At 40.9% G+C, this 262952-nt stretch overlaps 2 protein-coding genes across 3 annotated transcripts; one reads left to right on the top strand and one right to left on the bottom strand.

Moving 5' to 3' along the window:
* Positions 1-724: 724 nt before the first annotated feature.
* Positions 725-10244, top strand: LOC121503893. The gene is made up of 17 exons (XM_041778491.1): positions 725-855; positions 1029-1135; positions 1284-1418; positions 1657-1702; positions 1844-1891; positions 1970-2045; positions 2151-2234; positions 2343-2420; positions 2494-2568; positions 2672-2755; positions 2875-2925; positions 3657-3713; positions 4941-5030; positions 5124-5201; positions 6615-6704; positions 6965-7062; positions 7142-10244. The coding sequence occupies exons 1-17, from the start codon at positions 792-794 to the stop codon at positions 7147-7149; spliced, it is 1269 nt and encodes a 422-aa protein (XP_041634425.1). The 5' UTR covers positions 725-791; the 3' UTR covers positions 7150-10244.
* A 9817-nt stretch (positions 10245-20061) lies between these two features.
* adgrl1a (adhesion G protein-coupled receptor L1a) lies at positions 20062-165255 on the bottom strand. 2 transcript variants are annotated; one of them, XM_041778195.1, is made up of 26 exons: positions 164576-165255; positions 99716-99903; positions 79103-79316; positions 73795-73904; positions 64356-64370; positions 53091-53298; positions 52605-52869; positions 50224-50551; positions 48578-48871; positions 47144-47247; positions 44165-44350; positions 43954-43992; positions 42019-42199; positions 39955-40077; positions 38889-39097; positions 37132-37305; positions 36356-36565; positions 35638-35858; positions 35271-35337; positions 35051-35142; positions 34724-34892; positions 32611-32766; positions 31377-31473; positions 25285-25407; positions 22406-22423; positions 20062-22276 (listed from the first exon to the last, which is right to left on the bottom strand). In XM_041778195.1, the coding sequence occupies exons 2-26, from the start codon at positions 99783-99785 to the stop codon at positions 21351-21353; spliced, it is 4599 nt and encodes a 1532-aa protein (XP_041634129.1). In that variant the 5' UTR covers positions 99786-99903; positions 164576-165255; the 3' UTR covers positions 20062-21350. The 2 variants fall into 2 exon arrangements, with proteins under 2 accessions (XP_041634129.1, XP_041634128.1); XM_041778194.1 differs by having other exon boundaries at positions 99716-99900.
* Positions 165256-262952: the final 97697 nt, after the last annotated feature.

Below are 262952 nucleotides of genomic sequence, written 5' to 3'. Positions count from 1 at the left end.
GATAATTACGTTTAAGACGGAAACTTGAGAGTTTGTTTTGGAAGCACTGTTTTTTCTTCTTCTGCCCGTCCCAGCTGGTTGACTATTAGGATGTAAGAAAGAGAGAGGGGAGGGCAAAGGAGAGGCAGCAAGGGACCCAGAGATGCAGGAAAAGAAGCCGACAGACTTGAAGAGATAGAGAGGGCCCGTATTGAGTGACACAGACTCTGGTCTGTGTTTTCTCGATGGACCAGAGAAGATGCAGTGTAAATGAAGCATGGTGCACCAGGGCGGCCTCTGCTTTATCCTTGCACTTTGTGTCTCTGTGTTTGTGTGTATCTGTGGGTATGAAAGGGAAATGACAGAGGCCTCTTTGAGTACTCAGAGGCCTCTGTTGTCCCTTTGCTCTCTCATGGTTAGAATATGTCGGGTTCACTGCCATCCTCTAACAGAATGAAAACAAATTCTTCCACCTGAGGGGAAGAAAAATCCAGCCACAATGCAGAATCTAACCAGGGCGTCAGGATGTGATTATCTGATAGCACATCTGGTTGTTTGTCTTTTTAAGAGCCCATGTAAAACCACCACCTTTTGTTTTGTTTCAGTCAGAGTGAGATAATGAATGCTGTATTTGCTCTCATGGGAGCCAGTTCAACGTGTGCCTCTCACGTGTAGGACGACGGCCTCCCCTGGTGTCTCAAGTGCACCACTACAATCACTTTTTGCCTTCACAGTTCCTGTTCCTGACATTCTCTCCACTTCCTCAACCTTATCCTGAGCAGAGGGCTTAGATTTGTCTTTCATTCGACGAAATGAACGCCAAAATGTGTCTATTTTGGACTTTGACTGTAGCATTACATGTTGGAGCAATGCAAAGTAAGTAATGATTAACATGTTAACACGTTTTTTTGTCTGGTTTGGGAGTTATATTTTACTTTCAGTTTCTCTGGGTCACTGGTACGTGGGCTTTCGGGTTGAACTTTGCTAGACTGTTTGAGTAAACTCCCCAACAGTTAGTTTTGATCCACCTTGTCTCTGTTCTTTCACAGGTTGCACTCAAAAAAACACAACATGTGAAGAACTCAAGTCGCAGAATGGTTTCATGTACTTACATGAATGTCCAGACAAAAGCCAGATTTATGTGACCCAAAATGAGGTATTTTGGTTTTCCTCGGAAACCTGTAGGGTGAAGATTATTGTACTGTGCATTTATTTCAATAAAAATATCATATGTTTTCAGAAAACAAAGCAACAAGTTTTATTCTGATTTACTTCCTCTTATTTTAACCCTTTCCTCTCAACAGACTAAGATCGCTGTTGCCAACTTTGGCCCTAATTCCAACACATCCCAGTGTTTACGTGAGGGGATGAGCTTGGATTACACGGCCTTCTACATGGGAGAATGTCAGGATGTGCATATAAAATGTGTTTCCCCGTTTGTAAGTACTCCTCTGCTTTTTTTTTTAACATGTGCTTGTAATAAAGCTCCTGTTAGGATTTTTTAACAAGTAATAAGACTCAAATCTCAAACAAATGAGACCATTAAGAGGAAAACAAATATTTGCAGAGAGCTATGTTATTGTCTGTAAAACTGCCAGGAGTTTGGAAGGTGTTAGGAGATCAACAGCAAGCTAAAACAGTCTTGGTTTTAATTTTAACTTGCAACTTGATTTTCAGGGAGAGAAATATGTGAAAGACAGCTGCTTAACCTACACGATAACTGGTAAGCTAATGACATTCAGTGTAGAATAACATGTCTTCCTTTTAATTTCTCATCACAGATGTGTACATTTAAATAGTCACATGTACTACTATTCCTCTGTTTTTTTTTTTTTTTTTTTTTTTTTTTTTTTACCTTAAACAGAGAAACCAAAGGTTCTTCCTTCCACTGACTTACCTCTGGGCCCCATTGGTAAGTGGAAGTTTTTTTCCTGAGTAAGATTGTGATAATAGTTGCATGTATGATAATTACTTGTTGTTTGTTGTCCAGTTGGTGTGTCAGTTGCTGTGATTGTCCTTGGTGGGATTGCTGGGTTGTTGTGTTGGTGTTTCTTTATTAAAAAAAGGTAAGTTGTATTGAACTTCAACATTTAACACAGTTTTAGATTTTTCCTTCATGGTGTCATCAGAACGAAATCTGAAACCTGTTTTTCGGTTGTTTCCTGTGTCAGGGCCCAGCCGGCCACACCTCTTCTGTTCAGCCGTGTTTGCACCACAAAGGGGGTTTCCGAGATAGGCGAGGCCGGAGACCAAAGGTTGGTCTTACTGTCAAAACAAGTTTCAGTTTGCTCTTGCATTTATGGTTTTTTTTTTCTGCAGATGTATAACCTGTTGGTCTTCTAAAGTGTTCATTTTCTTTTAAGACCTACTGATGGAATTTCTGCGCACAGTTCCACTGATCCTGAATTAGATGTGGCAGCCAACCAAGACGCTCAGAACAAGTAAGCAAGCTTTCAGAAGCTACTGTGAGCACAGATCAGTGAAGTTACTGCTTGTATTAATTTGTCATTGCAGGTTGAGGGAAATACAATCTGAGATTGGTCTGTCTGAAACTGAGGAAAATGAGAAAAATTCTGATCTTGAGAGCAAGTAAGTTCAAAGGTTTGGCCGCTACAATAACACTTTGACCTCCTCTCAGGCTCTTTCATTACAAAAGATGTTTAATAACAGTTACAACAAATTATTTCTCTAGTGTTGATTCTCAAACTGATAGAGAGGATCCTAAAAGTCTGAGAGAAGACCTCATCATAATCGACGAAACACAGTCATCTGAAAAGTAAGGAGGACAATTATAAACTTTTTGAATTCCTTTTATTCTTTTATATTTGAAAAACTGTCCCTTTATCTGCACAGGGAGGGATTAATATTCAAATAAACTTCTGTTTTTTGTTTCAGTGAAAACAAAACTGTACCTGGTAGAGCCTCTAGTCATCGACCCATGCACAGGTGAGCTTTTGGCAAGGAATATACTCAACTAACTATCTATCTATCTATATATAAATACACACACACACACACACAAACACATATACAGTGTATTATAATATACCCTTACCAGACAGTACTCTCTGGTACCTGGTTGGTCCCCCTTTTGCCTTAAGAGCGGATTAATTCTTTGTGGCATATTTTCAAAAAGGATTCAGAAACATTCCTCAGAGATTTTGGTCTATATTCACATGATAGCATCACACAGATGATGCAGATTTATCGGCTGCACATCCATGATGGGAATCTCCCGTTCCACCACATCCTAAAGGTGCTCTATTGGATTGAGATCTGGTAAATGTGGAGGCCACTGGAGTACAGTGAACTCATTGGCATGTTCTAAACCAGTTTGAGATTATTTGAGCTGTGATAGGCTGCATTATCCCATTCTACTGTGGATCCCAGAACACCAGTAGATCAGCAGTTTCTGAAATACTCAGACCAGCCCGCCAGGCACCAACAACCATGCCACGTTCAAAGTCACTTCAGTCCCCTTTCTTCCTCATTCTGATGCTCGGTTTGAACAGTAGCAAGTTGTCTTGACCACGTCTGTATGTCTAAATGCATTAAGTTGCTGCCATGTGATTGGCTGATTAGCTGTGAGTGTTAACAAATAATTGAACTGGTGTGCCTAATAAAGTGGTCGGTGTGTGTATGTAGTTTTAACAGCTCTGTGTATATGTCTTTCTCAGACACTTGAGAGGTGATCCAGGAGGTGTGACTTACAACAAAGCAGAGGACTCAGTCAGGTAAGACTAAAGTCTAACCTTTTTAATAGTTAAACTTTACTTTTTTTGTTTTTAGTTTGTGGCCTTGATAGTTTGAAAGCTTGATGCATTTACATTTTAAAATGAATCAACAATCAAACCCATGAACCTTCTTCAAGAAATGTATGATTAAAGGACTCTTTCAAAGGGGTGAGTTACAGGAAAATCATGACACATAACCCAGGGCCGAGCCAGAAGTGTTAATATTTGTATTTGAAATGCTAATATGTATACAGCAATATGGCATAAGTGGTACATTTCCACCTAAACAAATACAACCTTTAGAGCCAGTGTCTTTTAAAATTTACTAACTTACTTACTTATCTTTCCAAAATGAATCGTTCACTTCTCCCAACTGAAAAAGGTCAAAAGCTGTTTGACATTTATTTTCTAAGAAACAGGTATGGTAGAAATTTAGTATAAGAGTAAAACTCAATGTATGGGTTGTATACTTTTCTTTAATATATATGTTATCTTATCACTATACAGTGTATTTAAAGTCAGAAGTAAAACCTTTTTGAATTTATGTAAGTTTGGCTCCAAAAATGGAATTTTGTGATCAGCAGGTTCCATTGTTTGTCATCTATTTGTGGTTACATATATCCATCATCAGTGTCTGAAGTCACTGACTCCTTACCGAACACTAAACTACTGCTGTTTGTCATTTTAATGTTGACTTTTTAATATATGTCCTTTTAGTCTGTTACATTGGCCTTCTAAAAGATAGAATATTATACTCCATTCACAATGTTTTAATACGAATATTTTGTAAGTAACCCAATGTAAAATTAAAAAAATGTTATCTTAAACAATCTACAGATTTTTCAGGATGATTGTGAACTGAAATGAGAATGGTAATTTAATTAAGTTTTTCTTCTTTTAAAATCCACTTTGATTATATGACAAAAGATAAGAGTCAGTAGGCAGAGACAATAACAACCTGCCCTTTCTTGATCTCAGTTTGACAGGGCTAAAGTTCTCAGTCTGTACCTGAGAAACAGAGCGATTATTTCCCCCAAAAAATATTAGAGTAAAACAGTCAACAAGAAAGAGTCACATCTTTAAGTCTATGATAATAAAATCATTATGACACTAAAGGCCATTTCAAGGTGTAAAACAGCAGAAAAATATTACTTAAACAATACTCAGTGGAAAGGGACAGAAGAAGTACTCACTGTGGATTTTTCTGCTGACCTGATTTTTTTACAGTATTGGGGGCACACAGAATAGACGGACTCACGATGATGGTGGTCTCGAGGAAGAAGAGACGGAGGGAGCTCCACTGCCGCCGAGTTCGGGGTGAGATCTCCTTTCTTTTTCTGCCACTCAGCTCTCAAGACCATGCCTTTAAGATGTGTTTTAAAGTAATTTTTGTGTACATTTTCTTTTAAGACCCACTGAATGGAGTGCTGCTCATGAGTCCACTGATTTTGGTGCAGATGTGGCAGCCTACCAAAATGCTCAGAACAAGTAAGCAAACTTTCAGAAGCTACTGTGAACACAGAACAATTCTGGAGCACATTAACCAAACCAGAGCTAGACCAATTTTAAACTTTTTCTATTAAATATCTAACTTACAATGGTTGTAGGGTAGAATTTACATATTCTTATATAAAGGTATACGTTTAATGTTTTGCCTCACATCCTTGGTATTAATTTATCTGAATGTTGTATATATTATGACAACGATAACTTAAAGAGCCAGTGGCATCACCCATTGGTTCAGCAAACAGCAAAAGGGGTGGCACTAAGGTGGGCCTTAAGCCTCCTGGTAAACATTTAACAAAATACCTGCCTGTCAGTCACATCAGTCATGGCCCTGCAAGTCTTTTGCCTCATAAAATCAATACTGATGAATTTTATGAAAAATGTTCCTCCTAAAAAACATCAAAAACTATTCAGTCCATGTTTGATTTTCTGAACTAGGCTGTAAACATTTTTATTTCAGCTGTTAAAGCATAAATATTGTATTTTTAGGTGGGTTTTTATTTGAACTCTGGTGCCTGTGCAGCCAGCTTTATGTCGAGGAACTGCAGCTTTTTTCACTTCCACTCCATCTTCATTTCCAACAACTGGAAGTTACAGCATCAGTTTCATGCTTTATAACAGAACTTTTAAAATTGCATTGTCCCTATAAAATGAATTCAGCTCAACTCAGCTCAGCTTAATAATAATAATTGTGATCATAATATTGATAATGATTATAATGTTATTCTTCTTCTTCTTATTATTATTATTATTAATATTATTATTAACAATAATAACAACAACAACAATTATAATAATAATAATAACAATAACAGTAATGATAATAATATATAATAACAATAAGTATTATTATTATTACTGCCATCATTATTATTTTTATTATTATTATCATTAATAATAATAATAAAAATAATCATATCAGTGATTTTATATTATCATTTATTATAAACTGTTATGAAGTTTAAAAGATTTTTCTAGCATTTTACTGCTGTATGTAAATTACAGACTTTTTAATGCATGTTCTTTTAGTCTGTTATATTGGCCCCCTGAAAGATGAGAAAATTACTTCATTCACAATGTTTTAATAACATTTTGTGAGCAATGTAAAATTAAAAAATGCTATTTAAAACAATCTACAGAAGGCAGAGACAATGACAGCCTGTCCTTTCTTGATCTCAGTATGACAGGACTAAAGTTCTCAGTCTGTATTTGTGTGTGTATTTGATTATTCCCCCCGAAATATATTACAGTAAAACTGTAAACGAGTGAAAAAGGGCAGAAGAGAAATGAACAGGCCAGTTACTATCATAATTGTGTTGTTTCATGTTGTGGTATTTCGATAGATTATCATGGTGTACTCACAGTGGATTTCCTGCTGGCCTGATTTTTTTACAGGATCGGCGACCCACAGAATAGACCACTTCTAGCTGATCGTAGTTCTGAAGAAGATGAGACTGAGGGAGATCCACTGCTGCCCAGTTCGGGGTGAGATTTCCTCCCTCTTCTGTCACTCAGCTCTCAAGACCATGCCTTAAAAAGAAATCTCTGTTGATTTCTTGTCTTTATTCTCCTTTACTTCCTGTAATATTTTGCTGATGTTTGGACAGCTGCCGGGAGTAAACCCCCTCCCCATTTGATGGGTCAGTCTGAATGTGAGAACCTGTCTGTGGTCTGCTCAGAAAGTGAAGAAAAACTATCACTGTGCTGATGTTCATGTCTCTGTTCTGTGCTGTTTTTGTCTCCAGAGCTGCCATCCAATTTTCTGACATGACAGGTGAAGCTGAAACTCTGGTGGACGGAGCCGCTTCACCCCCAGACCAGGCCAGAAAGTTCCTCAGCACCGGTAAGTAGAGAAATGTATAAGTATAATATCTTTTCTGCTCAAATTTGCTTTTTGTTCACAGTTTTTTTGTTCATTGCAGGACAATGACGTGAAGTCAGAATCAAACACGAAGAACAACATGAAACTAAACCATCTATTATATATTATTATGATAATACCTAAATAATGTATAGGGGTGTCCCAAATTAAGAATTCAAATAGTCAAATCTGATTTGTCTGCTAGTTTTGCTTGTAGTTGCCTGATAACTGAATATCATTTGTTTGATCAATATAAAGTAGAATTAAAACCACAGCCACATATCGGATCATAAAAAGGAAATGCACTAAAATGATAGATAACAAAAAGGTAATAGCAGGGAAGTGTAAAAAAATTAATGAGTGTTATTATACTTTAATTATGTGGTTTATCTAAAAGGAGATTGATTTCAAATACAAGTCAGTTTGCAAAACTGCATTGATTAGTATTGATAGTTGGTATTTATGCCAATGAGTCGTGGTTAATTTGGAGAAAACAGGCCAATCATAAAATGAGTCATCAGTCAGCCTCATACAGCTGTGATGGAATGATCCATGTGGAACAGACAGGTGTGTGACTGGATTGGCAGTTGTATGAGACTCTTTCACACAAACATTTGACTATTTGGGGTCACCCCTATTATTATATATTTAACATATAATGTTCTCACAGTGAGGGAATATGGTATTTTTACTGGCAGTCCTTTGGGGTTTGTTTCCTTTTGAAGACAAGCTGTGTTTTCTGTCTTTAAAGACGTACTTTTTAAAACCCTGCATTCATTGCTCAGTGACTTCATCTTTAAATCGTTCTGATGACTGAAGTTTGACAACCCTAGTGGAAACTGGCGTTGTCTTCAGAATATTCATGTATTTGATCAGTCAAACAGACTGTCTGTTGACTTTGGTCAACACATTGAGGTGAGCAGTATTTATAATTCTTTCTTAAGATGACACTTGGACCAAAGGATGGGTGTACCGGCCAGTGAAGATACCATATGCACAGCTGTGAGGCTTAGTTTTAACCCCTTAAAGCCTGTTGCATCATATTTGATACATACTTTTATGATACCTCTATCTAATCAATATGATCATAAATTACTAAAAAGAACTTTTGAATACAATCTGAAAAATGATAAAAATGCCCTGAAGTGGATTAATAGTTACTAAAAACACCTAATGTATCAAATGAGATACAAAAAATAAATATTTTAAATATTACAGAAATTTGGATTTTTTGGATTTCAGTAGAAAGTGAAATAAACATTTCAGCTCCGAAAAAATTTGAATTTTCTGGCTGTCATTTGTGTTTTCAGGCTTTAAGGGGTTAATGTTCAAATATTAACGTATAATGTACAGTATCAGGAATGTTTGATAAGTGTATACATGTTAATCTTATCAAATGCTCCTTATTATAATACCTCCTATAACTATGAATAACGTACCTAGGGTACTATTTGCATTTAAATGATAAAATGCACACAATATCATCGCTTTAGCAAGAGCTACAACTGTAACACTGCAACATTAATCTACTATTTTTACTATGATATATCACAGTGCTTCTCAACCTTTTTCCTTTTACCCAAAGCATACGGAAAATCAAGCCAAAATTTTGAGGCCCCCCATAACCATATCTGTAGGTGGCTTAAGGGGGTCGCAAATGTTTTTTCAAAAGCCCTGAATCTTTCAGGTTGGATAAAAAGTATACAAAAGTAACCCCATATACTTTTTATGTTCTTTGTTTGACAGGCATAGTTCCAGTTGTAAACTTTAAAATTCAATTTCCTACCACATTAGCAAAGTAGCTTAAAAAATAAATAATAGACATTTCCAGGAGGCAGAAGTAAAAATTATTGAATTTTTGCAAGGTGTTGTATTATTTAAGAATGATAATGACACTTTCAGCACAATTAGATTAAGAAAAAAATTAATGTAAGAACTATTACATTTGTTGGCATTTTATTTCTTAATTTGTATTTTAAATTGCCTAAAAAAGTGTCCATCTGTTGTTTGGTATTAGCTCCAGATATTTAACACATCTGGCTCCACCTCTGACCATATCCATAGAAAATCACTTCTTTAAAGCATGTTAACTCTGATTTGGATGATCTCATTGTTATTTTAAGAGTGACCAATGAAATGAACTATGATTTGCTAAAATACTTGCTAAATAGCAGATGGGATAATGTTTTTGTTTTAGCCTAGGAGCAGAAGTTAATGGATGAAAAAGTTTTTTCATAGCTGAGCAGTGACAGCTTTAGCAAGAGGACTAGAGGAGCATTTTAGACGACCAGAACAGCAAAACAATTACACAAGAACTACAAAATTTTGAGAAACACAGATTTCAATGTGATTGTGGACCCAAAGAAAAGGGCGATTTTGAGGATGTTGACCTGTTTAACTGATGATTTAGATTTATTCGTGTCTTCTCCTGGTACTAGGGTGGAGAAATGAAAAGTTTAGGAAACAACAAAATACAGTGAAGTTTTTCAGAAAACCCTCAGGTTTTAGGAGGATGTTTTTACTTAGGTTTTAAAGGCTGTTTTTTAGGTGACCTTATGTCTAATTGGGTTAAAGCAGAGGTTCTGAAACTTTTCAGCTCATGACCCCCCAAACTAAAGGTGCAAGAGACCAGGGACCCCCACTGTAGCAGAGGGTGGTGGAAGCATAGTTGACACAGCTGTGCACATTAAGACTGGTCACGCACAGACGTACATTTTAAGAATATTTTAAACATTACCTTGAATAGAGCGTAAATATCCAAATGACCATTTAGCTGTAACTGATTTTATGCATATATTTAAATAGTAATGGGTAAAATAAACCATTTCAAATCACTGAAAGATATTCCGTATTTTTGGGAAGGCATCTGGTGACCCCCAAGGGGGTCCTGATCCCCAGGTTGAGAACCACTGGGTTAAAGTAACTCAAGTTGTGTATAGATGTAGTAATTATGTACGGTTGTACAAATTTCCATGGCACAAAATTTGAGAAACACTGATATATCAGTATGTTTATTCCAATCATCTATTGCATATTTAGAAAAAAAAATCACTGATTTTCTATGTTGTAGAAATATTGTTATGATTGCTTACTTTTATTTTGTTGCTACTATTATTTGCTTTGCTTTGCATTGTACTGGTGATGGAAATAAATTGTTAACTTTACTGTGGATTTGACTGTGGATCTTTTTTTTACTGTTTTTGTGAGGGTGTCATTTCTACTGGAGCTCCACCAGGGGGCAGTAAGTAAACATAAGTCACCAACATTGATGACAGGCAACGTAATAACACCTTTTACCTCTTTTGATGGGTGATGCAAGCCTAATTAATGCTTCCCTATTTCAACTATAACACCTATATTTCTCTTATACCCAAAAAAAATCTTTAATTTGGTTTTTATGTACTAAATTTATCAACAACTGAAGGAAAAAAATGTTTTATTTTGTTAGATCTCACATTACAGTACTGTTGATTGACTATTGAGTAGTTCTTCTATGCAATCAGTGTCTGCCACTATGTTGATACCTTCTAATACAAGCCTGTGATTTATAATTCAACACATCAAAAAACAGTTGACACATCACTGGCTAATTCAAGTGTTTTATGTTGCACTACTTAATTTATGTTTTTATGTCCTCTGAGAATGTATATGTAATCACAGTTACACATAAAACACGCAGGGACTCCAGCTGAATTTAACACATCTCTTGGGATCTGCTGAGCAGTACTGTGATGTGTGATTCTATTTTTGCTTCCTTAAATGTGCAGTGACCTTGAGAAAAGCCCCTTTTTTTACCTCTCTGATGGACTGAGTACCAGGAGGAGAGAGTATCGGAGGTCAGAGGCCTTGTTGCTCATGTTGGTATGTCAGTGTGTGAAAGTGTTATTGTACCAGCGGTGAAAAGAGGGTGATTGAATGGTCAAGGCCTCAGAGCTTCCCCTCTCAGGGAGTTTCATGGAGGGGACATGAGCGAGGAGGGGGCTGGGCAGATGGGTGGATGGGTAGGGGGTGAGTCATCACGTGTCATCATACATGCACAGCATACCGCATGACAAGGGGGAATAAAACAGGTACATGGGAGAGGCTGTAATTACGGAGGAATCCTCTCTGCTCTGATGCACATAATAACTAGCTATTAGCTAATTAGTAACCAATAACACTGCTGTGTGTGTATTATGAGCAGTCAAGGAGACAAATCTCAGCAGGAGACGAGCACTGATCACACCACATCAGGGATAAGATGGCTTACGGGCAGCAAGCCGGGCTGCGTTTGTGTGTTATCCCTAACTGATCTCCAGTGTATCACAATGTTTATGGTAACTCTAGAGCGTACTAAAGGTCGCCTACTGCTGCGTGCTGTTCAGGCTTAACAGGCAGCTGCAAGCAAACAGTGCTGCACTGAAAAGTCAGTAAGCTGTATTCACATGGCAGTTTTAAAGCGATTACATCAGGGATCACACCCCACTGTATGATTAATTAACCTTGACTGATGCTTTGTAAAGCTAAATCCAGCCAAGTGAGTACACTCACAGGTCTGCATGTACAGAGAGACATATGAGATGGTTGAAGAGAAGGCTTCAGCTGGTCCTGGTAATAAAGACTTGAGGTCAGCGTAGTGAAACAAAGCCTCTCTTTCTCCCAGATTAGCATGGGACCAGTCCTCTTATCCTTCCTGTAAAGCTCTCACTAGTCTCTGTCCAAACACTCAGAGCGATGGCTTTCTTTCCCCACAACTTTTATTTTTTTCCTTCGAACACTGCGTAGTGTGAGTTGGACACAGACCAGCGTTTGACAGAATCATCATCCAAACCCACAAGTTGAATCTGCATATGCACACAGTGTGGTTCAAAGGGGAGCTGAGTCAGGACGGGGCTGGGTTGCTTGGCTTCAGTCCCCTGCTTCCATGGTACACAGCTGAGTAGCACAGTGCTGCCATAACCTGCAGGACAGCCCATGAATAAAACATAGCCTCTGTATTAGTGCTTAAAGATGTCTTTTCATTTCCAGTTTGAGTCACGAGGTACAGTAGATTTACTCTATGCAAATGATAAAGCCAAAGATTATCAATAATTTCTGTGTGCTGTTAAGCTTTTATCACACTGGCATTCATAACCACACAGCCAATTATGCTGCACATCAATAAACACAAAGACGCAATAAAACACTCATACTGAGCCCCCTCAAAACATTTCCAGAGAAACCCTGAAGCATCAACAGAGTATATTTTAAAGGCTCTTCTTTTTTTTATTAATATGTGCTGATACAAGGTCGCTCTTGACCTGCAATAACGCAAAACACTCACAAAATAAAATCCTCCCTTTGCCTAAGACAGCTGTCAAAGCTTTGACTGTCAGGGGGAAAAAATCAAACATATGAACATCATTCCTCAAAGAAAACACAACCAAGGTGTTATATTAACCTCGGCTTACAAATGTCTCAGCTGTTGTACATGATAAATTATCCAATTCACTGAAAAATCACAGAAAGCTCTGAAAATAGTGCTATGTGCACACTGCAAAATTACAATCCAAGCAAGTGTATTTGTCTAATTTTAGGTGAAAATGTCTTATAACATATTTTAAAAGATGGTCTTTCTTAAGAAGCCAAGATAAGCATTTTAAAATATACAAAGCTAAAAATAGGGATGAGTTGTTTGTTTTAGCTACATATATCTGCTAATGGAACAAGACAATGTAGCCTATTGGATGAGTTCATATAACCCTTTTCCTTTAGCAATACTGGCTTTTATTTCATTTTTTCATCTTGAAATAAGATATTTATCTAGACTTAAGAAGTGCATGTGGCTTATCATTGACATTAGTAATTTTTGACTTGAAATTCGACAAATACGCTGCACTTTTGAAACTCGAAATTTTAGAAAATCATGCTTACAGAGTTACTAAGCTTCTGCTCCATGTGGAACAGTGTTATCAGATAAAAAGCAGATCAGACTTTCTTCCTTGTCTTTAAAACTGCTTAGCCAGATTAAAGATGATATTTGTACATGTCTGTTTAGTTTTGGACATTTGAGAATCTGTATAGAATGTACTTTGAATATTTAAATTACAGAACCTAAAAAAGTATTCCACCCCATGGATATTACACCATTTTATTGATTTTATAAATCAATCATGGTCAATAGGATTTGGCTTTTTTGACCAAAAAAGTTACAAAAATCCTTCTTTAGTATTAAAGTGTAAACAGATTTTTATATAGAAATGTCAGACAAAAATATGTAATGTAAAATAAAGTATTGTATAAATATTCACCCACTTTAAAGTGACTGACCTAATTCAACAGAGGTCCGGCTATTTGGTGCGAGTACCCTCACAACTAGTGAAATGGGAATCATCTGAGTGCAGTGAATATTTTTGAAGCGATTGTACGATTACACTATAAAGTCAAAATAACACTCCAAGCAACTCAGAGAAAAGGTTAATAAGTCACGGCATGGAGGTTAAATTCATTATCAAGGAATCAAAAGAATGTCGCACATGTATAAATCTGCCAAGATCAGGCCGTCCTCACAAACTGAGTGGCCATGCAAGAAAGAAACTAGTGAGAGAGGACACCAAGACACCTATGAAGGAGTTACAAGCTTCTGCAGCAGAGATGGGGGCATTCTGCATTCAACAACAGTTACCAACAGTTACCTCTTTCCCAGTCAAAGATTTATGGGAGAGGGGCGAAGAAAAGCCAGTGTCGAAGAAAAGTCATTAAATATCATGTGGGAGACTCAAATAAAGTTCTATGGTTGGATGAGACCAAAATGCTGCTTTTTGTCAAAAAGTTGCCTTGTTTAGAGGAACACTGCACATCACCACAAACACACCCTCCCCACTGTGAAACATGGTGGTGACAGCATCATGCTGTGGGGGTGTTTCTTGGCAACTGGCCCTAGAAGGCTTGTAAAGGTAGAGGATAAAATGTATGTGGCAGAATATAGGGGAAACCTGGAGGAGAATCTTCTTCAGTCTGCAAGAGAACTAAGGGGAAACATGGTGAAACCTACACAGAATTGGTTTAAAGACAACAAGATGAATGTTCTGGAGTGGCCAAGTCAAAACCCAGACCTCAATCCATAAGAAAATTTGTGACTGGGCTTGGAGTCATTCATACTGCTCAAGCTAAAAGTAAAATTCCAGTGTCCAGATGTGCAAGCCTGACTAAGACCTATCCACAGACTACGGGCTGCGATTCATTTTGACATTTAAGAGGATTTTCGTTTTTGGGTCAAAATATTCAAATCATATTGACCATAACTGATTTTTAAAATCAATAAAAGGATCAAATCCAAGGGGGTCAGTGCTCTCCATAGGCACTGTATGTAGAAACCCATCTTACACAGAAGCCCTTGTGCTTCAAAGATGGCTGCTAACCTGAATTTCTGTTACAGTTCCACATACAAAACAGCACTATTTTTTATTTGGTGTTTAAAACAACAGGTACTGTGTAGCAGTCATTTGGACATGTTACAATACACCAATAACAAAATAGGACTTTGCTGTGTGCATTTGCTGGTTACCAATCTGTATGACAATCCTGATGTATTTGTATGTAAATAAAAAATCTTTTAATGTGGCAGTAGATACATTTTAACATTTTGAGGCAGCGTCTATCAGACCAAACAGAAGTCACAAAGTCTTTCTCCCTCTACATGAGGGTTTGTTTTGTTCTATGAATAAACTGGAGATCTGACATGCCAGCTTGATCAGCAGCAACAATAAAGTGATAACCTCTGGACTGAAACCACTAGCAGAAAGCCCTCTGAACCAAAGTGGCACATCTGTCTCCTTATCTGCAGATCCAGCTCTGCACAGCCTCCCTGCAACCTCCCATCACCACTTACCCTCTCTCTCTCTTACCACCTATAGCTGTGAATTAGTGACATCTGTGACATCTGGGTTCCCTTTGTCCCTGCTCTGACCTCTCTTGGGACACCCTCTACAGACATAAAGACCCTTCTGCACCTCAGCTGCTGCTGAACTCACACACCAGCATCCTCTCCTGACTCCCCTCCTGGTGTGATGCGCGTCACTGAAATCACTAGAAAGGAGGGAAAACAGTCTGTGTGTGATAGGGTCAAGTCCGAGTAAGCGGGCTACAGGCCTGCTGGGACCTCTGCTGTCTAATGATAGACTGAACAATGCAGCAGCTCACTCTCCACTGACACTAAGCTGCAGGGGTGAGACAGCACTATGTCAAAGGTTGGGCATCCCACCTTTAAACAACTCCCAATCTTAACACTGTCAGACTTGCCACGGCATGGAATGGGAATAGCGTACAGCATTTGAAGAGAGCAGGAAAGAAAGTGAGGGCGAGTTCACTGCAGTAAATTAGTACCCACAGTGTTATTATTGTAATCAGGGGTTTGGAGGGATTTGAATGGTGAGAAACTCCCATTGTGTGCGCCTCCTTCCAGCAGCATGAGCTGCAGACCTACTGTATAATCACTATCATTTACCACAGTACAGCACTCCTCTGTTTATTGAGATATTAATCTGGGATAAACAAAGCTTTTGACAAAACAAATTAACATTCTCAAAGAAGTGCTGCACTAATGGAGTCCATTGAGATTGATATTAAAATGGGGATGAGATGCAGCGTGAGGGAGGAAAAGAAAAGGAGCTAGGAGGCGCTGGAAAAAAAAAAAGTAGAAGCAGGCCCAAGGTGACGCACATTCCTCCTCTCATGGGAAGTGTCTGTCTAAACAGCGGACCTCCCTGGGGCGGGTCCCAGCTGAGCACCTGAGATCAACATCAGCACATTATGTCAGAGAGGGAGGGATGGAGTTAATGATGATGAGAGCGGGGAGGATAGAGATGATGATGGCCGTCTTGAGCTCCCATTAACACTTCTACCCTGGAGTGGATTGTTTCATCTTCAGTCCTGCTTGTTAAAACACATTCAGTTGTCCTCAGTTGACCAGGGAGTGCTGCCTCGGTACAATGCCCCGCCACTGAGCCATAAGATCCGTGCCTCACCTTGTCGAGCACTGCAGCAGAGCAGAATACATGTGCATATTGTCCTTTCATTTGTAAACACAGCCAGCTCCCAGGTTCAGCTGCACATCCGAGCCATGTACCAATAAAAATAGCATTGCACATGTTCCCCTTATGGCTCAAGTGACTGGCCTTTTTTCTGAGCCCATACAATGTTACACACAAAAATGATTTAAATAACAAGAATAAATGGTGGCAAATCCTTGTAATCCCACTCCCCTTATCTGTCTTTAACCCCCTATCTCTCTTTCAGCCCCAGGAGCCTCAGCTAAAAGCAGTCCTTTGGGTTCCTTTCAGAAGTGGGACAGTGAGGCACTAGCCAAATGTCACACTGCAGCGGATGCATCTATTTTCTGCTCACGTTCAGCCCACACATCCTCTGTTTCACTCGGCGCAGGTTTACGAGGGAGACCGTCAAAAGAAGAAAAAAGTAAACCTTGCATGAATAAATCATTGTGAATAAATATTCCAAAAACATACATAAAACTGATAAATAAACCATCACAAACACCTATAAATATAACACAGAAGAAAGCAAACTCTTAGATTTTTTTTAAAGGTCAGACAGATTTCAGCTGAATGAAGGGAGCCTCATGAGCGGCTTCCTCTTGACAGCTAATTTCTCAAATGTATCGCTTGCATAAGGTGGCATATTGGAAACATATTTCTGCCCATCGGTCAACCCAGCTTGTCATTTTCATAGTATGTGGTTATCTTGCGTCTCCCAAGGCTGATTTCTTCCATCCTCCTTGTACCTGAACGCCATTGAAAAGTACATCCATCTCAGATGGAGAAGTAATAGCAGCTCATTTAGATGAGGGTCCACCTTCTCTAACATGCATCGAAGTCACAAAAGCCTTTTACATTTGTGTGCACATGGACTTATGCATGGCTATCACACACACTTAGAATACTGGACAAAGTCATTCTTACATACAGTGCCATGAAAACTATTTCCCCCTTCCTAGTTTCTTATTTTTTTTTTTTGCATATTTTTGACATTTCAACGTTTCAGATCAAACACACTTTGAAACTAGACAAGCAGTCAGAGAGCGCAGACCTCCGCCATCAGCCCTATCTCCCAATAGTGAAAAATCCTTTAACGACATTCCTGGATCCAGACGATGATCTAATTCGCCGATTACTCCCTCCCCGGTGGGGTGGAGACACGGTGAGGCAAAGCATTGGCTTCGTTATGTGTGGAAGTCATGGCAGAGGTTGAATATTCCTCTAGTCCTCCCATTATTGTGAGTATTCTCGCTACAGTTTGCTGTCTTTCTCTCTGTTACACTCCGACTCGTCTCCTTGACCGGGCATGTGTCTTTAAACTCTATAAATTCCAGAACTTTGAATAAGTTACTCATGTCCGCCATCTCCTGGTGTAAAGTGGTAACAGCGCAGACCTCTGCCATTAGCCCTATCTCCCAATATTACAGAATCCTTTTAAAAATTCTTGGATCAGACAGTGATCCGGATCAGTCCCAAAATCGAATCAGTTCTTCCTTATGCCATTTCTGACATTTCCTGAAAATTTCATGAAAATCCGTCTGACTTTTTGAGTTATGTTGCTAAAAAACGAACAAACAAATGAACAAACAAATGAACAAACAAATGAACAAACCCACCCGATCACATAACCTCCTTGGCGGAGGTAATTATACAAAGATAACCCCAGTAAATGCAAAATGCAGTTTTTAACTGATGACTTAATTACCTCAGGAACCTAATAACTGGTTCTGCTTCCCTTGCAAGCAAGCATTTTGCAGTTACTGGCAGTGAATTGTCAAATCACTGAGGAGGAATTTTGGCCCACTTTTCTTTGCAGAAAATTCAGTTCAATTCACATTAGAGAGTTTTCGAGCATGAACTGCCTGTTTAAGGTCATGCCACAGCATCTCAATCAGATTGTACTCTTGCCTTTGACTGCACCACTCTAAAACCTTCATTTTGTCTTTTTTAAGCCATTCAGAGACAGGCTGGTGTGTATTGGATCCTTGTCTGTAACATAACTTGCGTGCGCTTTTACTGACGGTCGGACATTCTCCTTCAGAGTTTCCTGCTACAGAGAAGAATTCACTATTCCATCAATTACGACAGGTTGTCCAGGTCCTGAAGCAGCAAAGCAGCCCCAGACCATCACACTATCTCCACCATGTTAGACTGCTGGTACAATGTTGTTTTATTTTGAAATGCTGCGTTAGTTTAACTCTAGAAGTAATGGGACACACGCCTTCCAAGAAGTTCTGCTTTTGTCTCATCAGTCCACAGATTATTTCCAAAAGTATTGGGGATCATCAAGATTTCTTTTTTTTTTTTTTTTTTTTTTTTGGCAAAAATGGGACAAGCTGTTGTGCTCCTTTTGGTTGGCAGTGGTTTTGGCCTTTGATGCCATTTTTGTCCAGTCTCTTTCTTATTGTTATATCATGAACACTGACCTTTACTGAGTCAAGTGAGTCCTGCAGGTCTTAAGATGTTCTGGGTTCTTTTATGACCTCCTAGATGATTCGTCAATTCGTCCTTGGAGTCATTTTGAGAGGCATCTGGCTGCAGACCTTTATGGTGGGGCAGGAAGTGACGTACTAACCTTAGTTTTTCCTTAGTTTGTGTTGTGTTATTTTTAATTTTATCCCCTTAACCCTAACCTTCATGGTTTGTGTGCTTAAACCTAACCCTCTAGGGTTTTCTTTATATTTTGGTGTGTTAAATCCAAATTTATCCCCCTCAGTAAATTATTATTCATTAAATTCTGCTGTTGTGAAAAATAGACACTTATTGTAACCTCTGACAGTGAGCAGAAAATAAACGTTATTCAAGAGGTCAATGTTAGAGGTCTGCAAGCAGCCTCTTGGGAATTGTGGCAGGAAAGGTTCACCACTGTCCCAAGTTTTCTCCATTTGTGGATAATGGTGCTCCCCTTGGTTCAATGGAGTCCCAAGCCTTAGAAATGACTTTGTTTCCAGACTGATAAATGTCAGTAACTTAGTTTCTCAGTTGTTCTTGACTTTCTTTACATTGTGCATGATTTTTAAGATCTTTTAGCTCACTTTACTGTGTCAGACAGTTTCTATTCAAGGGATTCCTTAACTCAACAGGACTGTTGTTGTAATCAGGCCTGGGCAAGGCTGTTGAAACGGAACTCAGTTTTCCAAATAAACATGGTTAATCACAATCAACAAAGGTGGGGGGATTACCTTTTCACATAAGGCCAGGTAGGTTTGGATGGCTTTTTCCCATGATAAACGAAATCATTTATAAACTGTATTTACTCAGGTTATCTTTTTCATATCAAAACTTGTTCTGATTATCAAACACATTTCAGACAATTATGCAAAATAAAAGAAAATATAAGGGGGGCAAATACTCTTTCACAGCACTGTACACAGAGAAAATAAACGGTCACATTAGAATCTATAGTTGTGCTATGACCATTAAGAAACAGCAGTATGCAATTCTTTTGCTGGTAAAACAATGGTCATTACCATTAATGCCTGAACTCGTACTGTAAGAATGTTATCTAGTTATATCTTCCAAATAAAACATGAACAAACCAAATTATTTAATGGATGCTGTGGTTCACCCACAATGCTTTATCATGCCTGTGAGGCACAGGATGACATTTGAAAATATCTATCTCCCTTGCCCCCACACCTCCCACCCCCTCCCTGGCCGCCTCTGGCAATCCCACCCGGGAATGTCAAAGGTTGAACATGAACAACATGTAACAGATTATATTACATAAAACTGTGCCAGTTTGTTCTTTCTTTCAATTTTCATTTGTATAGATAAAATCTACAACACATCGTAATCTGTCTCTCTGCCTATCTTTCTCTCTCCCCATTGGATCACCAGGGATTTTACAGTAAATTGCACAGTGCAGGGGCACATGAGTGAGAGATCAAGCCACAGGAAGAGGGGAGGGGGGATAAAGTGTATCATTCAGGTCACAAACTCCAAAACATTTTATTTTTCTCATGTCGGTCTGTTGCAGTACAAGAAGTCATTTTTCATAGTATTTGTTATGTTTTGTTGCTTTTGATCATCTGGTGTCTCTATTTACATAGTAGGAATAAAGTAGATTCATGTGTGGTTCCTATGTACACATTTATACCAATTGTATCAACCAGTGCGTTTGCGACGTTTACAGTCTTGCTTGTCACAACAGCACACAGGAAACAAGTCCACTTCGACTGACTAGGCTCTATCAGCAAAGTACAAGGGGAGGGGGCGACACCTGTTCACTCTGCAGGCCCCCAAAGGATGCAGAAAAGTCAACAAATTTAATACTCTCATCAAAACAATAGCAAGGCAGTCATTTAACTTTTCAAATGCCTAAAGCAAACAACCAGACAGAACAGTGGAGAGGATTGGCCAGTCTTTTGGATGCAGGTTCTCCTCCTGCGGAGGGGTGGTGCAGGGTCTCCTCAGTCTGCGTCTCTGCCTCTACTCCACTTTTGTTCATCGTCGTTGATTCACAGCAAGAGAAAATGAAGGCAACTACACTGAATCAGCTCCCACTGCCTGCTTGGAACAAAAGCTCTTGCTCCCTTTTACTTACATGGAGTACTGTTTTCACTTTTGATGTTCAGTAATGAGCACTTCTGGATGAGTGAGTGTCTGTATGTGTGATATGTGCATGTGTTTGCCTTGTGAATGTTCTAGTTTCTGTTCTGGCTCAATAAAGATATTTTTGGCAACAGTGAAGAGCTTTCTGTGAGACATTTTTTTAGGTTATAATTGTGTACTAAAGTCCCTGTCTCCACAGTTAACTACTCCTATCAAATGAAGACTCCAAAAACACCAATGGGTGGTACGAAAAGGAAATGAGACAAAATATAAAATGATATTCTCATCTCCGCAGGCAGGTCTGAAGAGAAATTACATAAAAAACTTTAACAAAGTTTGTAAGTTTTAAAATATTTGAAGGTAAAGGGGGTGGATCGGTACATTCAGAGTGCTGGACTTGGCCTTAGGGTACCAATGGAACTGGGGAGGGCTGGGGACAGAGAAAGGCGCTGAATGCTCTGCTGAAAAACATCCATCACTCATCTCCATAAGATGGGAGGAGGGTTAAAACAAAGGCTGATTCTGCAGAGTCAGCCACAACTCCCCCCTGAAGGTCACTCTGTTTGCTCATGTGTTAGTTAAATAAAAGTCAGAGAAAGAAGGCAACCAAACAAGCAGAAAGTGGAGAGAGGCGAGAACGAGGCGGGCTAAGAGGCAGCTCTGGCCGTCACATTAGAGTCTCAGACTTAGTCCATCAGGCTCCAGTCACAGGCTGGTGACCAGCTGCATCTGTCCGTCTCCCTCACTATGTGCGGGCTCCTGAGCCACGTGTCCCTCCCCACTTGGTCTCCGTTGTTGAGCCTGGTAGAAGGTCTGCATTGGGGCCCCCCTAGAGCCCAGGGCAGGCCTCCCAGAGCTGTAGTACAACTCCTCAGGGGGCTGCGCCGAGCGAGGCACCACCTCCAGGGGCTCAGGACTGCTGTCTGGGTAAGGTGAGTCTCGCAGGTTGGTGATGCTGGTGTACAGGGAGTCACGGGCAGGTGAGTCTGGTGCTCTGTTGCCTCCCTGCCCACTGTTACTCTGGCCACTATGTCCGCTGTTTCCGATGCTCTCCGTGAGATCGGCAGTGTAGCTCTCGGACTCCTCAGGGTCACTTTGGTAGAGGACTGACTGGGCACGTTGTAACAGCAGTGGTTCCTCTAGAGCTTTATAAAGCAGCTCCACATCCTGTGGCGTGCGCTGCCTCCCCTCTCTCAGAAAGTCTTCGTCTTCATCCATACTCATGGATGGCTCTGGGCCAGCCCCTGTTGTCCCCTGACCGACCCCACCATGTGGGCGTCCCCTGGCCAGGCTGCCACACCCTCTGTCCCCTCCCTCACCTCCGCCTCCTCCACTTCCTCCTCCTCCTACACCACCTCTCAGGTTGTTGTGCACAAGCTCAGAGATGATCATTTTCTCAAAGGCAGCAGCGTCAGAGAGGTTTCGTCGGATGCCTCCACCTCCCATTGCCTCTGATCCCCGGGCGTTGAAGAGGGCAGGGGGACTGTCTCCGCCTCCACCACCAAGGAAGTCACAGCTGCCTCCACCTCCTCCCCCTGGGCCACTGCGGAGGGAGTAGCTGTTGTTGAAGTTACCATTCAAGGGCAGAGTTTCCATCCCACAGGGGTCGCGGGCATTGGATAACGTGCTTTCTGGACCCAAACAAAAACAGAATAAAAACAGAGCACAGAGAGTTTTGGCATTAGTATTACCATTAAACCATATTCAACTGAGAAAAAGAATAGATGTAAGGTGGTACAGTGGAGCTGAAATATACTTACTCGGGTCGCGGAAGGTTCCTGTGCGTACCACAGAAAGACATGTGGAGTGAATAAAATGAGAAGAAGAAGTCAGTGAGTTCTTTAATGATGCAGCATTAACTTGATGTATTCATTTTCAGGACAACTCAAAGGGGAGCTATTAACAGAAAAAATTTCCTGTCCATCCACCCCTTTCCTTTTCTCTTTATCTTCCAGACTCTCATATCCAACTTTCAAACTCCTACCACATACAGAAACACGCACAAAGTCACATTAAGTCTGATTTATGCAGAGTTGCTCCTGTTGTTTGACATCATATTCCTCCAACATTTACATCCAAGCCACAGCAAATACTGTAGGTGCTTATTTACTACTGTCAGAGATACCTAGATACATACATAATTCATACAAATCCTCGTACAGTAGCAGTAATGTTTACTTTTACGACTTCCCTTCAGCACACCAAAGGTGTGTTTTTTCACCCAAATTAACATTACATAGAAGAGCAAATGCTAAAGCTACCCAAAAACTGAAGAGCCTGCTCATTTTTTAAATCTAATGTGTAGTATGACTTTAATCAACTTTCTTCTTCACTGGTGCCGTGGGTAATTAGACATTCTAATGAAGTGCTCTCTCTCTCTACTTCCTCTCCCACTCTCTTCTAAAAATGTCTTGGCTGCCAGGCCTGTAGCCATCAGGCTTGACGTATTGTGCGAGGAGGCTTTAAAATATTTAACAGAAACGCCGCTTTAAATTTCAGTCCACAGACACGGGGCCTGATACTCTGCAGGAGCTCACTCGGGCACGGCCTCAGATGCAGACAATGTTAGGTCTCTCTTACCGAGTCATTGTAAGAACTGAGGGGGAGGAATTAACAGAATATGTCTACTTCTGCAGTTTCAAACATGCAAATAGTGGTGTAGGAACATGCAAATGGAACACCTCAGCCTTTATACTATTTAACCCTTTATAGGGTAAAGAACCATACATGGTCACTTCGGTCCACTTCCTTTGTGGCCTCCCCCCAGCTCTGTGTGATACAGGAGAACCAGGATGATTTTTCTCAGCCAATCAGTGGAGATCATTCAACATCATGGAAAGTGACATAACAACATCAGACCAATTAGCAGTGGCCCAGAGTGTCTCAGACTTCCTGTTCCCTTCGGAATATGAAAAATGCAGTTTACATTCCTTTGAGTCCCAGACAAATGCAAGACTACCTGGATGCAGCTGAGGACCTCCACCCCATACCGAAAGTCAGAAATTTGCTGCCATATCTTGTCTTCCAATACCGGAAGACGCTTGAACTGGATGCCTTTATTGTTGTTTCCTCTGTGTGTTGCCGCCATATTAATATAGGCGAGTCCGCCACATAAGGAAATAGAGTGGTGCAGTCGTGACGTAATTTTGTAGGCAAACCTGGAAGCTTGCATAGCATGGGTTCCCTTGGCATCGAGTTTATGGGATTTTTCAATGAGTTTTTGGATTATTGCTGAAATAAGATCTGTGTCCAATAAAAGTTTATAAAACTTACACATTTTGTTCATTAAGATAATCTTCATAAATTGATAATAGATATAATAGAGTCTTCCTGACAAACGCTGTAGTCCTTGTTAGCTGTTTTTCAGCAACTGCCTTTATTATGAAAAACACACAATTCAAAGGTGGTGCACGTTTCCGATGTACTTTATGTTGTAGGATAAAACGTTAAACTCTCAAGCTTGTAATGATAAGAAATCCTGTGGAGCAGACAAAAATGCATATGGGCATATTATGTCTGTGCTTAGTGTTGCCACAGGGTTTTGAAAAATTAAAGCGTGATAATTGGGTAAATTTTCTAATTCATATAAATTTCAAGATATAAATACTAAAATAGGTGTGATTTTTGTTTAGCTGTATAACCCTGTAACATTTTTATTATACTGTGAGCCTTATTTACACTTAAATATAATATCTGTGATTTTTTAAAATGTTTTTCTGGTCGAATTATAAAGAAACAAAAAGGGTATAAAAAGTGAAATATATGATTTTAGTCCATTTTTCAACAGTATAACAGTGTTGTTAAATGGCATAAATCATTTTTTCATTTTCATTATGAGCCACCATGGCAGGTCTAAATCTAAAGACGACCTAACCATGTCTTGTTAAACGAATATTTTGTATTTATATAACTTTTTAATGTGCAAGTCAATACAAATTAGACACTATATGTGTTTGTTTTCCATTATTAGAGTCTTAATATGCTTAATGGATTTTTTTTTCCATAAACTGGCAGGAAACCATATATGGTTGACCTTGATTTTCACCTTAATTTTTTTTTTACATAAGTGACAAAAGTAAATATCCTGTATATAATAATGATAAAAAATATTAATATATAATATTCTGAGGCTTGAATTTTAAATTTACAAGTATTTCAATGGGTGAACTATAACTTGTACTGAGAGGGAAGCAAGTGCACACACACACAGTGAGTGCTCACACCTAACTGACCCGTTTCGCTCAGACTGTCCCTCTCCTAAAGACTGTCTGATCCCCTCTTGCGTCAAACTCCTTTTTCTGCCTGTGAAAGGAAAAGTGTCCCCAACATTTCTGGCAGTCACAGCTGTAGCTAAACTTCTCATCAATTCGTGGCTGTTCTCATGAAGATTCAAGATCTGACCAGATGGCTGGTTGGGCTGTAGGCACTGTTTGGCTCTGTTCTGCTCAGCCTAGTGAATCCGTCTGACAGCTACATAGTCAAACAAAACAACACACAAACAGGCGCATGCATGCACGCATACACAAATGTGTGAGCACTAAAAAACCTCTAGTGGATGTTTGTGTATACCACGTCAAAATACTGACAGAGGATGCAGGGTGTATAAAAACACAGACGGGAGCTTTAATGAGGAGCTAACCGGTAGAGTTGAAGACGCCAGGTGAAGGCGGGGTGAAACTCTCAGCCAGCAGAGTGTTGTACGGAGAGGTACCAGTGCGAGTCTGTAACACCGGGTTTGTCAAAAGGTGGTTGCCCATGGTTGCTGCAAGACACAAACATTTCAAGAATGAACGTCGTCGTAAATGGGCTTTTATCTCTCCATTCAAATGCATGCAACGCAAGCAGAAGCAGAAACACTGAATAGGTGTAACATTTTGAATTTCACATTCCTCGACTCAGTAATAACATCTGGACTCATAAAAATATTTACTGTTTATTCAGATGGGGTTATTTTGGTTATGCCGTTTCTTTATGGAGTAATGCATTTCACAGTGTTCTCCTCAATGTTTATGCCTCCTGATTGTAACTTTTGAGTAAAAATACAATTGCAGGCGAAAGGTTCTGTTTGGAGCATTGCCGTTCATTTTTTTTCTTTGGCTCCTGACAATGTAGTCAGATGGAGGAGAACAGTAATGCATGCCATTATGTAGTCTAGGGGTGCAGCCATTGAGACACAGTTAATTTCCCAGTGAAATGTGAATGCCACTACAAGACAAATATAATTCAAAGAAATGGCACACTGAGAATGTTGTATAATGCCCATGTATGGCTCCAGCCTGAGGCAAGTCGAACAGAAATGCCATGAAATTAAAAATAGGACAGCATGACGGAGAGTAGTCTAAGGCAAAGTGCAACCTTCAGGTCTCACGCCGAACGTTCATCACACAGCAAGGGAGCAGGGGATTCTAAAAAAAATAAAAATAAAATATGCACTCATACAGCTTTTTATTTGTCATTTTCCCTCCTCTCACACGTCCCCTGTCCATCTTTCTGGCATGCCAAACACCCCCCCCTTCCCTCAATTCTCTGGCTCATTTTGCTGTGTCTTGACTCAACCACATTTTCTCAGTTCCTCACGCCAGATTTTTAACAAACACCACCAAATTAGTTTGGATTAGCAGTCTGTGTATACCTCATAGGAATATCCTGCAGAAAATTAAGGGAACTAGCTTAAAGTGGGGAGAGAAAGTAGGGCAAGGGGAATCAGGGGAGGCTGTGTTTGAGAGATTGTGTGTGCTACACGCCTTGTCTTCCGGACACATTACTATTGTCAGGAAGAGATTGTGGTTCATAAAGAAGTGAAGCGGAGAAATCAAAGAGATCTGCGATGCAAGTGATAACAGCGCTGCGTCTCTTCTCCAGATTTGGCCTCTTTAATTACTCCTCCATGATAGCGCCTCTCTCTATGACTCTCTTTTCCTCTGCCTCCCTCCTGCGCTCCACTTCGTCTTTCACTTTCTGCCAACTAACAAACTTTTCCTCAGAAGCACTGAAAATAAAGGCTTCACAGCACAGTTGCTCGTGTTTGACAGCATAACATGGAATGATCCACATTGTGTCTCCACCAGGCCTGGTGATCACTCTATCGTGACGATAAAAACCCTAGAAACCGACCTGCCCAAACACAAACTAAGACAGCCCTCACACAAGCTCACACTCACACACACACACACCTCATCCAAACTCGTAGCACTCTTCTTCCTCACCCCCTGCCTTGATCCTGTCACTCTCCTCAATTAGAATAATTACCCCCTGTTCGCTCACACGCTAATCAGTTCATTAAAAAGAAAATGGATGAAATTAGCATAGAGAGTGACGGCTGATTTAGCAACAGCCTCTGTGTCATCATCAACACCATCCCCTCCCTCCTCGACCCCCCCCCCACCTCCACATCCGAAACCTGAGCCAACCTTGATGACGTCCATGTCACTGATGGCTGCGGCTGTGACGCCACCAGTTGCAGAGGCTGAGACGATCAGTGACTTCACAAGCAGTTGACAAATCTTAAATTACAGCCAATTCAGGTGCTGTGTGAAGTTCAGAGAGGACTGCATGAGTCACTGCGTTTAGACAAGAAGATAGATGTTTGCATGTGATCAACACAGCGCAGCTATGAAAGGCAGAGCAGATCAAACTGGCAATTAGCCTGCAGATGTGATGAACACACTATAAGTAATTGTGCTATGATGGTAGTATCAGTATCACAGCACACGCATGTCTAGGATTGTTTTACTAGATGACATCACATCACCCTGACTTTAGCTTCCTCACATTTTTCTCATTAGTTTTTGAGTCAGTTCTAAGATTTTACTTTTAAAACATGTATGGGTCTAGCTCCAAGCTGCATAACAGATCTACTAACCACTTCTTAGCCCCTCCATGTAGCCTGAGATACTCAGGTTGAGCCGGCTGGTCATCATAAGTTAATGCTTAAACTGACGGATATCACGTTTTTTCCCTCAGGGTCCTTCGGCTTGAGAAGGACCTGCCTGAGGAGCAGAGACGTGCAGAATCAGTTACTTCTTTTAAATCACACTTTTATAAACTTGCTTTTATGTGGTGTTGTCTTCTTACTGCTTCTTTTTACTTGTATTGGACTATGTTATTTCTTTGCTGCTTTATTTTATAAATATTCAGAGTTTCACTGATTTCTTTTTAGGCCTTTATGTTAATCTTTTTTACTGTCCTAAAGTTGCTGTTTTGGTTGTTTCCATTTTTATTTCTCTTATCTCAATTGATAGATTCTACATGCAGTATTATAGCTTTCAACACTTCTTAAAGTTTTTAATTCTTCTTCTTTCTATAATTTTAATCTGTACATGATTTGATGTGAGCTTTTATGTCTTTTGCTGATTTATCTCCTTTAATTTTTATTTATTGTTGCTTCTCAATTAATCTTTGTTTGCACAGTGTCAATTCATAACCAAAGTTATCACAAGACACTTTATAAAGGGGGCAGGTCTAGACCATACTCTCTGTTCTGGCCGATTATAAGAGGCTAGTGTTAATCATTAATTTAATATCAATACCTATACCTATACCCTATCATAATAAAGACCAGCATTAATCACCATGAGCATAGCACTAGCAGTGCTCCCCTATTATAGGGCAGGACTGTCCAGCAGACCTCTGCTGAAGCTGTGCTGGGTTGGAACGGGTTAATAGGAGGGTAGGGGTGGGAGAAAAGCAGGAAGAAGAGAGGGATAAGAGAAACAACAAAACAACTAATGAGGGACAAATTTATTGCAGTTGTGACCAAATCTTATCTCCCATTTTGTAGGATATTGCTATAACTCCATTGATGAATATGTGAAGAATTAGCAGTAACAGCTTTAATTGATAGAAAACAGATGTGACAGAAAACAGAAAGAACTGACTAAAAGTAATGACTTGCTATAACGTAGTAAGGTTTATTGACTTAAAGTAGACTACAACACACAGCCAATTCAGACTGGGTGTTTTCCTGCACATACTGACTCTATCACTGATTGATTTTCATTTTGGCATGCATGTTGTCACGTCAGGGCTTTCAGATTGCCTGCCTGAGTGCCACCTCTCATGCGCCTGATATGCATATCTCCTGATACCAATCTAGAGACTAGAAGGCTTGCTTTTTTTCCAAAAGCTGTGTGCATATCTCTGCCAAAACAGAGAGGAAAATAATAAATTGCAAATCCACCTCATTTACACAGAATGTTTGTATTAGGAAATTCCCCTGGCTGAAGTAACTCGTAAGGAGATTTATTGAAATAAAACTTATACTGGAAAATATGGGGGGCAATTTTTCCAGAAATACAAACATTTTCCTCCAAAATATCCAAATTAACTCTTTTTTTTAAAGTTTATTTACTACCAGCCGCCATCAGAATTGGAGCAACAACACAAATACAATTCTGCTGGAGTAATACTTAAACCACAACCACTTCTTGAGTTCTGATTTAGCTGCCATCACATGACTCTCAAACTAGAGCTGGCTAAGAAACAAGAGAGGTGAATGACTTTTCATTTTCTAATATTGAATAAAATGTTACTGTTATATTTATTTCAGATCATTGCTGTAATGGTTGATCTCCTGTGTTCTTTTATTTAGGTGATTTTCTGTGTTCTTTAGTTGTCCATCCATCCATCTATCACTATTCTCTCACTCAGGCTTTTATTTTGAAAAGTTTATGTTTACAGTCACGTGACTGTCCCCTTTCGCTTCTTTACATCCTTGTTTGAAACCCAAACACGACCAAACAACATTTAACAAGATTTAAACATTTTTCAAATTTCGTTACCTTGTTTTACCATTCTAATTCAAAAACCAAAAAGGGAAAAATGGCGACCATTGTTTTTTTTGTTTTTTTTGTTTCTGTCCAGAAATGAAAAACGTGTGAAGCTCGCCATTTTCTTGACTCCCATACGGTCTTATGCCCTTTAAAAATAAATGATACTTTGGTACCCTGTCTCTCTCTCTCACACTACAGACTGTTTGGTGAGGGCAGGAGCACTGGGCAGTCATGGCTGCAGCTCGTTAGGAGTTGCAGCTTGAGCTAATCTTTGATAATCAAGACCCCCCCCCATGTTTAAATTTCAGACACCAGAGTATACTACAGCTTCCAGTGTGGTAACCTGGCTGCTCTCCAACCTTTGAATCAAATGATTTTTCAGTAAGTATATTTGCCTCATCTAACTCCTTTTTGTCCTTCTCTTTTGCATTGCCTTTGTCTCTCTGCCAGTGCTTCTGCCAATCACCAGCCAATACACTGGCTTTTACACTGTTGTTGTCAATAAACTCCTTTAACCTCACTACTTCACCTCGTGCTCTGCTTCTGGGTCCTTGTCATATGTTTGTCAAGCCAAAAAAAACTTCATTTGTTGTCCCTCACTTATCAGGCAGCAGAAAGAGAATGATCTAGTTACAGTTAAATAGCTCTATAAAAAGTGCTGCCGTTTTCTATCTGGAGAAAAACTGGTCCTTGATGGGTCAGAAAAATTTCTATATGGAATGAACACTTTATTGAGTAAAAACAGTTCTGTAATAAGTAAACTATATTCTGCACTCCTCTGTATTGAGGACAATTGCTGTAGAGATTTCATTGTGTTTGTTATGGAGTGCATCATCATCATTTACAGTCAAATAAAAACACTTTTATAAAGAAAAAATAACTGTTGGCAGGGCAAATTTTACTCTATAAAGACTGAATATTATATTTTTCAGACTGCAATTTTATTTAAGTACAGTTTTCTAAGGTAATTTTACTGTGTATGAAGAAAACAAGACTTTGACAGAAGAAAGACAGAGCTGACACACAGAAACCCATGTGACCAGTCTGAAATTGGCATGAAAATTTGAAAAGGTAAAAAAAAAAGAAAGAAACAAAAGGTGGAACTGTGACTAAAATGTACAGGCATATTCATCCAAACACAATATTTAAAAAAAGCTGTAAAAATGACATATTCATGGCATTATTCGTGCAAAATATTGCGAGTGGCTACAACACAGTATGTTGTGCCACTGGATATCTGTCTCAATCCAACTGCTTTTATATTTGATTAAATAACTAACTAGATAGATAAATAATGTGCAAATCAGGCAAAAAGATCCATGTTCTCCAATGAGTCACAATTTCACAGCGAGCTGCAACAAACCGAGGAAGTATGGGGAGTGCTTTGTCCACTGACACTCAATAAATTTGTTTTAAGATGTGGTCAAGCGGCCACATTAACTCTTTCTAAAAGTCGAACTGGTCTTGCTGCCTTTAGATCAAAATACACTTAAATCAGCCTTATTTAATCAACAGGAACAAGTAAACAGTAATGACACGCCCACGCACATATACTAATTACAGAGTTTTTGAGCTAAATGTATTTCTGCTAAGTGCTTTCAGTGACCAGAGTCTGCCACTGAACCCCTCCACCCACCCTCCAGCCTCCAACCATATGTTATTCAATTTTAGCTCCATGTATTGCTTCTAACTGCTATTTGCTGCCTGGACCACCAACTGCGAGGCAATCTGAATCATTACTTAACCTTTATACTCGAGGCATGTGAACACATATTTCATAATGCTGCTTCCTGTCATATGTGCACATTTAACACTGAATAACAGTGATTTGCTTTGGCTCGGTCCACTGTTTTCCCAGGCTTCTGTTTGCTTGTGTACATGGCATCTTTGTGTTTGTGTGCATTAAACCATGAATAACTTAACGGAGGGGAAGGAGAGCAGAGACAGAAGGAGGCCTCACCACGGTTGAGTGTCGGGGTACTATTGATATCTCCCGCCATGAAAGAAGATTCCGTCTGCTTCCGAACCGTGTCGTTCCACATCCTGCGGATCCGACTCTGGAAGAGGGAGCACAGCGTAGCACGGTGAGTGGCAGCAAACAGACAACAAGTTAAATATAGATACACGGCGGGTAGACTTTGCTACTCAGTGGGGCTGCTGTAATCAAAACTGTAGGGCTCGCTCTAATCCGCGAGGAACAATAGACGAACACAGCAGACAAAGAGATAGAGGCGGTAGGTGAAGAGGCGCACAGCTATGTCATGTAATCAAGAGAGGGGGTAATAAACTCCAGATGAGTAAGACACGATTGCAGTAGCTGATACAGTTGTTATTGTGTCTCATTAAAGAGTGGGAGAGTTTGTTTGTTGTTTGTGAGGACTTTCTGTCATTGTGTGTCTTTGCCAATTGCGCATATGCCATCATGCTAAGTATTTCTGGATGTCTGCTATGGTGCCTGTGTCTATATATAGCATGTGGACTTCAAAGAATATCTTTATTAATGAGTCATCTCATCCAGTAAGCACAGCACCGCCACAACTTGATAGAAACATAAAAGTAAAATTTTCACAAAGAGAAGAACATGCTGGCTGATTAGACCAGATTTGCAAAAGGATATGTCCAATGAACATGACATGATGTAGCTTACTTTAGTACTGCTCTGTCACTGATAACCAAATGCATTGTAACACCATTGTTCTGGATGTTGCACATCTTTTTGTCTTTGTTAAAGAAAAAGAAAAAGGACTATGGGCTTAAAGTAGTTGAATAAGTACATTTTAAGTGCTCAGCCAAGTAATCAGTGAGTCATTGGTATTGATCAGTAATCAAACCCCCACAGATCCACTCATGTACTTCACAGTCTTACATAACAGACCTTTTCAGCAGAGGGAAAATATACAAGCTTGGATAGGAAATTTCCCTTGTTTCCTTGGTTATTTATTACATTTGACACTGTTCTAAAAAAAAAATCAGATGTTATCAAGAGATTCATTTGACCCAAGGAAATGGATTTTCATTTCATTCCACTAAAAACAAGTGAAATCATGTTCCTGCACAGGCAGATTAACTTTTGTTTGTTCATAGAAAAAAACATTTTAAATCTCAACAGAGGTCTGATTGATGTGTAAAGATGAACAAAGGTACTGCTTTTGAGTGTGCAGTCGTTTAAATGTGTGGGTCTCCCCCCCCCCCACCTGTCTGTGGGCCGCTGCGTGGCGAGCTTGGCTGCCGCTGTAGTAGCGGTTGTTGGCACGCAGACCCGAGTTCTTCAGGGAGCCGTGGGAGCTGGTGGTGGAGGTGCGGCTGCAGCAGTAGGAGTGACGCAGACACTTACTGTACTCCTTATGGACCTGTAAAAAAAAAAGAAATAACAACAATGGCACAGTGGGTACGTTTTAGAGACACTCATAAACACAAACACTTAGTTTAAATAGCCCTAACTCAATGTGGAGCAAGAGAGGCTTTTAAGACATGGCAACAGCAACATGTTCTTACTCCCATATCATTCAAAGCAAATATGCTGATTATACACAAGACACACACATCCATATATCCATCAATGCAACCATCCCTTATTGCTTTTTTAAGGGGATATTTTGGTGTTTTGAAGTTGGGTTGTATGAGGTACTTGGCAAAAGTAGCAGCCTTAGCCTCCAAAGATTTCAGTTTCATTGCCCCTTTAAGCATGATGCGCTTGGAGAAACTATGTTGTACAGCACTACAGATGGGTATAGCTGCTGTTTGTAATTTAGCAAGTTTAAGGTAAGAATACAGCAACAAACAACCATTTCTGAGGCATTCTCTTTTTCATTCAAAAAGTTTCTGTGTTTTTTTTAACTATTTTGAACTGCAAGTGTCGCAACGAGAGAGAAGGAAGCAGCAGGGGTCATGTAGATAGAGCACTCTATCTAAATGACTTGTACTTAGAACAACATGAGATCAATTTTCTTTTTTAACCTGCCAATAAACTGGATGAAAAAAACTGACCCAGTGTGCTTCACCTCCTGCAGGATTAACTTTCACTTTGATGCATTGGACGCTAATTGTCTGTGATATGTTCCTTTTTTAGCTTTATGGTACAGAGAGAGGTAGAGGGTCTTGTTTAACTTTGTGCTTCACATTTTTGTCTGTAAATTTTTTACCAGTTTTATCTAAGCATAGTCTTTTACTGGGCCTTATTTTCTGTATTTATTTTAATGCATAATTCAATGTATGCATTTTTGCAGTTTTATAAAAAATATCATTAAAAGGGATTTTTACATAAATGAAAATAAAAGTGACGCTCTGCAATTCTTAGAGGATTTTAAGTTAGCTGGCTGTCTAGCTCTGAACATTGGCTACTCATAGTGGGGACAATACAGAGACTTTAGTGGAGACTGGTTTGTAGGAGAGATTCCAAATTACCTGGTGGTATAGGTGTGCAAACTGTGAGCCCATGCCCACAAACACAAAGAACAACGGTTGTCACACATAGGACTTTTTCAGAACATTTCTGATTGAGGATAGTGACTCACAGACGCCTGCAGCCTGCATCACTCCCCATCCCCTGGAACTGGGCTTCCCTGTCTTACTAAATGCTGTTTTTTTCACTGACCTAATTAGACAAGCTAGAGTTGGCATGATATGTTTACTTTATGAAAACAATGTGTCAGTGGTTGAAGTGCAAAACTGACCTAAACTAACTAATTTTAGTTTAGTTGACCAGCTGACCAGATACACTGAAGCGGAAGAGCATGCAACCAGTAGCCAAAGCTCACATTGCAAAATAGTGCCAAACATAGATGCTTTCTGGGTGAAAAAGAAATTGGTTCAAACATTTTTGACACAGCGTTGGTTGAGCCAACATGTTTTTTTTTGCCCCATTTTTACTCAAAACTTGCTAAATCATGTGAGAAATCATGAAGATCAGGAGAGCCACATCCATTAAGCCACATTCATGTCCTGAGAGGGGCATAGTCAGGGGCGGAGTCAGGCAGCTCTTTAACATTTAAAGCTACAGACACAGAAACACCTTGTTCTGAGCAGGGCTGAAACAGAGGACTTATTAGATATACAAAAATCTCATACTTGAGTGTTTTCTTCAGCAACAAACTTCACAGGCATGCTTTGGTGACCTCTGAGACCAATATAAACTTGTCTTAAAAGGGTAAAATATGTGACCTCAAAAAAAAGCAATGCTCATTGAAATCTCTGGAGGGTAATGCCACAATCATTGCCAAGTACTATATACAACCCAACTTCAAAAATACCGTAACATCCCTTTAAGCTTTTTCACAATGACATCTCTTTAAAGATTTGCTTTATTACCTTCTTCTGCAGGGCACAGTGGAAGATAAAGATGAACATGCCCTGGAAGGCGTTGAAGGTGGTGAACAAGTACGCCATGATGACAGTATTCTCATTGATAAATAGGAGGCCGAAAGCCCATGTGAGCCCCAACAGGAAGAGCAGAGCGATAGCTCCCAGAGCCCAAGACCTGAGGAGATGGACGAAGAAAATAATGACTTTATATGCAGAGGAAATGAACCAAGAGAGATACATCTGATGGTGTGATTTACTTTTCATTAACTCACGTCTCCTGAATAACCAAACACACACTTCGGTCAAGGCTTCCATTGATTTATATGAACTCACTTAATGTTATCCAGACGGCTGGAGTCAGGTTTGAGTGCTGAAGAGTTGCGAATCATCTTGTGCAAAGTAATCATGAGGAAAATGAGGTTGAGCTAAGGAAAGAGGATGCAAAGAATCAAATCAAAATGAAGGATTGATCATTGACAAATAAAACTTCAGGTTTTTATGGTGAAATCAGAATTCAGAAGGGAACAACAGTTTCTGACAGTAAAGCTCATACCATAATAACAAATGAAACGGGTCCAATGAAGCTCCAGATGAAGTAGTTATCCACTCGCAGCCAGCATCTGGAGTGGCACAGAGGAGAACAGAGAGTTACACACCGCTGAGCTCACGAACAAACATGCACATTCAGACACGAGCACGCACATAAACGTATCCATGCACACATGCACTGTTTCTCTGTCTCAGCGGATTATCTTATGAGGGCTAATCATCAGGCTTTGGCTAAGTGTGTTCAGAAAAGCCAGTCCGCGGGGAGGTGTAGGAGCTGGTCGCACAGCAGTGCATATTACATTTCCAGCTGGGGGAATAGCATAATCCTACTTCTCAATCTGCAGGTGCAAAAGGCCTGTCTTCACACTTACGCTTTCTTGGTCCCATAGCTCCTGTAGTCTATGGCTGCAGAGATGCCCACCACCAGTGCGGGGAAGCAGTAGCCGCACAGATAGTAGTACTTTTTGCGGGAGTACTCGCTCTCAAAGACCTCCACCAGCATGAGATAGAGCTGCACACCCTCCAGACACATCCAGGAGAAGGCAGCCAAGAAGAAGAAATGCAGAAGGCCAGCAAAGATGGGACAGGCAATCTGAGGAGAGCAGCAAGAGATAGAGAGGAGAAGAAGAGAAGGAGAATAGTAAGATGAAAGTGGATCAAGACATTTAACTGAGCGAAAAGCAGAAAAGGAAAGAGAAGAGTCTCTGTCTGGTAATTCTGGCCATTCACTGAGGAAAACGGAAAAGCTGCCCCCCTGGGTGACTGGATCAGTACAAATTATTGAGTGGCAATTCTTTACTCAGTGCAGTTCATGTTTGTAGAGATGAATAGGCCTTAAATCTGTATTTCACAGTCACCATTTGATAAAAAAGCCTGTCAATACTGTTGTGCTGTCATTTTCATAACTGTTAAAGCTGCAAACCTAACAAATTCTTGTGCCTCAGTTTCACAAGGGGGACAAATGTGACTTAAAAAGGAGGGGAGCGGCTACAGTGCTTTTTAAAGGGCGGTAAAACTGGGGTAATGTAGTTCCTTACAATTTTATCACAAGTGAGAACATCCTTGGCAGTTATCAGGCAGCACACTCACATGATATTCAGTCTTGTCGATGCCGATGAGGAAGAGCAGCTCAGCGATGAACAGGTTGATGCAGAGGTTCTTGTGGATGGTGTTACGGTCGGTCTGCAGACCTCGCAGGAAGCAGAAAGTGGAGATGCAGATGGCCAGACACACCAGGGAGATGACAATCCCCACCCAGGTGATCACAAACAGGATCAGTTCGTGCATTCGTCCCTGGTACTGGGGTTGCCATGAACAGGGAACAAAAGTGGGGGCGTTGAGAGTGTGGGAGAAAAAAAATAGGGGAAAGCAGAATCAGACAAATTGAGAGGAAAAAATATGGGACAAGACAGCGGGGAGAAAAGGAGTACAGAGATAGATGGGAGATGGGAGAACATGGGAAGGTGGAAACAAAAGAGGGAGAGATAGAACAGGGGGAGGGGAGAGGAAGAATAGAATTGCTTTACTTAATATTTGTAAATATATGCAAGGAGCTAAAGTGTAGAGACAAGAGACAAGACGTCCTGGAAAAAAAAAAACATGACATTCAAATTCATGTGAATGTCAGCTAGAAGTAGCAGGACATGAATTTGTAAGCATGTGCCTCCCTGAATGTGGGAGTGAAAGAGGGAAAAGAGAAAATTCAAAACAAAGGGCTTGTCAGCCTTGAGAGGATACATTAATGTGTGTGTGTGAGGGTGTGTGACTGAGAGTGAGCGAAAGCTAATGTTCGCACGACTGAACGTCTGCATAAATTACGGGGATTCCATTTTAACCGTGAATGCGCCCCGCCCTTATTTACTCACATCGGGCTCATGGTGAGCCATGAGCACGGCGAAGTTGGTGAGGTGGCTGCAGGAGCAGGTGGTGTGAGTGTTGTTGGTGTCCAGCAGTCTGCAGCCCTGTGACGACCACTGGCCTGTCATGGAGCGCTCAGAGTAGTTCCAGAAGGAGCAGTTTGGAGTGTAGTAATTCTCCATCTGCAGGAAGGGGAAAACAAAAGAGAGAATGAGTCAATTGGAGTGACTGTGTCAGAATAAATTCAAGGACTTTTATGGAGCAAGGAACCATATATGGTCACTTTGGTTGACCTCCCTCATGGTCCAGTCGTTGACCTCCCTCCCCCCAACTATACAGTAGAACCAGAATCCCATCATCCAACCAATCAGCAGTGGCCTAGAGCATCTCAAACTTCCTGTTTCCTCCAGAACTTGAAAATGCTGTTTATATCTATCTATCTATCTATCTATCTATCTATCTATCTATCTATCTATCTATTTGTGGTTTATTTAGGTTTTTTATGGAATTATAAGATAAAAAAAATTGTATAAATTGTGAACTATATGTGATTTGATTATATGTGATTGAACAGCTTTATTATACATAAAATTACATAAATCTGGTTTAATTTTTATTTTGACCCTTGTCACTGCTAAAATACACTTAGTTATTCAATATTTGTGATAATAAACCATGTCCTGTTGGAATTATACAATAAAAGTGAGGGTTTCACTATTACTTATACCAAGGGTTCAAACTTTTCAGCCCGCGACCCCCAAAATAAAGGTGACAGAGACCAAGGACCCCCACTGTTCCTGAAGGTGGTTGAACAGCCATGAACATTCAAGAATAGTTGTGTGTAGACTAGGCTGTCCATAAGGAGGGATAATGGGGGGAGGTCTCTGGGAAACAGCCAAACTGGGGCCCATGGAGCTCAGCAAAACCATGGTCCATTGTGAAAGTATGTTGTGAAAAACATATTCTATATCTGACCTGAATAATAACCACTCTTATCAACAAACAAATAACTTTATTTATTCAATTAGTCTTCTTTAAACAAAATCAATTTTGTTAAAAACGTAATCAAAATGGGTTAAAACTTCCTAAAATTGGTTAATAATGGCAAAAATGGCGGAAAAGTGGGTGAAATTGGATTTTTAAAGAACATAAATGGTTAAAAGTGGCAAAAATTAGATAATAAAGGGAAAAACAGGCACAAATTGGTAAATGGGGATTAAAAAGTGGCTGAAATGGTTTTAAAGTGCAAAAAATGGTGGAAATTAGGTAGAATGGTATGGAAATTTGATATAAACTGGCAAAAATAAGTTAATTGCGGTTAAAATGTACAAAAAGTGGTGTAAAAAGTGGTTGATAGAGGCAATAATGGGTCAACAACAGGCAGAAAGTGGCAAGAATTAAGTGGCATAAACAGGCAGAAAAAGATGATGGAAAGGGTTTAAAATGGACAAGAATGGGTTTTAGGTAGCAAATATGTGCTAAGATTCCAAATTGGTGTTAAAAAGTGATGAAAAAGGGTTAACATTTGGTAAAATTTGTGTAAAGAGGCAACAGTGTGATTTAGAAAATATTATGTTTTATAAGGCCTCTCGTGATCTCCAAGGGGGTCCCGACCCCAAGGTTGAGAATCACTGACTTATACAATATTCTGAAGTGAAAAAAGTAAAGAAGCCTTTGGGATGTCCACTAACAATATTCTACAGTTTAAATTTTGAATTTCAATGAACATCCTATAGAGGGTTGAGGGTGAGGGTTAGAGAGGCACCTGTAGGTGTTTGAGTGTGAAGACCACTGGCTCGGTGAGAAACACTCTGTTGGACTCTTTGTTGATGGAGGCAGCAATCACATGGGAGTTAACGGCCAGGCGCTTCTTATCGTGGCTTGGCCCGTCCACCTCCATTTTTACTGTGGCATTCTCAGTGGAGAGGAAGGAACCCAAGTTTTTGTAAAGGATAAACACCACCTTGACTTGTCCTGCATATTAAGAGAAGATAACATTGAAACAAAGGAAAAATAAATGAAAGAGAAGCCAAAAATAGGCAGATTTCAAATTAAGGGCGTATACAGACAATAAAGGGGGAGGGAGAGGAAAAAAAAGACCAAATACAGAAATGGGGGCATAATATGGTAATGGTGGTGAGAGTGACAGAGATAGAGAGTGGGGAGTGACAGGGCGAGCGAGAGGGAGACAGAGAGAGAGAGTTAGTGAAGGTTAGAATGATGGTAAGGACCGTTTCATTTTGACTGGTGGAAGAGAGTGAGATTTAATGTGGAGGGCAATGGAACATTCATCCCTCAAGCATTCACAGATCTCTTATTATTCCATATGAATATTTCATGTGCGTTTGTTTCAATCATTCTAATCTCGTTCCCACTGCAAAGCTGAGCGGAGACAGAAAACAGAAAAGGGTACGGGATGAGGGGGCCATGGAGGGAGGAGGGGAAAAGATGGGGGGGGTTAAAACAAGAGAGATGAGAGAGGGGGATAAGATGGCGTGGAGACGGAGCGAGGGAATGGAATGGGGATGAGAGAAGAGAGGGAGTGCTGAGATTGCTCTGTCAGACTGGGGCCGATTGTAATCTACACGCCTCCCCAGCTATTCTATTAAGACTGCTGTTAAGAAACCATCAAGAAAAGAAATTGTCTCAGCACTTTTGTTAATCTGATTAGCCTATTATTATGAACCAATAACTTAGTCAACTGCATGCAGATTGTTTTAAGCTCCCTTGAAAATGCAAATGGAAACATAAGAGTGGGTTGAGCAGGACAGTGTAATTTTTTTCAGGCCGTTGGGTAGTGATGGGATGGGGGTGGAGTGAGGGCTGCTGACCGTTGCGACTGTACTGTTTGATAGTGGTAGCTGATAGCTGGATGGTGCTGTCACTGGCATAGTTCTGTGGGAAGGACAAATTCTGCAGGTCCATCTCTGTGTTCAGAACATGCACCTCCAGATCTGATGGTGAAAACACAGCACAGAAATAAAGTATCAAATGTTTTGTGTTGACCCTATAAAAAAGAAAACACCCATGTCATAACTTTAAAGTATACAGTACCTTTAAAAGGCATTCACACCCTTGGATGTTTAACCCTATTACTAATTTAAAAAAATCAATCATGGACAATATTATTTGGCTTTTTTGACAGAAAAAAAATGTCAAAGGAAAAAGAGATTTCAATAAAGTAACAATTAAACAAAAACATGTGAAGTAAAACAAGTGAATGCAAAAGTATTCACTCCCTTCAAGTCAGCATTTAGATGCACCTTTGGCTGCAATCACAGCACTGAGCCTGGATAGGTTTCATTCAGGCTTGCAAATCCGGACACTGCAACTTTACTCCATTCTTCTTTGCAAAACTGCTCAAGCTCTCTCAGGTTGCACAGGGATTGGGAGTGAACAGCAAGTTCAGCCACAAATTCTTTATAGGACTGAGTACTGGGCTATGACTAGGCTGCCCCAGATCATTCACCTTCTTGCCTCCTGTGTTAATTTTGGCAGCTTTTCTAAATTTTAGTCTTAGTTTTTTTACTTTAAATGAGATGCATTTTAGTTTTAGTCACGTTTTAGTCATTTCAATCCTTTTTAGTTTTAGTCTAGTTTTAGCCGACAAAAATGCAATACATTTGAGTCTAGTTTTAGTCAGCTTGATGAAAACAAAACTTAGTTTTTGTCAGTCACAGATCACAGATCTATTTTTGTTAGTCTCAGTCTAGTTTTGTCATGGAGAAAAAGTCTGTCGACTAACATTTTTAGTCATAGTTTTAGTATTGAAATTACCACTGGTTGTCTCTAAACTATTTCTCTGTAGCTGTTGCTGTATGCTGTGGGTCATTGTCTTGCTGGAAAAGAAATCTTCTCCCCTAGTTCTCTTGCAGACTGAATAAGATTCTCCTCCAGGATGTTCTTATATTTTGCCACATTCATTTTTCCATCTACCTTTATAAGCCTTCCAGGGCCGGCTGCCAAGAAGTATCCCCACAGCATGAGGCTGCGACCACCGTGCTTCACAGTGGGCATGGTGTGTTTGTGGTGATGAGCAGTGTTTGGTGTCCTCTAAACAAAGCAACTTTGTTGCCAAAAAGCAGCATTTTTGTGTCATCTGACCAAAGAACTGTCTTCCGCTTGAGTCTCCCACATGCCTTTTGGCAAACTCTTGTTGATATTTAATGAGTTTTATTCAACAGTGGCTTTCTCTCATAAAGCTGTGACTGGTGAAGAACCTGTGCAAAAGTTGTTGTTTGCAGAGTCTTTCCCATCTCACCTGCTGAAGCTTGTAACTCCTTCAGAGTAGTCACGGGTGTCTTGGTGGCCTTTCTCACTAGTCTCCTTCTTGCACAATCATCCAGTTTGTGAGGACAGCTTGGTCTCAAAAGATTTATACATGTGCCATGTTCCTTACATTTCTTGATGATGCATTTAACTGACCTCTGGGGTATGTTTAGTGCCCTAGAATTTTTTGTATCCATCCTCTGACTTATACTTTCCAATAACCTTTTCTTGGAGTGTTCTTTTGTCTTCATGGTGTAATGGTAGCCAGGAATACTAATTAACCAATGGTTAGACCTCCCAGACACAGGTGTCTTTATACTACAATCACTTGATACACATTCACTACCCTCAGGTGAGCCTCATTTCATTAATTGTGAGACTACTAACACTGACTGGCTGGACCTCTGTTGAATTAGGTACTTTAAAGGGGTTGAATATTTATGCAGTCACTTATTTTATATGACATATTTTTGTTTAATTGACATTAAAAAGCAAAATTACATTGAGCATGCTTGTTTTGTAAAATCAATAAAAAAAGGTGAATACTTTTTATAGGCACTGTCACTGAAAAACAGTTGATTTAATATTGTTTCAACAACATAACTGCTGTAGTGTTTTTTTCTTACCAATGCTGGGAGCTCTGTCAGAGAAACGATTCCCATACATGTTGTTGGCAAGCAGGAATGCTCCTTTCTCCAGGACGTCCAGCAACATGGTGGCAGTGTGGGCCTGCTCTGTGCTGTTCATGTCCTGCCACGACTCCAAGGCCTCGGGGCGCAGCAAGTTGTCCACTGTCTGCACCACCGCCTGGACATTACATGAAAGCAGGGCATCATTACAGCAGCAATCTACAACAGTTTGCATGATATCAACAGAAAAGTAAAAAACAAGAACTATCCATGAATAAATTACTTATACTGAAACATATAAAAACATTTTAATTTATGTATATTTAAACCAATCTGGACCTTTGAAAAATCATCAGATGAAACTGCTTTTTTGCCGGAAATATATTATCTTATTCACAGTTTAATATATTTGCTTTACAATACTACAACAGACATTTAAATGTTAGGAGGGTAATCAAGTAACAATTCACCTTTCCAAGGGTTTTTATTATATTTTACAGAAAAAGAGTGTGTAAAAACTTAAAGAGTAATGATAACTTATAGAACTGTGAGCCATTTATTGCATAAATCAAGAAATCTTGGGAACATTTCATTAAGAAAGTGTTGAGAGTGCAGATTCACAGATATCTAGTGGCTAACCATTAGACAATGGTTCGTGAACACAGTGTCTCACAATCTGTTCACAGTTTTCGGGAAATGCCATTAGCCATTAATTAACTATTCACTTATTCTCAGTTCATATTTGATCTCTTTATTACCCATCCCTCAGTAATTACTCTGCTTTCGAGTCAACATATTTCTTGATCCCCTAAAAGTACAAAGTCTCCACTCTTCTTCTATAATTTCCTAGACAGTCACCACAGCCTGCACTTCATTTGTTATTGTGCTATGTCAGACATATTACCATTCTATTTCACACTTACAATTCATTTAATGGCAATTTTGATGGTTGTATCAGCTATCCAATTTATTGGAGTAGCCTGCCTGATGAATCATGTAATTCTCTTGCTCAGGCCTCTCAAAATGAAGGATTGACTGCTGCGTGGAATAAAGAGCATCGCTGTTAACAAAATGAATTTTGCATCAGAATGCACTCTATCCGCTTCAGAAGAAAGAGACGGCGGATGTCTCTGGTTTATCTCCTCTATACTGTGGTTCTGCTGAGCTACCTTGCAGCGAGTGACAAAAAAATAATGATCAGTTACATACTACACAGCAGCTTTAACATTCATCTTGCACCAACAGAGATCAGATTTGGTGTCATATTACAGCATGCTGCACACAGGTCAAGACACAAAGCAGCAGAGTGCTGCATTTCATCATTACAGAGCAGCATACACAGGGCCTTTTCATGATATTACATTACAGCTTTCTCAGAACCAGAGATATTGCACAAATATTGAAGAAGCACAGAGGTGTGTAGTAACACAACCCGTTGCCTTTCAGGCTATCTTCAAATCACATTCTCCAAGATCCACAGATATTACACCTTATTGTGCAAAACAATGAGACCACAGCTGATACTGTACAGTTAGACTCCACCTCGGTCCAACAGAGTGAATATTATGTCAAAGACAGATGACTTTTGCATTTACTCAACACACACTTTTAAGATATGTACACCATGAGCAAAAGAAACTACAAATCAGCCCTCACTGCTCAGGGAACTACTACACCAACATTTAAATACCGTACATGCTGTTGGCCAGGAGTAATACCAAACTCACTCACACTGCTCTTCAGCACAAACCAGAAACACTATAAGTGATGATTCCAAAGGCGGCATAAATCACAATACAGAGCACTGAGCCGGAGGAATCTCATCCACAAACCTAGTCTACCCGAGGATTTATCTTCCCTCAGTTATTCTAAGTCACAGAGCAGTCCTATTCCACAGGCATGTAAAGCAGGCAGATGAGGGAGAAAAGCTACCTGGATGTAAGCTCGGCAGGTCCGCTCTCGCTTCTGGAGCTGGAAGGGAGAAAACAAAGCCAGGAATTAAAGAGCTAAACAAAGAAAATTGTAAATTAAAAAGCCACTCTTCCTTGCATGTGCACTAGCGGGATAAATTCCCATTAACCTCTTCATCCCTTTTTTAATGCTTGAATTAAATATAAGCATGTGAGTGTGTTTTTTCTTCTACCTTGTTGTAGTTTCTTGCTGCTGACTCCTTGTTTCCAGGCCTCAGGGCCTGAAGCTGAGCATCTAGGATGTCCAGCAGTTGCTCAATGAGTCGCACAGATGAGCTAACATCTCCGGCCTGGATGCGACCCCGTGTGTGGTTCACCAGCTCTCCAGCAATGTTGGCAGCATTCTCGCCGCTTTTAATCTGCATGAGCAAATGCAATCATATACATGTTAGAGACAGTGAAGAGGGAGGAGTATTGACATAGCAGAATCTCAAGTTGGACTAATAACTCATTCAAAGTGGCTGGAGACCTAAAGGCACTGGTGGAATCACACCCAAAAGTGCCCCAATGTCTGAAAAAAGGCTGTGAAAGTGCCCTTTTAAATGCTTTTTAAATGCTATGATAATGTGTTCTCTTGAGTTCCATGTATATAGACATTATTTTAAAAGTGCTCTCTCTGGTGCCCTATTATGGACCATGTATGACAAAATGGTCAATTTGGTGCCTTCTAAAAGAACAAAATTATAGTTCCCTCTTTAGTGACCAGAAAAGTGACAAAGCTTGGCAAAGGGTCCTCTCTGATGCGCTCTAAATAAAAAATATTAGACAAAGTGCCATCTTTGAGGTTCTCTAAATTAACAAAATAAGAGAAAGTGTCCTCATTGGTGCTCTCTAAAGAAACAAAATTAGACCAAGTGCCCTACTTGATGCTCTCTAAAAAAAAAACTTGACAAAAGTGCCCTCTTGAAAGCCCTCTAAATAAACAAAATGAAGAAAATTAAGCGCCCTCTTAATAATCAAAATGAGACCAAGTGTCCTACTTAATGCCCTCTGGAAAAAAAAAATTTGACAAAAGTTCCTTTTTGATGTCCTCTAAATGAACGTTAGACAAAGTGCCCTCTTTGACGCCCTGTAAATAAACAAAATATGACAAAGTGCCCTCTTTGATGCCCTCTGGGTGACCAGAGTTAAACCAAGTGCCATCTTTGATGTCCTCTCAATAGGTAGAGATACGATAAAATGCTTTAATTTGGATACAAATTGAATGAAGTGCTCTATTTGGTGCCCTGGAAGTGACAAGATTGAAATGGGCAAAATTAACTTAGTGCCTTCTTTGTTGTTTCTAAATTGACAAAGTTTGTCTCTCTTTGGCACATGTCCAATATGACAGGGATTCTCAAACTGAGGTCTGTGAGCCACAGTTTGGGGGTCCGTGAAATAATTCAAAAGAGGTGTTAAAGTGATGCCATGTCATTCAAAATCAAATAAATACATACAGGGACCACAGCACCATAAAACAACCATAATAAACCAATGACTCCCACCTCAGTCAGCTTTGGGCAACTAAAACTAGATATGATTGTGAGATATCACTTTATTGTATCACTTTTCAAGCATCAGTCACTTTGCTCAGGACACATTTGGTGTGCAGGTCCAGCTAGCAACAATGGATAAATATTTAAGCTCATCCACTTCATCAAGTGATTCTAGGCCCAAACCAGCTAAACTGAGACAATACGATGACAGCTATCTGGAGTTTGGGTTTATTGAGAACAGCGAATGAAGACCAAAATACGTGGTGTGTCTTCATGTGAAGCCATGTAGACGCCAAGCTAAAGTGTCACCTGATAACACAGCATGCAGAGCTTAGGGAAAAAACAAGTATTTTTTTCTTACAAAAAGTCAATAAAAATGGCAGTTAACATATGTTTAATCAGTGTGAGGGTCATGTGGGGATCCTTCAAAAGTTTTCTGCCCTGTAAGGGGTCCATAGCCCCAAAAAGTTTGAGAACCCCTGCAATATGAGATACAAAGCAAAGAAGTGCCATAAGCTCTTTCAGTTCATTTTCACTAACTTCCCCCACTTTGTGTATCTTTGTGAAATAAAAGATTAATTCGTTAATCATCCTCATCTATTTAATTATAGTGGTGTATTCATTTTAATCACATAATACGATTGTCACATGATCTATACCAGGGTTTTTTATATTTAACTAAAAATCTATTATATCTTTTGTGCTAGTGCCCCACCACATACAGCAGGTGCCCTTTCTTATCATTTTGCCCCTGCCCTTCAAACATCTTAAGTCCGCCCATGGCTCAAAGTGTTAAATGTTTACATGATCTGGGAGTTTCTCAATAGCTCAATTTGCATGTTAAACATGTAATTACCACTTAAAACTGGATGTGTATTACCAGCTCTTTTTGCATCAGTGTTAACATACTTGGACCTTGAAGAACAAATCACAAGGTTCTTTCTTTTTCTCATGCTGTTTCACTTGCAAATCACACCCTTAGCAACCACTTTACAATTGCAATTGATTTTCGCCAAAAGGAGACGGTATAATGGACTCATCCAATGATGTTACTTTTGAACGTGAGATTCTTTCCCTTCCAGGTACATACGCACACTTCAAACTCCTTTGAGAAAAAACAAGGGGAGGGTATGCATGGCTGAATAATCTGTTTACTCCTGCAGAAATGTAGCTGAGTAGCCTCATTAGTTTTAACCTTAAATATTTATGGAGTTAAGGAAATCAAATTGAAAGAAAAAATGGGATAAATCAGATTACAGTGTTGTATATAGTAACATAGATTGTTGATTAAAATAGCAGTGAGCCCAGTTAAATCTATTGTGCATCATCTAGAGACGCTGATGTATGCTGCTGAGCAGGTATTATACTCATTATTAGACTTGGAGGAGAAATTGAAGTGGCAGACTACTTTGCAAGCTGTGAGGCCCAAAGCCTGACTTTAAAAAATAATTTAACCTAGCTGTAATTAAAGTATATCAGTGAAAAAAGAAAGTTAATTAAGTATCAAGAGCAGATGCCTTGTAATAAAGGGCCGGTTGAAATGAGTCTGTATTTTAATCAGGCCAGCCTTGGAGATATGTTAATGCATGTGTGGAGGTGGACTGGGAGGAGGGTCGGGGCAGTGGGGCAGAGGAAGGGGACAGACCCACAGCTGGGGTGTACGGCTGCAGGTCTCACCTTCTGGGCCACCTGGCTGACCCATGGGGAGGTGCAGTTACTGAGGTCAGGACCCCGTGGGTTCCACATGACCTGATCCTCCAAGCACTGGAACGAAGCGATGCCTGGCCAAGGAGAGGGAGAAGAGACAGAGGAGGGAGAAGTAATGGAGAGATAATAAGCGTTAGGTGCCTGCAATTAAAGGGTAAAGTGTGGAGGAGAGGGATGAGCACCAAAAAGTACGATAGAATTATTATTTTTTTCACCGGAGAAAAATGAAATGAATTTTAAAAATTCAATACTCAAAGTGTTTGAAGATGAGAGGGAAGAAGGTGGGAGAAGGTAGAGTAAAAAGTCTGGGAGAAAATGGGTCAGAAGTGGAAAAGGTTGAAAAATGGAGTGTAGGGCAGTGAGAAAGTGGGGAAAGAGAAGGAATGAAGAAGATGGCAGGGGGGGAAACAGGCTTTCATGCTCTTAAAGGTACGATTTAAGAGGAACATGTGCAGACATAACACATAACATTTACCTCATGCACACAGACACACACTGAAGACAGCAGGTATGATCCCTCACTGTCAAATAAAAACACCTGGAGGGAAGCACCTTAAACCAACCCTCATTTCCAGCTCGGTTTTTCTGTTTAGTTACGAGGGTTCAGAGAAGGGACACCACGCGGGGATAAAACCAGAGAAGGGTCTATCTCTGCTGCTGCTAACACAAATAACCCACGTCAAGTCACAAAGACGAGGCAGAGAAAAGAGAAGACGAACCGCAAAGAGAGAGGGAGAGAGAGAGAGCTGGAGATACGAGCAGAGGGAAAGAGCAGAGACAATGCAGCAACGCTTCACAGTTGTAGAAGGATCAGAGCAGATGTGGCGCTGCATTTCATACCCCCCTTTTTCTCTCTTTCCCACTATTTTTTTTTCTCCTCTCTCCGGCTTTTCTCTATAGTCTACTCCATCGACCGCAGATTGGGTTTGAGAGCTCTGCCAAGATGCGGCAATTAAGCCAGCTGCTAATTTAATGTTATTGCCGTTTTCGCAGAGAGAACATACAGAAACAGCAATTGGAGAGGAACACGAGGGAGAAGTCTTTTTACTACGACTAAAGCAAGCCTTTGATGGCTGCATGTTTGGAGGTATAGAAGCAAGCACGGGGGGGGGGGGTGAAGCCTGTTGTTGTCTAGCCTTTCATTTTGTTATTCGCCGCTTTCAATCAGCTCTGTTTCTACAGGAGATGAGCCTTTCATTTGTGGAGGACAAGCTTTCATCTGTGAGTCCTGAGGGACAGTGCCTGCTGGAGGGACGCATGCCGGGAAGTAAAGACAACATCAGGAAAAAGAAGTGTTAGGGACAAACATGTGGATCACTAGAGCATATGCATAAAGATCTACTGCACATGCATGCATGTATGACAAAATATGCATGCTTTGTTTCAACATGTAGCCGTCCTCACCAAGAGATCCTTTGGGACATGGGCGATCCACTGTCTCTCCTCTCTGTGTGGTGGGCCACTGGACACCACGGACCAGCTTGGCCTCACATACATGGGGCTCGGGGCCTTGAGGAGGGCGGGGTGGCCGGCGTGTGACAGGCACAGTGGCTGTGATTGGTCGGAGATCAGGGTGCTTGTTGATGGAGCCGATGGGGCGGGATGTAGGGGCCAGCGGGCGCGCTGTGGTGGGGCTGGCACTGGAGGTGAAGGGCCTGGCTGGAAGAGTGGTGGTCACTTGAGTTGTTGTCAAAGGGCCTGAGGTAGACCGAGAGGGATTGATAGAGAGAAGAAAAGCCGAGTTAGAGGCTATGAATCAGACCCTGAGAGAGTGATAGACATTTAAAGCATTATAAAAGGATGTAAGGGATTTGTTAGAGCAGCGAAACCTGACAGCAAAAAGCCACAAAAATAAAAGGAAGAGATCAAGAGAGTGGAGGACACATGCATGTGAATGCAAGATGTCTCTCAGAAGTCAAGTTCAAAAGTTAGCCTGACAATAATTGGGGTGACAAATACTTTTTTGAGCCTCTCAAAGGCTGTTCTCAAGAGAGACGGGGAGAAGCAGAGGAGGAGATGCAGGGAAAGCATCATCACAAGTCAGGGAGAAGTAAATAATTGATCAAATGTATCAGAGAAGTCACCATCACTAACAACCAAAACTAATGGGAAGATAAAAGCAGCACATCACAACTACAAAATCCTGAATGATCAAACGCAGAGTCAGCGCACAACTCTGAGAGTGCTGCCGCCCGTGTGTCTCTTCTCTACTCTCTGAGGGCCTAATCCCAGCTTTATACAGGCCTTCATGCAGCTCAGATACACAATACATCCAAACCTCCCTCTTATATTGAGGGACTGCCAAAGTACAGTGTGCTGTTCTCATTTCATCCTCCCCCTTATCAATTCAGAATGACTTTTTCAATATCCATGACACAGAGAGGTTGATATGAACTGCTATAGCAGTCGAACCTGGCTGTAGGCTGGACTGCTATCGCTGTTATTCATTGTTACTATGACTGAGGATGATTCCATATCAGAGCTACTGAAATGTCAAATAAGAAACAGTGATAAATACATTCATGCAGCTGTTTAAGTGTTCAGTAATCAACAAAAAAAAGACATTTTTATACCAACCACAAACCCACACTTTATAATCTCATGTTTTTAAAAATCTAAAATCATCATAAGAAAAATTCAGTCATTGAAAGTTCAAGAGAAACTTAATTAGAAACAGATCTGTCAAGTTGTAACCAGAGCAATTTTCTGCAAGGCAGTGCAGTGAGGAAAACTTTCTTTGAAGGGAGTTAGTTAATATTCAGCTTCATAACAGGAATCAGAGGCTTCACAGCTTAGTAAATATGTTCTATTTTACCAAGTATTATACTATAAAATATTAATATTACAAAAAACCTCAGAGCCATCTTGTTGTATTGCTCCAACCTTAAAGACCATTCCAGCTCCAATTATCAAAACTTAAAATTTCACATTTTAAGCACAATCAATATGCTCTTAGTTTTAATGAGCAGCACAAAGATGTTTGTGTAGCTCATTTGTGCGATGTTTTATTCGTTCTTTAAAAAACAGGGGCATGCAGGATCACTCCCTACCTGTAGTGGGGTCCGGTGGTCCAAACTCCAGTGTGTACCGCAGCACATTGTAGTTGTTCCACACATAAAGCTGGTTGTCTCTAGGGTTGTAGTCCACAGAGGAAATATACTGGTACGGGTTTGGGAAAGGGATGCTGACAGGCTCCTCTCGGGCACGGTTGGTATTGTAGGCATACAGCACAAGGTCACCGCCTGCTTCGCTGTCATCATCCTGGTAGACTGATCGTACAGCGTAGAGCACACCACATGCCATGAAGGCGTTGGAGGCCATCCGCTTGTCGAAGCTGGTCTCCCAGGTGCCTTCAAAGCGTAGGGTGTAAGGGTTCACCTACAGGCGAAAAAACAGAAAGCAGGTCATGACCTAGCTTTTAGTAAAAACAACAACACCGAAAAGCTTAAGGGGTTGGTTTTGAACCTAAAAAATAAATGGTCTTTAAGTCTGAAAACAGTGATTTAAACTGTTTCTTGAAACTTTTTAAATGTTTTATATGTAATTTTAATGTTGACAATATTAAAGTCCCCATAAAGTGATAAAAAAAAATCTTTATTTTGGGTTTGTTTATGACAGGCCACTGTGTTATGAACCAACACGCCAAATTTCAATCATGAATAACATCTATAAGTTTATAAAATTAAGCTATAAAATACAGAAAAATGAGGCAGTAAAATCTTCAGGATGATGTGGGTGAGTCAGTTGAATGAACTGAAGCCACATCCACTCATGAGAAATACAATCCTCTCAAATTAGAAAAAGGCTTCTGATCAGAGCACAGCTGCCTGGCTCTAAGGCAGAACAATGATAGAAGTTGGAGATATAACTTACTGTTTTCTGGCACAAATCTCCCTGTAATTATACTTTTACAGACCTGTAAAAGCTGGCTGACAGACTTGGGACATTTACCTCACAATGAACAGAAACACAGCATGTGTTAACTTTCAATGAAGGCAGTGACATCAACTAACAACAGACTGTACTGAGATAAACTGCTCAGTGATTTTATATCATTGTAGTGTTAGGGGGTGGGGCAATTCCCCATCAAGACTGGTGATGTCACTGACTCAGATTTGCTCTGCTCAAATTAAACCAAGCCAGGAAAGAGATGAAAATACGAAATTCAGTCACACATAGATCTCAGTGTTTTCACATGTTTACAGCAGCCTTATTCCGACATATCTAGTGTGTTAAGACACAAAGTTTGGATTTCACTTTCCAGGGAGTTTAATGCTCCTGCACAGTAGGCAACATAGTAGAAACCAACAATGTAGAAGCAGCTCACAAAGAAATGACTCATTGTTTGTTAAAGCAGAACAGATTTAATATGACATTTCCCATATGTGTCATGTTCACATTGCAGCACAAATTGTGCTTCTGAGCAATAATGCAAAGAGTTATAATCACTTGTAAAAACATTTAAAAAGTAATTAAACCCTCAGCTCTGGAGAGAAGATTATTCTTTGTCTTAATGCAAAGCTGCCTCTGCTTAATATACCTTCAAACTGCAATGCAGAAGCATAACAGAGACCTCGGTGTGTTCATTGCTCTCTGGGTAAGCAGGAAAAATAATAAAACTCCCCAGAAACCAAACACTTTCTTGATGATGAAAGTGATCACTTTCTTGTTTATTACTTTGTTGCTCCATTATTTTACGCTCTCATAGCTCATGCAGGGTTTGATATTTCAGATGGATTGTTTAACTTCTACAGTTTGAAAAACAATTTCCTGTTAAGGTCAAAGATAGCGATTATAAATGGGACCCGTCTTTTTGAACAATGCATTAATTCAGACCCTGTTTGTGAGGAAACTCGCCGCCTTGATTGCCGTTTTTGTTTGTTAAGAAACAAAGAGCGGACTGCTATTAAAATATGAATGTTACAAAGTTCACAGTGATGGATCATGTTTTGAGTTTGTCACTCCGGCAGGGTACAAAAAAGTGACTTTGGATTACAGATGACAAAGATGTGGGTGATTAGTTTCAAGCTGTATGTGCATTGGATAGATCAGAACTAATAAGACCAAACAATACCACATTTTTATGATTGCAGGTCTTTACTGAGACAGTGGTTAAACCCAGGAAGATACTAGATGTGATGCACTTGAATAATAAATCAAATATTTACCTCAGTGGTGAAGATTAGTTTTTGGATATGATGGGATTTGATATTCGGCCTAACCTTTTAAGGTAATTTTCCTGTGACCTCTTTTCATTGAACAACAACATCCCTCTATCCCATTTGTCAGTGCACTTGTGTAATCTCAAAAGTAATTCATTCATGTGTGACACATGACCTTTTGCTTGACTAGTCAGATGAGATTTGGATATAATCCACTTCTGCATTTATAATCCACATCTCATCCATTCTGTGCAGCGCTGCTCTCCCACCTGGCTGACCACCAGTCGCCCGTTGTTGGACTCAGTGGCGTAGATCACCCAGAGGCCATTCTCATCCACAGCCAGGTCGATGTCTGATTTCCCTCCCCAGCGGTATGGCGAGGTGTCATGGTAGTTGGCATTTGTGATAATGGCCTCGCCGCTCTTGATTCGTGTCCGTAAGTCATACTTGACAATGTTTCGTGTGCGTTCTTTGTTGTAAAACACCGCACCATCATACACAACAAAGCCCGTCCCGTCAACTCTGTTTGGCAACCTGTTGACAGAGAAACACATGAGCTGATGCAGTAATCCAGGAGAACAAGCCAATTTATCTACTCTGCATGACACAATCCTACAAGATGGCCTCACTGTGAGCAAGCTGACACCACAGTGGGACCATTCTGCCATTATCATCCATATCCACATCAAAAGCCAATGAATCAATAGTGAAGCAGATGCTATTTGATCATCCAGGACAGTGGGAGGCGCCCTCACTTGTAGGTGGTGGTGGCTCGGTTCTGTTTGAAGTCTTCCCAGGAGGCGTACTCGTACAGCATGTCGGTGCGATAGGGGGTCCAGGGCATGACGTATAGACGGTCCCCAGACTGCAGCGGGTCCTTGCACCACGCCCCCGCCTGGTGCTCCGCCTCCTGCAGAGAGCTAGCCGCCTGCACACGCAGAAGAGTCCCCGGACACACAAAGACTGTTGCGCAGGAGGCATTTTTGAAGCAGAGAGGAGGAGAGGAAAGAAAAGAAAAGAAGAGACAAGAAATGAAAACAGAGAATTGTAAAAATGAAAGATATTATGGAGATGGCAGGGGAGGGAGAGAGGAGATAGGAAAAGGCCAAAGACCATGGAATACAGAACAGGAGTGGAAGGGAAGGAAAAAAAGACGTGATTAGATAAAAGTAAGCTGAGATTTGAGAAGGAGACAAAGACTAAGAGGAGAATGGGAGAGAGAGAAAGAGTGGGGAGTGAGGTGAGGTACAATATCAGATTTTAAATGAAGGAACATATAAAAGCTCATTTGTAGAACATCAGCATAGTGGTCGGAAAGTGTCTGGATATGATAAATGGGAGATTTCTGGCTGCGGCGGCGTCTTCGATGTAGTCTCTAATCTAATTTATCTTGGCCTACTTTTTATTTGATTGTGCATTTTCCCATTTCAAAGACCTCTGCTTCTCTGCTCTGCTACTGGGTGGTAAAACAGTAATTGTTGAGTTTGTTTTATTAGGACTTAAATTTGGCTCTCAGTCAAGAGTAATGCCTCAAAGAAAAAGTATCTTGGGGTTTAGGGATGTGAGGTTGGCCAGGTCTCCTCTTCCTCTGCTACTGCGACATATCCTCATGCACTCACGGACAAATTCACACAAACAACAGTATCTATTCCCAATGCACACTGATACTCCAACACAAAAATAAAAGTGCATATCTAAAAAGTGCACAGAAGCACACACTTGGAGGATGCGTGCATCGGCCGGGCAGAGGTCATCCACTGGGGACTGGTGTAAATTGTCTGGTTGATGCTGTGTGTCCCTGCTTGACAGAGAGAGAGTACCCTGGGACCACTGGGCATGTCAGGTGATCTACGAGGAAAGCTGCTGGCATCCTCGCCACTCTGACATCACAGGGGTACCAGTGACAGGATAAGAGAGAGAGAAAGAGTTGGAGGCACTACAGACTAAAACAGCTGAGGAGTCCCCATGTCTCCTCTGCCAGCTTATTTATGTGGATCTCTGGCTCTGGGTTAGGACAGAAGCAGACACCTGCTGGTCACCTCATGACTGAACGCATCTCTGAACTAATTGGACGCTGCAGGGACACTTGGACACAGATGACATACAGCACACACGGATGAACAGACAGACACAGTACACAGGAGGATGCACGCACACTCCAACACACATACACTCTCTATCACTCAGCGACTGTTAGAGTGATGGATCAGCCCCAGCTCAAACTGTCCTGAATATTGCATGCAGTCTAGAGCAGGAGGAGAATCATAATAGAGAGATGGAGGAGTTACTTCAGGCTTTGAGAAATCCAGCCTCCTCTTTTTGCAGCTTGTCGTGCTGTTGTTTATAGTAGCAGGTGAGCTGTGGTGCTGGGCCACTTAGGAATTAGCCTCCTCTGTCTGAGGGGGTCCAACAGGGATTGAGACTGGCAGCCAAACAGGAATCTAATCAAGCCCCGGCATAAACAAACACTCTGAATACAGACACTTCACAGGGAGGGAGCCTGTCATGCTCCATTGTGGAACCAAAATGCTCCCTCGAAAGCCTGAGGTGTTTGCTTAGCAAATATGAACATGGTTGACGGGAATATGCAAAATAATATTCAGAGCAATGGTTAAAATGGCACCTCTAGACAGCTGAACAATGAAATTCTTGACTAACATCTATGGCAACTCTCCCTCACAACACAATCAAATGACGTCTTTATCAATGCAGACACAGCATGAGTGCACTGCAAATAAATGGAACATGTACTCCAAAATATTTCCAATAACAGCAGTAAATGGGAGGTATTATTGGAGCAGAAAGCTATAGAGTGGAAAAAAACAACCACTAAAAGTAGGACACGGCCACAAAAGTACAATACCACTGTAAATAGAGGAATAAACAGCTTGCAAAAAGCAATGCAGCGGCTCTGCATGTAGGTGACCCATAAACAAAGCCAAGAACACTCTGCCTCAAGGTAGAATAAAGGACAGAGGAACACAAACATGCAAGCCTCTTTATTACAGTCACATAAAGGATGACCACAAAGAGTCGGTATTAATATGCACGCGATCATCCATCTCATCTGTTGCGGAAATAAAGAGAGTCTGATAGGTATTATAATACAGTAAAGGACAAACTAAATCTGTACCGTCTCTATGGAACAATTTCATCCATGGTTATATATCTGGTAAAACATATTAATGTTATGCACTAAACAAACTCACAGTAAAGGGATTATTTAAATCAGGACCACTCTAAATAAAAATTTAAGTGACTTTTGCTTGGGTTTCTTTGAGGATTTACCCTCAGAGCTGTTATGCCAATTGAACAAAGTAAATGTACTTGAGTGGGATATGTATGTATTAAGTTTCTGTGCTTTTCATGCATTGGGAGTTTACCTTAGGGGTGTTGCTGTACGTCTACATCTCCATTGTGAAATGTAGCAAAGACACTCAACACAGGTAGAACATTTAGTGCCGCCAATAATGGCTATGTCAGAGGCAGAAGGTGATTCTCCACCTGAGCACCCATGGCAGGGTTAAGGTTAGTTTTGTGTTTGAGCTTTTTGAAATTAAGAATAATTTGTATTATTTCAAATATCCAAGACAGTGTGGCTGCAAACCATATATCTAATACACCCCCTCTCGCAGATGATTACTGTGAGATGCTGTCCCTGACAGAATGGATAAACATGTAAGTGTTTATCTTATGTAACTATTCAAAAAAACAATCTGGCAGTAAAATAAATTAACAAACAACATGGCAAACATTACAGACAAAGCAACATTTTATATATAATACAGAGAATTAAGTCAAATAAATCAGGTTAAATTATGTAGACCTGTTTTAGAAGTAGATAAGCAGTTTAGCTTTAGCTTCGTTAGCTTTAGCTAAAGCTAACAAAGTGATGCTAGCTGCTTAGTTAACATTACTACGTAGGACTGTAGCTAAGTAGGCAAATAGAGCTTTAGCAAATGTAGCTAAAGCCAACATAGCTATGTAGATGACACAGCTATGTAGCTAATGTTGGCTTTGTAGCTAACAGCTACACCTGCTTCTGGTTAACATTACAACATAAGCCACTGTGGCTTAGTTAGCGTTAGCAATGAAAGTATTAGCAAATGTAGCTAAAGCTAATGTAGCCAATGAGATTAAGAATCTCATTTACAAGAGTGTCCTGGCCAAGACAGGCAGCAGCACAGACGACAAAGACCTAGACATAAAAACAAAGCAGTTTCAGTTAACATAGTTACACAGATAACATTGGCTTTGTAGTTCCGTTATCTAGGTGGCTAATATAGCTACACCTGCTACTGGTTAACATTACTACATAAGCCAAGGTAGCAAAGTTAGCTGTAGCAAATAGTATTTTAGCAAAAGAAGGTAAAGCTTATGTAGCCATGTAAACTATGCAGATAATCTTGCTATTAAGCTCGGTTATCTATGTAGCCTACACAGCTAATGGAGCTACATGTGCTATGTTAGAATGCTTTCTTCGAGGACAAGCTTTTTCCTGTTAGCAGACTGTTTACTCGGCTTTATGAAATTCATTGCCATTAGGTTTTGCAGGAATCCAAATATCTACCTATTTGGCACCCTTACCCTAATCTAATCAAAAGTTAAATCCAAATTTATTTTGAAAGTTTTAGCATTTACTTCCATCCTGAAAGATATTGAGTCTCATAGAGCTGGTCTGCAATAAAGGACATCTGAGAGCTACTGTCTGCAGCACTCCAGATTTCGTTCTGTTTCCTGCTACTACTACTACTATGTAGGCTACTCCATAATAAAAAGATATGAGTATGAAGCGAAGTTGTCGCAAAGGTCTTTTCTTTTGCATACTGCTCAGTTACACTGTGTGTTGCAAAAACGTGACACAAGGGAGCTCAAGCAGCTTTAGGAATAAGAATATGCTGTTTAACTGCAGAGTTCAAGAATCCTTGGCCCTGTTAATAAAAAAAAAAAAAATCAAAAGCCTGGCTGACAATGCCCCTAGTCATCTTTCCAATTTTTACTATCATTTATTATTTTGTAGCTTCAAATCTGGAAATCTGTAGCATGTGAGTGTAAACATGTAAATAATATCTTCTGGATAGACATAATGCAGAAGAAATCTCCCTCCATATATTCTTGGCCACAACAATATTTTCAAGATTAAGGGGGGTGATGACAGGCTGCTTGATGCGGCTAAAGTAGAAGATATGTGATAGAGTGTTGGTGCTCTTGTAAAAAAGACTAAAAGAGAAAAGAAAAGGGGGCTGAGGTTAGGCACATTAAGAGCTGCAAGCAAGATTAACCATGGAGCTCTTCATTAGGGCTTTTATACACACTGCATGGTTGAAACATGTTGCCTTTTTTAATGTTTGCTCTTTAAGCATTTCCTTCATTATTTTGCATCAGTGATTTAGTGTGCATAGTACTGTTAATATTTTGAGGTCTTTTAGACATTAATTTGAGTAGCTTTGAGTAGCATTTTTAAAAACAAGTACCCCGGTACTTTAACTTAAGGTGTCTACTCTGTCAACCACTGCTGCTTATGAAATCTTTTAATAGTTCATTTATAAAAATTCTTAACTAATTGGGAAGCTTCAGAAGCATAAAGGATGACAAACTAAAATACCAAACCATGACTGACTATAAAATGCAAGTAAGTCACTGAAGAAGTGCACTATAATAAATCATGGCTCCAAAATAGCTGTTGTTGTCAGCAATACAATGTACTCTCAGTGCATCGTCCCCACCTCCAAGACACCGTGTGAATCTTTTCATTATTTCATCTAACCTTCCAGGCCTGTCCTAAATGGGTTGCAGTCTGTTCTATTGGGCTTATCATCGCAATAATATGACAGTACCGCACACACCAACAGTCTGTCATCCGCTGCTTTCATCCTCCACGTTTTTCTCTTTTCCCTCCTCTCCTTGTAAGAGTGTGAACCGAGCGGGGATCCTAGGTTTATTCTAATGAAATGGTTTTTGGGTGGACCTGGTGTCAAAGGGGCTCATCAACAGGCCTCCAGGCTGTACACACAGGCCATAAGGACACGGACAAACACTCACACATTCACGCCAAACAGAAACAGTGGCCATGCTTCACACCCTGCAAACCCTGCCTGGGGGGCTTCATTAACTCTGACCTGCACTCCCAAGCCTCTCCAGCTGCCTTACTGTTTACCGTCTCTCGCTCTCTTTCTTCCTCTCTCCCTAACTGTGAAGAGTGATTGTAGCAGTGGGAAGCCGGAGCAGCCAAAGCCTTGTAGCACAGTCTACAGCACAAGAGGCTATTATGACCACAGTATGAATGAGGTATTAGGCATTAGGCATTAAGCATTAGGCCTAAGTCTTGAGATTAGGCATTATCCTAGTCTGGCTACAGCAGGTTAGCTGGAGTAAGAGGCATCTGGGATTATGTGTGATAGTTAGATTAATAGATTAATTTCTGCTTGGGTGTGGATGGAAATCTTGTTGTCATTATCATCTAAGGGAAGTCAGCAGGCAACACAGACACAACCCTATTTTAGCCCACAAACTAGCCAGATGGCTAATGAAACTTACCTTATCAGGGATTAAATCCCCCGCTGTAGCTATCATACTCTAGCTTGCCAATTACCGCCACACACACAGGGAAATACGGCAGTAATAATTGACTATTTATCTCCATAATCCCTTTCCCAGGCACAGGTCAGCTGTTACTTGTCAATATGCGACTACCGTATAAAATGATAAAAGCGCCACAACTTTCCAGAAAATGACAGTAAATATCTCCCATTAGTGTCTAGCAGCAATTTGTGATCGACTGGTAACGCAATTAAAAGTGAGCGCTGACAGCTTGAGGCTAAATTTAGACTTTTCATTGTGGTTGTCATCTGCAGTCCATGGTGTTTTAATGTTTGATGTGACAGCATCATGGTGATGGTAAATGCATGACTTTGATGATCTAAACACCCCCTGCCAATGGTTGGCAGCTGTTTCTAAAGTGGAGTCTTTGTCTTTTTTTTGTGTTTGTTTGTCTGTTTGTTTTTTTTTTCTTGTAGCTTAAGGGGTGTGAGGGCTCTGCTTGTCCAGGTCTTTGCCTAGTCCACAGTCATGGCCTGCCCACATGACTCACTGCTGAGAGCCTGCTGCTCTAATTGAATCTCACACCTGTTACTGGCAGGTGCAGCATGCCGGCAGCAGGGGGCAGAATGGAGTATGGCATGGTACCCTGCATCCATGCTGGATGGTTAATGGACTTAAAGGGTTAGTGTATGCTCATGAGTGTGCAGCAGTCTCCTGTAGGTATGTTCATGTGCATTATATTCACTGTGTATTTTTCTAAGCAAATATACATTTACATGTATGTCTGTGTATGAGGGCATGCATGTGTGCAGCTCAGAGAGGCAGAGAGAGAGAAAGAATAAAGCAGGAGTAAGGATGGGAGCGTGTTCTGTGTGTGCAAACAAGAGGAGAGAGAGGAGTGGAGTAAGAGAGCGTAAATAGGTTATTTCCTGTGAAATGAGAATTAGGAGTAAGTTAATCTGCTGTGGAGTGACATTAAGTGACAGAGAGAAGGTGAGAGCATTAAGGAAGGAGGAGGAGGGAGGGGCTCCCATTGTGTTTCCGCTTCCTTTTAGAATACAAGGGGGGACAAATCATGGGAGTAAGAACACAATACGGTACAAACAGACATATGCACACACACACACACACACAAACACTCAGACAATGCACGCCAGGACACACTTAGCAGACAGTGGAAGAGGCAGGTGTCAATCTGGCACCTTTATCAACCCAAACATTCACCCCAGAGAATACCCTTCACTGAGACCAAAAGCTTGCAATGGCTCCAGATAGCGCCACTGAAAGCAGAGTCTTATCAGCATAGTTGACACTGAGTGACAGGAAAGTTACTCAGGACATGGCTGCAGATACAATAGACAGCAGAGGAGCGTACTCTATGCTGACTGATAAAGTAGCAGTGTGCTAATAGCAACTCTGTGCTAACAGTAGCCTCGCTTGCCACCACCCAGCATGCTCCTCACTCCTCACTCCTGCTCGGCCTCCCTGAGGTGCTGTCTCCCCATAAAGGTCCTAAAAGCAGAAGCACTGATTTATATTCATGACCATCTGCCTCACTCGCTCACCTCTCTGTTTTGTGGCTCTAACAATGCATGACTTCTGCATGTACAGTCAGTCCCCACACTATCTCACTGTGCCTCTGAATAGGGTGTCTGCACTGGCTCAGTCACATGACTGTGCTTGTGTGTGGTGGGTCATTCCTAATGAGGTGATGCTGCCTGACTCATCGTCTCTATAGCGACGGCTCTCCCTCCCTCTCTCTCTCTCGTTCTTTTGCAGCCCTTCTTTGTGTTTTCCTGTCAAACGATGCAGTGGTTTCTCACTCATTCTCTCTCACTTTTCCAAATCACAAGAGCAGTTTCTGTGAGCAATGGTTCTGTCCTTGTTTGCTTCCCCCTTTCACCCCCGCCCTGCATGGAAATAGCAGGATGGTTCACAGAATCTAGCTTCATTTTCATGCCTTTTTTTCCCCTTTAGAAGCAAACAGACTGGAGGTGAGAGAAAAATGGCGGACACTTGTTTGGTGCTGTCAGCTATAGTAAAGGAAACAGTGTGATGATGTGGTAGAGTACTCTGCTAGACTGTCAGTGAAAAAGGGTGAGGAAAGGGACAGAGGGAGTGATGGGAAGAAGGAGAGGCAGCTGACACTAACATAGTCTTAAAAAAGCCTATCAGTAGGCAGGTTGACAGAGTGTTGACATTCATTGAACAGGATCTCCTGCATGTGACATCATCAGTGAGAGGCGCACGTCCTCCAAGTCCACGTCTGTCAATCAGCTGATCAATCGTTGAGGATTTAATTGACAGACACGGGCAAGATACAAGTCTGGAATGTTAATTCAGCCATAAACAGAGAGGGGAGGTGTTTAGCAGCAGTGGAGGGATGGAGAAAGGTGGCAAGGGCAGGGTGCAGTGTTAGTGGGAGGAAGAGTCGTAAATAAAAATAACCAGCATAAGGAGGAGGAGAGCAAGGAGTAGGGGATGTTTCTAAACTCCACCACAAGCAGAGAGAGTTACAGTGGCTGCTTGTGGTGGGAAAAACAATGATCCATGTTAATGAAAAGTCATGGATATGGTGACACACAAAGAAGTCCATAAACCAGTTGAAGGGATTTTTCAGTATTTCTTAAGTTGAGACATATAAGGTATGTAGCAGTAGAAATGGCATTAGCCTCCAGTGATTTTAGTGAGCATTGCTCCTTTAAGAAACACTTGCTGATTGTAGGAAGCAAGGCTATACAGGGTAACAGATGGGTACAGTTTCTCAGAGGCATTTAGCAAGTTTTCAGTAAAAAATGGGCCACAAAACAATGTTGGCTCAAATATTCACAGTATTGAAAACCTTTAAAGCCTTTTATTTTTTACCCCAAAAGCCTCTGTATTTTTTTTGTCACAGTTTTTAATGCAGGCTATGGGTACCGCTCACATGCTCTTGCATTGCAAAATAGTGACAAAAACACAGAGGCCTTCTGGATATAAAATAAAATGCTTCACAATTTTTTGATAGTGCATAGGTTTGAGCCAACATTGCTTGTGGCCCATTTTTACCAAAAAACTTGCTAAAATCCAGGGAGAAACTGTACTCATCTGTTACATTGTATAAGTGTTGCTGGAACAATTTCGGGCATCGAATATAATTAGAATATTAAAAAACTAACTGATATTCAAAAAGCTAAAGTCACTATTTAAGGAGGGAGGAGGCACAGCGACTGGGACAGACCTGGGGGGGGATGCTTCCCTGAGAGTGATGTACGAGTGTGAAACCGCGCTGCCCACAATAGTGGGTTATTGTTGTCGGAAGCACGGTTTCACTCTTGTACATCATGCTAGGGGACGCATCCTCCTGGTACCCAGGAGTTATGCCCCTCTTCAAGTATCCCCTTTTATCCCAGTTGGCACACTGTTACCTGTGCCTCCCAGGCTTCTTCATCATGACGGAGAGTTTTCTCCTTGGCTGGGATTGTAGTTAAAAAACCGCTATGCTCTTAATCCAGGAAACATGGACTGCTTTGTGTTTTCGGCGAACAACCTATAAGACAAAAATACTACCAAAACTGTTTGGAATGTTTTCTGTTTTCTAATCTATTTCATGTTATTATCGCTGTAAGAGGCACAAATTAATTTATCTTTGTTTGGCATTTAATTTCTAACCCTTTGGAGCATTTTTATTATTAACCAGCAGTGCTAAAATACTGTGAAAGCCCTCTTAATGATGCAGCTGGCTGTGTTTGAACTTAAAAATCAAAATGAATTATTTTTTGCTCATTATTTCTTCATCGCAATCTGTAATGTAACATATTGCCCTCTAGTGGACAAATGTGTAACTTCAAGATGATTAAGGTGGTGGAAACTGAATGTTTCGTAAGTACATACATATTAATGAAGATAATATTTGTGCATAAATATTCAAATAGAATTCAAAATCTGCATATAATAAGAAATGAAATTTGATTAGATAAAGACTGGCAGCCCTACACTGTACAGCCTAGCTTCATGGCTGGTAAAACCCGCGAGTACTTCTCCTGCTATGTATCTCATATGACTCAACTTTAATAATACTGCAATATCCCTTTAGTGGTAACCTCTGTAGGAGTTAATTCCTCCAACATATGGATTCAGACAGGGAAAATGGCCAAGGCTTAGACAGATGTGAGTGGGGGGGGGGGGGGGGGGGTTAAGAGGGAGGGGGGGGGAACTGAGAGAGGGAGTAAGCCGGCTCTGATGGCCACTAGTCCTACAGTGACCTTGGGTACGGGTCAGGTCTACCTCTCCTCTTAAACAAGCCGGTGATTGAGGTGCCTGGCCATGCTGATTGGAGCTCTTTAAGAGTGCTTGTAGTGAGGCCGTGCAGTATCAGAGAGGCCATTACGAGAAGCCGTAGTACTCCCTACAAGGTATACACCTCCCAGCCCAACGCCTCCCCCTCTCCTCCCCCTCGAAAGCCTCATTGAACACATAAGGAACCAAGACTGACTGACGAGGATGGGTATGGAGGGGGCACAAGTTCACAGTGCAATAAAGAAATCAGAGAAGTGGCAGTGACGAACTGTAGAATAGGAAGGAAAAGGAGGAAGAGAGGAGGAAGAGGAGTGTGCTCCGAAGAGCCTGCAGCTGCTTGTGATGGCCAGATGTGATCTGAGAGATAAACCAATTGGAGGAAGGCGAGAAGAGGAGAAGAGGACAGGAGAGGGGATGAAAAAGGCAGAAATAAAGGGAGATAAGTTAGAAAAAGAGGTAAATGAAAGTGTGATTAATTGAAAAAGGAAGAGTGAAAGAATGAGAGAAAGGACACTGAAGCACCTGGAAATGGGATCTGCAAAAATGATACTGAGAACCACTTTGGCTAGTTATCTTAACACAATGTTTCTCTTCAAGATTAGAGCAACAACAGACTCTGATATGGTCCTGAGAAACTAGAAAGAAAGAGAAGAGATACAGAATGGTGTCATGTAAAAAGAGATTTTTCTAAGACCAATAAATGCGATGAGAACCATGAATGGGCGTGTGTGCATGAGGCAACAATGTGAAGAAGATGGGATGGAAACTAGGAAAGAGATTTGCATGACATATGAATTTGGTGAGTTTAGGCTAAGATGCGCCATATTGGAGAGGAAAGCAATGAAGTTAAACTCTCGTTTATCTCTCATAGATTCTCGATTGACCTCCCATGATGCCCTTTTGTGTGTCAGTGCGAGTGAGAGTGTGCGTGCGTGCAGGTCAGGCTGGTGTCATCAGAATCAAGGAGGAAATCTAGAAGGATTTTAGAGTTTTGGTTTTAGTTCAAAAAGAGATAGAAAGAGAAGGGCAGAGGAGGTGATTAGAGATCGAGAAAGAAAAGGGAGGGATATCAACATCAAACATGAGCACTACACAAGGTGCTGGGTTAGGAGGGAGGTTATGGGGGGAGGGAGGGAGACAAGGGAGGAGGAGAAGGGAGGAAGGGGCGAGCTGTGGTTGTTATGTTCATTTGTGGTCTTTACCTTTTTGATCCACTTCTATTCAAGCATCGGAAAAAGAAGGAGAAGAAAGATAATAGAGGAAGACAGCAAGGAAGAGAAAGAGAGGGAAAGTAAAGAGAACGAAAGAAAAACAGGTGCAGGAAAAAAGAGAAAATTTAGATTAAATAAAACGCTGTCCTTTCTCTCTCTCTCTCTCTTTTTTTAAAGCAAGTTATCTGTCTGTGTTATGGTTGGCTACTCAGAGAGAGGATGGCTTAAATGGAAAAATGAAGAGGGGAAAATGGCCTGACCTGGGTTTAAATCCATTTCCATTTCATTTCAGTTTTATCAATAATCCCCAAACAACACAATCCAGCCCCAACAACGCACTCTCGACCCCACCTCCACCTCTCTTATTGCCACATCCCTCCCTCATTCCCTCCCACCTTCCTTTAATGCCCAAATTTCAGCTTCAGGAACCTGCTGGAGAGAGAAAACAAAACAGATCTGCTCTTCTTCAGCTGTGGAAGTAAACAAAAGTAGGAAAGGTGGAGAAAGAGATGGTGTTGATGGTAAATGGAAAGGTGGAGACGAGGATGTCTCTATCTGTGGCTAGTTGTCCTCAGAGGCCTAGCTGAATCCCTCACTCCATCTCTCTCTCTGAGCACGGTCTGTGTTGACATAAGAGCGGTCCCTTGATCCAAAGAAAGCGGTGCTTTTGGCTTTGCTCAATTTACAGAGTCAGGATGCTCGCTATAGAAGCCAGCAAAAAACACTCAACCCATCGACCGTCCAATCAATGGGGAGCTGCCGGCTTGCCTGGCCGAGGCTGGCTCATCAAAGACAAGGAGAACAAACAACAGGGGGAAAGGGAGGGCTTGACAGAGTGGAACGCCTTAGAAACACTGAGAGAGACCCAGAGAAACAGTCGGGGGGAGGGGAGGAAAATAAGACGGGGGAGACAAAAAAGAAATGAGAGAAACATCTACCGCCGGCTCATCACACATGAATCAATAGGTTGGTGTGTTGAGTCACAACACGGCATCAGCTGACACAAGCAGGCGAGGTGTGGCTCCCTCCACATCTGGGACGCTGTTTGGTACCTGGGAAGTCTGGAGCAACTGGAGACTCACAGAGAAGCTGACAAAGATCTCAGCTCCGCCTTTTACATTACGGCTCTTGTTCATGCTTTATTCTCAGCGTTCGCTGAGGCGTAAGCGGTGTGCGAGCTGAACGCCATGTCTCTAGGGAGGAAAAAACTGTCAAAAGGCACATGGCTGGCGGATCCCTGCAGCGGGTGTGATTGTGGTGTATGTGTCATGAGCGGTCTGACATCTTCAGAGAGCCCTGGGATACTGTCACGACATCTTGCTGGGTTTCCCGTAAAGAAAAGACAAAGAGAGAGAGAGAAAAATAGAAAGAGAGAGACAGAGGGAGAGACAGTGATACAGCGGGGGATGTTAAGAGACAAAGGGCGAGCAGAATTAAAAGGAAACAAGAAGCGTTAGCTGTGGTAGCCTGATCCGTGTGGGGGTATGGCCTCGCATCTTGGCAGCGGGACAGCAGCGGCTGCTTCGGTATCAGCTGCAACACTGATCATTTATCATCCGATGCCAAGATCAAACTGGACCAACAACCTCCATGAAGACCTGGGGAACAGTGGCCATTTGCAGCCTGGAGGGGTAAACATGGCAACAGCTATGAAAGCCTTGTGTCCTATGAAGCTGGGGCAGTGGGGGGGCGGGCAACACACCTCCCACTGTCACCTACTGTGAGTGCAATCATTAGCTCCAAGGTTAGCGGAGGGAGAGTGAGCAGAGAGCATCCAGAGCTTTCATTCTCAATAAAAACAGGGGCTCAGGGGGAAAGGTGGGCATTTGGACATCAGAGCTCACACATATAAAGTCATCAACTGACAAACTGGTTTATTTTCACAGTGTGGATCTGAACTTACAGTCCAAGAACATTCTTGGCTTAACGTTACAAATGGACAAGTGAATATGTTTCACCTAAATTGGAAGGAAATGAAGTGTGTGATGCTTGGAGAGTGTGTGATGCATGTTGAAAGAGAATGAGAGACAGGAGAAGAAGGAAACATCCTCGGTGCTGCAGAGAGGAAGAAGAAGAGTGGGAAGGATGGAAGACTTCTCTTGAATCCATTTCTTCTGCTCCTGGTCGTCCTGAAAAATAGACACTAAGCACAAGATAATCACACATACCCAAGGACATGTACAGTACACAGACATACACGGAGAGAAAAGAGACAGAAACTCATCAAACTGTCTTCACAGTGAGCTGGAGGTTAGTTTAAGGCCACCTTGGTTGTTTGTCTGATTCATTCAGCATTTCTCTTTCAGGGCCCTTTTGAGAAATAAGCCAGTGGCCTCTCTCCCCTTAATCACTCTGCTCAGTGCTCTCTACAACCCTATCAATTACTCCCACACTAATGAGTACGGCTAGTAACACACACTGCAACACACATATCGTCAGGAGGAACAACTTAGCTTCCTCCATCTCTTTACGGTGCTGAGAGATCCTCGTCCTCAGCAGCATCTTCCACCCTCTTCTCTCTAAGTTTTCTTCCTTCTCTCATTTTACATTTTTTATTGCAAAGAGACATCCCTCTCCATGGCCTGAGCTAATCCTCCTGCTTCTAATTCACCAAACATTTATGAGACGCACGTCTAATGGTGCCCCGATACATATTAATAGAATTTCACTTTCAGCTACCGCTGAGTGTTTCCTCTTCTGCTATCAAACTTGTTTGACTACAATGTGGTTATTCTTTCTACAACTGAACACTTTCCAACAGGTCAACTATCACTTCCAGATCATAGACAGTGAAGTGAGATGGATGGAGTAACTTCCATCTGAGACAGCAGCCGTGATAATTACCCCCAATTTCCACAAAGCCCCTCTGTGCAGCGTTCTGGCTGTGCTGTGGACTCACTCCCTTTCTAGTTAATCTGTGGATTTCCACAGCACCCCCTGCTCTGCTACACTCAAGATATGTGCTGAGTTTTCAGCGGAGCCGCTGTAAGCATGTGCCTATCTGCACAGAAAGACACACGCAGGAACCCACAGAGCATTTGGTCAATTTCAAAATAAAACACCAGAAAGAGACAACATTTTTTCCCATCTCTATCAACATCCCATCAAAGCAGGAATCAAATGCACATGAGTCAGCTCCATTCAGGGAAAGAAACATGAATGTTGTTTTCTTCATTTTGTTTTTTGAACCTAAGATGTTGTGATCCAATTGCTCTGAGCTTTGATTCACAAACAGATCCAATGGGCAAGGGTGCGTACTGTCAGTTGGAGCAAAACCATGGCTCTAACAGAACCCTGCTGCAGAAATTGCTGGTTAGTATTCTCCCTGCTGACTGCCAGCAGTGTAACTCACAAATCCATCCTCCTCAGTGTTAACTAATGGGACATTGGCCAAACCTAAAAGTGAAAATACATGTCATTTAACTTTTTCTCTAACTTAGATTCCACCATGATAGTACTACACCACTGATCCGTGTATAGGTGGACTATTTTCTGAGTTGTTTTGTCCTAATTGTTTGATACATCAAAAAAGACTGGATTTAAAGGTCACATATCTTACCCCTTTACGACAAGTTTATATTGGTCTCAGAGGTCCCCAACACATGACTGTGAAGTTTGTTGCTGAAAAAAACTCCAGTATTGGATTTTTGCATGTCTAAAAAAAAAACCCCTCTGTTTCAGCCCGGATCAGAACAAGCTGCTTCTGTGTCTGTGGCTTTAAATGTTATTGGGCTGTTTGACTCCGCCTCTGACTCCGCCTCTCTAAGGAAATTGACGTGGCTTAATGGATGGGCGGAACTTTCTTCAAAGTGATGAGGGCCAACTGAACCTGGGGGCAGTGCTAACTCCCCACATGACATCATGAGGGGAAAATCTGAGAATGGCTTGTTTCAGCACACAGTTTCTGAAAGGTGGAGAAAGAGAGGGGTGAGGGAATGGATTTTTCCAATTCTAGGGGGGATTGTGGACAGGCCAGGGGCACATACTTTTGTTAGAAAAGCCTCAAAAAGTGTATAATATGTGACCTTTAAAGCAGCCTGTCCCAAACTTTAGTACACTGTGGCCCAATTTAAAAACATACATTTCTCTGGAGTCCAACAAAACCCTCATAGATCCATAACATCAGGATAATTTTTTTCAGTTTCATCATTGTTTGCATATTTTTGATCATATAACTGTAAAGTTACTTACATTTTCTCTTCTGATAGTGATTGCTTTAACTTTGAAACTCTGCACACTCTATTCAAACGATGTTATGTTTCCAGAAGCACTTATACATTCTTATAATCAGGAAGTCAGAGGAAAACAACACCAGTTTAACTTTGACACAGATTTTGTGACATGGAAATTAAATCCTTGGGCTTAGTTTATTTATTGTAAATGATCTTTTGCAGCCCACCCGAAGGACCTCCAGGGTTCACCAGTGGGCTTCACTCCACACTTTGGAAAGCACTGATTTAAAAAATAGGGAAGGAAATGTGAGAGAAAAATACAGTCACAAAAAACTCTACAACTATGAGTGTCTGCTCCAAACTGACACAAGAATCTGTTCTGCTGTTGACTACACTGACCTGAGGGAAGAAGGGGGCCTGGTGTCAATGTTGAGGTCCTGGCAACTCGTCTTGGCTTCAAAATTACATCTACAGCACATCATGTCAGTGCCAATTGCTGGGTTACTTTCAGTGACGTTTCCTGCTGGAAGCCAAGGGAAGACAGGCCCCCCCAGTTGTTTTTTTTTTCTTCAGACTGTGAATGTCTTTTTTAATGAAAAAACACTTATTTTGACTGTGTAAGTGACACTTCCTTATTGTTGCTCCTATCTCATATCTTCCCTGTTTATCATTTCCTTCTATTTGTGAAACAGTGCCTCTCTTAATGTTAGCCAGTGAGATGACACTATGCTGTGATTAGTCAGAAATAAGAAAGTTAGCTGCCCTCTGGCTTCACACCAATTAGCACCATTAGCATGGAGGCAGAAGTTTTTGAACTCTTAGTAAATAACAACTTTACTGAATTGTCAATACAGCCATGAAATACAGTAAAATCTGATATTGGGACAGCTCCAAAACTGGCTACTGAACTATACGCAGATGCTTCTGTTGCTGTTGTAATTCTTAGTTTGTGTAACTTATCTAAATTTATCTGTAAGTGATAGTAAGCTTAATATTTATTAGGCAATAGTTATTTTTTGTTTGTTTGTTCAGAAATGAACAGATTCAGGTAAAGTTACCTGGCTTGCCAAGATTGCAGAAGGTTACTTCTTATCAAGCCTGGTTTTGAGTAGCCCTGAAACAGTGTTTGTGTATTTAAATGCTTACAGAAAGAGACTGAAAGAGAGAGAAAAAGTTAGCAAGTCATGTTGGTGACACAAGTGTAATCTGGTGTGTGCAAGCCTTACATTTCTATGACTGTGTGTGAAAACAGGAGCTAGTAGTGAATTTGGTTATGTTACATTTCCTTCTGAAGCATGCAATGCTGTTAAGCAGCTGCTGACCTTGGCTGTCAAGGTCAAGCTCAATGGCATCTCTTTTGTCTGGGCCTTTTCATGCCTGGTAATAAGCCTGTAGTGTGCTGGCGTTTTTGGGGCTGGGACATTCACAGCACTACCAAGGGGCTCATGGCGACCCTACCATCCACCTGGACAGTATTCTAGGCCGTGCTTACTATCCACCCAGGGCTCCACTCAAAAGGTCCAAAAGTTTTTGTTTTCTCAACAAGTTATTTTTTCCATGTGCCTGGTAAAATCGAAGGACATCACGACCAGGGTTGTGCCAATCCTCCTCCCTGCCCCCATGGTGCCCTTAGGCAGCTTACTTGCCACATCTACGACTTACTTCAACCTCAATTTCTGGCCCAAACATGCCTTAAAGTTCTGCATAGTGCTGTGTCTTCAAGGCATTGTCACTCAGTTGGCTTCCTCATAAATTTTTCTAACGACATGCTTCTTTGGCTTCAATGCTGTACAACAAACTAGAAATGTTGTCCATTCTAATATGCAGCATTCAAGATTTTTGTGGAATGATTTAATTCATTTTGTGATACAACAAAAAATCCCAAATATGAAAGTGTAAGTGGAGGATTTGGTCTTGCTGTCCAGCCTGAGTAAGCGATTTTACAGCCACTTCCTCAGTTACCTGCAGTGCATGTATTAACAAGATAAATCGCAGCTGATGAAACAGCAGTGCCCCAACACTAAGTGTAATGGCTCTGGCATGGCTAGCATGGATGGCCTGAGCGGAGAGAGCATTAGAAGTCAATAATGATGTAGCACTGTGTCCTAGAAGAGGAGGGGGGACAGGTAGAGTTCTCTTACAGGGTAGATTTACTCGGACTCTGTGTACATCTGTATTAAAGACGGCTGTGCAGGGTTTCTGCAGTAAAAAGCCTCTGCAGCCATGTGTGTATGGATCTGTGATGTCTTTATTGAATCCAGCAGTTTACAGCAGCCTGTGACAGAGCGAAATGAGAGTTCAGTTGAGCCGTTTTGTCTTTCTCTGTTCCGGCTGGCAAAAACAATGCTCTGTGGCGGAGAGGCCTTGCAGGGCTTTTTTGGCTCGATGAGATATGATTTGACTTGTTGGCCGATGTTGTGTTTTGCCAAGGCGATCCCCTCGCGCAACAACACACACACATGTTCTGGCCCGTTGTTTGAGCTCAGCTGTCAGAGGTGTGTGTGTGTGTGTTTGTGTGTGTGTGCTCGGCTTTGGCTGTCACCTCGCCGTTTCAGGTGACTGCTAACATGGCGCCTTTGTGACACACACATAGAGGACCCTGTCACACACAAACATCACACGCATCTGCCAACATGGCCGTGCAACATCTCAGCTGCTATGACACCAACCTTTATCTCTCTTTGGTTCACCTTTTTGTGAAGGCGACTGATGAAACACACGCATCAGATCTGGATTATTCCTGGCGTTCCTAGCCAGACGTGAACGATGGGGCATTACCAGAGCGATTAGCAGGAGCAAATTCAATTAATCTTGACAAATCTCTGCTGAGGCAGAACTGAGGAGAGAGACGCCCCCCCTCCTCTCCAGGTAATTAAAAGTGGCCGAGTTGAGTGGCATGTAGTGCGACGGTGGCTAGGTTTGGGGATGAACGGTTGCAGCTCTGTGTCTGAATGTGTCAGGTCGTATTTACTTTGTCGGATGAGCACAAACACGAAGAGCATCCCGCAGTATGAGACGTGTTTTGTGTTGTTTCTCCCTCTGTGGGTGCGTGAGGAAGCGTAGCACAGGTTTGATTCTACAGCAGAGGAGAGTGACAGAGGACAGGGGTAATTGGCTCTTCTTTGTCACCTCAGACAGGCGAGACTTTTCATCATAAGGGGATCAGCTTCCAATTTTCTAAGCCGTGCCATAACTCAGACGCAATCAACAAAGTTTTTTTCCAAACACGGGGAGGAAAATTGCAAGTCAGCAGCTATTTAATCATCCTTTTGATTGCTTTGCAGAGGGAGAACAAGCTCACTTGTGCAGCAGGAGGGTAAAAAGAAGGCTTGAATGCAAGGCTGTGGACTATGAACCTCTACGGAAACAACAATTCAGGACACCAGTCTGCAGCCCAGAGGACTAACAACCAAAGTCAAATGTCTAGAGAGGGTCATTCTGTCTGCAGCTTAAATCGACTGAAAGACAGGTGAGCAGAGGGCAGAAGAGACTGGAGGAGAACACTTGTTGCCACTTGGAGGCTGTGAAGAAAAAGATTTACACTGGAGAATAATCCCCCAATGGCAAGAAAACCTAGCTAACCTCATCTTATCTGTTGCTGTGGATGCAACCCGACTCAACAAAGTCTTTCACATTGGTAAACTGAGGCCGCAACAGCACTGAGCAGAGCAAGGGCAAGGGCTGAAAGAGGTGTTTGGAAGTCCCTGAGTTTCTCAGTCAGAGCTGGATGCTCGGATACTTGAAAAGAAGTCCCACCTGTAAAAAGAGAAAAACGACAGAGACAGCAGAAGAGACAGAATAGAATGATAAGATGTAGTGGCAGATTGATGGACAGAGTAAAAACAGCAGAAGAATGAGAGAAATAGGGCGATGGTTGAAGATAAAAGACCTCTGAGTGTAGATGGGAGGTGACTGAGAGGAATACGGAAACAGAGTTAAGAGACATGAAGAGGTGATATCAGTGAGATGATAGGCAAAGGAAGGATGTGTGAAAGACCACAGAGAAATGAGATGAAAAGAAAGGATTGAAGAAAGGGGTATTAGCAGCTTGGCGTCCACTGGAACCACAACTCACCAAAACATCTGTGCCTGAGGAAAAAGCAGAGAGAATCACCCTGTATCCCCACTCCGATCAATAAAACACCCAAAGAAGATCCTAATTTCCCACCACCCCAAGACCCTTAACTGTCCTTCCACCCTCTTCCTGCACCCAAATTCTGCTCCCGCCTAGCAGAGAGGGGAGCACCTCTGCTCCTCCCCTCCAGCCAGGTGCTCCTGCACAGTGAGAGGATCAATGCTGTGCTCAGAGTATTAATACATGAGAGGGAGGAGGGGAGACTGAGCGGAGATTTTCACATGAACGAGGATGAACACAACACTGTATAATCCTTTCTGTGTGAGTGTAAGCTTGCTTCTGTGTGTCAGATGGAGAGGGAAAGAGAGCAACTGTGTTCCTCTTTTGCCACTTTGAGGTAGGCTTTTTGTGAGCGTGCATGCAGCTATGTTTATATGTCACACCTGCCACCGAGCTTTGAGCAGCACCGGGAGGATGTCAGCCGTTACCATGGGGACACTAAAATGTGTGGTGCTCCGGGGCATGTGGTCTAAAATAAGCCTTTTTCAGTCTGTGTTGACATTCCTATTGTGAGGTGTGGCATACGGCACGACGCCCCCCCGCCTCCCAATCTCACCGCAACCAATTTTAATTTTTATTGGAAATCAGAGGGACAGCAAAGGTGTTTGGCGCCAGATAAAGGCGGAGGCATGCCCCTGGGTCAATCAGAGTGTGAGAGCGAGGCGGTGTGTGTGTGTTTCACTACAGTGGGCACCAATAAGGGCTGACCCCACATTTTGCAGTAGGTGTGCGTCAAGTGCTTATCAGACTCTGTGTTCGTGGTGCACCTTCCCCCATGTGAAAATCCCTCTCAGCCACTGGTGCGTCGCTCTGTTGATGAAGAAAAAAGGTTTAGCACTCTGTGTGAGTGTGTTTGTGTGTCTGTGTGTGTATGAGAGAAAGAAAAGGAAGACAGAAAGAGAGAGAGAGAGCAGGTGAGGTTGACTGTCTGTCCTGTATTGTTTTGCTAGTGTCAAATATGACAGAGAGAGAGCAAGTGTGCGTGCGTGAGTGCGACAATGTCATTTGTCAAGGGTTTCCGGGGTCTGAAGAGGGGGAGGGGGGAGGAGGATAAGGGAGAGGGTGGCGAATGGGGTGAGGAGGGGAGGGAGGTGGGCCTGGGTGACGGGGTCTCTGTACTCACTGTAGGGGACACACTCGTACTGGATCTCCAGGTACTTGTAGGTCCCTGGGCAGGGGTCTGGGAACACATCTGACCCTGCAACCACCACACACTGGGTGCGGTTATTACACCTGTGAGGGACACAGACAGAGGGGGAAGGGAGAAAAACGAATGAAAGGAGGAAGTTTGTCTGGGGTAGAGATGTTACAAAATACAAAATTTATTATCTTGATTCACCTTTAAAAAACTATGACATATCAAATTAGCGATACAGAACAATATATGTATTTGCTCTTTATATAAACATTTAAACATTAACAGGCTGTCTAGATTAAATGAGTTAACTGTGATCAATTAATGTCCACAATTAGTGTACTAATTTTTTTCAACCCAATTAATTGCATGCTTAATTGTCTCTTTCAACAAACGTTGGTAAAGGCTGTGTCAGCGTCTCCCTGAAGCCACAGTGAAAGAAAATAAGTCCTCAACCATTCATTCTACTTTAAAAACTCACATAAAGCTCGGTGGACAAGTCAGCAGTCATCTGCAGCTTTTAAATAATCTCTTATTTCATTTTCAATCTATAGCAAGTTCCTTTTTGGTTAAGTATGTCTTTGATCTACTTCTAAAAGTAGGTCTGTGCCCAAACAGGAAGTCAATTACCCCAGGTTAAAGACAGAAAATTCCAAAATATAAAAACAGTTTAAATGCAAAAAAGTGGAATCTTAAAATGCAATAAAAAGGGTGATTAATTGCAATGAAGTACAGGAATTCTGAGATTAATTGCAGTTAAAAATATCTTTTGACATCCCAAATATTAACATATCGAAAGTAGTTTCATCAAAATAACACATTAATCTTGGTTAATTAACACAAAAAAATAACATAATAAAACATTTAACACAAATTAATCGAATTGACTTCATACATCAATCTTTTCAACAATGGTGCTCCATAGTGTCCGAAATTTGATGGGGAAAAAAGAGCGAAACATTTTTACTTTTATTCTTCATCATTTAATACATCTAAAAGATACAAGCCTATTTCTCACAACCCACTTTTTGGTCGAAATGCTGTTTCCAATGGGTTGCAAAAGTGTGCCAGGAAACAAATGTGGCAAAATATCTTTGATGTATGGAAGCCCTTAGTAGACACACAGCACACCCGTACACCTTTTAAATGTTTTTCTTGTGATGACAAGTAAATTTGAGACTTTTTCTTAAAATTTCAACTTACTTGTCTCCATTCATCAATATAGCAAAACATTTTTCAAATTTCTAACCAGACTCAGTTAGAATATACATATATATATTTTTTTTAAATATGGGTCACACTTTCTCATAAATAAGTGGTTATAGGTCCTGATGGCCAACCAGTTAAAAACTAGCTCTAAGCCATACAATATTTTCAATGTTTACATTCAAGAGGAAACAGAAGTACCAAAGTCACCAATGTTTTCAACCCAAAGCTCCTTGTCAAACTGAGTCCTTATCAATGTTGCAATTGATACCTTTCAATACAGAGTAAAGACAAAATGACAATACATTAAGAGAAATGTGAGCTCTGAGTAGAGCTTGAGTGCAAAGGTTAAAGTCATGATTCCATTTGATTTATCTCTTTGATATTACTGAAAAAAATGATCATCCTCTTAACCGCTTTTATTCAATTTTCTCAACAGAGTTTTTGTTTTTATGATGTTACATTTGAATGCATGTAACATATTTGACCCTGAACACATCATAATATAACCATCCTTCAGCTCTTTAAGTGTGCTATTTCAAGTCCATTCTGCTGATTTCAATGAGGGTTTCAATACTGGATTAATCTTTGACTAACAGGACTGGCTACAGAGTTTTTGAGTGCTTTCATGGATGATCTGAGCTAAGTAACTAAAGACAGTTGCTGCTCCAACAAGTAGAGTGTATTTTTCATGCTGAGGATAGGCAATGTGCTACATTGCAGACAAGAGAATAGAGGAGAGGGACAGTGACGTCTCCTGTCCCTGAATGTTTCATTTAAGTTGAAGTCATCCTGAGTGTTGTTTTTTTGTTTCACTCACCTCAACAGTTCCTTGTATTATGCTGTCTGGACATTATTTACTGTGATATCAAAGCATGGTTATCAGTTTCCAGTGGCTTAAATGATTATTAAAATTTGAACGGTATAATTAATGATGACCCTGGGGCAATTATAGCACAGTTATCATTAAAACCAGTAACTGTTTCCTCCCTAGTCCTAGTCCTGTAAGTTTTTTTTTTCACTCAGGGCCACATGCAGGTGTTAAGTTTGTATAGTTGTATAGGGTAACATATACCTACTGATTAACCCTTCAAGCCATACGCTATTTTTTAACCACTTTGTCTTGCCTGGACTTTTGTCTTAAAAAGTTTGTAAAACATTAACCCTGTAGTGCGCAGTAGAGGTTCAAACATCTTTTTTTTTTATTCAGGACAACCTGGGCTTTCAGAATGAGTGCTGCAGTTATGTCACTTGAATTTTTTAAAAGTTAAACTTTACACAAACATTTTAATGTATGACACACAGTGCCCAATACTGACTAAAACTTTTTTGCACTAACTTGTTCTCTCTTGGGGACCAAAAGGTGAAAAAAAAAAAAAATCACTGTGTAACAAAAAGTCTTAAAAATATCAAAGCAGCTCCTGTCTGAAGTAACATAGAGAGCCACATCAATTTCTCTTAGTCTCTCTTTCTCTACATTATGAGATATTCAGGCTGTCTCCACTATGATCTGCGCAGTTAAATACCGCAGTTTAACACAGCATGATGCATGGACGGAACAGCTTGCCACTGGTCACACGGCCTGTCACAAGGCATTGTGGGATACAAATGGCATTTAGCAGTAGCTGCTAATGGTAAATATTGATTGAAAAAATAATTAAAAGGCATTCAATATCATATTTACTAGGGTGGATTTGATCTTTAAAGACCCATCAAAGTCACCCAAGTTCCAGGTTTGCTAGAAATTCTTCTGTACAGGGTTTGAAGGCATGGATAGCATCATTGGAATGGCACAATGGCTAGCTTCAAGAGGGAAAAAAGTAAGAGACTACAATTTGTGGTTCAAAAGTTATTTAACTATTAATAATCTGTGTCTCTTCTTGTTATATACTACCATGCAATCTAAAAGGGTTACAGAAAAAAAAACTGCAGCTTTCCATTAAAGGCTGACAAGAGCCAATCAATGTCAAGGATTTTGAGGTGGCCATCAGAGTCTAGAGGAGCCTTGGTCAGTCCGGCTATGACTGGCTCCACCACTGGTCAGGATGAGAACTCTGGGTCAGAGAGGGGAGACACTGACCGCTCATCTCTACATTCAGACATAGAACAAGAGCAAACTGCACAAAACTGAAGAACTTTATAAGAGAGTTGGTGCTTGAAGAAGATTAGAGTGATATGCTTTGTAATCTGACCTTTAGATGGACAATCAGAAGAGCTTATATTATATATACTACTTATACTGGAGCTTATAAGTGCCATTTGTACAGATCTTTACTGCCGTAATCCTTTTGTCTTTACTCATCAGAATGTTTTGAATGCAGATATCGTAATTATTTTGGTTATCAATATGTTTAACATTTGTGACAAAATGTTTGTTTATATAATTAACACAGCAGATCTGCTTAATGCTGAAACCATGAGGTAAGATATAATCAAGCACAAGGTTCATGCTCTACAACGGGCTGGAAAACTGGCAAAAATGGCCTTTCTCTTCAGTCAGTGTGGCCCCCCAAGTCAATTTCAAATATATAAATAAATAAATTGTACACATGAAGAAAACAAGACAAAATCTGCCATGGAAATATAGAAACAAAAACATTTTCTAAAAGCCTTTGTTTACTGGTCTATGTTGAGTTCTTTGAAAGATATTAGTAGATACTTTTGGCTGTAATTGTGTCTGTAAAACTTATTTTGTATGCAACACTAAATGCACTTGAGAAAAATGATTGTGCAAGTAAAATATATCAAAATAAGTAACTATCGTGTTCACTGCATTGCTTAAAACTAATGTAATTCTGTATTTATTTCATTAGATCAACCTTTTCTTTTTGCACTTGAGTTTAAAAACATGAATGTTGGTACCAAAATGAACATGGAAGCAACATAATAATTCCTTTCATTGATATATTAGTGATCACAATGGTTAAATTGAGAATATTAGACAATTTATAAGAATTTGGCCCTTTGGACCTGAAAATAAAATCAGTGTGGCCCTCTTGGTACCCAGAGTTCTAGTATGAGCCATATTTAGCTTTTTTATTTTTTAATTGCTGTGGACCAACAAAAAAGTGACCACAGGCAGCATTTGACCCAATGGGGCATAATTTGGACACCTCTAAAGTAAAAAAAAATGACAAGTGCCATTGTAAGAAAACAAAGAGAAGTGGATACACACACACATAAAAAACATCTTCAGGGTTTGAAAGAACGGTAGGGAAGGGAGTAATTTCACACTAGACTAGATCATGTGACAGCAGCACCCGCAGGGAGGTGGGAAACAGAGTGGGAGTGAGGTAGGTGGAAAAGGAGTGGGAAAGAAAGGAGGCAGGGAGAGGGTGAGTGACGTAAGAGGCTCCTCTCCTGGGGGAGCGTGAGTGAGAGCAATTAGAGGTGAGAGAACAGGGAAGGACGAGGGGGGCTAAAGCAAATACTCTACACACAGGGAAAACATTCATATGCACATAAAGCCTCCATCTTAACCGCATCATTACATGCCATCTCACGTACAAAAAAAAGGTGCATGTCTGCACATGTACTCACTCATTCCCATCACATAATCCCTCTCTACCCCGCTTTTAGCATTTCTCCCCTGTGTCGTCTTTACTCCCTTCATATCTCAAATCATCAACGTTGAACCCACTCCATCATCCCATCATTCCTAGCTGTCTCTCCTTCCTTTACCCCCTCCGTGCTCTCCTCCACCCCCTGCCACTTCCCTCCCTTCTTTGCTCTCTCCCCAAGCTAGCACCCCGTGCCTCCATTACATGCGTGATGGATAGCTGGGAGAGGGCTTCCATTGATCTGAGCTCAGAGGAAGCAGATGCTGAGCACAAACACACAGAGCAGCTGTAGGAAGGACTTAACCAGTAAAACACTCATGCACAGCAACAACACAGCAAACATGCACGCCAAAATGCAGTGGCGCTCTGCACAGAGTGAAGAGGTTGACGTGAGTTTTTCACAACACCTCAGGAGGACAAAGCAGGAAGCTGGTAGAAATTTGCTGTGAAATAGTATCTTGTTTCCTCTGCCAATAGGCTCTGACTTTTACACACAAACATGCTCGAGATCCAAACAGATCAATAGTTACCTCTGTGACATGATCTTGAAGGCATCAGGAAGGTAGCACTGCACATTCTCCATCTGGAAGGGGTCAGCATCACATATCTTGTCATCTGTGCGGCCGTAGTTGGCCGTCTCAATCATGATGACATCGCTTCCAGGGCAGCGCAGCTCGATGGGGTAGCCTTCACATGCCAGCTCCCGTCGCATCAAGCCGAAGGGCATCATTGACCGGCCCAGAGCTGGAGTGGAAAGGGGGAGAGAGGCAAAGTTATTGATAATTCAATGAACCTTAATACTTTTAGGAGGCACTTTATTATTCCACCACATTGTAAAGATGATGTGTAGTGTATGACAAGAGCAGGCGGAATGAAAGTGGTTCCGATTTTCCTCATGTAAAGCACAAATTAGCTGCTATTGATTCGCCTTAACTGAGCAGCAGTAATATTTCAGTCCTGTTGAGCCACAGCCTGGCAGTCCAGTTTTCACACTGGAAAATCACAGCTCACATATTGGCATGAGGGATTTGCATCCACACCAGCTTCTCCAATAAAATATTGCACCACTTGTGAAACAAACTGTGAGAGTTCCAAATGTTAACACACTCCTACACACAGCCAAGCAGCAGCTTATCACACTGATCCCCCACCAGAGAAGAACTGTGTGTCCTTTCCAGCATCTCGCAGTCTGCTCGACCTGAAAGATGTGTCAGAGCAGCACCTTAGGATTCACTCGGAGTAAGAGAGGAAGTAATGGAAGAAGAAGCAAAAAGAGAATTAGTTTGTGTGTACACCTTCACCTCTTTTGTGAACACCATTTGCACACCTACTGCTGTTAATCAGCTGTCTGAGAGGCCTGTCAGTGTAGTGCTGCGGCCAGCAATGGGACTCTGTGTGGAGAAAGGTCAGCAGGGACAGTGGGGTACTCAGGGTTAATCGCTGAGCCAGGCTGAGAGGCATGAAAGAGGGCTGCAAAGAGGCGCTGAGAGAGACACTCGCTGTCTCTCCAGCTCTCTCCACAACTGCATACTTTTCAAACTGCCTCCACACTCTAACCCTCACACACAAAAAATAACAAAATGGCTGCTGGCTCTCTTTGCTGCCCAGGTGGAGGCAGGGGGCACGAATACAGAATCTAAGTAGAGAAAATGTGAATGATCTGGCGGCGAAATCCTCCTCAGGGGTTGAAGGACATGCAGCTTCTGTGAAGGCAGAGACTCATGCTGGTGGCTGTGAGGGCTGCTGTCCATGGTACTGAACTGGCAAAACTTCTTTTGGGAAACAACAGCCATAGTGTTGGAGCTGCTTTAGGGACTGGTAGGTGCTGTCCACTGTCCTGATTGAGCATTTGGCTCTGATTGAGTACTTCCCTGCATTGTCAGTAGGGAGGATGTGGCACTTTTTAAGCTAATGGTGGGCATACTGGCAGATCTAAACAGAGCAGAGCTGGCGCCACTTAAGCAGGCAGGAATTTAGAAGTTCTTTATAAACTGAGGCTCTCTCTGCACAGACTATGCTCTTGCCAAAGCAGCTAAGCAGCAGACAAGGGCACTGAGTCAGCCCTCTCCCCCACAACTGTTAGTGCTGAAACCCACAAAGCGGGGCTGTTTTCCCTTCCTGACACTGAGCTAGTACTGCTTAGGTTTCAGCCGCTGTCCATTCAGGGGGAGTGCCCATCTGGGTCAATGTCAATGTCAGTCATCCCAGACATGCTCTGCAGCGGTGTGCTACATGATTCACTGCCATTGGACTTGCTCATATTTCTAAATGCCACCCATTTATGCAGCAGGGACTTGAGTTCAGTTGTGTAACTAACGCCATTAAGGCTGAATGACTAGCACAGACAGACTTCAAATCTTTTATGCCTCGCCAGCATGCAGTGCCAGTGCCAAATCACAAAGGCCTCGATGCAAAAGCGCATACTAATTAAAGCACACGGAGATGCAAACAGCAGGCGAGGCCAGACAAACAGATCCGCACACAAATGCAAAACCCACACAAGTAAATTAGTACATACAGAGACATACTGAGCAGAAAAATGTGCACATTCACATTCAAATACACATGTACTTAAACACATGCATACACACACCCCTGCAGTCCTAGTGTCACAGTGGGATCACAATGCATAGTGTCAGTGTGTGGCCTTGTTCTCTTAACTACCCCGTGGTGTAAGTACACAGCAGCGTGCAGCTGGCCAGTCATTAGAAGCACACAGAGAGCCGGGAGGAGAGTAAAAGTGAAGGGGGCCACCAGGAGCGATCACACTCAGTCCACTTATACTGTAGACGAACACAACAGGAACAAAAACCTCAAACAGAGGGTGGAGAGCAAATGTTAAAGACACTTAACATGCTGGGTACTCTTTTAAAGACATTTTTTTCACAAGGCCATCCACTGCAACTATTGTGTAAATATAGCGCACTACATGGAAGGCCTCAGGTCATGGGCAAAACACAGAGAGCAGGTAATTTTTATGGCTGTTGCTCCATTAAAGACAGGTCTCTTTCAGGAGTACTTAATTCCAGTGGTGTTTTCTCAGGGAAGCCAAGGGAAGCCAGGCTTCCCCAGTTTCTTTAGACTGTGAATATCATTTTGATAAATCACATTCTTTGACAATGGGATTTTTCCTTGTTGTGGCTCTTATTGTTTCCTCGTGCCTCATTTCTCTATACATGTGCAGCGACGCTCTAAGTGTTAGGTAGCAAATGTGCGTTGAAACTAGAGGTAGACTGATTATCAGCCTGACCAATTATTTGGGTCAATATTTGTCTTTTTGCTACTTATCTGTAACAGCATTTTTATTTTACAGACAATCGATAAAGTTAATTAATCAAAAAATGTGCTGCTTTGGTTCCACTGCAAAGTGTGTCTTCCCCTCTGGCTTTATTTTCACTCTCCACAGTGTCACCAAATGTCCCGTATATAACACAATTTGATTAGCTAGATTGGACATGAGTACTAGCCAATCAATACTTAATCCTGGGTGCAAGTTATACTGTAAGCGTATGGCATCACCTCCTGTTTTCCTGCTTTTATCGTGTTGCACTGTCTTTTCTCATGTTGATAGAGCTAGAGCTAAATCTTTGATCCTACATTTTTGTTGATCATGCAATGTTACTTTGCCACATTAAGTACATTTTGTATGCCATAATAAATGCATATAGGTTCTAAATACCAGTTATTGGTCTCATGAGCTACCAGTGATCGGTATCTGCCCAGAAAACAGTATCAGTTGAAACTACCTTGGCTGTATACTGTTCTTATCAGCCAGCTAGAGTTGGCATCTCTTTTGCCAATCAGACGAGACTGTGGTCATGACACTACCATGCTGTGATAAGTTAGGACTCTGGTGCCACACCAGTCCAGAAGTAGCATATTATCAATGTGACTATAACGACTGCTGATAACAGCATTACCATAGAGGCAGAAGTTTTTAAGTTTCTAGTAACAGCTTTACCGAATTGCAACTAAAGCAGCAAAATAAAGCTAAATCTGATGAGACGATGACTCCAAAGCTGATACTATGATGAAGGGGAAGAACAAAGGAAGTCAGACTTTTACTGATGAAAAAAAAAAGGCTTCCAAAAGCTGCCTTTGTGGTTAATAATGGCATCATTACACCACCATGAATGACAGAAAAATATTCCTCTCCATATAGGATAAATGGTGAACACATCTCTTCCTTTTGCCGCATTACTGTTCATTAAACCAGTGGTTCTCAACTGATGGGTCAGGACCCAAAAGTGGGTCGTAGAGCAGTTTTCAGTTGGTCGGGACTAGGTCTGAAAAAAAAATGGTAGAAAAAGTCCTGAAGTCCTTTTTGGATATGCATCCATACCTTTTATGATACTCTGTTTTACTGTGAAACTGGTTACATTTAAATACTTGATCAATATTTCAACTAAGTTATCTCCTCTTCTTGCAATTGATGGCTACTTTTCTCATGATATTGAAATAATATCACAAGTTCTCTGGAAAACTGGCAAAAATTGGCACACAATGATGGGAAAAGATTATATAAAATTGGTCAGTTTTATCCCTTTTTTGTTTATATATCAGGTGTTTTGGTCCAATCATGCTCCAAACTGCAACATATTCAATTAAGTAAACATGTATTGTTGAAAATTTTTTTGGAAACTACAGTTGTGATTTGCCCTGAGGCCGGACCAGTTGAGAACCACTGCATTAAACTGTCTGTTTGGCTCTGTGTGGATGTTTACCGATGTGGTCATAAAGTTTAATTTGTGCTTCCTGACGAGAATTTACCTGAAAGCTGAAATAGTTACTTTATGCTATTGTTTCTGTGCTGAAATTGATGGATTTAGGTAACGTTACCTGATTTACGAGACTGATTGTTTACAGCACCTGCAAGTGTAGTAGGTTATGTTTTTTTATTATGGAAATCAGGAGAAGAGAGATGGTGTGTTTTGTCATGTCATAAGTCTAATACGGTGTGTGTAAGCTCTACATCTGTATGAATGTGTAAAACAGGAGCTAATAGCACATCTGGTTATATTATAATTCCTTTAAAGGCAACAACACCCCCCTAAAAAAATATATTTAGAAAAGTATATTTAACACTAGAACTTCGATTGGGTAAGATTTACCCCAGATGGATCTCTTGCTTCTAACTTTGTATTGATAAAATCTAAAAGTCTGTCTGTCATTGAGTTTTCCTAAAAGTTGGTTTTATAGCACCTGGTGTCATGAAAAATAGTCTGAATAACTTTTATAAATGGCCATTTATACCTAGACACACCATGTGGATAAAATTCTGCCCGTAAGGAAGCATTGACTTTCTCTGTTTTATTTTACACAAGCAGATAAATAGTAATAGATGTTGCCATGAAAACACCTTTTCTATTATTTCACTGCCAGTCAGAAGCCAAAGATCAACATTTAACACAAAAAAGGATGATTGTGAAACGTCAATAGATATGCTCAATGCTTTAAGTCTTAGAGAAGTTTCAGGACCGATTGCTCAGTCCTGAGATAGTTTTTGGATGTGACGGATCATCATCTGCCAAGTGATCAAGGTCTCTCTCTGTGGTTAATGAGCTGTTCACCGTCCGTGGTTAGATAATTGCTCTCGATCAGTGCTATTAATGAAAATCAATGCACTCCAATAATGGATAAATTTTACCCACTGGCTGTTTTAAGTATACAGAGATCTCTGGCTGCTCTAGTGTTAGCTTTACTGAAATACATTCAACATTGTGTGCATGATATCATCCTTGACATGCATGCAAATACATTTTTAAAAGGAATCATATACACTGTCTACAGTGATCATATCTCCTTTAACCAGTCATATTAAAGTAATACAAGCATGTCAGAGAATAATTATGCAAAACATTACTTTTTTTGTTCTCTTTTGTCTTAAATTATATCTCATAACGATTTCTATATTCTATTTATCCTTCAACATTTAAGTGTGTATCATTTTGTGAAAGCAGCACAACAGGATTCAATCTTCTGAGCTCATTCTTTGGCATCAAAAAGATGTGACTAACAAAAGGATATGCGCCACACTGAAATGTAAAGAATTAGCTTCCAAGACAGCTCTAATTGTCTATTTTTACATCCCCTACGTCCTAATTCTGACAAGGCGACAGGAAAACCATCATTCACGATTTTTGAGTGGGCTCTAGGCTGGCCTGTTAGACTTTAAGGGGGGACGTCCAGACATGCTGGGCACAGGGCCACCCATAAGGGGAGACACAGGAGAAAGTTTTCTGAGTCTCAGCAAAATGAGGGGGAGCATGGAGGTAAGTAAAACATGGTCCATCCTAAGTTTAAGCAATGAGTAGCAAATTTTATTGTAAATTCTAAAAAGCCATCATTACTTCTTTAACTCCTTAGAATACACTGTAAAACAAGTCAAAACCCCTGTACAAGAATACCAAAATTTAATTGAATACCATTTGTACAAGCACATAACAGGACTTATACAAAAGTATAAAATTATTGCCTGAGAAATTTGAACCTTGAAAAAAAAAAAAAAAACATGTTTATAAAAAGCTCCAATAGCTGATCTGAGACATGCCGGAGTATCAAATACTAGCAAGGAGGCGAGTGCTGCCACTTGTTTGCAAGCTCTGATATTAGTAAGGCCGTCTCAGGCCTTGGTTCTCAACTGGTGGGTCAGGGACCCAAAAGTCCTAGACTGTCACAGATGTGTACCTGGAAACAAAAGGTGTGGCAGAAAGTCTATGATGTGCTTTTATTTTGAAAAAACAGTCTTCATCTCTTTGATCTGTTTCAATTCAAACTGCTCAATTTTTCATTAAACATATTGGATATGATTGAAAAAATTAAGAAATTTAGGTCATGATTAGTCATATAGGAGGTTCTGCTGGGTCCTGAGGCTAAACCAGTTGAGATCCACTGGTCTAAGGAGTGCCTCATTTACTGGACTTTCAGGGGTCCAGTCATTTTTGTGTCACTGCTCATGTCTCCCACAGTTTGAGAACCCCTACTCTAATGCCTCGTTTGTGACCTGTTGCTCACAAGAATAAAAAAGCTAGTTTTTGTTGATGATTTACTCAAAGAATTAGAGATATGTTTTGGAAAAAGGGCTGAAAAACCCCCACTGATGGTCCACTGATGTCCCACAGTCCATTTTTTGGCTGAATGTGATATATGAAACTTTGTTCTAGAAACTCTATTCCTGGTCTGGCTGTTATAGAACATATTTAGCCATAATTGAGCTCAGCCATTAAAGAGGTAGTGTACTCAACACTGCCAGCAACCATGATAACTAGCCTATTTCTAGCAACACTGCCAATTTCTACTTCCCCATTATTGTCTCTTATTTCCCGCCCACACATTTCACACCTACGCAGACACTATTTGACAAGTTCTAGGTATAGGGAGGAATTCAGTGAGTAAGAACAGCTGGATGAAGCTCACTGGCTTATGCAGAGTCTTCTAAAAGGGATTTTCGGAGGAAGTTCAGAACTTAACTTCATGGACTCTGAGTGTGTGTATGTATGTATGTGTGGTTGTGTTTCAGCCAGATGGCCCGAGGCCTAGCTGGGGCTGTGGCTGAATCTGAGCTGAGATGAGATGAGCAGAGGATAAGCTTGGACTGGCCATGGGCTACGATTGTCCTTCACTCTGCAGGAATCCATTAAGGTTTTCAGGGTCTCTTCAGCCAACACTCACACAGACTCATGCATACACATGTGGGCATTTAGACTTGGCTGTCAGACTCATAATAGCAGGATGACAAAGTATCTGTCTCTGCAGCTGCCATATGTATAGGTGGATTTAATCTCTTTTAGTAAGATGACTCGTCATGTCCCATGGTATATAAAAATGTGTTAATATCTGTCATCTGCAAGGAATGCTTACCAATTGTCACACATGCTGATAGCGATATGAGTCAATTTGATAATTACACAAGCTGATTAACATGGATGTTATTGTGTGTGGAGACAGAGATCTCACATAGACACAACAGACAGGGGCCTGGTGTCACTCCAGGGCAGCTGGTATGAGGGACTGAAGCGCTGGCTTCATAATAGAAGCTCCATACAAATTAAGAGCAGGAGAGAGAGCTGATTGGATTTGACTCATTATCCCCACACAGTAATTAAAGCCTGAGGGTGGATGCATGCTGGGACCCTCAGACAAGAACATCATTTTGTAGAAGCTCAGCTAGTCTTTGCACATACAGTCATTCTCATTTTTTCCACTTTTAGTCAAGTAAGGCAGAGACTCACTGCCATTGGGAGATGGAGACTTGACCTGCAGTCAAGAGTTGAGAGCAAACTACAGAAAGTTTGAGAAAATCTGGTCTGTTGTATGAACACTGACTCTGAGACACTACTTTCATATTCTAAAAGGCTTGAATAGGCAAGGATTTTTCTTCATTGAAACGCTTCCAAAAACATTCCATCATCAGCCCTGTGCTTTCAAACATAAAAGCCCTCTGATTTCAATGTTTGACCTTGGACTGTGTCAGACGCTCTGTGGTGTATTTTCTCAGCAATAATTGAATGAGGAAGTTTGGCCTTGCAGGTAGCCAAAGACGGAGATAGTGACTGCACAACTGAGTACCAATAGAAGATTATAGTGGTGGAGCTCAGGCCCTAAGGCTGACTTGTTAGCTGGATGGCTGACTGTCTTGTGGGGGCCAAAATGTGATCAGCCTCTTCTTTGCCCCCCTGTCTCTTCCAGCAGACATCTCCTAATGCTACTCATTAGCATTGCAGTGAAGCATAGTTCCAGAGAACAGTCTTAACAAGCAGTGCTGGTAGTTTAAAAAAAGGGGTACACTGCAGATGAGGTTCTGTTATATCACCACCCTTCAAGTGAATTTTAAGTGGCATCAAGGCTAATAGGTGAGTATGCTCCTTTTGCAGAGATCACAGTGGAATACTGAAAGGATAGCCCAGACATCTACATATGCCCTCAAATTCAGCTCTGGCTACAAAAGCTAACTCCCTCATGATTTTAAGGTTAGTTCCTTGCAGAGCTGGCGAAGAAGAACAAGTAATTTTACAGTCATTGGACAGAACTAAGAGGTCTCAGTGATGGGAATCCCTCTCTGGCAGAGAGTCATCCCCACCAATTTCTCCGGTACTTTATCAGCTTAGCGCTGTATCTTAGCGACTCACTTAGCGCTACGAGTTAGCGTAATGACTCGCTGGAGCATGGCCTGTCACCACCAGACAAGCTGAGGCAATGCGGCCAAAACTGTCACATCCAGGCAGCCTTCAAGCTGAGGGGTTGTGACAAAGTGACATCCTGAGACAAACCTAAAGGCCTAACATGAGGGGGCAGGGGTGGGGGTTGGGGGGGGCTGCTTGTGGGACGGGATGCAAGAAGAGGGGGGTGGGGGGGGGGCATGGCCTGGAAGCTAGGATGCTATCTCATCTCCTCTGACTCCTACGCCTGTCTCCTACAGGCGATGGAGACGGAGGAGATGAGATGAGGAGCGACTGCGTGTGGAGTCACCAGCAGTGCTATAAGGTCAGAACACAAAGCAGCGCCAAAATGACACACATGCACTGTGATGGAGGCGAGTCAGGTTAACAAACAGGGCAGGGGAGATTGAATGCCAAAATGAATTAGAGCGGGTAACAATAGAAAAAGATAGAAACCATCAAACTAGATGCTAGCAGAAGATGAACACGGTGACCGCTCTTTGTGGTGACACAAGGTCACGGACATAAAAATAGGGAGAGGGGAAGATTTGTGGGAAAAGAAAACCTCCTCAGTCCTCTAAATGAACTGAATTACAGCAAGGCCCTTAACATTACATCATTCATAGCCGAATTAAACCTGCCCTAGCTGGAAATGGGATACACACATACACATGAATTCGTAATGATGCACGCACACACCAAGAGTCTCGCAGGCTAGCCCTAACCCCCATCCATCCTCATCCTCAAGAACTCAGTGGATGTTGACAAACTTAGCTGTGGGGAGAACCAGCAGGCATAGCAGGGAGATTAAGACAGGCTGGTTAAAAAAAAACAACAAAAAAACCCCACAACAACACACACAAAGTTGAGAAGGGAGGCGAGACGGGACGTGCTCATACTGTCAAACCACTTCATTGCTGGCCCCGGCGCCTAATTATGCAATAAAAGTGCCTCAGCGGGAGGAAACGGCAGAGCCCAAAATAAAAATCAGCCTGCCTAAAAAGTAGGAGATCCACCCGGTGTAAAATATCCTCCGTGTCCCCAGGGAGGAGAGCTGCGCTACAGGCCCAACACAACTCTATTTTTTTGTCTTTGTTTCCAGCACATATCACAAGAGGCAAGGCCGGCATACAGTGAGTCGGACTGAGATTCACATAAACACTGTGGTAGAGTTAGGATGGTGAAAACAGCCACAGGGATGAGGGAGGAAACAGAGAAGCAGAGAGAGGCAAGTGAAGAAGGCAGTGAGAAACTGAAGAGAAGAAAGTGTAAAGAAAAAAGAGGGAGAGTGAGAGATAAAACTGTTGAGGAGAGTGAGTGAGCACTGTATGGCCCAGTGTCAGAGAAATGTGTGTTTGGAAGAGTTGCAAGTCGCATCCAGAGACTTGTTAGGGAAAATGAGTGCCAAAGCCCACCCTGCCTCTGCATTAGACACTTAATTAACCTTCTTAAATACTTTGCCAAAGACTTAGATTCATGGACAGAGTTAGGTCTGTGTGTGTATTTTGATTTTGCAAGTTACATCTATAGATAAAGTCGGCATCAAATGGAAAGTCCATAAAACTTTACATCTGCTTGACCCCACAGGGAAACAAACTCCAATGTTGAGGTGGTGTTAGTTTGCCTTCTGCCCTTCAAATAAACCTTGAAATTAAATTCCTTTATGTTTAACTATCATATTTTACCCAGCTGAACTCTGTGACTGCATGACATCCAGCAGGAGGATAATCTTTGTGCGTCCATGGGATCCAAAATCCAAACGTGTGTCAGTAGACAGCACTTCATTACATTTACAGTACAATGCAGAACTTTTGGGCATGTTTGGGCCAAAAATTGAGGCTAAAGTAAGGCTTAGATGTGGCTGTATGAGGGCACCATCGGACCGGAAGATGGGTTGACACAAACCAGGTCATGCTGGTCATGTCTTTGCATGTTACCAGGGTCATGGAAAAATAATCTAAAACCTAAAAATAACAAAGTCTATACCTTTAGGGCAGGGTAAGGGGTGAATATGCTGAGTAAACATGGCCTTGAATACTGTCCAGGTAGGCAGTAGGGTTGCCACAAGCCCCTGGTCGTGCTGTGATGTCCCAAGGGCCTGAAACCTCAGCAGTCATTGGGTGCATTACCAGGTATGAAAAGGCCAAGACAGGATGGGCTGACCTATCCCTGCTGTCACTGGGCGAGAGGCAGGGTAAACCCTGGAATGGTTGCCAGTCAATCGCAGGGCTGACATATAGAGACAAACAACTAGACACAGCCACATTCACACCTCATTCACCCCTGTTTAGAGTCACCAATTAACTTCACAAGCGTGTCTTTGGGGGTGGGAGGAAGCCAAAGAACCCAGTGAAAACCAACGCACGCACGGGGAGAAAACACAAACTCGACACAGAAAGGCCCTAAACGGGAAGGGAACCAGGAACTTTCTAGCTTTGTGGCAACAGTGCTAACCCCTGCGCCATGCAGCCCACCAGGCGACTAGTATTTTATAACATATAATACATTTATCAATCAATCACCAATCATCTTTATTTTTATAGGTCAAGTGCACAACCAAAGTCTTCTCCAGACACCCTGCGAAGAGCCATCTAGACTGTATTCCTTGATGTATTATTATAAAGACCCAACATTATTTCTAACCTTTGAAAGCTGAAGGATTTGCCAGACTCCATGTCTGTCATCAGGCAAATCCATCTTGAAAAGTTCCAATCCACGTTTGTGACGCACCAAACCTTGTTTGGACCAGCATCATTTAAAGACAACAAGGCAGTAGCTATGGGCAAGGTTTAGTTATAGTAAATATTCGCATTGGCTGTCTCCAGAACAGTGATTAGCTCAGCTACAATGTAGTGGAAGTTTTATCAGAACTGGACCACTATTCTCTATGAAATAAAGAGTAAAAACTCCACTCAAAGTTTGGTAGCAATCATATGGTAGCAGTATGTGTAGAATTAGCAATAACAACCATGATTGATAAAAAACAAAACATTGCAAAATTAGCATTAGCATAAGGTAAGATGAAATTGAAATAGAGAGGATTACTATCGAGAACAATAGCAGTTGATAATGATGATAACAGAAGTAAGGGTGATGTTTATAGGTGACGCAGTTGTTGATGGGCTAATCCATAGCAGCAAGCCTTCGATGGCTATAATAACAGGATTAGTGTGTTTGGAATTTGCAAAAAAAAAAAAAAGCCAAATAGATTGGTCTTTTTAATACTAGAATCAGCAAAAAATAATGGTGAAGAAAAAAATAAATTAAAAATTGTATAAAAGTAATCAATGCAATTTAAGTTGAACAGTGCACAATTTCACTTGAAATAATTAAAACACTACTCCTCCTCCTCCTCCTACCACTGCTACTACTAACAATAATGATAATAATAATGTATCATCCTTCGTCAATTTATTGTAATGACTCACAAGAGTGGCAAATGTTAGCATTAGCATCAGAGTTTAAAATGTGTGCTTTGGTAGTGTTACAGGCTGGATTCTTTTCCCCCATGAGATGCCACACCCCCAACTATGACCTAATACCGACTGTATCTTTTGCAATTAAATTCTGTTTATGCGGATAACGTGCTAAATTTAAATGCACCTTTATGCTTTATATTTGTGAATTAATTATGACATTTAAAATAGAAATTGGAGTGTTCCACTGAGTCGTCCTTAAGGATTTGTGTGAATTTGTTTACCTTCAGTACAATATGAAAATACACTGTATGTCTCCATCTCTCTTTTTGTTTTTTTCCTTCCCAACATCAGCACCATCCCTCGATCCCTTGTCCAATTTCATCCACCCGGAAACTCTCTCATTTACCCTCCCCAGCATTCCTCTTCACCCTCCCCTCATGTTCTCCATGTCTTCATTCCTCCCTCTTGTCCTGCCCTTTCACCTCTTGTTTTTCCCTCTTTCCTCCTCATCCCTTTCTCCTCTTTTACCCCCCTCTCATGGTCTTACAAGCAGCTCCACTCATCCATCTCTCTCCCTGCATTTCTCTCACTCCTCCTCTCTGCTCTCTCTGCCCTTGGCTGCCAGCCGTAAGCTGCTGCTGGTAATTATCAATCTGCAGGCCGCAAACACACGAGAGGCAAATGAACACATAACACGCCTGAAAATACACTTACCTCTTAACACAATCATGAACCAGCACTACACTTACACACATATTACACACTCCTTCACAGCTCCAAAGCCTCAAAGTTGCCCGGCTAGGCCCTGAGAGAGAAGGAGCAGCTATCACACGACTGCACAAACAGGAACACAGTCCCTGATCCTTCATGTAGGAGCGTGTTTGCAGTACACAAATCAATGTACACAAACTAACATACCCGGACGCACACTACAACAAGCAAACACATAAACAAAATGGTAGCACACAGGCACAAATAACGCACTCACTAACACTGAACGAATGAATAAACAGAAAGACACAGCCCCCGTATACGGGCGCAGACACATGAGAGCGGCGCGCATCGTCTTCAAAGGGGAGGTTTGAAAGAGCACACCAGCACTCCGCCCCGGCCTCTCCCTCCTTCTCCTGCTCGTCCCCGACTACCAATATATGTTCAAAGGCCATCCATTAACCTTTCACTCACACAGGCCTCTCTGTGATCTACTGCTCTCAGCCAAGGGCTTTGAAGAGCACAGCAGCCCCCAGCATCGGGGAGGGAGTGACAGAGGTAGCAAACAAGACAGAAGAGAAAGACAGAGAGAAGAAACAGAGAGTAAGGAAAGGATAAATACGGGAACGACAACATAACGAGAGATGTGTTGTTAACAGATAGCAAGCAGAGGGTAAGGAAAAGAAACAGAGGAGGAGGTGGATGGAGGACATGATAAGGGGTATAAAATGTGGAAGATTGGAGGGAACAAAAAGACGGACCAAGGCGGAGAAGGAGGTCTGGAGGTTTTGGGTAAGGGCATCACGATGCAGTTCGAGAAAGCCGAGATTGGATGAAAATGAGAGGCGAGCATTGGTAGAAAGAGAAGTGAGAAGCACAAGCTATTGCTAATAAGATGGAGAGGCAATGAAAGCCTGAAAAAGCACACAAAAGGCAAAGAGGGAGAAATGAGAAAACAGGCTTACAGCAGCTCTTTATTGCTAAATCCAGATGATGTGCGGCGATATTCACAAGCTACTAGATTAGCAATTAGTGTCAGTGAAGCCTGTGGATCTTCATGGCAGGAAGAAAAACCCGACTGAAACAAGCTCGAAGGTCACTTTAAGACAAAATTGGAGACATTACTTGCCTCCAAACATATCCTGAAGGTAGACCTGGTCTTTAAAGGAAGCACAGGTACAGTAATATTACCTGCTTTTCTGCAAATAGGACTCTGCTAACTTCAAGAGGCTGCTGTTTGCAAACTGTCTGAGGCTTAATGGTTGCATTGGAGAGAATGATTTATTACAAGGTAGTTCGGATAAGTGCGTAAGGTTTCAACAAGGAAAGAGACAACTTTTTGGCACAATATGAACTCCTTTTTTCATCACCATGTACCTGCATCTCTTAGCCTCACACTTTTTCAAACAGTACAGAAACAGGCTACCTGGCTTCTTTTTAGCCAAAGGCTGGGTCATGAACTAGAGCTGTAAAGCCCTACACACTACGTCTGAGAGAACTGTGGTCCACTGCCAAAGCAAGCGCCAAAAGAAGATGACTGGGGTGCTATGTGGAAACAGGAGGGATGCTGTTCTCCATGTTGAGTTATTGTCACATAGTTGCTTTAAACTATGACACACCAGATTGACTGCCTTTCTTATCCATTGCATGGGATATACTTCACTTTCACTTTCATCCTGGCAGCATCCCGTAGATGGCATTAAAGAAGGGCAGAATCTTTTAAAATAAGAACTCAGAAAGTGATTAGACAAACGTTCTGTCACTCAAATTCACTGCGGAAAAATCAGAGTAAAAAACAAACATAAAAGATGGACTAGATACCTACAAAATGCAAGCTCGACAAGCAGCTGTTGTTGCATGAGTACATGATTCATCACTATCTGTGGAGCCAGTTAAAACTTTCAGTGCATTTCTTTGAACTTCATTTAACAAACAAATGTTGTCCTGCTCTGATAAAATTAACTCTATAGCTGCCTCTAATCTTTTCATACTGCCATTGTCTACAGGCTTGCAGTTGCTTCAACTATATCATGCCTGCAGCTACTGCATCTCAATGATGTCTAAAGTTTCATCTAATCAGTTTCATCCTGGCATGTGGCATAGAGCTCAACAGTGTCCACCCACTTTTTTTTTTTTTCTAAAGGTTTATTTTTTGGGCATTTTGTGCCTTTATTTGATAGAGGAGAGGATAGTGGATAGAGTCAGGAACAGGGAAGAGAGCGGGAAGAGACATGCGGTGAAGGGCCTCAGGCTGGATTCGAGCCCGGGCCGCCCGCGTACATGGGGCGTGCGCCTTATCCATTCTGCCACCTGCGCCCCGTGTCAATTCCCCTATAGACATTTGGCAAAATCCTTACCACAATGCTTTAATGCATGAATCAAACAATCTAGCTACCTGCGTACTCATGACTTTAAAACATTTGATGTGGTAAAATAACAGCAGAGAAAAAGGCGAAGTACAAGACCGTGTATATATTTCTTTATCAGGAGAAAGGAACTACATACCCCACAATCCATTTTAGTTCATTTAAATACATTGTTATAGCTTTTCAAACTTTCAGACCACATAAGTATCTCTTTTCTACACTTTACTGTAGAGTTGTTATTTGCAATGATAATGTTTTAATATATAATAGTCTGCGTATTCATTGATTTATACTGTTGCAGCATATACTGTTGTCTTCTTTTTTTAATAACAAGGGACTTTTATTGTGAGAAACTTGTCAGAAATAACATGTTTTTTCACTGGATTAAATGAGCTTTAGTGAAGCTAAAATTAGCAGAAAGAACATGGCGTTACAGTATTTACAGCCACCTCTTTGACCACTATTCAGAGCCACAGCCTGCTTCTATCAATCATCGTGGACTAAAGACAAGTGAGTCATGAGTGTAAGCCCAGCTTCAAACAGTTGGAAAAGCAGTTGCAATGGAGGTGCAAATCAATGCAGGGCTGGAATCAAGACAAACAGAGCTGATCCATTCCAACAGTCATAGACATCATTGTGACACTCAAGGATTGTGGGTATTATAGTATTTTTGGCTGAGGTGCCAATTTAACTGTGTTTTTCTCAAAACAAGGTTGATATCTGAAGAACTTTTCCACTGGAGCGTACAGGCCTGCGTCTATAGCCGGACATTTTTTTTTTTTTTTTTTTTTGCCTTGACAGCGGCAACCAATGTAGTCCAGTGTCCTGCGTACTCGAAAGCTCTGGGCGCCCTCAGCATCAGCTGTTCTTGTCGCCGCACTTAAAGTGCTCTCTGTTGAAAACCACTTACTTTTGGAACAGCGCTGCGCTCGTTAATGTCACTTCTCCCTCACTTGCCAATCATAATCAAGAAGGGCGGGGGCCTCTAACAATAGTGGAAGAGAAACTGATAGTCTTTTCTTCGTCTTTTTCGAGGGTTATTTTCAGGTCTGCAGCTGCTGCCTGTGACAGGACAGAACTCCTTTATATTGTCTGCATGTATTCTATGTTATATTTCTTTATTCTACCAAGGAGAGCTGTATTCATTTTTTGTAAAGCACCAACAATAAGGGTTAGCGAGAAGTTCTCTTGAATTGCGGCCCTGAACGTTCCCAGCACAAAATATAAAAGCTGACACGCAGCCTATACTATTGTTTCACTCTCAGGTAGCTGGTGATAAACCTAACTTGAATATTTCTGATAATATGGCTAATAATAAAATCAGCTGTGGAGAAAATGAATGGGATTTTGACTTCTGGAACCACACTTTTTAGACCTATATCCAACTGTTGAATCTAATAAGATGTGTTTTTACAGGGCAGAAGAAGTGACCAGACAAACAAGCTCTAATCAGTTGGAGAAAATTTGGCCATGTCGAGAGTCTTACACCAGAAAGAAGTGGTGAAATGAACATCAGCAATGTTATCATCTTAGGCATTGGCTATATTGTTATGGTCCAACCAGTGCATCTGTACACAGCCGTACAGTGCTTGACAAATATTTTAGACCACCCTAACCCTAACCAAAGTAAGGATTATGCCACAGCTGCCCTAAATTAACAGCATTGGTAATTACCAAATCATTTTTTATGTTTCTGCAATGGTTAATACACCAATATGTAGAAGCTCTTTAACCCAAATTATTATTATATTTTTAATGCTAAAATATAATTATTATTGTTATCCATGAATTTTCAAATTTACTGATTTACAAAAAAACTGAAAAAATTAGTAAAGCACATTAATATTTCTTGATTAATATGTCAAATTATAGTTATTTACTTGAATTCCTGAACAGAAAAATGAGTTTTAGTGGTTGAATGTTATGCTTGATTAATTTCCCGCTCAAATTTAGGTGAATTCAGTTTGAAATCCCTCATTCCTGTTCAAAATAGTAAAACATGGAGAGCTCACTGAAAATGAAAGAGTCCGCATTAAAGCACTTCATGATGCTGGATGGTCTTTGAGACAAAAATGACAGGTGGTCTAATAAATCTGTTAAGCACTGTACTTGAAACTGGAAAATACATTTTATTTAGTTCTGTGTTTGTTCTGAAAGTTCAACAAAGAAATCTTTTCAACACTTTCCATCTGGAAGCTTCTCTTAATTTCAAGTGAAATTGGACCATTAAAGGTTGTGTACTGTTGTAGTCTGAGAAAAAATATTCTTGGGATGCTGCCCACATGAATTTAATACAGCATTAAGAAAACAAAATAATTCACCCTTAACAGTAGCAGGTACCGCTGATAGGAGCAATGAACGTGGACTTTTCTGGAATAAAATTGGTATTTTATGGTATAAACTGAAACTAAATCAGCTCTGCTCTGCCTGGAGTATGCTCAGTTTTTCAGTCCTGTCTAAATGTGCAGAGCCACAAAGATTACAAAACACACATTACAGCAATACAATATGCTGCTCAGCAAATTATACAACAACAAGAAGCCAAGTGCGCATAGCAAGGTTAGCGGCAGTACAGCTTTATTGCCTCCTCTCGAAATATTATTGCTACAACTCTGTCAGAGGATCAATTCCTATGAATTAGTGAGTAGGTCGCAGTTTAGAAATTATCATTTTAATATCAAAGTATTGCAGGAGTGAAAGTCTTCTCAAGAATTCAATACTTGATGTGATTTCAGGTCAAGTATTTTTTTAAGATCTTCACTCAGAATTTTAAAGCTCGAGTCAAGCAACACTTGGAGCTGAAATAGCTGTCACCTCTGTCATAAAGCAACATCTGGTGTGCAAAGGCTTGGTTAATTCTTCATGAGGCCCTCCATGAAAAATAACAACCAGCCTCTGCATTATAGAAGGCAAAATACTGCATTGATAGCAGTCCCCATTCAGACATTCTGTCACCACCCAAGGACAGTCCAGAGACTAAAGCACTTTGTGGAGAAGATGTGTAGAAACAGCTAGTCCACAAGCCTTAAATAATAACTAGTGTTCAGGGAAAAGGCACAGAAGAACAAAGCTGGAGAGAGGAGGGGAAGACAGATAAAAATGCCTGCGTGTGCACTAAAGGACCAGGGGCCTTTCCACGCGACTGATCTGAGAGCAAAGGCTTAAATACAGGGGAGATGAGAACAGATTCCACCAGTCAGCTGGCACTGCCGTCCTGATATGAGTGGCACACATACACATACACACATGCATGCATGCTCCCATCTGGATAGACTTACACATAAAAGACAGCACAATGCACTTATAGATGTACTTTACACACATAAAGTGTATATGTCCAAAATTTTACACACGTCTTTTAATGGTCTGTCTGCCACCACTGGTGCACATAAACACAAGCACGCACACAGTAATTCTGCTGTGCTAAATGAAAGCTCTGTGTCAGGGCTTCAGCACGTACGGTGCAGCTGCCTGCAATGCCTGCCACATTAAGCAAGCCTAATGGGCTTCCAGAGCAACAACACTGTGTATGAAGAGTTGTACATCCTCAAGAATTCTGTGGAATCAGCGGGACGCTGTGTTTGTCAGAGTGTGCGTGCAAGTCTGCCTGGGCGCCTGCAGGGTCGTGCATCGTGTATGTACTTCCAGGAATGGGATATCATTTGTCTATACTGGCATGAGTTTGTACTGATAGACAGAAATAATATTCGTGGTTAAACAAAGAATAATTAAAGGGGGATTTAACTCGACAAATATCTGCCTTGTGAAGTGGGCAGGTGAGTAAAATTGTAGGACGGAGCTGGAGAGAAGTGTGTACAAAGCTCATGCTGGTGAGAAAAATCTGTGAAAGCTGATTCAAGTGAGAATAAATGTGTGAGTTTTAGGGGTAAATATTAGAAGGAGCAGAGTGAGGTTAAAGCTTGGCAGATTAGTTGGGACACGGAGAAGGAGCCGGGGTACACATTAGACTGTGAAGCCATGTGTGATGATCCTGCAGGTTTCCAAATGAGCTCTGATTAGCCTGAGAGTGATTTAAGCAGCTCTCATCACACCGAAACCCTGCCCTCTTCCTTTAACCCCCCCCCCATTCTCTTTTATTTTTCTGTCCCGTTCCTTTATTCACACTACAATAGAGAGAACACTCTCTCAGCCAAAATACGGCTGCCAAAATGATGGGCACCAAAACGGTGTGGGTGTGCATGAGCATGTGTCTATGTCTCAATTCCATTAGAGAAAGATTTTCTTAATTTCATCAAACCAAATGTTGTGCCTGTGCCAGAGCTTTGAGGCTGAATACAGATAACAGTCAATTGATTATTAATGCATTATTAATACTCCCCAAGTGCCAGGTCACACAGAAAGTTGGAGGCTTATTTTCATGCAAACACCCACACACACAAACACACAGCAACGTAGCGCCAGAGGCCAAATGTGTCGGAGGGAACAGAACGTACGCTGCACAAATCCAATGTTACAATGCAGCCAAATTAAGATGCTAAAAAGCAGCAACTTCTCAAATTAGAAGTGCACCTGGCCAATCAGAGCTTACACAGAGGGGTTTGCTACAACCAGGCTTACACCAACACATTTTAATTTTAGCCTCCCTGCATATCTTCCTCTGCTTCTTTCACTAGCTCCTCCCAGAGGTTGCTGCGTCTCTTCCTGATGCTCCTCCTCCTCGTCCTTGCTGTCTATCACCCAGCGGCTCGTTGGCACCGAGCTGACTGAGAGCATACAGCAGATGGTGTGCTGCTGTAGCTGTGTCAGGCCACTAGCAGGACACCCAACAGCCCCTCCTCCCCCTCGTCAGCCCTCAGCCTCCCCCTGCAATCCCTGCTTCCTTTTCCTCGTACACATCCTCCAACATGCACACACAAACCCTGCAGCATCACTTCAGCCCAACCAGGTCACCTGCTGCCAGAACAACATCTACCACACGCACAAAGACACAAAAAAAAAACGGAATGAAATATCTCATGGTACATGGCACATTCAAGGAGGTCACACATATGGCACCATTACATGCACGGATTCCCCCTTATATTCCTGCTACGCTCCAAGTAACATCAAGATGACAAGAAATTTTATTGACATTCACACATACACTCCACCTCCCTCACACACACACACTCTCTCCCTCTGTCTCTCTCTGTGGTAGCAGTTGGGAGCAGTTCGGTTAATCAAGTGCAGCGTTTCTAGCATGGTCAGCAAGTCAATACACTTACAACCTTCATCACGTAGCTAACGTATAAATATTACATCCTCATTTGCAATAACCTGGTCAGGCCGGTTACAAGGCAGAGTGAAACCAACAGGCACTTACGAGCAACATTACAAGCAGGCTCAGTGAGGCAATGCAGAATGATACATACTGTGCTGCATATAAAAACGAAGCCATGCACTATAAATAGTGAATGTAGACAGTCGTGATTCCAGCAATTTCTGATGTAATGTGACAGCATGAATTATAGCATGATATTTTTACGCACCCTGCAAAGATGGACTGATGTTGCTGAAAGTCATAGCACAGGTGAAGATGATCCAGACTGCTCGAGCCATGTTGGAGGCTGACCAGGGGGTGGGGCAGGGGACAGGTTTAAAGCGTAGAGGCGGTCAGCAGGCACAGGTGAGTAGGGCGGCACTTCCTCAGCTTCCACCCTCCCTGAGGGGGATCCTGCTGGGACAGACAGAGAGAGAAATAACAGTGGGATAAGCACATCCATAATGTTTATATGAAACTGTATAAAGACAGATTACTTCATACTTATGTTTTCCACTTTCTCCTCTCTCAGTATGGAATTTGAATCAGACAGCACTGACTAATTTATTCTGCATTTATCACTGGAATACATGATAATAACTCTGCACAAAAATGAGTGGTTCACGGCTGGTATAGCATACTTAATGATATCAGCGCATGCAAAGAGGAGAGGAGCGGGGAGGGGAGGAGGTCCCTGCGTAATGGTCAGGTAAAATGATCAGAGAGGGAGATCTGAGGCCATTTTGTACAGGATTGCATGGTAACAGCTGTTGCCACTACAAGCTCATCACTCCACAGTGTATGCACACTTGATTAAATCAGACATGCTACATATGTTTTGGGGCTGTTAACGGGGCTTTACTCAACATGTGAAAAACACAAATACATGTCCTTTGTGTGTTTGTATACCGTTGCGCACTCAGACAGTGTAAAGTGGTGACTCAGTCAGCAGTGCCGTAGGGCTCACACATCTCATTTGCCTAATGAAATAAATCACAATCTGGAACTTAAGCTCTGATTTTTTTTTTTTTTTTTTTTTGAGAGCAGAGACGGCTCTGCCCTGCCAGGGGCTGAGAGACAGATAACAGCAGAGATGGTATTGTTAGAGCTAATACGCCTCCTGCTGAGCTTCCTGATGAAACAGACAGATTGGACAGGGTCTCTCTGTATTTGTTTGTGTGCATTTTATTTTGGAGGGGGGGATGTTGAGAGGATTTCCTCTGATCTGTTTAACCCTCTACCCCCTTTACTTGATTGATCCCACCAACTTATCCTGCAGAAGGGCATGATAATAGATTAAGCATGCATGTACTCTCACACACGCAGCTCAAGCTATTATGGATATCTTATAAATTTTCATTGACTCCACTGTTGGGCCACGTAATTTTTTTAAGATTAGCTTTTGGGCTTTTGCCTTCAGTTGATGGTACTGAAGATAGACTGGATATGTAGGGAGATAGAGGGAAAGGGTGACAAAAGCACCAATAGCGTCGGGACTGGGAGTTAAACCTACACTCTAAGACCCAGAAGGTGGTCAAAAAATGAGTTGTGATTACTTAAAAATCAAAAACAGCTGTTTCAACTATATTTTCCTGAGTTGATAGAACACATTTTTAGTTTTAAGGAAACAGGATTAAAATACTATTTTGTATTATTTTGTAATTGTACTCAAATGTCTTTGGCACTATCACACCATGAGTGAAGTTACTAACTTAGACAAGTCCCATCTGTGGGGAGCAACCACAATATTGTCAATAGAACTGAAGATGCTGGAAGAAGACTTCCTGGTTCAGTGACTACCTTTCAGTTATTCCTGAGGCCACCAAAGTTGTACTACCTCATGGCAAAAACATTCAGAATTAAAGTATTTTTGAAAAAATAAGAGAAAGCTGCAGTGGATGAGGAATATGAAACTTTAAGAAGAATACTTGTTGTTTAGAGTCGGATTTAAACAAATGTTAAAGTGTAAGAACGTTTCCACAATGTGGCTTAGCTTAAATGTTAACAAAGCCTTACATAAACATACGAGTAAAATAGCTAAGTACCTGCAACTATAAAAATACTCTTTTTCAGCTACTTGTTATTTAACTTTTTTACAAAATCAGTTGCCTCTTAAGTTTTGAGTCTTAATAATTTATCAGGGATCACAGTGTAAATTGTATATTTGAACTTGAGTCAACTCAAAAAATTATTTCCACTACCAAAAGGCTTAATAATCAGTTCTAACAGAAATGTTTAACTTTTCAACAGGGGTATCCCAATCCTGATAGATCACGTATCAGATTGAGCCAATATAAGCGTTTTTAATCGATCTGGGCATTATGATCTGATCAGCCAAGCTGATCACTTATGCCAGCTGTCATAGACTTGCAAAAATGTAGGGCAAGCCATAAGTAGAACAACAGAGTAGCAGAGGCAACATTAGCAATCCTGTGGCTAAAATATCAACAGTATGGAAATACTTCAAGTTTGAGAGCGAAAACAGTCCAACGACCACTTGCAACATCTGTAACACCATTGTTTGGTGAGGCGGTAGCAGCAAGGCTGCTTTTAATGCTACCAATTTGATCTGACATCTCTGAACTAAACATGCAACAGAATATGAGGCCTTCACTAGAGCAACCAAGTTTTTTTTTTTTTTTTTTATGACTACTGAAGTTGTTTAAGCCACTATTAAGTGGAACTGAGGTTATTTGAATTCACTTTTTAATTCATGTTTTTAAGTGGATTTTTGATTCTTGTCTGATTTCTTTCAAACATTGCACTAAGTGAATATGTAACTTTAATTTTGATTAATAATTAGTGAAACTATTACACCATTCTGAGTAGAAATTTGATTTGAAGTGTTTTACAATAATGTTAGCTGTACTGAGTTAAATGGAAAGTTTCATCCAGTAATTATTTTGTTTACCTGTTATTTTTGTGAACATAAACCATTGAAACTCTGATCTACGCTAACATGAGTATTGGATCAGGACTCTGAATCATTAAATACTCGATATTAAAAAAGCAGATCAGAGGCCAAAAATGCTGATCAGGACATCCCTCATGTTCAACGTTTGGTTTCACAGTGGGTGACCAGTGAGTTAGAATTTAAAGTGATGACTACATTTACTCATGTTGCAGAAGCTGAACAGCTTTTCATGCACAGATGTTCTTAGACCTCAATAATTCTTCTCAAAGCCAAAACTCTAGCAATAAATCATGCTTGAAGTTTCAAGTTAACAAAGATGTTTCCATTAAAATTATATTTTAGACACAGAAAGAGAAAAATGTGAGTTTAGAGATAGCGGATCAAAGAATATGTGAAGTAATTGAATAGTGAAGCCGTGTTCCTCTGAAACTATTTGAGCAGAACTCCAGAGTCAATATTGGAGATGATAAGTGCTGAATTTCTAATCCTTTAATCCTAATCTTTATTCTAAACTTTAACACAAAAAACAAACCAGACATTTCGAATTGTAATTTGTCCCTGCATTTCCCTGATTTGTAATCTTTTCATCCTTCCAGTTCATTCAAAGACATGCAAGCATGACGGAGCGCTCTACTCATGGTGGCCAAGATGGCAGATCCTGAGTGGCGAGGTGGCTTTACCCCCTCTCTTCATCATCCCTGATTTGGCTTCCCCTCCACCTCTCTAGCCCCTCCTTCTCCCTGACCTTCTCTGATATTTACCCTCCTCCCTAGTGGCAGCACCCGGCCCACTGCCACCGACCTGCCAGGGTGTCGCCGTGTGGATTAACGTGTTGGATGTTGTAGAGTACGTTCAGAAAGAGAGAGAGAGGGAGGGCAAAGAGAGTGAAGGGGAAGAGAGAGCAGAGGCAGAACACAGCATACAAAAAAGATCCACAGCAGCTGTTTTTTTACACCAGTGTTTATTTCTATCACATGCACACACACTTAACAACCTCTGCACTAGAGCAGCCTGTGCCTTATTTTCAGTTTGTTTGCGACCACCCTCTATGACTAGCAGCGCAGAGAAAAGGACACGCTCAGAGGGGGGGCAGGACAGACAAAGAAAGAGAAGAAAAGCAGTAAATAAATAGCAAAAAGACATGTGATGTGGTACTGTAGAAGCCTGGCGGCCTCGCTCTCTCTCACGGCCTTTCCTCTCCTCGCCGTATTATTAATGGTCAAAAAGTGATCCCCTCCTGTGCAGTGACAGGCCTTTGGTTTTTTCTCTCCAACTTTTGTGGTTTAATAAGAAAAATCTGTCTTTCCCCTTGTTTCTTTTGACTGTGCTTCTGTCTGTACTTTTCAACAATAGCTCTCCTGTGGTCTCAGAAGATGAGGAGGACTGGAGAAAGAGCAAGGAGGGAGTGAGGAAGAGGAGGGGGGGGTTGGGGATTGAGAGGAGGGAAGGTAAAGAAAAGTGCAGGGTGGATAAATTGACTTTCATTTTGTGACAAAATGAAAGCTACTATTACACAACACTCCATTTCAATGTGGAGAACAGAAGGAAAAGAGGATGAAGGATGGCCACAATAAGGAAAAAGAAGAAACAAAGGAAAGACGCAACAAAGAAACAAGGGAAGGAAGGTATGAAAACAGAAAGGGAACATCATGCAGCCTGCATAACTAATAAACAAGGAGCAGAAGGAGCAAAGGAGGCGAGCAATAAATGAAGTAGGGGAAGGATGACTTTCTGTATAACGAGAATAAATAAGAGAGTAGGAGGGAAACAGCTGAAAATAACCAAGTGAGAACAGCAGAGAAATAGTAAGAAATCAGGAAAAAAATGGCAAAGGGGAACGTATTTCTTCTGCCTGTGTCTATGAGTCAGCATGCCTCTGGGTGGAGGGAGATTAGGAGTCTTTGGAGGGTGAGAGATGGGTGCCTTCAGCCTTCATGATCCCTCCTTTTGGAAGATGCTGCATTCCTGAGGCCAAAGTCTGACCCTGTGTCCTGATCATATCCATTATTTATTATTAGCACTATTTCTCCTCTAATAAAGCAGAACAGCAAATCCCAGTGAGACCGAACAACAAAATGAGAGCATGGACATCACCACAGAAATAACAAATGTAGACTCTGTAAACGGGATGGCTTTTCAGCGTGGGAAGTGTTCTGATTTCCATTAGTCATAAATTTTTGTCCAAACTGTGCTGACCGAGATTGTTCCAGCAGGTTTGGATGTATGCAGAAGAAACAATCGAAGTGCATTAGGAGGCCCAGTACTATGCATGCCAACATCCATCGATGGCATTTCAACTTGCATCATGATTTGTCTTCAGCAAATTTTATTCCTGTTTATTGCAAGTAAGTCCCATAGATAGTGGTTTCTTTTCTGCAGTCCTATGCAGACCTTTAGAATGACAGGTGCTCTAGGTTAAAGGAGGCACATGGAACTATAATAGGTTCAATCATTTGATACATTGAACCAAAATCATTACTTGCAATTTGCTTGTTCCAGCTTCTTAAATGTTAGGATGTGATGCTTGATGATTTGATGCTTTTTTCCATTTACTGTTCATATAAAGACTTTTGGGGATTTTTAGTTATTTATTAAATGAATCTAAAGACATTAACTTGTGCTCTTGGAAATGTTAAGGTTGATGCGGCGAAGTGCCGAACTGGCATATGCTCCCATACCTGACCTGAATATAAGTAGTCTAATAATGCATCATTGAAATCATGAAAAAATAATCCATCCATCATTTTTCTACACTGCTTGTCCCATTGGGGGTCGCGGGCGGCTGGAGCCTATCCCAGCTGTTGTTGGGCAAGAGGCGGGGTACACCCTGGACTGGTCGCCAGTCAATCGCCAGGCTGACATATAGACAAACAACAAGGCATGCTCAGAGTCGGAAAATTTAGAGTCACCAATTAAGCTAACGAGCATGTCTTTGGTGGTAGGAGGAAGTGAGAGTACCCGGAGAGAACCTACGGATGCACGGGGAGAACATGCAAACTCAAGGCAGAAAGGCCTTGACCAAGAAGCAAACCAGGAACCTGTTTGCTGATAGGCAACAGCGCTAACCCCTGCACTGTCATGCAGCACTGCAAAAATAATGAACATTTTAAAAAATATATCTCTAGCAGTCTGGTATGTGGGTGGTATGTGATTAGTTCACAGTAAAAAAGTGACATAAAACAGTACAAATCTAAAAAAATGACAAAAACCTACAGAGCATAGAGCATGATGTGCACATACACAGTAATAGCGTCTTTCTTTTTCTACTAAATTTGCATGATCCTACTACTATAATTGGCAGCATATCCATCTGTCTCTCTGTCTGTGTAGATTTGCACGCCACAGTGTTGTTCCAATTGTCCTTGATACCGCTCAAAAGACTTCCTGGATGTATTGGTTCAAAACTGGTACCATAACAAAATCATAAATAGGTACAAATTTTCAAAATTCTTGAGCCTTTCGCTTCAGTTTGGCCCCTCACTGTCCCCATCCGCCATGACGTCATTTCCCCTGTGTAACGCTTGCTTGCCAAAGAAGAGACAGTCCTCGCTCTTAAACACATACAAAAGATGGAACTACACCGTGCTCATAAATCTGTTTTTTCTTTATAACTGAGAGAGAAAATAACAGAGCTGGAAAATAAGTGGACTTTGTTGAAACACGCCTACGGGGAAACGTATTTCGCAAACCTGGATGTGATGATACACCTGCTCCATGATCGCTCATTAATGTAAGCTGTCTTTAAAGCACTTAAATCCAGAGGGAGCATTCCTAAATAGAAACAAGGTTGAAGTTCATGTGTCAAGGCAGTTAAATGAGCTTCCTTGTTTAGGTGCATGTTTGGCCATTTCAAAAAAAAAAAAAAAAAAAAAGCAATCAAATAGGAAATAGCTCAAGTTCTTCACCAGCTAAGCTTTATGGGAGAGTGCAAAGAGAATGCTACTGTTGAAGAAAACTCATTAAATGCTGCTTTTGTGCCTTCAGAAAAGACACAATGTTTGGCTGACACCAAACACTGCACATCACCACAAACCACTGGGAAAAAGATGCTGGCAGCATCATGCAGTGGGGATGCTTCTCGGCAGCCATCCCTGGAAGGCTCATAAAGGTAGAGGGTGAAATAAATGCAACAAAATATAAGAAAATCCTGGAGGACAGTCTAATTCAGCCTGCAAGAGGAGTATGGCTTGGGAAAAGATTTATTTTCCAGCTAGACAATGAGCCAGAGCATGCAGAGAAAGCTACACAGAGTGCTTCAAAGACAACAAGGTGAATGTTCTATTTTGCAAAGTAGAATGGAGTAAAATTTCAGTGTCCAGATGTGCAAGCCTGATTTAAATCTATCCACACAGACTCAGTGCTGGGATTGTAAACAAAGGTGAACCTACTAAATACTGACTTGAAGGGGGCAAATATTTAATATTCTACCACTTATTTTACATTACAGATTTCTATTTAATTTACATTACTTTGTATCTGTGTTCATTTTGACATTAAAGAGTTTTTTTGTAATTTATTTTGCCTTGCTTTTCTGCCTTCAGCCTGTTTGTTAAGAGTTAAAATCCTTTAGTGTCATGGGTGTACAGGCAGGGGGGCATGAGACTTATAATGTTGGGTTTTTTGGGGGTTAGACATGCTCCATATGTTGAGCAAAAGTTATTATTATGTAGGCTAAAAATTATTATTAATGATCCTGCAAACACTGACAGATGGAATTCGAAATCCTCTCTCATGAAATAAATCCGTCATCCTTCTGTCTGCTGCTGAAAATCTGCGCCCAGGGGGTGCAGATGGCCTCGCAGTTAAGTTGCGTCCTGTTTACACAGGGGTTCAAGTCTGGCCTGTGGCTCCTTTCCCACATGACTCTCCCCCACTCTTTCATCCTTGTTTCTGACTCTATCCACTGTCCTCCTCTCTAAATGAAGGTATAAAAGACCAAAAATATATCTTTTAAAAAAAAATCTGCTATGCTACGGGATGGTAAATTTGACCCAGGTCAGAGGTTATCATGTAACATCAACTTCGGCCACAGCTTGTTTTTATCCACATCATACTTGTCTATTTTTTTCTTAAGATATGGGCATTCAGTTCTGGTCCTTGAAAATAAATTGAATCACAAAAATAAAAAGTCCTGTCTGTGATGTCAGGGGTAAAAGTTCAGGTGCTCAAGCACTCTTGGCTTCCTCCCCTGCACATGCTTGCACGGAAGTGAATCAGCTGCTGAAACTTTTATTTTGTTGGAACTGAAACCAATGAAGGATCACTTACAGACCAAGAAACGACAGTCTGTGAACAGGACTCCCTTTGCAAGGCCTACTTATTCATTTGCCAGTTGGATTAAGGAACAATTAGCAAAGAAATAATCTGCCGCTTTGTATTAATATGCTATTTTTGAAGATTTATTTTTGAAGGTATTAGAGTATTTATGTTGCTGATGCAAAAGTGGTACAGAAAAGGAAGTTTGCTAAGTCTTTAATGCTTACTGCTGGCTTCAATAGAATTATGGGTAAACTGCATCAGGCAATGATAGATGTTGATTTCAGATGCTGTCAGAGACTGGTGGAGAGGACATGAGGATGATTTGGATTTTCACACAAAGATGGACTCACAGCTGTTTAGAAGAAGCAGCAGTGGACTTTCACTTAAGTACACAGCTCTGTCATCTAGTTTGGAATGCTACCCTCTGTTTCTTCAGCCATTAATTCACAGGCCGCCTTGATCCAAAGCAAATAACCTCATTATCTACTTCTATTGGATCATTACGATAATCACCATGATCATTAAGATCTGTTTGCTTTAGCAGACATGCTCATCAAGAACAGAGTGTCACAAATCCTTCTTATAAAGGGTGGGGGTGTACTGCTAAAGGCACTGCATGTTTGCCCCATCATGCAACTCCTACCTGCACAGAAGAGGAAGGCATTTAGGAACATTACCCGGACAGAGTGAAAGGAAGGAGAACAAAGAGTTTATGTCAACACTTTTGCTGCATAATTAGAAAAGCTGGTGCAACTCTCAGAGCTGCTACAGCTTCAGGCTTTCTCTCCTCTGCTTTTCCTCCACAGGGGGGAATCTGATATCAAGGTTGGAGGGACAAGTATGATAAGTGTGAGTCAACTTGTGTGTGCGATTATGTGTGTGTGACTGGGCAGCCCCTGGTCAGGAGGCTATATCTACATCGCTAACACTGCAGCTCTAAAAGTAGATTTTCAACTAACAGCTTGGCAAAGATGCTTTTCACACATAAAGTGCTCTGCCTACTGCTAGCATCTTAATTAGCATTTCAATAAATCTGAAGCTGAGTATGTTGTGTGAACAAGTGAAAATCATGCAGGGCAATGGGGGGCAGAGCTGGGAGTGGGAAAACACAAACACAATTTTATTCAGTTAGGAAAACACTTGTGATTGATTTAAAGATTTGACAGTTTTAACTTCTGACACTCTATTGCCTCATACATGTCTTTGCATCTTAAGATGAAGCACCAGCATTTCCCATGCTATTAGGATTGATGTTTATGCCTCAGATGCTTCAACAACAAATAGTTGGTTTGGTAGCAAAGCTCCCGCTATGAAGGGAATGATTGCCTCCTAGCAACTGACACAGTGGAGCATGCCAAAAGTGAATGGCAATCACATCTCACTTACAAATCAGAAAGTGATGCAAACTGCCGCATTAAATATTTGTAATCAAGTAAAAATTCAACTCATATAAACTTCCAACATCCACTTACATTGGAATAAATTGAAAACAACATGTATTTTTCACAGTGCTGTTGCAGTCTGGCCTCAGTCAAGTCTATGACAGGCACTTTATTCAGAGGAAAGGATCAGTAGAGTCAGTGAAGGCTAGCCATGTAGTATTAGAGTTTGATGAGACTGCAGAGAACGGCAAAAACGTATGCCTCGCCTGGGGGACTCGAAGTAATTCTCCCTCTGACTCATGGTTGCTGAAGCTTTGTCACACTCGATACTCTTTTGTCCTCTCGAGTTAGGCAAGAGGGAGCAATACAAGGAAGTGTAACAATAAATGAGAATGAGCCAGAATTCATTAATTACTTCTTCACCTCCATAAAACTAATCACTTGCCAAAGTGAATATAATTATCTTACTTTCCTTTTCAAAATGTAACAGACATACCATGAAATATCATTACCATCACCATCTGTGATCTGGCTTTGCTGAGTGGGAGGCTGTGTTTTTACTGTCAGACTTGCCTTCCAGGATTCTGAGGTATAACAGTTGAATAGAATTTTTATGATTATTCAAATTAGCCGAAGTGATGATTCGGACACACTTCCAAATGCGGTGTGTTAATGCGTGTGTGTCTAAAGCTCTCATTAAATGAACACATGGAAAAAGATTATTCTGATTATGGGGAAGTTTCATTGCGTCTACATGCATGTGCAATGTTTTTACAAGGGTAGATGCAATCACATTTAGGTGACTTGCAAGGATTGATGCACACTGTATGGACAAAAGTATTTAGCCACACCTGTCAGTTGTTGGATTCAGGTGTTTCTATCAGACTGATTGCCACAGATGTATAAAATCAAACCCTGCAGTCTCCATTTGCAAACATCTGTGATGCAAAATGGGTCGTTCTGAAGAGCTCAGTGACTTCAAGCGTGGTAGTGTGATGGATGCCACCTTTGCAGTAAGATGGTTTGTGAAATGTCTGCCCTGTTGGATATTTCTATGGCAATCATTGTGCATGGTTGCCATAGCTAGAATGAGTATCCCAACTAAAGTTGGCTCGCACTGTCCTGCCCTACTTCTGGGGGGTTTCTCCATATTAAAGTACATGCATTTAAATACAATGTCATCACAGTCCCTGTTGCTGTAATGGTCAGACCGCCAAATATTTTTGTCCATATCACGTATTTAGAGTTCACTGATAAGTGAAAGGCTGACACCCTTCAGTCAGCTGGCTGGTAAGTTGGTTAATGAACTAAAGTATAACCAAAATCTCAGAGGTTAGAGAATCACAGGAAAGCTTCACCCTATGTCACAATCTCTGCTCAACTGTCCTATTCTATTCAGCTGTGAGCAAAGGTATTTTATTATATCCCTCTATCATCTCACGGAGATGCACAAGTTAACACTGATGTACAGGCAGAGACAGAGAAGATTTATAGCAGTGTATCCTGATACCTAACAGTTTTCCTTAAGATCCAACCCTGTGGGCTCATTTAATTTCACCTTGGTAAAAAAACCTTTGCTGCATGCTTTCATGACAGTCTAAATGATCAGAAATTAACAGCGTGGGCTCTAACAATAGCGTCTGATTCATTATCCTTATTAAAAAAAAAAAAGAAAAAAAAATCTGAAGTTGTTTTCCCTCTATAAATTTAAATATGAGCTTGTTTAATTCTCAAAATTAATACGATTATAAGCAGGGGAGGTGATGCTTGTTAGCTCTGAGTCAATCATTTCAGTATCATTATGAGATTAAAACAACTTATTATGGAGTTGAACATTACACATTGATTTTCTTTGTTTATTTACACATACCTGCCATGGTGAACTGACAACACTGTGACCGAGTCAAAGACAAAGGCTCTGATCGTGAGTCTGTAAACTCCATACATTATTTCTCAGCTAAAGTTTACTTATTTCAGTGACAGCCTCACAATTTTCTACATGCCCTTCACCATAAAATCCCTCAGTTGCCATATTGTTTAAATGCTTTTACTTTATAAAAGCCATATCAGGACATTGGGTGTTTCCAGTTTTGGTATACTCAGCAGGGGACAAAATGAAACTTGGACCCCACAGATTCAGTTCCAAGTAAAAGCATATTCTGAGACTGAAAACACAGCTTTTTATTATCATCTTACTCTAATCTATGTGCAAACATTGTCTGGGTATTTGATTACAGCCTTATTTTAGAGGGCAAAGGTGAGTCATGGCAAATAAAGGTGCAATTAAATGCGAAACCCCTTTACTTTTGAAATACTGCGATATAAAAGCACAGTCACAGAGAGCAAAAAAGGCCACATGATAGAAAATCCAGGTCTTATCACCTACCTCTACTTTGGACCTTGTCTCTAGCTGTGGTATGAGTATAAGTGTATTTGTATTACATAACATTAATCTTTTATTTGATAGTACTTTCAAACCAACATTGTTCAAAATTGAATACAATGCTCTCTAAATTTCATTGAAGAAAATAAATTCATTTTGTTATTCAGTGTGCCTTCCAGCAATAATGTGCCTGCATCTTCAGACACAGTCAAGCTAATGAATAAATCAAACCTCATTCGCACATCAATTTTTGGATTCTGTTGCAGTTTCTAAGACAAAATTTAAAATTGTAGATGCTTGGCATCTTGAATGAAAATATGATTTGTGGTCACAAATGCGTGTGAATTGTGGTGGAATAGAGACTGAAGATGATGGGGCTTCAGGTATACAATTATCATATGAAAGCACAGATGATTTCTTTGAATAAAAAACGGGAGAGGAATCAAAAGCCCAATCATTTCTGTTTAGATCCATTTTTACACTGTGTGGGATTTTTAAAAGCCTGTATGTTTTATTAAGTGGGAGTTCTACGATTATGAATGGATGACTTTAACAACCTGCTTTGATTATAAAATCTGTGACAATCAAAATTAAAGCCTTTCAATGTTTTGGTACCCTTTGCTCCAACCATACTAACATTCTATTGGCTACTCATAAAAAATGAGCATGTATGCACTCTAAGACCATGCAGTTGAAGGTTGTTCAAAAAGGTTAGTTTTGTTTACTCCAAAATCCAAAACAGCTATTTTACAGCCCTTTGAGAACATCTTTTGTCAATGCATTCAAATTATTTGACAATCAGCCCTCAATCTGCATAATTTTCCCAGAATACATTTGGGCATTAGACACCTTTGCACCTTGAGTGAAGTTATTTACTCAGTTAGGGGAGTGCCCCTTTTGTGGACCAAATCAATACTTGCACTCTGTGGATCAAATACAGCTTTCAGTCTTTAACTGTATCTACCTTTTAAACCCCAAAAATACTCTGATCCATCACACAGCATCAAGTCCAGAGCAATTTCATAACTGCAATGTAAGACCAAATACTGTAGTCGAAGGTCATAAAAAATTAAGTTGGGTTAACTTAGAAATTCAAAAAAAGCTATTTCGGCTCAATTTTCTGAACTCAAAGGACACATTTTTGCTTTAAGTAAATGAAACTTAATCACTTCAGGAATCTTTTTGAAATTGTACTCAAGTTATCTGACAATCACCTCCTTATCTGCAGAGATGTCACAGGATGCCTTTAGGCATTAGAAACTTTTGCACCATGAGTGATGTTACTAACACAGCACTACTCATGGGGAGCAACTTAAACATTATGGGGAAGATGTACGGAACTCTTTGAAAGTGCACTGTCTGGATCAAATGCAAAGTTCATTTTTCACTGGAAGTCTGAACAGTTAACGGTCATTAAAAAATTAGTTGTGTTAACTTGGAAACCAAAAACAGCTATTACAGCTCTATTTTCTCTTTTGCACCATGAGTGGATGATACAGAACATAATTAACAGGGACTCCCTTGTTCTACGGGCACTTTTCAGTTGTTGTCAATTAAGTTGATGTATCTTGAAATGTTCAAGATGAAAGTATGAGAAATAAGGGAAAAATTGCTGTGGATGATGAACATGAAATTTTACGAGAAGGACTTAAACATATAGTTTTGAATGGGATTTAAACAGACTTTTTAAAGTTTCCACAATGGAGTTTAACTTAAAAGAAATGTCAAGTAAAGTTGAGTTGATATAACTTAAAATGGTTAAGTATCTGTTACTAATCAAGTACTTTTTCAGTAACTTAATTTTAACTTCTATTAACTCATCAGCGATGATTCAAAAATCAATTTCCACCTGTTTAAAACTTGGACATAATCAGTTATGACAAATATTTGGAGTGTTTTCAACACGTTCAGTTTTTCAGTGTATGTGTGTGTGTTTTTTTCCCTTCATGAAACCGTTTTTGTGTCTCTCTCCCCCCTCACTTGTCGAGCACCTCAGGAGTTAATTCTGGGACCCGTTTATTTGCACTCTTGTGCTCCCACTTGAATAATCAACCTTAACATAATATTTGATTTCACTTCCATGCTAATGGCACAAACCTCCAGACCCTTCTAGAGCAAAAACCTGTCCCACTGTAAATAAAAAAGGATGCCAACAAATCTTTGAAACCTAAACTCAGACAATCTGAGATCGTCATCATTGCTTCTGCTGTGAGCTGTCTTAAATAAAAACAGGAGGTCAGGCACCTGCATGGATTTGACAGTAATCATACTTTTCCTCCTCATGAGTACTGCAGGGATAAGATCAATGCTGGGTTTCATGAAAAACTATTATTCACCATTTTATTGACTCATGATTCGACCACTTTAATGGTCTTTTAAAAGGTTTGAATCAAAAATCAATTAGTGTACTTCAGATTAGTGAAATGCTGCAGCTAGACTCTAGCAAACATCAAGAAAAATGCTCCTTTGAAGCTCAGGCTTTCCATCAAGATAATGTTTTTAATTGATTTAAATACCATTTTTATCAAAAGGCTATCTTGTAATTTCTCACACTCTGTATTTTGTGCTTTATCATTTTAAGCCATCCACTCTTTAATTCCTTATTTCTTTTTGTTTTTGTCATTTATGTATGATTTCTTTTGGTTGTTGTTGTGTTTGTTGTTAGATTTTGTATGTTTTGTATGCTTTATTCATTGCAAAAAAAATAGCCTTTATTGTTATTCTTATCGAGGGCAAAGCCTGCCAGTGTGTGGACTTTCTTTCATGTTTAATGGTTTTAACATGTAAACCTAAAATAACAGAGTTTTGGGCAGATCTATCACTCCCACATTGCACATCTAACAGTTGCCAAAACAAGAAGGAATCAATGTCAGTGCAAAAACAAAGGAAGATATCAGCTTGTATGAACCGACACCCTCCCACCCCTGTCATTGTTATCTTCCAGTTGGGCCTATCGCTAATCTCCTTAATCCTTTTTTGTGAGGCTATTGCTAGCAAAGACAACATAATAGCATTAGATATTATTCTTTCACAACAACTTGATTCTATTACATTTGCATTGACAGCCCACACCGCCTTTTGCCGTGGCGCAAACTGATAGCCGAGCGTTAACACTAGAGCCTTTATTCAGGATGGATAATGTTGTTAAGTTAGGACGGACTACATAAGCACATTCAGGTCAGATCATCCCAACACTTCTCCATTTACTGGGCCTGGTCAGTTAAGGCCGAGGCTCTGGCGTGGTAGTATCTTGCTGGCTGCAGCAGCAGGGCTGTTTATATAATGACACCATTGTGCCGGCTGTGTGCAGATGGAACATCAGAGCTCTTGTAATGGCCTGTGTATTAGGGCCAATGTGTTTGATTACTGACTCACGGCGAGCGTGGATAGGCTGTGTAGTCAACAGGGAATAAGGCTCCCTCTAAAACAGCAACCCAGGGAAAAAAAGACCTATTTGAAGAAACAGAAGGGGAGAGGGAAGAGACAAAAACAGGGAGAGACTTTAATGGAAGTGTGCTTTAAGGGAATGCAAATGAGACAAGGGAATCTGCAGAGCTGCAGAACACAGCGGAGGGATATCAAACAGGGCTAGTGTGGCTGTCAAAGAGGTAAAGGCAAAGGGAGTGGGGAGAGAGGAAAGAACCCCTCTCGCTTATTTCAATAGACACTCCTTTACCACTCTTCACGCTTCCTGCAGCTCTCTACACAACCCTACCCACATATCACCACATCTCTAGGGTACATTATATGTTTCCAAAAAAGCAGTACCTCTAATAAAAGCGTCGATGCTTATAGAGCAGCCAGTGAGAGATGAATATTGCTGAGTGACAGTTGTACGTGCTAATCGGCATGCACAAGTGTCTGGCGGGGGTGTTAGCAGTTGTGCATCTGTGAATGAGTGACACAGATAGTCTGCCTCCAGCCAGCAAGCCAGCCAGCCAGCCAGCTCCTCGGCATTGACACCTCACAGCGGCGAGAGCATGCTCCCCGGCCCGGTCTTCAGTGTCTACAGCTCGGCCTGTGATTTATTGTGGCGGCGGGGAGCTTGTCACTGTTCATTATTACTGATGCAACAGGAGGCAATGCCACCACCCATCAATGCTTGCCCTGTGATGCCCGCCACAGCTGCCAGAGGAAGTGACCTCGGCACCCACCTGTCTTCTCACACAAACAGGGGCTGAAGCCTCGCTCTAATGGGCTCTAATCACTTACAGGGGTTGGACCTGTGACCCAATATGGCAGCAAACTCAAAACCAGTCTCAAACCATATAAGAACAACTGAAAATTGGAATTTTTGCAAGGGCAAAGGTGAGAAGTCTATTTTTGGTAATCTCAAACGACATCTATGACAAAAATAATCACCTTGCATGCTATGAAAGCTGAGCAGCTCAATTTGTGCCAAATCTGTCTAGACAAAAAAATTAGTTTCTGGCTTTTGACTTTTCCTCATTTCTCTCCGTCTGCTTCCCAACCTGAGGCTCAAATTAGACATACCACATATCAGTCAACCTGCGCTGTCAACTTTGTCAGCACGACTTGCGTCGCGAATCAATAGGAGGAAATGAATAATTCACTGTGACCATAGAGTCAACCCAGCAAGAGTGATAACTGCCGGCCCTGACATTAATCTTATGAGCAGGCAACAATAGATTATGATATTACATGATAATGTTATGAAATTGTACTCTCTGGTGAATCTTGCTCTCTCCCGCCCTTTGCATTGAGCTGTTCCCAGATGTCACTTGGCTGTGACTGGCAGGCTGCCACCCCGAGTGCCTGCGCGCCGCCAGACCCGGCTAGATCCATCTTCATTAAGGACAGAAGCGCTGTGAGTTGTGTGTGTTATTATCAGTGTCTATTAATCTGAAAGCTCTAGCAGGGCAACCCCGGCCTCACTGATACGCTACAGTACACCATAGCCAAACGTACCCGCACAAACACAAAAATGCACAAACACATGCAAGCTTTGCATGCATCTACACACTCACAAACACACACAATCCGTTTACACTCCTGCCTGCAGCTCTCTCTCTAATAATGAGTACGGCAACAGTCTTAAACAATTTGCAGATAATGCATGCTCACTCCTAATTGGGGACGATAGACAATAATTACGTAAGGCAAAAACTCATTTGTAATTGTTCAGTAACCATTGGGATTCACTCAAGGCAAACTGTAGACACCCCTTCCTGAGTGTTGGTTTGAGAGCACGGGACGGCACACATGATCACCGCTTAAAGCATTCGCACACAGTCACAAATGTACACTCACAGAAGGGCCCACCGGGGCGCCACATGTGATGTTGACCCAGTTTAGATCTGTGGCACAAAGTAGAGCAGGGATTCAGAACAAAAAGAGACAGTGACATTTAAAAATAGGTTGACATTCTTTTCATCTCATCTTTGAGAGCCTTACAATGGAAGTATCCATCTTCTGTGGCACCATCGGATAATTATTCCATCATTATCAACCTGCCACTTTAAAGATCCACTCTCTGAGAGTCAAGACGGTCCAACAGGCCAGAAAACTAACTGAGACAAATTAATCTTGAACTGATTAGAGAAATTGATCAGTGTTTACTTTATCATTACAGGCAAACAGTGCAACAGTGAGCCCTGTACTTCTTCCCCAAATGTACTTGGTTTTAACATGCTTTATCCCTTTCAAAGCATGTAGTTTAAAAAGTGTGCCTCAGGCTGTCTCATTGAATGTTAAGCTGACATTGTTGTTGTGCTTTGGTGCGTTCAGTGTTTTTTAAGAACAGTGGAGTTCTAAGGCTTTGGCAGTCAGCTGATAAAGAGCAGTCTTTTTATTGGTTAAAAAAGGTTTGACAAAGTCAGCGTTTGATTCTTTTGCCAGGCTTGTGTTTGCATTGGATATTTGACGTGATATGTTCATTAGCAGGCCTGGTAATGCCAGAGCTTTACAGAAATAACACACACAGGTACAAAGTAGTTTACATCCTGAGCCCTACGTGAGGGTATGCAATTAGCCTTCAGTGTTAGAGCAAAATAATTAAACAGCAGATAGATGTTTGTGAACTTTCATCAGCCTCTTATCCTTAGAGCAAAACAGAACAAACCCAAATTAAGAGATTTCAGAAATTCAACTGAACTCAAGCTTAAAGTGTACTTTCCTTGATCCTCGCTGTCTACCAGGAGTTGTCAAGGTTGTTTTGTTGTTCACAGCAGGAACACAGAAAGTAAAGGTTTGCTTTTTTGGGAAGCCAAATAGTCTACCTTCAACAAATGCACATGCTGCACTGATTTGTGTTCAGCAACAGTGTGTGTATGTCTATGTGTGTATAGAGTGATGTATCTAATTTGATAGTAGTGACCCCAATCTGCCTGCCAAGGTTATCCAGCTTTAGGTTAGGCAGAGTGGGCATGAGGAGATTCTGACACAGCAGGCCTGCCTGACATGCCCCAATTGTAAAACATGGCTGTCACTCACTTCCGCTCTCGCTTCCTCTCTCCGTCTACCTTTGTCACACACACATATGCGGTGCACATACATGACAATGTCCCACATTCAGCACAGTAGCAGCCTTCATGGCTATTTAGGATTACTGAGGAGGAATAAAAGTCTGCACACATGTATGCGTGCATTCAAGATTGCACAAGCATGTAGTCATCCTATTCAGCAAAATCTGAAATAAGATGTGAAACCTCCTCTTTTTTTTGGACCTGCAATTTGGAACAGTGTCAGAGAAATTGCAGGTGTTTGCATAAATAAGTCTGAAGAAATGTAATGTAATTTGACTGTTGACACCTTCAAAGTGTGGAATCAAGCCTCCAGCACAGCAATAGTTTCATCAGTAAACAGCAGTGAGTGTATTTGTCTGCTTCTCAGCTGTTTTGTAGCTGAGCAGGTAAAAGTTTGACACAAGTGGTGTTCATTTTGGCAGCAGTTTTAAATCAAGTCTTGTTTTTCTAGTTTAATTGTTCTTTAGTTTTAGTCACATTATAGACATTTTCAGGGACAATACAAGACTGATTAGGGATGGGAATCAAGAACTGGTTCCAAGCGGTTCAATCCATCTATTTAAATTAAATCTTAACAATTCCCTTATTAATGTCTTACTTCCACGTGCCTTGAAAAACATGGTCTCAGGAGAGGAAGCCAGCAGGAACAATAGAGAAGTTGAGGAAGTGATGATGGTGGACAGTCACTAAAACAGGCTAAAGTAGTAGAAAGTGCAATGGGCAATGTCTGTTGAACAGCGATTTCATGCAAAGCATGCATCTTTTTGCACAACAACTGCTAATTTTGTACAATTTATTTTGATATGTCCAGAGATCTGGGATCCAGAGACTAGTTTAATAATTATTTCAAGGTTTTATCTTTTAAAGAAAATGAGCAGCAGTATTGTATTCTGATTTAAATTCAGAGATTTAAGATCAAGAGAGCAGTTTTTTTTTTTTTTTTTTTTTTTTTTTAACTGGGACATTTCCCTAACCTTTGTATCTAGCATGATCTCCTCACAAACACTTAATATTTAACATTTTTAGTAATCAAAACAGTTTATTAAAGCCAGTTATTGAAGTGTGCTTGACACTGACTCTCACTTAAGGTGGCATAAATCTTGTAAGACATTCAGAGACAAAGAGACTGGATAAAATGTGGGTTGTTAAAAGTGAAGGCCTGTATAGTTTACTTTTTCCAAAGAGAAAATTTACAGATAGTAGTAGATAAGGGAATCGTTAAAGAATTCAATCGATGAGATGAATCAATAATGGCATAGATATCAATAAAATCTTATCAATTTCCATCCCTAATACCAATTTTTAGTAGTTCAAGAGAACAGCAACTGGTATGCATTTATTATAATATACAAAATGTACTTAATGTAGCGAATTAACATTGCATTATCAAAAAATGTTGAACAATCAACAGTTTTGCCTTAGCTCTGTCAGCATGAGACACAATACCAGCCAATTAACTCAATGTTAATTGGCTGGTACTCATTTGATATCAAGCCAATCAGATTGGGTTGCATGCAGGACATTTGGTGGGACTGTGGAGAGTGAAAATAAAACTAGAGGGGAAAACACAATATACCATGGTGCCAAATTATCTGTAAAATAAAACACTGATACTAATAATTGGCTGAATAGCAGCCTCAATAATCAACTTGATCGATAATTGGTTAACCCCTATGTTTTAGTACTTACAGTTTAACTTTAACCTTAGTCGAAAAAAAATTAAAAATATTTTAGTTCAGTTCAGTCAATAAAAAGTCTGTACATTCTAGTCTTGATTTTAAGTTACAATGATTATTTTCTTTTAACTAATTTAATCAGCCAAATTGTGAAATTGATACAAATGTAAAACACTCATATTAATGCATTATCAGTGATAAAAAGTATTTAAAATACACTGTTGAAAATACTGTCATGCACAGTGGGGAAACACTAACATTTTAGTCTTGTTATTGTCTCCTTGATAAAAATTTTTAACTTTAATTAGTTATTACAGTTTTTATCAGGCCGTCCTCAGAAACTAAGAGACCATGCAAGAAGAATATGAGTGGGATAGGCCAGCGAGACACCTATGACTACTCTGAAGGAGTTACAAGCTTCAGCAGCTGAGATGGGACAGACTCTGCATTCAACAAAAGTACCCTGGGCTCTTCACCTGTCAAAGCTCCATGGGAGAGTGGCATGTTAAAGAAAACTCAATTTAAATCTCAACTGGAGTTCGTCAAAAGGCATGTGGGACTCCATGATCAAGTGGAAGAAAGTTCTTTGGTCTGATGAAACCAAAATGGTGCTTTTTGGCCATCAGGCAAGACAACCAAACACTGCACATCATCACAAACACACCATCCCCACTGTGAAGCAGGGTGGTGGCAGCATCATGCTGTGGGGATACTTCTCTGCAGCCTGTCCTGGAAGGCTAATAAAGATAGAGGGTAAAATGAATGAAGGAAAGTCTTGGAGGACAATCTAATTCAGTTTGCAAGAGAACTACAGTTTTTGATCCATTTTCCAGGAAGACAACGAACCATAGCATACAGCGAAAGCTACACTGAAATGGTTTAAAGACAACATGATGGCTGTTCTGGAGTGGCCGATTCGAAGCTCAGATCCCTGTGCAACCTGACAGAGCTTGAGCAGTTTCGCAAAAAAGACAAATGGAGTAAAATTGCAGTTCCAAGATATTTAAGCCTGATTTAGTCCTATCCATACAGACTCAGTGCTGTGATTGCAGCCAAAGATTAAAGGGGCTGAATACTTTTTGTACCACCTGTATCACCAAAGATTTATTTTTTGCTAGTCTTAGTCTAGTCTTCCTCATGAAAAAAAAATGTACTCAAAAATTAGTAGTCATAGTTTTTGACAATAAAATTAACATTGGCCACAAGCATGCACATTTGTTAGAAACCAAACAGGTGGCTTTATGCCAAAGGATTAGCAACCATTACTAAAGAAAAGATTGGAAATCTCTCCTTCTTTGTCCCCATTCCTTCTGCATCCACCTTTTTTTTCCATCAAAACATGTAATCACACAAATACACAAGTGCATACTTTCATGCTGTGATCCCGGGGGAGTGGAGGGAAGTGGTGGTCTGATTATTGGAGGGGAGCAATGGGAGACACAGCCCAGAGCCCAGAGCTCAGGGCCTCAGTCAGTCAGTCAGCCTGTAACAGGTGCTGCTTTCCACTGCCTGCTTCTGTTAATTACCAACAGCACTGTGTTGGAAGCGCTTTGCCAGGATCCACACCAGGTGAACACCCATTAGTGCATGGAGAGGATCCAGAGGGTCTGTGCCTACACCCCCACCCTCCTCCTGCACCCACCAGCAGCACTGCTCACAGACTGTAGCTAACACATGTGTGCACACAGAAAAAGCGAACATGTAAACACTGCTGTGTATGCACTGCACACACACTTGTATATTTTTCGTGTTGCTATGCGCCGGTATTTAATGATTACGCCTTGAGACATTTACACTCAGACACACACCTTCAAAAGTGCACACACACACACAGCTCTGCCTTCAACCACATTCTGCTTCTTTCTTTCTTAGAATACTCATTTTCCCTCCATCTCCTTCTGTCCCCAGAGGCCAGAGTACATCGGTTCATCGACACATTTCGTTATGGTCGGTGGTCTCCATGGAGCCTCCTGTTTCATGTGACCTTTCTCCCCCTCCGTTCCTGGAGTCTCGGGCGTCTGGTCACTCTGAATCACTCGCTCCGTCTGCCTTTGTTCGGGTAAAAAGGTTCGGTGGAAAAAGGGAACCAAGCGCGTAAAGGGAGATGAATCAACAGACATCTCATGGCGCCTGCTTCTGCTAACCACGTGAAGGATAGTACTGTTTGTACTCATCCACCTTATCACCCCTCCCCCTTCACATATCTCTGTACAACCTCACGTCTCTGTCTCTACACTCCCCCCATCGCCTCTGGTTTGTACTCACATGCTCTCTCAATCCATCCGCAGCTCTCATCCTCATCACCAAGTATGCCTCATTCCCATAAATGATGAAATGTTTTTACTGGGTGAAAATAAACAGATCTTGCAAAATGTGGGGTAAAGGTGGTGGTGGTGGTGATGGGGTGGCATCAGCTGCTGTCATCCAATAGGAATGCAGCTTTTAATGGCTGAAATGAGATCAGAAGTGAGGACATGCTCTGATCCCATTGAAAGGAAAAGTAAATTATTCAGGTGACACTACAATGCTGCAAATTCCCCTTTAACCGGCACGAGTGATTTCCCTCTATGGATGGGGGGATGCTGATGCATAGAAAAACAATGTTTCCCCACAGCGAAAGACTGAAAATGCAAATATGCATTCACCGACAGCAGTCAAAGTGAAAAACCCTTTAAGATAGCTGAACATGCAAATGAGCCGATTAGCTAAATATGTAAATTAAATCACTATTTGTAATAGAGGTTTATATGTTAATGGACATGGTGGCTCACTAAAGATCAATTATATGTATTAAGTATAGAATTATCTATAGCAACAGATACAGATAAAAAGATAAGGATAACAATTAGTTGCTGTTAGTGCGTCTCTTTCTCTCCTCATTGATCTGATGTATGGCGCCGACCCAAGTAACAAATTGAAGAAATCTCAATCTAATTTTCATGAAGCCAAGCGGAGCTTCTCTGTGTATTCACGTCAAAGCAGAAGCTGTGCTCTGCATTTAGAGAGGATGGGTGTGTGTGTGTGTATGTGTGTGTGTGGGGGGGGCACTGCTTGTTGTAAGCTGTGCAGGATGCTCTCTCTCCCTCTCGCTCTTTGTCTTTTTACTGACTCTCATCCCCTCTGTCTCTTGCCCCCCTGACCTGTGCAGGTCTCACGTTCCTGACTCCTCTCTCAGCAAGCAGCCGATCGATGGATGGATCTGACTTTACCCTGACTCAATAACCCCTCATGCACATCCTCTTCCTCTGAGGAGCAAGCGTGCATGTGCGTGCTGGAGAGGGTGTGCCAGTAAAGGAAGGGTACGGGTCTGCATGGGCAACTTTGTGCTTGCAAGGCATGGTTTTGGGGGTTTTGGCAGAGCTGGGCATGCGTGTGTGTGTGTGCGTCTGTGTCTGCCAGCTCAAGTCTCTCACCCCAGGGCCTAGAAGTCACGGCAGTGAGAAAACAGATTGATTTCTCCCCTCCCATGCACAAACAATTAACTACACAGCGCTCAATTAGACACACGCTGGAGACGCCTTCAGACAAGGCTTTGCCTTGACCTGGGATCTGTTTACTGCAGACCAGCCTCTAGTACTTCTTTATCCCTTTAAACAAGCATCCCAGGTGTGGAGATGGGTGAGAGCCAGTTGGATAATAGTAGGAAGGTGTCTATGTGCCGTGTTCTGGCAGAATTAGCTCTTCCTGTTGTTCACAGCATTCTAGGATTATGTGTCCCAGCACAAAATGAGTCAAGATTATCTTTAATGATGTAGACGGTGTGCAGTTTCATTATCGCCAGTGTTCACACACTGCTTCACAGCCTGAGCCGCTAGCTGAGTAAGCAGAGTTAGGATGCTAATTTAAAGGCAGGGGAATTCCAGTGGAGCATGGAACCCTCAGTTTCAGCCTCCCAGTGTCCACCTTTGGGACCCATATCCTCGTAACACATGTTGATCATCCGGTAAAGGACAAACAAGGTTGTCATTCCTCCGTCAGCTTTCTGTCACTTTTCATTTTTCCATGTGAAACACTCCACTGAGCACGTCTTTCTCTGTATCTCTCCCCCTTTTGCTTGAGCCAAGACATTTGTCAGAATTTCAACAGTGTCCTCCTCCTGCTTCAGTAAACCCGGATCTGTCTGCTGACTGCCTCAAAAATAGATGTGTATTGTCTTCTGTGTGCCTATTCAAAGAAACAGAATGGAAAGTGCTATTAAACCATCCCTAATCCTTATCCTATGTCTGATTTATTAATTTCTCTCGTTCCATTTTCACTTTTTTCAATTCTGATTTTTGAAATACTGTAATTAACAAATGATTCCTGCAATTACAACGAGCTATCAAATATGCGGCAGATGCAGTGAAGAAATGGCTAATCCTATTTGCAGGGAGATGTGAGTTGTTAAAAAATGTTTCTTATTAAAAGTAGGAAAAGCAGGTCATCAGCATATTAAAATTGAGCTGTGACAGTTATTTTCACAGGCACTGGTGTTGATGTTAACTGTGATCCACTGCTGCATGGCCAAGTCATTCCAGACACTAAGAGTGTCACTTATAACACAAGCAAGGAGAGATAATAGAATTCAAGAGTGTGTATGTGTATGCATATGTGTGTGTTCATGAAAGAAAGACAGGAGAAAGAGTGAAGGGAATGAGAGGGGGAGAGACGGAAACTGAGAACTCATAGAAGTACAAGCTCCAGTGAGTGTTAACATTTCTAATTATCTCACTGTCACGTCTGGAGGGTAAGAAGATAACACCTGAAGTCACCAAGGCATGGGGGCTGGCACACAGACACAATCTTCAGATTACACCCACATTTGCAAAAGCTCACACACCTCCATATTTAGTCTGTCTCTGCACGAATGCCTCAACCTCTCACTTCTCTCTCCTTCCCTAATTTTAAATTCTCCCTCCTTGCTGCTCTCACACTCTCTGTGTGAAGTCTATGTGAGGTGCAGATTGTGGGCTCTCCCCTGTTTACTTACGCATGAGCTGATGTCATGACGCTGCACTCGTCTCTCCCCCCGCTGTCATATATGCAGGCAGGGTGAGCGGCGTGCTGTAGGTTGCGTGGCCACTGATGTTTATCCTTGTCATGCCTATTGAACACGGCTTATGGCTTGTGTTTGATATTAAATCCCACGCTGAGGGGCTAGCTAGTTGCTCTACTGATCAGATAAGCACCAGAGGGAAGGAGGGTGGATTTAACTGGTTTTAGTAATCAGAAAAGCCCATCCCCCTCATCCAGCCATGCTCATGTACATCCAAAACAGAGAGATTTGCATTAATAGTGTCAGCTAGTTTGGGCTTGTGCAATGCCTGTAAAAAGTATTCATCTCCTTGGATGTTTTACCCTTTAAGTGATTTGATAAATCAGTCATGGTCACTTCCTCGATGTCAAAGTGAAAACAGATATATATTTATATATAAATTAATGCCAATATCATGAAAAAATGTAAGGTAACATAAGTGACTGCATAAATATTCATCCCATCCAAAGTGACTGACCTAATTCAGCAGAGGTCAAGCCAATTGGTGCTAGTAGTCTCACAATTAGTGAAATGGAGATAGTATCCCTTGCTACCATTACACCATCAAGACAAAAGAACAGTCCAAGTAACTCAGAGAAAAAGTGAAGTTTAAGTATAATTTAGGTAATGGATACAAAAAAATTCAAAGGCAGTGAACATCCTGGAGCTTAGTTAAGTCCATCATCAAGAAATGGAAGGAATATGGCACATGTAAACATCTGTTGAGATCAGGCTGTCATTGCAAACTGAGTAACCGTGCAAGAAAGAAACTAGTGAGAGAGTATGCCTACTCTGAAGGAGTTACAAGTTTCTGCGGCGATGCAGAGATGTGAGAGACTCTGCATACAGCAACTGTTGCCCAGGTTCTTCACTAGTCAAAACTTTTTGGGTAAGTGGAAAAGAGAAAGCCACTGTTGAAGAAAACTCATATCAAATTTTGACTGGAGTTTGCCAAAAAGCATTTGTGAGACTCCATAATTATGTGGAAGACAGTTCTTTGGCCTGATGAGACCAAAATGGTGCTTTTGGTTGAGTAACACTGCACATCACCACAAACACACCATCTCCACTGTGAAACACAGTGGTGGCAGCATCATGCTGTGGGGATGCTTTTCAGCAGCCGGCCCTGGAAAGCTCGTAAAAGTAGAGGACATAATAAATTAAGCCAAATATGGGAGAAACCTGGAGGACAATCTAATTCAGTGTACAAGAGAACTACAGTTTTTTAAAGGATTTATTTCCCAGAAAGACAATGACCCGAAGCATACAGTGAAAGCTACACTGAAATGGCCTAAAGTCAACAAGGTGAATGTTCTGGAGTGGCCAGGTCAAAGCCCAGACTTCATCCTAAAAGACTTGTGGCTGACTTGAAAACGACTGTTCATGCCCAATCCTTATGCAACCTGACAGAGCTTGAGCAGTTTTTCAAAGACAAATGGAGTAAAATTGCAGAGTCAAGATGTGCAAGCCTGATTGAAATCTATCCACACAGACTCAGTGCTGTGATTGTAGCAAATAGTGCATGTACTAAATGCTGACTAGAAGGGGGTGAATATTAATGCAAGCCCTTTTGTAACATTACACATTTTTATTTGGTTGACTTTACTTTGACATTAAAGAGTTTTATCTATTTGGTTAAAAAAGCCAAAATATATTGATTGTGATTAATTTATGAAATTAATGAATGGGTTAAACATCCAAGGGTGTGCATACTCTGTAGGCACTGTAAATTCCTTTTACTATTGGTCTCACCGCATTACTGTTATGGTCCTGCACCCCCTCGCCAATCTGCTTTCTTCTACAACTCCCTTAAAGGCTGATGAAATATTCACAGATCTGAGTGTTACAGCAATATCTGGCTCTGTGAAGCTTTTTAAGGTCAACTTTCACTCTGGCTTGGCAGACTGTCCTGTTTCCCCTCTGCTGCCCTGCAGAGAGCCTTTTGGTAGCGACAGCAATTCTCCCGAGATTTCTTTCCCACTGTTGCCCACCTACCCGCCACCCTCTCTGGCCTGCTAAGCGCAAGTGCTGCAAAAGCTGGGAACATTTGCACCATAGGACTGGGTAAGGGTGACTCACTGGGTGCAAGAGACCTGACTTGTGCTCCTCGAGACTGTTTAAAATTATAGATGCATTCATAGAGAGGAGATCCTTGAAATATTAATCATATTAGAATTAACACAGCTGTCAGTCAAACCGCACAGAGTGCATTGCCCTTGTGCCTTCAGTGCCTGAGCTCCAGTGCCACTGCCATCATCAGCAGAGTGACACGAAGACAGAAATGCCAATTTTCTCTGCTAGGCATATATGTAAACAAACTAGAAAACATTCATGCACAAACTAAGAATAAAAGTAGACCTTATACACAGGCCAGCACTTGCATTAGTCATTGAAGAAGCACAAACACATTCCATATTCAGAGGCACACAAACCACAACAGCTTGGTTCTAGTGACCCAGCACTCTGTTCAGCAGCAAAGTTCGCCCTCCTGGCCTCATCATCCATTCTGGTGACGCTCATATAGCTATGATGGCCTGATAGTGCCTCTACTAACCAGCTATACCAGCACAAAGTTCCAATGTGATTCATGGCATTGACCCCTCCAAGCTCCCAAGGAACCCAAAGCTCTGTCGCCGTGACATCATAGCCAGGGCCCTGATTGGTCACCAGATGGCTGCCCTGATTGGATTCTATCCCAAACTGTGCAGGCTGAATCACTGGCTCAATGCTGCTCTGGATACTGATCCAGCCCACCTGCAGTGCCCAGAAAACACGCACGCATGCACATATAGAGCCCACGCTTTCAGACGCAGAATCAAAGAATCCCACATGGAACAAATATCAATGACATTCAATTAAACATGTTCATTCATAAAAATAAGTCACTTAACTGCCAACAACTACACCTTCCACCTCTCAATCTGTCTTTACCTTTTATATGTCTTGTCAATTGATTTTAAAGCGCCTCTTTTTGAAGATTATGGCCCTTTAAAATCTAAGTGCCCTTGTTTAACTTAGCTTAAATGACTCTCCCTCTTTGCTTCGTGGGTTAGGCCCCATTTCAACATTTCTGAGCACTGTCCTGGGAGACATAAAGCGAATGAGAAAGCAAGGGCATTCAAAGAGAGAGAGAGAGTGTAAGAGAAGAGGTTTGCTGTGCTATGTGTCAGTCTGTGAGTGTACTGAGGCTTTTACGCATGTATCTACTTTCGCTCACTCTCTGTTCAGCTACGTGAAGCAGTAAGTAGCCCTTAAGTGCAGGCATTCTCTTTTAAATACACTACAATTGTGCGTTACCTTCTACTTGAGCCTTGAGAGGCTCTCCTGAAGCTTTCCTGATTGAGACATGAAACCGGAACCCCTCTTTATTCCCTCCCCTTCCTGCAGCCCCAAAGGGACGTGTGTAGCGTGCCTCTCTAAAGATACCCCTGGCACACACATCCACACCAAACACAGTTCCCTGAGGACAGCTGCAGGCGCACTGCAGTGTCCATCCGTTAGACTAGACCTCAACATTCTGAGTCCCAGAGCTACCGGACACTTTTGGAACAATCACATCACTGTTGTCACTTATTTCAGTCCTGAAAAACTCCTTTTCTTCTTTCTATCTTCTATTTTTTCATGCACTTTAGTCACGCTGTCTTCCCTTTCTGTTGTATCGGCAAGCTGATCAAACACTTGCATTCCTAGGTTTTTCATCCCTGCAGAAGTGAAAGAAAAGCTCCGCACAACCCTCTCCTAAGCCCAAAGGAAACAGAAGCACAACATTTGGCAGAGGGACAGACCTCCTGCTGCACCTGTGCCTGTTCAGGCAGATCAGTCTTTAGCTGGGGCCGCCTGCTGCTGCCCCGGGGACAATGAGAGGGGATGGACGGATGGACTGAGGATTTGAGAGAAGGACTTGGACACCATTCCTCGGCCTTTGTGCCAACGATACAGGTCGAGTGGACCAAATGTCTTCTCACTGGCACTAACACACAGCTGTTTGGTGATCTGCCTCTGGGTCAGCCCCACACAGACACATTCAACATCTTGTCCAACATCGCTATCTCCTCCTTTTCTCTGGACTCTAACAAAAGAGAGAAAAAAATAAGTAGAGGCAGGAGCAGAATTAACACTAGAAAGGCCAGAATGCAGAACCTACTAGAAGGACTGTGAGAGGTCATTCTGACTGCTAGATTTGCTGATAATACATACTCAGTAAAAACAGAAATACATTGTTGGTATATTTTACATTCGGTATTTTTTGTTCATATTTGCACAATTTTCAAAATTCTGTCCCAGCCACAACAATCAGCCCAACATAAATAAAGTAAACCTTTTTTATAGCGTTAATATCCCTGGTGTGCAAAAATGTGCATTGAAACCCATTCAAACCACTTCTTTTGATCTAAACGCCATTAAGGCATGAATCATGCATTTTCTGGTTTATGGGCTTCATTTGAGAGTTGGGGCTTTACATTTGCTCCTGGACTATTTTTTTACCCTGTGACGTCACTTTTACCATATATGGGCGAGGGCAGGAAATACATGTTTTTTCCACCAGATTTCAGTGTTATACTACCCTTTGCTCCCCTTCTCACTAACTCTCTGAGGTTTTGTTTAAGTGCAGATCAGTGTGTGAGTCTGTGAGTGTGTCTGTGCAATAATGACAAAATAAGTTATCTAATTTTCATGTAGTAACTTGCAAAAAAAAAAAAAAAAAAAAAAAAAAATTTTTAATGTATTTTGCATCTAAAAATGCAGTGACATTGTCAATGAAACATGGCATTTTAAGGGTAAAAAAAATAAAATAATGGAGTATTTCACATTTATGATTATGGCTGACCTCAAATGAGAAAAATATAATTCAAGAACAGTAAAACAATTTTGAAATGTATGACATTTATAACACGATTTAAAGGTGAGCATTTTTTGCGCAGAAGGGTGAAAAAGGTAGGTATTTTAGAACAACTGACCTCAGAAAAACTAATAATGCATTTTAACCAGTGTTGCTACTAATCAATGACATATTTCAGGCTGCAGTCATCAATAAATAAGTTATTCACTTTCAGTCTAGTATCTTGAAAAAAATCAATTTGTGTTTTTTCATCAAAAAAATGTGTTTGTTTACATTACAAACATGGCAATTAAAGGGTTAAAAGATATGACAATTATTGAGTATTTGGTATTTTTGTTAATGGCAGAGGTTGATTAAACAAGGAAAAAAAATAAAAAATAAAAAATAAACTAATATAACTTTTTTATTTACAGTAATAACCCCTCTGTGCGTTTTTTGCACACTAGGAGAAAAATGAGGCAGCAATTTTAGGGGTACCAGAGGGTTAACACAGCAGTGTATTCAAATATGGTGACGTACTTCTCACCAGTCCCTGCTGGCAAAGCTTAGCCTCCTCCACCCCAGCCTCCTCTTTTATAGCATAAAGCTTGTTGTACCCTCATATTCAGAGTCTTGCTACTATGGATTAATTGCTTTTGTACCACTATCATTGTATTCAGTTACGCACTATCATAAATGTATCTATCCATGGGGGTTTCTGGCTATGCACTCCCTGGAAAGTGAAAGCATGCGGCTTGATGAACACAGGGAGCTTCTGTTGAGCAAGATCTGCCAAGTAAAACTGTAAATCTATTTTGAAAAACAAAGGTTAAATGTATGATGAGAATGTTCTTGACTGAATATTTTTGGAAGGAATTGTTGCCCTTATCACCGGAGAGTTTAGGTGTTACTTGCTGATAAATACTGCAGTCCTGTTACAACCTACTGTCATCAATTTTACTCATATTTTCACTCTAACAGTACAGAGCCATTTGCTCATTTTTTTCTGAGAAAGATGTTTAAACTATCAGTCCATCCAGAAAAAAAAGTTTCACTACATCAAAGCTTCACCCTGGAGAATGTTAAAGGCTAAGCTAGAGCAGCACAGTGAGAGAAACTTGCTACATAAAAGCATATTTTCTATCATTATAAATATAATTTCGGATTATAACTTTTAGAATGTTTTTGTTATTCTTGTTTTATATCAGACCAATTCATTACTCTTTGTCAATGCTATAATAGCATGACTGGTTGGACTTCTCTATGCTAAAACAATAAGCTTTATTTTGTAAATGATGAGGTCTATTTTGGTTTATGAAACCATGATCAAATGACAGCTAAAGCTGCTATTGTGTCTTTCTCAATAACAACTGAATTGACTTGACATCTTAGTATGCTCCCCCTGAAACTGTCCTTCAACCAGCCTTTGATCAGCACCACAGAGCCAAACTGAGTTACAGAACTGTAAAAGTATCTCAAGTATTTCTTATTTTTGCTTGAATACTCATTGTTACACACATTACATCAATAACTCAAATTTCATAGCACTTTTAGCCATTATCATCATGATGGAAAGTGATGAAACAACCTAACACAGTAGAGATGTTTGTAAAGTTCTGACAGTGTTAGAATATTTATTTCAAGTAAAAGCACTTGTACACTCTTTAAGAAGTACAACATGGTTGTACTGCATTGAAAGTGTAAAAATTAAATCACAACTGCTCTCTTAATGTCTTTCTGCATGGTTCTACTTCACGTCTCATCTGTATTTTGCTAATTATTTCTCTGAACCAGCAGGCTCTACAGTTGATTTTCGAATGATACCTTGCTATCAGTTTGTTTAGTGCTTCCTTTGTGATTTAAAATAAAGCCTTGGCTGTTTGGATGGAGTGGCTCCTCCTTGGTCTGTCCATCGAACGTAAGCTGCACCTGGGTTACCTGGTAGCGTCAAGCTCTCTAGCAAGTAGTTCAGCCTTGAGCACCAAGCCAAAGAGTGTATGTCATTTCTCAGTGGGTGTCAGTTTGTGTCTTTGCAGCAAGCAACTCTTTCTCCCAGGATTCTACTGTGCTTATGTTGGCATCATGTCTTCCGCCAAACCAGATGTTTACCAACCTTTATCATTGGGTTGTCGGTTGTAACTGCAACAGAGTTAATGACCCCTCCCAAAATATGTTAAACAACTAGTTACCATAAAAAAGTAATGGTGTTACTGTAACGCCTTACCTCCAACACTGCTAATAATAGCCAAAACCTACACAGACTAGTCTGATTAAACTACTAGACATCTAAAACTGATCCAATATGCAGCTTCCTCTGTCAGAAACAATAAATGCTATCAAGCAACTTTTGTGTAATTATTCAGGGACCAGCAGCGTTGTAACTTTTCACGTACGTAAGACTTGCAAAGCAGATGGATTGTCCGTCATCAGGCAAATCCATCTTGCAAAGCTCCACTCTACAATTTTTGTACCAGGTCTGAAGATGGATCTAGCCAATCAGTGTCATTTGAGGAGAACAAGGCAGTAGCTACAATTGGGGTTTAGTTGTAATGGGAGTCGATAGCAATGGCTGCCACCAGTGTAGCAATTAGCTCACATGTAGCTCTTGTATAGTAACAGTTTTATCAGTACTGGACCACATTTATTTTTTAGAACAAGGGCAAAGAGCCAAACTTAAAGCTTTTCTTCGCAGAGAAGATGTTTTTACACATCTCCTGACCGGCCTCGCCATGAGTTTTATCCACCAAAAAGCTCCACTGGTTATAAACTACAGCACAGTTAGCCTGTTGAGGCTAAGGTTAGTACTGGAGCTGTACATGTCAACTACCTCATTTTGTCTTGTTGATCTGATTGGTCTGTCATGAATGTGACAGACAGAATGTTTGTCCAATCACTGTCTGAGGATTTTATTAAAAGTCCTTCCCTTCCCAAAAGCTTATATGTATGGGAGATTTCCCAGATGAATGTTAAATGGATATATGAAACAGTCTAGCTGCATGTCATTATACCTATTTAAAATGTGAACATTGAAGATGGCTGCCATGGTCTTTCTAGTGTTTAAAAATGACTTTAGCTAAAAACAAGCTATTGCAAGTAATAGCAGATGACAAAAGTGTAAGTACAGTTAAGGTTTAATGTGCAGCTGCATCTGTGCCTGCTTTCTTTAAATTTCATTGTATGCAGATAAGGCTTCAGACGTGTCTCACACTCCTTCCCCAAGGTCATCATTACAAGAGAAAAAAGGCTTCGCTCTGAATTCAGAGAGAAAGCTTCCCTCTCGTGCCAAACACCACCTCACCCCTCCCGTCTAATATTTAAGAAGCTGTTGATCACACCTGTTCCCTCTACATCCTCGGATGTGGGAATCACGATGAAGGGAATGGCACAGAATGTGTTATCTGCTTAGGAGCTGTGACGCTGCGTTTCCATGGCAACACTCCACCCGGTGTTACAGTCACTTTGCTGCCTTTTCCCTTGCTGCCAGATATTCTATGAGACAGTCTGGGTCCTATAAAAAGGGCCAAAGGAACGGAGCCAGGAAAAAAAGGGGCAGGCTCGAGGCTCCCATAAAAGCACCTGATAAATATATATATATTTATTTTTATGTGAGGACTTTCCCCCTAATGTGCTTGTTCTCTCTCTCAACTTGGCTATTAAGGCTAACATGAAGAATTTGAGGATGCTCCTGTGCTGTTCAATACCCATGTTAAGGGCTTATTATTCACAAAGGAAGATTTAGTTCATTCTGCTATTGACTAAGAGCTATGTTTACCCAATTATGCTCCAAACAGACATTCATCAGAGTGGCACTTGTTTGTGCCTACGTTTCCTCTTGAATAAATGAACACAGGAGCCTGTGGTGTGGCAGTAACACACTCCCCTGGGAGCCTGGTGTCCTGCAGGGATGTCGATCTGCATGGTGACAAAGTGTTGCTCCAGTCGATACTGACCATTATTGATCACTCACTGATGATCAATGACTCCCCCATGTCTGTATCATTACTGCAATGAATGACATTAATGAGCCCTGGTGCTCCCATCATCCCGGCCTATGTGTACTTTTACTATCTCACACCTCATATCTTGCACTCACACCTATTGTGTGCTCTCAGACGCTCAGAGGGGGTGTGTGTGTGATGTGTCATTAAGGTAATTTGATGGTGGCATATGAAAGAAAGCCCACACACAGGAATAAAAACCAACACACATACTGAACAAAAGTCAGAAATCTTGCTGTGTGCTGAATGATAACCCAGACCACAGTTCTCACAGAAAGAGAAAGTAGGAGCAAGAGGAGCAAACAAGGAGGCAGAATAAGAGGAAGGCTAGAGAATGAAACTCAAGTGGTGATGTACACTAGCCGTATCACTCTCTTCCTCTGGCTCTGAAGCTTAGCAGGAGAAAGGGGAAGATGAGAGAGCGTGAGTGAATGAAAGGAAGGTCTCTGAGGGTGCAGAGGGCTGAGGGCAAGACTGGGTGCAGTTAAAAAAAAAAAAACAAAAAACAAAAAACAAAGCCGGGAACAGACAACTACCAAACTACATTTTGTTTCTTATAAATCCACCACTTCAAACAGGCCTGCCCACTGAATCATCTGGGCCTCTGAAAAACCCAGTGAATGACTCCTGCCCAGTTCTGATACTGATATCAATGCTTGTGTGTTGAATAGCATTTGTGCTAGCATCCTGGCCAACAGTTAGTCTACTTCATTTTGGAGCTGTGTGTCAAGGTATTATTGGGTTCTAATCTTCACCTTACTTGTTCATGTCACTTTCAGACCCATTTTCATCACTGTTTCAACACATTTTTGCCACTTTTAACCCATTTTTTCTACTTTTTGCACATTTTTGGCACTTTTAACCGCTTTTCCCATTAATGTTTTCCTGCCATTCTTGCTTTTGTTGGTCCATTTTTGCTGCTGCTACCCCATTTTTTCTCTTTTAACCAATTTTTGTAACTTTTGGCCTATTTTTCACTCCTTAAATCCATTTTAAACAGCTTTTTATCATATTCCTATCCATTTCTCTGCCCCTTTCGCTCTTTCTTTGCAAATTTTTGTCAGTTTTGGCTTATTTTTGCAGCTTGTTGATTGTTTTATAAGCTATTTGCACATTTTCAGTATTTTTTTTTTTTTTTACCAATTTTATGTCCTGCATAGCCTGTTTTTGCTGATATCCCATTTTCACCACTTAAATCCATTTCGGCCACTTTTAAACAGCTTTTTACCATTTTTCCATCTATTTTTTGCTCTTTTCTGTCTTTCTTTGCCCATTTTTTGTTTCGGTTATCCCAGTGTTGTGTCTATTAACCCAATTTTGTCACCATTTTCCTATTTTTACAGCTTTCTGTATTTCATAAGCAATTTTACAGCTTTTTAACAGCTTTTCAGTATTTTTCCCCAACCAATTTGCTATTATGCCTTACACAGCCCATTTTGCTGCTATCCCATTTTTGTCTCTTTTAACCAACTTCTACCAATTTTTTTTTTTTTTTACCTTTTTTGCCAATTTTTACACATTTTGTCCACTTTTTAACCACTTTAAGGTCCATTTTTTCCCTTTCCGTCTTTCTTAGCCCATTTTTGCTGCTGTTATCTCATTTTTGTCTCTTCTACCCCCCTTTTAATCACTTTTTAACAGCTTTTCAGTATTTTTACACACTCATTTTACCCCTTTATGCCTTGCATAACCCATTTTTGCCATTATCACATTTTTGTCTCTTTTAACCAACTTCTGCCAAGTTTTCAGGCCCCTCTTTAACCACTTTTAACCATTTTTTCTGTATTTCTTAACTCATTTCTGCTGGAGTTATCCCATTTATGCCTCATTCAACCCATTATATTGCCACCCTGTAAACACTTTTTACAACCCTTCAGCCAGTTTTTCTCCAACTTGTAACCCATTTTTGCCAATTTTCAGCATTTTTGCCTCTTTTTTTGCAAATTATAAATCAAATTTTCCCTTAAAGTTATTTCAGCTCCTTCCTACTTTATTCTTTCTTATGTCTGTGCACATCATACTAAGCTGAAGTCTCACATTACTTTCCACATGGTAATTCTGTTTTATGAAAAGGGGTTTCCATTTTGAAAAATGCTGTACTGTACTACAACATTAAGAAATAATAATCAAAAATTATATTTTCAATAGCTCTAATAAGAGTGATTATTGCTTAAGTGAAATATAAAATATGGTTATCACAGATTAACTTTAAAATCAACTATGATTTTGCTGACCTCTGTGGGCCCCTATTTGGCTGGGCCCCAGAAAGCTCTCCCCTTTATCCTTATGGGTTAGGCCTTGACTACAAATACACATAGACATACTGAAAACAGGCAGTAATGGAGACGTGAGGAGAAAAGACGAGAGAGACAGCAGCACAGAGGGGAGCCTGATGGGAAAAGACAAAGAGGAGGGGAGGGAGCGAGGGATGAGAAGGGAGATCCAGCACATAAAAGAGCTGTAATTTGCCTAACGAAAGACAAGAGTGACAGATAGTAGGAAAAGAGTATGTTGAGAGGAGGAGAAAATGATAGGCTAGAGAGCATGTCGTGGTTTAAAAAAGGTTGAGGGAGAAGCACAGCATGGATAGAAATGGGAGAAGGTCAGATATGCAAATACTGGAGGTGATGGAGAAAAGTGAGTAAATGTAAGAGGTAGAAAGATGGAGCATGGAGTGAAAGGGGAGCTGATGAAGATGGAGGAGGGCCGGAGTGGGGAGGGTGGTCTTTAATCAAAATGTTTTTCAATTAATTTTACAATTAGGGCGCTGCTCGTTAGCTTTGGCACACACAAGAGATGACATTGCTAGCAGTGCTATGCGTGTCATTAATATAATGATGACAGATTGGCACTCCTGTGGGACTGCCTCTGCTCCGTGACAGCTGGGCCTTCCAAACAGCGTCACCTGACCAGCATGACATCACCTAACCTCATTCAACATGGCTGCCAGTGGTACAAGGGACACGGCCGGGACACAAGAGCTACTGAACAAACTCTCTAGGCTCTGCCAGGAAGGGCGATGACAGACAGCTTCTTTTCTTCTCCCTTCATCCCTCTCTTCGTCATTCATACAAGGACAAACAAGCAAACAAACAGAGAAGGGAAACAAACTCCTGCACACCTTCTTTTTATAAACAAAAAATTGCCCTGAGTGCATTTGTGTCACTGTATCGCACTGTATATTGTCCCACGGATAATCAATCACTTGAGAATGAGGAAACACGCACAAACACACATGTATATACAGTACACATCCCCATACCACACACTCTGCTGGAGCCTGACTCTCTTATACACTGTTGTCATGGCAACCCCATTAAGGGAGGACACTCAGGCTGCAACTCTGGTGAAATCAGCTTCTGCTTCTCTCTCTCTTTCTTCCACACATACACCTTCCTTTTCTTTCACTGCCAGCCATTTCTATTTGTCTCCCTCCATTACTTTCTCTTCCTCGCCCATTGTCCTTCTCCTTCTATCCTTGCATCACCCTTGGCGCACCTCTCTGCCCGTCTCCCTCCATTACTGTGCTACATTTTTCATCTTCTCACCTCCCGCCTCCCACTTTCCCAGGCAAATGTAAATATGTCATCTCACTTCTCAAACCCTCGTTGTGTTTAGATCTCTGACTTTTGGTCGCTCTCCACCTACACATTCCTGAGGTTCTCTCTATCCGTCTCTCTCGCCTGGCGCTCTCTTCCCTTCTCTCGTCCATCCTTGGAGACACAGAATACATTTGTGATTGAGGCAGCACCTCTTTTCTTGTGCCCTCTCCAATTAAAGGAAAGATTTAAAGGGTGAATCAGTCAGAGGGCAGCCTTGGAGGACAGCTTTAATAAGTGCTCCTTTCTGCACCGCTCTCTTTTCATGCTCCCTCTCTTTCTTTCTCAGGAAGATGGCTTGCCATTTAGCAGGAGCCAGGACAGCAGACAGGAGGAACAGGTTACATGATAACCCCTCTTTGGCTGGAGCATTAAACAGTGGCCCTGCTCTTAAAAGCTGCCCAGCTAAAAATGATCAATGCCGATTTGCGGGTATCTCAACGCCATTAAAACAATCCCATAAAAGCAAGCTAGAACTTAACTGCTAAGCCACACATTATTCAGGCTCATGCCTTGAGACTCAGCTGCCACATTAGTTCCAGCAGACACCTCATCCATCTTGTAGCTCACGAGCAGTTGGTGGGCCCACAGTGTAGCTTCACAACTTCATGATATTGATGGCACGCCTTAACAAATAATAGCCTGTTGTTTAGAAACCATACCGCTTCAGTAAAGATCGCTAAAGAAACTCCACCATCCTCCATCCGTTTGTACTTATCGCTGTTAGTGCTCCTCCCTATGGACCACCTGTTTGCCACAAGCCAGAACATCCCAGCTTCAACCCCCTCTCATCCTGATCCACTCTAACCCACTTGATGAGCTGGATAACACAGTATGGTGGAGAGCACACACAGGACACCCCCAGAGAAATAATGTGGAGATACAGCGAGCGAATACAGAGGATAAGCAGCAAGGCCCAGGGCTGGTAGGAGGCCTGCATGATGAGAGGGAGAATGAAAGAAGAAGAGGGAGAGGAAACAGAGGGAGAGAATAAAGGAAAGGGAGGTGGAGATTGAGAGGGACGGGCTGAGAAAGTAGGGGGTAGTCTTCATTAAAGGAGTCAGGGATGTGAGTAGGTGGAAGGAAAGTGGAGAGGAAGGGAGGAGCAGGCAGCGAAGGGAGACTGAGGCATCTGCCGCTGCTCCTCACGGATGTTTATCCAGCCTGTGGCTTCCTGGGAGACACAGAGAAGAACTTCTCTCCCCGGAAGCTGCCTCTCTAGTCGGTCTGAGGGCCTTTGTGTTTTTTTGTGTGTGCAGAGAAGTCCACATACATTTCTGTGCTTAGTGCTCTTTGCGTGTTGTACGCCGAATGTGCCTGTGGTGCGACTTTGCCTGGCCTTGGTATCTCTTTTGCATGTGTTCTAGTTTGCTCCGCCTGAGTCTCAGTAAAGAAGCACAACCCCTTCAGCAGGCTGGTGGTTGTGCTCAGCCCTGGGTGAGGGGGGAGGGTTGGGGAGGATGGAAGGATGGCAGCAAAGAGAAAAGATGAGTGTTTATATTTAGCTCCACGCACAATCAGATGGGAGGTCAGACTGAAGATTCAAAGCCATACTTAGTAAATGCAGTACACGCTAACCGCAGAGTAGTTGACTCCGAGCTCAGAAAATGTGTTCAGGCTAACAGCAGCTCCGGCATGAGAATTGCCTCTCAAAATGGAGAGTCTGCAGCGCAGAGCAGGGAGTTCTGTGTTGCGGCGTGGCTGTTATGAATATTTGAAGCAGCCATATCGCTAGGCTCCTGGTTGTTGCTTGAGGGGGAAAACATGGGCGCGGGCACAGAGTGGTTGGCAGTGCAGAGAGGCCGGGTACAGAGGGGGGTGGCGGGCAGTGGCGAAGGCAGCGGCCCGTCCTGAGGCTGGCAGCAGGCGGCTCAGTGAATGAAGGCAGGGCAGGTCATGTGTGGGTGGGGAGGCGGGACTCTCCTGCTGCTGAGACAGATGCCACGGTTGTTAGGCTTAATTTCTTCTGCCAAGCACCACCCCGCACTGGCCAAAAACAAACTCAAATGCTTGTGGCCAGTGTCTGTTTGTGTCAATAGAGAGAAAGAGCACTGTTTGATTCGGTATCAGGCTCTTCCAGGAGCACACACAAGCAGAGAAGAAATCGTTTACTGTTCACTCCTACCACCTCCCGTCTCCACCTCTGTTCTCTAACCCTCTTTCTCGCTCCTATCACCATTTCTCACCATCCATCTCCCTGACTCTTTCTTGTCTGTCTTTCAGTTTCTCTCTCCATCTCTCCCTCTGCAGCAGAGCTGGCTCCCTCTGCAGTGAAAAGGAAAAAGGCAGAGAGGGTGGGGGGAGAGAAAGAGAAGTGAGAGATGGAGAAAGAGCAGTGTGGTATTTGGCTCAGTGTTGTATTATTGGCCCTGGTTGATCTGATCTGAGCAGATTACAGAAATACAATACTAACAAATCACCGCTCTGCCTCCTGAGCCTCACACCCCGTCAATCGCACGCAAACAACACATTAACTGCTAAAAACTCCTGCACATGAGCACACAAAAAAACCCACACCCTTCTGCTAGGCCGACACCTGTGGCCTGTCTAGCCATGCTGTAGTTGCTGCTCTTTATACCTAACACGACATACAACACTTGAGTGCACACATCATTCACCACTCCGCTGCTTTTTCTGACAAGAGGCATCACCCATGCAGCAAGACATAATTAACTCTCAACTAATAATTACATAAATTAAAGCAGCAGCAGAAGCAAAAGACAGATTCTTAAAGCTGAATGCATTAAATGAATCCTCACCTCCATAGCTCTCTCTTTACTCGTCTCCTTCCTCTCTTACCCCAGCTGGGCTGGAGGCTGTGGAGGTGGGGGCGGAGCAGCAGCCTGTGCCAAGGCCAGTGCGACATGTTTTAGCTCTTTACTTGCACATTAATTCAAGTATTGATTATGTTTGTGTTAAGCGCGAGGGAAAAGAGAGCAGGGAAGTCAGAAAAACACCAAACAGAATTCATCAGAAACAACAGGCACTGTTTCATTCAAGAAAAAAAAAATTCTGTTTGCACACACAACTTTCAACTCCCAAGGATGAACGCGTCATACATACACTTTCACATCCATACATTTGAAGACAGATTTAAAGCATCACAGCAGCCTTCGAGCCTAGCTTCCACAACATCCCACTGACAAACACAAACACACATCCACCACCACATTCATTTCATGTGCAGCACAGCGGGTCTTTGAATGCCAATCCATAAACATTGATTCACACTTCGACAGCACTTATTCATTTATCTGTTTACTCATTCACTTTCTTATACATGTCACGTCAAAGAAGTGTCAGCTGCTGCGGCTGATGTCTGGTAATTGATTGACTCAAGTAGAATTATATTTGTGGAGCACAAAGAAATAAAAGTAAAGTTTCTATTGTTGGTTATAAAAGACTGTACTGCTTCTGTGTACTTTTCCATCAATAAAACAAATCACACTGTCTATCTCCTGCTGTTTTTTTCAACTGAGGCACTGACATCCACAGTGGGTTTATGTTTTCTTGAAGAACTAGACTTAAGAAATGGTAGCATTACAGTGCTTTAAGAAACTGCTACATGTGTGCATCTTATAAATTCTTTGCAGATGAAATCACACAGCAGCATGGAACTCCTCTTGGGGGGCGAGAAGGGATTTCTACATGGAGAAACTCTACCAAAAAGGTGAAGGTTTTGGGCTGTTTAACACTATGCCAATGGTAGTCATATGCCCAGCAATGATCAGCTGATGGCCAGCTGATCCCAACTGTCCCCTCCTAGCTTCCACAGCCAATCACAGCTCATTCTCTCAACACAGCGGTGTATTTAATATACTTCTCACTAATCCCTGCTTGCATAAACGTTGATGCACCACGCTGCTGCTGGCAAAGCTTAACCTCCTCCACCTGAGCCTCCTCCTTTATAGCATAAAGACTGTTGCACGCTCACATTCAGATTCTTGCTACTATAGATTCATTGCTTTTGAGCTACTTTTATTGTACTCAGCCTGCATTGTCATAAAAGCATCTATCCATGAGGGTGGTGTCGAGCCATTTGCTCCCTTGAAAGTCAAAGCATGCTACTTGACTAACCCAAGGAGCATTTTTAGAGCAGAGCCTTCTCCACCAAGAGTATTCCTCCATGTCTGTCAACAGGCAAATCCATCTTGCATAGATCTAGCCAATCAGTATTGTTTGAGGAGAACAAGGCAGTAGCTGGCAGTAGCTGTACTAGAGGTCAATAGCAATTGCTGCTACTGGTACAGTGATTAGCTCAGATGTAGCTATAGTATATTGCCAGATTAATTAGAACCGTACCACATTTCTTTTTTAACCCTTTGAGCCCTGAGCTATGTTTTTAAACCATTTTGTCTCACCTGGACTTTTTGTCTCAAAAGCTTGTTTAAACGTCAACATTTTGGTGCACAGTCAAACTCTAAACATTCTTTTTTCAGGACCAGGGTTTTAAGAATTTGCTGCAGTACTACTTCAATTTAAAAAAAAGTTATGGGACTATAAACACAAAAGAAAAACTAAACACAAATTAAAACTCAAAGATTTTATGTGTGACACATAGTAAACAATAATGACAGGCATTTTTGCAGAAACTGGTTCTCCCATCTCTTGGGGACCAAAAAGAAAAAAAAAAATACACATTCTGTGACAAAATGTCTCCAAAATCATCACATATTTACAAAAATGAGTTTTTATATTTACTTATTATCAGCTTTAATTCAAAGCAGTTCTTGCATTCAGTGACAAAGACATCTCAGGCTGTCCGTCTTTTTATTCTCTGCATTATGAGCCACTCAGGCCTCATCCTTCAGTTTTAAAGTGTTTACACATGTTATGCTGCAAACCATGACATGACAACAGAACAGCCTGCCATTGGTTGTCACAGTCAATGTGACATCTATTTTGGGAACACTACCTGGAGGCTAATGCCAAGGTAGCAGCAGAAATGATTAAAAATAGATTTAAAAAAAAAAAAAGATAAAAAGGCATTCAATGTCAGAGTTTTTGGTATGGATTTAATCTTTAAATTCACTGGAAAGCCAGCTTTTAGGCTCACTAGAAAACTATTGTAAGGGTTACAAAGGCGCGGACAGCGTCAGTAGAAAGACGAAATAGAGGGCCTCCAGAGGAAAAAAAAGTAAGTGGCTACGACTTATTGTTCAAAAGTTAACTTCTTTTCGTAAACGGAGTTGATCTACTTTTATGTCCTAAAAATAGTGAAATATTCAGGTAAAAAATATGGCCTGCCTGTGTATGGTCTGTTTCCACAAAGTGTTACGGTTTGGTTCGGTCTAGTTTTGTCATGGTTTAGCCCGTGTTCCTTAGCTGATGTCTGTCCAGTCTCTCTCGTTGTGATGGGAAATCTGTTTCTTTTCAAAGATCCAGTCCAGCTCAGTAGAGCTGATTGTTTGGCTCCAAATGGCCCTTCATTTGATTCCAATTTGGCATTTTAAATGTGGATTAACAATGACTCAAATTGAAGGAAAGAAAACTCGCACTCAAATGGGAGCAAGCAGCTGTGGCTCACATGAAAGAGTTGTTTCGTAGCACAGGCCTATTCATGAACGGCTCATCCCACAAGGTTTATTCTGCTGATAGTTCTTCATTGTTTTAACTAAAAGCATGTTTATGACATGAAGGATTTTTTTTATGTTAAAGGGGCTCAGCTTGCTTTGCAGCTCAGTACTAGACCCCTCTAGACTCTTGTTTTTCTTCATTTTGCTAAATGAAGCTAGACACAAGGAAGCCATTTGTGATATTGATCACCTCCATGCCAGGTTAATCTGTAAAATGTGAAGAGTAGGAATCACACTCAATGTCTTTAGAAATCTTCTGATGATAATTGCAGCATACAGGTCCCACAGGTACACTTTCCTCTGTTCCCATCCATTCTGTTGGCTGTCCCACACTACCTGACCCCCAACAGACATTCAGGATCACGTGATCGCAAAGAACCTATCACAATGGCTATATTTGCCATTGTCCAGCACAGCAGTGATCTCTCACACACTCACAATAGAGATAGCACTACCAAAGCGCGTCATGGTGTCTGGGTGGTAGAAAGGCTTTGGAGACAACAACGGTGAAAATTAAATTCCATTTAAAGCTAATCCCATTTCCAAACTCTTCAGAGTCTCACTGCTATTGTGACAGTCAAGGAAATCTGTCTCAATTGTTCCATTCTAGGGAGTAGATGGTGAAACGCGATACAGCATAAATAATGGAGCTTGATCACCGGGAGACAGCTTCTGAAGGAGACTACGACCGGGTCAGACAAGCATTCTGCAGCCAAAGGTGGTGGAGAGGCCACGAGCAAAGCCATGCCAGACAAGAAGTTGAGAGAGACACGAGCGGGAGGCTGGGGAGTTTAGAGGGGGCAGTAAACATTGTGTGTGCATTTACGCCATGCTAATTCTCTTGACATTTCACGGGAAGTATTGTTTTGCTGCTGCCACGCTGACAGAGACGAGGTGACGCCAGTGTCACACACATAAACAAACTTGTACACTCTTCTTCTGTGGAAAGTGAATCAGTTATTGGCATCCAAAGCGACAGAGAGGAAGAATGATCTTGCTGCTCTCTAGTAACAGCTACTCTCTAATCGAGCTCTGGCATCGCTTAGCGTTCCTCTTCCTACGAGAATAAATGTACTCATCTATTACATGCAACAAAATGTATTGCGACAGTTTGGATCCTTTTAATAGAGTTAAAAATGAACTCAAGATGCAGATTTGGTATGCTGGTTATGGCAAGGAGAATTGACGTAGATGGTCCTAAAATACAAAACACAGAGCAATCCCACTTGATTACACAGAACACGAAATGACTTGCTAAAATGTAGCTGCATGCATGTGCCAGAGACTGGAGAGATGCTCATTCCCTTGGGCTCATCTAAAATGATGCAGAAATGTCAGCAGGCTGACACATGGGGATCGACGTGCAAACAGCATCCACCTACTTTTCAGATTTGCATTCATTTCGCATCCAAGTCGAATTTCACATCCAAATTTACAGTCGCTTCACGTCCAAGCTGGCACTCAAACTCAGTCACTTGTGCATGCAGCTTGTATTCTCGGGTCAATGTGGTTAAAGCTGACACTTTATGTCAACACACCCATCACTAACCCCCATTACTCGCTCACTTAGTCTCTTTCATCATGCCTCACTCATTCATCGGCCCACACGCGCACGCATGAACCAGCATCCAAGGGCTCTGAACAAACACAGTCATCGCCGGCTTGTTTGTTCAGCAATTTGCTCGTTTGCTTAGGCGTTCACTCCATCACAATGGTCTCATCCACTCATTCCACTCTCAGCATGGTCACAGCCACTTGTGCTCTCTTCTGGCCCCTGATCTCTGCCACCACTCCTCAGTCACATGATCACTCTTTCACCCACTTCTTCTGCTTCTCACCTATTGTTCCCACTTTCTGTCTCCAATCCTCTCCGTCACACACCCTGCCCCTCCCCTTCATTAACCCGCTGGATGACACCGTCCCTCACCTAGCCTCTCACTTCATCCTCCATAACTCTCTGGCTTGGACCGGTGTCTCCCTTTCTGAATAGATTGCTTCCACACATTCCAATAAAAGATTTAAGAGCTCCTTTAAGTGCTAATCAGGTTGTCATCCATGCAGCCAAAATCAGAGGGTTGATAAATAAAGGCTTGTCTCTGTTGGCCAGCGGCTCTCTGTGTTTAAATAGGTGACACCGGAGTGCATTCTGAGCACACCAGATCGATGCCAGAACCCCTGGGGTCCCCAGAAACGGTGAACAGAGACAAAGCTTAGCTCTCGCTAATAACACAGGCATAGGCAGCTTGCTCCCTATTTTCAGAAGAACTCTCACCGGGCTCGTCCTCCACTCCCCCTCGATCTCTTTCTCCTCTCATCCCGACAGGCCTTTTCAGCTGGCCACTTGGCCGAATTGCATAAACATAGAGACCCAGAACCTTTATTTTCCTATATTACACAGGAGGTTAAGTTGTTGCACTGAGGGAAGTGCATTAAAATACGAACAGACACAACAATTACTCCTATCTTCAGTCCCAAAACAGCACACTCTCTGCTGTCCAATCATCCCATCACATCTCACCGTGGCCAATTTGCCGCTATGCCCAATCTCTCCTCCGCACTCAAACTGCTCGCCATCATTCCAAATAGCAAATCACCAGCCCTCGCTCTCACCCGCCATGCCATATCACCAAAACTCCCGCCTTCATCCAATATATTCATCACCAAGCCCGGCTTGAAAGACATGTGCTATCACTGACCCCTGCCTACACACAGCTACAACACCATGCCCCTCCTGAACTCTCCTCACCCTGTGTCCACTTACAATCCCTCCCATGAAAGCTCTTCTTCCTGCGACGGCAGTACACAGGTCCACCTCTCCCTCGGTGGTTCCTTTCCCCACGCTTTGATTTTCTGTCCATCAAGGGGGCGTGGATTAGCGCTCTCTTGTTTATCTGCTCGTCAGTTTTATCTATCTATCACTAAGCCATCCGCTGGGCTGCAGCGGCCTCAGCACTGCATTAATCCCCTATCAGCCAGCCAGCCATCCATCACCCCGCTGTCTATCACGTCAGATCCATCATCCGCCCATCTGTCTCACACCGCCCATGCTCGGAGATGATCTCCTCCGAGAGCCCCACGAGCGAGTCACAGAGGGTGGAGGGGACAGCGGGGCAAAAGGAAATTAGAGGGAAATGCAGAAACACAAGACAGGGGAGAGAGAGAGAGAGCGAGAGGGAGAAGATTATACCCCGCACGTCCCTTCCCTCTGTCTCTCTAAGCTGGCATCCTGCTGAAAGCTTTCTCTTCATGTCACTACATGCTTATTAGCTGTTGTGTTTGTTTCCTTGTAATTTGTTTGTTTTCCTCGCCCGCTAATTCTAGACGGTGAGAGAAGTGCCAGAAGAAGGAGCGATAGCTGGTGGGGACAGGGGTCATAAATCCCATAAAACCCCCATGTAGTGAGCATCCCTGGCCCCTCCTCTTCTTCGGTGTTGAAGCAAGGAAGGGATATTGTCTAAACCCTCTGGCTTTAAAACAGCTCAATATCTGGGTTCATCAGGGGTCATTTGTATTTCCATCCATATCTGCTACGATCAGAAGGTGAGGGAGGGGGGGCACGTGTGCAGGAGACAAGGTGAGCGTAGGGCAACATTAGTACAGTTGCAGAGGAAGAAGAGTCCACACAGGTGCTATAAAGGCAGGGTTTATGGGTAGTAGGGTGTAAGCAGACACATTAGGAGAACTTGAAAGTATGCAGACATTTAGGGGCATGGGTTTAGTTCAGTTAGCAGTCACCCAAATATAAATAATAATAATAATAATAAATATAGTGAGTCTACAGTCCAGGACGCAGGATCAAATCCTAATCCTGGTGCAATTTGGTGCATCTCTTTCCCTCCTCTCAATCCCTTATTTCCTACCCCTTGTTCTGTCTACGATTACAAGACGAAATTGTGTTTTGTGATTAAAAAACATGTTACTGTCAATGAATGACCTGACTGAAGTGTTAACCTCGTATAATTCAAACTCAATCACACAGCCATACCAGCATTCTGAATTTGACAGCCATGCTAACTTAAATTTGTGATAGCAGCTTGTTGCACTGGTCTTGGGGACAAGGTCATTAGGTTGACACTTTTGCACCATGAGTAAAGTTATTGACTCAGCCAAGACTCACCTGTGGGGACCAACTAAAACATTGCAAGAAGAGGTACTAAACTGTCATTGCCAGTTGTGGCTGGATGTCAGCTCATACTGAGCGACTGATGACGCATGGTCCGATGGTCATGCATTACTCAAGTGCTCACAATGTACGAGTGAAGTCAGGACGGACTGTGACGAAAAATTCGTAAAAAAAAAAGGTCTCACATACTGAGGTTGAAGTTGTTTCCAGTCACAACCTCACTCTCTCTCCTCTCTCTCGCGCTATCTGTTCTCTATCCCACACACAAAAACAGCATCAAGCATGCAGGTCCACATGTAGGAATATTTCCTGCTTGTTTATTTCCTTTGTTAAAGTAGGGGTGTTTGGGAGGCATTACAAAGTCATTTCTGCTGTTTTCATAATGATTTAATATGCTGTCTGACAGTTTAAAAAGGCAAAAAATACCCCTAAGTTGAGGAATGTGCTCTCACTGTGGGAGTGTCTGCAGTCGCACCACCAAAATCAAACATGTCAAAAAATCCATCCAGCCAGTCAGACAGCATGTCGGCTGTCATATCCCCCTGTACACTGCACAACAAATAATGCCCGATAAAACTGAAAGTGACTTCAAAGTGAGCTGTGTGACTAAGATTCCATGGCTGAATTAGATGATTCACACTAAGGTCATTACAGTTCTAACTAAAACTAAATAACTAAAACTAACATTTTTTGTTAACTAAAACTGAAAAAAACTAACCTTTATCAAAAAAAATTAAAACTAACTAAAACTGTATAGTGTGCTTGCAAAACTAACTAAAATAAAAAACAGAGAAAGAAAATATCCTTAGTTTAAGTCTTTGACAAAACCATGCTGACTGTCACCTGCACCCAAGTCTGGAGAGTTTAAAATGGCCAGAATTGATTGGGTAAGATTCATACAGTGGTAGTTTTACTTTTGGAGTTGTATTCAAACATCAACTGTAAATAAATAAATCATAAGTAAAGACTAGCCTGTTTTAAAATGTTTTAAAATGTATGATATCCACTCAACCCTGACATCTATACGAAAAAACTAAAACTAATAAAAACTAAATTAAAACGGAACATTTTTGCAAAATAAAAACTAAACTAAACACACAAAGCAGCAGTAAAAACTAATTAAAACTAAACTGAAATTGAACACAATAAAGAAGTCTCTATTTTCAGTGGATATTGTGGTTGCTGCCCACAGGCGGGGCTTCTCTGACTGAGTCAGTAACTTTACTCATAGTACAAAAGTGTCAAATTCTCCAAAGGCATTCTGGAGAAAAAGCTGCAAATTAAGGGATAGTTGTCACATAATTTGAGTAAATCTACAAAAAATACTTAAAATTATCAAATAGTGTTTACTTAAAACTAAAGATGTGTTCTATTAACTCGGAAATATAGAGCTGAATTAGCCATTTTGGATTTTTAAGTAAACATAACTGTTTCTTTTTAACAACCTTTAAGTGTTCAGTCTTACACTGTATGTTAAATGCAAATGTAGATTGAGAAAATGAGTATGTATGTGGGTTACAGCACCAAAATGATTCTCTGTAGGGTATGACAAACTGTCTTAAAGGGGGTGACACAAAGAGCACAACAGGATTACTGTAAACTCTTTTAAACCTTACGGTAAACAAATGAAATATGGATGATAAAAAGAGAAGCTACAGAAGCTGAGCATCTCTGCTGTGTTACTGGGGACCAAAAGTAGTAGATTATTGTGAAGCAGTTCATTTAAATCCACACTATAACCTGTTTACTGAGAATCACCTCAAGGCGATTGTATTATCGTGGTTTCCAGTAACTCGATTTCCTCCAGACAGTGTTTACATGATTTGTTTGATGCTAAGTAGCCGAGCAAAACATCTCTTTAGCACCACGAGGAAAAATGGAGTGGCTGTGTGTCGATGTTTTGTTATGATGATGAATTTACACAAGACTGTAACACAGGCTCTGTCACTTGCAGAGATAGTCATAACATGAAAGACACTTTGCTGTTTCCACGAGAAAGCTTTTATTACTTTGTATTCCAGTGGTAGCCACAGCTTTTTTTTGTGCAGGAATAAAGCTTTGTACTAAATCAAAACCCCCAAAGAAGCCGGAGTGGAGATATGTGCCACTGTGAAGCAAAGTATTGATTTGGGAGTCAGACAGTGGAGTTTCACTTTCTCTGAACTCTGGCTTAAGTTCAACTAAGGTAATCCAGTGAAAAGGCCTACACGTCAGATGTGATAATATGATAACTGCTTTCATTACAATCAAGTTCCCAGCATCCATGTGACCTCTCACAGTGCACACTAGCTCTGTGGTATAATCAGTGACGGCTGGTGCATCATTCTCCAGGGGGGATGGATCAGGATGTACATCTTAGTTCGTGCGCTACATGCTAAAACATGAAAATAGAGATAAAAGGGCCAGCAGATTAGCACTGTGGTGATAGCTGCATATTTAACTTCAGTGACAACCAGTTTGAATAAACAATAGTAAAATTAATGTTTCTGAAGATAAGATATGCCAAGTTATTGTTTTAGCATCGCTACAGTCTGGACTGCTAGAGTTGTGTCATTGGTCAGAAGACAGCAGCCTGTGGGCTGAATAAATTTTGCTCAAATTAGCAGCAATTCAAGTGGCCATGCTGTGACACCTGTCACACTTTTACATATGGAAGTGAAAGAGGATCATTAGGAAGATGAGCAGGTATACAGCGATCACATGTAACTTTTAGGTTCCATCACTCTATTTTCCACTAATATTCAAAACACCTGTCCCAAGTTATTTGTAAACATTTTGTAACCCTTAGTAAAAGAAACAGAAATACCTTTCCATCTTATTTCCTGTAAGCTTTAGTTTATTCCTAGAGTGTGTTAAGTTGTTCATCTCATTAACTATTTACAGTGTATTATAATGCAGAGTTGAAATGCCAGTGGAATACAGAGTGTCACCCTTTGCATTTGTTTGAACTTTTATGGTAATCCTGACCGGAGCTGCAGCCCATGCCAAATGATTAAATAAACTCATGGAGTAGGAGTTTTAATTTCTGCTCTATTTCATTACTTTACAAGCTTACCCTCCAGTAACAAGTCAGCGCTGTTCTCGCTGGACTTTTCAACCAGAATCTACAAAGGCTTTCAGAAACAAATACAACATGGCACACAGTTTAAAGACTCTACTGTAGACCTACATGATAGTCTCTTTAGTTTTTAACCAACGCATTGGGGGTGGTAATCCTTCAGTGTGTTGCTTTTTTGGAAAGTTAAAAACTGTGCGAGTTCTGAAAAATCAAGTGGTCTGCTATGTAGTCCCTTTTTCATAATGGTGGCCCATTAAACTAAAAAAAAATGCTGTATACCTTTCCCCTTTGCCATCACAAAAAGAAAGCCCCCTAAGCAGTTGTTTCTGTTTCTCTCTCTAGGCAGGTAGTCACGTAACAGTAGAAGGTAAACCGACAGTCAATGTTCATGCTCAGCTATCTCATTCAATAGAGGGGTTGCAGAGAGGTTGTCTCACAGCAGGAAGGTTCCTGGTTTGCTTCCCTGTCAGGTCTTTTCTGTGTGGAGTTTGCATGTTCTCCCTGTGCATGCATGGGTTCTCTCCAGGTAGTCCAGCTTTCTCCCACCACCAAAGACATGCTTATTACATTAATGAGTGATTTTAAATTGGCCATCAGTGTGAGTGTGAAAGTGCCCTGTTGTTTGTCTCTGTATGTCAGCCCTGCGATTGACTGGTCCAGTCCAGGGTGTGCCCCACCCATGCCCAATGACAGCTGGGAGAGGCTCCAGGTCCCCCGTGACCCCAAACGGGATAAGTGGTGTAGAAAACGGATGGATGATTGTTTGCAGAGAGGCCAGTATTAACTTTGTAGAAATATCCCCATTTCCTTTAACTTTGGAAAAAAGAGACAATAACAAATGATGGTGAAATGTAAGTTTAGGAGCCAGGAGTTGTTAGCAAAATAAAGTGTGTTGTAAAGGTTATATCTCCTCTGTTATTCTTAGGCTGCAGAATTACTGATTATAGATTACAAAAAAGAGGCAAGTAGGGGAAATAGTGGCAAAACGGGTTACAAAAATACAAAAAAAGGAGAAAAAATTGGTGGAAAAATTGTATAAATGGGTTAAAAATGGCAAAAATGTTTTTAAAGTGTCATAAAAGTTGCAAATGTGGTCAGATAAAGTAGTGAAAGGGGTTTGAAAGCAGCAAAAATTGGGCGAATGTGGTCAAAAATGGTTCAAACATAAAGCTCAGCAATTAATTTAAGCAATTTTTGCATTGTGCAACAATGGCAAGCACTGTCTAGCCATGACTTCACTGGAGGCTTAAAAAATGTTGCAGGTCACTTAAGTGCCCCAAAAACAGTCGCCAAACTCAATTTTCAAATCCTATAAAAAATCTGTTCATTTAAGTTAAATTTTTTTTAAAACTCCATGGTTTTAGCTGTGCCTGATGCTGCTGCTGAAGCACTGGGCATGTATGATTAATAACAATAAACTTCAGATCAATTTTCACCATTGATTCAGCCTCGGAAAGAAGAATCAAAGTATTTTAAACATTGCTTTGGATCATATTGCAGTCAGCAGTGCACTTAATATTTTGACTCTAGAGAGGACCATAGCACTGTGCTGTAGTGAGGTGCCATCCTGGGATGAGCAGGTACTTTTTTGGCAGGTTTGTTGTTTGACAAATTAGCCCGACTTCATTAACAGGAGTTCTCTTTTGACTTAATCACACAGGCAGTGGTGCTGCTGTTGGAAACAGACATACATTCTTTAGGTATTTATTACAAATGTGTGCATTATACAGCACTGTATTCATAATGATAGTTAAAGCAATACTGCGGCTATTCTTAATTACCATGGGATAAAGTTTTACCACATAACTGCCCATTCCTACTCCACACCGAGGCTAGAGGCTTTTTGCGCTCAGGTTATCCATATCCGTGTTTCCGGGATATTCTTGTGGATGTGGTATCTCAAGCAATCTTTGAGGGATTTTCTCATAAATCTCCACTCTAATTTAGGGATGATCTGATTCGATTTTGGAAGTTGTAGGTCAAAGGTCATGATCAGTAGGCCTCATGCTCAGCTTTTGCTTGTGAATGCAAAACCTTAAGAACGCTATTAAGGATTTTCATCTAACTTTGCCCAAGCCTCCTTTATGACTTAAGGATGATAAAAAAATTTACTTGGCCTCATGCTCAATCCTTCGTTATAAGATTTCTAGGAACACTGCCACTGAAACCACCCTAGATCCACTTCTTGACCCACCACTGTACTCTTGCTGTCGGCACTTGAACTACACCCCTAGGCATCTACAGCCAGGAAATAGAAGATAGCCACTGCCATTAAAATTAGGACCTCACAATGGCTTTGAACCCGCTCTATTACCAACCACCAATTAACAGCTGAGATTCTCCTTCATAATGTCAACGTTTGTGGTCCTCTATTACGCACGATGTAGAGGGAAAGGGAAACGAGAAGGTTCTACTGTTCTTCATAATAAGTCTAAACAAACATCTCCACATTCCAATTGTTCCTCTCTCACATGCAGCTGAATCAGATGAGACAGCTGTCAGAAAGCATCTATATCCATCCTGCGTTAGCCCTAATTGGAGAACTGCTCTCCTCCTCTGGCCCTATTTGACAGATACTGCTCAATCATCACACCAGCAATGAGCACGGTTCCAACCCGGCGACATATGGGCTACGATTACAAAGCACTGTTACATAAGGACACCTTATAAACATTTCTGCACACTCATTCACACGAAATACTATAATCTTCTATGTTTGTGTGGATTGGTATGTGCATTAATGGTGACTGTATGTGTGCAAACCCAGAATATGAGCTTTTTTCCCATTGGTTTAAAGCAGGTACAGGAAAATATATACATTATAAGTACAAGATATTTCAATAAAAGAGTGAAACCTGCACTCCATAAGAGATGCAATTATGGTTACGCAAATATACAGAGGAGGAAAGAAGAGACACAAACAAAAACACTTGCACAGCAGCAAAAACACACACCTACATTATTTCGTACACACTGAATTAATCAGCTCTAAGACAAATAGCTGAATAAATACTGTGGATAACCAGATCAATATTGTACACTCAATTCATCTGAGTTCACAGAGATGTCAAATTCTGCATAGTTCCACATCGCACTGATTAAACTGGCACCACATTAATTCAGTAAATCAATAAAACCAATCTTTCAAATAAATCAAGTCGCATGGACGGCTAAAGCCAATTGGAGGGCAAGAACACATTAAAACTCCCTTGCTCAGACTGCATATCTATGTCAAGCAGGCGGCACACTGATTTGCTGTGTGGATTCCACAATTTGTGGAATGAAAACGATTAATCCATGAAACAATAACCAGGGTGCCAAGAAGGCACATGGTAATTCTATAATGATCAAAGACTCAATTAAATCCGTTTCCATTCTGTTCCCTAAATGCCTTATGTCTGTAGCCGCACAGCTAATGTGTGAGTGTGTTTGTGTGCTTTTGTTGCAGTTCAAACCCTGAGTGTGTGTCTTTTTAGTCTTGGTGCCGCGAGGTGACCAGGGGTTAAGCTGTGGTCTGGTGAGTGTCTTCCGTGGTCAGATGACATATGACATGTGGTTCACATTCTGAAAGCACCGCAGGGTGGGAGCAAAAGTGGTGTGATAGTTATGGTTATTGGATTATAAGCACATTCATACCCTGGCAGACAAGTTAGTGTCTTTTATTAGAAATACGTCCTTCAACCTCAAGCTTTCATAGTGCCCATCACTGGGAGTTTTTGCTGCATAACAGATTCCCCATTCCTTCTGATTCAAATAGAGTAGCAAAGCAGGCAGCTGCTAAAAATGCTCACCAGCAGTGCACGTGTGTTTTTAACACAAACGGAAAATATTTCATAATAGCAGGAAGGTTTGCTGAGCATGCATGGCCATTTTTAGCAGCACCTCACTCCACGAACACCTGGGAACTAGCTGGTGACCATATGCTGCATTTAAAGCCTTGGGGGAGGGACATGTAGTTTCAAGATAGCTTGACACTGGATGTTAACCTGATAATAATAATAATAAGAGCTAATAGCATTGAAAGTGCTGGATGAGTCATCAGCATTTCTTATAGTTGACCCAGATGCTACCTCATAAGTGTAAATCAATGGTGGGTCATCAGGATCAGCGAGGCCTTTTCTGCAGACCAAGACACAATCAGATTCATAAGCTTATATTTTATCCTTTTATACATTTTTATCACTACTATATGAATGTTACTATTAGTTTATGATCTTGATTTCATAGCCCCTCTACCTTAGTTTCATAAAAAAAAAAAAAAAATTCACAGCTTTTGCCCCTATGTTCTCTCCAGGTCAAAAAATCTGCCCTAAGGCCAACACAATTTCACATGAATCCTTCTTCAGTTGATATTATTGATTGGTGAAGTCTTTGACCAATCAGATTTTCAGTTTGATATAATGGCTGTATTCTGTGACATGCCAGGGCCTTCAGGCTGGACTTGCAATATGTCAGAGTTTGTGTGGCCTGACTGGTCATTGGTCTTGACTAACGGTTCTGAAACAACCAGTAGAAAGACAAGTTAAATGATTTATGTGAAGGGTTTTTATCATGTTAAAATTTTTGGTGCTTATTGTTTTACCTCCTGAATGTAGCTCTGTTTTTTTTTTTTCACAAAATGGCAGAAGTAACAGGAAGAAATGGATTTGGTAGTGGATTTACTGTCAAATCCTTTTTGGAGAAGGAAGTTTTAACATCAAACCTGAACCCTGACAGCTGGATATCATGAAAAATGATCAGCTAACCCCACAGCTAGCAGCCGTGACCGAGCCAGGGCAAGGTTATAGAGCAACACTTTCTATCCAGAAACCAGAAAAACTACACAGAGTCGGAGAAGTGTTGCAAATTGTACCGCAGGGAATGCCTTTTATTTACAGCTTATCATCTTGATATTTGGAGTCATGCTGGATTTGCAAACCTGAATTTGCAGAACAAGGCCGCATCAGAGTACGGTTGGACTCAGAATTACTGCTGCTTTTGAAAACTTCTGTGGAAATTGAATCTACTCAATGACCAGGTGCAAAGGGAAACAAAGCTCCAGGAACAGGAGCCAATTAGACTCTTTGTAAAGAAAAAATGATAACAGACTTTAACATTAAATATGAGCAGCATTGGGAAGTCTTATACGTCTTTTATACTTTTTATTGATGCGTTTTCTATAGTATGCTGATTTCATGGTGAATGTCGTGATGTGAAATAGTCAGGCTGTGCTGTGAAAAGTGCAGGTTGTCTGTTTTATAGCTCAAGTAAAGCTGGAATGTGAAGAGGCGTGCTATTCATATAAAAGAAATACCTGAACATCTACTCAGACTTGCTTGGAATTTTCAAGTAAGAACATAATGAATTCTACCTTTTTTAACTGTTTGCCAGCAGGGTTTGAATGCCTGTCAATGGAGAAGCACTGATGAGCAGCACTTTGCACCTTTGCTATCAGTGTGTGAATGTGGCATGAAGAGTGTAAGTGCTTTAAGTCATCAGAAGACTAGAAAAAAGCTATACAACTCAAAGTCCATTTACAATAATACAAGTAGAAAAGAACTGACAGTTTTGAAGGATGGGTCATAGAACAGTCTGCCTGGGTTGAACATTAGACTACATTAGAGTCATATGTTATTGTCACACATACTAAAAGGATGCTCGATAGGATATCAGAAAAGAAAAGTTTCTCTTTGTTACTTATTTGCACTTAAAGTTCTTCTAAAGGTAATAGATCAATTACACAAAAGCTATATGCTAAAGCATGTGGAAAAAATACCGAAGTGATGGGACATTTTCAAGGTTATCTGCTATGGACAAAAAAATGGATACATTATACATTATTATATCCTATTCAAATCAAAGCTGTTATGACTGTATTCTTTGCATGATATACAGCTCATTCAGAAAGTACTCAGAACCCCTTCTCTTTTTGAAAATTTCTTATTTTGTAGCCTGATGCAACAGTCGAAAAAAGTCCTTTCATTACTGCATTATGACAAAGTGAAAACAGAATTTCAGATTTTTTTTTTTTTTTTTTTTTGCATATTTCCCATGGAGGTTTTTGCAAACACCAAGCAGGCTTTCAACGACCTATGGCTTGCTTAGTCACCTCTCACGAAAACGCTTGACTTCTCCCCTGATTGCCCAGTTTTGACCAGCTCTTGGAAGAGTCACCGTTGTAGCAAACTTCTCCCGTTTAAGAATTATGGCGGCCACTGTGCTCCTGGGAACCTTCAGTCAGCCTTCCCAAGATCTGTGCTTTGCAACGATCATGTCTCTGAGCTCTAAGGCAGTTCCTTTGATATGCAATGTCAGCTGTGAGGGCTTCTATAGAGAGTTGTGTGCCTTTCCAGATCGTGTCCACACAATTTACCTCAGGTGAACCCCAATCAAGGGGTAGAAACATTTCAGCAAGACTGACTGAAATTGGCCAAATGGATCAGCTGAGCCAAATGTCAAGTGTTTTTGCAAAGGGTATGAATACTTTTGTGATATATAGAGGGACATATATACCTTTTAATATCAGATATGTCTGTGCTACTCAAATAAAATTATTCTCTTTACTTCATATATTAGTGGAGCTTTCTGTTTAGTAGAATGTCACAGCTAAGATCGATACAGTACAAGAAAACTTTTGTGTCTTTCAAAACAAAAGCCTGGATTAGCATCCTGTGGAGGAACTAACCTCCTTTGCACAGAATGCTTTTCGTCAAACTTTTTCAGCAATAAAATACATAAAGTCCCTTTTACGGAGCTATATTGAGGTAAAACTATGACGTAAGACAGGGGTATGACTGCATAAAGATGTAGCCAACACGTAGCACACACATGGCTGGTGTGACAGAAGTGATGGTGCAGGCTAGGGCAGACAAGAGTGGCAGCCCTAGAAGAAAAAACAAGCACCCGGTCTGAAATGGGTGGGAGTGAAAGCAGGAGGTCAGCTGACCTTAAAAGGGAGCTACTTCAACAGTGTGGAAGTGGTCTGGCAACAAGGTCAGGTCAGACGTCTACCAAAACACAATGCTGCTGCTGCTGCTACCTTGTAGCAATAGATTCATACTTTGAATTAAGGCCGGCTCAGATTACATTTCACAACAGCATCATGTCAGACTATCTGATGAGACTCTTGTTGGCTGACAGCCTGGCTACACAAGTGTGATCCCAACCGTTCACTTTCCCCACGACTGTGTGCGAGTTCAGGGGGGCGTCAGGGGGGCGGGTCAAAAAGAGTGAATCATAGAAGAGCTCTATTGGGGTTTATTCAATGTCACTTTGGAAATGATGATACAAAAAAGAGCAAATGCTCTCGTATTGGTAGGTGTAAGGGTTCATGTCATTTGCGACGGGTCAGGTTGTCAAACAAGACGACCATGCAAGAAAAATTCTCATGCTTGTTGAGTCGAGGTGTTGGGGCATCGTGCATGCATCATTAATTATGTCACTACAAGACCTTGTGTTGTTCCTAATGTGCATAATTAGGTTCAATGATCTGCAGCGATGCAGCTGGCACAAAATCTGACTGAATTCATGTAGTCTGAGCCGGCCTTTAGGTGACATCAATCACAGAACAAACATCAATGACAGCCGCAATCTGCAATCACTTTTCAGATGTTGTTTAGCAATTTTTTCTCTGTCGTCATATTTTGTCATTGCAAATTTTGTTGGAATTTTCTGATAAAATTTGGGGCTCCATTGCCCACCCCTAGTTGAAGCTGCATTTACCAGATCACAACCCTGGTCCAGAGGCAAGAGTGACTGTAGTCACACTATTAGTAACATATATTTTTGTGTGGCCCGAGCGAGGAGACTCACATCGTAATGCTGGTGTTGCTGTGGGTTTATTAAATAACAGCTGCAAAGGTTAATACACTATTGCGTTCATTCACTTTGCTGCACTGTGTCAGAGGTGAACCTATGATACCACAAGTGTGCTGAGTATTTTTCCTGTGGTTTGTGTCCATATGTGCAGAGGAGCAGAGGGCAGGAGAATTGGAGAGGAGCGGCACAGGGCAGTCTCAGGTGAGACATGCATAGTCCCAACATAATTATAATCCTTAATTAATCCACTCCGGATGCTCCCAATACCAGCTCCCCCTCTCCCTCCTCTCTCCTTCTCTCCATTCATTGCTCTAGGTGTTTATGGACTTTTTCCATCGTGGTGCACCTACCCCCCGCCCCCCTGTCTCATCTGGCATCTGCCTACTGTATGTAGAATGCTCTAGGTGTTTTTGCAGCTGTTTATGAATATACGTGCCCTTTCAAACCTCTGTCTAGGAGCTTCATCTCCCTCCTCCTCCCCCAGCACCTCTTCTCTTTTCTCTACCTGCTTCGCTTCAACGCCCATTTTGGCAGACGGGCAGACAAACAGCTTCTTTTGGTCCCGTGTTGTTTCTTGATTTTGCCTCTTCTCACTCCTCACAGCATGCACAGGCAGTCACGGAAAGAAGCGGAGAAGTACGCACACAAACATGCTCACAACGGTCAAACACCATATGCTCCAAAGGGAGTACTCCTGACACAAATATGAACCCACCCGAGCTGTCCTCTGTGGAGTGGCACAGGTAAGTCTCAGGTGAACATCGCTGCTTGTAAGGGCCAGACAGCCTGACGCATCTACAAGCAGACACAGACGGAGATCCTGTTTATATACACGTCCCTCCTAATTGTGCCGCCCGAGCGAACGCGTTGATAGCTCCACCGATCTTGAGAAACTCCTGCATTAGTCACCGAGTGCGAGGGGCCAGCAAGAATTTGACGGTGTAAATGAACGTGTAATAAAGGAAGATTGGAGTCCTGCAGCACCTCGTGAAGCCTTTGTACATGGAACTAAGCTGAAGGTAATGAGGACAAAGGTGTCAGTATTGACGCTGGTGGAGTGAGAGTGCCAGGTGTGAGAAGAAGTGGCAACTTCTCCTGCCATTACCACTTCTGCCTCCTGCTTCGCCCGCTCCGGACGAGCCAATTAGAGGACTCCGGTCTGCAATCTCTGTCAAGCTATCAGAAAAACATAAGGATTGATTGGACAAGCTATTAGGTCAATTGATCCCTGTTTCCTTTCATCTGTGTGCACCGCCTTTTTCAGATGGACAGATTGGACGTGGAAAGCTTCTGCAATTACCTGAAGACAAGGGTTTAACTAAGATGGCCTGATGAACCATTGTCTGTCTGCCTTGATGTGGCTGAGCCTTTTTGTTCTACATTTCTTCCACACACACGTTTGTTATTTTTGCTTTTGTGTTAATTTAGCACCCAATTTGTAAAACAGGGATGTCATAATCCAGCAGAAACAAAGATGTTCTTATTTGAACATGTGTTTGTGTTTGCTTCTCTCCTGGAATATATCATCATGCATACATCTCTCTGATTGTATGTGCTTTGCTGTAGGTACAGAGGGATCAGAATTGATTACACAGTGTTAAGACTGCCATTGCCATTATACACCTCTTGACAGAGCTGCCATGACTGATTTCCTAAAATGTCAGACAACCAACAGGGTGAGATTATATCGATTTGTGATCATTATTCTCAAGTGCCTTCAAAATTGTATCCTGGCACAGGGTCTTGGAAAGCCATTAAATCGAGTTTAGAAATGAAAACTGACAAAAAACAGTGTGATCTGATAGCTGGCATTTCAAGTTGCTTTTACCATCATGAATAGGAAAATCAGGCAGGTTTAAAAGGGCAATCAGAGCCAACCATTATGAACACTGGTTGGAATTTGGTGCTCATAACTGCAGCGACTCACTTCTGAAACACCAATTCAAAGCCTCCTTCCCTCTGACAATTATCCATGTAAATCCAAATGAATTGCTGGTGAGGCTGATTGGTCACATTGATTGAGCATCACGGAGTCTTTTCACTGCTGTACACCAAGTCGTCTCTCAGTCGATTGACACAACCCAAATACACCAGGCACTCAATCCAATGTGTTGCTACATGGGCCCATCCAGCTAATTTAACACCCACTCCATTTATGAAAAAGAGTCCTCATCGATTTTTTCTGTCCATGTGCTCTTGTTGCTCCTGTTCATTTTCGCCATCCCGGCGCCTACACAGGCTCAAGGCTGGCAGCGACTGAATTGAATTAGTATGTGGTGAGTTTCCTATAAGATTGGCTTCTCAAAGCCCACACCTTCAGCCTCTCTCCAGATGTAGGAGACCACAGATCCTGCAGTTACACGCTGCTGCGTTCACACAGAACTCCACAGCACAAAAGCCTCTGGAATCAAAATGGACACATGCTGCCCATCGCTTTCACACCTCAGCAAAGACAATTCCTGCTTGTTTTTTCATTGCTCCCCTCTCTGTACCTTTTCTATTTCCATTCCCTCTCTTGTTTTCTTCTTGTTCCTCTCTTCCCAGTCCATTATTTCATGTCCTTGCTCCAAAAACGTAATCTGGCATTAAGTAAAAACCAGTCAACACATTATGAATAGCTTTAGAAAAACATAATAGAGTTTCTTGATTGCAATAATTAGTCCAACAACAGCAGTTTAAAACCATTTCCAGTGTGTTTTTTTTCCTGCAGTGGTAAAACGGTGAACCACAATAACTGTTATTATAATCGTAATGGCTTTCCTGTCAGGACAAGTCTTATCGGGCTGCTGACAACCACAGAGCTGCTGCTATCAGGTGAACAGAGCTGCATATGAAGGGAAGCAGTGAGGAAAAGCTACCTGACACGACACGATAAATAGTTTCCAAGTCAATCCAGCGAAAGACTTCCTGCAAAGACAAAGTATTTTCAAATTTTTAAAAAAGGCCAAAAAATTATGTACAATGGTACGACAGCACCTAGTAATCCACATTTAAAGCATGCATTGCACCACTGGACACCTCTATTGCAGTGATTTTGAATGGAAATTCAACAGTGAGGGGGACTAAAACGATTTTATTGATATTAGTGCCACTATCAGTTCTCCTTCCTGTGAATTTCCTTTTTGGAAAAAGTAGACTATTTAGGTTTTCATTGTTAAAAACTCAAATTTTATTGAGTCTCTTTCTCTCTGAAAACGGAACACGATGTATGCCACCTTCAGTGAGAGTCAGTGGCAAACACACTTCAATTACTGGCTATAATAAAGAATACAACACTCATTTTCTTTCTAAGTAACAATTCTCTGGATCCTAACATAAAAATAAAATGGAATTCGCACAAAACTAACAGTTCTTGTGCTTAAAGGTACATGACTTGCATGAAATCACCGTTCCAAAAGGATTGCACGTCGCACTGTTCGCATAATTTTGGGGGGAAATGAAGCCACACTTTCAACCGCTTTAGCCTATTTTTGTGGCTGTCCATCATGTTTACTTCCTTGACTTCTCTGTTTTTCTTCACTTTTGACTGCCTCTGGCCAGACTATGTTTTTCAAGGCACATGGCAGTAAGGCATTGATAAGGGATTTGTTAAGATTAAATGGATGGTTGATGGATTGAACCAACTGGAACCTGTTCTCACCTGGAACTGATTCTTGATTCCCATCCCTAAACTTCAAACAGTAATTTGCATTTACTCATTTGCTTCAACTATTTCTGAAAGCATCAATGTTTGTCTCCATTTTGTTTCAAATGTCAGCAAATATGCACTGATGGGTTGGCAAATTCTGCTCAAAGATGTTTGCAGCAAAGGTCGGGACTTGCTGCACAGTTAGAAACATCTTTATGCAATATTAAAATCCAACCTCGGAGAAAAAAAAACGTCTGAAATTGTTAGAGTAATCATGTATTGTTTCAACTGGATCTTAATTGCAAATAATGATCCGAATTGCACGAATCAATGAGGACTATGAGCGTGATTATTCAAGATTTCTGTAAAATGGACCATGAGAAGCCTGGGCTTCTTATTAAGGCTTGTCGTTCTAATCTTCTGTCATATCAGCCACCTTTCATCTTCAAAAGGCAACGCTGAGATAAAGTTTATTATCGGGATGATCTTCAGCGTGAGCGTTGAAGTCGTCCTCACTGTGGCACAAAAGATTCTCCAGTCTCCTTCTGGAGGCTGAGCAGGTTTACAGCAGCAGCACATCAAAGTGTGTTAGGAGTGTATGTGTGAGTAGGACGACATCAGCAAAAATCTGGATAATCTCAGTAAGAAGGGGGTGAAAATTTAACATTCAAATCAGTTTTGAGAAAGAAGTACGTTTGTATATGAGGATCGATGATCTCACTGTGACGGAGTTAAAAAAAAAGATGACATCCTTTGAGCACCCATCGAAATTTCGTGTAAGAAAAAACAGCAACACGTCCAGGGATAAGAGCTGAATCGCTAGTTTTATTGTTTTAATTTATTTCTAGTTCAGTTTATTAAACCTGATCATATTTTACTTAACTCTACATGAAGACATTTTTCATCGTAGGAATTTTGTAAAACCCTTTTAAGTAACAGATGGATTAAATCCACAAATTGTTGCACAAGCCTTTTAATCAGTTTTCCTGATCATTGCTAGTGTTCATTTTTGAAATTTGCACTCTTTACTTTTTATAAATCAATATGGACGAGGTGACGATAACAGCTTCAGTGTGTCAGTGTAGAAAAGGGAACCAATTTTAATCTCACAGTACATAACAGAAATTGCATCATGGATTTAGTGTCTTCGCAGCCATTGTAAATAATATAGTTTTTCCTCTGCCATTTGAATACATTTATTTGTTACCCAGAAGCCCCATTGTCAACTGTGGAACAATATGCTGCTGCTGCTGCTGCAGCTAAAACTCAAACTCATTTCTATGTCACACCATACGAGCTTAAAAGAGATGCTGCCGCACTTCACAGCAAAATGAAAAATTCCCACAAAGTGTCAGAATCAACGTCCTCCATTGACACATGGCATTCAGAGTGTCTTTTGCCTCAGTGAGCAGCCATGTGGGTAAAAAAAACTATAGCATTACGAATGTTATCACGACACGAAAACCCAAAGAATGCTATTCTCAGATTATTCTTTGAACTTGCGTAGATGAAATGTATTAAGCACTCCTGAGGGTGTAAAACCTCATAGGTCATTTTCTGAAATTCATATCAGCTTTGTATCTTCCTGCTTATTTTCTATTAACATATTCATTTAGTCAAAGAGCTACAGGGGGTGCATGCATATTGAGGGTATAGGAAAAGTGCATAGAAAATTAAGGGTGCACTGGTATTTTCTAGTGTATATATTGTGAGTATGGATGTGTGATGTATGCACATGCATGCATGTTGTTAAACCAGAATAATTCAGTAATTCTGTGCAGGAGATGGTGGCAGGATTCGTACGCAGCTTTTCCCTCCAAACTACCTTCAAGAGAAAAACATGCACCTCGAATCCTGATCACAGCACTCTGAGCCTCCTGAAATGCACACTGAAATAAATCTAATTATGATTAGTGACTTATTAAAAGTCTGACGATCATTAATGCCATGCTAATGTATGACTATTATTCACCCATTGAAAGGCGAGAATAATTTTTATGATGGTGATGTGACACACAGACAAGGGGGAAATAAATCCTTCTGTCTTCCCGGGGAGAGTGTTTGGCAGTAAACCAATTCCAAGTCTGGCTTCTTGAATGCCCAGATAACGCAATCAGACAGTTGCAATATTGCTGTTTTACCACCTGAAGAATTTGAATTTCATTCAGCCCCCTTCAGAATAGTAGACATGCCAATTTTTTTCCCCAAGAACTGGCAGGACAAACAGAAAGCACTCCGGTGAAATGAGGATAAGGCTTACCATCAGAAAATAACTGTTTTCAGGCTCTTTCTAGTCCACCTCCTCAGGTTCAATTTTATCAGAATAATAACACACAAAGACAAAAGGTTTAATTTCTTCCATCACTGCTACAATGCAGGTCTTTTTATTAGATGTGTCATTATTAAATTGGGAATTAGCTCAGCATAGTAACATCATGAGGGCGCCTCAGTTTTCATCTCTTGATCCCCTCAACATTACGGGGTCACGTTTGGTAAAATGTGGATAAATGTGGGGATTTTTTCCTGAAGCTAGTGAGGTAATACTTTATCATAAACAAGTCTTACATCTTCTTTGATTGAGGAAAATTAACCTGCATGTTTATTTTGTTGGAGAGCGTTTCTCAAGGACTTGAAGGGGCAGCTGGCCTGTAATGATTTAAGGAGGGACAGGATTAATGGTGGAGTCTGGGACCAGGGGGATTGGGTAAAGTAGTTCACATAGAGGCTGGATGCTTTGCTCTGATGCATTTATTCCACTGATATTAAAGGTTGGACTTTTTCTTTCTCTCTTGGACTGAAAACAGAGGAAGCAGCAGGAGGGATGTTTGCAAAAATAGCACATGTAGCCAACATCCCAGGACATCTATATTCCCACATCTCCTTTTTACTGATTTGGATGATTTTTAAATATTTGTCCCAGAAATAATTAGTTTATCACTTCCTACATGGATAACTGTTTTACACCCTCACAATCCTACTGTGATTTTCCAGTGTCTTATTGCAAAGAACCTTAATCACTTTCCTTTTATTTGACAAGCAAACATTCATCTTCCCTGCTCCCACACCGTACCTTGTAATTAAAATTGCCAAAATCTATTAGTGTGCAGGCCACGGTGCAATGCATGCAGGCCCATGAACGGGGGTCCCAGTCAAATCCCAATTATACAGAGCACACAGAAGGCACTTTTAACATGTAAGGACTGCGTAAAGACGAACTCAGAGTCTGCCAAAGCATAAAATATCAATACATAAATCGGCTTACACGCCTGAACACCTCACGCAGCCGGATCCTAAGAGCCTGGGCGGTGCACTTTACACGTTATTATGTCGCACATGAATTAAAAACATATAGCATTAAAGGCTGTGCGTCCTTCTTACCTTGATTCCTCCAATCTCCTTTTTCTTGTTTTCTCACTGTGGCTCATTCATTCTCGCCTCCCTCCTCACTCGCCTCCTTCTCTCCTCCTCTGGTAAGCACTCGTTTGCTCCTCTCTGGTCCCGTCTTCGTGCGGATGCATAAGAATTAAAAATTAATAGGGTGCTATCTTAAAGACAAACCGCCGAAAAACGAGAGAGGGGAAAAAAAGATCCAGCCGAGTGAAAATGTGATGAAGGCGGTGAGATGAAAATCCTCACGGACTGAGCAGATTCTCACGTAAATGCGCCCGTGTGGGCATCAAAATAAATAAGAGAGACATCATTGTCCTGCTTAAAAACAAGAATAACATGAGAGTTAGTGCAGGGTTATGAAGAGCTGAGTTGGGAGAATAACAAAATTGAAGTTGCAGTCGTGTTCTCCGTCCGTTGCTGCTTAGATGGCGAGCATGAGAGCGAATGTGCCGCCGTAGCAAAACGTCTGCGTAACACGAATAGACTCTTGATGTGTAAATGTTCGCGATCTGTTTCCTCTTCACCTTCGTGCAAGCTGAAATAAAAAAAAAAAGCTTAACGGTCTGAAATCATCCGCTGGATTTAGAATAGTCTACAGAGGCCATCTGCGGTAATCTTGTGCGTCCTGACGCACAGAGCGGATCAGCCGTTTATAGTTTTCCTCTTCGTCGGCAGGCAGCGCACACTCTCATCAGGACCATTCACACGGTGTGTTCGACCACTGCAGCTCTGCATCAGGCCTATTACAGCCCAGCGCATTCATCATTGCCTTTCACATACAGTTTGGTCGCCTAAAGACAGAGTCAAGACAGTTTTTATAACCAACCCTGACTGAAGGCAGGAAAAATGTGCCACCTCTGCCCGCCCACTAGTTACTCTGCTTCCTCTGTTCAGAAGTAGCACTTTTTGGAATTCTTCCCTCTTCAACTTGTCTTACCAACCTAATTCCAAGTTTAAGTTCAGAAAATATTCTTAAAATGCAAAAAAAAAAAAAAAACATCTAGAACCTGATGAGAGACACAGATCTGGTTTACAGAAGTCTCCACAAACTCTAACTCAATCCCCAACTCTAAAAGAATTTAATTTACAAGCTCTCTATAAAGAGGAAACTTCAGACTGGTTTTTGACTAATCAGCATGCAGTCAGCATATCCTGGAAATTTTTGTGTAATATCTCTCTTTTTTTTTTTTTTTAACAACATTAAACAGCAGCCAGACAGGACAAGAAACAGAGCACAAACATCAGACAACACAACAAGAATCAAAGACGTGAAGCCTGGCTCCGTGCAGATGCAGCTCAGAACCCGTGGACCACCCAAAGTTAGAAATCCAGCAAGTTCTCACTAGTACAAGCAAGAAACAGGGTTGGTGGTGGGTGGGGATATTAAGTGCCGAATTTTTAATACAAGACAACAAAAGAGTTAGAAACAGAACAGAAATCTATCTGTATATACAACACTAATAAGAGGTCCATGCAAACACAATATTAGATTCATATCCATAGCTCATATACTGTACCTCAGTCAGATATCTGTGCACTTGCCTACAAGGCCTTTTTTTCACAGCTGACAAATAAGGCTCAAATTAACTCCTTGATCCCCGCCCAAATCTTCAAGAACTGATGCTGCTTGCTCCATGGAAACTAATTCGAATCATCTTTATGCCAATTGTCTAGTAAGAATTCTAAATTAATTTTGGATTACAAGTTTGATGAATGCTTAAGATTTATTTCAATAGCATATTGTACTAATGCATGTAGGGTAAACTGATAAAGACAAATTAACATCAGTGCGCTTCGGCCCCGTTTGACACCTGAAAATCATCTGGTGACCACCAAGACCCTCATTCAACCACAACATGAGACAGGGTATGAGTCAATTAAAGTCCCTGTAAAGTGATTTTAAAAAAGATTTTTTTTATGTTTGCTTTTGGAAACCCACTGTGTTATGAACCACCAGGCCAAGTTTCAGCCATTAAAACATTTCTAAGTTTATAAAATTACGCTTGAAAATCATGAAAAATGAGGCCGTAAAATCTGCTCTAGGATGGTGTGGGCGTGTCTGGTAAATGAGCTGAAGCCATGCCCACTCACAAGGAATAATCACCAGCTTCCTGGCTCTGTGCCAGAGCAGAGAGACCGAAGTCGGGGATTAAATTTACTGTTTTCTGGTACAAATCTTTCTCATATTTTTAATGACCCGTAGGCCACTGTGGCTAATAGATTTAGTAAATTTACCTCACAATGAACAAAAACACAGCATGTAACTGGCTGTTAACTTTCGGTAAATGCAGTGACATCAGCTAACAACAGAATTTATTGAGTTGAACTGCTCCATTTTTTTAATCCTTGTAGTGTTAGGGGGGCGGGGCAATTCCCCAAAGAGACCGGTGATGTCATGGGCTCCTATACCCTGCTCAAATTAAACCAAGCCAGGAAAGAGGTGAACAACTTTCTAACAGGCTAAATCAAAAATTCAGTCCCACATAGATTCCAGTGTTTGTTTGAATTATGCTTTCACTGTGTGACTGACCTTCATGTGGTACAAAAGGTGTATTTATTCATTTATTTTTACTTATTAACAGATACCATTCAAAATGTAGTCATCTACAACACTCCTTTATGTACTAAACTTAAAATTAAATGACTGGTTTTTAAAACTACCGTGTGAACTGTGAGATGGCCTTTGTAATGGTCTTGCAACAAAAGATCGCCTGGCATAAAATTCTGGCTGTGTCAAAATTTAGGATGGCCATCTCACAATGCGACAGCTGCTACCACCTACGTCCACTAACCAGTGACACTGCCAGATGAGAGATTCAGTGTTGCTTTTCTTTGGAACTAAATTGTCCGTCTCCATCTCAAACTTTCATCAATGAACACCGCTAACTCGCCTTAGCTCTGTGTTTACATTTTTCTGCTCTCTCATGCTTCCCTCCCTCCTCTTCTGATACTAAAGTTCAAATGCACAGAGGAGAGTTTTCTCAATTCACAGGGGAGTCAGGACTTCCCACAGAATAGGCTGGGCCCCTAAAAAGTTCAGAGAATGGACCCTACCCAGTTGTGGTTTATTGAAGATATACATGTGTTGGATCAGTAGCATTGGGGCTAGCATCCTGGCTAACGGTTACCTTGTTTTTGAGCTGAAAATGTTGTCAAACTATTGGGTTCTGATATTATAGTTACTTATTCATGCCACTTTTAGGCCCCTTTTCAGCTGTTTCCACCAATTTTCCTACATTTTTTCCACCTTAAGACTTCATATTTGCTTCTTTTTAACCCCTTTTCACTTTAAATGCAGATTCTTCCCACTTTTTCCCCTCCTAATCCATTCTTACCATTTTTTGCTTTCCTTAGACCATATTTTGCTGTTATTCCATTTTTGTCTCATAACCAGTTTTTGCCACTTTTTAACTGCCTTTCACCATTTTTCCTACCAATGTTTACCCCCTTATTTGCCTGTCTTAGCCCACTTTGCCATTGCTTTCCATGATTGACTCATTAAACCAACTTCTGCCACTTCGGACCCATTTCGCTTCTCTTTGACAACTTTTTGGCACTTTTTGGGGCCAATTTTTTGAGTTATTTTTTTACTTTTTAACACCTTTTCACTTCTTTAAACACTGAGTCTTGCCACTTTTTGCCACATCTAACCAATTTCTGACACTTTTTTGCTTTCCTTAGACTGTTGTTTGCTGTTGTTATCTGAATTTCTATTTCTTTAACTCAATTTTTGCCACCTTTTAACAGCTTTTCACCATCTGTCCTGCCAATTTACCCCCTTTGCCTTTGTTAGCCCATTTTCGTATGCTGTTATCCCATTTTTGTCTTTTGTATCGCATATTTGCAGCTCTGAACCCATTTTGTGTCTCTTTAACCTCACCACTATTTTCCACCATTGCTGCCTTTTCAAACCTATTTTTGCTACTTTTTAACCCCTTTTCACCACTTTAAATGCTGATTTTCACCACTTGTAACCCATTTCTGCCACTTTTTGCCTTCCTTAGACCATAATTTGCTGCCTTTATCCCATTTTTTTCTCTTATGACACATTTTTGCCACTTTTTAACTGCTTTTCACTCATTTTTTTGCCCATTTTTACCACACCTGCCCCAATTGTTCCTCCCGTTTTTGCCACGTTTAAACCGATTTTTGGCTTTCTTAGACCTTTTTTTTTCTTTTATCTCTTTTAAACATTTTTTTGCAATATTTTAAAAGCTTTTCACAATTTGTTATGCCCTTTTTTCTTTTTTTTTTTTTTTTTACCAATTTTTGCTTTTTTTTGACCAATTTAGCCACTGTTTTCACATTCTGCCTCCTTATACCCATTTTTGCCACGTAAAACCACTTTTCACTACTTTCTTCTGTTTGTGCACACTCTGAAGACTGACATTATTTAATGGTTAAGTTTAACATACCCATCCATTTTGTTAACATTACTGTAAAAAGGGTGGTTCTGGTTTATAAAAAGGGGTTTACATTAAAGAAAAAAGGCTATATTGTATTACTGCATTAATAAACACATAAAAATCATTTAGAGTGGTTATTATTATTTGGGGTAAACATAAAATATGGTTAAAAGGGATTGTTTGGGCCCTAGAAAGCTCTCCCCTTTATCCTCTCTTATGAGAAGCCTTGAGGGGAGCGAGCCCTCTGCTCAGTGAGAGAGGCATTAGGAGACAATGGGAGGAGTGAAACTCCAGAGAGAACAGCTTAAAACTTCTACGTCATTTATACTCGAGGTCGCGGTATAGTCAAATTATACATCACGTGGCAAAAGCTGCAATACATCAAGTTCACTCGATATATCGCTCACCCCTCGTTCAAATCAAATACTGATGAGAAAAAAATCAGTGGTGTAAGCAGACTAAATTAAAGCAGATTAAGAATGAATTATTAAAAAACATACAGTATTTATTTTAATAAGCTATCCTTGTTACTTATAAATCATTCAAGTTATTAGGCAGATCAGTGGGTTAAGCATAAAAGAAACAAGGCTACAGTATTCTAGTGTGCACACAAAATACACTCAATTCTCTCCTGCAATTCCACTGCATTATTATGTTCTATATTGTACCACATTACATCATCCTGACATATATGTCCCATTTGTATCATGCTTATCATTACATTACAGCAGCACCACAGTGCAGTGGAAAATGCAGCACCAGAAGGAAACCATGCAGAGCCAGGATTAAATGTTGCAGAGCAAAATACTTTCAGATGAGTGGGTTCAGGACATTGTGTGAATAAACAGACAGTGTAAACAAACACACACAATCACAGTCACCTAGAAAAACTCAAATACATAACACTCCCAAAAACATTCAGAAAATGCTTTAAATGAACATTTTAGCCATAAAATAAAGTACAAAGCTTCACTTAGTCACTTTTAAATGACTAAAATGGCTTCTTTCTGCTTAAGCTGAATTGATTACCGGTTTAAAAAACATTCTTCAGCTGAGTGCACTGAGGACTTTTGCTGCTGCAGCCTCACTTGGCCTTGAATCAGAGCTTCATGATAGCTAATGTCAGATTATCCAACTTGAAGAAGATACAGTTATATAACCATCATTAGTATATCAGTACTGTCTTTAAGACTTCTGGGTATTCTGTCATTGTTGCACTATTTTAATGGACAGCATCACAAAATTTAAAGCTACAATATGTATAATTGTTGCACTGAGAATTCCATATTCATAGCAATGCTTGAAAATGCTAGTGGTAGCGTGAAAGACTGCTACTTAATGATGTAGGAACTGCTTCTGGAAGCTGCCCTGCTGTTGCTGCATCTCATTCATGCTACGTGCTGCTTCTTTGTGATAGACCATGATTATTTGCTGCCATACATTGCACATTCACCCGTTACACAGTGTCCGAACTACACAAGACACAAGCAAGCATCAGCAACAAAATCAGCCGGGCTACCCTGACTTCTATTGTAGTCTGCTGACAGCATACAAGCAAAGCATTATGACTTTTTACCCGGTCACCTCATTACTAAATCTTCTCCTCTGATTGTATGGATATCAGCAAGGATCAAGTAAAAAGGTAGAAGACAAGGCATCAGGAGTGTTATAAAGGAACATTTCTTTGATTTTCTTTCACTCAACAGAGTGGGTAGCTTGCTTTACAAAATGGAGAAAGTAGTGCATTAATAATATCAATTTCTGTTTCAAATGTTATGCCCCTACTTGTGTCAATACAGACGCCAAACTATTCAGCTCAGCTATCAAATGCTCTTCTAAAAATAACACCACACTTCTGTTGTATTCAAGATAAGAGGGCCAGTTTGTTACAAGAGGAAAACTGAAATTTGCAGGGCAGAAATCTGAATATTTAACAGAGCATAATGGGGACTGCAAGCTGCAATGTCTAAGACTACTTTTGACCGCTTTTCTCCCTCGTTATGTTTAATTCAGCCATTAAAACAAAATGTTGGTTTATTATTTTAGGGCCCTATGAATCCCACCAGAAAGAGTGTGCTGTTTAAATGAACAAAAATGTCCTCTAACTGAATCTATATAACCTTTCCTATCAGTAATTCTATGATAATAGAAATCATAGGCCCTTACTATTTAATAAATACAGTGTTATGGAGTGAAGTAAGTCTCTAGCTATTATTCAAATTCCAGGATCTTTCCTCTGTAGGAATCCTCCAAAGTCGGGTCCGAGGTGAGACAAGAATCCTCCCTGGCAACAGTGAAACACACATTTGGAACAGGCTAGTGAGCGTGCGTGATTACATCAGAGGAATGGTCGTGCCAAATTAGCAGCGGCAGCAGAAATCAAAATAATAACAATAACTTGTACAACTTTTACCCGAAACCTCTAATATGCAGCCACGTCATTATATAATTACATTATATATGATCATATGATCATATGATCATATTCTATGATGCCGCTTTTACCCGTTCAGATGAAATCATGATGAGAAAATATAGACAGTGCAAACAGGACATTTATAGGTGTATTCAGCTATTGAAGACCCAGCTTCCTCCTGATGCTGCGTTATTTTCTTAAAAGTCCTTTTGCTGACACAGACAACGGTGGGCATTGGATTGTGGGTAGTTCCTGCGAGAATGTGTGCATCCTTGAAATTTCGCCATTTGAAGGACTAGGTCCTTGGAAGTATTATGAGGATCCTCAAGATTGGGACTGTCCTACAATGGCAGACGATGTAGTATCCTCAGAACGGCCTTTCTAGGGTCCTTCCTGGGCTTTAAGAAACAGCTATTGTCCAGAGGCATCAATTCAAAACAAGATGTATGCAGTGGAGCTGGGCAGTGCATCTCTGCAGGTCATCTTTTGCTATTGTTTTGACTCAGAGCCCCCTGGTGGCCGTATTAACCCCCTGTATGATTAAGTGTGGAACAATATCTAAATATTTCTGCTGCTGACTTACTGCATATTTCAAATTAAAATTATTTTCAGGGAGAATTTTGAACAGTTACAGTTCTATACATCAGAGCAACTGTTAAGCATTATGACCAAAAAAATCTGCTTACTATAGATGCAGTATTGTTTAATGTTTTTCCCCCCTTTGGCTTATCCTTGCTAATATCTATAATAAATCTGGGACTATTCTGAGGCAGTCTCTGGTCTCCTGGTGAAACAAGGAAGGCCACACTGCCACATGAAATTATTCTACTTCCATATCACATGCAATAATTGCACCAGTGCACAGTGCATGTTGCAATTTCTCTCTCTCCCATCTGAAAATGCCTTTGTCACTTTCTATTATGAAGGCTAATATTGGGCTCCACTGAATGGGCTCTACACGCCTTTGCCACTTAGCCTTCTGTCACACAGTACCTACTCTGTTCTACTGCTCTCAAATCCAGTCAATTGACCTTCATGGGCCGCCTGACTCATTGTGCCAATAAACAGCTAGCATAATGCAGTTTGTGCACTGTGGCAGTCACACACTGTCAGGGTATTTTAATATAAATATATATATATAAAGATCAGATGTTATTCACACAAAGTCACAGTGCTTAGTGTAACCACAAGAGAGGGATCACCTCCAGTGAAGAATAGACCACCAAGAGCCAAATGTGGGCACATTCACAGCATCAAGGAAAGCTTTGAAAAGTCTGAGCAGTTGTTCATCACACGCCAGTCTCTTAGCAACAACAGTAGTGACTACACATGATTAAGTGATGATTGGCCCTCTAAACATGAGCAGTGGTCCCTTGTTGGAAAGCTGCAGCTCTCACGGTTTGATCACTTTACTCATGAATAACACCGTATTAGAAAGTCAAATGTGTTAAATAGGAATATAATTACTTCTATATAAAGCTTTGTTAATGTTGAGGACATAGAAAGTCAAAGCTGGATGTCATCTAGAAATGCAGGTAAAAATTAAATATCCATGCAGTACTTTTTAAACACACAACAAACAGAGACCCCATTTATACAACACATTAACAGGGATTTATGTCCATTTTGGGCTTTCAGATACAGAAGTGATGATCCTTAATGCTTTGTGTGGATGATCCTCAGAGTGTACAGAAAACAGTTTGTCATCCAATGCTCAGACTGCATATGGACGTGGTCATCCCAGCTGGATTAACTGTGTATGCAGCATCTACTGGCACGCATTGGAGTCAACCCCATCCACTGACGTGGTATGTGGTATTCTGGTTGCAGGCCTGCCCACAGAATGGTCTGAACCCCTGAAAAACCAGCAGATGGGCCCTCACAACTTGTAATTTATCGATAGTATAAATGCATGTGTGTTTGATCTTTAGCAATGTCGCTAGCATCCTGGCTAACAGTTACTTCCTTTTGGAGCTGAAGAGTGTGTTAAGCTATGATTGGGTTTGGATGTTCAGCCTCATTGTTCATGCCACTTTGAGACCCCTTTCATCACTTTCCACCCATTTTGACACTTTTTTGTCTTCTTAAGACAATTTTTGCAGCTGTTATCCAATTTTCTGCCACTTTAAACCCCTTTTTTGGCCTTTTTCAACCACTTTGCAACATGTTTTCCCAATCATTTTTGCCTTTCCAAGCCCATTTTTGCTACTGTTATTCTATTTTTGCCACTTTATAACATATTTTTGCAACTCTGTAGGCACTCTTTACTCTTTTTTAAGTCCATTTTCCAACTTTTGGTAATCGTGTTAAAACTGCTTTTCACAATTTTTCTTATTTGTTTTTGCCACCGTGATCTCATAGTTGCAACTTTTCACCAATGTATGCAAATTTTTTTTGCCTTTTTTGCCACTTTTAACCAATTTTTGGCACCTTTTTACCACTTTTCACCATTGTTTCCACCCCTTTTGCCTTTCTTGGCCCATTTCTGCTGCTGTCATCTGATTTTTGCCACTCTGCAACCACTTTTCACCACTTTTCACCTTCTAGTAATCTCTGGCTTCCTGATGTTTGTGAAAAGGGGTTTATGTTTTATTAAAGGCAATTTTGTGCTACAGCATAAATAAATAAAATTCATTTTTTGTTGCTTTAATAAGAGTGGTTATTGTTTGAGTTAAACTTAAAATATGGATATCACAGATTAACTTTACAATAGACCATGATTTTTCTGAGCTCCATGCCCCCCTATTTGGCAGGGCCCCAGAGAGCTCTCCCCTTTATCCCCCCTTATGGGTGACCTTGTCTAGTTGTTAACAACAAGCATGGCTTTATCTATGTCCTTCCAGCCTTGCTTGGAATGATGGGAATAGCTAACCTGGCACACCAGTTGGATTTGTTTCACACATCCATCTGGAAAACCTTCGATATACAGCATTTGGTAAAGGGCAGAGCCTTTGAAAAAAGACTTGGATGGTGATAGGATGAACGTTCTGTCTGTCACATCTTCACGGGCAAATCAGAGCAACAAAACACGTGACGTTGTCGCAGCTACCGAGAAATAAACTCCATAAATAACTGCATAACGCGAACCATCGTGACTACAGACATGTCAGTGCACGACTTTTGTCATTTTTGAAAAGAAAACAACTCACTGCTGTTTTTTGTTCTTCTTTAACAAAGAAGTGTCAAGTTCTGATAAAAGTGGTGCTTTAACAGCATCCATGCTAATGTCTTCCACCATAATGGCACCAACTTTTTGTTGCTGCTTGCTTACGTCACGACTCCACTACGCCCGAAAGTACTGCCCCTCGTCGCTGATTGGTCCTGTCACTTTCTAACTGGGCCCAAACGGTTCAGTAGGGAGCTTTGCAAGATGGATTCGCCAGTGAGAAACAAGAAAACGGGCGTATCCATCTGCTTTGATTCTCAAACGGCCGTTTGGTCGTTTGATTCCCAAACGGCTCTTCATTTAGTATCATTTTGCCTTTTTTATATCTTTAAAGAAAATGGGTAAAATATGATTAAAATGTTTGTCAACTACCTTTTCTCCATGAGGAAGACAAGACCAAGACTAGGTAAAAATAGGTCTTTGATTATAAAACCTTAAGAAAAATAAGTTAAGTTTTCATCATGGACAAGACTGAAGTACTAGTGCTGGTCTGTTGGGCCTTTAAAACCCATATTTGTCTACCATGTGAAAAATCTGTCAAAACACAAGCAGAGATAAGGTGAGAGAGCATTCAAGGTATTTCAATATATGACAGTATATGACGATGACTGTATGAATACTCACTAATGTGACCAAAACTAAAAAACATTTTCATCTAAAGACTAAGACTAAATGTAAAATTGCTTCCAAAAATAATACTGCAGCTCTTAGACCCAGCTCACCTTCAAAAGACACATCATGATTCCTTCAGTACTTTTTGTCTTGAATTAATTTCTTAATGTCAATCCAACCAGTACTTCATATGATTTGCTAAAAAAGTACCATATTTGTTAAAAGCATGTTTATGACAAAACAAGGGGGGAGAATATGTTAAAGAAGCAGTGCTACCCTCGCAGCTCATGGCTAATTTGCCCCCCTGCATTTGTATCGCCAGTTGCTTCACTGCACAGAGCATGTAAGGATACCATGCTCAGGTAAAGAGAGCCACAGAAATAATATATGGGCTGTTGTTTGCATAAGAGGCAGGCAAGCTAGTTCTGATACTATTGAAGGCATGCAGTATTGTTAGTGCAAAACACTCCATGTGAAAGCCAAGTGGGCTTCCATGTGTTTTGCACTGAGTAGAGGCTTCCATCTAGGTTCTCCGCCATAAAGCCCAGATCAGTGGAGGGATGCAGTGACGGTTGTCCTTCTGGAACTGTGTCCCATCTCCGCACATCTCTGGAGTTCTGTTAGAGTGAAGCATCGGCTTCTGGATCATCTCTCTTACTAAAGCCCTTCTTCCAAAATTTGTCAGATTGGCTGGGCGACCACCTCTAGGAAGAGTCCTAGTTGTGCCAGACTTCTTCCACTTGACAATTATGGAGGCCAAGGGGCTCTTGGGAACCTTCAGTGTTGCGGGATTGCTGGAGCCCTCCTCAGATCTGTGCCTTACAACAATGCTCTCTCCGAGTTCTACAGGCAGTTACTTTGACCTCATGGCTTGGTTTTTGCTTTTATATGTATTATAAGCTGTGAAGCCTTCTATAGAGAAGGGTGTTCCATTCCAAATCATGTCCAATTAGTTTAGTTTACCACAGGTGGGCTCCTTTCAAGGTATAGAAACATCTCAGTAAAGACTGAGAGAAACGGGAGGAACCTGAGCTGTAAAGGGTCTGAATAATGACATTAATGTGGTATATTTCCTTTGTTTTAATAAGTTTGCAGATACTTTCTAAATCCTGTTTTCACTTTGACATTATGGGGTACTGAGTGAAGATTAACTTTTTTTTTTTTTTTTTTTTTTTACTGTAGCGTCAGGGTGCAATATAACAAAAACAAAAAGTGAATACTTTCTAAATGCACTGCACCTCCTAAAAAACTGGATACCAGAAAAAAGTTTTGGAAACACTGGTTTAAATAATTCAAAATGTATGGGGAATCAGAAAATATGTATTCAAGCAGACTTCAGCCGTACTAATGCATTACAAAGTTTCCTGTTGGAAAAAAAGTTAATTTTTAGGTTACAAGTAGAACAAAAATTTAGCATTTGTTATTCCTGCTATTAGGCTGCAGAGCTGCACAGTATGGGCAGTGACGGGACTGTGGAAAGATGTCCTCTTGTCGCCATAGCCTGTGTGAGTAATAAGTCACAAATTGGTTTTGATTCTTGGGAATGCAAAATAACTAACACTTTAATTTCTGAGTGATGTAAGTAACATAGAGAGGTACTTTTAAATGACAGCAGTCCTGAAGCATAGAGAGTTACTTTTAAAAGTAACGTTATCCAACATACACAAGAATCTCAATGTATGGTGATTCAGAAACCTTAAAAATGTTTATACAGGCATACTAGAGATAGAAAAGTAAAAAATAACATCATTCAAATGGTGCCAAATATATAAGAATTATTCATGTTCATTCACATTCAGCAGAAACCTTTTGAAAACTCTAAATCCTCTGATATTATCATCTTCTGCCATCTTTCTAAACCAGCAGTGTATCCTGTACATCCAAAGTTAATGACAAGAGCGACATGAAGTTACATGTTATTTTACTATTCTGTGTGGCTGTATGGTCTGAAGAGGCTCTCAAATAAATGGCTGCACCTCAGAATCTCACCGGAATTGTAAATTTTTTTTTGTTCCCGGCTCGGTTACTGATCCAGCTTTATTCAAAATAGACTTCAATTTTTTAGATAGCACATCATAATTACTTTCCTGCTTTCGCCCCAAATAAAATGATCCAGATAAGTGTTGATAAATGCAGTGGTTAAAATACACAGGGGATGGGAAAAAATGAAAGGAAATACAAGATAAGAGGCTGCCACAGTGTAGCTTTGTAGTGCTTTTTTGTGCGAGTGTGTGGGGACGTTCTAGCACTGAATAAATTCATTCAGGCTCGACCATGACTGTGAAAATTTCAGTCATTGTTAATAATAATTCTTTTTGTTCACTTGTGTTCCATGTTGCATTTATATTCTCAATAGGGCGATGTCTTGCATGATAAGATAGACTTTATCAACAAAGCATCAGTGGTCCTGTTTGCCTGAATATTTCCTGTTTTCTTCTCAAAAGGAGGAGAAAATGGACTCCTACAGCTGGCATATTTTAATTTGTTCTGGCTCATGTTTCATTAATGCCAATTTTTCCTAGTCAGAGCTCATGTTTATGCAGCACCATTATTTACATAACACCTTGCCCTATTTGCAAATAGCTCCTATTTTCACAGTTATACAGCTTCTTGTTTTGCAGTGATTGACAAATTAGCTCCTTTACCACAAAACACAAAATTACGTTTGTTTCTTTTTGCAAGGCATGTTGGGAAAGTGCTTTGCATTCTCCAATTTGCTGTGCACCACTTTTTTGTTACATTTTTCCTGTAATATATAACTATTTGTTATATTTAATCAGGGCCTCATATGATTGATGCTGTTAATTATTTATTAAAAGCTGCTACCCTTGACTTCACAATGCATCTGATTAGTGCAAATCAATTTTATGCATTCTGTTGTATTGGAAGCAAATTGTCTCACAAGATATTCACACTTGTTTTCATAATATTGTATGTTGTCAAAACATGAATAAAGATAGATTTCCAGTGTCATAACAAATCAATATCTTGTATATAATAGAATCAAATATACCACTACAGAAGCTCCATTGTTGGAGGGAGTCTTTGTGGTCCTGCATGGCCTGTATATAGAGTGGTTGGAGTAGAAGGCCTGTGGGCGTAGATATGAACAGAAACTGTATGGTATTTCCAGTAGTGAAAGAGGAAGAATCCAATGAAATGGGTTTAAAAGTCCAACAAAGGCAAACAGACATGAGTATTTGGAGCCAGCAAAGCGTTGGTGTAACACCTCAGCTTTTATATAGCAACCCTGTGACCGCCGGAGCGCTCTTCCCATCATGCTCTTTCCATTGGATGGATGTTCACAGCAAACGCAGCATTTCAACATTTTCAGAGACCACATCCATAAAGACTACTCCACCGACCCCTCTCTCTCTCTCTCTCACTCTGTCTCGCTCTCCCTAGCTGTCCCTGTCTCACTCACCCTCTCCATCTTGCTCTTTTTTTCTCTCTTTCACTCGCCATGTCTCTGTGTCTCTCTTTCCTTTTTGCAATATGACAAAGTCCATTATCTGCTCTTAGTACTAATTGGTGTATTAACGCCATGCTGTGGGTGACACAGTGAGAGAGTAAGAGAGGGAGAGAGAGAGAGAGAGAGAGAGATGCAGGATGAATATGGATGAGGCAGAAGCAGGGCGGGAGAGGCTCTGGGGGAGGCAAGTACAGAGTGATTCTGCGGGAGTGAGAGAGAATGGAGGCCAAGGTAAATCTTTTCAGCTACACAAGTGGTTAAGAGCTGCATTGCAAAATGACGAGTGAAGGGGAAAAAAAGAAAACCATCCTGTAATGGCTTGTGTTTTTTTTTTCTGTTGGCCTTCTCTGTATCCCTTTCTATCCTGCTCTCACCGTCACCACTTTCAACCCAATTATCCACTCTCCCTGGCGCCACTGGCAGCATATGGAAATGTAAATTGCAGGCGAGATGTGTTTTTTTTTTTTCTTTTTTCGAAACTGTGGAAGGTAAGCAGCTCTTGAGGATGGGGAGAGTAGGTGGAAGAAAAGGAAGAGATGACAAACAACTGAAACTGAGGGACTGCCTTTAGTCCCAATAGTTTGTCGGTATTGCTACTTTATCCGATACACAAATCCACCCACGGGTGAAAATGAAGTAGACTGAAGTTGATTTATGCTGCTACTTACACTCATACTGTGAAGCCCAAATAAAGTTTGTATAGAAAGCAGAGACATTATGTCGCTAAATTAGCCGTTAAATCAAAATGACATGTAAAAATGCTCCACATATGGACTCACACTCCTCCTCACACATGCCCAGTGTGGAATTCACACATTTAATTATATGCAGAGACTCCAGCACAGTTGCACCACAGAGGTTCGCTTCCTCAGAGCTCGAGAGGCTTTTCAGACCAGGGCCAGGATGTAACCCCTCAGGCTGCTGAATAGCTGCTGCAGCTCAGGATGCAGAGATCAAAGGTGCTCATCTTCTCCCATGCATGTGACATTGAGACATGCACTGGCTGATTATTCAGATAAGCACATGTATCCTCAGGGGTGGAGGCAAAATGGAGGCGAGTGTTTTGTTCATTATCATTAAGATCTGGCTTTTCCTCTGTTCACCTCTATTCTCTCCGCATGCTCATATTCCGCCCCCGCAGTGCTGATGAAGCCAACTTCTCAAATCCGCAATTTGCTCAATTATTTTCAATTATCCCGCCATCGCTGCCTCTATCATTCCCCTTAGTTCAATTGCGAACAGAAATCACTTGTTGATTGACAGCAAAGGCCAATTAGAGGCGGGATGAAAACTCAAACCCCCATGGTAATTACTGCTGATTGGTGTCACACAGACATTTTAAAGGCCCTACCCACAGAACTGAAACCCTCATATTGATAAACGCCCTCATCACCATGCAGCCGCTCTCACCAACATTCTGCACATTTAAAGTGGATTCCTTCACGGCTAGTTGAAAGTTTGCAGAATTACATAATAATATGCTTTTAGATTTATTTACTCGCCAGAGGAAAACTGTGTACTGAGAGAGCTTTCAAAGCAAGTGTTGCGATCATATGAATCTACCAAGAAGTACCGTATTTGTTTGCCTTTAGCACATTAACTTCAAGGCAAGGCTGTCTCAAGGTTTCAGAAGTGTTCTTCAGCAGTGGGCTCACGAATCAATGATGAACTGCTTCAGAGCTCGACAGAGAGACCTGCAAATTCAATCTACCTTCAGCAGTTTTCTGTATCAGGGTTTGTTCAACATTGTTTTTGTAGCTTCATACAAGCTAGATCGGAGAAAAGAGAGAATAAGCTTCATATATTTTCATTTTGTCATGCAGTTGCTAATTCAAGGTTTTATTTGGTTTGTGTAGGCAGTGACGCATTTAATTTTTTTGTTGTAGTCAATAATGAAAATCTAACATTTGGCCTTGCTTCCTGCTTTACTTTGTTGTCAAGTTACAAAAGCATCATGGTCGTTTGTAACTGAATGTTTGAGCTAACTTGTGTTGTGGGGAGGCTGACAAAATGCCAACATTACACGCTCTGTCATTTCAATGAAAATTAGCATGAAAAAGTAGGCATAAAAACCCTAATTTTACAGGGCAGTTGCATAAAAGTGCTGTCACATTAGGCCCGATTGTTTTGCCACAATGTCCCATCCCCCTGGCTTGCTCTCACACAAGCAACATCAATCCATGCATGGGCCCACTTGTGTGTGCACTCTGTCTGATACAGCAGGTAGCGATATGCACGTAGCTGGTTTACACACCCACAAAGAAGAAGAAAGAACAAGAAACTATGAAGGCAACCACTGGGGTAAAGACCTGAGCGAAGATTGTTTATCTTTTAACCCGGCAAAAAAGTCCATCCTGCTACCTTGGATGTTTTAAAAATCACTTTTAAGATACCATCAGTGTCACTCTTCAGATCTACGTACACACCTATGTGCAGCTCAGTGGATGAGGTGCTTCTGACTTTGCATCTCATCTCGCTGACTTCAACTTTTGTTCATCCATGAGGTGAGTCATAACAGACTGTTTGCCGACCTGATTCTGATGGTTTCAGCCTTTTTTTGGAGAAAAAATGGGAACAAACCACCGTGTCAGGCAAAGAACTGCAGTTTTATGCCGATGACATATAGCTAGCACGACTCTCTGTTCTGTATCAGAAAGTGATTGCTTTTACATCTCATCTGAACTGTGCCAAAGTCCAAATGAATTGCACCGAGGACCACCTCCCCAAGTGGGACAGGGTGCGCTTTGTTTGCATTCACACTGACCAAAATGAACCAGACTTTTGCCTTAAGTGTACTGTAATTTAAAAAATGCAGAGTTTTTCTGAAATTTTTGGTAACTGAAAAAAGACATTATCAAACACTGGATGAGAGATTCCTTTGTCCCTGTGTTATCAAAGTATCAGCATGATTTGATTAGAAAACGTAGAAAATTCTTATAGTGTGACAACCCCTATAAGTCCAAGATACACTTGCTTTTTCACCTTCATCACGCCTGCAGCTGTGTCACAATGTGTTCTTGTAACCACTAGTCTGTCTGTGATGTCACATCATGGCTTGTTGCGAGAGGACACCAAAAATCTTGAGTAGTACACAACAACCTCATGTGTGCAATGTCAACTAATAGCACAGTAACAGTAAATATGATGATTACTCTGAGTTTAAAACTAACATAGTGGACACAATAGCCAATAGTGCCATTAGATCCCTACAAACATCAGACAACAGTTTAAATGGTCAATCAATGAACCATTACAGTGATCATGCAGGTTTCAACTTCTGAGATAGAATTTTATCTATCCAAGCTATTTTGACAGGCACCTTTGTGATCTTAATGTAAATATGTGGGTAATTGTGAACTGGGTTTACCAGTTTGCTTTGCTGAACTTTCAGCCACTGTCACATCTAGTCCATCCTTACTACCTTTACGTGACGAGCATACTGCTATTATGGCATGTTCATTTTTGCTTTGCACACGCAAAGCTGATGCAACAAACTGACAAAGAAGACACATGGTAGCCATCATGTATACAACTTCAATTACAAAAAAGTTGGGGCGCTATATGAACTTAAATATAACAGAATTCAATGATTTGGATATCTCATAGACCTGTTTTATTCACAATAGATAATTAATATCATATTAGATGTAGAAATTGAGAAAATTTACGATTTCATAAAGAATAGCTCATGGCAGCAACACATCTCAAAAAAGTAGGAACAAGGCTATACCATTGTGGATTATCCTCTCCGGAGCATTTTGGGAGAGGAATGTTGTCCCATTTTTGCCTAAGATTCAATCTGCACAACAGTCCCTGGTCTTCTTTGCCAGTTTTTTTTTTGTTTGTTTGTTTGTTTTAAGATGCACCAAATGATAGTGCCTTTACAGATGTGTAAGCTGCTAGCACCACAGGCACTAATGAACTTTTGAACTTTGTGCTGCTAACAAGCTAGATGGTTCCTTTCCTCTTTAGTCAGCAGGACACAGCATCCATGGTTATATATATTCAGTTAACAATCATTTCACCTGACTACAGTAACCTTTTGTCACCTTTTGGCTGGTCGTTTACATGGCACTGGTACTTAAAGGGATTGTGGACAGGCCAGGGGCACATATTTTTTTGTTAGAAATAAAAAACAGAAAAAGTGATTTTTGCATTATACGTCCCCTTTAAGTTTTGAAAGCAGGTGCCACAGTGTAACATCCTTTTTCAGATATGTTTTTGGGCTTTTAATGCTTTTATTTATAGAAAATGAGAGCGGACAGAGTCAGAAACAGGGATAAGAGAGTAGGGAATGGCATGCAGAACAGGAGCCACCTGGGTGCAAGGGGTGTTGGCTAACTGCTTGGACATCTGCACCCCAGAGTGCAACTTTTAAAAACACCACATTTTACATTGTCACATGAACTGTTATCAGAAAAAACTGCCAGTCCAGGTTTTCCTCTAGACTCAAGCACATAATGGTTCCAGTCAACAGCCACAGGTGAGTGGAGGACAACAACAATGGCAGACTCCAGAGTTCCATGTTGATATTTTCTTGACATTTACTCTATTTGTAGTTCACAGTCACTTGGAGTAGCAACCCCACTTATTTTCACTCCACAAAAGTGCATTTGCCATTTCTGCATGTTTACACCTCATCACTGTGGAGGGTAGCAGATTTGGATAGTTTTATTACAAAGTCACACCAACAACTCTTGACCTGTTATGTATCAAGAGCATTAATATTTTGGATTTGCGTGCATGAGGTTGTCATTAAGTTAAGTCGTCTGAAAATGGAACTTTTTGAAACCAAAAGGAAAGTTCTATTTTCAGTGGATCATTTCTGTGTAAACGTGGCCTTGAATTGTAGCTGAATTTCCCAAACAATCCTAATGTTTTTTTGCAGGGCAATGATTTGCTCTCATTATCAGCAGTGCCGTTAAGAGTCTCTTGTGTTGTTTTGAAATAAGCAGCTCCTTATTTTAGCATCAGTTTTGAGTTCGCCTGATGTTGATTCCACTTTGGCAATTATGAAAATAAAAAGCAGTGAATTTGTAGACTTCAAGGTAAAAAAAAGATGCTGAAGAGAAAAACTAAAACCACCAACTCAGTGATGTATTTACGGAGCACTGAGTCAGAGCTGCTGAAACTCTACAAACGAGTGGAACTAGTGACATTTTCAGCGATAGCGTAGAGAATTTTCAACAATAAGAGATTAAAAGGCAGCTTCCTGACGTTTCAGTACTTGTTGCCAAATTTCATACAACTCCAAAAACTCTCTGCTGTGCTTTCTTGCAAATTATGTTAACAAATTAACTCTGTATTCTTTTTATGCTACAAAATGAAACTTAAAGGGACTGTATGAGAGCATCACCCCATTTAATTCTTACTTTGTAATGAACGGTGGCAGACAGCCATGGTTATTCTATGGTTTCAAAACCAATGTGTTCCCATTTGGACAACTGAAGGACTTTGAATCATGCAGTGTTTAAACTTTTGCATTTTAAAAGCCTCACTTTGTAGTTACAAGGTCAGCTTTGACTATAAAGTCTCCCAGGCTGTAACTACAGCCAACATTTCCATCTTAAGTTATTCTTCCACACTGAAGGTTGAACGTTTTGTTCCTCTATCTGAGTTCTTTCAGAAACGGACTGAATAAAAAAACACTTCCAACCTGAACCTTTTCCCTCTACTTCTCTGGCAGATACAGTTCACGCAGGCCGCAGATTCAGACTTGCACCCTTGTTTGTTTTGAAGAGGCCGCCTATGCAAGCGGTGGTTACTCAAGACTCCCCTAATGACATTATGGGCCTAATGAGTTTTAATTGGGAGGAGATCTTAACTTGCAGTCCTAATTGCATCTGATTAAAGACAATATTAGTTTTACTGCTGGCAAATTGGTTGGGGAGGGTGGGGGGGTGGGTTTAGAGGGATCGATGGTGTCCTTGTGGAAATATCCTGAATGTCCTCCAAATGGTGATGAAGAGATGGAACCAAAGCATCGGAGCAGACAGACAGGTGAAGAGATACTCAACATGTAGTGAGGCTGTGTTAAGAGGAAGGGAGATAAGATGGAGTTAAGGTTAAGAACTCATCCTCTTTGTCGCACCTCAACGGCTTTTAGAGACACCTTATGATTGTGTGAAAGGTATATGTGTGGAGTGAAGACAGAAAAAATAAAAATGGCTCAATTATGCATTTCTCAACTCCTGATTGCTCCATCTGCTTCCCACTTTCACTTTCTAATAGCTGAACTGTTTGCGCTTCATACTTCTGCATGTATTTTTGGATAGTTCTGGCTCAATCTTTCCTCAGGAGCGGTGCACTCCAGAGCAGTGAAAATCTACCCTTAAACGGAATTTTGGGTGTAATTTGTGTGATCTTCGACAGGAAAATCAATATTTGAGCAGCTAACTCTCAAAGATGGGAAACAGGTTCAAGCAGTGTTCTCAACTCTGCAGACATCTCTCTTAACACAGCCTGGGTGTTTAGTTGGGATTCATTGTCTAAATTTGCTTTATTTTCTGTGAATCTTACTGCCCTCAATCTAAAAATACCCTCATATCTCCTGTGACTTACATTATGCTGTGTACCTCTTTCAGCAAAGTTGGCCTCTTCCGTTCTGAAATCCTGCAGGACGTTTTGGTCTTTGATAACATCCTCTTACCTCCTGAGGCGAAACGCTTCTTCTTTACAGAATCAGCCTCAAAATCATAACATTAATGTGTAAAAATACTATTCAGGGAAGGTGTTTATGGTTTCACTGGGAGAGCAGACTGACTGTACTGCGACATCATTAAATATTTCACTAATTTGCATTTAAGTAATTGATTAAAACTTACATTGACTTCACCCTGACTTCTAATTACACATATTTACATCCAAAGAAGCACATTCATGCACATGTTTGCACACAAGCTTGCGCTCTTTGATGCAAATGAGTACACAGGAAAAAACACACACATAGGATGCTTGTTCCCTCGTCATGCCTTGCATAAATACTCGCCCTGGATCGGCGGTGATTTAAAGCCAGACACAAGAGAGTTGAGCAAATTATGCGTGTATGAGGCTTCATTTCCTCCTCTTCTTAAGCACTTGCTTAATTGCCATTCTCACCTGAGCAATTGTATAATTTCCTTTATTTTTCTCCTCCTCTGCCCAGAATATGAGTCTATAATGAGCTGTGGGTGTCCCCCAAAGCTAAGCCTGGCGTCTTGAAATAGGTTTCACTAATTTACCAATTAGTCATAAGATACAATTAGTGTGCAAGTTCCCCAAGTCCATGAGTGCCCCCACCACCGGCCTCCCCACTTTGATTGTTCAATCTCTGCAGTGATCATCACTCCATTACTTTGTTCATGCTCTTGCCCAGCTTTGTTCAGCCTCGCTACGAACACCAGGTCCCACCTGCACTTTGGATATTACTCTAACCCTGCATGCCTCTGAGGGAGACGGTGAGGGAGTGGGAGTGTGTGAATGTGTCTACGTCCGCAGCTCTGGGTTTCTGTTTAAGTGCAGCTGGGACCGGTTTCACTGACCAGGAGGATGAGAAAGGTAGAGGGGGAGAGAGGGAGAGAAAAGGGGGGGAGGGGGGTGTCTGGAGACTAGAAAACTTATGAGAACTGAGACAAGTTACCAAGAAGCAAAGTGAAAGTTTGCTGGAGGTGCAAATCTAATTTATGGTTGGAGAATAATGCGTTGTGTTTCTCTCCTTGGTCTGCACAGCCATTAAAACTCAACCTGAGGACAAATGGAAAACATAAAAAAACACGCAAAAAAATATCAACATCACTGTGCTGGCTGTTGGTTATTATTACACTGTGCATGAAGCTCTAGTTGAACAGCGATCAATATGTGAAAGGTCATTTGTGTGAGAGGAGAGTGCTCTCTCTTTTTGTTTATGGTTTTTAGGTTCTCCTACACAGGATTTCTTCAAATTACAGTGAATTCCCTTCTCTTTTTATCCTATTAGTGCAGGTCAATAGCATGAGCATTTAACAAATACTGATCACAGAGGGAAAGACTGTGAAACAATGCAATGAAAAAGATATACTAGTAAAATATTAAATGTTGTGGAAAAACTGTTGAATAAAGTGACAAATTTGTCTGATTTATGAAACAGATTTTTGGCCATCTTCGTTTATTGAAATTTACAAATTATTATGAATTCAGGTTTAGGAAAGCGAGAAACTTAACAAATTAAATGTATCCAAGCGTTAAAATTTGATTTATTAACAAATCAGCACAGATTTGTGTCTAGAAATGTGTTTTGCTGAAGAATATGTGTCATTTGTAGAAATAGTGAGACCAGGTTTCAGCTTCGGCACCTTCTCAGTAAGCTGAGACTGAAGCAGGAGCTTCTGTGTCGATTGCTGTTGGCATGAGGGGACACTTCAAGTGTGATCACACCAAACATGTTTGGAGCAGTTTATTGAAACTGTGGAACAGTTTATGTTTCATTTTGACGAGTTAGAACAATACCACTCGATCTCCAAATAACAGTTAATAACTGTGCTGAGACTGAGGGAGGGTCACTGAGACAGAGGAGACTCAATCTTTATGATATCAGCTCAGAAATTGAAGGCTTGTAAAAACAAGTCACTGGACTCCTCCAACATGAAGCACAGATTACACCCTCTGGTCTTAGTGATGGTGATTCACTCCACTCTACACAGTGATGGTCTCTTTTACAGTCCTATGTGGATTCCAAATTTAAAGTAGCTATCCTTAAAATCTGTCATGAATGTAAATGTGATTTAAACTTTTGTACACATTTCAGGAGCTGCATTTTTCTACAACAGAAGAGACACTACTGTATCAATTTACAGGGTAGACAGATCAAAGTCATTTTAAAATAACTGCCATCGTGATGTGATTTCATGCCGTCCGTGGCAAAAGTAGTTTTCCACATGACAGCAGAGCAAAAGAAAGAGTTACCTTACTGACGAGTTGGAGGTGTGGAGTCTGTCGCCTGCAGCCTTTCATCCGACTGTTCACCAAGGCTGCTTCTTCTTCTTTCATTACTCACCATAAAAATATAAAAATGTATATAACTATATGAAAATGGCTAGCAGACAGATTTTTTAAAAATAACTACTGCCATGATTTTTAACCAATTTTGGGTGAAAAAGTGGCCGTGCAAAAAACAATGACTTCTGAAAAAGCTGCACAATGTTTCACCAGTGGAATATATTAAATGTGAAGCAGCTGTAAAAATGGAAATGTTTGGCATCTGTGAACATTAACCTCATACACCTTTGATACTATGTGAATTGTAAACTGTGAGGATGATTCTGGAAACATTTAAAACAGTAGTGCATGTTAAAAATATTCATCCATCCTGGAAAGGTCACTGATATTCAGCCTGAAATCAGACAGTTCTATAGTACAATATCTTGAAGTGCTATGACCAATCTAGAGTCATCATAGAAGGTTGAAAATAAGGCACAATGTGTGTAGTTCCAACTGGTCATTTTATCAACACATCTGCTGAGCCCTCCTTCCACTACATCTCCTCTTATGAGAATAAATGTCATCCTTTCAATTGAGTCATCCATACTATTAAACTGAGCAGAAACCTCTGCTGCTGGAATATGACTCCAATGCTGAAGTGTAAAAACACTGTAGTTCTTCAAGTGTCCACTTGAAGCTGGCTGCAAAACCCCAAATGCCCCACTGACACCAATATACAATGCTTATCATGAAAGCAAAAATAAACATTTCAGACTATTTAGAATGCTTTTGGTCTGAAGGTGTTTTGTCTGTTTTGGCACTGTTTTAAAAAAAAAAAATCAGTTTTAAGCTTGCAAATCAATGCTAAGGGCTTTGCCAAAAAAAAAAGTCTTAAATATTACCTTTAGCTGTAGCAATTTGCAACAAGTTTCTAATAAATCCAAAGAAAATCAAGCACTTATTTACCACTAAATTTGCCAGAATTTCTCCGTGGGTAGTCAATATCTAACCTTCCTGGTTGTCATCAGATGATGAGTGCCAGAGAAGAAAAATGCTGTAGCTACAGGTGTGGTTTAGTTGTACTGCAAGGTTGTAAACAGTGGTGACCAATGAAGACATAAGCACAGATGCAGCTTTAGTGACAGCTTTATCAGAATTGGACAAATGAAGCCAAGAGTTAGTCCATGCAGGACACCGTAGTCTTACTGTACATCAACTGACAGCCAGCTGATTCTAAATATCGCCTCCCAGCTCCCACAGCCAATCACACCTCTTTCTTTAAACACAATTTAAATAAGGGCTGTCAAAAGATTAACACTTTTAATCCCAATTACTCTCAGGATTTCTGTAGTTCATCACGATCAACCACAACTCTCACTATCTCATTCTAAAATTCTTCTATTTTGCATTTAAATCTATTTTTGTGTTATTTTGGATTATTGTCTTAAACTGAAGGTAATTGACTTCCAGTTTGAATACAGTCCTGCTTGTACGGGTAAACTGAAGTTTTTAACATGAACTTAACCACAGAAAAAGAAACTTGTTATGTACTAAAAGGCAAACATGTGAACAGTTTTATAACAAATTGTTCAGGTGCCTTCTGACTTGTCTGCGGAGCTGTCTGAGTTTTTTAAAACTAAAATGAGACCTTGAGGATCAGTGGGGGATTTATTCTACATAACTGTGGCTGCAGGGAGACACTGCAGATGCCAAACCAAGGTTTGATGAAGGCATAAATAAAGCATGGGATTAATCCCGATTGAAAAAATGTTGCTTTACTAATTATGGTTTGTAGTTAATCGTGATTAATGCAAATAATCTTGACAGTCCTAATTGAAATATGACATACTTCTCACTCATCCCTGCTTGCATTAATGCTGATGCTGCCGCTGCTGGCAAAGCTTCACCTCCTCCACCCCAGCTTCCTCCTTTATAGCACAAAGCTTGTTGCAGCCTCATATTCAGATTTATGACACTATGAATTCATTGCTTTGGAACTAAGTTCATCATATTCAGTATGCATTGTCATGAATGTATCTATCCATATGCCATGCTGCTTGACTAACCCAGGGGGCATCTTTTGAGCAGAGTGCAATGGAAATACTTTTTCCGAATGTACACGTCACAGGACGTAGCGTAAGGTGTCACATAATCAGTTCACTCTGAGACAACATGGGTTGGTACGTGTGGACAGAAGAGGAGATGAGAATTTTCTTAACATGGCTTTTGCCTCTGAACTATCATCAATTGCCTTCGTGTTTTGTTTAGAATTGTCAAGACAACTGCTGTAGCTGTAATTATAACCGTACCAACATGCAACAGGTTTTGAGCACACAGTTTCCTTGCAGCGAAGTCTCCCAAAATGAGATCTTTCGAGAATTGCGAGGCTCATGCCCAAAACTCCCTTCAATGGAAACACATTCAAAGTGCTATTGGGGGGCTTTTCTTAGGTGCATGTAGGGGGGCTTCAAGGAAAAATTATTGGGGAACACTGCATTACACAGTCTACGAGTATAATAAATAAAATGTATAGTGGAAATGTCTGATTTTCTCTTTTAGGACTTGCCATTAACTCTTCACTATATTTGCAAAGACAATCCAGAGTTCCCCATGGATCCTCCCATTATAGTACTCAGATCAGACTCTTCCAGCTGGAGAAAAGAGCACGGTTAGCTGGACTTACAGACGCGCTGGCTGTCAATTCTGCTCAGGATCATCCCCTTTAATGTGATTGTGTATGCGAAGCTTTCAGACAACAGGAGTCATGGAGTCTTCTCTCTAAAACTAAATATCCATCTTTTGCACACTGTTTCCATGCAGGGAAAATGTGTGTATTATCATCAGCTGGTACAAGGATAGATAATATATACATATATTTGTTCCAAGTTGTATAACAGCAATAAAGAAGATGTTTCCAAGGAACTAGTGTCTATCTGCAATGTTCACAGCACATCTCTAAGCAGCAAAGACCCTAGAGAAAACAAAGAACCTGAATTTTCATGTTATCAGGATTATCCTGAAATAAACTCTGTGCTTCAAGCCTGAGTCTCTCCTCAGGTTTGAAAACGCTCTGTTATCTGCAAAAACCTAAAACCCAGGGGTAATAATGTATAATTAAAGCAAATAATTTAGTCAATTAAGCTGCAAAGCAGTTTGAATGAAAGGAAAATGTTCCATCCCATCGGTGCATATCAAATATGCATCTACATTTATTTACTTGTCATTCGCTTCGCTGTGCCTTCGACTATTCTTTATCGCAAGCTTCTCTCTCTCCTTCACTGTACCTTCCTCTCTCACCCACTTCCTTTCAGAGGTTCATTCCCTTCATGCTAATGGACAAACCCCCCCCTCCTCATGTCTATCTAATCAAAAATCAATTAAAAACACCTCGCCGCCGAGTCTCCAGAGCCGAGCCTAGGTTGAGGGTGGAACAGAAACGCTTCCCGCACTCTCTCCCTCTTTCTCTCCTTCTCACCATTTCTCCCTGCACTCTCTCCCTCCCTCCCCCTCCTATGTTCTCCCTTTCTTCCTCCCCTAAGCTCCGCCCTCCTGTCTACTGGAAGTTGGCAACATGATTTACGAGAACGGAGAACTTAATTTATATATTTTTTTCCTCTTGCATCCTCTCATTTATTTATTAGATTTTTCTCCCAGCCGCCTCTTCCTGTCTCTGGCGTGGAGGGGAGGCGGAGGATGGAGGGAGAGAGAGGATAGGATTAGATGGAGAGTGGTCTCGGGGCAGACCAGTAGACTGGCAGGCCTGCAGACATGGAACAGATCTGTCCCACACTTAATGGCATTAGTGCCGTCCCTGAAAGGGGGAGGGGAAGCCAGCAGGGAGACAGGCTAACATATTAAAACTGCTTCTACACCAGACGCTTGTCTACTCAAACTCCAACTTCAGCTCCAACTCTCTTTCTGTTTGTGTGTACTGAGTATGCGTCGGTTGTTCTGTCAGAACTAATCTCCTAGCTGAGACACTCTGTTCTCTCTTTAAAACATTTACACAGTGGCTCAATCAAAACAATTATTTTTTGTTTTGCTCACACTACATATATAGAGCAAAAATAGCCCCTCCTGCACACATGGACTGAAAAAGTTGCTCTTCCCTCATGTCAGGTGCAAATGGACTACAGCTAACAGCTAACATGGCCCTTGGTGCAAAGTGACATCTCTGTTGGCCCCGTCCATGTGGATAAGACTACAATCACTTCTTCCTCTGCACTCTCTCCTAAACTCATTTACACTTAACCCTCTTCCCCCGAGGATGTTACACATCTTGGAGATCTGTGTGACTTTGGTGTGATCAGTGCTGGATTGCTGACTGTCAGCACACCTTACAAAGCTAGATCCAAGCCCCACGGCACCCTCAGAGGCTCAAATTACCCTCTCTAACCTGCCTGGACAGCACACTCATACTCTACACTGCTACTGTTCTGGGAGCACAGGGGAAATCGCATACAGGAGTCGGACAAGAATCAGGATGAGGGGTTAAAAAAGAAGGGGAAAGACGATGAAAGGTTGAAGACCGGAGTCAGCAACAAAAGCCCAGGGACGAAAAAGAGTCAGGGAAGACAAAGAGGAGGGCGTTCTCCTTAAATATGCACATTTTGAGTGTATGAGACCATGGAGTGGCTGGGGGAGAGGAAGTGGCCTGAGAATGTGAGAGGACACTGACAGACAGGTGGAGCCAACATGCTGTGTCTTTTGATTAATGGAGCGCAGAGTTAGTAAATATACATGGACCCCGCCCTCCGGTGCTTTCAGCTGTCTCAGCACAGCCCAGCGTGGATGGATGGGGGGATTTTTTCCTCGCCTTAAAGAAAAGGTTAAGTCACGACAATAATGTTGTGGATCATAAAAATATTAGCAATACTCTCCACTCTGTCATGCAAGCTTGATGTATCCATCTTTCTGTGTGCAGGTGGAGCTGGAGGTAGAGGAGGAGGGGGAAGCAGGGACAGGAGGAGATCAGCAGACACTAACAGCCTGGGGAGTGTTTTCTCTTTATCTCTGTGTCACAAAGGCCACCCCGGGTACAGCAGGTGTGTCTGGAAACAGCTTTAGAGAGAGCTATTGATCCTGCCGACTACTCCAACTGTATATAGCCACGCTCTGCCCACATCCATGCACCCTGAGGGAAACCATACAGCAAGAGGCCACGCTAAAGGTCACCCTCTGATGAAGATGGGTATCTGCAGCCTGCTCTGCATACCTATTCAGTGTCTTAACTGGCAGCAAAGCTTATTACTCAGTCAATCCACATTCTCACATGTTTATTTCAAAGCAGCAGTTATGTGGCGTGATTGATAGCATTAGCATGTAAGATGAAAGAGGAAGAAGAACAGAAAGCATGACTAGACTGTGTAAGTCAATGGGTAATTGTGATAAAAGTTCAATTAGAGCATGTTAATTAAGGAGGTTACCTGCAGTGCACAGTAATTGTCAAAGTCAATTATCGCTCGTTGCAACTAAGAATTTAATTTGATGCTTTATCCAGTGTTTTCTATCACCTTCACAGCACTGCATTTCTCAGTGGCCTTTTACACACCATAATCTCCTGAAAATTTCTAGAAAATTCAGGAAAGGCCGCCCCTTTTGTTGACTTGCCAGTCCATATGTTCATCTCACACTAGGAGGTTTTCCCTGTGGGCCAGAGTGAGGAGGGACATAACATAAAATATGAAATATTGGGAATTTAGCAGACGAAGCAACGCTTTATATCAGGGGTGTCAAACTCATAGCCCGCGGGCCACTTCCGGCCCGTCAGCAGGTACCATACAAGACTTTAGGGAAAAAGATGGACATTTTTTACAATTTTTTTTACATAATTTTCAATATTTACAAACTTAGGTGTTTGAAATACACATTTTCACTCATTTTTCATGATCTAACTATAATATAGAAATGAAAGATTATAATATGATGCAATAAATGAGTAAATATGATATGTTGTACTCTCTTTAGAGCAGAGAGGAACATAAAAGGAAGCACAGCAGAGCGCACAGCAGCACACCTCTCAGCTCTGCAAACACGCTGTCCAAAAGAGACGCTGATACAGACTGCATGATTTTTGAGACTGAAGGAGAAGGATTGATTTTGGCTTTTTATTCATTTATTCATTTATTTATTGACTAAGATGAAGAACGTAACCACCATGCACAGCTGCACCTCGCTCTCTCATAGAGTCCAGTCCTGTCTGCACCTCAGTATTCCTGTGTCCATCCTCGGGCCTTAATGAGTGTCAGAGATTTTTGCTTTGTGAAACCAAACATCTATCCCTGTGAGGGACTGAATCTGCTCTCAGGATAGCAAATACTTTCCCTGTGTAACTGTCCGTCAGCCACAAACACGGACATTGTATCTGTTCTGGTGAGTGACACAGCTTCATCTCCAGCCTGATTTAATCTCTCATTATATAAATGTCTGATGCCAAACTAAATCAACTGCATTTGCTTACATACGATTTAATTTTATGTCAAGGAGAAGTGCAATTATGGTTTTCCTCACTTAAACAGGACATCATTTGTAAATCCTGAAGCATATTTAACTCCAGGTCTCGTCAGATGGTAAAAAATCCTCTCATAATGATAAAACAGATTCTTTTCACCAAACATTCAATCCTAATCTGGACACAGGCTGACCTATGACATAAGAGGTCAGAATCTTTTTACGGGTAGAGATGGCCCTGCTCATGGCGCGTGCACGGATGTCAGGGGGGATTCAGAGAAAACGGGCATGCAGAAGAACTACTGTTGGGACTCAGACATGCTTAAAAGTCAAGTTTTCATTCAGCAGGTGAGGGTTTGTAGCAGTTTCAGCAGTAATAACACTGCTGTCTGGAATAAATCTCTGCAGGATCCTCCTCTCTCTCTCTCTCTCTCTCTCTCACACACACACACACACACTCATCTCCTCTCTGGACTCTGTCAACTGATCCCAGGCCAGATGAATTAAGGATCTGATCAGATTTTGTGAACAGGCTGCCATTTTAAAGCCATAAACAGTCATGCTGAAGGTATATTTACAATGAATATTCCAGACTTGTAGATTTAGCATCACTGGGTCTTAAGAATGTTAAAAAATCTGAAAGAAAATTGCCATATGAAACAAGGACAGCATATTTATGTCTAACCTGTTTAGATTACTTGCAAGAAGCTGTCTAAAGTAGCTAATATACACTAGTTGGGTGTGTGTTTATATATATATAAAAAATAAAAAAATAGCCCAGCCCGCAGAACGTCTCGTTGGAGCAAATCCGGCCCCTGACCCAAAATGAGTTTGACGCCCCTGCTTTATATCAATGCTACCTTAAATTGGAAGTTATTAAAGTTTTAATGAATGAGAGGTAAAGAACATGCTTGTAAGCAGGAACAAGCCGCCAAAAATATCCCACCTCCGTGGAGTTAATGTGGGCTAACCTGTTCTATAACTCAAGTACATTCTGGGCTACTCCAGATAATACTGTGGGGTATAAAAAGGCTAGGCTATTTCACACCCTCTCAGGCTAGATTAAACTCCCGTCTCAGAAACCAGCCCTATGAGAGCTTCATTTTAAACTCAGTGATCTGGGCTTCTGTTTTTTTAAAGGCTAGAGTAAGTGGAGTTTTCTAGCTGCAGCTTCTTATTTTTCATTTTCATCATAAACCCTGTTTTTTTCCATCTTGAAGCAAATGGATGGATGGCAAACTCTACCAGATTCAGGCTACAGTTTTAGGCAATGGAGAGCAAATCACCAGTCTCAAGTCAAACACAGAGGATGTTAGCCAGTACTGCATTGGAAGCAGGGTCCCATGGGATGCAAATCTTGCGGGAGCAGACGGTTTTGACATCGCTGCACGCGGACAAAAAAAAAAACAATGCTGTGGTCCCGAACATCAATTTCTGTAAGGCAAAGCATGTGTTTACTGTGATGGATCGAATAAATAACTTTGGATTTACACTGTTCTTTTACAACAAAAACTCAGCAATGCCAGTCTGTGGATTAATTTTTATATGAGTAAGTGAAAGAGCCCTTAAACAACTGGACTTTGTTGAAACACACCTAAAAGGAAATGATACACCTGCTCCACACTCCCAGATCAAAGTAAGAGCTGTTTAATGATAAAGCTTCTCTCCATGCTCATATTAAACAAGCTAACACAGATGTGTCACATGTTGCTGATAGAAATCATGGTTTAATTTCTGCATAAACATGCTAGCCAAATGGTGTGATGCTGTCAAAAAGCTCCAAAATAAAGTGCATGGTTTATTAAAATACACAGCTATTTGGTCCGATCTGGTTTGTTTCGATTTGATCTGATTCAAACTGATTTTGGAATCAAAATAACTTTTTGCTTTAACAAAACTAAGAAAAACAGGAAAAATATCATTATTTTATAATAGTCTAAGTGCCTTTTTTATAAAAGAGACTAAATCCCAGGCCCCCTGTGCAAACATACCAACATTATGTTAATGAACTTATTCTTTTATAACACATGACTTAGTTAGTTTGGAGACAAATATCAATATTATTTTCTAATGGTACATAAATCTTTGTCCTTACAATTAAAACTAAATATCAAATTTACCCAAGAAGCACACATTAAAGCTAATTCAACAATTATAGGAGAGTGGAATAAACATTGACCAAGCTGCTAGTATAAAAAATGTAAACAGCTTATTATATTTTATCCACTCAAAATTCCTCTTTAATGTGAATATTAGTCTACATGTCGCTCAGACATCGATATCTCCTCTCCGTCTGTATAGGATCATTCTGATTTATTCTTATTCTTAAATTGATCCCCAGCTCAGTGGAATGAAATTTTTAATATCATATCACATCCCCCACCATACCAACTTTTAAATCGCGTCTTGAAACTCACTTTTATTCTTTGGCTTTTAATTCATCAGAGAGTTGTGTGATCTCTGTCCTTTTATATCTTTTATGTTCATAATCCCTATGTTTTTATGGCTTTTATTTGTTTTTATAGTGTTCTTGCCTGCTTTCATTTCTTTCCTCTTAATGTTTTTACTTCTGCAGTGTTTGTGATTTTTTTGTTTTTTTGTTTTTTTGTGATTTTACTGTGCAGCACTTTGGTAAACTTGAATGTTTTTAAAAAGTGCTATATAAATAAAATGGATTGGACTGGATATCAGCAGGCTCAAATGTAATGAGTATGTCACCAAAATCAATCACTCACAGCAACACCCGTTATAAACCCCAGGGATAAACTTGGCTGTGGATACCGTGATTACAGAGACATCCCGTAGTTTTAACTGAGAATACGGTCTAATATTCAGGTCTGTTTGTGCTATGTTTAGTGTTAGCATCTCAGTCTAGCTGTTTAGCTGCACCATCTTGACAGGTGAGATATCAGCGATGATCAGTGCAATCATGCTACATAGAAAGCACCTACAGCTGACGTTAAAAAGTAAAAGCTCACCAGGAGTCAATGCGAGATTAGAGATGCTGAGTCAAAGCATGGCAGCACAAGCTATGATAACAAGCAGCAGAGCCTCAGTTAGCCGATCGCTAATGTTTAAACTGGTGCATAGACAGTTTCTTGTTATGGACTGATGCACTCAGACCTTTGACGTTAAGATTCGATCTCCAATCTATCTTTACATCACTACTCATTTTAGGAGAAATGATCCTGACAGGAGAGATATAGTCTCATCTAGCCCAAAATACATAAATTATGATGGAAACAGACTCCAGAGAAGCTGAAATTCAGACATTTTTGGGAAACGCAAGAGGGTTTAATCAGAACTACATGTACAGTATAGGCTAGCCTGGCAGGAGGCAACTCACCGGTCTCAGAGTATAAATATTATCAACCCGGGTGTTCCTCCGCAGTAAATTTTTCTGAACGTTTCCTGCTGCACTGATACACCGGCTGATCCTGACTTAACAGTGAAATCTCACTTGGGTGACTGAAAAATCGTAGGTTAAGTTTAAGTATATACTCTATTAACTAATCACGTCCAAACATGTAGCTCACCCAGATTACTTCAGACAATTTCTAAAGAGTATTTCTGAAAATAATTTTTCATGCAACCCGAGGAACACTTCTTTACTAAGAAACTGATATTCTGTTCCACTAACAGCTAAAGGTTAAGAAACAGTAACTCTGAATAATAAGAAGAATCATTTTCTACAACCAAAGGAATTATTTTCACAAGTTTGGCTTAAAAATTAAAATGTTCTGTTCCGTAAGACTAATTATTACAAGAAACATTTCTTTTCTAAAGACCAAGCTAATATAAAAGCACATTTTTCCCACATAAGTTCAATTCAAGGTCACAGCATAGCAGCAGCTTTTTAATTTGTACTGGAGATGCAACTTTCCAGAATAAAACATTTTGTATCTCATACACCGAGATCCCACGTTCTCTGTTTAGCATTTTCTGCACATTCTAACCTAAATAATTAGTTTTCATTAGTTCATCTCAGCCTCTATTTCTCATCTCTCCAAAGAAACAATCCTCACTAAGGACTTAATTGTGAAAATAGTAAGTAATTGAATAAAGGTGTGTGTTTCTCAGTCGTATCTTTAAGCACTGGCCACTGACTCGGTTTGTTCCACGTGTGTTATGTGCAGCTGTATGTGTTTAGCCTGCAGTTAATTCTGGATGGGAGTGAATGTCCATTAAATGTAATCTTGTTTTTCAGTCCAGCGCTCAAACCACAACTTCAGAGAATTGGCCACCGATGAAGACATCATCCATCATCCTACTGACGCTCTGCCAGAACACTTAGAGGTAAATATGGCCGCTTTTCAAGTTCTACCTGTCTTTGGAAACCGCACAATAATAAACACACACAGAGGGAATACACAAACTTGTAATTCCTATCATATCTTTGAAATTAATGTGTAGAAAATCTTACATAAGCCTTCCCTCAAGTACTACACTCTACTGTTTATCTACATTGTGCACAACTGCTGTATGTCTGCATACGTGTGTCTGTTTGCATGCATGTGGGCTTCCCCGTTCCATCCCACCTCCCCAAAATGAATGAAGACACCCAAAATGATCCACTCAGAAATCTGAGTTCATGCGTTAATGAAATAGAGCTTTTAGAGTTGATCTGAGGAGCCCACTAGAACACTTATCGCAGCATCAACAGTGCTGCAGAAAAAAAAGCCGCCTTAATCGGATTGCTGGAGCTCTAAAAGGTTTTCTGCACATGGGCTCCTCTGCAGGCCGGCAGGCTCCAGGGCCAGGCTGGGCACCGAGGCCTGACTGCCAGCCTGACTCCACGGCTCGACTGGCTGATAAAGTCCAGAGACTCACTGGTGTCTTTGTTAGCCACAACCAGCCCACGAGTAAGATGATCCTAATTAGAGGTTTGAATATGTGATTCAATCAGTGAACACTGACGAACACAGAAGCTCACAGATACACAGCACTAACACCTTTTAATACAAAAATCTGTAGATATTATGTGTTACCAATGCAGACGCACACTTTTAGATTTGCTTTTGTTCTCCCTTTTTTTCTCACTGTACACCTACACATCAGTCCACGGACTCACACTGAGGAATTCATTTATCAGTGGTTCACTGTGCCCTGCAGCAAGAGAGAGCTGCAGCAGACATTGATCAAACTGACTTCTAACATGAAGAAGTTCAAAATCGCACTTTTCAAATCCCTTTACTGCCAGCAACCTTCCACTACTGAAATAAAAGAAAGCACGCAGACAAACACAAAGATTATTACACAATGCTGTATGAAGGCTATTCTTGCAAACACCAGAACATTAATGCACAGAATCCCCGTTCTCACACACAAGATGGAACACAACTCTTACATTTTTAGCTCACAAACAAAAATGGCAACGGTGCCTTCCACACTGCTCAAATCATCAATGGCTGACATGATATTTCAGTAACAGTTATGAAAAGTGTTCAGTCCCTTGGATATTTTTCCCTTTCATTGATTTCATAAATCACAATCACGGTCAGTATAATTTTGCTTTTTTGACAAAAAAAAATACAAAAACAAACTCTTTAATGTCAAAGAGAAACAAATAAAAACAAAAGACAGCTGTGTCCAGAAGGTCCGGCCACTGGTCAATCAGTATCCCTGGCTACCATTACACCATGAAGACAAAAGAACACTCCAAGCATTACGAAATAAAAGGAATATGGCACATGTGTGAATCTGCCTAGATCAGGCCTTTCTCAAAAACTGAGTGAACATGCAAGAAGGAGACTAGTGAGAGAGGCCACCAAGACAACTATTACTACTCTGAAGGAGTTACAAGCTTCAGCAGCGGAGATGGAAGAGACTCTGCACACAAAAACTGCTGGCCAGGTTCCTCACCAGTCAAAGCTTAATGGGAAAGCAGCAAAGAGAAAGCCACTGTTGAAGAAACCTCATTTTAAATCTGGACTGGAGTTCAACAAAAAACATGAGAGACTCCATGGTCAAGGAAGAGAGTTCTTTGGTCTAATGCAAGGTTATAAAAGTTTTGTATTTTTCATTAGTTTTTATTTTTATTTCGTTTTCACTTTCTGTTTTCATTTTCAGTTTAGTTTTAATAGTTTTTACTGCTGGTTTGTTGGTTTAGTTTAGTTTTTATTTTGCAAAAATGCTTCGTTTTAGTTCAGTTTTTATTTGTTTTAGTGTTTTTGTTTTTTCGCATACGTGTCAGGGTTGAGTGAACATCATACATTTTTAAAACATATTCAAACAGGCTACTCTTCACTTATCATTTTATTTATTTAACAATGATGCTTGAATACAACACCAGACATAAAACCACCAAGACACTATGTTTGGTGGACACCAAAGACTGCACATCACTATAAACACCACATCTCCACTGTGAAGCATGGTGATGGCAGCATCATGCTGTGGGGATTCTTCTTGGCAGCCAGCCTTTGAAGGCTCATGAAGGTAGAGGGTAATGAAAGCCGCAAAATATAGACAACTGGAGGACAATCTTAGAACTACGGTTTGGGAGAAGATTTATTTTCCAGTAAGACAAGACCCAAAGTATACAGTGAGAGCCACACTGAAATGGTTTAAAGACAGCAAGGTGAATGTTCTGGAGTGGCCGAGTCAAAGCCCAGACCTCAATTCAGTTGAGACTTTGTGTCTGGACTTGAAAAGGGCTGTGCACGCCTGATCCCTGTGCAACCTGACAGAGCTTGAGCAGCTTTGTAAAGAAGAATGGAGTAAAATTTCAGTGTCCAGATTTGCAAGCCTGATTGAGACCTATCCAGACTCAGTGCTGTGATTGCAGCCAAAGGTACATCTACAACAGACTTGAAGGGGCATGCAGTAATTTGTTTTACATTACACACAGTTTTTTTCACATTACTGTGTAGAAATCTGTTTTCAGACATTAAAGAAGCCTTTTTTTTTGTCAAAACAGCTAAATTATATTGAATGATGTCTAAAATCCATAAAGAAAAGGTAAAACATCCATGGGGTGAAAACTCTTTATAGGCACTGTAAAAGACATTTTAAAGTAAAAATGCAACAACTCACTAGATCAATGCTTTGTATTTGAAGCAGCCTCATTTTCAGAGAACTTTTTCACAGAATTGCTCACAACGCTGTTACAGTATAACCTCGCAAAGCAGATGGATACACCCGTTTCCTTGTGTCTCACTGGCGAATCCATCTCACAAAGCTCCCGTCTGCACCAAGCACCATCAAGAGGCCAGTGTCGTTATGGCTGAAGACATTAGCGTGGATGCTGTTCTATCAGAACTTGATGACATTCCTTCATTAAAAAAAGAACAAAGAACGGGCAGCTGCCCACGCGCACCTCGGCAGCGGTGATGACGTCATGTGTTTTGCTGCTCTGATTGGCCTGTAAAGATGTAACGGACAGAAAGTTTTTTTCAAAGGCTCTGCCCTTTCCCAAACACTGTATATCGAAGGTTTTCCAGATGGGTGTCAGGTTAGTTGAAGTACAAATCAGCCATTAAACTTCTCGTATGAATAATGAATTCTTTTTCACTTTCCTTTTTGCCTTTAAACAACTTAATCTGATTCCTTGTATTCGCCCTTTATGCTTTCAAAATTCCAGATTAAGCTAACACCTTTCCTCCTTCCTTACACTCAGATTTAGCAGTTTCCTAAGCTTTTGAGCTGCTTAATACAATGTTGTATTATCACTAACATTACTCAAACTTACCTAACAGGATAACAGGTGAACTCTAGATAAAGACAATGAATACAGAAGTGTGAAGGCTAAGTAGTCAGATATTCATCCATGTCAGTTTGCCATTGAGACTCACAATCTCTCCTCATGGTTCAGATAAGCTCTCTAAACTTCTTAAAGAATAATTGAAACCTGTGTTCCTCCTCCGTACAGCACAAAAGCCTGTTTGGCTTCCACAGAAGTCAAGGAAATGTACCATCTTTTTTGCACAGCAGCTCCAGAGTTATTAGCCTTTGTTCCAACTGTTTTGCATATTCAGCCTCCCTTGCAGCCCACATAGATGTTAATGCACTCCCACACAAACAGATCAGTGTGAACAGGGCAAACATATTTTCCATCTCTCTCTTTCTCTCACTGTCTCTCCCTCACACTGTCTCAACTGTCTTTCACTGCTGTCTTTTTCTAAATCCCACTCACATCACACACAACTGGGCACACACATGTCCGCATACACACACACAAAAGGGTACAAAGTAAGGTTTTTCTGAGTCTCTGGCTACCAGCTCTGAGTGTGCTGGATCAGCTGAAATAGGATCCATCCCTCAGATCCTGCTGTACCTCTAACACACACTGATGTAGCCTGATCTCCTGTCAGTGAGACGGCCTGCAGGGAGCAAGTCTGGGGCTTATAGCCCGGCCTCCAGAGACTCTCTCAGCCAGATGCTCAAAGAGCTGGAGAGCCAGGAAACAATAGCCACTGCAGACAGAGAGATGGACAGGGATATTACGGGGCCAAGGATGCTGCACCGTGGGCCCTCGCTGCTTAAGGGCTACTTTTTATGACATCACCACACAGCTCTCATCTGGCGAGTCACCAGTGTTTTGACATAAGATGGGTGCAATATAGTGATACGCCTCAGGACGAAGTCAAATGCACATTAAAACACTTATGTGGATTCTTGCACACGCACACACACACTTATTTCTCTATGGGAATAGGGCCACTACAGTGGGCATGAAAACAGACTGTGTCCTATCAGAAGCACAGTACGACTGTGTATTACTGCATGAAGGCATTCGTATAAAGCAAAAAACACTACTCTGACTTTGCAGTGGTCCTCCAAAAAGTATGTAGAAAAAATGTTTTTACATTCATTTTTATTTACAATTAGACTTGAGCTGCACAGTGGTGTAGTGGGTAGCACTGTTGCCCAACAGCAAGAAGATTCCCTCCCATAATCCAAAAACACACACTTTAGGTAGATTGTAGCAATGTGAGCAACTACAAGACCAATTGATTAACCATCTTCACCTTCGCTAGCTGACAGCAGTATTAGTCAGTTTAACAAATTATTCATGTTTTCATTAATTCAGCCCACGATGCAGGTCAAATGTTATGTTCACTCTGTAATTCAGCCCAGTGGCATAAGGTAGTTTTGACAGGCCCCAGTGTGAGCTACAGGTTGTTTGCAATCAAGGATCCCGAATGTCCACCAGGGGCAGGAAGTGGGGGACAGCCATTAGGAATGAATGGAAACTTTAGTACTTTACAGCTCTAAATGGTCGCTGAATTTATCAGGAAATTTTGACATGAGTTAAAGACAACCACTACATTTTACCAAAAAGTGATTTTTACCAGTTTGACTGATTTACCTGGTATGGGGGCGATCAATATCATACATACTCAGTCCTGCAGGCCTCCTAGTGTCTACCGTCATCTAGTCAGATGAAGGGAGACAGGCGAGGAGTCTTGTACTGAGCTAAAAGGCTAGCTAAGCCCCTTAAACATGTATAAAAATCCTCATTTTGTCACAAATAGACTTTTGACTGAAACTGCGATATGCTATCAACTGAATAAACCTTCTGGGGTAAGAGACCAAGGCCTTGTCCACACAGAGATGAAAACGATATATTTCCATTATTCCACATTTCCATATTTTGAAAAAGTGTTCCATAAACACAGGATCATTTCAGGAAAAGTCCGGATAAGCACAGAGCCACTGAAAACAATGTAGTATATATGTCAAGCCTGTAAGTGGCGCTGTAACGCTGCCACAGAAATGCACCAAAAGAGAGAAGATTATGGAAAACTGTCACAAGCTTTCTCCTAGTTACCCCTCTGGTTGTTCTCCACGGTTGATTTAAGAACATCTGGTGTATGCTGTTCTCAGCGATGATAAAGAAGCATCAGATTTTGCCTCTAAAAGCCATAATAAGCTCAGTAGCTTCTGCAGCACAAACACAGCCATGTAATTCGCCATAGTTGTTTTGGTTTGACATGTGCATGTGCCTTTAGTGGGCTATGCCTTGTATGAAGTAATCGTTTCAAGAAAGATGCAGCTGGCTGTCCACATGGAGAAGGAATGGTAAGCATTTACAGATTTGTTCACTCTGGGACCCAGTTTCATAAAATAGAGTTTACGGCCTCCCAAAATGCTGTTTCCATGTGGATGAAATGCCTACAAAACTTTTGCGTATACTCCTGAATTCGTCTCTGTGTGGACAGGGTCCAAGAGGTGATGAGCTGTTCACGAACAAGCCTGCTCTACAAAACAGATTGTTTACATTAGCCAAGGTAGCTAGCTTCCTCTTGAGTGCCAGTTTCCTTTCCTCCACCCGTCATTGTTAGTGTATTTAATCCACATTTAAAAAGCCAATCCTTTTGGAAGCCAACCAGCTCTTCTTGGCTGAGCCAAATGAAACGTAGCCTAGTTTGAAGAGAAGCTCTTACTAACAACAGAGTTTACACTCTACTTACATTTAAGGTGTTGCACCAGCTGAAATAGTTTCAGTGTAGGTTAAAAGGAAGGTTTCCCACGCCAGTGTGAGAACTCAGGCCATTTGCAACAATCGGACCGCATTATTAGAACATAAATCTTTAATTTTGATCATGTGTCATGAAAGATCCAATCAGATAGTGAATGCTGAGAACAGAGGACCAGAGTGGGAGGCATTCAGTTTGAGCAGAGGCAGGGATAAAACGTATACCTCCAGATGTGAAAATGTGTCATCAGAGGGGGAATCAGAACCAGAGGGAAGGAAATATTCTCTCCCTAATATAACTACATAACTGGTAACGAGTTTTATTACTGCGTAATGACTTTCAAAACACAATCATAAGTACATCCTCGGCTCATTCTCTCTTCCATCTATCTGTCTCGCCCTCTCGCTCTTCCTGCTAGAGCGCCCCCTGGAGGCCCGGTGCTTTTTGTCGTTTCTGGTTTTGAAGAGCATTGTGGATTAGGATCGTTTTGAGTGTGGAATCGTTTCTGTATTAGACGCGCATCTGTCGTTCATTAATTTGTTTTGGATTCTTGGAGAGCGTTTTGTCAGTTGCATCGCGTTTCCCCTTTTGAAGTCGGTTCGGGCTTTTGACTGCGTCTCTAAAGTTGAAGCGTTTCTCTTATTGAAGCCGTTTTGTGTCATTTAGAGTGCATCTGGCTTTTGCAGACCATTTGCCCTTACTGGCCCCCATAGTAGGGTGAACTAGTAGGGCTAAATGGCTCTTCAAACAGAGATTTTCCAGAGGCACACTCCAAATAGAACAGGGGAAATCTCCTAGAATGCCTTGGAAATCATCTGCAAGATTGAAAAATTACAACAGCAACCCACTTTCAGGATTTAATGCTACTTCAATGCATTAAGGTCCTTTTGATTTCAGACAAACATTTTTTTTTAATTGTTTGTGATTTTGTTATCGCATCTGTTTATGTGAATGCTGTCAACAACTACCAATGGTGTATCAGGAACATGAAGGAGACAACTCCCCCACTACCCTTAGTAACTCTGTTTAAATCGGCAAGGAATACTCAAAACCAGAGTAGGGGGAGAAATTAGAAACAGAACAGAGCCCAGATTTGCTTAAGAATGCAGGTTTACTGTGTCAGTCAACATCATGAAATGAATGAATCTATGATCAACAATAATTAGTTGTAACTCTTTTCTCACATTTTCTCTTGCCAAATTTGTCCAGACAAGACAGTATTTTACCGACTAAGCGCTCCATTCTCTGCAACACAAAGTGGTTTATTCCCCCCATCTTTTCTTCTTTATTACTACCTTGCCTGAGAATGTGTAAATATGGAATTATAAAGAAATTGATTGTTGCTCTTGTCTGGCTACTGTGGCTGTCTTCCTCCCATTAATCTCTGATGGCTGCAGAAGAAACTAAAAATCCATCTGGGGTCCTCGCTGCAGACAATTGCCTGAAAGACCCGCTCCATCCAAACTGAATTAGAATCAATGTGGAACATACACAAGCAAGAGCATCATTAGATCAAGAAAGAGAGCAAAGTAAAGCGAGGGACAGGAGGAAAGCAGCTCATCGCTCTGATCCTTCTCAGGCCATGTTATCAAGCCTTCAAATTAGATCTGCTTGGATGAAATTTAGTTGTTTTTATCTGTTCTTCAGACATTCATCTCTGCGCCTGCTTTTCGGTAGTGTTTTTTCTAATTATTTTACAAACAAGCAGTATGCATGTCAGATAAAAATCTGTCTTTGTAATTTCAAAGGGACTGTCAAAGCCAAACTCCAAGCCTGAAATGAGGGGTGTCAAACTCAAGGCCCAGTGGTCAAATCAGGCCTGTGGTAGTTATACCTGGCCCTCAAAATCATACCATAATTCTACTATAACTGGCCCAACGGTATGAGGTCTGCAGATTTCTAAAAGTATAAAAATGTAAACTTAACCTAGATCATTTAAAATATTCTTGTTAAGTCAGATTTTTTTTTTTTTAAAGTAGAGTCAAAATATAAAATAGAGTCAGGAAGGTTTTTATTTCATATTTTCATCTTGCATATCACAATTAAAACTTACACTTATTATTTTGACTTATTTTGTATTTTGACCTTTTCTAGTCCTTATTTAGACCTTTTATCTTATATTTTTACCTTTTACATTCACAATAATAAAATTTAAGGTCATATTTTGACGCTTTTAACTCATAATTCTGAATTTTATCTCGTGTTTTGACCTTTTCATGTCCCAAAATTGAGTTTGATTACCTTTTAGAATTAAAATTTAAAATTTAACTAATATTTTGATCTTTAAAGAGGTGAGGTTTATGGCTTTTAATCAGCTCAATGGACATCTGCTTTGAAAAATCTTTTTCTGAAAAGGCATGGCATATATGACATAGGATCCCACCATCGGTAGGTTTCTGCATCAAAAACTTTATATAAAAGGTAGAACATTACCGCCTCTAACAAACTTTTCCATTCAGAGACCACTCCCATCCTCTCCTGCACCTGCTCTGCCTCAGCTCAGAGAGCTCCAGCTTTAGTGACAAGTGCTGGAGCCAACGGCCCAAACAGGTAGAGCTCAGAACCACCACAGTCCACCACCTCACTACAGCCTGCTTCAGGGTCTCTGGAGAGGAAAATCCTCCACCTCAATAAATCGCTCTGAGGCAGCAGTGCTGCCGGATTCTGTGTCACTTTCTAGGGTGTCACTGTCACTCCCGCCTCATCTGGAAAACTCCGTCCCTTTCCCCTCTCTCCTCTCAGTGCCAAACAGCCAAAATTATTCTGCATTTTTCACATTTCTAAAGAGGGCGGAGTTAGCTCTGAGCTGGGGATTAACTTCCACTTTAAAACTCCAGATTTTGAATTTTATGTAATATTAATTTTGACCTTTAAAACTTATAACTTCAAATTTTATCTCACATTTCTACCTTTTAAACTCATGATATTGAAATTTATCTCATATATTGACCTTTAAAACTCATGATTTTGAATTTTGTCTCATATCTTGCTCTTTAAAACTCGTGATTTTGAATTTTTTCTTATATCTTGACCTTTAAAAATCATGATTTGGAACTTTATCTCATATTTTGAGTTTTTAAACTCATGATCTCAAATTTTATCCCATATTTTCACCTCTTAAACTCATGATATTGAAATTTATCTCATATATTGACCTTTAAAACTCATGATTTTGAATTTTATCTCATATTTAGACTTTTTAAACCCATGATTTTGAATTTTATCTTATATCTTGACCTTTAAAACTCATGATTTCAATTCTCTACCTCATGTATTTCCCTTTTAGTATTATTTTTACTTTTAATTTTGTTTTTGTTACTTTTCTTTTGAACTTAGTCTTTAAGGTTTTAAACATATCATTTTAACTTTTCAATGTCTAATCATTTGTCATCAGTGCAATTTTTCTTCCACAATTTATTACAGGTAAAAATGAGGTTTATGGTTGAAATTTAAATGTTGACCCTGTCAGGCTCTCAGGCTAGACCTAAATTCAGAATCCGGCCCCTGCTGTGTTTGAGTTTGACACTGCTGCCTTAATGTTAGGATGCAAGCCCCTCTTCCTCTGCAGACAAGGAGGTGCAGAGAAGGAAGAGGAGGTAAGCCCCGAGAAGGCGGCTGTGAGGGAGAAGCAAGAAAAGAGGAGGAAAAGGCAAAGAGGGCGGAAGCGACGGTGAGCTGTGCACAAAGATACAGCTGGTGTGGCCGGGATTCTGGAGTGAGAGCAGGCAAAGACGGGGAGAAAGATGAAAGGCAGTGGGAGGATACAGGAGAAGAAAAAGAGGTGTGTGATAGTGAAGCTGAAAGCAGGTCAGCGACAAATAGATATACAAGGTGATTGATATGCCTGTCATAGCAGCAAAAGGAGAGATATGAGTTAGGGAAATTTGTTACAGAAAGTAGAGAGGAGTCAGCAGGAGATTAGTGAGTGTTAGATAGGGAGATTTAGCCGACGGCAGATAAAGAGATACTTTAGAGAGAGGAAAGCTAAAAAGCAAAGGAGGATAGGGTGGGCGGGCGATTTAAGTAATTTTGTAACTGATACAGATTGTAGGCAGGAGAGAGATGTGCATGTGGAGGGGGGGAGATATGGCGTGAAAAAGAGAGATACAGAGAAAGTAAGATATGAAAGAAGTGCGATAGAGATAGATAGGCCGGCCTGGAGTGAGACAGAGTTATCGGCCGTGATCGATCAGGCCGGCTGATGCCAAATGGGGGGTGTAATGATGGGTAATGATATGAGCCTGGAGAGTGAGCGCAGTGTGTGTCAGTGTTTGTGTGTGCGGCCAGCATCCAAGACCACACACTGGCTCACACTTTCATTAATAGAGCCAATTCATCGCACCTCGCAGAGATGGCCTAATACACGGCCCAATAACAATCTATATATACTGAACACTCGTCACAAGTCGAATCTCTCCCTTCTCATTCAGACTCACTCCTTTTCACTCTTTCTCCCCCGTCATCTGTCCACTTCTTTTCACTTCACCATTCCTTTCTCACCCACCCACCACGGATCCTTTTGAATCTGTTCATCTGTTTTTCAAATCAACTCGTCCAACATGCTCTGCTGCCGGGCAGTGCAGCTTTTAAATTGATAAAAACACATAGTATGCCAAGCCACACAAACGCACACTCACACACAATGATGTGTTTATCTGCACACCCTTGGCAGACCTACTGACTCTTTAACAGTTTCCACAGCAACATGAAGTGGCGAAGAATAATGTATTCTGTTATGGCTGGGGATGATTACCATTCTCCTGTTGTGTTTCAGCATCACTTTTCGACCCCTTGTCATACAAAAATATTTTAAAGGCACACAGCTTGTGATTGTGACCTGCTGTTTGGTTAGCGTTATGATCAAAATGAGCCGCAGATTAGCTTTGATAGTAATGATCAGAGGAGGATACAAACTGTACAGACTGGATGAAGTCATGAAAATGCATACTCATTGGCACCATTCAATGGATCAGACTTGTCTGTGGCCATTGCTATGGAAACCAAGTCTAATCCAAATCAGAAATTTAGGCCAATATCACATCTTTCAGCACTGACCGTTTTCCAGCACCAACATTTGACCATACTGACGATAACTCACAGGCAGCAATGAGCAGAATAATAAATCGTTTTCACAGGCAAACCAGCTGCTTCACATTATTTCACACCACTGAAGATTTGCATATATTCTTGGTTCTGATTCAACTCAATTTCCCTGAAACTTTATGTAACTGATTGAATTCATTTGTTTTAACTGCAGAATTAATTCAATAAAGCTTGATTCTCTTATAATATCTGTAATAAGATTTTAATCATGCTCTGACTTGATGGTAGAACTGTTCTCCACTGTGACTCATAAACAGTGGCAGCCCTACCGATTAAATTATAAAAACATGTTTCAGATAAGGAGTTCAAGCCAAAGCCAATTAAAGCGACACAATGAAACGACAACGGAGTGAAGAGCAGAATGTGAATGTAACACCACATGCTGCTAAACGCTGGAATAAAAGATCACTGAAGAGGGAACTTTAAATGTTCTTCTTGTGAGCAATCTATTGATTAATTATTAATTGGAATAGACGGGAGCTTAAGAGTCAACTAATTTGTCGTGATTAAATAGATCATAGAAGCAGTTTGTGGTGGTCAGATACTTTCATCAGGCAGTCAAATACAGCCTTCTACCCATAAATATTTTCTGCGTGTTATAAAGTAAGGTTCTCAAAATATTTAGTACTCTTTCAGTGCTTCATGTTATAGGTTGTTTGCAATCACACAATCCAGGATGTCCATCGAGAGGTCAGGAAGTTAGAAATGAATGGGAACTGAGGAAAGTTGATACTTTAAAGCTCTAAATGGATCTCTTAACTGCAATTATCATCAAATAATTGCACATACACTGGCTATGATCCCTACACTTCACCAAAAGTGATTTTTACCATGTTAACTGATTTACATGGCCTTTGAGGAAGTCAACTTCACAAACTTCTCAGTTCTGCAGACCTTATAATGTCTTCTAGCCAGATAAAGGGGCACAAGAGTTTAGAGGAGTCTTGTACTGAGCTACATTTCAATGCTTGCTACTGAAATGTGATACGCTATCAACTGAAAAAACCTTGTGGGCTGAGCGACAGAGTAAACATGTGCCATTCGCGAATGATCCTGTTCTATGAAACGGCTCTTTTATGTGAGCCACTGTAGCTAGCTCCTGTGTGACTGCAGTTTTCTTTCCTCCACTCTTTGTCGTTATTTTATCTACATTTAAAAAGCCAAACTGCTGCCAAATGAAGAGCTGTTTGGGAGCCAAACAACCAGCTCTACTGAGCAGAGCCAAATGATCTGGATCTTAAAAGAGATGGATTTCCTGTCACGGGTGAAGCAAGAGTTTGGGGAGATAACCTGGCAAAGCAGATGGATTCGCCCGTTTCTGTGTTTCTTACTTGCAAATCCATCTTGCAAAGCTCCCATCTGAACCGTTTGGGCCCGGTTAAGGCAGTACTTTTGGGCATGGCGGAGTCATGACGTATGCAAGCAGTGATAAGAGACCAGTGCACATATGGTGGAAAACATTGGCATGGTAGCTGCTAAAGTGTCAGTTTTATTAGAACTTGATGACATTTCTCTGTTAAAAGAAGAGCAAAGAACAGTATTGAGTTGTTTTCTTTTCAAAAACTACAAAAGTTGTGTACTGACATGTCTACAGTTGCCATGGTTCACGTTATGCAGTTCTCTATGGAGTTTTACTCCTTGGCAGCAGCGCATCTTGGTTTGGGGCTATGACGTCACGTGTTTTGTTCCTCTGATTGGCCCGTAAAAATGTGACAGACAGAACATTCATCCAATCCCCATGTGGCTTTCTTTTCAAAGGCTCTGCCCTTTCCTAAATGCTGTCTATAGAAGGTTTTCCAGATGGATGAGTGAAACAAAAGAAAAATGAAAATATAATTAAATTTCACTTCGATTTTTTTGTTCTTGAGCTAAAACAGAGTAGCAGTCATTACAAAGATTAATCTGGCTACAAAAAAAAAATTGATGCAAAAAGTTGTCTAGGTTTTTCTAAGTAGATTGGGCTGAATCTTTTTATCAGTGTAGGGGTGCTAGGAGCCCAGGTTGGGAACCACTGCTCTAGGCCGTGCTGTCTCACCACATCCCCATCTGCTCTAAAGGTGTGGACTTTTATTTTTTTCGACAGATTATTTTGTCATGCCCCTGGTAATATGCAAAGATATCCAGAGCACGTAAGAGGTTGTGGAACATTAAGATACACGACACAGAAAAGTCCACGCACTTAAAGTGGGACAGACGAGACAAACCAGCTCATGTTAAAGTTGATTTGGAGAAAATACATGCTGGTACAGTGAGTACAATAACAAAAAGCAGCCTGCTTATTGACCACAATATAATCTTTTATTAATGTCAAGTCTCAGTGGGGAATCATCATTACATTTGTTTTTTTTTCTTATTTTCATTTTGATGTAATTTTACATGTACATGCTGACATGGTCCTGCTGGCTATCCTAAATATTCCTGGCATTTGGCATTCAGCTCAAGTGAAATTGCCTGATAAATGACTTTCTTTCTGTTTATCTTTCCATGGAAAAATACCAGAAATGTATCATTTATCCTTATTCAGCTAAAAGAAGTAATGGAGATGTGATTTTTTAGGTCATATACAGTACCCCAGCTCTGCCTAGGACTTCTTAGTTGCCATGGTAATTAAGCAGGTATCAATAGCTTCTGAATTTAACAACTGTCATATCCCAAATGAAAATGCTGTTATCATAACAATTCAAGTTATCAGAAAGGTTTCCTGCAAAATAAAAGTTAGTAAGTGTTGCAGAGGTGAAATCTAGTTGGCCAGCAAATGCTGGGCCAGATGCTCTACTAACACAGAGTAATCCTGGCTCATATTTCTGCACAAAGGGCAACTGCCGGGTGATAATAGGAGAGGTTATCAGCATGCATCCAGATGTGTCAAACAGATGCATTCATCTTCATACAAGGCGTGTGAATGACTAGAACCTATGAAGTATAATACAAGTATAGTTTGCCCTTTCTTCTTTTTCCATTCATTTATAAATTTGATTTGAAGTGAAAATACACCAAAAACTGTCAGCACAAGAGGACAAAAACATTTAAAGTCTGACACAAAAATGTCATTACATTTAACCTTCAGGGCCTCAGTCAGAAGTGCTTCAATTAGAAGAACATGTCTGAAATTTAAAGGTTACAGAGGCCTAAATCACCATGTTAATTATAAGTATCAATTTACCCTTCATTTATAAACAGAATGAGGAACTAAGAATTTGGTCATAAAGTCATGTAAATATTGGAGAAAAGTCAGAGACAGTAAATTAATTTGCTCCCAATTAATTAATATTCAGAGTCTGCTAAAGTTAGTTACTGACTAAGATGAACTTGAACGCTCCTCTTATCAAATATCAAATACAATTTATGCTGATTAGTTGTAAATGAATCCAGAGATGCTTCATAATTTTGATTAGAGTCGAGCTGAAGCTGAGCTTTTGCAGCAGTGTCTACAAAATAGAGAATGTTGGTCATTGTTTTTACTTTATCCTCAAATATCAAAAGGACCTTCAATGAGCTGTTGTCTGTTATGTGCACAGCATGACACTCAGTAACATCAGTTAGAGCCTTAGACATGGAGAATATTCTAAATGATTTTAGCAGGTTTTCAGAAACTTGGAATCATCCTAATAAAACCTACTTTTCTTGTCTTTATTCTTTCACAAAGGCCAACTGTACACAAGAATCACGTGAATTCCTTCTAAATTAGACTAAGTCAAATCAAATTTTCAATTATTTTCCAAGGTAAAGAACCCAATAAGTAGTTTTTTTTCCTACTTAAGCAACAGTAACCCAGAGAGAGTGTGGCTTCAGAACTGTTACTGTTACTGTTACTCTGATTGGTGAATCAACAGACCAATCAGAGGGCCAGCAAAGGGTCAATTCAAAGTAAAAGCATAACAGAAAACAGTTTAACTTAAACAGGGACGCAACTAAACATGAACTCCTAAGATGTTCAAATGCTGTCACATTTACCCAGAATCCTTGAATAAGAGTGAGTCATTTTGTACATGCACATGAACGCTGTATTTCTCAGAATAAACACCCTGAAGCTGTCTTGCTTCACATAGTCAGTGTGAACTTTCAAAAATGGTTTGAAATACAGAATTGCATTTTAAGCATCCACATGGAGACAAATTCAGGAGTATACGCAAAAGTTATTTGTCGTATTGGCGTTTCATCCACATGGAAACTGCATTTTGGGAGGCTGTAAATGCTACTTTTTAAAACCGGGTCCCAGAGTGAACAAATCTGTATCGTCATACTGTTTCGTCTCTGTGTGGCCAGCCAACTGCATCTTTTTTGAAATGATTACGTCATACGTAGCATAGCCCACAACAATGGCGGATTACAGGATTGTTATACACATGCTCAATAATCATCTTCTCTCTTTTTGGTGTATTTCCATGGCAGCATTACAGCGCCACTTACAAGCTTGGCTTATATACTACAGCGTTTTCAGTGGTTCCATGCTTACATGGAGATTTCCTGAAATGATCCCATGTTTACGGAGAACGTTTTCAAAATGAAACAGAAATATATCGTTTTTTGTCTCCATGTGGACAAGGCCTAAGGCTGATTAATCTTGATTAACCCTCTGAGACCAACACTGTATACAACAAGACAATCGTTTCTGCTGCTAGCTTAGCAGTAGTCACCATATTGTTTTTCCACATTGGATGTTAAAAAGTTAGAGGAGTCATTGAACTCAACATTGTTCATCACCAACATCATCATTACCTTGTGGTAATGTGTTGTCACGCACATTATTCATTCTGAGTGAAGCGCTGTCAGTTTCAACAACTAAACTTCCTTTTTCATTCACATCATGAAACTTAAATTGACTCAAACTTTTAAAGTTGAGAATTCCAAAGACAATGGGCTCCTGAAGAAAGCCCGAGAATAGGAAGCAGGAAACCGACACCGAGTGTCGGCCCATTATCTTTTCCCCGGCAACTCCTCACAACTTCACAAGCTGTGCCTAAAAAAACACTCATGTGGACAAACTGGCAAGTGAGCAGGAGGAAAATAAATGAGAGGGAAAGGCTGGTTAATGAGAAATGCTATTTTTACTGCTTTGATGTCCCCCATCCACATAAGCACACAGCTTAGACAAAAACAAATTAGAGATGTCGACGGCATCCCAAAGACATTAAAAACATATTAGCACAACAACCATTTGAGGCTGTGTCCACACACATGCTCATGTGCTGTGTGTGTGTGATTGCATTTCAAATTCAGAGAAAGTATTCACAACGTATCTCTTAGCGCTTGTCCACACTGGCTGGCATTATGCATATGACTGAGAGCAGTTGTTCCTTATGGCTAATAGTCGACAAAATATCAACATAATGACACCATAGTTTCTGCACGATGAGATGACTCACAGGCAAAGAAGCATGATTTATTTCCTCTCTGAGAATTGTATAGAATACAGATCAAGTAGCCTGACATGGTGAGGAGCAGGAGGATCTAAAGGCACTTTGTCAAACTTTTGAAATTAAAACTTGTCAACAGCTTTCTGTTACTTGTGTTTATGTTCAAATGGAGTTTGGATTGTTTGGAAGGATGTCAGTGAAGCAGCAGAACTATAGAGTACTCGAGAGATAGTAAAAATCACCAAATAGAAAGATCAACAAATAAAGAAATTACAATGCTTAAACAGTTGCCCAGTTTCAATGTTCTAACATGATCTGCAAAATATGCAAAACACTGCCAAAACATGAAACGGAGCATGATAACCTTTGCCATCTCTTGCTTGCTGCTGTGGATGTGTCAACACTCATAAGCTTCAGCAAACTTTGCTTTTTAGAGAGCATTGGGTAAATAAGCATCCAACCAGGAATTTACCTGGCACTGTGCCAAACAGCACCCCATCAAGTATTTCTGAGTTTCCTGTGTTGTCTGACCCTTACCAAAAGAAGAGGAGAAGAAAAAATACAAGAAAACTTTTTTTTTATGTGGTAATGAGAAAATTTCCTGACAAAACTATCCAGGAAAACTGTGATGGTTTATACAACATTACTGAAAGCTTAAACCTGTGTTTGCTTTCACATTAAAACAATGCCACACCACACAGGGCTGATTCATTCACACCCCATACAAAAGAGCACCAGCAGGCATTGAGCACTGATTTCACTTAAAAACAGAAAGAAGTGCAGCAAATTTATACTTACTATCATATCAAGCATTTGACAGCATGATCATTGGTGTTAATAACCATCTGTTGAACACAGCTTGCAAATATTTGCCCTGCTTGATTTACTCGTAAATCAACTCTATCATGTCTGATCAAAATAACAACCCAAGTATGCACTGCTGTGCCGTGTCTGGATCTGGATGAATCCCCCACTGTATATCAATAAGGACGACGCCTCCATGCCTCCTCTCATTGTTCAAAAGTAGTATCCAAAATTAAACCACCTGCAGGTGTACACATATTGTGCTGGTGAAACTATGTTGAGCCCAGAGTAAACTTCACCCACCTTAAACCCTCTGAGTCTGTTTGAAACATCTATTTACATTCCAATAGGGCTGGACAATATATTGAATTTTGATCATGATTTCAATTTTGGCTTCTCATGATCATTAAAACATTATAATCGAAGAAAAACGATTAATGTGTGCTTCAAAGAGTATTTTTGGGTTGTGCTTTTGGCTGTGTTATTAGTGTTTTTTTGCATGTTGCAAATTTTGCAAGTTTTACAGGAGTGCATGTAGATTGGATATTTTTTTTATTACTATTATTTAATATATTGTTATTATTTTACTTGTTACTAATTTATTTTTGATTGTTCTTTTAAGTTGTGGTTCAATAAATACTCAAATTTTAAAATTAATGAATAATCGTGTTTATTAATCGTGATTTCAATATCATTCAAAATAATCGTGATTATTGTTTTTGCCGTAATCGTCCAGCCCTACATTCCAATCAGAAACACTCTCGTCAAACATTTAACCATGTTATTGCAAGATGGATAAACATTTTTACTTGGCAGTGAAGGCTCTGCTCAAAAGATGCTCCTTTGGTTAGTCAAGCAGCATGCTTTGACTTTCCAGAGAGTGCATGACTAAACCCCCCCATATGGATAGATACATTTATTACAATGCGTGTTGAATACAATAAAATTAGTTCAAAAGCAATGGCTCCATTGTAGCATTAATCTGAATACGAGGGTGTAACAAGCTTTATGCTATAAAGGAGGAGGCTGGGGTGAAGGAGGTTAAGATTTTCCAGTAGCAGCAGTGTGGTGTGTCAGTGTTATTGCACACTGCAAATTATTTGGTGCTTATCAAGACTTAAAAACTTAGATTAAGAAGTGTTAGATAATTTATCTTGTTTTAAAAGTTAATTTCCTATTTTTAGTGTCAAGTATAATCTTAAATCAAGCATGATCATATCTTTTTGTCTGAATTAGTCAGGAAGTCCTTAAGTTAAGTAAATAACTGTCAAAATAAGCTACATTAGTTCTCTCACCCACAGTCTCATCAAAATAGATCTTGTTTCAAGATTCAGTGACAAACTCAAGGTGCCTGATTTAATAATCACACAAAAAGCATCAATAAAAAATACAATTTATTGAGCACAATCCTTCTGACTTCAAACACGTTAAAACAAAGTTGGAAAGAAATTATATAGCCTGATTTCAGTAAAAACATTAAGGTCTATGGTCTAAAAATATGGACTGGTGTTAAGTTTTATGGTTTAGTTTTAACATGGATTTAGACTTATTTCAAGATGAAGCAACTTATTTTAAGACACAGCCTTATCATACTTTACTAATATTAAGTATTTTTTCACTAAATTTGATAATATTTTATTATATTATTATATTTTTTTCAGCTTAATTTGCTAAAAGCAAGAAATTAAAGAAATTAATTTGCTTATATTTTGTATAGTTCACTCATTTTTGTGCTGAAAGAAGTTCAGTTTTAAGCAATCTCAGCTCATTTGAACCCTTTTGAAGGGTTCTGCAGACTTACTTATTTCTAGTTTTAACCATCTTTTTTCAAGATAACTTAATAAGTCAAACTATCTTGCTGCATGGACAGATAATTTCACTAGTTTTGAGCACCTTTCTTCTCAGATTTAGTGTATTTATCTTATATCAAGCCCCCCTTTTTTACAGTGCAAGTAGGGATTAGTGATAAGTACATCATTTTAAAATACACCTCTGTGTTGAGAGAAAGAGGTGTGATTGGCCGTTGGAGCTGGGACACAATAATTAGGATCAGTTGGTCGTCAGCTGATCATGGTTGCGCGTATGACTACCGTCACCTGCATGAGCAAACACTGAGCTTCTTTTATCAAAACTTTTATGAGTGGAATGTGAGTTTTTGTTACCCTATCTAATGTTTCATCTACTCTGCCAGTCCTGCTGAGAACACTGCAGGACATGATGGTCAACAGAGATGTTAATCATGACTTTACAATATGTTCCTTTTTGCATAAATTCAAAAAAATAAAACATAAATTCAAAATGAACACTTGGGCATAAATCAGCAATAGAACTGACCGTCATGGTAGACTCTAGGTTTGACAAAAATATATTTGATGTGCATTTTTACTTTATTTATTATTATGACCTGTACTGTAGCCAGTCAGCAGGGAGTGCTCTGAATTTTCTGGCTACACTTGCAGACAGCTGTTTTTCCATCCTTAATAAACACAATATGGGAAGAGTTACTTTGGAGCTTGGCTATTTGAAGCTGAACAGTGCTTTGTATGACGTCCTTGTGAGGTTAGGTTCAGGTCAGCTCTGCTTGGTTTGACTCGACACCTGCATATCTTGAGCCAAAACACTTTTTCCTAATTATAACCTCTTTGTCCCACGCTGTGCATCCTTGAACAAATCGAACCCTTTCTTCAGGTTTCAGCAGCATGCATTGGGAACATTCTCCAGGATGTTCATGCCAAGTCCATTTTGAGTGAAAACACCAGGTATAGACTGTTGATCATTTATCCCATCTCTACATCAACACTACATCACAATAGGAAGTAAATGAACTGCAAATCAACTCTGTACAGGCAAAGAAACATGTTGCTTGCATGTCATTTTCTTAATCTCAGAACGATATTATGATCTTGTGATCCAGCTGCTAAGAGCTGCACAGACCCAGACAATTTCCATCAATTTCTTAGACCATGGCACTCCACCATAGTATAATTTTTACCGTCATAGTCTTATTTGCGCCACCAGCGATACATTTGATATAGCTGACATCCCATTGGCCACGCAGGGGAGTTGTGCCATGTACACAGCGAACAGCTGTACAAACGCTCTGCATTGTGTGATTGAGCTTCAGTCACTCAAAGCCTGGAGGAGACAATGCTTAGAAACATTTCAGGTAAAATACAGAACTCTCCCTCCAGTTCCTCTTCCTCTCCACCTCATATCCATGTGGGATCTGTGTATCTGCAGATTCACGCGCTCCCACTGTGTCTGGGCCTGGCAGCGCTGTTTGTTAATTTAAAAAATATTCCAGTAAGATTCTCATTTTACGTGGTCAAACTTCAGCGTAACTGAGGAGACTGAGCTTCAGTTAGACACATCACTTATCATGAATTATCATTTTAATATGTTTAGCTAATTCAAAAATGTGTGCACACACAAATAACACTTACAAACTGAGGAGAGAGGGGAGGCTGTCAGGTTAAAGAGTTTCAGTTTTAGCCAAGTAAAACAATCTCTGATTTTAGTTATTTGTTGTATAATTCATAAATCCTTCAGGAGTTAAAGAGATAAAGAAAATAAAGCTGCTGTAAATGTAATTTTTCTGTGATTTAATAGATTTCCTAGCTACATTATCAAGGGCAAGGAAGGATGAACAGAGTGTGAATGATGATGAATAATTTCTCACTAGAATGTAAACTTTACATAGGATTCAAATCCCTGTATCGTTTAAATAGATTTGGTTTTATTTAGGCTAACAAACACCAAATAACCTGCATAAATTAAGGAATAAAAGTAAACAAGAATGCAGGAAATAATGGCTCTTTTCTAATGGAGATTAGTCAAAGTTAAAACCGGATATGGTCATGTGAGCTGCTGGAGTTTGGAAGATTTTTATGGTAAAAAAAAGTTAAATAAGAATCCATTAAAGACAAGGTTAAAAAATATACATTTTTGATGCCAGTTTTATATTTTTTATGAAAAGAAAATCTATATCACCCAATATATTTATCCTTGGGTCAGACCAGGAAAAAAAATGAAAATTGGAATCAGCCAATCAAATTATAATCAGTACTCCTCTGATTTATTTCCTAAAAACACACAAAAAAATGTTTAAAGAGAACATTGTTGTAGATTTAGCCCCTTACTTTTGCTTTCAAAGTACACATGATAGATTCATTCAACTAGCGACAGGGGCAGTACTTTCAGGCGTGGCGAATTCACGACATAAACAAGCAGCAACAAGAGGCTGGTGCAATTATGGTGGAAGAGCTTAGCGTGGATGCTGCTAAAGCGCCAGTTTTATCCGAACTTGACGGCATTTCTTCGTTAAAAGAAGAACAAAGAACAGCAGTGAGTTGTTTTCTTTTCAGAAACGACAAAAGTCGAGTACTTACATGTCTACAGTCGCCATGTTTTGCGTTATTCCTCAGTAGCTGCACACGCCACCTCGATAGCTGCTATGTCACGTGTTTTGTTGCTCTGATTGGCCCGTAAAGATGTGACAGACAGAACGTTCATCCAATCACACTCCGAGTTTTTTTCAAAGCCTCTGCCCTTTCCCAAATGCTTAGTATTGAAGCTTTTCCAGATGGATGTGTGAAAGAAAATCCATCTGGCGTGTCAGGTTACAATATCACATTTCAAAGACAGAAAAAAGTCATTTAAGTAAACAGAAACTGTGTAACCCACTTGGTATTGGATTCAGACTCTAAATGACTGTATATGTGATCGGTTTTCATATTTTAAGCTTTAAAGTCATGAAAGGCCCAAACTTTTCCATTTACATCCATTTATTCTGATAGGACACGTTCATCCCAGAAAGGGGCAGGGCCGGCATCGTTGGGGCAAAGTACCCAGATGGGTTTAATAGCAACATGAAAATTTCTCACGTGATGGTTTTTCAGTTTTTAATAATGTTAATGGCACAAATTTGTGACCAGAAGGTTTGCAATGCTTTTGGTCTACATGTTTGGAAAGCCTAGTCAGGTTAAAAGTGTAATAAACATCATCAGTAACTGTCAGCAAACTTTCAGCAAACTTCCTGCATCAAACTTTACTTGAGTTCTTCTTGAAGTTTTCTAAAATTGCCGTGTTAAAAATTTTAAAACTAAAGAAAGTATAAAAAACAGCAATGCACAGTCCCTCAGATGCATTTAGAACAAGTCGTCTGTTTAATGAATCACCCAAACTAAAGAAGACCATATGTCGTCTGCTGTTGTCTTCCATTATGATGCACATGAGCTCTTTTCTGATGCAGTGCCTTAATCTGCAGGAACACATTGTTTAGTAGCTTTTTCCAAATCCATATGACCATTACTAAATGATGTACATGATAATATAATCTGCAGTCTAGAAGGATTTGTTTGATGTTGGCCCCAAAGCAACTTTGCTAAAGTTATGAAAGCGTCACGGTAATGGTTAGAAGAAACAACATAGACTGCTAGTGGGGGTTGGATAGAAAAATGCTGTCTTTTCTTAGCAATTTTGTTTGAAAACTGGGGAGAAGTACAAAGACAGGGGAAAGGAGAGACATGGGGAGACAACAAAAGAGGACAGTTTGAGGGTATTCATAACTTTACGGGAATGGTAATGAGTGACACAGAGGACTCACACTGTATGTGAAGAGAAACAGATGAGACAGGAGCGATAAGAGAAGATTGGTTAAAAACTAAATAAAAAAGAAACGGGAGCAATAACTGACCACTCACTCTAGACCAGAGTCAATATATCTAAGTGGATTTTCACCGTGCTGTGATAGAAGAAATGCTCTGAAATGCTCGCAATGCTCTCATACACACAAACAAAGCCAAACACACATACCAAAACAAACAAACTCAGAATTGGTTTAATTCCACCAGCTGGGTTTGAATGTGAGAATAGAAAGTGACATTATACACACACACTGCTACGCTTTCGTGGCTGCCTGCAGCTTCATTGGGTAGGTGGGGGCAGCAAGGTTGCAGGCTGCAATATTAAACCATCAATCACCCCCCAAATTAGGCATTTTACATCACACAAGCACTCACGGCTCTCTCTCCTTCTCCCACAGGTGGGGTCCAAGCCACGGGAAAAGAGATTACATCACAAAAGCAATGATGGTGCAGCAGGAGCCATGAATACATTACAGCATCATATATAGGCAGAGCTTGGGTGGAAGGCGGCGGTGAAATAATAAACCTAATGAATTATATCAAATCAACGCTTATTTCTTTACTCTGAGGTACAAGAAGGATGTATTTATGTGGAAACTTTCTGTACAGTGTGTCTTTCTTGCAAGGTAGTAAAAGCTAATCATAGAAAATTGGAACAAGTTATTTGAATTTGTTCCCAGCATCTCATGTCAGATTCATAACCAAATATATTTTCCGTCTTGTGCCCATGTTAAACACAACGAACGGCTCATTTCAAACCTCCATGCTGGAAGACACGGCGCCGTGTCCACTCTGCTGTTTCTCATGTTTTGATTATAAAAACATCTGGGGTATCAATGAGCCGGGAAGCCATTAACAAGCAACAGCAAAGAGAGCAACAGAAGACAGAGGGGAGCAGAAGCACGGGGTTAAAGTAAAGAGAAGGAGGAGGAAGAAAACGTGAGGGGAGAAAAGGCAGAAAGGAGTAGAGAGGGTGAGGGTAAATGAAGCATGGAGTTGCATTTATCCCAATTAGCTACTGCAGGGGTCTTGGGTGAGAAGGGAGAGGGTGTCCACCCCCATTAACAGTGTTTACTGACATGCCTGCTGATTACAAGCTGGGAAAAGAAAGTGATGGCACAGCTTTACTCTCCATGCAAACATGAAAAATTCAAAACAGAAGCACAAACACAGAATAGTCTCTATTTCATATCTTTTTCTCTCATCACACCACCTCTCTCCATGACTCACTCGTTTTCAATCACTCCGTCCACGAGCACGACTTGAAGGTGGATTTCACTCGCCCTATTTTCAGTCTTTTCCCTTCTCCTCTTCCTCTTCTCTGTTGCTGTGTGTTGTGTGGTGGTGATAATGGAAGTAATTACACTCACTCCGTGTCTGTTCCACTGCACAGCAGCAGCAGCACAGGCTGGCTGTGGCACCATGATGCCCGCCGCCTGACCACATCCACACACACTGTGGAGAATCACTGTGGAAGGCCTGCGCACTGTCACAAACAAACACAAAACACAGCGGAATAAGATGGTGTTTGTCTATGAAAGCCTCCGGTACGGGTATTTCTGTGCTGTATTTTTCACTCTCTATTCATTCTGCGAGTATTTCAGCCAGCTCGAATATGTTATGTGGTTTCAGTGGGATTTGCTGGAATCCAGTCTTATGGCATTGCTGAGATAAGCTGCCCGTGGGCGAACATACTGCTGCACTCCTGACCCTCCAATACAAAACGATGTAACCTCTGTAGCCCAGGATTGCAGTTGATACAAGGGAATAGCGAAGCAGACAATAAAGAGCATGGAGGAAATGTGTGAGTTCCTCTTGAAGAGAGGGGGAAGGACAAAGGAATGGAAATGCAGAGCAGCATATCTCAACAAAACCAGAAAGGAAGAGAAGCAGAATGTGTTTTTGGCAGAAAGAGAGGCCGTGGGAGGTGAAAATGGAAGAAAAATCATAAATACAAAGAACTTGGTGGGTAAATGAGTACATGAAAAGGAGACATTACATTCAAGGATTTAAGGATTATTTTATCTCTGCAGAATTTATAGGCAACAGTATTGCACTTTGCACCACAAATGACTTCAGGCAAATAGGTGAACAGAATGCACCTGATGGATTATTTGGAAGAACAACAAGCCCCATTCCACTGGCAGGCGCTAATCCTTTATGGCAGACCTTGCTATAAAGAAAAAAAGGCCTGTGCACATGAGGCTCAAGATGAGCTGCCTTCATTTTGCTCTTTCCTCTCTTTCCAACCCCTTTCTCTAAATCTGACCTCGGTCTGCTCCAAGCTGGACTCTAGCCCTTCTGAAGAGAGACACCTAGTGGTGTAGACCAACAAACCATCCGCTCCAGCTCATGGTCAATGCTCTGCTCCACTGCACATCTTTTTTACACTTTTCCCTCTCCTAAAGGACACTCAGTGAAGCCACATTAATCAAACTCATCCAATAACTGCAGCAATTATTGGTGTGATTTGCACATCGCTGACGACTATCCTCAGACACCTTCCTGCAGAATGAGGCTGGTTTGTTTTTAGGGGAATTGTTGGGGGGAGGGCTCCATGTGAGGCCGGACAAAATGGACTGTTGGTTATGGATGAGATGTCAGTTTTGTGGCTGATCAGCTTGGTGAGTGTATAAAGAAGGAATGAGACTCATATTACTGACCAAGGATGATTAAAAGCCACCCTTCAGGTAGGCGGTGTAATTAGAAATCAATTAAACTCAGAATGCAAAAACAGATTGCTTTTGGAGAAGGGAGCTAATGGCAGTGTTGAAAAGTTAAAATGTACTCCAACACTGCCTTTAAACAAAAACAAAATGTTCTGGTGTTTTTAGGCATCAGCTTTAAAAAACCTGCCAGCTTCTATGTGCAAGTCTACACACACACACGCACACACCATGGAGATCCAAGTGAAATCAGAAATACCTCCCATCACATGAACTGCAGGGAAGTGTGAGAATTAATCAATCACACCTCTCAGGCTGGTGGAGGGTCTCTTGAAGGCTGAATAACACTGATAAAATTAATGTGACAGGTTGCATACAGGATGTCATTATTCTCCCCAAGAAGGGGTAGACATGACAATTATGATTGGACGGTACCTTTAAAACACCTGTCTCACCTTATAGGTCAGACTCTAAATCAGCTGACGCCAACATCACACACTCCCTCCCAGTCAAAAATCAGTTGACTCATGAAGCTCCTGAGAAGCTGATCTGCTATGACTGCTCGACGAGACTCTCTGGTAAAGCCAGACGAGCTGGTATTACACCAGCGAGCCCCAATCAGTACGACTGCAGTCGATCTATCATGGTGTTATCTGAGGAGGAGGTATATTACCTGGGGCCCAGACGGCCCTGGGCATGCGTGGATGTATGGGGCCGATAGCGGGGCTGGCTGTCATCCCTCTGGGCTGATTAATGAGGAGCCTGGCCCAGTGTTTAATGTGTTTAATATGGGCCGCTGACGAAGTCGTCACACTGACGGAATCCACCCGTCTCTCTGACTGATGAAGTCACCTGCGGCTCTCCCACTCTCTTTCAAAATACAGTAAAATAGAAACACTCATGAATAGAAACCACACCTTCTCTACCCTCTAGTGTGTAATCTCCGCCCTCTTTACAAACATGCAAAGATAGGTTTGTACCACAGATGTACATTTCATTTTATCATCTCATTCATACACATATTCCACCTTAAGTCTCTGTAATGTGATTTTTAAAAAATCTGTATTTAAGGTTTGTTGCGTGACATGCCACTGTGTCATGAACCGCCAGGCCAAATTTCAGTCATGAAAAACATCACTAAGTTTATAAAATAAAGCTTCAAAATAAAAAAAAAATGAAGCAGTAAATCTGCTCTAGGTTGCTGTTGGCATGTCAGTTAAATGATCTGAAGCCACACCCACTCACAAGAAATATGATCCTCTCAAATTTACATTTGAAAAAAAAAAATGCTACAACCTGAATGGAGGAATCATCTGTCTGCTAAACTGCTATGTTACATCTTTGTTGTGAAGTTGCTGCAGAGAACACTCAATTTTCTCATGTTGCTCTTCAAAATAAAAGCCTTCAGTTGTGATTAGCATTGGAGGCATTTACTGTGACAGACTTGGCAGAAACAGAATGTGTCTATCATCAGATACTTTACTTAAACATCAGCATCGCGATGCCAACAGACTGGAGAGACTGAACTGTGGCTGCTTTGAGAGAGACAAAGTCACAACTAGCTTCTTCTAACCATCCAAGACTAAAGGCAAGTGAATTATGGATTAAAACACACCTTTAGTAGGTAAGATGCTTGTTCCTCCTGTATCTGGTTCAAGTGAAAAATAGACAAGCACTCCAGCGATTAGCCTGCCCTCTGACCTTATAGTATACTCTGTTTAGAGCACAGCTGCTTGGCTCTGCCAGAGCAGAGAGAAGTCGAGGATTAAATTTACTGTTTTCTGGCACATTCTCTCTGTTATGACACTTTCAATGACCTGTGGGGCAGCTTGGCTGATAGATTTGGGAAATTTACCTCACAGTAAACAAAAACACAGCATGTAGCTGGCTGTTAACTGTCAATGAAGGCAGCAACATCAGCTAACAACAGACTGTACAGAGATGGACTGCTCAATGACTTTATGTCATCATGGCATTAGGAGGGCGGGTCAATTCTTCCCAGATTAAACCAAGCCAGGAAAGAGGTGAACAACTTTCTAACAGTCCAAATAAAAAAATTTAGTCACACATAGATCTCAGTGTTTTCACAAGTTTACAGCAACCTTATTCCAACATATCTAGTGTGTTAAGACAATGTTTAGATTTCACTTTACAAGGGCTTTAAAAGGTAACCATAAACACATACCCACACAACTCATGACTGCTCTGCAATATTCTGACTCTGCTTTCTGATGAATTGAAAGGTAAACCAGGGCAAAAAGCAGAGCCCGTTTCTCTGGGTATTTTGTTAGCCGGGGCTCTCTAATGGAAGATACTTGCACCTTTCTGTGTGGAAAGATTCAGGCTCTCTTGCTCTGTGTAATGAAACAGCTAATATTCTTGTACTTCTCTACCCAGCAATCAGTCGATTCCTCCTTCTCACCCTCCCTCTTGCTCCATGATATGTCTATTACTTTCAGCCTTCCTCACTCTCTTCTTTATTTCAGCTCTTCTACTCCCACCTGCTAATTTTCACTTCTTTCTGCCTTTCTCTCCCTCACTATCTGCTGCCTTCCCACTCCTTTCCAGCACATTTCTATCTCTCTTTTCATCTATCACCTCCTCTGCAATGTTCTCATTTAATCATCCCCTCAAGAAATATATTCACCTCACAACAACTGGGCTCCTATTAGATCATATACTCTGTTGTTACAGCTGTTATTGTGGCCCATTTCTGTGCTCTGGGGTTGACCTGGGGCTGCAGGGTAAACAGCCCACTTCAGGAAATGCACACACATGCAGCGCAAAGAGACATTCTGCAGGAAGTAATCTATTTAAAGCATGGGAGCACGTTGTCACAGCAGCACATGTGCAAGACAGACAGATGTGTTGACATCTCAATGTTAACAGCATGACATACATTCCCTGTTGCTTTACTTACACATAATGTCGGCCGTCACACCTTTTTTGCAGCTCGCATCTCTGTCACTCTCCCGCGAATTCAGGGCTAAAAGTAATAAGATCTACCTGGTAGCAATTTGGTGTGCTGATATTCATAGCAGTTGGCCTGCATATTATTTTTTATCAAGTTTTTTTTTAGTTTGCCTGCAAGCAGTAACATTTTATATTACATGTTTAGAGAGGTGGCATCTACAGGACAAGTGCTAAGTGCTTGTTGAATCACCTTTACATGTGTGGGTTGGACTGAAAATGTCATTTTGCTGTCCAGAGTCTGATGTGGGGCTGCAGCGTGGTATGGGCAGACTCCCAGAGGGGGTCTCCAGCTCTCCATGCAGGTACGGATCAAGCCAGGGAGCAGAGGGGGAGGGGGGCAATCAGTCCCTCCAGACTGGAGTAATGAAATATCAGCTCTCTGAGATGCTTGTTGTGCCTGAAGGGGGTTAACCAAGACCCACTTTAACTTTTTTTGCATTATGGACAGAATCCTAATGATCCCTGGCCCTGTCGCCCTACCTTGGGCTTGGCTGTTTTTAATATACGGGGATCTGCTTTTTTAATTATCTTCATGTCATGTTACACTTCCTTTGCACCGCCTGTGCGCAGAGACGGGCAAAGCATGGCTGCTACTCCTGCTGCAGCCATCCCCCTAGCCACCCGAATCCCATCTGCGCTTTTATTTACACATGCACAAATAGCAAGAGGCACACACGAGCAGGGGAAAGAGAAACAAACGCACACTTCCATGTGAGCATACAAGTACGCACAAATGCATATGCAGGAGTAGAGGAACATATGTAAATTAGATCAATATCCATTGTAGTTTATGCATGGTAGAAAACCTGATGAACATTAGACAGGCACATCAAACGTGTGCAGCGAACATGAACAGGGACATAATCTGCACAGAGGAAAGAAATAAAACCGCAATATTTAATAGAACTCTACCTGCCTGCAAACAGCTGTGAATGCAGATTTTGAAAGGGTTAAGGTTTTGTAATACGTCTTTTGTGAGCGGCTAATCCAAATACACAAGTGCACAAAACGCAGATGTGGTATGGTGCAATGTAAAGAATGTTTTCAGCTCTCAGTTCCCCCGTGATGTATCATAACAATAATCACTGTCAGGCTCAGAATGAAGGTGTTTCTTTCAGAGAGGGGGATGAAGGCAGAACTGTGGTAATTATGCAGCCGTAATGGAGTCGGTGCCTAGTGAGAGCCTAATGAGCTTACTGAAGTCTACCATTGAGAATTGATTCCTGGGAAGGAAAAAAAAAGAAAAGAGGCAGTTGTGCTTTCAGAGAGAGGGCCAGTGGAGGTGAGCTTGTCTCCACTGTTGTGCACTTAATTGACAGGGAACCAACATGCACTGAAATTCCGCGTGAGCAATTAATAATAATGAAAGGCACAAAAATCTTTAAACAAGGTATATCCTGATCTGGAGCCTTTTATTGTACTGTCACCTGTCGAGAGGGAGGTGTCTGATCATATTCGTAATAACGTCTGGTGGCTGTGTCTCTCTGTGTGTGTCAGTGAATCTCACTCTTTCTCCCTTCTGCCTTAATGTGCAAAATAAGATGAAACTGTCCATATCAGCAGGGGAAATGGAGATGTGTTTCCTGGTCAGGCTGAGCTGTCACAGGCCTGCAGAAGAAGAGGATGAAAAGAGAAGCGTTTAACCCTGAAAGCAATGAAAATGAACTGACCTCTGTGCTGGACAAAGAAATGGCAAGTCAATGGATGTATGCCTTTTCTGTATAAATGTATATAAATTCACTCAGCTGAACTCTATGAATATGAGCTTATGTTTGCACTTACTATAGAGGATCACCTGATCATCAGCTTTTATAAATATAATCCTCATCTGTTAAATGGTCAGGCTGTGACATGCTCTAGTTTCTTTTATTACCTTTCCAAAAACAGACCAGTCCATTAGTATGGCAAACAAGAATCCTTTCTAACACATCTGCCAGCAACAGACGCAGCTTTCAGACTCAATTTTCACACATACTTTACTCAGTAAGTGCCCTCTCAGCTTTAGTTTTTACATTTTTCTATCATTACAACCGGCCTTTTTCCTTTTTTTGACTGTCCTGTCCCATCATCCACTGCACCACCAGTGTTTACCCAATTTACCTACAATAACATTTAGACAAAAAGAGAAAGAGAAATATTTCTTTTAATTAAGAAAACCCAGTTGTGAGGGGAGTGACACTGGGTGGCAGTGACCATATGGACACTGGTGATACAATTCTGGCAAGTAGGCTGGTAACAGATGCTGCATAGCAGTTTGTTTCGCAGCAAGCAGAGATTCAAAGTAAACTTAGTCTATTCTTGTGAGGGATTTGCTTAATTTTGAGAGACAATGTTTAAGCGGAAGAATTATTTCACTTTGGGAGTGAACAGGTGTTGAGTACCCAAATGGGAAATCGTCCTTATGAGAGGCTTCACAGTTGTTTACCAAATCAACTCACTTTGTTTGTCTTCTTAAACCAATATGGGCATTTAAAAGTGGGAGTTATATTGAGCCTCCTAATAGTTTTTCAGCTACCAAGGCTTAAAAATTAATCCCAGATGACATGTTTTGGGGTAAACGTGAGGCTTAGGACGCATTTTAGTGGCTTTATCTGGAGCTTTGCAGCACAAAGTCACATCCACTCAACCAGCTCTCTCTCCCTCCATTGCTCCTTCCTTGAAGCTCAGACATTTCAAATATGCACAGCAGCAAAAATAACTCAATGAATATCTGTGTGTGTGCATGTGTGCGTGTGTATTGGTGGAGAGGCAAATTTGTGTGTACAATCTGCCCATCTGCCATGAGCAGACAATGCGCTTTTTTTGGTCGTATTCCACACTAAGGCGTAGTACTGACCATGTGGCGGTGGGACCAAACAAGCAGCAGCTAAACATGCAAGCTGTCTAATGGGGGAATCTTAGGAAGCTCATTTGACAGCTCCAGTGAAAAAACATCCTTCATTCTGGGAGCTTTAAATGCATGAAGTAAGCTTATGTTAAGACATTCTTTGCAACACAGTGTATAGGAATAATACGTTACCATCGCACAACCACTAGAGGATGGCTTTGATCACTAAATGCATATTAATATGGAAAATGCATTTCAATCTCCCCACAGTTCACAAAAGTGATGCCAGAATGTCATCCTAATGACAGGCTGATAGCATTGAAAAAAATCATTTCAATGATGCATGCAAACATAGATGATTCTGTATCATCTATATTATGTCACAGACATCATTGATGCATACTGGCATTTGTAGATTTACTTGCAGACTGTAGCTTCAAGATTTCCCCCTGTGACTGGACCAGCAAAACACTAGCTAACTTACTTCCCTTTTAAATAAGGGTTGCTTTTAATGTGTGTCAAAGGTAGTCTATTTGAAACAGTGCTGCTTTTCTTGTCTGGTCTATGTCATCACTAACTTGACATGCCAGATGGGTTTTTGTTGTTTTTGAAAAGAAAACAACTCACTGCTGTTCTTTAATGAAGAAATGTCATCAAGTTCTGATAAAACTGGTGCTTTAGCAGCATCCACACCAAGTTCTTCTGCCATAATTGCACCAGCCTCTTGTTTCTGCCTGCTTACGTCACCAGACCACGGTGCCCGAAAGTTCTGCCCCTCATCGCTGATTGGTCCTGTCACTTTCTAACCAGGCCCAAATGGTTCAGACGGGAGCTTTGCAAGATGGATTCGCCAGTGAGAAACACGGAAACGGGTGTATCCATCTGCTTTGAAAGGTTATGTCATCATTACTCACACACGATTCTACCCAACCAATCAAATCCTTTCATTCAGGTCAGGCTTGGGAATGAACATGGGAACAATCTGGAATCTGCAGAGTGGACACAGAAACACTAAGATACAAAGCAAGTTAGGGAAAATTCAAAAAGTGTGATAAAATCGTACATTTAGGATGGACAGAATCCGATCTGTGCACACTGGCAGTTTGTCTGTTGTGTTTCTGTACCTCCACAATCAAATCAGAAAATAAATGAACTAAGGGCCAAATATGGTCAACTTACAAGAATCCAGGCACTGTCAAACCCTGCCAAATATTGTGCCAATAATGTTCTCTTAAAAGTACACTCGTTTGAGTCTGAGAGACTCAGGGATTGTTGGTCATATTTTCAGCTCAGATTGAAATCCTAACAGGATTTTAAAACCTAAAACTCATGTCTCTCTCTCTAAACCAGAATTGTATGAGAGTGAGGGAAGGAAAGAGAAAGAGGGTGAAAAAGCTGTTTAACTGTTAGATAAATAAATAAATAATAAATACATTCCAAGACACAACACTGTTCATTTAAAATGGGGGTAAAAAGTAGTCAACTTAAAAAAAAATAAAAAAGGCAAAACCTAACTAAACATATATATTTTTTTAAATTAAGCCTATTTTTATTTGTATATTTCTAAAGCTGTCTGTTCTTAATGCTAACCTTTAACTTGACACAAAAGATTAAGATTTATCTCAACATTTTTTTATCATAAGTCATTTATTTTAAGTAACCACCAGTTACAATAATACACCTTGTACAACTAGTGCTGTCAAAAGATTATAATCTTTACTCCAGGGTTAACCTCAGGATTTCTGTAGTTAATCCCAATTGATCTTTTCTTTTGTCACATGTTTAAATTTCAATGTTTTGCATTTACAACCTTTTTTTTTTTTTTTTTTTCATTTTGGATTTTTGTACTGTCTTATGCTCTATTCACAAGGGATTAGTATTACCTAGGGATGTCTGTAATCTGTAAAAATCATGCAGGATGTCTGTTTGTTTTTAATCCTGCGCGAATGGACCATGTCTGTAATTTGCAGAGTAAAACTTTACTGAAATTACTGAACATATTCCAGGTCCACAGGTCATACTATTGTAAGAGAATCTAATCGGCATCTCTGTAGTTTGGGGCAGTAGTTTATTTATTTATTTATTTATTTTTTAACGGTCCGTGCAGCTTTTCCTGTGCTTTTTACTGATTAAAAAAATTTGAAGCGGAGCCGGAGATTGTCAAAGTTTTCACACATACAGCTTATAAATAGTCCTTCTCTTCCAGTAGAAATTTATTCTACTGAAAGTATTTATTGAACTCTGCTGTCAAATGTGCATGTGTGCACCGCTCCACAGCACTCCGCTCTGCTTCCTACAGCTCCTACAGTGTCTGACCTTATGTTAATATCATTTATTCGTACATTTCATGCAGAACACAATCTAAGATTTGAAATTTGTGGCTCAACTTTCAGTGATTAGGCTGCAACAGCTGATCTGCATGAGCAGAGTTGTTGAGGATGGGTAGCGATCCCAAATTAATAGAGCGCACTGCATAAAAACTGTTATAAGGAGCGGCTGATATTTAACATAAGACAGCTTCCTTCTCGTACATTTCTCTCTCTGTCTGATTAGCTGCAGATACAAACGGGTGACTTAAGTAACCTTCATGCGTGATAGAAGTGTTAGGGGAGATTGTTCACTGGTTTATTACATAAAATCAAAAAAATTTTTATAAAAGCGCATGTTCTTGACTGGAAGCTTTGGTTAAGAGTTTGTATAGTGAAAGAAACGTCACCTGTCGAACCCTACATGTACAACTTTGCTTTTTTATGTATTTTAGATATATAAATTCACAGTGCTTTCATTTCTGCAGCCATGCAGCACCTGCATGTTTTTCTTCAGAAATGTCTGTAAATTTCAAAAACATTAGGGTCCACAGGTTTTACTAGTCATGTGCGACTGGTGCTCTAAAGTGAGGGTTGTTGACTTTCTGTCTAGATACAGACCTGCCTCTAATCTAAAAACAAAAATGGAGCATCAGTACATTGAAGATAATGACATGAACTGAACCACAGAAAAGGAAACTTGTTATGACTCGAAAAGGAAATAAGGGAATAGTAAAAAGTGAAAGGTTTAGGTGCAGATGAAAGCATGCAATTAATCTGATATAAAAACTGCACTATTTATGCATGAAGGAGGCAGAATTTAAGACTTTTACTGCAGCCAATCAGCAGGGCCAGCTCTAAATATTTTGGCCTCACTCCCATGCAGCTGTTGCTCCATCCCTCCTAATAAGCAGACTATGGTTATGATAGACATGGCTGACTCAGTGACACTCTCCTTCATTGTATGAGCCATTCGCTTTCAGTCCTCATTCTTTAAAACCAATCTCATAGTCCTTTTCAACACAAGAGTTCTTTGGATGCTCATTTCTCTCCTAATTCTATTACCAATCCCTAAATGATGGAGTATGGTGCTTCAAGCTGAGAAACTATTTTTTCTAAATGTGTTTTAACACTTCAACTACAAAGGCAGCAAAGCCAAAAAAGCAAATGACACAGCAGTATTATCATTGCAGTGTTTTGTATTTTGTATGCTGATGTATTACCTTTTTAAGGACTCTTTCTGTTGGATCTCTGGTATAATTAGCCTCCCTATTCATCTCACTTGTGGGTGTACGGCTTCATTGTTTGTTTCAGTCACAGACCACCTTGGAGCAGGGGCAGTTGGGATGGGGTGGGGTGGAGAGATGGGGGGGCGTTGGCTGTGTAGGAGGAGATGAGTTCTATTAATGTTGTTGCAATTCCTGCTGCTTGCCAATAGAGGTCGATAGAGGTCATAGATTACTTAACAGACCTGAAAATCAGCCTACTTCTTCCTGAGGGAAACATTTGTCATAATCTGTGCAGTTTTGGTAGTCTTTTCATTGGACTGCAGGTTTAAATGCATATGTGTGAGTAAGTTTGGGTGAGAAACTTATCTTACAAATAAGCCCTTGAGTAAGCACTTTCAGTGTCAGAAAGAAGCGACAATTGCCGCTCGTGCACAATGAAGCCGAGTGTTATTATGACGGTAAAGTGACTAGGTGTGGGAACACACAAGGATTGTGGCTATCAGGAAGCGTTCAGAGCTGCGTTTACACGTCGGTGCATGGAGCCACAGAGGCGTGTTGCTATAGAAGCAAGGGCAGGTTTTACAAAGGGACATTACACACCTACACACCAAAGAACTGTTCACTTAATGTGCTCCTGAGGGACAGGCTCACTGCGGCACGCTCTATTCATCCCTACCTCCTCTGCCTTTCAATCATCATCGCTCTCTCTTTTTCTCTCACTGTGTCGCTCTCTTCTTTTTCACTCTCTTTTCAGGGTGCAGGTGTCTAATTCTGTGTATTAAAAACTGCCTGCAGTCCTTAACTGTTGAATATTTCATGCCTCTTAATTTTTCCGAGGCACCTAGAGTAACTTTTACAATTTTTTTTCCCTCCCTATCTCTCCCTTTTCATAGGTATCTGCTGCTACAGTGGGAGCACTCTCAGTATAGCTGGACTCTACATTTTCATTAAGAAGTAAACTGATCCAACAGTTCTACATTGAATGAGGCAGGATAACAACAACATATTTCCTTTTCCTCTCTCCAAATGAATCACATCCATAGAAAACTAGAGACTTGAGCGCTGACAGTAATGGCTGAGACATACTTTATCTTTGCAGTTATTAAATAGTCAAATGGAATCCCACAATGGCTTGACTGGGCCGTTGAGGTTTGCTACGTGCCGGTGTGCCAAGGCCAAACATTCATAATGACCAGAATGATTAAAAGCAGAGGAGAACCAGTGCAGAATATTAATCATACATAAGAAATGACACAGGATGGAGCAGCCTTTCCAGCAGAGCCCCATGCTGCTCTGCGAAGACGAAAATACAGCAATCAAATGAAAAGGCTTTTGAAAATGCAATTAAACAGCGGCCTTGACTTAATGAGGTTGCCTGTAGATAGCAGTGGTTTTCATTAATGATTTCATTGAATCTCGCCGTCATTCTCAGTTTGACCCTGACCAATCGAGAGTGGACATTTTAACCTGCAGTCTTTGTCCGCCGGTTAAAATGCTTTTCATGAGCCATTTGGTTTCTCCATTTATAGGACCACTTTGCCCCCTCAGGTATGCCACAGTCCAGATCTTGGCTTCAATTTCATCATTCCACTTCCATCAGGCAGCAGAAGGGGAAGAAGGATTAGGTCTAGGGAGTGCATACCCCCACTGAGTCAAACAGGTCTGGATATTTCCAGGCATGCATCTTGGTATCCTGAGGGACCTCTGTGATTAAGACCTGAATGAGACGGAAGGGTCGCGGGTTGCAGTCAATCTCTTACAGGTCTGTGGGTCTCTCATTACTCATTGATTGGTCACCTGGAGCAGCAGCACCACTCTGCAAAGCGCACTATGTAATTACACTACCACAAAGAAATAATACTCAACAAAATCATACACATGCTCATACACCCACAGGCGACACCTGCACTCTTGAGATTTCCTGAGCGAGCAGAGAGAAGAAAAAAAAAAGCTGCAAAGTGTTTGAATAAACTCTTTCTGAATAGACTCGATGTATTCTTCCGTCTGTGCTAAAACAATGCTTCTCCTTGGAACCTTGATTTTTATTTATTTTTTTCCTCCCCGCATGTTGTGTTGCTTGATGTGTTTTGCTGTTTCTCCTTGTTTTGATGGTCTTCGCTTGATTTACTGTCATGAGAATTTTCTGAGTTTGTCACAATGGACTGGGAGATTATAATTGAAGCTGTTTTTGAAAAACTCTAATTATTTACTAATTAGAAGATAATCAAGGATAAATTTAGCTTAAATCAGGCACTAATGGAGATGCATCTAAAGCTTTAAACATATTATTACCATAATTTATACTGTTAGAATTAGCCCTTAAAATCAGGGAGCCCATTCATTTAAAAATGGAGCAAAGTCATGCCAGATTTTAATCATTACATAAGGAGGATTACAGCAAGAAAATATGAGACTGATGTCTATTTTGGTGAAATGAGGGGGATCATTTACATGTAATTTAGTTTTAATGTGTTTAAAACCTCTGGTGGATTTTCTCACATTGCAGTTGATGAGAATTTTAGAAGAGGTGACGCACATCCATTATTAATGATTGGCCTGCACGACTACGATACATCACCTGTGCCCTTAACATGGCTGATTACGCATTCATAGGCAATAAGTAAGCAGGACAAATGAACTGTCTGCACTTGTGTTGCTTCATACTAATTACCTCAGCAAGCCAGATGCTAATTAGTTTTATTACCTTCCATATGTTAAGTTTTAATTCATCACAAAACTGGCAAATCTGTGTTTTCCCATCAAGATCTCGTCTAATAGGATTACAGAACGTATGATTACAAGATGCAAGACATTAGAAGCTGTTTAGACACAGACGTGCACACATCAAGGCCATAAACATGAATTCTGACTCCTTACAATTCAATTAAACAGGGGTCAGGACAGAGTCTCTCCTGGGCAGCTCCTGGTGATGCAATATACATCAGCGAGCGACAGGCTCCCAGACAGAGATCTCTAAGAGCACACAACCTGCAGAGATGGGGGTCAGCTATGTTAACTGGATCCTTGGAGAGCAGAACAGATCTATACCCTGCAGGCATGCTGAAGGACCACCAGCTAAGAGTGTTACAGCAGACACCAACATGCAGCAGACAATACTGCACTTGTACGAGTGGTTCCCACAATGATGTAGTGAGTTGTACTTAGATAAAGTGTTGGCTGACGTGGATAAGATGAAGATCAGAAGTGACATCTGTCCAGCATAAGGCTAAAGAGACTGCTCTGACCATGTCCAATACAGAGTGTCATGTCAATCAGCACAGTATGATGCAACATAACAGGACAACATGGATTCTATACTTAAAGTTCAATTTATTCGTTTAACTGGCTGGATTTGCTTCACAACTAACCTAACAGTCCTCCGTTGTCATTAGAGTTAGAGCTACGTAGTTCATTGCAATTGCATTTTTGCTTCAACATAAACAGTTGCAATGAGCACATGGCAAAAGTAAAAAAGCAAAAAATAATGATTTGAACAAGCAGTGCTGCAAATAGCGTTAACTTTTATACAGCAACTTTACACATGTAAAGCAGTCTTAATGATGTCATGAGATAATTGACTCTCAATCTTACTTTTTATGGTCTTGATCTGAAACACATACAGACACTTGCGTGAGTGCTCTGCATTCTTTCCAACAATTTCTTGTCCGTTCTCGAAAGCTTACTAATACAAACCAAACGTAGAAATACCACCACTAATCAAGGGGGCAGTGTTGAGCAATGCAGCCAACAGTTCAACCCTGAGTAGCAAAACACAACAAAAAAGAATCATTATAAAAAAAAAAGAGGAAATTTCTGAGGAAATATAACTGAATATTGAGTGATTTGTTTGAAAATACAAACATATTTATGATGTTACATTACCTGGGCACAGACCATAGCCTGTAGGAAGAACTGGTCAAAGCCTGTGTGACGTCAGCCGTCTGCTTACAATAGACTGATTCAAACAGCTTTTGAATCCAATCAGTGGCGGGCCCCATATTGAAATCGCAGTCTTAACCAAACTTCTAGCTCAATTTAACGGCAGACAAGAGCCTGCCCACTGAGCTCGACTGTCAGCTCAGCTGGCACTAAAGCTAGCCTTCTGGAGGTAGTATCTGTCTGTCAAGCTGTCAATCAAATGAGACGTGCCAATCAGTGCGCAGTGGGGTTTTTCCTAAATATAATCTAACGATTGTGGTACAAAAAAATCACCACCATACAGTGAGCCTCAAGTGGACACTCAACGCATTACAATTTTTTTGCACTTCCGAATTGGCTTAATTTTTCAGGACCAGGAACCTTGCATATAAAGGCATACTGACTTTGTTGAATTAACATTAATGATTTTTATGTATACTGTATAAAAAAACACTAGGTTTCCACAAGTTTGTGTAAATGTGGCGCCCTGGTTATTTGTAACAGTAGGATAAAGCCCAGAATTGTTGCTCATCAGTTTCTGTTATCATATTGGTCCCCCCATCTATAATTTTCTGGTTAAATTACATTTATTTAGATGCTTTTTGTCACTTTAAACAGGATAAACTCACCTGCTTGAGTCTAATGTACCTTCAGAGCGATATCCGTTTTTGCCAGTAGGTGTCAGTAGTCGCGCTGTTTTGTTGTCAACTGACGCTGCTCTCCTGGCTTAGCAGGAAGTAAGCTTAGTTGTATTGCATTAGACAGTCTGTAAGGAAGCATTAGACGCTGGTTCTCAAACAAGACTGTCCTTCTGTTATGTTTGCAGGTGAGAGAGAAGTGCACAAAGGCTATGCACATTTATATTAAGTTTATCTATATTTGAGAAGTAAGTCTACATGTTAGAACCGTTCTTTTTGTCATAAAACAAGGATGTAAACTAGCGCTAGCATCCGAAGCTAATGTTAGCATGTGAAGCTCGCTAGCGGTGTTTAGCATTTGTTAACTGACATAGCTGTCAAGGTTGTTAATAGGTACAATGTTTGTAAGATGTCATATGCATTACTGGCTATCAGAAATGTATTTTGTCAAGAATAGCTGTACATTTCATGTCCTTATTTGCACTTTGTTCAGTTTGGATATATTTAGTCAAGGTATATTGTTATCTGAGTTACATGTAACTGTAAACTTAGACTTAGCAGGAAGTAAGCTCAGTTGTATTGCATTAGACAGTCTGTAAGGAAGCATTAGACGCTGGTTCTCAAACAAGACTGTCCTTCTGTTATGTTTGCAGTTACCAAGGCTGTAAATAAAGACCACCTTTTCTTATGGAACCACATTGCCATCATTCAGTGTGCGTAACATAATTTGGCGAGCCATCCAGCCAGGAGAAAGGACATTTATGACTTCAGAGATACAGTCTCACTCCAAGGCACGAACCTAGGAATAAAGAGACAATCGTGAGCCAAAGATGGAGCATCTTCAAGATGAGACAATTGCAGTGCTGTGGACACTTGAGATATCAGAGCTCATCAAGGTATGCAAGCATCTAAAGTGCAGTGAACCAGCAGGGAAGGGATTTGAAGGACAGTCCCGTCGTGCCCTAATTCGGTTAGCAGAGAGCACTCTGGATGAAATAGAGGAGAGTGAGGATTCTCAGGTGTTTCAGCAGTTCATCATTACTCTTGGGTCCTTCATAAAATCATTACAAAGACAAGATGAAGCAGAGAAGTTACCAAGTCAAACTGAAATCAAGAAACTTGAACAAGAGTATGCACAGCTTCAGCAAGCTCAGGCAGAGGCACATCGTGCTCTTGAGAAAAAGATTGAAGCATTGGAGAGCCAGTTTAGTGGCAGCACAGTGGAAAGGGAGAGGGAACCATGTCAGATCCCACCACTCCCAGCACAAGAACTGACATTGAGAAAAGACTTTAGGATCTGGGGTCAGATAGGAGAGGCTGGACAACAGGAAAAGTTGTCATTCACAAGTTTGACTAATCAGATTGAGTCAGGACTTAAGAAAGGCTACTCAGAGACTGAGATTATTGAAGCTGTGATCAAAGCAGTAAGCCCAGGCCTACACCTGAGAGACTTATTGGAAGTTAAGCGAGACCTCACACTTCCCACACTGAAAACCATTCTGAGAGGACATTATAAAGTGGACTCATCATCTGACCTGCTCCACAGACTCATGAACATTTGTCAAGATCCCAAAGAATCATCTCAGGCATTTTTGTTCAGAGCCATAGAGCTTAGAGAGAAGCTCCTCTGGAAGTCAGGTGACGATGAGGAAGGAGAGCAGTTTAGCCCAGATCTCATTCAGCGCAAATTCCTCCGTTCACTTGAGACTGGTTTGCTTAGTGAGGCAGTGAAATTTCAGCTGAAACCTTACCTTAACAATCCTCAAGTCACAGATGAAGTTCTGATAGAAAAGATAAATGAGGCTGCTAGTCTTGAGTCAGAGAGACAAAGCAAGCTAAGAAGGAACACTACGGCTAAGCCACCTCGGGTGAATGAGATTCACACTGAGATACATGTTGATCACAGCCAGTTACATCCAAACAGTGAAACAGACAAAAAACACGAAACACAGACATCAGAGAGCGGAAGAGCCTCTACAAAGAAAAAGCAAAATCAAAGTAAAGAACCAGATACAGAGACTATCAAGCTAATTGAGGGTCTTAAAGCTGATGTTCTTGAAGTGAAAAGGATGTTTAATGAGACACTAGAGGCTACAAAAACCAGGTCCAAAACTGACCCTCAGCCAACACCCACTGCAAGATGGACCAGAGGATGCCCAGCGTGTAAACAAGCTCAGGTCAGTGACACATGTAAACACTGCTATCGCTGTGGGCAGGACGGCCATCTGTCTCGTGGCTGCAGGCAGCGCAGGGCCATGATGGGAAACGAGAAGGGGCTCCTGAGCAGGGACCCTCAGTAGCCCAACCACTCCCCAGGTCCCAAGAAAACAATGTTTCCAGGAAATCTTCAGTTTCACAAGAGCCACAAAATGTTCATGTTGGAAGTTTTTCTGCCACCTCACAGCAAGACAGCTGCAGACCCCCAAGTGAAACATCTACCGGGTACATACCCTCACGACACCAATCAAAGCTCATCAGCCTTATAGGAAGAAGATGTCTTGTTCAGTGCCACCTAGACAAGGTTCCAGTTGAGGCTCTGTGGGATACTGGAGCTCAGGCAAGTCTCATCAGCAATGAGTGGCGGAAACAGCATCTTCCACACAGCACTGTCAGGCCACTCTCTGAGCTTTTGGGAGCAGAATCACTGGTAGCCATAGCTGCAAATGGAAGTGAGATACCATATGATGGTTGGATAGAGACAGAGTTTTATTTGGACGGTGACACACAGGCAGAAAAGACTCTCCATGTTCCGATGCTTGTATCCAGTGATCCAAATGTTGCTGAACAGCCCATTATTGGATACAATGTGATAGAGGAAATAGTGGCTAAGTGGGGGAAGCGGAAGAAGAAATCACAAAACATTCAGAAAATAATCCAAGTTTTCTCAGTGTCAGTGCAAACAGATAAGTCCTTGTTAAAGCTACTACAGATGTCAGACCCAAGGCAAAGCGTGGGGACAGTGCAAACAGGAAGAGAGGGATCCAACTGGCTGCTGAAAAGATAACCACCTCTTATGTTCGTGCACATGTTGGAGCCAGGTTTGCAGGACAAAGCCTGTTGTTTGTCCCTGATGTTTCATCACAGCTGCCAGAGGGTCTGGTCATCCAAGAAGGACTAGTTACGGTGAGTGAGGAAAGGTCAGTTTACATACCTGTCTCAATAGCCAACACCAGTAGGCTTGATGTCACCTTAACTCCACGTACCATTCTAGGACACCTGGAAGAAATAAAAGCAGTGTATCCTGTCTCATTAGAGTCTGCTGACACCACAACAGCTGAGCAGAACACTTCACAGCAACATATCCAAGTAAATGAAGTAACTAACAAGCCGCAGCACAGTCACAAGCCGTCACAGTGGGATCCCCCTGTCAAACTAGACCATCTTAGTGAAGACCAACAGCAGACTGTTAAACAGCTGTTAAGAGAGGAATGTCATGCTTTTGCTTATGATGATAAGGATGTTGGATGTATCCCCACGTTAAACATGCACATCACACTGCATGACACCACACCTGTTCGAAAAACCTACATATCGGTGCCAAAACCTCTCCATCAGGAAGTGAAAGAATATCTTCAAGATCTGCTGAATCGTGGGTGGATTTCAGAGTCAAGGTCCCACTATTCCTCTCCGATTGTGTGTGTCAGAAAGAAGTCAGGAGAGCTGAGACTGTGCTGTGATTACCGAGAGCTCAACAGAAAGTCCGTCCCAGACAGGCATCCGATTCCCAGGATCCAGGATATGCTAGACTCACTATCTGGCAGCTCTTGGTTTTCAGTCCTTGACCAGGGGAAAGCATATCACCAAGGGTTCCTGGACCCTGAAAGTCGCCCTCTGACAGCCTTCATAACACCTTGGGGCTTATATCAGTGGAACCGCATCCCCTTTGGTCTTACCTCAGCACCAGCAGAGTTCCAGAGAAGTATGGAGGACTGCCTGAGGGGCCTTCGTGATGTAATCTGTCAGCCTTACCTTGACGACAACCTTGTTCACTCCCCTTCTTTTACCAGCCATGTTGAACACATCAGAGCTGTCTTGCAGAGATATCAGAAACATGGTGTCAAACTCAGTCCACACAAATGTGATGTCTTCAAACACCAAGTCCGTTTCCTGGGGCGGATGGTATCAGAGGAGGGATATACAATGGACCCAGCTGAGATAGCTCCTGTCCAGGCGCTCGGGAACAAACCGCCTTCAACAGTGGGTGAGTTGAGCAGAGTTCTCGGCTTTCTCTCCTACTACCGAACCTACATTCCAAACTTCTCTAAGATTGCAAAGCCACTGTACGAGCTGCTGACCCTCCATCCAGACAGAGCTTCACCACCTGTGACAAGAGCCAAGGCGAGCAAGGTTAGTGCAAAACAAAGAGCCAGACCACCACCCAGCACACCTCTCTCTTGGAACAAGAATCATCAGGAAGCTTTGAATAGGCTGATTGACTGTTTAACAGAACCACCTATTTTAGCCTATCCTGATTTTGAGGAGCCATTCATTCTCCACTGTGATGCGTCGCAAGAGGGCCTGGGGGCTGTGTTATACCAGAAACAAGCAGGTATGATGAAAGTGATTGCATATGGGTCACGAACACTTACACCTCCAGAAAAAAACTACCACATGCATTCAGGAAAGCTTGAATTCCTTGCTTTAAAGTGGGCTATTTGTGAACGCTTCAGAGATTATCTTTATTACGCCCCACATTTTGTTGTATATACGGACAATAACCCCCTAACATATGTCCTTACGACAGCAAAACTGAATGCCACAGGCCATAGGTGGGTGGGTGAATTGGCTGACTTTAACTTCACCATCAGATACAGACCTGGCAAGAGAAATGCAGATGCTGATGGTCTCTCCCGGTTGCCTCTTGATATCAACCAGTACATGGCCCAGTGCACAGCAGAAGTTAAACAGGATGTCATCAGAGCTGCTGTGGAAAGTGTAGTGTTGCAGGGAGACAGCTTCTTCATTGAGACCACGGTTGCTAGTCAGAACGCCATCAGTTTAGTGCAGGACACCACACTACTGTCAGCTGGAAAGTCTTTCACGCAAGAAGAAATCAGACAGAGTCAGGAAAGAGACGCAGTTATAGGCAGATTTCTGTACTTCAGAGCCAACAACTATCTGCCAAAAGGTTGCGCTTTGAAAGCAGAATCACCTGATGTCAGAATCCTGTTGAGGCAGTGGAATAAAATGCACTTAAATGATGATGGAGTCCTTTACAGGAAAGCTAATGGTAGAGACCAGCTACTTCTTCCCAAAGAGCACCATGAGACTGTGTTTAAAGAACTACACAAAGAAATGGGGCATTTGGGTACAGAAAGAACTGTGGGTTTAATAAGAGACAGGTTCTATTGGCCCCGGATGCAGAGTGATGTGGAGCATTTTGTGATGCATGTCTGTGAATGTCTGAAAACGACCCAATAAAGCAACAAGAGCTCCACTGACCCCTATCACCACTACTTACCCCTTCGAGTTGGTGTCTATTGACTTTTTACATCTTGAGACATGCAAGCATGGCTATGAGTATATTCTAGTGGTAGTGGACCACTTTACATGCTTTGCACAAGCATATGCAACAAAGAACAAGTCAGCAAAAACGGTGGTCGACAAGATCTTCAACCACTTCTCCCTTAACTTTGGTTTTCCAGCAAGGATCCATCACGACATGGGAAGAGAGTTTGAAAATCAGTTGTTTTCACAGCTGCAAAATATCTGTGGTATGCGTGGCTCTCACACTACACCGTACTGGCCACAAGGCAACGGACAGGTGGAGCGTATGAATAGGACACTCCTTTCCATGCTCAGAACCCTGACTGACACTGAAAAGGCAGACTGGAAAAGCTCACTAGCAAAGGTAGTGCATGCTTACAACTGCACTAGGAGTGAAGCTACAGGGTTTTCTCCTTACTACCTGTTGTTTGGTCGAACGCCCAGACTCCCTATTGACATCTTGTTTAACTTGCCATCACAGGAAAAACAAGGAAGTTATGAGGAGTATGTGGACAAGTGGCAGTCAAGGATGAAAGAGGCTTATGAGATTGCATCAACCACAGCTCAGAAAGAGGCTCAGAGAGGGAAACGACACTATGACCAAAAGATCCATGGAGTTCAACTGAATCCTGGCAACAGAGTTTTGCTCCGCAACCTCTCTGAAAGAGGTGGCCCCGGTAAGCTGCGATCGTACTGGGAGGATACAGTGTATGTGGTGGTGTGTCAAAAGAGTCCTGATGTTCCAGTGTATGTGATCAAATCAGAGAGAGGAGGCAAAACCCGCACAGTGCACAGAAATCTATTGCTCCCCTGTGACTGCCTACCTGTGGAGCAGCCCATAAGGAAACAAGACAAATGGAAAAGTGGCCTGAGACAAAGAAGAGAAAAAGTCCAGCAACACTCACAACATCAAGACACAGACACTGAGAGTGAGGAGGATGGTGAACTTGTGTGGAGGGTTCCACAGCAGCACAACTATGACCTCAGACACCGTGCTCCTGCGGTGGAGAATTTCAACCAGCAAGATGGTGAGCAGGATGTACAAAACGGTGAGCCAGATCTACAGAATGCTGGAGGAGGTGAGGACTTGGAGCTGCAGGTGACACAAGAGCATCATGATGTACAGGGAGAGCCAGCGGAACAAACACCTGATGGGGATGGAGAATGGGGAGACAGGGACTCAGGACCAGAACAACCATCTCATCTGGCTGTGTACACTCATCCTCGGAGACAAAGAAGACCTCCAAGGCTGCTGACGTACGATGCCTTGGGAAAACCTATGGTGAAACGAGCTGGTATGGACTGTTTTGAGGTGGGTACACCAGCACCCTGTTTAGACAGATTGTGGAGACCTTGGATCTTCACAGGACCAGAGACAATGTGTAAGAGACTAGAATAACTCATTTTGGACAGATTTAAAAAAAAGAAAAAAAAAAAGAAACAAACAGATGGACTGCATTGTGTTGACTGATATTACAGACTAACATTATGAAGCTGAAAAATAATGGTGTCTTAGAAATGTAAACAATGTAGAAGTTGGTAACTGACTAAAGGGAAGTGTTGGCCGATTAAGGAGTCAAGTTACTGAAGGGAATTCATACCAGTTAGGTTACCTTGTTTACAGATCTTTAAATCACATACAAAAAAAATGGTTATCTTTCACAAGTTTGGATATTTTCTTCCAACCAAGTAGTATCGGCTCCCACTGTGATTTTAAAGGTATTTTAATTAACAGTGTAGACAATGCTTTCAGGGAAGGAATTGCCGTTTGTGTGTAACCACGGTAGTTTTATCAGCAAAGATATCATTATGGCTCAACACAGATATGCATACTAAGATAACAAGAAAAAAAAAAGTTTAACATTTTATTTTCTTTTATTTTAAGCAGGGGAGGGTGTGGCGCCCTGGTTATTTGTAACAGTAGGATAAAGCCCAGAATTGTTGCTCATCAGTTTCTGTTATCATATTGGTCCCCCCATCTATAATTTTCTGGTTAAATTACATTTATTTAGATGCTTTTTGTCACTTTAAACAGGATAAACTCACCTGCTTGAGTCTAATGTACCTTCAGAGCGATATCCGTTTTTGCCAGTAGGTGTCAGTAGTCGCGCTGTTTTGTTGTCAACTGACGCTGCTCTCCTGGCTTAGCAGGAAGTAAGCTTAGTTGTATTGCATTAGACAGTCTGTAAGGAAGCATTAGACGCTGGTTCTCAAACAAGACTGTCCTTCTGTTATGTTTGCAGGTGAGAGAGAAGTGCACAAAGGCTATGCACATTTATATTAAGTTTATCTATATTTGAGAAGTAAGTCTACATGTTAGAACCGTTCTTTTTGTCATAAAACAAGGATGTAAACTAGCGCTAGCATCCGAAGCTAATGTTAGCATGTAAAGCTCGCTAGCGGTGTTTAGCATTTGTTAACTGACATAGCTGTTAAGGTTTATAATAGGTACAATGTTTGTAAGATGTCATATGCATTACTGGCTATCAGAAATGTATTTTGTCAAGAATAGCTGTACATTTCATGTCCTTATTTGCACTTTGTTCAGTTTGGATATATTTAGTCAAGGTATATTGTTATCTGAGTTACATGTAACTGTAAACTTAGACTTAGCAGGAAGTAAGCTCAGTTGTATTGCATTAGACAGTCTGTAAGGAAGCATTAGACGCTGGTTCTCAAACAAGACTGTCCTTCTGTTATGTTTGCAGTTACCAAGGCTGTAAATAAAGACCACCTTTTCTTATGGAACCACATTGCCATCATTCAGTGTGCGTAACATAAACTTAGAAAATAGATGCACGTTTGCTGCAATTTTTGTGTAACGGTTTCTGGAGATTAATGATTTCTTTCCATATCCTTCAGATGTAGGCCTACTCAGCTCGATCTACATCACAGTTACTCCTTCTATACTGTCAGTTTTGAGGGTAAAGTTTACAAAGTAATCAGTAAGAGTACTCAGATTACTTCTTTGATGTAACAAGTAATAAAATGCGTTAGTTCTGCAATTCAAGTAATATGTTATTAGTTACCTTTGTCACAAAAGCAATCTGTTACTGCAAGAAAAGTCCACAGTGGGAATGGGCAGTAATACAGTAATACTATATCCTGGGGTATTAAAAAATACCCGCGGCTTTGCTTTAATTACCGTCATGAAGACGATGCTGCATGAGCACAATTTTATAATAAATGCATTTATAGTATGTGTCCATGTCAACCTGCAGCACCACTGCCTGTGTGTGAAGAGGCTTTAAAAGTGATCTCTTAACTCCTGTTAATGTCAGGTTAACGACAAACTTGTGCATACATACTATTTCCTTGTGTGCCCTGGCTGCCAGAGGGCACCATGGCCTCTCTAGTCAAACTGTTAATACCAAACCGTTAAACCTACACCAGTGGCTGTAATGTGATCTATGACAACACAAGTTTAAAAACACTTTAATTCTTCTTTCTCGGTGTAGGTCAGTGATGAGTTCATCAATAATCCTATGTGCTGTGGAAACCATCAAAGGTTTTTAATAAGTTCTAAACTTATCTTTATCCCTTTTTATTTGAAATGTAGATACAATTTATTGGAGCTTGGGGTTTATTTTGGGCACTTAAGTGGTGTAACATTTTTATAAGCTTCCTGTGAAATGAATCCACAGCTGGATGGAGCTCAGCATTGAAGCACAACGTGAAAATTAATAACTATAAAGGCCTATTATCATCTGTTTAACAACAGACAGTGACAGAACATTACTTCACTTTCCCAGATCAAAAATTATAATAGTTGATTTTTTATTTCTCATATCAAATTTGGGAGGAGGGGAGGGAAGAGAGAAAAAGACTGCACGTATGTGCCATAGACAGAGCGGAAAAAGAGAGGACCCCATCAGCTCTTCTGTCCTGAAATAGAGAAATAGAGAAATAGTTCAGTTTACTTATTAAGTGTAAGAACAAATCTTGAACTGTAAATCACATCCAATAGACCTGAATTGATTAAGGATTTCATGAAACGCCAGTGGCGTTGCGCGCTTTGCTCGCTGTGCGTGCACATGCACGCCAATCATTGCCTGTACTGTGTGATTTTGGAACAACTGGCCATCAAACCATAGACCCTGGTAAATTTAGGGAGGGTATGACGGTACTGAGAAAATAATTCTACCCTGTCATAGTCCCTGGATTAATTTCTCTTCTGTGGCCACAAAAAAAGAGAAAAAACAAGCTCTATGTAGCTGCATGCCAGCAGAAGGTAACCACAGATCTATCCATGCACTCGCTTCACTAACTTATTGTGATAATAAGATGGCAGAGAGGATGGCATGGCCTTGTGGAATTATCCCCTTTACATTGAGTTTTTGGATGAAATGTAAGTTTAAAAGCTCTTGTTGTATTGTTTCATTGAATCAGCAGTGCAGCTGTTCCAATTATGCAGTTATTACAAACAACATTTGTGCAAATCTGGATGCCTCTGCAGTTTGTCCAACTGCGAGCATACAGAGTTGAAGAGTTACAGATAATTAGGTTGCACAAGGACGGTGGAGTTGACACATTACATGGCAAACGTGCCATTATTACATACCGTCCTTATGAGTCAAGTGGAACGTGTGGTTTAAGGGCAAAGGTACTCTAACCCGTTAGTTACCTCAGCAGGTAATGCATTAACATAACAAGCTACTTTATCAGTATGTAACCCAGTAATCCAACAGGTTAATTTGAAAAGTAACACCACCCAAAACTGTTTACTCCCCTTTTGCCATATAGCTGCATTGTTCTTCCTATAGATTGCATCCTTAAAACCAAGTGCAGTTTTTTATTATGAAGAGGACACGGGGAAGAAGTTTGTAATGTAGAGTTCAGTGAGTACAACTTTAAAGATGCGAGACAAAGAACAAGATGACATCACTTCCCAGAATACAATGCAGCCAAAAGGTGAATCATTTTTTTTCTTAGAAAAATAGAAATCTAGTGTTTCTTTGTACAACTAATAGAATAAATTAGAAATGTTAGTCCGGGATAGGGCTGCAACTAATGATTATTTTTTTATGTCAACTAATCTATCAATAAATTTCCTGGTTAGTCGATTAATCACGGTTGTTTGGCATACTATTTTGGATCCCCATTTTGCATAGATAGTAGCAATTTAAATAGTATCAGTTCACCTGCCTTGCAGGTTACAAATAACTAAAGGATGGCTTTCTTTGAAGTGACTGGTATGTCCATAAAAATAAATAAAGCAAATAGCCCATCCAAAGTCCAAAAGTACAAATAAAGTTTAATGTCAACAAATCAAACTACCAGCCCAAGTGACTGAACAATAGACTGTAATTTCTTTAAATTGCAGTGCAGTAGTGATGGAAGGTTCAGCTCTTTTCAGAGAGCCGGCTCTTTTGGCTCGGCTCCCAAAGAAGAGCTAGCTCTTTTGACTCCCGAAAGGCTCTTTTTTAGGATCTTTTGTAGCCCTATATTTTGTCTTAACTTCACAAAAAATAATGGTTAGTATGTTGAAAGCCATTTTGCATTCAGTGTTTTTATGAGAAGCCTTATAATTGCCTAATTTTGTGCATTTATTCTGTTACAAAACCATTCTTAGGTTTAGCATTTAAATTCCACTGGTTAGGGTTAGAATTAATGCCGAGTGGATGCAGACACGTGTTTGCACATGCGCAGTACAAATCGGGTATCCGGGACAGATCAGGTAGCGACACCCCCCTCTCTGTTTTCACATAATGGTATAATCCTTTATCCTCACGTGTGATTGGCTGCATGGCCGCCAGGCTGGCCAATCAAAACAAAGTTCTGACCAGAGCTGGGGCTGAGCACTGTGAGAGCTAAGCAGTGAAAGGAAAAAAAAAAACTGGGAGCCAGCTCTCACTCTATGCGAGCCGGCTCTTCTGAGTCACTACAAAGCATCGGCTCTCAGAGCCGCAGCTTTTGAGCATGACCCATCACTACAGTGCAGGAACGTGAGCATGTCAACATGTTCTGGTGTGAGGCTGGCTCTCTTCTTTGAGTAGTGAACTGCAAGTACAGATGAGTTTTTACTGGCCGGCATTTGATTTTACCAATATCAAAAACAATATGTGACGACACTTGAATTTCTGTGTCGACTAAGTTTTATAGTCGACACAAACGATTATGGTGACTAATCGTGGCAGCCCTAGTCCAGAAAGGCCATTATGTCTTAATATGTAGGTTTCTCTAAGCTTTCTGCAAAAAGCTCCAGAGCACTGGCATGCAACTCTAGCCTTGTTCTTATTTATGCATAACTCTCCTTCGCTGACCCACACGGGGGGCACAGAAGGTCTGACCCCCCTCAGATAAATTATCTGCTCCCTCAGTTTTTAAGTTTCATAAAATATTAGAAACAACAAACACACAGTTGGAGAGCCACACATCATGGGCTGTAATGAAGCCACTTCTCTTAAGTCTTAATATGAAAATCTTGTGATTAAGTCTCTGTCGCTTCCAAACATTATTCAAACATATTTGAGCTTAGAGCTATCAGTTAGACAGCTCTGTCTGTTCTTCACTGTCATGAGATCTATTGATCATTATTGATTTGACCGGAGTGCAGAGTAGGTTGTCGTGATTTTTTGAAAAAGAGCCAACACAGAGCTTGTTTGCTGATTTTCAACACTGCTTTGGCATTGCTTATTAGTCACCAACAAAATAGTTTCTACAGAACACTGTTTGGTAAGAAAAGGAGAAAAAAAAAACAAATAGGTTCTGGGGGGTTCCAGAGCTCCAGCACAAGCAAACTTAATGTGACAAACTTAATTTGCTAAACAGAAGTTAAGGGAATTTAACAAAATATGTTGTTTGCAACCAAGTGATCCCAAATGTCTGGGGGCAGGAAGTGAGCGTCAGCCATAAGAAATGGAGGATGATTGAACTTAACAGCTCCAAAGGCACCTGTGCACTGCAATTATTATCAGAAAATTCATACGTACATTAACTACAATCCTACACGTTACAAAACAATGTTTTTTACCACAGATTTACTGTTTTACCCTGCATGGATCAATATGTGAATCAATATCACAAATAACTACTACTGTAGACCTCCTAGTATCTTGTAACTAGATGAAGGAAGACAAGTTTGGAAGAGTCCCGTACTGAGCTAAGAGACAAGCAGAGACTCATTGATGTAAAAAAAATCCCTCATTTTGTCATAAACATGCTTTTATTTAAATGGGGATGGACTATAAAAGACTAAATCTCGGGGCTAGCAACCGAGTGATGTGCCATTCACAGATCTTTTATGTAAGAATTGGTTGCTAGCTTCTGTTTGAGAGCTGGTTTCCTTTCTGCTCATCAGGCTAGAATTAGAGAGGAGAGAGAAGCTGATTTTGAGTAAAAGGAAAAAAGAAAGGGAGGAGTAGAATGAGCAAAAAGACAACTATTATTAATATTTCTTTGTTTTAAGCATGAGGCGGTTTTTAAGACGTTTTGATATAGAAATATATCGCATATATATCGCATATATAACTCCCTTCAAAGGAAACACATTCAGAGTTATTACTTTTATTTACTTTTAAACTGTAATGGAAACTCAGCTTGTGTTTTGAACCATCTTCATGAAAATACCAGCCCCCTTGCTATTTTTCACCACCCCTTTGTCACTTTATCCTGGTCTGTCCTTAAAGTTAAAGCCCACACACCTGTACCACATAAATTGCCTGATTGCTAAGTTTTTATTTCTGCTGTCAAAATAGGACTTCTATTGTGGGGTTTTGGAATCTCAAGTGTGCACTCCAACTTCAGATTTTTGTACTTCTGCTTTGTCTTAATTGTTAACACGAGGGGTTGCAGCATGGTAAACACCTGCACAGTGTACAGCACCTCCATTGCTCCTTTTGTATTTTATACTTAAGTTTCATACTGCTTAATATTTACATCTTAGTCTATTACACATCCCTGACAGGAGTACTGCCTCCTTCTTCGTCTGTTTTCTGATTCTATTGTTATTGTTTCAGCATAAGAACACCAGTATTATTCCTTCTATCTGTTTACATGATTGTTATTAAAACAGATCATTTTCACTCAACATGTGCTGATTTTATCCACTGGATAAAGGCCTGAGTTTAATGGCCATGCTTCCATTCCATTTTGATTTAGTCAGATGAAGCTGATGCTAAATCAGCTACTGCTGATTAACTGTGCCAATTTAGTGGAGAAAATCTTTCAGGATTTAATTTGATATCAGGAGGAAAGAGACAGCCACAGGTGTTGTGCATCATTAAAACTCAATATTGGACAAAGTTATCAGACGCTACTGTGCACCTATAGTTGGAATACTTTTTGACCAGAAATTTTCACTGTTTATATTATTCAGTAAGAAGCACATAAACCACTGCCTCCAAAATATGTTATTTTATCCTATGATTATTTATTCATCCTAGAGTGCAAAAATCCCAAAAGAATTGCAGGCAAAAACTCAGGGCCGTCAGTCTAATAATGTAACAAAACACTGCAGGTTTACCAGGTTAGAATTATAATGATTTGTTGCAATAACAAAACATGCTAATAATAGTTTCTATGTTTGTATTTACAGTAGATCCTCACTAAGCAACTCCAGCTTGTGTTTGTTGAACAAACATTTGAGGTCATTCAGGTTAGTGAGCTGGCACTCATTAGGAAAACAGAGTGCTAACATTTAGCAAACAGAGAAGGACCCTTCCCGAAACAACATCCAGGGCAATAAATAAAACATTCATCAGGTTCAGAGAACGCAGATTATTTACTCTACACTCAGCATGTGTAGCTACATGGTTTGGGATAAAGAGCAACTGTTGGACACTACAGCAGAACACCTCACAGGAAATGTTTTTTGTCAATAGCCAAAGCATTTGTCAAAGTATACTGTAATGGTTTATTTATTGTTGTACACGGGCCCCACTTTACACTTCACCATGATTAATAAAGTTGTTTAAAAGCGCAATACTTTACCTTTGGCCTCTTTGTTTACTATTTTGATAACCTAAAAAAGGACCAAAAGCTTTAGAATAACTTCTTTTATTTCAGAGAGAGATGCATTTGAGAGGAATGAATCCATCAAGATTGCAGACACACTGCTAAACTCTGTCTTCATACCATTTTGGTGCCAAAATGTTGTGTACGTATGTGTGCTATCTGACAGTGCGCAAGAAATCGTCTTTCTTTTTTTATTGAAAATAAGAATTGACTCAATATCTTTGGAGATAACTAAAAACAAAATTGTAACCAAGTTCTGTTTCTTCAAGCATCCCAACTTGTTCAGAGGTCCTGGCATGGCAATACACAATCCAACCGGCCTAACTGTTCAGTTCAATGGACAAGCCTACTGAAATTATTTCAAAAAAGCTCATACCACTTCATGGAGAGTCAGTGTATATGTTTAAAACAGGCTAAATTTCACCGATGCAGCAAACCATAAAGTTTGCATTTTACTGCTGCAATAAACAATGAGTATTTAGCTGAAAATAAAATGTGGTTTGTTTGGGGTTTTGCTTTTGTTTTAAAGCACAGTGGACCTTCGAGAGCCCCCTACTTTTATGAAAATGTAACTCAATAATAAATTACTTTAAACAAGAAGTAACAAACCATGTTACTCATTTCAAATAAAGTACTTAAGTTGCAAGAAACAATCAGTTCACTTTAAAATTACCAATATTGGGGCTTGCAGATGGTCAGGTGATTTAAAGCATTCACCATGTACACAGGCGGGTTCAAATCGGGCCTGTGACCCTTTACCGCATGTCTCTCCCCATTTCTGAGTCTATCCACTATCCTCCTCTATCTAATAAAGGCTCGAAAAGGCCCAAAAATAAATCTTAAAAAATATTAGTTTTTACAATTCTGAGTCCATAATAAAGTCCCAAAATTGTACACTTGTGCTGTACTTTATTTCAGCTTCAAAACATTTTCAACAGAAGGCAATTTTGGCACTGCAAACCCCACTGCTGACATTTTCATCCATGTACCCTCTCCAGCTCTCCTGGGACACACAGTTACTAGCTCTCAATGTTGGAAATGTTTACACTCCTGTGTCTGACATACTAAAGTACTACCAATGTCTTCAGGAACGTCTACTTCAGGAACGAGTCAAAACTGTGAGCTGACCCCATAAGCCACCAGGGGTGACTTTTTACTTCTACTCCATACATTTTCACGCAATTATCTGTACTTTCTACTCCTAACATTTTAAAAATAGCCTTGTTACTGCTATTTCATTTCAGCTTGTTTTTATTCCAGCTTGGCATCGTTCAAAAAAAAAACACAAATAAAAAAAACAAAAAAACTATCCAGATAAATCGCACCATCCGGATAGAGTGAATTTGATTGTGGTCGGATGAGAAGTATAAACATAATACCATTCTGGCGTCCTACTGGTTTGTACACGATCCATTGCACCTTCGGACATGACACAAATCACGACACACTCCAGCAAGAAATAGCAGACGTACCGTAAAATACCAAATAGTATACCATATAGCCGGGGCATTTATTTGTCTCAATCCCTGAGCAGACCAGGCGTTTATTTGGGACCAGGCGGCTATCTCACAAAAATCTTGCTTAGCAAAAATCGGAAAAATATGGTAAATTTAAACAAAGTATTTATTTACACCAGTATGAATATCACCTTTACATTTTTAAGACAAGATTACAGTACCATAGTTATACTTTTGTCTTCTTCTGTCAACTCAACACTCTCTAAACACTTTAAATATTGGTAAGGAACTAAACAAACACAAAGTTGACGACAGACAGTTTAAAGTTAATGTCGTACTTTTTCGCTGCACTGAGGCATGGCACTGCTCTCTCACTTGAGAAAACCAGCAAGGGACAGGGGTGCCCCAGCCAATGAAGAGGCTAGTACTCGCAGCCAATCAGGCTCAGGTCAGAGGGAGCTTCCTATTGGCTGCTGTAGCTTCCATATCTCAGCTCAGAGAGAAGTTGATTCAATGGCGGAATTACGGCGGTGTTCGGTCCTGTGTAGAATTTGATGAGATGAAGTGTTTTCTTGCCTGTGATTCGGCCATTGATTTCAGTGGAAAAGCAGAGCAAAATCACTCCACGAGCGCTTTGCCACCGTCAGTATTCAATTCAGCGGACCTTCTCATCCACGAGGAGGTACGTAAAGAGAGGGGCGGAGCTACAGACCTCAAACAGGGAGAAGAACAGGAAGGGAGGGAGAGTTGGGAGTTGACTCTATACGGTTCTCATCTCATCTCAGTCACATATCGGAACTTTAAATAAATTACACCCGGCATTAATTTGGAACAGGCGTTTATTTGTCAAAATGTACTGCCACAACCGGCGGTTAATTGGAACTTGGGGATTATTTGGTATTTTACGGTACGTAGCCGAGTACCAAGATGTCTGTGGCAGAGACTCAAGAGAACTGGAGCGAAATGTCCCAACCAAGCACCAGTGAGGAGGTTGGTAGTACACATTTATGGTTCTTGAACATATTTGCATTGTACTAAAATGCGTTCATTTTCAATGGGCATAAATACGGCTGAAACAGGTGCATCCCAAATTTTTCAACATTAACATTTTAATACAACATTATAGTCATTATGGCCTTTAGTTTGTTTTTCTGGGGAGGTGGGGTAGTGCACTATGGTAGAATGGAATGGAAAATATAATGGAATGGAATGATGGAAGTCTTTTAAAACCCTAGTATCTATACTCCTACCTGAGTAATGAATGTGAATACTTTCGACACCTTTGTAAGCCACCACTAAAAGTTAAAATAAGCAAAAACAAGATAGATAGAAAGTTAGTAAAGCCAGTTTAATGTAGGTTAAGAAATACTCAGTGATTAGACATGCTAAAATGGCTATTTAATGGCTGACAAGGTAAATAGCTGATCATTTTAAGATTTTTGGGGTGGCCAGTCAGATTTAAGGATACCACTTGTTCTGCCCCTGAACGTCAGTGGTGCTTTAATTTGCTGTTGTAATCCATCAGGGCATATAATTCAAGATATCGTTATTATTTTGGTTGCCAATTTGTTTACCATTTAAGATGTTGTCTCAATTTCATCATTAAAAAAAATTCTTCTGGGCAAAATTTTTGTTTACAGAATTAGCATGAAAGCACTGCTTTGCACTTAAACTAAGAATAATTACATAGTCTAGCACAAGGCTTATATGGGCCATATTTAATTTAATTTCAAGAATTAGTTGATGGGCAATCAAAATTGGCCTGCGGGACACATTTGGCCCCTGGGTCATAGTTTGGCCACTCCTATGTTAGGGCATCTACTCGCCCACAAAGGATAAAATGGAAAAATCTTTTCATATTGCAGACCTGAAGATCCGGATTAGGTCATTTTTTAACTAGGGCTGTCAATAGATTAAAATTTTTAATCGCAATTAATCTCACAAATTCCATAGTTAACTCGCGATTAATTGCAAATTAATTGCACTTTTTTGTCTATTCTAAATGTACCTTACAGTACTATTTCTCAAGATTTAAATACCCTTATCAACACAAGTGGACAAAAATGCTTTCTTTATGCAAATGTTTGTTCATGTCAACAACCCAAAACAACAACAGATAAAGTCCAGAAAATTCTTTAGTCTGAGCTCAAAGATACTGAACGCTGCAAAAATGTGTTGAGAGCTTAACATGGTAAACTCAAGCCACAGCAGATGGAGACACTGACCTTAAATGTAACATTACTGAATAATACCACAATGTAGAGTCAAACTTTAGACTTCTAGAAGTTAACTCCTCTGTTCTCAGCAGCTGAACACCAAACAACAGATCTCATCATCACACATGGACATAAAGAAGTCAAGTCTCTGCTGAGAGCTCAGCAGTAAGGCACAGACACATCTAATGGTGTTTCACTGTTCTGATGTGAGTAAGGTGGACACATCTGCCCTGCTCAAGAGAAAAAGCAAGTAATTACTTAAAAAATGTCTGCTATTATTTATCGTATTTTTACTTTCAAACTAAAAAATGTAGCCCAAATGTAAAATAAATGCTGACAGTAAGAAATGACTGAGAACTTTTAAGGTGTACTAAGAGGACTTAACCATCTCTTCATTCTTCAGATCACAGAAGAGCTACAGATTGAATCTAAAACCATTTTTTCTCCCTAAATAAAGGAGACCCACAGTCTAATAATGCTTTCAGCTTATATTATGATACTCTACAGAACTCATTCACTAACCTCTGCTCTCCTGTCACACACCAGCCTCTGCTGCTCTGTCTCCTCCTCCTCCTCATGATGCAGCTGTACATTCACCATGCATCAGACAGTCTCCTGCAGAGTCTTTGACATTTTTGCAGCATCTTGATTGACTGTTATTTAAATTTGGCGTTTATTCACAGTTACAGTCGATCGTTTTAGTAAGTTTCGTTTTTTTCTGAATACTTTCACTTTCAAGCAGGAGCTGCGTGGGGATGAGAGCGGACCTTTAGGAGACGTGATCGGACCAGTCAACAGTCAATAGCGCAGCTGTGGTGCCAGTTCATGACAGATATAATAGCCTAAATAAATGAATAAATCATACTGGCCCAAAAGTGTGTCGGCACACCGGGAAATGCTTGGTATGCCAGATTGCGAGTCCATCCCTGCAGAGTTGTCTAAATGTCTCCATTGTAAACAAATCCAGCATGGCGAGGGGGGCGGCTCTCTGCATAGCGGTGTGCATGGCTAGCGAGTGGTGCGGGCTATATAAGACTCTACGAACTTCCTGTAACTCTGTTCATGTCGACAGTAGGAGAAAATAACTTCAGTCTTATCTGACATGATCTGAAAGCTGAACCTGTCATTCAAAAGTCTCTGTCCTTTATCCATTTCTGCTCACTTGTACCGCATCACGACGGCGCCGCTTCCTGGTCTGGCAAACTACACAATGGGTCAAGGGTCATACAGAACGTGCATGCGTTAATCGTGCGACAAAAAATTTAGCGGAGTTAAAAGTAATTTGAGTTAACACAATATTAACGCGTTAACTTTGACAGCCCTATTTTTTACACTTGCAACCTTCTGATAAATATTCTGACCCAAGTCTTTCTGTGTAACAAATAGGTAAAGTGTCTCTGAATTCAATCATAACCCCCAGAATTGGAATTGAATCCCATCATGAGATACTAAAAAATGTACACCCCTAAGGAGAATTCTGACAGGTTATTTTGTGTCAAGCATTACCATCACTGGTTGCTACCAGGAGAGAATTGAGCAGGATAAAAGAAGGACCACACTGGGCTTGAGGGCCAAAGCTTAGCTCCAGGTGAATCAGACCAAATTAGGGAGAAGATGATAGATTTATGGCTCTGAGGGCCACTGGACTATCTGTTCTGGTCCATCTCCCTGATGAAGCCTCAGCTCTGAACTCCGTAAACTCTAATTAAAGGCTGTGCAGATTCCTCCAAATCTCATCCAGTGAGCAATCCAGGACAACAGGGATACATTAGTAAAGAGCCATGCTAATTACTGATATCCAGCATGTAGTCATTAGGACCAAAAGATATAAAGCACTGAGCGTGTGTGCCGGCCTGTGATGGAAATAAAGGATGTAAGGAGATTTTTATCTCCGTTCCATACACTTGTGCTCAGCATTTTTGAATCTTTTTCTTTCGTTTCCTGCTGCTGCTGTGCGTGACAGTCACACAAACCAAAAGTAGCATGAAAATGAGCAAACCTGTGAATTCAGTTACCATGAATGGCACCTAATATAGCATTCAAGCTCCCACTGTGTCACTGTGGCTGTGTATTAATTTTTTCTTCTGAGGCCATGGAAGTGTAAAAGTAGCTGCTTTTCCAGGGTTTAGGGTGCCTGTTAATCCCCTGCCTGTGTGGTTATGGAGGTAAAACACATTTTCGTGCTCATGCTCTGCAGCTCGCCGCACTGGTGTGTGGCTTAAGCTCCCAGCAACAGGGAAGGGAAGATTCAGCCATTTTTTCCTTAGGAGAGAATTTTTTTTCCGGCGTTGTGCTGTTGGACGCGTGTATTTTGGGGATTAGTGGCTTAATCGACCTTGTAATGGGGAGATCAGAGTGGCATGCAGGCATGGAGAGAAGTGCACACACACATGCTGATACACATATACTGTATTCTCTCTTGCACACAGGCATATTTAGGCAAACACACTTAAGCACACAATCTGCGAGTTCTTACTTTATTAAAAACACACATCCGTTCTCTGATGCTCTCCATTATTTCATAGACCAACGCGCTGAATGAAGCCATCTACAACTGGTTCTGTTTACAGAGAAATATGCACACCACACACACCTACACACACACACACACACCCACACACACACACCCTAATAACCTCATATTTCTCCCCAACAGCCAGAAAACATACACTTGTGCACCAAAGTACATTGTACACCTTATCGCTGCTTCCACCCACTGCTCCGCGTGTAATATGCTGCGGCTCTGTGGGTACATTCACTGCAGACTGAGGGCTCTCCGGGGGGTCACTGTATTGTCTCAGTGAACAATGAGCACTCTGGCTAATGCTTCTGTGGGCTCGAGAGGTCAGCCCGGCTAGTCACCCTCTCTGTCTACGAAATTTCCTGCAGTGCATGTCCATCTCTCTCCCTCTCTCTTTCACTCCTCCCCCCAGGGTTTGTTTGCCCTCCCTGCCCGGGTCACTCCTCTCTCTGACTGGCTCAGCGGGTTGGTTGGAGTTGGAGGGCAGGGTGTACGGATGGAGTAATGCGTGTGTTATCTCATATCAGTGGCAGTCGTGGAATCCAGTGCAGCGCGGCTGATAAGATGAACAAACAGTTGGGATCATTAGAGCGAAGACATTGTGTAATCACCACTCTAATCTCCCCCTAATCCCAACATCTCCAACCAGCCAGGGGCTCCAAACCACACGGGCCCATACACCAGTCACAAAGCCAGGCCCCGGCACACAAACACCTTATACTTGTGCCACTCAAACATCACGCAAAACAAAAACACATGCAAAATGTGCAGCCAGGCAAGACATACACACCACAAAGAGCTGCCAACTCTCCACATTCTACTTTTTTTGTTTTTAAACTAATAACAGGCTGTGCGCACATGGCCAACCCAGAGGAAAAAATCAATACTCTCTCAGACAAAACCAAGATTTCTTTTATCCTTCTATTTATTCTCTTTGGCTTTCCCCCCCTCTCTCTGTTTCCTCTCTCTCTCCCCTTCCTCAATCGACATCGGCATCTTCTTGATCTCAGTGGAAGTCCTCGGAGCGTCAGACAGAAGTCACTCCACCAGCAGATCTTTGTTGGTGTTTGCGCTCACGGAGCTGATCGATTAAAATAATAAGATATTTTCCCAGGATGCTCCTCTCCTCCCTGTGACCCACACCTCTGGCCTGGCCCCGTCCATTCCCAGCTCACCTGTGTGTAACAAATCTGGCCCTTTTGCAGCAGTAGATCAAGCCTCCAGGCTCCAGCCTGGGCGTGTATTTGAAAAGAACTCCTGGATCAGCTTCAGCTCTCTCATTGCTGCAGGACAAAGAAGCTAACCATAAATGATGAGCTGGGACTGAAGCCTGCAGGTGATGGTAAAATACCACGACCTGCTGCTGTGCACACACCCAACTGATGCACAGAGAGGGAGAGGAGGGAGGCAAATAGGGGACAAAAGGGTAAGGAGGGTGAAGAGGTGAGACGAGCGAAGATATAGACACCAAAGCCTCCAAACCACCCAGACTGTTTTTTTTTTTTTCATCTCTAATGGGAAAAACAAATATCTCAGTCTCCGAGCTGTTACAGGTGGACAACAGAGGAAAAAAATACCCAAACAGACGGGGAGCTGAGGAAGATGGGCAAGGAGGAAGGAGATATTTCGCGTTGTCTGCTGGCTGCAGTGATTGCACGCTGGCAGGCAGAGAGTGGGGGTGCACTTAGGCTGCGAAGCGAGAAAGACATGGAGTGGCTGATATAACGCAGCATGTTTTTTTTTCTCTTTTTTTAGAGCTTTGGCACCATTTAAATGCCTCAGTCATGCCAATAAAGCCTGTTTGAAATTAATTGAATTGACAAAGGCAGCCAGCAAGACAAAGACAGAAAAGAGAGGAAAGAGAGGGGTGAAAGGTGGCAGAAAAGGGAAAAAGGAAATCTCATTACAACCTATTTTTTCATAATATATAGATCCTTCATTTTGTCTGTGCAGTATGTTTTATTTTTGATGTCAGTGGCTTAATGAGATCCCAGTAGTACTACAGAACTATGAATGAGGAAAAGAGAGAGTACAAATAGCGAGATGGGAGGCATATAATTTCAGGAAAAAAGAGAGGGATGCAGGCCAGTAGAGGACCAGGAGAGAAGTAGAGGCCCTATGGATCAAAACAACAAAGTGTAATATTGGCAAAACTGGACAGAAAGGAGAAATGATACCATAATGCACCGGCTAAGTGTAAAGTGCGTTACAGCTCTCCAGTAAAGCAGTAACAAACAGTTGCTTTCGGTCTTTGTTCTGCACTCGTTCTGTTAGATGTCCATCCAAACTGCTGGGAAGAGACAGAGGCATGTTCAGCCAGGCCGCTGTGCGCTCCAACAAGATGAAGCCCAATGCAGATTGCATACCTCCACCCTGGCTGAGAGAGATTGGCCACAGAGCCGGGGCATGCGTCCAGCTCTTTGTGCCGAGCAAAGGAATGGAAAACAGATGCCACATAAAATGCCCTGGCATGAGGGCTGTATATTGATTCATTTGCTGTTTTTTTTCTCTCTTTAAACAATGCTGCTTTATTACTTCGCTAAATATGCTGTATGCTTGCATGAGCATGCACACAATGTGGAGCGTGAGCCGTGTGTACATGTGTATGTGTGTGACAGACTGTTTATGTTTCGCTGTGTATCTAAGCTTCTTTGTGTATGAACCTTTTCCAACATTTCTCTCCAGTGCAGCCATAGCCAAAGTTAAGAAGACCAAAATAAGAGCACATTTCAAGAGCCTGAGATTTAATCTGCCTCCTTCTTATGATCATGCAGATATTTTTGGTGTAATTCTCACAAGTGATGATTTCTTCTACTTGGCAACTTCTTATCTGACATAAAGGAAACAGGTGAGAAGACATCCAAAGAAATGAGATCAAAATTCTAGAGTGACTAAGAAAAACAAGCTGCCTCATAATTTTACTTTTCTCTCACAGTATTCATTCATTTTCTCTGCAAAGGAATAAAAAACATGAACTCCATGCCTGTCATTCACTACAATACTTCATTATTAACCAACAGATTAAACTTCAGTCATGAAAAACTCCCTAAGTATACTGTATAAAGCAAAGTGTCAGACTTATGACAAATTAACCTCTGCGATGCTGTTGGCATGTCTTGGGAATCAAGAACAAGTTGCAGCTTTGAACCAGTCTAACCAGTGTTAGACACTTGGCTCTCTCTGTAGGTTATGGTAGACAGCTGCACTGGCAGACTAATCTGAATTACTGTGTTAACATGGTCAGAATATGACTGCATTTTGAATAACGTTACTGCCCCAGAGCACTGACTGAAAGGAAAACTGACTGTGATCCTGCTACTAGGGTTGCCAATCACTCCTTAAAATAAGGAACTATCCTTATTTCCTAAAATGTACAGTATGTTCCTTACTGAATTGATGAGGAATGCCTTATTTTTGACCTATTTGAAAATAAATGTCTTTTATATTCTAATTGAATCATCACAGCTGCCTGTCTGTGTTTTTCATTGGCTAATGAGAGGCATCAAGTTTTCCATTATGCCTGTTCTCATTGACCAATGAAAAGCGTGTTTAGTCTTGTTGCCCCATGGTTGCAAAGACCCTGCAGACAAGATTTTTGAAAATATGGCTGACAGGGAGACCACCAGTCTCCACCAGTATCCAGGAAGAAAAGGCTGCACAGTGCTTTTGTTTACAATCTTTAAACATTGTTTTGCACTTGTGATTTTCATTCCAAAAGTAACTTATTGAGATCTTTAATTACAATATTGTCAAAATCTGCTCCAAAAGAACCAGAGTCCAGCAGAGAGAGCTACATTCTTTGTGGGAGAGGTGGGTGGTCCAAAAAGATAAAGGAATGATTATTCAAAAGGTACACATCCTGCCCTCTGAGTTTACTTTAATGCCCTCAGGCCACCACTTTATTGCACCCTGTAGGAGAAACAAACCGCTACTCTAAGTCTTTCATTCCTTCTGCCATCAGCCTGTCCTTTGATAGTAGTCTCATGGACTGATGCCTATATTATTGTGTTTTCCTTGTTTGGTGTTTAACAACGGTGTTTTTGTGCTGGTGGCTTTTCTGAACGTAGACTTACAGTTTAACCTGCTATGCACCTGAGTGCATTTTATCAGTTCCCTTTTATCTACTGTTGTGAGTGGGACCCAAATAAATGTGAAGCATGTTGATGGACACTTTTGTGCATTTAAATTGACTCAGTTGCACACTCAGCTGATGTGTTTGTGTTCTTGCATTTACAGGCGAGCAGAGTGATAAAACTGTGATAAACCTTTGAATAAACATAAGGGAGCAGATGTGCAACGAGAGTGTGTGGAAACAAACTTCTGTGAGTGAAAATAAGTAACGTTATGTCAAAGTTTGCAACTTGTTTGGTAGTCTTTAAAGTGCCA

Source organism: Cheilinus undulatus, linkage group 21 (assembly GCF_018320785.1).
Source record: "Cheilinus undulatus linkage group 21, ASM1832078v1, whole genome shotgun sequence".
NCBI lineage: Eukaryota > Metazoa > Chordata > Actinopteri > Labriformes > Labridae > Cheilinus > Cheilinus undulatus.
This window is presented reverse-complemented; position numbering and strand designations above follow the sequence as displayed.

Bases quoted from the DNA above. Each gene is read 5' to 3' on its own strand.
- LOC121503893 (XM_041778491.1), top strand. From the start codon at position 792: ATGAACGCCAAAATGTGTCTATTTTGGACTTTGACTGTAGCATTACAT. The intron at 1,703-1,843 runs GTAAGCTAATGA...TACCTTAAACAG, and splicing joins CTTAACCTACACGATAACTG to AGAAACCAAAGGTTCTTCCT. The intron at 2,926-3,656 runs GTGAGCTTTTGG...TGTCTTTCTCAG, and splicing joins AGTCATCGACCCATGCACAG to ACACTTGAGAGGTGATCCAG.
- adgrl1a (XM_041778195.1), bottom strand. From the start codon at position 99,785: ATGGCTCGAGCAGTCTGGATCATCTTCACCTGTGCTATGACTTTCAGC. The intron at 37,306-38,888 runs GTGCCTCTCTAA...CCCTTCCTGCAG, and splicing joins TCACACTCAAACACCTACAG to ATGGAGAATTACTACACTCC. The intron at 34,893-35,050 runs GTGAGTTCATAT...CCATCTCCTCAG, and splicing joins AGCCGTCTGGATAACATTAA to GTCTTGGGCTCTGGGAGCTA.